The 254,213-nt window shown below is 26.4% G+C and overlaps 13 protein-coding genes across 13 annotated transcripts; 9 read left to right on the top strand and 4 right to left on the bottom strand.

The window, feature by feature from the left end:
* Positions 1-3,000: 3,000 nt before the first annotated feature.
* On the bottom strand, positions 3,001-9,802 carry LOC145842496 (aquaporin-8-like). The gene is made up of 6 exons (XM_082949950.1): positions 9,639-9,802; positions 9,323-9,430; positions 8,669-8,795; positions 7,780-7,973; positions 5,920-6,054; positions 3,001-3,332 (listed from the first exon to the last, which is right to left on the bottom strand). Exons 1-6 carry the CDS (start codon positions 9,752-9,754, stop codon positions 3,215-3,217), a joined length of 798 nt encoding a protein of 265 aa, XP_082806076.1. The 5' UTR covers positions 9,755-9,802; the 3' UTR covers positions 3,001-3,214.
* A 24,097-nt stretch (positions 9,803-33,899) lies between these two features.
* On the bottom strand, positions 33,900-35,011 carry LOC145842626 (leucine carboxyl methyltransferase 1-like). Its single transcript, XM_082950101.1, has one exon. The coding sequence runs from the start codon at positions 34,996-34,998 to the stop codon at positions 34,009-34,011; it is 990 nt and encodes a 329-aa protein (XP_082806227.1). The 5' UTR covers positions 34,999-35,011; the 3' UTR covers positions 33,900-34,008.
* A 15,036-nt stretch (positions 35,012-50,047) lies between these two features.
* On the top strand, positions 50,048-50,731 carry LOC145842897 (ubiquitin-conjugating enzyme E2 2-like). The gene has a single exon (XM_082950372.1). It carries the CDS (start codon positions 50,048-50,050, stop codon positions 50,729-50,731), a length of 684 nt encoding a protein of 227 aa, XP_082806498.1.
* A 5,218-nt stretch (positions 50,732-55,949) lies between these two features.
* LOC145842896 (ubiquitin carboxyl-terminal hydrolase 14-like) lies at positions 55,950-58,368 on the top strand. Its single transcript, XM_082950371.1, has 6 exons — positions 55,950-55,964; positions 56,192-56,287; positions 56,428-56,520; positions 56,779-56,983; positions 57,321-57,428; positions 57,945-58,368. Exons 1-6 carry the CDS (start codon positions 55,950-55,952, stop codon positions 58,157-58,159), a joined length of 732 nt encoding a protein of 243 aa, XP_082806497.1. The 3' UTR covers positions 58,160-58,368.
* Positions 58,369-71,469: 13,101 nt separating this feature from the next.
* Positions 71,470-72,153, top strand: LOC145842895 (ubiquitin-conjugating enzyme E2 2-like). Its single transcript, XM_082950370.1, has one exon. It carries the CDS (start codon positions 71,470-71,472, stop codon positions 72,151-72,153), a length of 684 nt encoding a protein of 227 aa, XP_082806496.1.
* A 695-nt stretch (positions 72,154-72,848) lies between these two features.
* LOC145842894 (polyubiquitin-A-like) lies at positions 72,849-194,990 on the bottom strand. Its single transcript, XM_082950369.1, has 19 exons — positions 194,835-194,990; positions 193,335-193,562; positions 192,852-193,079; positions 192,374-192,601; positions 191,897-192,124; positions 191,422-191,649; positions 189,983-190,210; positions 186,022-186,249; positions 184,607-184,731; positions 83,497-83,599; positions 81,997-82,224; positions 81,514-81,741; positions 81,036-81,263; positions 80,559-80,786; positions 80,084-80,311; positions 78,645-78,872; positions 75,207-75,434; positions 73,767-73,916; positions 72,849-72,889 (listed from the first exon to the last, which is right to left on the bottom strand). The coding sequence occupies exons 1-19, from the start codon at positions 194,935-194,937 to the stop codon at positions 72,849-72,851; spliced, it is 3,714 nt and encodes a 1,237-aa protein (XP_082806495.1). The 5' UTR covers positions 194,938-194,990.
* Positions 141,675-142,786, bottom strand: LOC145842227 (leucine carboxyl methyltransferase 1-like). The gene is made up of 2 exons (XM_082949645.1): positions 142,374-142,786; positions 141,675-142,220 (listed from the first exon to the last, which is right to left on the bottom strand). Exons 1-2 carry the CDS (start codon positions 142,771-142,773, stop codon positions 141,784-141,786), a joined length of 837 nt encoding a protein of 278 aa, XP_082805771.1. The 5' UTR covers positions 142,774-142,786; the 3' UTR covers positions 141,675-141,783.
* Positions 157,383-158,066, top strand: LOC145842216 (ubiquitin-conjugating enzyme E2 2-like). Its single transcript, XM_082949630.1, has one exon. It carries the CDS (start codon positions 157,383-157,385, stop codon positions 158,064-158,066), a length of 684 nt encoding a protein of 227 aa, XP_082805756.1.
* LOC145842215 (ubiquitin carboxyl-terminal hydrolase 14-like) lies at positions 163,538-165,532 on the top strand. The gene is made up of 5 exons (XM_082949629.1): positions 163,538-163,621; positions 163,762-163,854; positions 164,113-164,317; positions 164,655-164,762; positions 165,279-165,532. Exons 1-5 carry the CDS (start codon positions 163,538-163,540, stop codon positions 165,530-165,532), a joined length of 744 nt encoding a protein of 247 aa, XP_082805755.1.
* On the top strand, positions 182,284-182,967 carry LOC145843446 (ubiquitin-conjugating enzyme E2 2-like). The gene has a single exon (XM_082950931.1). It carries the CDS (start codon positions 182,284-182,286, stop codon positions 182,965-182,967), a length of 684 nt encoding a protein of 227 aa, XP_082807057.1.
* A 13,524-nt stretch (positions 194,991-208,514) lies between the features above and the next one.
* On the top strand, positions 208,515-208,757 carry LOC145842893 (bolA-like protein 3). The gene has a single exon (XM_082950368.1). The coding sequence runs from the start codon at positions 208,515-208,517 to the stop codon at positions 208,755-208,757; it is 243 nt and encodes an 80-aa protein (XP_082806494.1).
* Positions 208,758-214,744: 5,987 nt separating this feature from the next.
* Positions 214,745-219,712, top strand: LOC145842892 (zinc metalloproteinase-disintegrin-like atrase-A). The gene is made up of 10 exons (XM_082950366.1): positions 214,745-214,828; positions 215,288-215,473; positions 215,616-215,734; positions 215,825-215,992; positions 216,179-216,344; positions 216,654-216,824; positions 217,395-217,463; positions 218,228-218,339; positions 219,022-219,125; positions 219,695-219,712. Exons 1-10 carry the CDS (start codon positions 214,745-214,747, stop codon positions 219,710-219,712), a joined length of 1,197 nt encoding a protein of 398 aa, XP_082806492.1.
* Positions 219,713-249,282: 29,570 nt separating this feature from the next.
* Positions 249,283-249,966, top strand: LOC145842891 (ubiquitin-conjugating enzyme E2 2-like). Its single transcript, XM_082950365.1, has one exon. It carries the CDS (start codon positions 249,283-249,285, stop codon positions 249,964-249,966), a length of 684 nt encoding a protein of 227 aa, XP_082806491.1.
* The last annotated feature ends 4,247 nt before the right edge of the window (positions 249,967-254,213 follow it).

The following is a 254,213-nucleotide window of genomic DNA, read 5'->3' as shown; positions in this document are numbered from 1 at the left end:
TTATAAAATGGCAATATTATTTTATTTATGTTTATGTTTGCTTGTAATAAATTGACCCATTTACTCTCTAAAAAATCTAAGTTCGTATGGTTGGTTGTTGAGTCTGTAAAAATGATTGAATATGCTTTTTTAAAGGTTTTTCTCGATGTTGGATGTTTGTTGGCATATAGAAGTTTGAGTGAAACTCGATTATTTGTATCGCTGGTGGTTATGTTCTTCCAGTTATGTCTGTGAGAGCACTACCTTTGTTTTGAAAAAGACGTAATTGTTTGTCCCACATATTGCTCATCACATACATATTGGTTGATAGTGTTGCAATTGTTTATGGACGTTTCTATGCCACTAAAGCATTAGGGTTCAATTCTCTTTTTTTGTGAGTTTTGAATGCTTTAGAAAGCTTGTCGTCCAAACACTTACATTCTTAACTTCTCTTGCCTACTTCATTAGAGGTCCAAACCGATCTTTCAACTCTATTGTGGTTTTAATTACATCGTAAACTAAAGCTTTGCAAAAGCAAAACTTTAAACATCTATCTTTTAAAGCCTTTATTGCTTCTAGGTAATCACAGTCACGTTCGCATAATCTCCTTAGTCTTATTTACTCTCCGAATACAATTGATTTCTAAATCTCAAAAGTTTAAAACTCACAAAGAAAGAAAGAGAATTGAACTCGAATGTTTTAGTGGCATATAAACGTCCACAAACAATTGCAACACTATTAACCAACTATATATTTACAAATCAATTGTATTCGGAGAGTCAATAAGACTAAGGAGATTATGCGAACGTGATTATGATTACCTAGAAGATAAAATACTTTAAATAAAGGATTGAAATCCTATTTGTATATGTTAAATAAAACATATAATACATAAACTTATAAACAAAAAAATTACACTACTTACTTTAATGTACGTTAATATCTCTATAAACTTCATTTTCTTTATAAGTGAAGTTTATAATAAAAACTAAAACTAGTACAAGTTTTTCAATTAACTTTTATTTGTCTATTATTTTATTTAGTTTAATGAAGCACATTAAATTATTATAACTTTCGTTTTTAAACTAAAATAAATTATTTATTATACCTGTTGATATTTTTTCGCTTGATTTACGCTAAGTAGGTCATAAAACATCCTCTATTGAGTTTTTAATCTTTTACATTATATTACAAATTAATGATCAAATTGGAATTGTTTGAAATTTTGTTTATCTATTCGTTTTAAACCATTTAGTCAAAAGCCTTTAATATTAAGATCTGTTTTTAATATTTTTCTAGAAACGCTAAACAAGATTACTTAACTCTACGTTGTAAAACAACAATTTGTAAAAATTCATTAATTACATTGTTTATTGAACAACAAAAAAAGGCGCACAAATTTTTTTCTAAAGACCTAGTGCAAAAAGGAACCTTTCGAGTTAATTAGTCAATACTAAAACTTTTAATCGGACGTACAAAACCAACTATTCAAAAGCGACAAAATAACTTATAGCTAAAAGCTGAGTTTTACAACTCATAGTCTAAAAACTAAAAGAAAATATTGCTAATAAAATATTACTTATGGACTAGTTAATGATATTACTAAAAATTTAAATAAAAATAATTTGTACATTATTAGTATTTGACTAATAATATGTAAATAAAAACACTTAAACATTGAAAAGTTTATTTTTTGTAAAAATAACTAAGGGTTTGAAGTATTGTTTTTAAAGACTATATGCTTACATATTTTTTTACAATTGTTTTACATTCGATTAAACAATAAAAAAACTTAAAACTAGTCATATAGAATTTTAGTTTCTAATAATTATATTAGCTTGTTATGAAAATTTAAATTTATCGACTAAGTTTATACTTAGCTTATGTTTAAAAAACATTTAAATTTTAGTTTCTCAGAAAAAGAATTTAAAATTTTATTTTTCATTTAGTAAGCTAACTGCTCCGGTGATTTTTGAGCTACATCAAAGTGTGCTTTTTCAGGCAAGGGTTTGAAAACTTTCCTGCATTTGATTTTGAGAAGCTAATTAAAAATATTTTAAGTACTATTTTTTGCCGAAAATACTTAATATTGAAAATAAATATAAATATCAAGTTTACATTGCTTAATCTCATAAAATTACTAAGTATTGACACGGCTTCTTACTGTAATTTACAATTGGTAAAATTATACTTTAGTATTTTTTAGTTCTATATATTTGTGGCTTTCTACAGTGTTTTAATTATTATATCTAAATAGTTTTATGCTTTTGTCCTTATCATGTTGAAAATAGTTAAAAAAAAAAGAGTGATCTAATAAGCACTTGACTTTGACTACTTTGATAGCCATTTACTATTATAGACATGCAAAAGATTTTTCATTGAAAAAAGTGTAAATCCAAAAACAGTCGTTTATTATTGTAATTTTTAAATAGCTTATTCATATTTTCCAAAATAAAATGATACATATAGTTTATTAAAAAAAAATTTAGCTCTAAATCTTAAATAAAAATATTTTATAAAAATATTCTGCTATTTTATCTGTGTTATGTATACTAAAAAAGCAAGTTTGGGACAACTAATTAACTTAATTCCTACTAAATCATTGAACGTAGTTACTAAAAGACTTGTTAAAACAATGTTTGTTTTTCAAAGTAATATATAATAAGTACCTTCCGATTTTAAACGACATAACAATACTGTCAACATTGTTTGAAAAGTATTAGCACAATAGCGAAAAATATTTTATACTTAAAATTTTAAAACTATTGTATTTTAGTAATTTTAAAAGTTAATTTACTTTAAATTATCTTGTTTTTTAGCTAGCCAGTAACCAATTTTGGTATGATTAATTTTTCAAAACTTTAATACATAATTACTAGATTTGAAGATTAAAAAATTTTACATTGGCAATAAAATTTTTGCAAGTTGGCGAAACATTTAGTTATATGGCTTATACAAAACTTTAAGCTGCACTAAATTCGTTTTTTTTTTTTTGTAAAATCAGTGTATATATATTTTTAATTTTGCGCTATAATTTCAATCAAATAACAGAACGATTTTTTTTACTTAATTTAAAAAATATACATCTGTATGACATTAAGTAGAATTTCTATAACAAAATAAATCTAAAAAAAAAAAGAAAATTTTCAAGTTTTGTTTTCAATTTCTTTATATCAAGAAAAGTTTTACTCTGGTAATTAAGTTTTGAAAAAGCTTGTCACAACTTTGTCAAACTTCACAACTTGCTCTCACGGTTGACAGTTTCTTCGTCGCACGAAGATGCAACTTGTACTACTTGCTTTTTACTCACCCATCTTTTTATCCACAACTTGTCCTCGGGAGCAAAGAATATCCTTTATATTTTTTTGAAGTATTTGTTTTTATCTTTAACAACTTTTATGTATATAATAAGTATATAAGATTATAGAAATATTTATAGCTATTCAAAAGTATAAATTTAGGCGTTTGTTAACAAAAGATCCTAGCGAAACAAGTTCACTGGAATATAAAATAATAACAAGTTATACAGTATTCTTTATTTATTACACTAACACATGTTTCTGTGTGTTAATTGAGTAACACTTTTTAACAGAGCTCTGTAAAAAATAAGCACTGTAAGGAAAGAATAGAAGCTAAAGTACGTGTATACATGTATCATAAAGTATTTTTTTTCAGAGCTCCGTTGAAGTGTGTTAATCCATTAAAAAACAGAAACATGTGTTAGTGTAATAAATAAAGTTAACTGTAAATTTTTTATTAAACATATTTATAGCTATTTGGTTAGTACAGTTTTTGATTGTTATAAGTTCAGCTACAACTTTAACTATAAGCTTATCATTCAAAGGACTTAAAATTTCTATAAACTGTTTGTGTATTGCATTTTATCAAATTTGACTTTTAGAAACTTAACTTTGATGTTTTGTACAAACGCACACAACTTTAAAAAACTACATTGTTATGTTACAATCTAAATTGTGCGACATTTTGCTGTGCTCATAAGTTAGTTAAACAGCTTAGACTGTAAAAAAATAAGATAAAAAATCAAATGTAAACTATTTTTTAAAAACGAAATAAAAAAAATTAATTGTACCATAACCAAAAAACAGTTATAACTACAAATCTTAAAACTTTTCAAAAGAAAAAAACACAATTAAGTAAAACTATAAAAAGTGTTTGGTTTCAAGTATTTGAATTGCACAGTTTTTTTTTATTGCAACTTAAAAGTTACAATTTACTTAAATAAAAATTTGGTAACATTGACTAAGTATGCTGTTTCATCGTAATAAGTTCTAAGAATAACAGTTTTAATATCTTATCATACAATAGGCTTAGTAAACTGTTCGATATGTGTTCCTATTTAGTTTTTTTTAAGTCTTTATATTTAATCTAGTTTTAACCCTTCAGTTTTTTAAAACCATAACTTTTATATTTTTTTAAACAAAACCTGTCATCTGGTTTGGGTTTTTTGAAAATGATGACTGACGTATATAGAACGACTTTATACTAATCTCAAATAGGTTTATAGTAAATTTCTAAAATACTAATGATTAAAGATTGAAGTTAAGTAATAAGAACGTCTTAAAACTTACTTAAATTCAAAGTATTTATCCGTATTTGAATTATTTTAAAAACACTGTTGTCGATGAAATTTTTCATGTTAACTATTATCATATACTTTTGGACTTTTAACATTAAATGTTTTTTCGTAAAGTTGATAAAATTCTCAAACTTTTTTTTATTTAGTTATAATTAATATACTTTTTTCTTTCTTTTTTTAAATTGACTCATTGTTCTTACCAGAAATTAAGCTCGGAAAACATTTTTTACTATAGTACTACTTGAAAAAAAAAACATTTGCACAGTTTTTTGTAGGTGTATGTATAGTTATATTTAGTGTGACTTACCACCTTAATCAAAAAAATTGTTAAACAGAATTCAAACTTAAAATAAATAATTATATACTTATTTTACAAAAAAAAGTTTAATTAAATTCGATAAATAAAAGTTAATTATTTAGTTTTTTAAGTATTATTTATCCGAATCGTGTGTATAAACTTATTTTAAAACTTACTTTTTAACCTTTTAAGACTTTACGTGGACTGGTTTTGAAAAACTACCTTTAATAACAATAAAAAAATATTGATAATTTTGAAAAAACTTAAAAAAAAACTTCTTATACTTAGCTTTTAATATTATATCAAAATATTAGTTATTTAGTTACATATTTTTCTTAACTATAAGAAGTATAATACAAATTTGTTTACTTATGATTTACAATAATAAGTTTGTGTTTGTAAATGTATACAATACAAGTTTTGTAAAACTAGTTTTACGATTTTTTAATAACCATATTAGTAAAAGAGTATCGTAAAAAAGCTAAACTGAGTTTTTTTTTTTTTTAATTAAATATTTTATTGCTTTTCAACTTCTTTAAAATCAACGAAAGTACTTATAATTTCCATTAGTACTTGCATTACTTGTGATCGTATTAATTAGCAAATAAATAAACAAAACTAAATTAATTTGACTGCTGTTTGTTAAGTATGAGTAAAATTTCCCGAAACTTTTTTTAAATATACTTGAAATTTATCTTATTTTAATGTAAAATTTATATAAAAAGAATTCAGTACTAATAAAGGTTTTGATTTAATAACTTAAACTTTTTAATTTCTTTAAATCATGTTATAGATGAGTTTGATTTGAATGAAAATAAAACAATTCGTAACTTAAACAGTATTTAGTTTTTTTAGTTTTTACAGTATACTGCATAGATAACATTGTTTGCTTAAACAGTTTATAGTATAGCGTTATTTGTAAGCTACATGTAAAGGTTTACCAAACTTGTAGCTTAAGTAAAAAGTCAACCCCTTTTATACGTAAATCGACTGCTTTTAAACATAGCCTTACTACTTGATATAACACACAGTGTAAATAACTTACATGTATATAGAAGCAAATATAATTGCCCCTAGCATGTCTCCGACCCACCATACCCACTGAAGTCTCCAATCGTTGAGCACAAGTGCTGGTCCGAACGCACGCGAAACATTTAAGCAAGAACCACCAATCCATCGTCTGTAAATTCACAAGCAGTATTATAAGTTTTATTGTTATCTAACTTCTTAGATTTATTTATAAAACAGTTTATTATATTTTATCAATGACTTTCAACTTGAAAGTCGTTTTATACTCTTTTATTTAATATGAATGTAGTCTTCTCTAAGCAATGCAAAATAAAAAGTATAAGTTTGTAATACATTTTATTGTTAACTTTAGTATAAATTTTTAAAAACTTTTAAATTTATTTAAAAATAAGCACTTTATATATCTTTTTCCACAAGAACTTTTTAACAGTTCTCAAATCTACAAAAACATAACTGCTATAAATTTTGTAGTAACTATATCCTCTGTACATTAAAAGTTGTTTTCATTTATATTCTGATTTCTAGCAATAAAAAATTAAGCGTAAACTGTTAAGATACTTACCATTGGTGATGTTGAAAAAACAATAATTTTTGCGCCATTTTTTAAAATAGTTTGTTAATCTAGGACAAATATTATTTTATAGGACGGTTTACAAAGCATAGTTAGTATTAAAAAAAATAAAAAAGTTCACAACTTTTAGCTCGTTTAAATTAACATTTAAATATAAAAAATGTCACAATGATTTATAAAAGTTGTTTTGTTTTCACACAAGTACTTTATCAAATTAATTATACTTTTATGTCCATAAAGTATTAACGGTTCTAAAGATTCTTAAAGTATGAAGTATGAACGATAGATACTAAAAGTGCTGCTAGTGGTTATATAAACTTTGAAATTTAAACCAGTTCATACTGTTTTAAGGCGAATCAAAGTATTACGCGCGAAAATAGCTGTTTTGACTTTTTGATGGGCCTTGCTTGTATTAATCGTAAATACTTTGTTCCTCACTTACTACTTCTGATAAAATTAATTTTAAAAGTTCACTTTATAGATTAAAACAATAAAACATATTATAAAAAAAATAAAAAAACTTAATCTTATGAATTAAAAGTATTAAATCTTCAAATAAAATAAGTATTGTACAGAATTTAGCTATATAACAATAAATGTATATATGTATGAATAAAAGATATATAATAGATTTGTAAAATCGTAAATGTTTTATTTCATATTTTGTTTATAAGTATAATGTTTTTAAGTTCGAAACTGTGGGATTATGAAGTCTCAGAAAACGATTAAAAACATTTAAATGTATGTCATACTAGTTTTGTATGTCGTGTATATTTTAACAAAACTTTTTATGAAGGTATCAAATATTAAAACATTTGTCGGTAACATGCGGCCAACGATATATTTTTCAGCTAAAATATAGTTATTTTTGTGGTAAAGTTTTACAGTTGGCTCTTAATTTGATACTTATTGTTCACTCTTGTTTTGTTATTGCACATTTCATCAAGCTTTTGTTTAATTTAAAATAAATATTGATTAATTAAATTGTATTAGATATCTAACAGTTTTAAATTTAATATATAATTTTTTTTTTCTATACAGTGCAGCCCGCGAGTATTTCTTTAGGAAATAACTTTAAATAGATGGCAACCCCTGTTCCAAAACAGCTGCAAAAACTAAGTAGTTGATAATTTACGTTTAACTTTTTAACACCAAAATAAGTTTTTTTGAATATAAGTAACTCTATGTTACTTCTTGAAACACAAAAAAATATTTTTTGTTTTTATTAGTATTAAAGTTATTAAAGCTAAGTGTTATGTAATTAGAAACGGACTGAAAAAGACTATAAAAGTTTTAAAAACTCACCCGCCAATAATTCCCTGAAAAACAGTGAGGCCGATGGCAAGGGGTCCAGTTTGTTGGTCGTAATCTTCCTGTACCACCGTGGCTACAGCGAAAAATATCATCGCTCCCGTAATAACTATCTCGTGACCAATCACCGACAGTATATTTGCACCTTCAGCCACGCTTATCGGTCCTGGTACATCTTGCTTTATTGACTGAAAAAAAATAAGAGTTTATTTGATTTTTTTTTTTTTGCATTATAGCTGAATAAGTAGTAAACATATAAAGCATAGTTAAGTTTAGGTTAAAAAGTATTTTTATTATCATAAAACTCCTTAAAGTTATAATATTTATGAAAGTTTGCGCATTAGCAACAAAAAAAAATTATACACAGTATATTAAACTTTTTTCTATATTACGTTCTTCAGTTCATCAATTAAGTACTGATAACTTTTTCACAAAAAAAATTAAGAGTTTAAATTAGTTTATACTTATAGTAAACAATTTTACCTAAATGATTATAATTTAATTAATTCTTTTTAAGACAACTAATCATACCTATACTAGTTTTTTTTTGAAACAACTTTGAAAAATAATATAGATGTTGTCATTAATCAACTATATTTTAGCAGCTTAAAGAACTTATGTTTTAATCAAATTAGTCTTTCAGCTAAAAAATCTAGGTAAGTAGTTTAGAGTCTAGCTACAAACTTAAGAAAAATGTTATGAATTGAAATAATTAAAACGGTTTTTTCCTGCTAAACTTTACAAAGCTTAACTTTCAAGGTAGCATACATTATCTTTCTGAAATAAAGTACAACATTACAGAGATAAAATGTAAGAGTAAAAACAATAAAAATTGTTATAACAAAAACTTTTTGAAGAGCTACTTTCATTTATTTATACAAACTTGAGCTATCCAAGCACCAAGTGTCGAGCCTAAGCACTGCATGGCAACATAAGGTACAAACAATTTCCAATGTAACACGCCAGAAACAACAAATCCCATCGATATTGCAGGGTTAAAGTTTATTATACTGCAAGAATACATTTGTCTTATGAAAAGTATTTCTTTAATTATTTTTTATAGTTTTTAACTCTATATAAAACTTTATGGATTAGATTTAAATACTTCTTAAAAAAATTATATGTGTTTTTACAACCAAAAACTGCTTTTTTGTGTAACGTTTTGAAAAAAGATATAAGAATGTTTGTGTGATAACTATGAAAATTTATAAAACTGGTTGATTATGATGTTTTTTTGTACTAAAAGTTTAAAATATTTAGTTGAAAACATTACATCTAAAACCAAAAAATAATCTAAAGCTTTCAAATTTTAAATATGTATGCAATGTTACTAAATCTTTTAGTTTTGTTTTGATTTGAAGTTTAAACTTTTATTATTTAATTTAAAACTAACCACATTTGAGTGTTTATATGACTAAATGAAGTAAACAAAGCTATTGATTGTAATTTTATAACCAATTCCTATAGTTTTTGTTCTTTTCATTGTAATACTTCCTGAATATATAAAGTAACAAGTTTTATTAGGGCATAAGCTTACCATACTTTCCAAAAAAGGACGATAAACATGTACACTGCCAATCCAGCTTGTAGAGCTGGTACTAGAGCTGTGGTTAGATAGTTGATCTCCAAAGAGGTTTCATTTATACTGTAAGCAAATAATTACTTTTTTTAATCAAATTTGTTCGTTACTAAAAGACAATAACATTTTTTACCAGGATGTTTAGCTTAATTATTCAAGAGTTAATATTTTGCCTAAACCCGTCTACAAAGCAAAATTATGTAATATCTATTTATTATATCTAAAAGCAATAGTAACTAAATAATTTTCTCTAAAATTTCTTACTGAAACTTACCTCTGTGTGTAAACTGGAGGTGTTGTAAACATTGAACCCCAAAAAGTATGCAAAAACATAGCAAAAAACTCAGCGGCTAAAGGCTGGACTAGACCGAAGTAAGTAATTTCTACCATATTTAGCTAGTTGTTGTCCAAAAATTTTTAAAGTAAGTTTAGTTTTTAACATGTACTAATTTTTTAGATTATAAACTTTTATTGTTGTACTATTATATAAATTAATGAAATACAAACTTAGGATATTTTTTTGTCATAACTTGGATGGCATATGTAATTTTTCTACAATAACTTATTATTAACTAATTATTTTATAAGTGAATTTTAATAAATAGTGTTAATATACAAAAAAAAATAGGAGTAACACAGCCTAATATATTCGTTTATTATTTATAAAACTATCAGTAAATTTAGCTCGTATGAATACTTGAAAGATAAAGATAAGAAGAACCAATTCATAAATAATGTTTTTTATTTATATCAATTAGTATATTAAAAGAACTTTTACCATTTGACCTTTGATAATCTTAAAATAATTGTGAAAGTATAGCTATTATTAGTAGTCAATACAATACCCAAAAGAAAACTTAAAAACAAAATATACCTAAATGGTTTACACGAAAAACTTTTACTGCTGAAGTTGACTTAATATTTTAGAATTGTTTTTGATATTAAAAGTACACAAAATGAAAGATATTTTGAAACTTCGTTTACTTTAGTAAAAGTATTGTGCTACTAGGTAGGGTAGAAAAAAACTGTTTTTCTATAAATGGAAATTTAAGCTTAGTGTTTGTAAATACATAAAACTAACAAACATGTTTTAAAAAGTGAACACAAAACATAAGAAAGAAAGTAAACTTAAACACGCCTTGTTATCAAATAAAATAGTTAATTTGTAGTAGATTTATATGCAGAAGAAATATTTGCCATAGGTATTATTGAAATCATATATTTTTGTTAATATTCAGAACATTATAAATGCATATATTTTTAGTTTACATTACATCATTACTATTACAACAACTAAAGTCAAGTTTAAAACTTAAAATATGTAAGTCTTTAAAAAAAATATTAATTTCAAAATATTAACAAGTTTTATCGTTACATGATAGAAATACGTAGTGTTACGGTTAAAAATAAATACAGCTTATAAGCTTTTGTAAAAAACGCTTCTAAAACTTTACTAAAAGCATGTAATATATTACTTTATAAATAGATTAAAAACACAAAAAAAAAATCTTAAATACTATCAATGTGGTTTATTATAAAAATCAGTGTCATTTACGTTTTGGTAGTTACTTTTTTATAAAGAATTTAAAAACAAGCTTTGACTAAGCTGAAGTATTATTGTAACACACACTACTAAACTAGTTGCTAACTTACACTCAACGTAAAAGTTTGCTATGACGCGCACTTTAAAACAATAATCGTGTATGTAATGAATATTTATTGATTGTAAATCTATTTTAGTCGTATGTGTTTTATCAAAATAAAGCTTTATCTAAATTTATTGACCTAATATTATATCAAAAACATATAACTTTAGTTTCAAAAGTTTATATACGAGCATAAATTTAGTATTAATTGTTTTTTAAAGTAATAGAAAATCTATATAAGCTTTTAATACTTTCAAAAACCCTAAAAATTATTTGAATAAAAAGTTTAGTAAAAATAAGTAAATCTGAAAACACAAACAAAATAAAAATTAATAACTCTATATAAAATAATAAATATAAGGCTGTAGAATATAATAGATACTTTTATTCTATTTATTATAAAACATACATAAGATACTACATTACAAAAATAAAATCTAAAACAAAAAAAAAATTATCAAGTAAAATTAAAAAGTGTAAAGTTAAAATTGGATATAAAATTTGACAAAATTAGAGAAAAATTATATGAAGACCTTATATATAAATACAGTTATATACCATAAAAATATTTATACCTTTTATGCTAATAAAAATAGATAAAAAAGTAGAGAATAGTCTTACAGAAGATTCTTCGCACAGCTTTTTTACTTTATAAATTTTCAAGCTAAAAATTTAGCTTTTTAAATGAAAACCCTATCAATCAAATTTTATAATTATTAATTTTAACTTAATATTAAAATTATGTTAGATTTTAATAAATTATTATCTTCAGAAAATTAATCATATATAAAGTATTTAAAAATTTTAATTATAACTTTTTTCACTGTAATTGTTAACTACTATTTGATTTAAAACTTGAGCTGGTGTAAAAATCTGTTATAATACTTATGGCTGTTTTTAAATAATAATTGCTTAAGTACATAAACTACACACAAAATACTGGTAGTTAGTACAATCGAACAAATTATACAGTTGACTTTTTATATTTTATGAACTTATTTGAGACAAAAAATTGTATTGTCTATTAATAATAAAGTTTAGGTACATTAAATCAAATATATACAGTTACTAGTCAACAGTTCGAAACATTTTCTTAAACTAAACAGATTTTATAAAACTGTTGGTAATATTTTCAAAAACAAATATGGTGATTCAAATTTTTACAATGTAAATTTAATTGTGATTACATTATTAATAATTCATTAAAAACCAATTACAATAATCAATTATTTTCTTATTTTAAGTATTATATAAAAAAAGTAAACATGATAAATTACCTTTAAAAAAAGTGCTTAGTATCTAAAAGAAACTTAATTTAAAAGTGTGTTTGGACTGATTATTACACAAGTACTTTTAAAAAACTATTTCCGAGTGTTTTAATTTCTTTTAAAAACTAAAATTTTATCTACTAATAAATATAAAACTAAAAATATTTTAAACAAGTATTTACTTTTAAAATAAGTATTACAGTTAGCTTTTTTAATCTAAAACTGTTATTAAAATGAAACAGTCCAGGCTAAAATTTTAAATATATATAGCTGATTGGGTAATATTACTTAACCCTTTTTTTTTTTGGATTTTTGAACATAAACGATTAATTCCTTGCCAAAAATTGTCATGGTTAGTTAAGTTTACATGAGTATTTTTGGTTTTTGAACTCGGTTCTAAATGTTGATTGACGTACAAAATTAAATATTTCTAAATCATTTAACTGAATAATTGAATTTAAATATTACTTTTTTTATAAGCATCTTTTATAATTTTACTTTGATCAAAATTCAGCATTTAGGAATAAGTAAAAAGTTTTAAATTATTCTGTTTTAGTATAATATTTAGAAACAGTTTAATCTTGCTTTTCAAAATTATTCTACTGTAATTTTCTGAAATAGTTTCTGCACGTTTTATTTTAATTTTGTCCTCAACAGATAATTTTTTTTTTGTTATTTACCTAAGTATTTTTAAGCTGAAAAACGTTGCGTGGATTAATTTTTCGATCACTGTGTTATACTTTTCAGAAAAGTTTTTTTTTCTTTGGTTTTGTTTACATTTTGTATTTTATTACAAAATACTTTGTTAATAATTATTAATCGTTTTACTTATAACGTTTTCTACATCTTTGAAACACTATCTGAAGTAGCTTTATACATTTGATCATTTTTTATATTCTTTTAAAATAGTTTTATGTGTCCTTAGTGAGTTTGATAGTTTATATAAAGAACCATAAATAATTAGAGTTTTGATTTAAAACATGTGAATACTAAAACATTTTTGTTAACTCGTTTATTTAAGTTAAACTATTTGTTATACCATAGACAAGACTTATATACTGAATATAAAGCTTAATCATTCAAGGACACAGTAAATTTTTTGTTCGTGATTTTTCTACGGCAACAATAACTAAAAAAATCAAATTCAATGTGTAGGTTTTTCAAAACTATCATTTGATTTTTATATTTTTTATAAAACACAAATGCATCTGATTCGAGTGTTGACCATAGTATTGATTTACTTTTGTACACCTCTTCGATTTTTTTTAATAAAAGAATTTTTTAAGATAAATTTCAGTGTAAAAATACAATAGATTATTTATATCTAAGAATATTTAAACTACATTTTAAACTTTTTTTTTTCCTTTAAAAAAGTACGAACTAACGAGCGATGCACAAAACACTCAAATAATCAAGATATTACTTGTAGATTAGATAAAATCATTAAAAATTTTAAATATTCATTTATACTATACCTTTAAATGGTGCTCAAGGCTGACCAACTACTTTTCAAATTTCAATTTAAACGTTATTTAAATTACTATACCATCTACAGTTTTTTTTTTCCTAAAATTTGTTTTTTTACAAGATTTTTTTTAAATCGGTACTAATAATATTTTAATTTTGTCATTAAGTACTTTCAAAAATTATATTAACAAATTCTATTGCATATATATTACAAATTAAGTAAGATAATTGATTAATGCTTCAGAAAATTAATGCTTTTTAATACCCGACTGCTCCCTTCAAAGCATCAGTTAATTATTTTACTTAATATGTAATATACATGAACTTGAAGTTGTGGTATTTTTATGTATGGCGCTGTAATTTAATTATTGGTCAGGGCTTTGAAAGCTTAATAACAATTTTAGTTTTCTAAGCTCTGTTATTTGAAATTTAAGATCAATTTATTATTTTAAGTTTTATCTAACTTTACTTTGTTTATAATTTAGATTTAACCATTATAAACATTTTACAAATATATATTAATAAGTTTCTATAGCTTTTATTACCTTAACTATTGATCAATTTATTTAAACAGTAATTAATATTTGTTGTTTTACTTCTTTTCATTTACAATAGATTACTTATTATTTCAAAACAATTGCAAAAAAGTTCTTTTAAACTTAAGTGCCTTACTTCTAGTGATCAACCAGATCCAAGATCCGGATCCTAATTTTAAAAACAGATCCGGAACCGGATCCTATCGGATCCTAGCTGAGATTTAACCGGTTCCGGATCTAGTTAGTTTAGAAAACCTTTTTTTTTCGCGATCAGCTTCTTTCAGTTTTATTTACTTATATTATTGTGTTTAGAATATTTAATTATTTAAAATTAGTCAAGCGAAATAGACTAATTAGTTGATTCTGTTGTTTATTGTAAACATACAGGTACATACACCCATTAGAGTAAAAATATTGAATTGTTAATTTAAAGTTTCTTGCAGATTAGATTCTTCTACTGACTCTATAATTTAGTTCTATTTATAAACTTAAAATATTTTCATGTGTTAATGAAAAACATACATTTTTAAAATTTGATGTGTTTCATTTTGTTAAAAGTCTTTACAGATAACTTAATAAAATTTTCTCATTTAATTATATTAAATAATGTAAAAACTTTACAATTATAGCTCATTTAATATTTTAGTACTGCAATTTTAAGAGGCACCGATAGTTCAACAAAATTTTTTGTGCGATAATTTATTTAACATCGAGGCTGGTATGTTGTTCTTAAAGCCGTTTCAGCACCCTGTTTCATTCACACGCTTCAACTAATAATTAAATATTTACTGTCTTCAGAAAATAACATATGTGTGTTAATAACCAAAACCTGTCAAACTGTTGGCGACTTTATTCATTCTTCTACAATGTGCGACAAACTAAAAAAATTCAGGTCACTTTAGGTTCATCAGTGTCAATGCAAAAAGCCTTGTTACTTGTGCAAGATGTTGAAACGAGGTGGAACTCAACCTACCTTATGCTGAAAAGACTATAAAAATTGAATACAAGTTTTGAGAATTACGTGGCTAACAACAAATTTAAACCTGAAAATATTCTTACAGTTGATGAACGGAAACTTTTTAGCCTCCTTAATGAGCTGCTCGAACCCTTTTACATATTAACGAAGCAGTGTAGTAAAAACAACGCATTGCTGTCAAGTGTAATGGCGCATGCAGCAGTACTAAGAAAAATTCAAACCATAAAGCTTACAGTCCACCAGGTCAAAGTAGTTCTAAAACCTTAGCAAGCTTGGCAGAAAATATAAAATAGGCTTTTGAAAGAAGGTTTTACACTACTAATGATACCACACGAATAAACCTTCATTATAACGACTTGTTTTTACTGACAACAGCTGTTAGTCCACTGTATCGACTTGAATTTTTCCCTGCTAATCTCAAGCAAAAGGTTGTAAGGCTACTAAAATCAGAAGTAAAAAGTCATAGTTGGCGTTAAACTAGTCATAGTGGTCAAGTTCCTTAAGTACCGCGTAATAAATCTTAAGCTCAAAGTACTAAAAAAATTGTTCCATAAATTTTTGTCGTTCTATTCTACATTTAAATTGGAAACAAGTGCAAAAGTCACCAAGATTCAGTTGATCTAGAGATTGAGACATTTTTTTTGGCTGAAAAAAATTATCTGCTAAAGAAGTTAAAGAAGCTAAAGTCTTGTCTTGGTGAAATTCAAACAAGAAAAAATACACACATCTTGCCAGGGTTGCAAGAATTTATTTTTCGGCACCACCATATTCTGTTTGTTGTGAAAGGTTATTTTCAGAAGCTGGTAACTTGTGCGAACAAAAACAAAATCGACTGCTTCCAAAAAATGGCAAAAAGCTTTTATATCTTCATAACAACTTGAAAAAACAAGAATAGGTTTTTTTGTAGCTTAATGGCGATGTTATATACTAAACTACTTAATTTTATATTTATAAACATAAACAATCGCTAAAGAAGTTATTGTTTATCATATAGTTCGAACTTTTATAAGTAAAATTATAATGTAAAGCTAAACATAAATAAAATAATTTAAGTTCGTTACTTTTTAAGGCATTCTTACATTTATTTTAATTTTACGTCATACAAAGTACAAAATTCAAGTTTTGTCGTATAAGTAGCTTGAAGTTTAGCATTTAAACTGAGATTTCATATAAGTAGACTTTTTTTTATACAACGTTCTTTTTTCTAGTGTCAAAATACAATATTTAGACAATAACAAGTTGTATTTTTTTAACAAAAAATTTATATTAAACAGTTTTTACTAATTAATGGTATTAAAATAACTAAATTTTATAAGTTTGTTCCCTACTGAAACTATATAAAACACTTAGGACCCGGATCCGGCCGGATCTTGATTTAGAAAAAAGATGCGGAACCGGATCCGGTAGATCACTGCTTACTACTTTTCCCAAACACAAAAAATAAATTATCTAGTTTATATCTCAACTTCGTTGATGATGGCCGAAATAAATACTGGCTAAAACTGATCAAACGAGCGCAGACTACAATCTCACAGCAAGCTGACAATGTCTGAGACGTTGGGCAGTGAATGATTTAGCTGTGTCATTTTTTCAACTTTACCCACAAACGATCGCTTCAGTACTTCGTACTTAAGCCCGCTTGTTTAAGATCACAATAGCGGTTTCTCGCGACTATTCCTGCCTGATGAGTTCTAATAAGGACGAAACCGGTCGTAGGATTGTCTCGGATGCTGTTGCTGATGATCTTGCGGTAAAGTTCATTGTTTATTATCGATTGCATAAAACATCTCAACTTCGTTGATGATGGCCGAAATAAATACTGGCTAAAACTGATCAAACGAGCGCAGACTACAATCTCACAACAAGCTGACAATGTCTGAGACGTTGGGCTGTGAATGATTTAGCTGTGTCATTTTTTCAACTTTACCCACAAACGATCGCTTCAGTACTTCGTACTTAAAGCCCGCTTGTTTAAGATCACAATAGCGGTTTCTCGCGACTATTCCTGCCTGATGAGTCCTAATAAGGACGAAACCGGTCGTAGGATTGTCTCGGATGCTGTTGTTGATGATCTTGCGGTAAAGTTCATTGTTTATTATCGATTGCATAAAACATCTCAACTTCGTTGATGATGGCCGAAATAAATACTGGCTAAAACTGATCAAACGAGCGCAGACTACAATCTCACAACAAGCTGACAATGTCTGAGACGTTGGGCTGTGAATGATTTAGCTGTATCATTTTTTCAACTTTACCCACAAACGATCGCTTCAGTACTTCGTACTTAAGCCCGCTTGTTTAAGATCACAATAGCGGTTTCTCGCGACTATTCCTGCCTGATGAGTCCTAATAAGGACGAAACCGGTCGTAGGATTGTCTCGGATGCTGTTGTTGATGATCTTGCGGTAAAGTTCATTGTTTATTATTTACTAGTTTATAAAGTAAGTTAGTCGACTTGTTTTAAATGCTGATATATAAAAGCGTAATATCGTGACGTAAATATTGTATGTTTTTTTTCAATGATTACTAACGTTTAAATATTTTGAACTAGTAGTTTCTTTATTTCATTGTAAGTGGTTTTATATTATGATATACTATTTCATTTTGCATTTTACTTTTTTTTATCTAATTTAGACTTAATAGTTACAAATATTATATACTTTTATAACAGTCGGATTTAGCATTATGTATAGTATCTATTATTAATCAACAATCTACTATAATCTATAGTATTTAATTTTATTTTTAGTAAACACATATATACACCTACTTTAGCTTCTATTCTTTCCTAACAGCATTTATTTTAACAGAGCTCCGTTGAGGTGTGTTAACCCGTTAACACATAGAAACATATATCAATGTAATAAAGAAAGAATATTGTTTAATTTGTTATTATTATAGATTATATACCATTTGCAACTTAGTATAAAGAGATTACTCATTTTATTATATTTTTTGTTTCACAAACGTTTTCAAAGCTATACGAGTTTCATAGTCATTTGTGAAATGTGTATGAAAAAATTTGGTTAGTAAAAAAGGTTAAATAATAAATTTAAATTATAATGTATGAATAAATTCAAAAAAACACAAATTTTAGAGTTTAGCAGGTAAAACTTAAGTAAAGACATGTCAACCAATAAACCGTTAGTGATTTTGCTTTTCAATCCAATGCTATCTGCGTATTTAACTTAAGTTGTTCTTCCTCAACCATTATTAATTCCAGGCTGTATAGATCGCTTTGTTTACATCGTTTCAAAACTTCAAAGTTTTAAACTATGTGAGAGTTTTTACAGCGTGTGCAATAAACATTCCAAAAACGAATAGCACCCATATTTCAAAAACATAACATTGTTATTAAATCGGCCTACACCAGCAAAAAAGATTCTGTCTACTTCAGCAACAAAAGTAAATGCTCAGAAGTTTTTAACACAAATGTTATTTATAAAATACACCTGCTCTGCAGATCAGAGCATCTCGAATATTGAAGAAACATCACGACAAGTTTTCCGACTAATTGCAGACCGCTGCGTAACAGATGAAAACAGCGCAATACTTGACCATCTTTTTAAATGCACACGCTGTCAAAACTCTGACAGATTGAAATGATGTAAACAAAGCGAACTCTACAGCCTGGAACCAATATTGATTGAGGAAGAGCGACCTAAGTTAAATACGCAAATATCATTAGATGGAAAAGCAAAAATATAAACAATTTATAAATAAACATACCTTTACTGGGGTAGGACTTTTTATGTGTACTATTTTATGGGCACTATTTTATGTGTAGAATTGCTGCATTCAATTATACACATAATTTGATGTGATGTCATCAAAATTATGTGTAGTATTTAGAAGTTGCTGCAATTAAGTTGCTGCAATTAAGTGAAATAAATTTTTGTACTTTTCTTTTGTAAACAAACAAAAACTGTATAGGCCTCTAAAATGTTGAATTTAAATTTGTGTTTATGCTATGTAAACAATACTGACTAAAACAAAACATTGAAAATTTACATTAGTGTTTTAAGTGTTAAAAATTTGCTTATAGTTAAGTTTATGAATGCTTGTTTTTTTTTTAAATAGCCAAATCACTAGAAAAATTAGTGTGTAACTTTTAATTTTGTCATAAAAATTGAATAGTATTTTTTTTGTTTTTGTTTTTCATATTGGAAACTTATATTTCTAACTAAAAAAGTAATATATAATATATTACAAAATATTTTTTTTCAAGAAAATATAATTTTAGCATTTTATATATTTTGTATTGTTTGAAAAATTTTGTATTTTTTTACAAGATTTAAAACTTAAAAGAAATAAAAGTGTCAACAGCAAAATAGAAGACTATATAACAGAATTAATCTTAACTTTTTTTTGTAAAATATGGAAAATAAATATACAGGTAGTAAAACAGTTGTTAAGTTGGTCTTTTTAGGTTAAAGTATTTGTTATAATGCTCATTAAATGTTTTTTTTTAGTAATAGTAATATTATTTTCAGGGTTGCCACTTTACCTGGAAACATGGAAACACTTTACCTGGAAATTGTAAATTTAGAAAAAAAAAACCTGAAAAACCTTTAAATTAAGAAATTTAGAAAAAAACCTGGAAAAACATTAAATTTTAAACATAAAACCTGGAATTTTATACAGTTTGAACATGTTCAGTAGTAAAATTTAAATTTGACACAAATAATCTATTTCATAGAGAGAATTTTTTTTTCATCATCAGAATAATAAAAAAAAGATTTAAAGTAGCTCTACAGGATTTTTTTTACTTTTCTATATTATTTAACATAGTTATCTTACCTTAAATTTAACTTTTAAAAAAATAGATCCAAAAATATGTACTTTTAAAGATCTGGAAGAAATTTGAAGAAATTTGGAAAAAAAATAAACAAATGAGTGACAACCCTGTATTTTGGTATCAGTTATTACACAGTTTAATTATGTGGTTTTTAGTTCTTGCACAGTAAACTCAGTTGCTTTATACTTGAGTTTCTTAATTTAACCATGTTTTTGGGTTTCTGCCTTTGACTGGTTAAATATCAAAAATAATTTGATTTTTGTAAAACAGTAAAAATCAGTTTATACCTTAGTTCAAACCCTACAAAATATGATCATTTACTAAATTTGTTTTATTTATTTTTTGTAACAGGTTTCTTTTGTAAAAGCTATGACACAAGAAGTTTTTTCTTTAATTAGTAAATTGAAACATTTGCCAGAAGATGAGTTTAAAAAACTTTTCTTTAGCGAATTTTCCAGGTTAAGTTTGAGGCCACTTAGTGAGTTTAGAAAAACTGTACACTTTGATGAAACTCATGAAGTTGATAAAACAGCCTTAGAATTGCAACTTGGTTTGCCTACAGAGTTAATTCCAATTAAAAACTCTGGAGCAGGGGACTGCCTATTCAAGGCTATTTCATAGTCACTATATGGTACTGAAGACAATCACCACAACCTAAGGCTCCAAGTTTTTATTTGGATGTTGAAAAATAAAGAAACTGTTGTCCAAATCAAAGAGAAGTACAAGTATTTTGTATCAAATTCTGTGTTTTCCTTGACTCTACAAGTTGGAGTACCACAAACTTGGATGGGGGTGACCCATATTGCTTGCAGTGCAATGGCATTGAAGGTTCGCATAAGTACTTTTTATCCCTTTGTTAATGGATTAGAAAACACTACGGCTAAAGTGCTTAACACAATATATAATTGTGAAGCAGTTGGTAGCGAAGTGATCATTAATATTCAATGGTCAAGCATAATTTTTGACAAAACAAAACATTATTGGCAGCCTAATCATTTTGTGATTTTAGTTGATAAAACTAAAAATAATTATAAATTTAATATTAATAGCCAAGGAGTTATATTACTTGACAATGATGAAAATGATAGTGATGAATTTGTAAATGATAGTGATGGTAAAAAAAACATTTGTAAGGAAGCTAAAATAAAACCTTCTATAGAAACAGTTGATATTTAAAAACAAAATAAAATTAATAAAGCTCCACAATCTTTTCCAAGTTATGATTCTGATGAAAATGATTTTGTAAATAATGCTGATTATGAAGATTTTAAAAGTAACTATAGTAAAACAAAAAACAACTCAAAAACTGCTCATGGTCAAAAAAAAAAACAATAAGGGTAATAACATTGAGCAATCAGTTTCAGTTGAAGATACAAAAAACAATGAAAAAGGAAACAATTTGGATAATGTCTTTATTAAACCTTACAGAGAATTTAAACGAAACAAGGATATATATGAGTTATTAATTAACTGTGATCAAGTTTTTGATAAAATACCAAACGTTATAAAAAGCAATAAACAATTATTATTTTCCAAATAGCAAAAGACCTTTTAAATTTTATGATGATTGCGGTGAGTGAGATTATAAAACTAAAAACTATAAAACATTGTATTACTTAAAATCAAATTTTTCTCAAGTTTATAAAAAAGATGGTTTTTTTTTCAAAAAGTCTAAATCCTGCTCTGTAGAAACTCTAATAAAAATACCAGATGAAATAAAAGAACCTGAAATAGTTAAATTTTTATGGTATAAAACAAAACATAAACTTGATGAAAAATTTTTTAGAATAGTTACAGTTATAGTTTCAAATAAAATCAAAAGAGCTTTGTTTCAGTACATAGGTAAACAACCCATGAAATGTAAAAAAAATAAGAGTTGATCCAATGTCAATTAAAAAAGTTAAAGATGACATAAATGTAAAATGTAAAAAAATAAAGAATACTGTTGATGATCCTATTGTATCAACTAAAACTATCAAAAATACTAAATATAGAGTAAATAATAAGCACAAAGAGTTAAGAAAAAAATATTGCTAATAACTTGGAAAACTGTTTTGAAAAAGTTGGTGATGGTTTTGTTCAATATATAAAAAAATTTAATAACCCGGAGTTTAATAATGTACATGATAACTTGTCTTCGTTTAAACTTTTTACAGAGACCAATTTCTTGACATGATTACATGTTCAAAAGATCTTGGATCGGTTTTAAGTGTAGACAGGACTTTCAACTTAGGAGCACATTTTCTTACAGCTATTACTTTAAAAAACAACAAAGTTACTTTCAGAAATAATAACTCTAACCCTGTGTTTCTAGGTCCATGTTTTCTGCATAAAAAATCTAAGCAAGAGGACTACGATCATTTTTTCAATTTTATTAAATCTAAAATACACAGTTATTTCCCTGAGTTTGATTATTCCAAACTATCCTTTGTGACAGATGGGGAACAAGCTCTTATAAATTCAGTCTATAAAATATTCCCAGAAAGTTTGAAATTTAGATGCCATTTACATATAAGTAAAAACATTATATACAATTTAAGAAAATCAAATATTAATTTTTCAGAAAAAGCAAAAATAAAACGACAATTCAATTCTTTAATTCTTTCTGAAAATATCTTTAGCTTCGCAGAAACAAAAATGGATATATTAAACACTCCAATGGATAAAAAAACAGAAGATAACTTACAAAAACTGATAGAAGAAATTTTTATTTTTGTTAAGCAACCAATGTGGGAGAAAAATTTGTTGTCTCCTTTGACAACAAACCAATCTGAATCAATGAATCACGTCATTAAAAATTATGTGGGCTGGAATAAGACCAATATAGCTGAATTAATAAACAATCTGAAGTCAATAGTTAAATTTCACTATGACAATCTAAAACTTGCAATTTTTAACCAAGGAGATTATAAAATATATAACTCTTTTTCATACCATCAATTTCAAGCATTAAGTAAACAAGTAAGAAATAAACATTATAAAGATCTTATTATTAATTCGTTCAGATACATTGTATCTGACACTGGCAAAACAAAAATTCCAACAAACCTACAAGGTACTGCTAAAAAACCTGGTAGCAGAAAAAAAATTAAGGCAACACGCACTATTTCAAAACATAATTATTGCCTTAATTAGTTCATTGGTTTTATTAGATTGGTTTTTTTTTTAAAGTCAAGTCTGAGGTTTTTTTGTTATGTTTTAGTTTAAACATTCAAGTATAATTAGTTGAAATTAAATTATAAACAGACCAGTGAGCTACATTATATAAAAAAACTAATGGATAATCTATTATGTTAGTATTAATATTTTGTTGTATAAGATAATTTATGTATAAGGTTATAGTTTTCAGTAGATTGTTTGTTTTAAGTATTTTTTTTTATAAATTAACTCTGAGGTTTTTTTTTATATTACAAGTGATGATTTATGATATAAAAATTCCATATAAAGTTGTTATTATTTATTAGTTTTATTACTGCTTCTTATTTTTTTACTAAGCAAAATTTTTTTAAGTATTCTTTTTGTGTTTATTTTTCAATTTGATAAGTTTTAGTATGCCAAAAAAAGTTCTAAATAAGGTATTAGTCATAATCATCTAAATATTTTATTATTTATCAAGTATACGTTTTTACTATATATCAAATAAATAGTTACAGATAGGTTAATCATGTTAGTTTTTTGCTAATCTGCTAATGTTGTAATACAAGTGTGTTTCGTTATAAATTCTTTATTATTCTTTTTTATTACTTCTTTACACGTTACTTACTTTAAAATTAAAAGGGTAGATCTTTAGAAAGCATTAATTAACAGAAAAATTTTGTAAAAATAGATAAAAATTTTCATTATACTTGTTAGTGATCTATCTTTTATTCATTAAAATAAAAATTTATTAAAAAGCTTTGTTTTTTTTAGTTGTTTAAGTTTATTTTCTTAAGTGTTAGATAAGTAAAATTTAAATTTATTAGCCATAATCTTTCAATTAGTCTAACCACTAATTCTGTTAGTTTACAAAATATTATTTAAATAAATGTAAAAATAAATCAAACCATTGGTTTATGTGTATTCAAGTTATTTTGTTTTTGTTTGTTTATAAATTTAAAAGTACAAAAACTATCCATAATATTTATATAAGATCTAGACAGTTTTTTATTTTTCATTTAATTTCAGCAACTTAATTGCAGCAACATCTCAATACTACCCATAATTTGAATAAAATCACATCAAATTATGGGCATAATTGATTGAAGCAATTCTACACATAAAATAGTGCCCATAAAATAGTACACATGAGACCAAACTACTACTTCTATAAGTTTACTAAATATAAATTACATCTATACAACTATCAATCAAACTATTGGTTTATGTGTGTTCAATTTAAATTTTTTATATTGTTATTAAAATCTTAAATGAAAAAAATATCCAAAATATTTATAAAAGGCAAAGCCATTACTTCTGTTAGTATAAAAAAAATTAGTTACATACATATAATTATAAATCAAATAATTTGTTTAATTGTATTCAAGTTTTTTTTCTTTATTACATATTACATAAAAAAAACTCTTCATATTATTTTAGCAAGTATAGCCACTACGTCTGTCAGTTTACAAAACATAATTTAAATAAATGTAAAAATAAATCAAACTGTTGGTTTATGTGTGTTCAAGTTTAATTTATAAGTTTTGTTTATAAAATCTTAAATAAAAAAACAATTAAAATTACTTAAAATATGACTAGCCATTAATTCTGTTAATATAAAAATAATAAATTACATAAATATACATATAAATCAAACAATTTGTTTAAGTGTATTTAATTTTTTTTTTCTTTATGAAAATTACATAAAAAAACTATCCATATTCTTTTAATAAGTCTAGCCACTACTTCTTTCAGTTTACAAAATATATCTCAAATGATTGTAAAAATAAATCATATTATTGGTTTATGTTTATTCAAGTTATATTTTATCTGTTTGTTTATAAACTTAAAACTACAAAAACTATCCATAATATTTATATAAGGCCTGGACAGTAGTTTATTTTTCATTTAATTGCAGCAACTTAATTGCAGCAACATCTAAATACTACACATAATTTTGATGACATCACATAAAATTATGTGTATAATTGAATGCAGCAATTCTACACATAAAATAGTGCCCATAAAATAGTACACATAAAAAGTCCTACCGATTTTTTGAGCTGTTCACTGACCAAAAATTTTTCAAATTTTGTTTAACAATTGTCACTTGAAAATGGAACTTGTATAGTTTTGAAAAGCTTTGTGAAATAAATATAAAACAAAATGAGTATACTCTATATACTAAGTTGCAAATGGTACATAAATACGTTTAAAAACCTTCTTATAAAAGTACTGTATATTAATAGTTATTAATAAATACAATCTATGATGCAAAATTCGACTGTTATAAAACTTTATAACATTGGTAATGCTTAAATCTTAATTATTTATAAAAGTAAATAATAAATTAAAATAACAAATAAAGTTATAAACTACTTATATGCGAAACCATGTGATATATGGTTGTTAAGTATAATGCATAAAACTAAATGGTTGTTAAGTATACAAAATAATTGTTAATAATTATTTTACGATATTATTTTCAAAAAAAATTAACAATTTAAAATGACTCTGCATTGCATTTTAAGTCAGATAATTTATTTTTAAGTCCAGAAAGAATTACTTTACAAGTACTTAATTAAACAGAGCTTTCACAATTGTTTTGAATACATAACAAATAAAATCTATTAGTTATAAATAAAAATAATGTGCACCGGTTAAATAAAAACTTTTTACTACGGAACAACAAACACTTATTAAGGAACTATAAAAATAGTTGATAAACTTAAATTAAAGTACTACGAAATGCTGTATACTAATCATTTAATTTTATATAAAGATATTAAAAGGTATAGAAACATGAGATAATATAAATCTATGTAGTATAAGTAATGATTAAATCTAAATTATTAAAAAAGTTATAAGTAAAATACAAATTAAAATTAAACTATTTACATACAGATCAAAAAGACGCAAAAGCAATGATCGCGAGTTCTCAAACTCGAGTTCTCAAACTTTCCACATATAAGCTAATAACGTTTGAAATCATAGCTTCTAGTTAAAGAGCTTTTGTGAAAAAAATATTAATTAACTTCAAATTATTTTCAATATCAAGTTGAAATTTTATTTTTTAAAAGAGAAATTACAATTAAAAGTTATTTTTAAAATAATTAAAATAAAAGCTATAATTTTGTATAACTAAACAAGTTTTCTACTGGTTTACTTGTAATGATAAAAAAGTATTTCAAATCTTATACAAAAACTACAAAAAAAAAACAATAAAATATTATTTTAACGAACCTAATCAGCAAATTGTAAAATAAATAACGATAGTAACAAAAATTATAAACTAAACATACAAAGTATGTAAACAAATATTTTTAAAAGGGTTCTTTTGTAGGTGTTTTATTAGGAATACTTAAAGTTAATTTCCAGTAAAAAGTAAAAAAACAGAAAAAAATTCTAACTATTTATATCTATATTAAACCACATGTTAAAGGTCATATACGAGGTGTTCAGCTGTTGACAACCTTTTTTGATTCTAAAATTATTATCTTTATTTAAACTGAAGACGGTTTTATAATTTTTTTGATGCTTTATTTATTACCATTCTCAATTAATCAGGTGCAAATAAATTTTATTAAATATTAATGTATTTGTATTTATTGATTAAATTAGTACGAAACTCATATAGTTTCAATGAGCTCCAGTGTTTTATTGTTATATTTCGCTTACTAGTTAGTTACGACTTTATTGTTTATTACATTGAAAACTGAATCGTCAATTTTCAAGCGAAACTTTTTTGCTTGAAGCAGCTTTTGAAATTGAAAAAAATAATATATTCAACAAAAACCCTAAAACTTAATGCAACTTTTAAGTATTTTTGTAAGTACAAAAACTTAATTTAAGTAAATAAGCGACTAAAAAAAGACTTTTAAGATGCTCAGTTTTGTTTAAACAATATATGCCTTTTTGTTAACCAAGCCGTTTCGACCTCGAGTATATTTTTTTTTAGTAACTCACATAAATAAAAAATTCCTTTTATAAAACAAATTTGTTTATGTCCAGCAACGAAAAGAGGTATTTTTAAACTATTTCAATATTTTTACTTTAAAGATCGTGCTAAAATATCTTACAACTAGATTATTTATATGAAAAAACTAATATATTTTTGCAGAAACTAATACAGAGACATACATTGAAAAACTAGAATGTTGTAAAATACTTAATTATTAAAACATTTACCAAAGCAAACTTTTATAGAAAAACATATTTCCAAAAGTAAAAACTAATCGAGCAAACATGTACTTTGATTGACTTTTAGCTTATAACAAGACAAGCGCTTAGCACACCGACAGCATATTAGTTTGCCAAACTTTTACAACTACTTTTAGTAGTACGAGCTATTTTATACCCTTCATACCTTTATACTTATTTCAAAGGTTTTTTTTTTAAAGGAACAATATCCTAATTCTTATAATATTTTTTAACACTTTTTGCAATTTTATACGAGTTTAGACTGCTGATGACTGCAGTTTCTTCTGCCTTAGATTGCTATCCTTAGACAAGGAAGCTGGAGTTGCAGTCAAGCGAATTGACTTTATTATTTATATTGTTTTCTTTTAATTTTAAAAGAAAGTACTAAATTAATAAGTTATTTTTTATTGTCATAAGTTTTTATCTAATTCTACTTGTTTTAATACGCCTTTTCAACTAACATTTTTTATCGAAAACTTATGTTATAAATTAAAGACAGTAGTAAAGTTAAATTAACTTTAGTTATCATTTAAAGGTAGTGTTTAAGAAGTCCAAGTGTAGTATTATATACTTTGATAATATAAGTGTTTCACCATAAAGAAGATATAAAAAACAAGCGGCTTCTATTAACAAGTTATTCTAATTTAACCGGCCTTTGGACACCAGCTGCTGCAGGTTTTAACATGTAACTTAAGTGTTTAAAACAAACAAAAAGTTTCAAAAAATTTAGCCTTCTTATTTTGTAAACAAGCGCTTAGCATGCCTACAGCTTATATAAGTATTAAACTTCTACATCTACTATTCAACTATTTGAAGTAATATGAACTGTTTTATATCAGATTTATATCCTTCATACGTCTTTAAAATATTTTTTTTAAACAAGATACAAAATCCTAACGCTTATTATGCTATATGAAATTTTATACTTCGTTTCTAAACTAATATTTTAAACATGCTTTATAGTTTCTTTTTATAGCTTGTTGTATTAAACATAACATTTGAAGTTTCATTTACTATTAGTATAACTATGATTTATACTTTATGTAATTTTAATTAGTTTATTATTTTATATATAAAAACAAGACTTTTTTTGTTAATATTTTTTATTATTATTTGTAAAATTATAAAATAAAAACATTCTTCTTCGGACTCCTCGTAACTTCATTCACCTTCTAGCAGCCTCTCACACTGCTTACAATCTTGTATTCTTTCTAGCCACGAGGAATGACCTTCCGTTGATTAGTCCTCCTTCATTTCGTCCGCAGCGATATAAGTTATTTAAATAGTATAGTATAAAAATGTAATAGAAAACGAGCATTCTTCCAAAAACGTTCCACGCGCAAAATACATTCAAAATAGTAATTTCCATTCAGCAAGTCACTTTTGGGTGAGTAAATCATCCCCACGACCCTTCATCTCTCCGGGAATGCAAGCGCACGCCTCATGGATTGCTGCTGACCCAGTAAAAAGAAGAAAACCTGGGTCATCCATGGGTCGTCCTTGCTCAGCCATCTCCCCTCTAGGCAACTGCTTTGCTGCATGGCAGCTGCTTCGAGGTTCCGCTGTTCCTCCGTCGAGATCTCTGGGTCGTGGGCGTCCTTCGGGTCGGGTCGACGTTCCTGTTTTTTACCAGTGGTCTTCTGGGTAGAAATAAAAAAAATCTTCAGATTTTCCATTCTTCCCCGCAGCCATCATCCGCTTCTTCCATCTGTCCGGCGCGGGGATTCACCTTCAATCCATTTTTTTGTTTTTTCTCTGCTAAAGACGCAGGGATGCCGCTTGTCTGCCGCTGGCTTCCAACGGCGGCTCTTCTTCGTTCGAGAGAGTTGTTCCCTCAAAGGCGCGCTTCTTGTGTTCCACGAACAAATTGCACACAAAGGTTTCCTCGCGACCTCTGCCTCCTCTTGCCCGGCCCACGGCACCTGCAGGACCTAGAAAGAGCTTTTTTTCATTTTAGACCCCGCAAGTTTGCTTCTTCAGGTTGCCCCCTGTTGAGTGGGGGCCTTCTACGGAGTTTTATGCTGCGGGGTCACGGTCCTACTTCATCTGGTGCCTCTTCTGGCCGGGTCTTTTTCTCAGGCTGCGGCAAGGTCGCGTGGATCTTCTGAACACACGCTCTTTTGACTGAGCTTATGAAGAAAAGTCAAGGGTTTGCCCTAAAAAGAGCACAATTTTTGTAGTCCGGAGCAAAACGGCCCGGGCGTACGGCCGATAGCCCGAACCTTCGCTGCCCCGGACTTTCTAGTCGGCTTCTAGCGCCAGCTTCTACTGCTAGCAACACTTCTTCAACAACTTGAAGCTAGTTGTTGGTGGCTGGAAGGGAGATTTTTTCGTAATTTGAAGTCACGTTACGAACTCGAGCCGAATAAATTTTATTACATAACATTTTTTCGCGAGGTTTTTTACGCAAGTTGCGATAAAATTGCGCAACATTTGATTCTGTGTTTGTAAGCAAATATTACGCCAAAGTTTGTTTTACGGTTGTTTTGCGCATTTTTACGTTTTAGTCGTCTTTAATCTGAACGCAGAGCACTTATTTACAAAAACAAATTGTATCCAAGTATATATTAAACTTGATAAACTTTTCAAAGAAAAGTGCAGTTTTTAAAGTGATGACGTAACATTCGTTTATAAACTTTAATACTTAGCTTTTGTTTCTGTGTTGCAGTTACTGAGATTTGTTTATACAATAAGGTTTATAATTTTTGTAAGTTTTCAGTTCATTTTACTGTTTTGACTTTAAAATATGTGAATTTTCTTTTAAAAACGCAGTAAAAATTTGTTTTATTTTTTCAGAAAACGTAGGTCTTACTTTGCTTTAAAACAAAGTTTGTTCTGCCCAGCACTGAACAACATATAAACAAGTTATTTATTAAACAATTTATTGTTAACATTTAAAAAAAGTAGACTTAACACATTAGTTTTTTAAATAGAACTAATACTGAGGTTTATCCTAAATGGTTAGCATGAGGAGTTGGTCTTTTTGTTCAAAGTGATTGGTGTTACTTTAGCACGAGCAGTCACTTTTGCACGTTTTCATTCTAATTCTAATCCTGAACCAAACCATAACTCTATCCACGACTCAAACCCTGACCTTAGCCTTAAATCTAACTATGAGCCTAACCCTAGGCCTGACCCTAACCTCGTGCTAATTCTAGTGTTTATTAATGTAACTTTTTTGATTTGAAAACTAATCTTGAATGATATGAACGCTTAATAAACAACAAGTTTAAGTAACAAACGTTACAATAATATGATCAACAACTTATTTAAAAGCTACAAATAGCAAACAATTACCAGATTTTATCTTGGTATACAAAAGATAGTTCTTATTATAAAAGTGTGTTGGTTACTATCGAAATCACTTCACTAACCCTGTTTTAAATTTAAAGAAAGTGATTAAGAAGTTTTAACAAAACGCAAATGTTTCAATAATTCTCAAATTTAGATTCGCATATCACTTGAAATATTTCAACTAAAACAACAAAAAGAAAATACAACAATTATAACCTTGTTTCTTATTTGGTTTAAAAAGTTTTTAAGCTTAAAACTGTGCAGCTAATACATTTCTACATCAAAAGTAATCATAAACTTTGAAAGTAAACTGATATACTAATAGTTGCAAGTGAAATAATGTGTGCTGTTGGAATTAGATAAAAACATGTTAAGTTATTGGAAATCAAACTTAAAAAACTCAGTTTGTAATACTTACCACATTTTTATGTATTTACAAACTACAGATTTTTAAAAATAGTTTAGGATTGTTTGTTAATTCTCTAAACTAGACATGTATGCAATATTTACTTATAATAAGAATAGAGAAGAATCGAATAATTCTTTATGAATGCAATCTACAAATTAGTTTTGAAAGTTTAGCAATTAATTGTTAGAGTTGAACTCTTAAAAGCGTTTTAAACTTTTATTGTGCTATAAAGCTTGTAGATTTTTTTGAAATTAGAATCATTCGATTGTTGATCCATTGAAAAACAATCACACAACAACGTTGAATGTGTCCTGTACAAATTTTTTTTATATGCTAAGTATAAGGCTTGTTTTGTTGTATGATAAAAAAAACTTTGTAAAATTTTATTTTCGAAAATCTAAACTGATCGTTTCTCCAAGAAAACATGTATCTCTAAAATGAGTTCATTTTACAAGTTAAGTTCTATTTTAACAATAATAAACTAGGTGTAAAAACTGATAAGAAAGTACTATTTAAACAAAATAAACGGAACTAGCTGAATTTAATACAATTTTTTGTTCTTTGTTATTCAAATGTTTTATTAGTAACAGTAGTTTATTTTATACAGACATTTAAACCTAACATTTTATCAGATAATGAACTTTTAAATAGATACTAATTACTATATTGCTTGCTGTTATTTTATATTGAGTTTAATTCATTATTATATATTGAGCACCATTAAGTTTTCTTTGATGTTGCTTAAGAGCAGCGTATATAAGATCTTGAGAAGACGTTAAATTGTATCCAAGTGGTGTACAACTCGATAACCGAAAGGTTTTTTGTCCACCAGGATCTAGAACCAATTGTTTCATGCGCTTATTTTCTTGTAATTCAATAAATTTCGTATTAAGATTAAAGCTGCCTTTTAAAAGCATTTTCTGAAACTTATACTAGTTTTTCTTGCTAGAAAGTAAGTACTTGAAACTAATTAACAGTGGTATTTTTATATAAAATCATGTCATTTTTATTGATTTATTTAGTCGCATGTTTTAAAATAAAAGGTTTGACTATATTCTTTTTTTTCTTATTCCTACAGTATTAAAAACTAAGGTTTATTTTAAAAGAACTTCTAGACTAATTAGATTGTGAAACCTTTATGAATTTTTAATTTATGTTTTGTTGAGTTAATTTGGTTTCTTCAGGTTTTTCGTATAAAATAAATAAATACGTCATAACTCAAAAATTCTAAGCATTTTAAGCTATTTATAGAAACAGATGATAAGAATTTTTAATGACAATATTTACACCATTTTCAAGTACAAACCAGGAGTTGGTAAAAAGCAGCCCGCGAGAATGTTTTTATTTTAAATAGAATGCGGCCCGTAAGTATTTTATTTCGAAGTTTGGTCCGCGACCACTATATGTCTTTTAACTGCAGGTTTAGATCAAAAATTAATACGTAATTATTAAAAAACTTGGTTTTTCTTCTAAAATTGGTAGTAAGGTTTACAAAATTATAGGTGCTTATTAAACTTTTTAAATTATTAAAATATTAGTTATGTACAATGTGATAAACTTTAAACCGTTTTTTATTTCCAGTGTCCAAGACAATGAGAACCCCTTTGTTCAGACAGTATACTATAAACTTTTATTATGAAGAAAATTATTGTGAAAATTATAATTTAAACTCTACATTATGTACAATGTTTATTAATCTGTTTATTAAGGGTAAATTTTTAAATATTTGTTATTTTAAATTTCTATGTTATTTATTTGCAGTTTATTTTCAATCTAAAATCTTTCAATCAATCTCTTAAAAGTATTTTTCCAGCCAGAGATTTATTATAACGTTGCCCACCCCTGCCGGAAGGCCGTAAATGGGGTCAAAGCATTTTTCTACAAAAACTAACATTAACTTCAACATGAAAATTTTGAGTAAATTTTCAAGTAAAAAAATTAATTGAGTTTGGACACACTTAGTTTTAACCTGAATCAATGTACCAATTTGTAGATACAGCCAATTTTTTTATAAGTTTTCCATATTTATATAAGGATAAAAATTCACTTAATAAACCTTGGGAAGTATTCCTTTTATAGCATTAAATGTTTCGCATGCTCATATTTCAAAAAATCTTAATAAAAAGGGAACTAATTCCGAAATTTATAAGAATTGCCCAAACAAATTTTAGACTAATTTTTAAAGAAATAAATTAATGTACTTCAAAAACTTGGCTTGAAAAAATAAAGGAGAATACAGACGACAAATACAATTGTCTTTTTTTCGCTTTTTAATTGGCTACTTCTAAATAGAACCTATTAACGTCCCTTACATCTTAATAACTTTATTAAACTGTGAAGAGTTTTTGGTAGCTGAAACAAAAACATACAGAAAAAGACCAAGTGTATAAAACAAGGGTCCTATAGCCTTAATAATAAATTATTTAAGTAAAATTTTACTTAAATCAATGATTTATTTTTGTTAAAATTTAAAAAAAATAACAATTTTCAAAAATATTCATAAAACACTACAAATTTTTGATAGACAGAAAATGTTTGACTTACTAATTTTTGAATAATGATAGCACAAAAAATTATATTTATAAAAAAATATTAATAACCTTACGTAATAAATTTATAAAAAAAATTGATATATTTACTTAAAAAATTATCAAACATAGTTGCTAGTTTTTAATAATTTAAAGAAAATTAAACTCAAATAACTTAGCATAAAACAATTAAACATCAATTAATAAGTTTTTGTTTTATAATTAATAATTATTTTGTTTTCACAAAAAAAAAAGTAGCAACTAAATGTTAAGTAAGTTATTATAATTATTATAACAATTATTATTAAGTTTTTTTTTAATTTTTGTAGTAAAACGAACTAGAAAATAACTAAATTTAAATATTGTCAAGTTGTTCTTATGCAAAAACTAATTTTTGAAACAGTCAGTTAAATAACTGTTATTTTCATCATTATAAGCAACTATTAGACAATAATGATTTAAAAGTTGTTCTAAAAGTTCAGTTTCATCTAGAAATTCTAACTGTTCTATATTTGTTCTATTAGAGAGTTTCAAATAAATTTCCCACATGGTCCGTACATTTGTGAACTTCCATCCACTTTTACTGAACCGTTCTTTTTGAGTATCTTGACTAGAACAAGGCTGTATTCCATCCAACCAGCATTGTCTTTGTTTCAAATTATTAATCATTGTGTGACCAAATCTGTCATTCATATTTAGTGCATCATAGCTTACAAATACAGAGTTTTGAAACTTTTCGCTAGCATAAGACAAAACTTTGTTGGAAACTTCAACCTTCATGTACATCAACACACATTCTGTAAGAAAAAGGGTTGGCTTTTTAAAATCCAAGTCACAGTTTTGAAGCATATTGTCTAGCAAAATAATATATTTTAAATCACATCCAAACAAATTGTAATACTTTGAATAAATAGCAGGAGTTGACAAACTAGCTTTTTTTTCTAACAATAAACTGCCAAGCTTATCTGAGTTTTGAATGATATGAACCTTTTTTTTCACTAAAGTAGGGAAATCAACCTCAACATATTTATGACAATGATAATCAGACGACAATAGCCTCCAGTAAAGAGTATCAAGACCACAGCCTAAGCTTACTATTTGTGCATCACTGTTATTTGAGACAAAATTCTTAACAATATTCCAAACTGCTTCTGTTCTAGCATAGTAGCCTCTGTTTATTTCTGGAGTCTTTCTCTCAATTGGGCCTGGAACCATTGCATTAATATGATCATCTTTCCAGTAACCCTTGGCAACTGCTGTTTTTTTACTTCTTGAGGCATCACCTGCTGTTAGCATAATACTTTCATTGCTTGTAGTTAAAACTTCATTTTGCTTCAAGCAATCCTTTTTGTTAACATTACAGGGAGCATTTAGCATTTTCAGTTTTAGTTTTAAACTTCTAAAAATAAAAGTTATTATTTATATAGGTATAAGAGAAATGTACTTCATTGGAAAGTTTAAGTTCTACACTTACCCAGTTTTTACTTCAAAAATTTAGTTAAAATTTAAATTCTCTACCTAAAAAAGTTATTTAGACTTCAACAAGAACAACACTTATGTTTGTCAACAAAAAATTAAAAAACAAATATATAAAGTTTATAAAAAAAAAGTAAACATTACCATTACACTACAGTTTAGTTTGAAAATTCTTGACAACCGTTACAATAATAATAAATTATAAAAGCACTGAACTACACAGATATATTAGGTTAGATCATTAAGTATAAAAATTCATACAAGCCTACTTTCTTTTTTTAAGTATTCTTATTACGTCTGTTTTTAACTTTTGACTAATTTATATGTATGTCTAAATGCTATATTTTTTATAAAATACAGGGTGCCACAGGAACTACTTGAGATATAAATTTTACTTTCATTCATCTTTCAAAGGCGTGAAAATATATTAAAAGAAAGGGTGTTGCCTAAGAAAATCTCTGAAGTTATTAAAATATCTAAATTAATAAAAAAAAGAAAGGTCTTTTCTACAGTTACATAATAAAAAGCAACTTTACTTTGTTTTATTATTTGTGTCCAGATATGAAAAATTTTCATAAAAAATTGGAATGAACTTCAAAAAACAAAAGTTAATTTAATTTCATACAATTTCTTAAAAAAAAACAGCTTCAGTTTTCAAAAAATAAATCAAACTAACCTGAAGCATTCTAATTTTTTATTAGTTTAAACTAGCAAAAAAAAAATAAGTTTTTTTTTCTGATTCAAACTAGCTTGTGTGTAAGAATCCTCTAACAAACCATAACCATAGCATATATTATACAGTCAACTTTAAATTCTGTTAATCAGATACTACAAAATACTCAGAATCTGTAATTTAAGTTGTTTAAAAAAATATTCATTTTTAAGTAAAAATAGACAATATAATAAAAAAACAAACTATATAAACTAATTTACTGTTACAGAAGAAGTAAGCTTTTTGTTTCTTTACTTTCAGGTTTTGTACAAAAAATTTACAAAATTTGAACTGACATGCCACCATTTAGAGTTAGACTAACATTTTTTTCAACTCTAGTTTTTTAGAGCCAATAAGCATTATAAAACAAATGAGAAACAATTTAGCTTATTAGCTTAGTTTTAAAGCATGACCTATTAATGATAGGACATTTTAGTTTATTTTTAAGATATGGTCCTGAGAAAGCCTATAGACTTTGAGTTGTCAGAACTTGAACTGAATTGTAACTGCAAATACTTAGCATTCATATGTAAAATTTACAGAGTGCACAGTGGGACAAAAACAGGATTCAAACCACTATTCACTATAAAAAAATTTGCAGAATTAAATACCAAACTAAGTGTACAACATATTTAGATACAGTTTAACCTTTTAAATACAGTTTGTTGTATTTTGAATAGATTACAAATTTTCAAGTTTACTACTAAAAATGCATTTGGTTTTCGGAGTCCAGCACTCTTTTTTGAAATTTTAGGTAGATTTTACACTGTAAAAGGTAAAAACAGGTCAGATTTTAGCTTACATAACTACTTAAATACTTTAAGCAAAAAAGTAACAAATCAGTTTTGAAACAAAGAAACCAAGTTCAATCTAAATATGTTGTACACTTAGTTCCTGAGAAAGCCTATAGACTTTGAGTTGTCAGAACTTGAACTGAATTGTAACTGCAAATACTTAGCATTCATATGTAAAATTTACAGAGTGCACAGTGGGACGAAAACAGGATTCAAACCACTATTCACTATAAAAAAATTTGCAGAATTAAATACCAAACTAAGTGTACAACATATTTAGATTGAACTTGGTTTCTTTGTTTCAAAACTGATTTGTTACTTTTTTGCTTAAAGTATTTAAGTAGTTATGTAAGCTAAAATCTGACCTGTTTTTACCTTTTACAGTGTAAAATCTACCTAAAATTTCAAAAAAGAGTGCTGGACTCCGAAAACCAAATGCATTTTTAGTAGTAAACTTGAAAATTTGTAGTCTATTCAAAATACAACAAACTGTATTTAAAAGGTTAAGAAATTTTCTAGCATTTGAACAGAAACTCCTGAAATTTTGCCAACAATGCCTTAATTTTAGTAAAATTAAAGTTACAAAGACTAAATGTTTTTCTAGAAAAAATTAAAAAAATATGATCTTTAAAAAAAACGAATATACTTTTAATTATTTTTGATCTCAAACATTTTCAAGCAACTTTACTAAAAAATCCTGACATTTTAACAATAGTCCCATAGTTTTTATCAAAAATAAGGCTACAAAAACAAACTTTCAAAAAAAAGGAAAATCACAATTTTATAATCTACTTAAAAAAAATTATTTCATCCTTCATTGAATAATTTTTAAGTTTTAAAGTATTTGAACTGACAAATATTGACATTTTTATTGTTAAAAAATACTAATTTAGCCTGATTTGGCCTGTGTATGAACCCTGAACTTTTGAAAACATCCATCTTATAGTAGGGGTAGAAAGTACTTCAGTGATGTTTGCTGGACTTATTAGGAAGTATGATTCAGATTTGTTTTAGCTTCATTAAAAAGAATTTAAAAACAAAAAACTTGGAAAAAAAATACTGCCTAAAAAACTAATTTCAACCCACAAAAATCATTTCTTTTATTTTTGACTTAAATTGTAATAAAGTCACCTATTCATGTCCTAGACTTATAATTTATACCTCAATTGAAAGCTTATAATTATAGGCATACATTTAAAGACATATCAACTGCTTTTCATATAATATGACGATGTTATTACACAAAGCATGCAAATTTTGTCCATAAAATTTTTCTCATTTCTAATATAAAAAGCAATTTATTTTGCTGTTTTTACTTTTAGTTTCTTTAATTTTGTATGTAAAATGTGGAACCAGTTAGCCAGAAAGATATAACTGATATAATATCATTTCAATTGCATGTTGAAATATATATAAAATACATTTTAAATCACTTTCAGTTATTAGATACTATTAAACAATAGTTAATTATTTGTTAACATTTAAAATAATCTAAACTTAATTTGTTAGTTTGTTTAAATGTTTAAATTTTCTAATTTTAAGCTTTGTATCAAATCTTTTTAGTTTTAAACTCATAGCAATTTATTGTTGTATTTCCGTTATATAAATGCTATTTACAAGACTTAGAACCTAGCGAGGTATAAACTTATATCTATGTAATATATAAAAATTTACATCCTGCTTAATACTATATTATAGGTATTTAGTTGATATTAACTATTAATTTATTCAACTTATTTTTAAATAATTAAGAAATATTAACCTTAAGCATACTCATAGTAGAAAATTATTATAAGAAACCCGAGTTGAAAGTAGATGTGGTATACTTTTTTGTAAAGATATTAATGTATTGTTTCTTAGGACACCCTTTATTTTTAATTTATTTTGGAATTGCTCCACCAACACTTTATTAAAGTAATCATTTACACTATTAACAAGCTCGTTTTATTTAAGTTGTAGGTAGTGGATATCATTCACCAAATGCTTTTGTCCACTTACCTGTCAATATATTTAGCATTTGTTGTAGGCCAAAATTGAAAAAGAAGTAAGGCTGTGTTTCTGCATATTCAAAAACCGTTTTTACATCACATGAAATAATATCAGGCTTATTCCTGAACCTTAAATCCTAAAAATAATAATCAAAAAATAAAAATACTAATAGCTGATTTACTTTTTCATACAACAGTTAGAAGCAAACAATATTTTTAGCACAAAGTCGAGTAACCCCTGGGATGAGTACAACCCGCTAGGCAGAAATCTCTACCTAGTTTATGCTGATAGAACTTGTGCAAAATAAGTAAAATTAAGATGTTTGAAAAAGGTTAGCCAATTTTTTTTAGAAAAATCTTTAAGAAACTTACATTGAATTTTAAGTAAAACTTAACAAAAAAAAAACATTTGGTTATGCTTAACTTTAGGTGAGCATGCTTTGATTGGTAACTTATTTTTTTTTTTTTCAATTAAACTATTTTTCTTTCTTATTAATTGTATTTTATTTTTACTATCACTGTTACCCCTAACCCTTACCCGAGGTCGGTAGCTTTTTTTTTTTTTGTTTTAATTATCAACTTTTATTTATTATAAGTTACCAACCAAAGCTTCCTCACCTTAAGTTAAGCATAACCAAACATTTTTTACCTAGGCGAGTAACCTGAATTTGTGGCAACACTGATATCAAAAATAAATTATTGTATTTATTAGTCTATCTAAGCTTAAACTTTCAAATTCCAGGTTTTTCAGGTAAAGGAACACCTTGTTTATAACAAATATTTTGAAATATGCTTTTAATTTCAGTACAAAATATTTCTTAATTATATACGTGATTAATTCATAATAATGTTGACTTAAAAGAGTTTTATAAGTGAATCATTTATATAGTTGAAAAACAAGATATCCTACCCTAAAACTATTTTAACCAGGATTAGTAATTTAGATTAAGCTTCATTTTTCAAGAATATAGTCAGTTCAGGGGATTTTATATTTCAAAAAGTACGTATGTAATGTGAAACAAATATTATACAACTGCTATTGGGTCAGCTGCAATAAGGTTTTGGAAACTTTTATTTTTAACTTAACATTGTGCAAATGAGTTTAGAGCTAGAGATTTTTTTTTGTGTAATGTCTCTTTATGTTATTTCCACGCACAAAAAGTTAAAATAAACTTAACTCTAAGGTTGGAGCAACAGATGCACCCTACTACACAAGCACAACAATAAAATAAAGATGTAATCGTTAAATGTATACACCAAGGCAGATTTGCTAGAATTTTTGATTTCGCATGTTTATATACATATTACATACACGTTAAATATAAGCTGCTTTTAGCTTGCTATTACTGTTATCCATTTAATTAATAAATACTACTCGAGCATTACATTTCAAGTGAAGTAGATATTATTGTTTATTGATTGACAAAAAAACGCTCAAAGTAATTGGTCCTAACTCTTTAGGACCTAGTATATGGTATACAAAAAAATGTTTTGGTTCTCGAGTCATACACCACTTTAGTACAATTTACCGTATTGTCCACGACTAATAAACAAAACTTTTAATTAGTTTAATTCCTTCATTGTGAATACAACTAAAAAATGCATACCAAAGAAGTCAAGACTCTGTAAGCATTGCGCCTGCTTTCCGAGAGAAGAGAGGAGTCTTTTTTTGCGTGTAGCAAACCGTATAAAATCAAGCGCCGCGATAAGGGCGTAGTCATTTTTTTGTTTTGGTCATTCGGTGTAGTCTTTTATTTTGATCATCAGATTCGGAGGCATTGTAATTTGAGGCTTTCAGTATAGGCATTCAGTGTAGACGTTTGACTTGTGCGTTTTAGAGAAGACATTCAACGCAGGCATTTAGACGAAGGCGGCCATTTTGAAGTTATCATTGGATTGTGACAGTTTCGACCTAGTCATCCGATTCGGCTCTTTGACTTAGTTTCTTTTTCTTGATTCATTCATTTGGTTCGGAACGTTTTAAGGAAAATCAAGTAAAATTCCATCTAGTAAAGTATTGACAAACAAACCATTCGAGCTCTGACCTGCACGTGTAAACATGCGAGTGTTTCTTTTTCATTTCATACTTTTTTCATTTCATCATTTGATGTGACATCTAAGTCTTTTGATTTGTCACAAGTTGACTCTAAATCCATACTTTCATCATTTGATGTGACATCTAGATCTTCTGATTCGTCACAATTTGACACTAAACCTATACTTTCATCATTTGATGTGACATCTAAGTCTTCTGATTTGTCACAGTTTGACACTAAACCCATATTTTCATCATTTGATGTGACATCTAAGTCTTCTGATTTGTCACAATTTGACACTAAATCCATACTTTCATCATTTGATGTGACATCTAGATCTTCTGATTCGTCACAATTTGACACTAAACCCATACTTTTATCATTTGATGTGACATCTAAGTTTTCTGATTTGTCACAATTTGACACTAAACCCATATTTTCATCATTTGATGTGACATCTAAATCTTCTGATTTGTCACAATTTGACTCTAAATCCATACTTTCATCATTTGATGTGACATCTTGATCTTCTGACTCGTCTTAATTTGACACTAAATCCATACTTTCATCACTTGATGTGACATCTGAATCTTCTGATATTTCACAATTTGACACTAAATCCATACTTTCATGACTTGGTGTATAATTTTTAAAATAGCGTGTTATACAACTTTGATGAAAAGCATGGTTACAATAGAACCTTGTTAATCTTTGACCATTTATTTTTAATTTTTCAGTGCACATTGCACAGTCATCATTTATGATACTTGTTTGATCATTGTTTGTGTAATTAAATGAAAGCTCATCAATTCTTGATTGTGAAACTTTTCCACTCATTAAGTCCTGTGTACGCCTTTGAATTTTTTCTATTAATTCATTGTAAGAATAGCAAAGAGTTGTACCTTTTTCATTTTTTAGGAACTTTATTTCATTAAAGATATCAAAGTCTTCTTTGGTCAGAAAATTAAGTTTTTTGTTGTATATACTTTCAACAAACTCTTTACAATCTGATGTGAATTTTGTATTTATGTTATGCTTATATTTATGAAGGTTATATTTTTTGGAAATTAAGTAACTAAAATCTTTAAATTTTTCATAAGAAAATAATGACTCACTACTCTCATATGATTCAAACAAAAGAATAATCTTATCTTCATCAGACAAAAAATCAAAGCTGTTCACGCGTAGAACTTTTAAATGTTTCACTAGAAAATTGTACAATTCTGTTCGAATCTGGATAAAAAAACTTTTTTTGGCTGGGTTACTGTCTTCATAATTTTCATCTAATTCAAACATCAATCTCAAAAAATGGTGGGTTACATCGAAAACATTCTTTTCAATTTGATCAATGAAACTTTTGTCTTCACTTACTTTAGGGCACATTTTGAAGTTACCTAACAATAAAACAAACAAAGATGAAGTCTAAATACTAGTTATTTATAAATACAGATAACACTTTAAAATGCTACCTTAGTTTGTTTATTTATAGTGACTTCTTAAGGTACAATATAAACTACTCTATTTAAATAAAAACCTGTTTATTTTATACAAACTTAGATAAAAATTAAACAAAAAGTTTCTAGTTGAACACCAGCTACAAGTATAGAAATTGAATAGTTTTTGCAAACATTATCACTATGACTTAGTTACAAATATGGGCATTATCACTGTTTGTTTTTAGTTTTGTGTATTCTAATGTATTTTCACGATATGTTTAACTTTTTTTCTGTATCTATATGTTTTCATTTACTATTAAATTAATAAAAAAAAAGTTTTAACAAAGTTATTAAAAACAAAGAACTAGGTTTAACAATAAAAAGAATTTTAACAACTATTAAAAATGGTCAATAAATATAAAAGTTAAATACTTATACAACAGCTGTGTAGCTGTAATAAGATGCATTATAAAACAGTTTTAAGATATTATTCATAACTTAATAAGCATTATAAATCAAAATCAACTATTTCAAGTTTTACTAAAAAATCTTCATGTAATCTTTTATTTAGAGCATTAAAAATTGAATTCAATTCATTATAAATGCTTATCTATTGACGTTTGTGGATCAATACACGTTGTAATTATGTACTATAGCTTATGATTTATATAATTTAAGCTAACGATAGTTTAGCTCAGGTTTACTTTGTAAATACAACTATATTTTTTCGAATTTAAGCATGGCGTAAGTTTGGTGGTTGTAAATGCTACATATCTTACACTTAAATCTCAAAGCGTCTCAAGAAGACTAGGTAAAAACCTGTTTGGTGTTAAAAAATCCCCGGTAGTATAGTTTTAATTAACATCTTAATTTACTGCAGTCCTACTGCCGGGAATTTTTTGACACTAATCATAGTGCTTTAAATAATTCTGGCACTAGTTTTAACGAATGATGTAAAAGTTTTAAACTATTAGATTTAATACTTGTTATAACAACTTTACTTTCAAAAACCGTTTGAAGAAAATTCCACAACAAAATTTAAACAATTTTTTTTAGGTAGGTATGATATAAATACAACAGCTACGGTTTTAAATTTAACAGTAAACACTGTTTTGACAATTTTGAATTATATTTTTAGAATCTAAATTCAGATATTACTCATATAAAAACCTTTGATATGTGTGTTATTTTTAAATAGCAAAAAAGTCTTCTTCAGTAATAACAATTATTATGCTTTTAGTAAGATATTTTAACAAAATTTTAACAAAGAAACACAAAATAATTTTAGGGATACCATTTAGTTTTTCCGCGAGAATTTGAAAAAGTTTTAATAGTAAAGTTGCAATAAAAGCAGTTTTGTATAATTTCTAAAATTAAAGAGTACGTATACGTTATTTTTAATAAACTATTTTTCTTAAAAATCTATGCTCGGTTAATTGCGATTTTATCTTAAATATTTTAAACCAGGCTATAATAATCTATGGAAATTCTAAACTAAAAATTAATGCTAGAGCCAGACTGTAATACTTTGTTATGTTTTAGTATAGGGGTGGGCAACGTTTTTCAACCAGCGAGCCGGATTCGGAAAATTTTAGTCTTTTGCGGGCCGCAGCCTTTCGAATTAGTGATTTACCGAATACAGTATCCGGATCCAGTCGAATAATGACTTTTTAGATCCGAATTCGTGTGGAAACTAATTTTAAGTCGAGATACGAATCCGGTCGGATTCTAACGTAAATGAAAGTTTCGGATCCGGCCGGAATCTAATTTTATGGATACAGTTGATCACTTTTTTAAATCCTTCAAATTAAAAAAAACTTTCTCAAGTCTGTAAACTTAAGATGACTGATTGAGACATGTCAGATGTTTAAATAATATTTATAAATGGAATTTACATTGTAATAGACAAAGGTACTTATGTAAAATATCGTACTTAAAAAGCACTTTGCTTAGGGAAGTTTTACAAAAAACTAAGTTAGAACAACACAAAATATTAGGACAAAATGGTGTATTTATTAGTACACATTAATTTATAAAGTAACTTTTAGCTTTTCTTTGAAGTCAAATTCTTACAGTTTTGTTTTGTAAAAATGTAATACAAAGTTTTATAAAAAAATTTGTAATATTGAACTTTGCGGGCTTGTAAATTCGCTAACGGGCCGGTCATTTTCATTTGCGGGCCGGATACCATTAGATTTTAAAAAACGGTAGCGGGTCAATTATTTTCACTCTGCGGGCCGTACGTTGCCCGACCCTATTTTAGTATAAAGATATAGCAAGCTATTTCAGTTTCTACTTTACTTATTTATTACTGTGTGCTATGGTTTTCTTGATCTAATTACTTATTTACCATACCATTTAAAATTAAAAATTATTGCTCATGAATAAAAAATGACACACTAACAATATTTTGACGATTAAACATATTGTGTTTTTTATTTTAATTTAGAAATTTGCTATTTAACATGAACTAATTAAAAGTCTCGATATTTCTTTGTAAAAAAGGCACTGTACTAAGAAAATGGAAATTTTGGATTTTAAATTTAGCTGCAGGTATCAAAATTTTATACAAATGAAGTAGAAAGGTCTTAAATGTTTTCTAAGTAAAGTAAATCCTTTGTTTTATTTGTTTTTAGATTATCTAAAATTTATTTTAGCAAGTTTTTCTAACAAAATATTAGTAAATTTTACTAGAGTAACTAGACGTTCTAGCAACTTCACAAATTTAGAATTCAGTTGTGTTTATTTGTATACTTTTATGTTTGGTGCAGATAGTAGTTTTAATATTTAAAAAAATTCCTTCCCCCTTTTTTATAATTATTTTGTTACATTTTATTAGCAATAGTTAGAAGTATGACAACTGATGTAAACTAAGCTATAAAAGAAAAACATAATGCAATCATAACTGTATATTTTGCCTTGCTAATAATTAAGTACTCTATTGTATTTTTTTTAAAGAAATTGTTTGAATATTTATAAAAAACAGTTTAAAAGAGTACTATCATAACCTTTATTAAATGGTTTTCAAATTTATTCTTATTGAATTAACAAAATGATTTTGTTGGAATATTAACTTAACAGGGTTGCCACTTTACCTGGAAACCTGGAAAAAATTGGAATTTGACAACTTAGGCAAAAATATCTGGAATTTTGAACAAAAATCACTAAAAAACTTAGAAAAACCTGTAACTTTAAACAGTTTTCACATTTTCAGTAGTAAAATTTCGTTTTGACTCAAAAAACCTATCATAAAAAAAAAATGTCATCATCAAAATGTTTTTATTTTAAAACATATTTAAAGTAGCTTTACAGTATCTTTTCAATGTTTTTATAGTATTTAACACAATTTCTTACCTTAAAATTAACTTAAAACTAAAAATTGACCCATAAATGTGTATTTTTAAAAACCCGGAAAAAATTTTGACAAAAAAAGGGGCAACTCTGACTTAATAAAAGCTACTATTTTTTTGCAACTAATAAATTAGAATGGCTACTAACTGTAATTGTTAGTTGTCTCTTTTTACATACTTTTTTTTTCATTCAGAACAATTGAATTTTCAAACAGTTAAATAATCTCTAACAATAAAGCATTTTGTAGTTTTATTTTAATTTCAACATTAACAAGAATTTTAATTTAAGCAAAAAGTATAGTAAGTTAAGTAAAAAAACTGTTAATAAATAATAACAACGAAGGCTTTTACTGTCTTTATTATCTTTCTATTGGTGTAATTGTTATAAATTTGAAACCTGGAAAAACCTTAGTAACATGGAAAACCCTAAAACTTGATAAATTTTGAAAAACCTGAAATTTTGTACAAAAATCAGTGAAAAACTTGGAATTTTTACAATTTACATGAAAAGTTATCAAATTTTGATAAATACAAAAGTTATATAGCATAAAGTGGTTTTGTATTATTTACAGTTTTGTATGTCATTAAACACGTTAAAAGTAGCAATAGAGCACCTTTTTAATATTCTTATCCTACTAAAGACAGCTTTTTATTAAAAATTGTACTTTCAAAAACTTGGAAGAGGTTTAAAAAGCCTAAAAAAAGTTTATAGAAAGTTGTTAAGGCAAACCTGTCACATGTATACTTTATAATTTTATTAATTTCACCTTCAAATTAAACAAGAATTTGTATAACATAGGATTAAGCTATTTTTATTTTTTGTAATTTACGATAATGGTTACTTATAATTGTTTTACATTTTCTAACAAAACTCTTAAGTATGTGATTTTAAATATATACATTTAAAGTTTATAAACTCTAATACAAAAATATTATCAATGTCTAGTATTGTTGCTTTTAATAACATTCAAAATATACAATAAATGTTTACTTAAATTTTAAATAATTTGTATGTAGTAATGTAAGTTAACAGTCAAATAAGTGTCATCAAGATATTAATTATAAAATTTCATTTTTGTAAATTTTTCAGGGTTGCAAAAAAACCTAGAATGCTGGAAAAACCTAGAATTTGACAATTTAGGCTAAAATACCCGGAGTTTGAGAAAAGAATACTTTAAAAAAAGCCTTGAATTTTGAACAAAAATCACTATAAAACTGGATTTTTTTTAACAATACTAACACGTTAAGCAATAAAATTTCGTTTTGACAAAATAATCTATTATATAACAAAAAAAATTATGTTATCATTAAAAAATGTATTTTTTTTTTTTAAATATTTTTGAAGTAATTTTACAGTATCTTTTCAATGTTTTTATACTATTTTACACAGTTTCTTACCATAAAATTAACTTTAAACAAAAAATAGATCCAAAAATGTTTACATTTAAAAACCTGAATGAAATTTTGAAAACCTGTAAAAAAATTTCCTAAAAAAATTAGCATCCATGATTTTCTATATATATATATATTTTATTAAAATGTCTCATTTACTCAGTAGCATGAACTCATAAGTAAAAAATAAAATATCTGATAAAACATAAAATTAGAAGTTAATTAGTTGATATTGTTTATGGGTGCACAGCTGTTTAAGTTTGGTAAATTTAAACCCCCACATTAAACTAAAAAGTTAAAAGGACAACAAGTAAAAGGAATTTTAATTTTGGAAAAAAAATAAAAATACTTATGTAGGTTTTATTAATGGGAACGGGTCGATTTTGCTCGAGGGGACACTTTTGCATGGAGACACTTTTGCACGAGGGGACAATTTTGCACGGCGACTCTTTTGCATGTAGGGATACTTTTGCACAAAAGGTCACTTGTGCATGGCAATATTTTTGTACGGCAATACTTTTGCACAACGTCCTATTATTATGGCTACATCACTTTTGCATGCATGTCAATTAAATTTTAGCTAGAACCAAATCTGTAACAAAAAAAAAAAACTTAAAATTCATAAAAGACTCATTTCAAAGATAAAAATCAAAGATTTAAAAACGAGAGTATAAGTAAAAAATCAGTCTCTAAGTTTTTATTTAAATTCCACACTAGATTAAGTTTATATTTAAAAGTTGGCGAAATTCAGTTTATTGTTATTTAAGGTATTTAAAAATTCTTTAAATTAGAATTCACAAAAAATGTACTTATCTACTTTACCTTATTTAAGTAAAAAATATGATTGGAGTGATTTGTAGTACGTTTTAATACTGTTCTTTATACGTTCTTAATACTGTAGTTTATACTGTACTTTATACTGTACTTTATACGTTCTTAATACTGTAGGTAAAACTTAGAATAAAAACTAAAAGTTAAACAACAAATTGAAAATCATAATGTTCTAAAATAATTTGCGTTTAAAAACTATCTTTATATAACATAATTAAAATAAAACTTGTATTTAATTTATTTAAATTTTTGTTTAAAAGTAAACAATTAGAAGTGTGCAATAGTGCAGCTCCGTCCAAAATTGACCGGTTTTTTAAAACTTTTGCGGTGCATAAATATCTCCGTAATATAACGCCGTGCAATAGGTGATGCTCGTGTGAAAGAGTTGCTGTGCAAAATTTTCCACTCGTGCAAAAGTGACGCTCACCCCTTATTAATATCTACAAGACATATTTTATTTTCGTAAGCATTTAAAGATTAAAGGTTTTTTAAGGTATGGCTTAAATAAGAGCTAAGTTATATTTATTTTTAGGAATTATTAAACATCTCACAAAATAACTTAAATTTGCAAAAAAGAAATTAAATGGTTTGTGTAGATTAAGAAGACCTACATATTTATTTCTAAATATTTGCAATGTATGCTACTTTTTAAGACATAGTAAGTTAAATATTGTTTTAAAAATCTTAAATGCAGGAATTTGAATTATCATGTAAACATCCTTTATTACCTTAAATTTGAATATATAACAAAACAAACTATAAGTTTAAATGAATATTTAATAAAACAGTAATGTAAATTTCTTAAAAATGCAGATTTGTTTTTTTAGATATTTACTGTTAGTTGTAATTTCATTCTAAAAGTTTAAAACATTAACTAAAAAACCCAAGGTAACTATAAATTAGTATAAAATAGCTTTTAATAAACCTTAAATACCAATGTTATTAAGTTTTTATTATTGACTACTGAAATTTACAAATTCCCTATGAAAACTATTTTGATTTAGAATTATTATTACTGAAAAATATTAAAATGGTAAAATAAAATGATATATTTTAAGTTAAGTATAAATTCCAAATTTATAATCAAGTAATTTCATTATGTTGATGTCGTAGTCGATAATTTATATTGACACGGTCAGTTTTATTGAACTATAGAAATAAATCTTGAAAACTAAAAGAAAAACAAATATTAAGCTAAAATACAATTAAAAAAAACGTTTTAAGAAGTACAAAAATCTTTCTAATACAACTTATTTTTAAATATATGTATCAAAAATAGATAAAAGTCACCTTTACAAAAATTAACTTTTACAAGTAACCAGTAATGTTTCACTTAATATATTATTTAATCTAAGTAAAACTGCAATATCTAGTTCAAAAACCACGACAACCATTCTAAAATTTTTAAAAAACGGAGTAATTTTTCTTGTCCCACTTTTCACACTATAATTTATTTGTTCCTAAAAACTCATTTTTACAGAATTTGTTAACTTACAGCTAAATAGATTATGTTTATTTTTTGAGTTAAAATTTATTAGGTTGTTGCTATAGTCCATAGAAAAAGTGGGACATTTTGCGTTTTTTTATCTTACAATATACTTCCAAAAAACGTTTAAATTTTCGACTTTTGTTTTAAAATTTTAAGAAATAAGCTTTAATGGTTAGTGTATTTATATTTTAGGTTAACTTAATCATTTTCAAAATATAGGCTATTTATGGTCCGTTCAGTATTGGTCTTTAATTAGGGTCTCCTTGCTTTGTAAAAAGAAGTACTAAATTTTAGTTCACTTACTAATAACGATATATTTACTCAATCATAAAAAAAACTTACTTTAATATTTTGCTAATTATGATACGAGAACTAAGAAAAAATTATAGACCCTTTTGTGGTTTCTTGATTCTCGCACTATGTTTAAAAAAAAGATTGAAATGAGCTTTTAAAGACATAAACTAAAAAAAACTAAAACTTTTAAAGTAACAAAACCATTTTACTAATAGTTGTTTTATCTTTCAAAAAGTTGTTATTAAAACCAGAATCAAAAACATAAACAGTTTCTCAAAAAATTTAAACTTAAGTAAATAAATTATTACTACAGCATAAAAAAATTATTCAATTAACTGAAGATATCTAACAGAAACAAAAGCTTTAGTTTAAAGAAAGGTTTAGATTTCACTTTCTTAGTGTCTATAGTTTTTTAAAAAGTTAAAATGACATGAAGATCAGTTTTTACTAAACTATCAGTGTAATTTAAAGTCATGATGTTTTATAAAATGTAAAACAGTATTGATACTTTTAGGGCTTATTGGTTCAATGACAGTTAATACTTTATTTATTTAAAAGTGCAATCCTTACAGACTTTTAATAACAAGTTACGATTTTATTTTCTTACTGACATCTTTGGGAAAACAAGATGAAGGGCGAAAAAAAGAAAACTTCACGGTGGCCTTCGGCAGTGGCATCGTACATTTCGAGTACGTCGTATTCCACTGATAGTACCGGTGCAATTGTGTCCACCACCGTCACAAGAAAAATTGAACCGGTGCGTTTTGAAATAATTACCCGGCCAAAACTTTCGGGGCGAGGGAGAAACGAAAAAACATCTTTCTCGCGTGGAAGTTCACCGCCGCTTGAACTTTCACCCGACCGCTTGTCAACGAGAAGGCTGCGTAAGGAGCTCGAAGACATCACATCGGACCCCCCGGAGATGATCAGCGCCCGGCTGAAAGGCGACGACCTGCGCCAATGGACGGCCGAAATACAAGGACCTCCGGGGAGCCCGTACGAGGGCGGCACCTTCCGGCTGAACCTCAAGTTTCCGGCCGGCTATCCAGCGCAACCCCCGGTGGTGACTTTCGCCACCAGGGTGTACCACTGCAACGTCGACCGCCGAGGCCGCATCGGCGTGGACATCCTCCGGTACGAGGGCTGGTCTTGCGCGCTGACGCCGGCAAAAGTGCTGCTGTCGGTGCAGTCACTGCTGACCGACCCCAACCCCGACGACCCGCTGGAGGCCGAAGTGGCGAGGCAGTACGTCAACGACAGGGAGGCACACGACAGGACGTGCAGGCGGTGGACCGAGATGTACGCGAGCTGACTGTTACGTCACTTATTGTTTTTTTTTTGAGCTCACCAATAAAATCTTTTGACCTAAAACTTTTATTTTTTATGAAATAGATGCTTGAAAAGTGTAAAAAGTCACGTCATTAACGGAAACTTAGGTTTTAATTTATAAAATTTACAGAGTATTTTTTTTTTGTAGATTGTATAATAGTTTTATTTAAAAGTCAAATATAACTTCAGAAATTTTCAAAACATTCTATATCTTCTGCTTAGTTTTAAATTGGTTATATAAAAATTTTCTGAATTATTATTGCAATGCTGCATAATATCAGCCAGAAATGGCTGTATTGATGTGCAAAGTAATGCATTTAACAGGTAATAGTATTTACAAAAAAACTTATTATTGCTATTTTTAAATAACTCAGTGAATAGTTAAATTGTATACAACAAAACAAAGAACATTTTTTTACCCGGAAAACCTTTGCACTTAATATATAATTAATAGTCTGTAATATATTTGATTTATACATGTTACAGACTTAAGCTGAAGTTATATCTTTAGTACACAAAATATACTAGTTTAAACTTTTATGTTCTTATATTAAATGTAAATCACCAGTTTATTAGTTCAAAATATTAACGATGCTTACATTTAATTCCATTAAAGATAACAGTTTATTGAATGGCTAAAAAATATTTTGTCCAAGGACCTAGTGTACAAAAAACCTTTCAGTACACTACTTGGACACAGTTGAACTCCTTGTACTGGACTTTTGTCATTTATTTGAATTTTAGTAAAAAATTTCCAATAATTTTGTTATCAAACTAAACTAATTTTTAAATTATTTGAAAACAGCATTAGTATACGTAGGTTAACAAAATAGTTGATCAAACTACTTCGTCAACTTGTTAAGATCAACGAATTGGTTTGATCAAACCTTTTGTTAAACTTGAGCTTGTCTCACGGCATACAAAAGTCCAGGCCTCTGTTTAATGTTTTTGTTGATAGTATATGTAAGAAATTGAGTTATGCTGCTTAAATGAATAAAAATTTCTGTATGCTATTAATTTAACATATATTTTAACTTAAGCAATATGCAACTGTATAAAAATAAACATAATTGTGTATTTCTTTCAGAAAAATTTCATAAAAATGTTTTGTATTGCAATACATTGTTTTTATAGTAAAGATTCAAAAAGCTTTTCTGCTATTGATTGAGCATAATACTTGAAAGTAAACATTTGACTGCTAGTTTTGCTAAGAGTTCTTTATAATAATTTCATCTTTACACCAAGTAATGACTGTATTTTTAAATAATCTCAAACTTAAAAGTCTGTATAACAGGGTTTCCCAAAGTGGGCGATTTTAGTAAGTCGGGGGGCGATAATTAGTAAGGGGGCGAAAGGGTAGGCGATAGCTAGTAAGGGGGCGATTTTGAAATTTTTGGCTGTCATTAAACTTTTAAATTGCTATTTTACTAATTTTAGCTTGCTATTAAATATTTGACCCTGAGGTAAAACTTAAACAAAAAAAGTTTATTTTATTTATGTAAAATATAGAGACAAAATTCAAGTGCTTATGACTCCTACTTTAAAGTAAACTACAATTTTTCATTCATATATTTTCTTATTTAAAAATTACATAGATCATAGACGATCGGAGTCCCTCTCACCATTTTATAACCTGACATATATGGTATTTGGGATCATAAACCGTTCATAAAAATCTATGTTATATATTATTAAGTTTCTAGGTAAATTGGCAACGCTGTATAACTTCATTTCTTATTCTAACTTAGTGACTTTTCAAAAAACAATTGAAAATATCATGAGGTGATAGTTATATTACCTCATGATATTTCCAATTATATTTTGAAAAGTGACTGATTTGAACTAAAATTGAATTTTTCCAAAGAACGAAATAAAAGCTTTTGGACTCAACAAAAACTAAGGCAAAATTATTTAATCATTTGAGAGGAATATAGATTGTTGTTTATAGTTTTTCCTTTTAGCTATGTTGTTGAGAAAGCTTTCAGATCAGTTATCAACATCTTTAGCAAAAGATCTAATCTAGATATTTGTAGAGGCTTTTTATTACTGATTAATAATCAGATAAGAAAAACTTGCAAGCAGTCATGAACCTCATCCTTCACATTATATTAGACTTCAATAGCAGACATTATTTAATGAAATTTCTTTTGTTTTATTTAATCTTTTAAAATACTTTTTATTTAACCTGGTTTGTATTGTATTTAAGAAGTCTTTTTATAACAAATTTTTTTTAAGTTGTCTATTCTACAACAGGTTTGCATAATGCCTAATAAATATTAATTAGACTTCCTCTTGAGTTCGCACTTTTTACCCAAAAAAAAAGTGCAAAGATTTATATTTTCTAAAGTTTAACTTAAATAAAGTCTATTACTAACTAAGTATTAATAAAACAAAAAATACATAATTTTTAATATCTTATATAGATCTATTTTTTAATGAATGTTTGTTTTATGTTTTAGTTAATTTTATGTTTATGCATAACGTTATTGCATATAATATATTTAAATTTATAATTTTGTAAAAAAAAAGGTAATAACTTTTGAGTTTGCACTTTTTGATTTCGTTCAAAGTGCCAACTCAAGCGGAAGTCTACTGTATTTATTAAATCATTTATGTTTTAAATCTGATATTAGTTTTATTTTGATCTGGTTAATTTTGTAGTTTATGTTTGTCGTTTTGCATTACATTAGAAGTTTTTATAGCATAGTGATTAAAGTTTTTGTTTGAAAGAAATTTATTTGAAATATTTTTGTTATTACTTGTTTAATCTGTATAAATAAAAAAATCTTGATAACCATTAAAGTTTTTATTTTAAGTTTTTTTTGGTTTTAAAAGATTATAGATTTGAGGTCTCTATTTGAAACTACTTCAAATTTTTCATTTAAAACATTTTTAAAATCAATTTTATTTTCCAACTTGATTTATTATCGTTAAAAAACCCATACATTAAGGAATTTTAGATTATTAAAACAAATATTTTTGTTTTATCTTAATTTTTAATATTTTAGCAATTAGAATGTGTTGTTTATTTTAATAGTTCAACACTAGCTTTTAGTTTTTCACTATTTTCTTCTGGTAAATTATCATAGGCTAATGACTAGAGAAAAAATAAATTTAAAACAGTATTAAATAAGCCATTAAAAAGACTGCTGCAGTTACGAAACAAAATTTTAAGCTAATTAAAAGAATTTTTTAATCGATTGCTTTCTGTTCACAGAATTAACTGTAAAACTTTCGATTTTTTTTTTGAATTTATTTAAAAAAAAAGAAAATGTTTAAATTAAGGTTTAGTTTCCTAAAGGTTATTCCAAGTCAAATACTATTTAATAGTATTCTATTACAAAACATGTAGTTTAAAAAGTTTAAAATTAAGTTTTTAACTTTACAACTAACTTGCTTATAATATATCTTAGCATTGAAATTAATAACTTTACTTCATTAACTGAAACTGTTGATGAAACCACTTTTCATGTGAGATAATCAACCAGTCGGTCAAACTTCCTCAAACTAGATCAGAAATTATGTTTTGTTATTTATTTTATTATGTGTAATATAAACTGTTCATTTTTTTATAAATTCTTTATCTCTGGTATAGTAATTTTAGAATATGCCTATTTATAAAATAATTTTAGTACCTTGTGCGGCTTAAAAAAGTTAGTTAGTATTAACTTCTAAATGTCCGAAATTCGTTATATGAGAGATTATTATAATGTCAGGTTTAAATTAAGATTTCAGATGGGTAACGTACGGTTAAGATCCAGTCAAATATTGACATGCTAAGTAACTTGGAAACTAATTGTGCAAAAGAAACAAAATTTAGTTTTTTGATACTAAATATTTTGAAATACACTTTCAATTTGGTTTTCAGTTCACAATAGTATTTCCTAGATCACAATAATACTAAATCATTTTATTACAATTTTGCTCGAGTTTTTTAATTTTCTTATATGTTATTTTTTAAGTTATGCAGTCCGCAATTACATTTTTTAAACGAGTTGAAACTAGAAAAGATTTTTTAGTAAATATGAATCACTGACTACAAAAGTTGTCCACCACTACCCTAAAAGTTTCATTAGTTTCAAAACAGTTCATATCTAAATAAGACTAATTACAGATTACACAAGGTTTTTTAATAATTAAGTATTTTAATACATTTAACTGGGCTTATAAGAAAACAAATTTAACTTATTTTCTCAAGCCCTATAAACTACTTTGAACACAGCTCAAAAGTGCGTGCATAAGAAGTACCAGACTAAATTACATTTCGAACACAACTTTTTCGGCTCAAAAGTTTCTACTCAAGAGAAAAACTACTTTGTAAAATCGTGGTGGGCGATTATTTTTCGAATTTCTGAAAAGGGGGCGATTTAGAAAATGAGTTTGGGAAATCCTGCTGTATAAGATAGTAAAACTTGCTTAAAGAACAATGGTTTGCATCCGGAAAACTGCAAAACGCGTGCTAAATGGGTCCTCAAAGCAAAAAATCTGTCGCCTACTTAAAAATATACTTTTGAATAAAAATTTAAAAAAATTGATAAAAAGTAAGCTCTAGGTTAAACAACTAGTACTTACTAGTGTTTTATTATAAATCATTTTGTTACGATTTTGATCAAAATAGTATTTTTTCCAAATAAGTATAGTTTTTAAAACAATTACAGCCCGCGGAAGACTTTTTTAATTTTGAATCAGGGTTTTCAATAGTGCGATACTTCTTTTTCTGGGCTACTAAATTGAGGAGCAATACAGTACAGTAGCGAAAGAGTAATAGATTTTGAAATTTTAAGCACTATACGGTTGATGACTATAATGAAAAACATTTACAGAAGCCTGAGAGATAGATTGATAGCGAAGAGTTTATTTTAATTTATGACCTGGTGGAAGTAAGGTAAAAAGATCTGTTGATCACGTGAAAGTTTAAGTCCTTTTTAAGCTTAACTTACTATTTTAATTCAAGTGACGGCGATTCTGATTCCAGTATTTTGTAAAAGCCATGTTCTAAATGGCCTTGATAGCTAAAAGTTTAAAATTTTTTATTTTGCAGCGTACGTTTCTCCTTACACACCGTCGCTGAAGTATAATACTAATAAATTTCACACTTTTTACTATATAAAGATTGGGTATTTTTTACAACTTAGCACATATTACAAATCAGTAAGTTTTTCTTTAATTACACTAAATTTATTAGTAACTTAAAAGCAAAGATGCTAAACTACAAAGTAATTAATATTTGTTTGTTGAAGGATGAAAAAGCGCTCAAAAAGTTTGGTCTAAGGACCTGGTGTACGAATAAAACCTTTCGGTTATTGAATCGTACACAACATGCTTTTACAATTTCTTACGAGATGAAAAATAAACTTTTTCTAACTTGTTCTGCTAAAAATTTCAAGGCACAATCCTGAAAACAATAGTTTTAATAGTATTTGTAATATAATGTTTGTTTCAGGTTAAATATCTCATGACCGGAGTCAAGTCAAAACTCAAAGAAGAGTTAGAAAAAAATTCTCCCACGCTTGGAAGAAATGCTAAATACGAAAAAACTGTTAGTTTTTTAAAATTAAAAAAGCAATATTTTGGTTGTGATCTTTTTAGTTTTTTTAGCTTATGGTTTTTTTATTATTGAAAGCTTTATACTTTTTGATTTTTTTTATGTTTAACAGCTTGTAACTGTAAATATTTCAGAGCAAAATAAATCGACTCCCAGGGTATCTCTGCGTTCAAATGGTGAGATTCTTCTATAAAGAAAAAGGATCAGTCAACGCAAAAATACTTAAGGTTAGTCTTGCTTGTTTTTAAAGCTATAGCTTGGAAATTACAGATGTTTTTAATTCAATTTGTAATAGTTAATCATCTAGATGTAAAATTTTATTTTAAACAAGTTATAATTATAACTTATCTTTTTATAATGATATTAAACATCCCATGTTAAACAAAACTTCCTGTGTTGTTGTTTCAGTTGTTGCTTTTAAAAAGTACTTTGTAAAGAAATTGCTGTAATGGTAAACAACAATAACATAATAAAAATTTTGTCAGGATGTGAAATTTCCTATGAGCTTTGACGCGTACGAGCTGTGCACCACCGAACTGCAGAACAAGTTGAAGCCGCAGCGGGAAAAGTTCGAGGCGGTGGAAGAAGCGAAGGCCGAAGCGGCCCTCTCCGGAAACAAGAAGCCAAGTGTGAAGGACGCGAGCGTGAAGAAGGAGGTTCTGGATTACGAAAATTACTCTTTTGACAACGGTGAGAGTTGATTGTTGACTTTGAATCGTGCTTGTTCAGTGTTATAAAGTTTTTTAATGTAGATAGAGTAGCATGACTGTCATAAAGAAAATATATTATAAATTGCAAAGCACTATTATAACACATACGTCTCATAAGAAATATAAACACACATGTGTCATCATTAATAGTACATTAGTATGTTTTTATGTTTCATTAGCTTACTAGAGTACTAAGTTTTTGTCATGCTAGCAGGTTGTTATACACAAATTAAACAACCTGGTTATTTTATATAGTTATTTAATTTTATGTAATTATATTTTGTAAAGCTAGTAGCTTATTTTACATAATTATTCAGATGTCGGATCAAGCAACAGCGGCTATTACGAACTTCAAGCTATCATAACCCACCAGGGAAGATCATCGTCTAGCGGACATTATGTTGGCTGGCTCCGTGTTCAAGAAGGTAGAATAATAGCGAGTTTTAGTTGCTTCTTACCGCAATTAAAAATAATACAATAATTATGCATAAACAGATTTTTACAGGCAAAAGTTATACAATTGAGTGTTACATATTAATCATTATTTTTTTTTATTACACAACACATGTTTCTGTGTGTTAACGGGTTTAAAACACTTCATAAATACTGTAAGGATGAATTGAAGCTAAAGTAGGTGTATATTTTCGATAAACAATATATACATATATATATATAACTACTTTAGTTTCTATTTTATAATATCTATTGGCTTATTTTGTTATCATTATATATTCCAGGGAACTTTTTCGCTCAGATCTATGTTAACAAACGCTTAAATTTATATTTTCAAATAGTTATAATAAAATTTTTACTCTAGCTATTTGTATTATTTTTTTAGACTATACAATAAACATGTACTAGTAATTGAAACCTTAAAAAAAATCCCTTACAAGAAAAACATTTAATAAATGATAGTTTGTGTTAAAACTCTCACACAACAGACGATTGGGTGAAATGCGATGACGACGATGTGACGGCGGTATCAAGCGAGGAAGTGTTGAAATTGTCGGGCGGTGGTGACTGGCACATCGCCTACATTCTGCTGTACGGGCCCAAGAGGATGAGCAAGAAAGATGCTAAGCTCATACAGGACAAAATGAATCAGGACGCAGCCAATCAGGTCGCCGGGGACGCCGTTTCCATGAATACCAACTAAAAAACAATTGAATGTTTGAATGCATCTAAATTTTTCTAAGTTCTCAAACAACTATATGATTTTAATTTTTATGTATCTTAAACACAGTCTAATAGGAATTGTTTTGTTAACTGTTTTTTTAGTTTCTTGTAATGAGAACTTAATGTTGATAAACAGGTTGTTTCTGACCAAAGTAAAATTTAAGTATTTTATAGATGCTGTTTTTTAGAAGCTACTATTTATTAGAAATAATTATACTATTGTTTTTATCAATAAAAAATGCAAATGTTTTTCATAGCTGTTTTATTTATACAAGTATTTAAAATATAGTTTTGTAATTAAGTTCACTACCTAATTTAAGAAAATCATAAACATAAAAAAAAAGTTAAAGTAGTAATTAAAAATCTAAATATGTTATTAAAACATCTTTCGTTTATTCTTTATTCATTACTATGTACATTAATGTTCTCCATAATTATTTTCTATCTTTAAAACTTGTTATTGTTTATTTTCCTTTTTATGGATCATGCAAAATAGTTTGAGCCCTATTATCAAAAACCCTAGTATCATGTTATTATTATTATAATGTATTAGATTATATACTAAAGTTTGTATCATAATTCATTTGATGGGTTTTGTGGAAACTATCCATAAAAGTTTTTCTAACCTTAAAAAATACTATTAAAAAAACGGAAAAAATTGGTCACTGTGTATAACATTAAAATAAAAAAAAAAATTTAGCTTTTTTTTACAAAATATTTTTGGAAAACTTTGTATTAACATCTGATTAAAATTCTTTTTGATAAATATTTTACAAGTAAAAAACCCAAGTTTATACAAGTAAAATAATTGAATTATACTGTATATACTATAAAACTTAACATCTGTATAGGTTCAATTAGGAAAGTAGGTTGATATACAAAATCATCATTTAACTAAGAAACCGCTGCGAACTTATTTAAGTGAATAGGTTTTTTGATACTGTTTTTTAACTGGTGAATTATGTATTTTTTTGAAATTAGCAACTTTACAATTTGTTGCAAATTTTATTATAATTCTACTTTTATGAATATCTCTGTATTTTTAAAGATAACAAAATTTTCACTAAAAAAGTTGGTAGAAAGTGTGTCAACCAGTGTAAAATTTACAAATAAAACTGCCTTATGTTACTATTAATGTATTATCATGATTTTTTTACATATTTAAAAAAACCAAGGTAACAAGTGTTAGGCAAAAGTTTTTTAAATGTAAATTATAGTTCGTTTAAAACTAATATTTTGAATTAAAAGGTGGGGAATTTTAACACGAAAAAAAGTTTTTAGAATGCTTAGTTTGTAGTTACCTATTGCTATTGGGTTAATCTATACAATTTTTATATATGAAAAGTTTTTCTAAAATCAGTCCAGGACAAGTTAGATTGTTATGTGATTCTTAAAACAGTTTTATAATTTTTGCAAGCCAGAAGTTAATAGTTATTACTTTCTTCAGTAAACTAAAAGTACTTTAGAAACCCCAAAAAGGTTATACTAAAAGCACTGCTTCACTTCTAACATAATAAAAACTTCAAAGAAAAGATATTAAAATTTGTTCCAGGAACGACAAAAAATATATTATAAAGAATTAAAAGCATAATTGATCTCACTGAAAATGTAGCAACACCATGAAAAGACTATTGACAAATAAAATTTTAACATTTTTAACGGTTAACAAACTAAGTCAAAATTGAAAGTATTGTGAAACTTTACAAAACTAATTCTACCAATCTCCTTTATTTTTTTTAAGACCTATTAACGATCAAAGGATAAATTTGATTTTCAAATGTTATTTTGAAAAACTAACTTTGAAAATACGTTACTTAACGACTAATAAGAGGTCAACTGAAGATATATTAGTCTCTAACATTTAATAGTCTTCAATTTATTTTTATAATAAAATGCAAATGCTTTCTAAACTTTTCATACAAACGTTTTATAAAAAAGATAAAATAATGAACAGGTTAAGAATGCAAAAATTAAAAGTGATATAATTATATCTAGTTAGCATTGTCGAAATATATTTTGTAAAATATAAATATAGATCTCATTTAACATAGGAATCAAAGAATATTTTCATAATTTTTGTTCAATACTTAGCAAGTTACTGCTTAAGGTGTAAAAGTTTTCTTATCTTTAGAGTTTATCATATACAACGTTTATAAACTAATTTATGTTAATAATTAGAAGCACAAAGAAAATTTATTCCTTATTTGGTTTTAATTTTCTTTAATGCATTAGAATCTGAAGAAAACAAATAAAATAATTTAAAAAAATTATAAGTTATGATGCCTTTATAAGTAAAACTTTTTTTTTAATTTTTAACGATTTTAGCAGTTAATTACAACATGTTAAGAATTATAACACAAATAAAGATACTTTCTTTTATGCTTTACTATAGTTTTTACTGTGTAAGCTTAAATGTTTCTTTAATCACAACAATTAAAAATTCTAAGCTACAAACCTAACTAAAAACGATTATATGAGTAAAACTCAGCATAAAAAAAAACAAATACAAAAATAAATAATGTCTATTAACATAAAAGACAGTCTAATACACAAACAAACGATTTACAGTAAACTCTTTATGTAAAAAATGTAAAATATGTTTGTTATTTAAAATAAACAACTTCATACAAAGGTTTGGCATGTATTAAATAAAAAAATGTATAATAATATGCTTATTGATTATAAAAAACTATATGTTTTATTAATGGTTAAAGAACGGTTTCAACATAGTCTTTATTATTACTTTATTTAGTCTTACTTCTTCACATTATAATATTTCAAGCGTGATTAACACATTTTTAAGGTATATTAAGTAAAATATTAGATCTTTTGTTTATTATCATGGACTTTATAAGAAATATACGAAAGTTCGAGGGTTTTCGAGCTGTAATTTTCAAGTTTAACGAGTTATTTTTAGATAACTGGTAACTAAATAAAGGAGAATTTATCCGTTGGAGTCACATATTTGCCTTGACGTTTCCATACAAGATCATTTTATAAACTTTTTAATTTAATTTATTTTGAAATTTGGCATCCTAACGGTATTTAGAAAATCTTGAAGTGTCGTTAGTTCTATAGTCATGTAACCAACTAAATTAAACCTGCACCTTTGATGACACTAAATAATTTGAAATGTTGATTAAACGTTGAAACTTGAATGAGTTCTGACCAAGTTTTGTTCTTGGTCCTTAATTAAAATGTTTAGTTTGATAAAACTTATAATAGTTTTGGTCACTAAACAAGACTAGGATTTTGTTTAAAATAGCAGCATAAACACTTTTTGTCTTTGATTTTTAAATATATACTAGATAATAGCAGAAAAACTGATAGTTTAAAACTCAAGAAAATTGAGTTTTTGAACCTGTGGTATATTGATAACTTTGTTTTCACAATGCTTGTACACAAAGTTTGCTTGTACATAAATTAAAACAAACAACTGATACAATTCTAACTATTGTGTAAAAATTCTTATATTTACGTTTTTAAAATGTTTACAACTTTTGATTCAATGAGTTTTTTTTAAACTTGTAATTTTAAGTAAAACATGAAAAATTAACGACTTTAATTTGCTGAAAATAGAGTTGAAAGCTTATTTCATAATTTTTGTTGCAAACTGTTTTAAAGAAGCTTTACGATCTATTTTATAGATTGAATAGTTAGTAAAATGCAGAGATCTTCTACACTTCAAACTATTTTGACAGTTTAGCTATTAGAAATATGAAAAGTTGAAAAGCTTCGATTAACAGATAGCAGACAAATACTTTTTACTAAGAAAAGTGCAGTTCTAAAGGTTTTTTTTATTATTTACTAGAAAATAAAACTATTATTAATTTTTTGAAACTTTTTTTCAAATTATAATGTGTTTTTTTTCAAGCACTTAATTTTTAGCTTCGATGATTAGCAATTGAGATATTTTTAATAGTTTAAAATAAGATATTTTCAATTCCATATTTATCTAATCAAAAAAAACTACCAAACGGTTTTTCATATTGACAAAGTCTAGATTTTGTTAGTTTATTTTATATGGGTAAAAACGATACAAGTTATTACTTAAACCTATAGTACTAAAGTTGAAAAATGAGTAGTTTTCTGCAGGCCAATGGAATACCACGCGTTGCTACTGGACTCTACTACGACTTCTAGTTTTTTAGTTTAAGTCTAATTTTGATCTAGTTAAACTCGTTCAAACTTTTTTTGCCTATGTTTAAATACAAGTATGTATGAAATATGCAGAAGTTCGCTTTAGCAATTTATTACTTATCAACACAAATCAAGTAAAATTTATCTAAATTAACATTTCAGTATAGATGAGAAAGATGGAAGTTATTTATAACGACTAAACTGTACGTGTAAAAAATATTGTTTCAATTTAAATAAATTAATTTATTTTAAATTTTATTGTTTTATATTAAAATCAATCTGAAAAAGAAAACAATCAAATGTTTTAAACCTTCACACAAACTAAATAGTAAGGACGTTAAAGTAAAAGCTTTTTTAAACAATAACTTAATGAAAACACTTTACTTATGTTTTTTGTATGATAATTATTAAGAGTCAACGAGTACAAAATAAATCAAGACCCTTTACAAAATAAACTACTCCAGTAAATTAGTAATCTAAAAACAAAAGTTGTTGCAGTACGGACATTGAAATCTGCAGTAGTTTCTATCGACCGGCTCGTACTCAAGTTCAAACGGATTAGAATCGTTTTCATCGCAATTTGACACTAAAGCCATACTTTCATCATTTGATGTGACATCTAAGTCTTTTGATTTGTCACAAGTTGACTCTAAATCCAAATTTTCATCATTTGATGTGACATCTAGATCTTCTGATTCGTCACAATTTGACACTAAACCCATATTTTCATCATTTGATGTGACATCTAGATTTTCTGATTCGTCACAATTTGACACTAAACCCATACTTTTCTCATTTGATGTGACATCTAAGTCTTCTGATTTGTCACAATTTGACACTAAATCCATACTTTCATCATTTGATGTGACATCTAGATCTTCTGACTCGTCACAATTTGACACTAAACCCATACTTTTATCATTTGATGTGACATCTAAGTCTTCTGACTCGTCACAATTTGACACTGAATCCATACTTTCATCATTTGATGTGACATCTAGATCTTCTGATTCGTCACAATTTGACACTAAATCCATACTTTCATCACTTGATGTGACATCTAGATCTTCTGATTCGTCACAATTTGACACTAAATCCAAACTTTCATCACTTGATGTGTCATCTGAATCTTCTGATATTTCACAATTTGACACTAAATCCATACTTTCATGACTTGGTGTATAATTTTTAAAATAGCGTGTTATACAACTTTGATGAAAAGCATGGTTACAATAGAACCTTGTTAATCTTTGACCATTAACTTTTAATTTTTCAGTGCACATTGCACAGTCATCATTTATGATAACTGTTTGACCATTGTTTGTGTAATTAAATGAAAGCTCATCAATTCTTGATTGTGAAACTTTTCCACTCATTAAGTCCAGTGTACGCCTTTGAATTTTTTCTATTAATTCATTGTAAGAATAGCAAAGAGTTGTACCTTTTTCATTTTTTAGGAACTTTATTTCATTAAAGATATCAAAGTCTTCTTTGGTCAGAAAATTAAGTTTTTTGTTGTATATACTTTCAACAAACTCTTTACCATCTGATGTGAGTTTTGTATTCATTTTATGCTTATATTTATGAAGGTTATATTTTTTGGAAATTAAGTAACTAAAATCTTTAAATTTTTCATAAGAAAATAATGACTCACTACTCTCATATGATTCAAACAAAAGAATAATCTTATCTTCATCAGACAAAAAATCAAAGCTGTTCACGCGTAGAACTTGTAAATGTTTCACTAGAAAATTGTACAATTCTGTTCGAATCTGGATAAAAAAACTTTTTTTGGCTGGGTTACTGTCTTCATAATTTTCATCTAATTCAAACATCAATCTCAAAAAATGGTGGGTTACCTCGAAAACATTCTTTTTAATTTGAACAATGAAACTTTTGTCTTCACTTACTTTAGTGCACATTTTGGAATTACCTAAAAATAAAACAAACAAAGATGAAGTCTAAATACTAGTTATTTATAAATACAGATAACACTTTAAAATGCTACCTTAGTTTGTTTATTTATAGTGACTTCTTAAGGTACAATATAAACTACTCTGTTTAAATAAAAACCTGTTTATTTTATACAAACTTAGATAAAAATTAAACAAAAAGTTTCTAGTTGAACACCAGCTACAAGTATAGAAATTGAATAGTATTGGCAAACATTATCACTAGGACTTAGTTACAAATATGGGCATTATCACTGTTTGTTTTTAGTTTTGTGTATTCTAATGTATTTTCACGATATGTTTAACTTTTTTTCTGTATCTATATGTTTTCATTTACTATTAAATTAATAAAAAAAAAAGTTTTAACAAAGTTATTAAAAACAAAGAACTAGGTTTAACAATAAAAAGAATATTAACAACTATTAAAAATGGTCAATAAATATAAAAGTTAAATACTTATACAACAGCTGTGTAGCTGTAATGAGATGCATTATAAAACAGTTTTAAGATATTATTCATAACTTAATAAGCATTATAAATCAAAATCAACTATTTCAAGTTTTACTAAAAAATCTTCGTGTAATCTTTTATTTAGAGCATTAAAAATTGAATTCAATTCATTATAAATGCTTATCTATTGACGTTTGTGGATCAATACACGTTGTAATTATGTACTATAGCTTATGATTTATATAATTTAAGCTAACGATAGTTTAGCTCAGGTTTACTTTGTAAATACAACTATATTTTTTCGAATTTAAGCATGGCGTAAGTTTGGTGGTTGTAAATGCTACATATCTTACACTTAAATCTCAAAGCGTCTCAAGAAGACTAGGTAAAAACCTGTTTGGTGTTAAAAAATCCCCGGTAGTATAGTTTTAATTAACATCTTAATTTACTGCAGTCCTACTGCCGGGAATTTTTTGACACTAATCATAGTGCTTTAAATAATTCTGGCACTAGTTTTAACGAATGATGTAAAAGTTTTAAACTATTAGATTTAATACTTGTTATAACAACTTTACTTTCAAAAACCGTTTGAAGAAAATTCCACAACAAAATTTAAACAATTTTTTTTAGGTAGGTATGATATAAATACAACAGCTACGGTTTTAAAATTAACAGTAAACACTGTTTTGACAATTTTGAATTATATTTTTAGAATCTAAATTCAGATATTACTCATATAAAAACCTTTAATATTTGTGTTATTTTTAAGTAGTAAAAAAGTCTTCTTCAGTAATAACAATTATTATGCTTTTAATAAGATATTTTAACAAAATTTTGATAAAGAAACACAAAATAATTTTAGGGATACCATTTAGTTTTTCCGCGAGAATTTGAAAAAGTTTTAATAGTAAAGTTGCAATAAAAGCAGTTTTGTATAATTTCTAAAATTAAAGAGTACGTATACGTTATTTTTAATAAACTTTTTTTCTTAAAAATCTATGCTCGGTTAATTGCGATTTTATCTTAAATACTTTAAACCAGGCTATAATAATCTATGGAAATTCTAAACTAAAAATTAATGCTAGAGCCAGACTGTAATACTTTGTTATGTTTTAGTATAGGGGTGGGCAACGTTTTTCAACCAGCGAGCCGGATTCGGAAAATTTTAGCCTTTTGCGGGCCGGAGCCTTTCGAATTAGTGATTTACCGAATACAGTATCCGGATCTAGTCGAATAATGACTTTTTAGATCCGAATTCGTGTGGAAACTAATTTCAAGTCGAGATACGAATCCGGTCGGATTCTAACGTAAATGAAAGTTTCGGATCCGGCCGGAATCTAATTTTATGGATACAGTTGATCACTTTTTTAAATCCTTCAAATTAAAAAAATTTTCTCAAGTCTGTAAACTTAAGATGACTGATTGAGACATGTCAGATGTTTAAATAATATTTATAAATGGAATTTACATCGTAATAAACAAAGGTACTTATGTAAAATATCGTACTTAAAAAGCACTTTGCTTAGGGTAGTTTTACAAAAAACTAAGTTAGAACAACACAAAATATTAGGACAAAATGGTGTATTTAAGAGTACACATTAATTTATAAAGTAACTTTTAGCTTTTCTTTGAAGTCAAATTCTTACAGTTTTGTTTTGTAAAAATGTAATACAAAGTTTTATAAAAAAATTTGTAATATTGAACTTTGCGGGCTTGTAAATTTGCTAACGGGCCGGTCATTTTCATTTGCGGGCCGGATACCATTAGATTTAAAAAAACGGTAGCGGGTCAATTATTTTCACTCTGCGGGCCGTACGTTGCCCGACCCTATTTTAGTATAAAGATATAGCAAGCTATTTCAGTTTCTACTTTACTTATTTATTACTGTGTGCTATGGTTTTCTTGATCTAATTACTTATTTACCATACCATTTAAAATAAAAAATTATTGCTCATGAATAAAAAATGACACACTAACAATATTTTGACGATTAAACATATTGTGTTTTTTATTTTAATTTAGAAATTTGCTATTTAACATGAACTAATTGAAAGTCTCGATATTTCTTTGTAAAAAAGGCACTGTACTAAGAAAATGGAAATTTTGGATTTTAAATTTAGCTGCAGGTATCAAAATTTTATACAAATGAAGTAGAAAGGTCTTAAATGTTTTCTAAGTAAAGTAAATCCTTTGTTTTATTTGTTTTTAGATTATCTAAAATTTATTTTAGCAAGTTTTTCTAACAAAATATTAGTAAATTTTACTAGAGTAACTAGACGTTCTAGCAACTTCACAAATTTAGAATTCAGTTGTGTTTATTTGTATACTTTTATGTTTGGTGCAGATAGTAGTTTTAATAATTAAAAAAATTCCTTCCCCCTTTTTTTATAATTATTTTGTTACATTTTATTAGCAATAGTTAGAAGTATGACAACTGATGTAAACTAAGCTATAAAAGAAAAACATAATGCAATCATAACTGTATATTTTGCCTTGCTAATAATTAAGTACTCTATTGTATTTTTTTTAAAGAAATTGTTTGAATATTTATAAAAAACAGTTTAAAAGAGTACTATCATAACCTTTATTAAATGGTTTTCAAATTTATTCTTATTGAATTAACAAAATGATTTGGTTCGAATATTAACTTAACAGGGTTGCCACTTTACCTGGAAACCTGGAAAAAATTGGAATTTGACAATTTAGGCAAAAATATCTTGAATTTTGAACAAAAATCACTAAAAAACTTAGAAAAACCTGTAACTTTAAACAGTTTTCACATTTTCAGTAGTAAAATTTCGTTTTGACTTAAAAAACCTATCATAAAAAATAAAAAAAAATGTCATCATCAAAATGTTTTTATTTTAAAACATATTTAAAGTAGCTTTACAGTATCTTTTCAATGTTTTTATAGTATTTAACACAATTTCTTACCTTAAAATTAACTTAAAACTAAAAATTGACCCATAAATGTGTATTTTTAAAAACCCGGAAAAAATTTTGACAAAAAAAGGGGCAACTCTGACTTAATAAAAGCTACTATTTTTTTTCAACAAATAAATTAGAATGGCTACTAACCGTAATTGTTAGTTGTCTCTTTTTACATACTTTTTTTTTTCATTCAGAACAATTGAATTTTCAAACAGTTGAATAATCTCTAACAATTAAGCATTTTGTAGTTTTATTTTAATTTCAACATTAACAAGAATTTTAATTTAAGCAAAAAGTATAGTAAGTTAAGTAAAAAAACTGTTAATAAATAATAACAACGAAGGCTTTTACTGTCTTTATTATTTATTATTTATTAAAAAGCCTTGAATTTTGAACAAAAATCACTATAAAACTGGATTTTTTTAACAATACTAACACGTTAAGCAATAAAATTTCGTTTTGACAAAATAATCTATTATATAACAAAAAAATTATGTTATCATTAAAAAATGTTTTTTATTAAAAAATATTTTTGAAGTAATTTTACAGTATCTTTTCAATGTTTTTATACTATTTTACACAGTTTCTTACCATAAACTTAACTTTAAACAAAAAATAGATCCAAAAATGTTTACGTTTAAAAACCTGAATGAAATTTTGAAAACCTGTAGAAAAATTTCCTAAAAAAATTAGCATCCATGATTTTCTATATATATATATATTTTATTAAAATGTCTCATTTACTCAGTAGCATGAACTCATAAGTAAAAAATAATATATCTGATAAAACATAAAATTAGAAGTTAATTAGTTGATATTGTTTATGGGTGCACAGCTGTTTAAGTTTGGTAAATTTAAACCCCCACATTAAACTAAAAAGTTAAAAGGACAACAAGTAAAAGGAATTTTATTTTTGGAAAAAAAATAAAAATACTTATGTAGGTTTTATTAATGGGAACGGGTCGATTTTGCTCGAGGGGACACTTTTGCATGGAGACACTTTTGCACGAGGGGACAATTTTGCACGGCGACTCTTTTGCATGTAGGGATACTTTTGCACAAAAGGTCACTTGTGCATGGCAATATTTTTGTACGGCAATACTTTTGCACAACGTCCTATTATTATGGCTACATCACTTTTGCATGCATGTCAATTAAATTTTAGCTAGAACCAAATCTGTAACAAAAAAAAACTTAAAACTCATAAAAGACTCATTTCAAAGATAAAAATCAAAGATTTGAAAACGAGAGTATAAGTAAAAAATCAGTCTCTAAGTTTTTATTTAAATTCCACACTAGATTAAGTTTATATTTAAAAGTTGGCGAAATTCAGTTTATTGTTATTTAAGGTATTTAAAAATTCTTTAAATTAGAATTCACAAAAAATGTACTTATCTACTTTACCTTATTTAAGTAAAAAATATGATTGGAGTGATTTGTAGTACGTTTTAATACTGTTCTTTATACGTTCTTAATACTGTAGTTTATACTGTACTTTATACTGTACTTTATACGTTCTTAATACTGTAGGTAAAACTTAGAATAAAAACTAAAAGTTAAACAACAAATTGAAAATCATAATGTTCTAAAATAATTTGCGTTTAAAAACTATCTTTATATAACATAATTAAAATGAAACTTGTATTTAATTTATTTAAATTTTTGTTTAAAAGTAAAAAATTAGAAGTGTGCAATAGTGCAGCTCCGTCCAAAATTGACCGGTTTTTTAAAACTTTTGCGGTGCATATATATCTCCGTAATATAACGCCGTGCAATAGGTGATGCTCGTGTGAAAGAGTTGCTGTGCAAAATTTTCCACTCGTGCAAAAGTGACGCTCACCCCTTATTAATATCTACAAGACATATTTTATTTTCGTAAGCATTTAAAGATTTTTTAAGGTATGGCTTAAATAAGAGCTAAGTTATATTTATTTTTAGGAATTATTAAACATCTCACAAAATAATTTAAATTTGCAAAAAAGAAATTAAATGGTTTGTGTAGATTAAGAAGACCTACATATTTATTTCTAAATATTTGCAATGTATGCTACTTTTTAAGACATAGTAAGTTAAATATTGTTTTAAAAATCTTAAATGCAGGAATTTGAATTATCATGTAAACATCCTTTATTACCTTGAATTTGGTTATATAAGAAAACAAACTATAAGTTTAAATGAATATTTAATAAAACAGTAATGTAAATTTCTTAAAAATGCAGATTTTTTTTATAGATATTTACTGTTAGTTGTAATTTCATTCTAAAAGTTTAAAACATTAACTAAAAAACCCAAGGTAACTATAAATTAGTATAAAATAGCTTTTAATAAACCTTGAATACCAATGTTATTAAGTTTAGATTATTGACTACTGAAATTTACAAATTCCCTATGAAAACTATTTTGATTTAGAATTAGCATTACTGAAAAATATTAAAATGGTAAAATAAAATGATATATTTTAAGTTAAGTATAAATTCCAAATTTATAATCAAGTAATTTCATTATGTTGATGTCGTAGTCGATAATTTATATTGACACGGTCAGTTTTTATTGAACTATAGAAATAAATCTTGAAAATTAAAAGAAAAACAAATATTAAGCGAAAATACAATTAAAAAAAACGTTTTAAGAAGTACAAAAATCTTTCTAATACAACTAATTTTTAAATATATGTATCAAAAATAGATAAAAGTCACCTTTACAAAAATTAACTTTTACAAGTAACCAGTAATGTTTCACTTAATATATTATTTAATCTAAGTAAAACTGCAATATCTAGTTCAAAAACCACGACAACCATTCTAAAATTTTTAAAAAACGGAGTAATTTTTCTTGTCCCACTTTCCACACTATAATTTATTTGTTCCTAAAAACTCATTTTTACAGAATTTGTTAACTTACAGCTAAATAGATTATGTTTATTTTTTGAGTTAAAGTTTATTAGGTTGTTGCTATAGTCCATAGAAAAAGTGGGACATTTTGCGTTTTTTTTATCTTACAATATACTTCCAAAAAACGTTTAAATTTTCGACTTTTGTTTTAATTTTTTTAAGAAATAAGCTTTAATGGTTAGTGTATTTATATTTTAGGTTAACTTAATCATTTTCAAATATAGGCTATTTTTGGTCCGTTCAGTATTGGTCTTTAATTAGGGTCTCCTTGCTTTGTAAAAAGAAGTACTAAATTTTAGTTCACTTACTAATAACGATATATTTACTCAATCATAAAAAAAACATACTTTAATATTTTGCTAATTATGATACGAGAACTAAGAAAAAATTATAGACCTTTTTGTGGTTTCTTGATTCTCGCACTATGTTTAAAAAAAAGATTGAAATGAGCTTTTAAAGACATAAACTGAAAAAACTAAAACTTTTAAAGTAACAAAACCATTTTACTAATAGTTGTTTTATCTTTCAAAAAGTTGTTATTAAAACCAGAATCAAAAACATAAACAGTTTCTCAAAAAATTTAAACTTAAGTAAATAAATTATTACTACAGCATAAAAAAATTATTCAATTAACTGAAGATATCTAACAGAAACAAAAGCTTTAGTTTAAAGAAAGGTTTAGATTTCACTTTCTTAGTGTCTATAGTTTTTTAAAAAGTTAAAATGACATGAAGATCAGTTTTTACTAAACTATCAGTGTAATTTAAAGTCATGATGTTTTATAAAATGTAAAACAGTATTGATACTTTTAGGGCTTATTGGTTCAATGACAGTTAATACTTTATTTATTTAAAAGTGCAATCCTTACAGACTTTTAATAACAAGTTACGATTTTATTTTCTTACTGACAACTTTGGGAAAACAAGATGAAGGGCGAAAAAAAGAAAACTTCACGGTGGCCTTCGGCAGTGGCATCGTACATTTCGAGGACGTCGTATTCCACTGATAGTACCGGTGCAATTGTGTCCACCACCGTCACAAGAAAAATTGAACCGGTGCGTTTTGAAATAATTACCCGGCCAAAACTTTCGGGGCGAGGGAGAAACGAAAAAACATCTTTCTCGCGTGGAAGTTCACCGCCGCTTGAACTTTCACCCGACCGCTTGTCAACGAGAAGGCTGCGTAAGGAGCTCGAAGACATCACATCGGACCCCCCGGAGATGATCAGCGCCCGGCTGAAAGGCGACGACCTGCGCGAATGGACGGCCGAAATACAAGGACCTCCGGGGAGCCCGTACGAGGGCGGCACCTTCCGGCTGAACCTCAAGTTTCCGGCCGGCTATCCAGCGCAACCCCCGGTGGTGACTTTCGCCACCAGGGTGTACCACTGCAACGTCGACCGCCGAGGCCGCATCGGCGTGGACATCCTCCGGTACGAGGGCTGGTCTTGCGCGCTGACGCCGGCAAAAGTGCTGCTGTCGGTGCAGTCACTGCTGACCGACCCCAACCCCGACGACCCGCTGGTGGCCGAAGTGGCGAGGCAGTACGTCAACGACAGGGAGGCACACGACAGGACGTGCAGGCGGTGGACCGAGACGTACGCGAGCTGACTGTGACGTCACTTATTGTTTTTTTTTTGAGCGCACCAATGAAATCTTTTGACCTAAAACTTTTATTTTTTATGAAATAGATGCTTGAAAAGTGTAAAAAGTCACGTCATTAACGGAAACTTAGGTTTTAATTTATAAAATTTACAGAGTATTTTTTTTTGTAGATTGTATAATAGTTTTATTTAAAAGTCAAATATAACTTCAGAAATTTTCAAAACATTCTATATCTTCTGCTTAGTTTTAAATTGGTTATATAATAATTTTCTGAATTATTATTGCAATGCTGCATAATATCAGCCAGAAATGGCTGTATTGATGTGCAAAGTAATGCATTTAACAGGTAATAGTATTTACAAAAAAAACTTATTATTACTATTTTTAAATAACTCAGTGAATAGTTAAATTGTATACAACAAAACAAAGAACATTTTTTTACCCGGAAAACCTTTGCACTTAATATATAATTAATAGTTTGTAATATATTTGATTTATACATGTTACAGACTTAAGCTGAAGTTTTATCTTTAGTACACAAAATATACTAGTTTAAACTTTTATGTTCTTATATTAAATGTAATTCACCAGTTTATTAGTTCAAAATATTAACGATGCTTACATTTAATTCCATTAAAGATAACAGTTTATTGAATGGCTAAAAAATATTTTGTCCAAGGACCTAGTGTACAAAAAACTTTTCAGTACACTACTTGGACACAGTTGAACTCCTTGTACTGGACTTTTGTCATTTATTTGAATTTTAGTAAAAAATTTCCAATAATTTTGTTATCAAACTAAACTAATTTTTAAATTATTTAAAAACAGCATTAGTATACGTAGGTTAACAAAATAGTTGATCAAACCACTTCGTCAACTTGTTAAGATCAACGAATTGGTTTGATCAAACCTTTTGTTAAACTTGAGCTTGTCTCACGGCATACAAAAGTCCAGGCCTCTGTTCAATGTTTTTGTTGATAGTATATGTAAGAAATTGAGTTGTGCTGCTTAAATGAATAAAAATTTCTGTATGCTATTAATTTAACATATATTTTAACTTAAGCAATATGCAACTGTATAAAAATAAACATAATTGTGTATTTCTTTCAGAAAAATTTCATAAAAATGTTTTGTATTGCAATACATTGTTTTTATAGTAAAGATTCAAAAAGCTTTTCTGCTATTGATTGAGCATAATACTTGAAAGTAAACATTTGACTGCTAGTTTTGCTAAGAGTTCTTTATAATAATTTCATCTTTACACCAAGTAATGACTGTATTTTTAAATAATCTCAAACTTAAAAGTCTGTATAACAGGGTTTCCCAAAGTGGGCGATTTTAGTAAGTCGGGGGGCGATAATTAGTAAGGGGGCGAAAGGGTGGGCGATAGCTAGTAAGGGGGCGATTTTGAAATTTTTGGCTGTCATTAAACTTTAAATTGCTATTTTACTAATTTTAGCTTGCTATTAAATATTTGACCCTGAGGTAAAACTTAAACAAAAAAAAGTTTATTTTATTTATGTAAAATATTTTAAAATGGTATGCTACTTATTTAAGGCTAATAATTCCGATTTTAGATAAGTTTATACTACAATTTACAGATAAAATACAATACAAACCTTCTTTGTCTTGCAAATATTGCATTCCACCACAAAGTCTCAACACCAAATGAAGAGTGGACTCTTTCTGGATGTTGTAGTCAGACAAGGTCCTTCCATCTTCCAACTGTTTTCCAGCAAAGATCAAGCGTTGCTGGTCTGGTGGGATACCTGTATTTATGTTTAGCTATTTAGTTTACAATCAATTGGAAAGTTGTGTCTTAAAAACTTTACTACTCTTAATTATTTATCTTAAACTCTATAAAATTGTTGCAGAACTCAAGGTTATCAAACTCTTTTTATATAACTTTTTATATTTATTTTTAGTACAGTTAAAACTTATAATGTTGTACAAAAATTAACCTAGATGAAAAGAACACTTATGTGTTTTTATCAAAACAACAAATTCTATTTATAACTGTTAACATTATAAGTAGCTTTCAGAAGCTATAAAATTCAGACTCTTAACATATTAATTTACTTGAGTACTAATATTTATACTATTTTCTTCCATATACGAGGCTTTGTACATAAACTAATTTGGATACATAACTAATTAAATACTGGAGATCTATTTTTTTTATAATAAAACAAGTCTGATATACCTATTTTATATTACATAAATTAAATTAGAATTTAATATTAAAATGGACTTGAAGATACAAAACATATAACTTCTTTATATTAACAATATTTTTGTAGTAAATATTTTATTTTAGTAAAAACACTTACTTCTTTTTATAAAACAAAAGAAAATTTACTTGATATATAATCAGTTTTGTAAAAAAAATTGATACAACCATAGAGAAAAAAAATCTAACGGCTAATTTTCTTACAAGATAACATATTTACTAAAAACCTATATTCTTCACTTTTTGAAGGTATTTATTTTAAATTCTTAGTTATTGTTTTTTAATATACAAACAAGTTGTAGGAAGCCAACTATGGAAAAAAATATTAAAAAAAAATTAGACCAAAAATGAAAGCTTTTTTTTTGTTTTATTTAATACAGAAATCAGAAAAAAACCTGTTTACTTATACTTTTTTAAGACCTATTTAATATTAGATTGAAAATTTCTAAACAACTATAATAGTAAAAAATACATAAATTGAAAAGATATATTTTTAAATAAATAATCTATACTTAATTTTCAGTTTGCACCTCTCATTAAGAACATATTATACTTTCTTTGATTTATTATTTGTCAAAAACTACATTAAATTTTTTTAAACTGAAAAAAACAAATGGTAGCTTATTATTCTATTTAAAAATTTAGACTAAGTTTTAAAAATGATATACCCCTTACTTCCTTAAAACTTAAAGGTCTTGAGTTAGAGCAACTCAATTATGAAAAACTAATGAACTTAATATTTTCAGATGTCTCAGTATGCTAAGAATTTAACTACCATCAGCTGTAAACATCAAGTTTCAACTGTTTTCAATTTAAAAGCTTAACAAACCTTTCTTGTCTTGGATCTTAGCCTTGACATTTTCAATGGTATCTGAAGCTTCAACTTCCAAAGTGATGGTTTTGGCAGTCAATGGTTTCTCAAATATTTGCATTCCACCACGAAGTCTCAACACCAAATGAAGCGTGGACTCTTTTTGGATGTTGTAGTCGGACAAGGTGCTGCCATTTTCCAATTGCTTACCAGCGAATATTAAACGTTGTTGGTCTGGTGGAATTCCTGTGATTGGTTTTTATTTAGTTCGGTAGCCAATTTTAAACTTAGACTTAACAGGGTTAATAAGGAATTATAACTTTTGTTTAAACAACTATTTGTGTTATTCATTTTGAATAGTTAGTGTATTTTTAGAAAAACTTTATCTCTTTTTATTATCTTGATTTTAGGTGACCTAAATAGTTTTTTCCACTATGATACTTCTAAATAACTTTCTACAGACTAGTATTTTTAAATATTAACACTTTCGACTAAATATTATCATCAAGACATTATATATTTAAATTTTTTTAAATATACTAGTGCCACAGGCAAAATCTGATAATTACTGCAAATTTTTGTAGTTATATCAAACTTAGTAGCTAGCGTATTTGATTTATGACAAATGAAAAAAAAATATTCTGAATATTCTATATTATTATGCTTCTGATCTCTTCCCAGTGTTTATCAATCAAATTTTAAGCCATAGTTAGGGGTAGAACACTTCTGATTAGTTTTATTTCTACGCATTTATTTAAGCCAGAAGTTTTTAATTCCTGCTTTTTAAGGACATATGAGGGTTAACACTTATTTATTATTTGATCTTGTTTAATATTTTTTTGCTAAGCTACAAGATGCTTTTTACAAATTTTAAAATTTTTAATTAATTTTTGAGACATAGACGGTCAAAGTTGGAGGCAACAATAGGTTCCTTATGGGAGGCGCAAACTTAAACAGCAAAAATAGACTATTTCACTAAAAATTTATCTTCTTCTACATTTATTAAGATAATTACCTCAAAATTTCAGGAAGTGTTCCTTAATATGTTTAGAAAATTCTGTCGTAACGAGTTTTGAAAAAATTTTAATTTTATATAAAAAAAAACAAAAAAAACATTTTTTTTTCGTTTTTTGTTAAATTTTTTTAGTTTTTTAATTTTTACAAATTCTTCCTGACAGATTTTTTTAAATATTTAAAGGAATATTTCCTGACAATTTGAGGTAGTTATCTCAAAAAACATAGGAGATAGATTTTTAGTGATTTATATTTATTTGCTGTTTTATATACATATATATATATATTTATAACAAGGTTATGATTTAAACTTGAACACCTTCTACTGAGCTCATTTGAGAGCTTTTAAATAATTTATTAGAAAATTAAGATTTTAAAAATACTGGTACATATGTTTCATAACACTAGACGCCTTAATCACCAGCCAGTTAAATTTAACATAAAAAGCACTTTGCTTAAGATAGATGCATAATTTATACAAAAAAAACAAAAAACGGTATGACGTAATATTGTGCATTACAAAAATTAAGTACAAAAATTGATCTACCATCTACAATTATATATATAAAAAGATTTATTTCAAGATGTAAAACTTGAAAGACTCGAGTTTCATGCTTACGCACTCATCAGCTTCAAAATAAGTTCAAAATAAAGCACAAAACACACAAATGAAAGTTAAAAATTTAGCATAAGTAGATTATGACGTAATTTTGAAACTATCAAAAATCATGCAAAACAGCTTGTCGATTGGTAAATCAATTTTTGCACAAGCCGTTTTGCATGATTTTTGATAGTTTCAAAATTATGTCATTATCTACTTATGCTAGATTTTTAACTTTCATTTATGTGTTTTGTGCTTTATTTTGAACTAGTTTTGAAGCTGATGAGTGCATAAGCACGAAACTCGAGTCTTTAAGTGTTACATCTTGAAAAAACCTTTTTATTAATAAAGCCCTTAAGGTGGGCTCAGTGTGAAAGATTTGATTTATCAAGTTATATAACTTAATTCTATAACTATAATAATAAATTATTTAAAAGCCCTTCAAGTGGGTTCAGTAGAAGGTGTTCAAGTTTGAATAATAACCTTATTATATATATATATATATATATATATATATATATATATATATATATATATATAAAATAAGGTTAATGTTTAAACGTAAACACTTTCAACTGAGCCCACTTGAAGGGCTTTTAAATAATTTATTCAAATGGCGATTTTAAAAATTCTGGAACATATGTTTCACAAAGCTTTAATTTTTCATAAAGCTTTGATCATCAGCCAGTTAAATTCAAAAAAAATCCGTTAAAAAAGGAAGGTTGTTTAAATAAGCGAAACGAATTTGTATCGTCTTGTCGACATATAAAAAAGCTTCTTTTAAAACACAACAAATTTTGAAGCATTTTATAGTCAATTAACTGTTGTTTTCGTTAATTTTAGTTGTTTAATTAGTTAGAAGGTAGATCGATTTTTGTACTAAATATTTGTAATGTACAATATTACGTCATACTGTTTTTTGTTTTTTTGCATAACTTTTGTATCTTTGTTTAGTACAGTGCTTTGTATTTTGAATTTAACTGGCTGATGATCAAAGCTTTATGAAAAATTAAAGCTTTGTGAAACATATGTTCCAGAATTTTTAAAATCGCCATTTGAATAAATTATATATATATATATATATATATAAAATAAGGTTAATGTTTAAACGTAAACACTTTCAACTGAGCCCACTTGAAGGGCTTTTAAATAATTTATTCAAATGGCGATTTTAAAAATTCTGGAACATATGTTTCACAAAGCTTTAATTTTTCATAAAGCTTTGATCATCAGCCAATTAAATTCAAAATACAAAGCACTGTACTAAACAAAGATACAAAAGTTATGCAAAAAAACAAAAAACAGTATGACGTAATATTGTACATTACAAATATTCAGTACAAAACAATATAGTAATATATATATATTATATGTACAAGGACAGAAATTATTGACGTTTATGATTAAAAAATACATCTTTAATAGAACTTTAAATCTTCAGGATAGTTTGTCTCGCATTTAGTCTTACACTACCATAAAGAAGTTTTGCTATTTTATGGCTATATTGATTTTCTTTAGAGCTAAAATCAAATTTTGCTAAGCATATTAGGCATTAAAAATTTTAAATATCAGGGAACAGTTTTGTTTTACATTTTACTTTTACTTAATAAAGAACAATAAAACGTCTCCTTTATAATGCTTTACTACAACTTAATCATTTGTACTCTAATTTTGTTTGAGATTGCAGCAAGAATCAAAAGGTTTTAGCGTTCAAAATTTTTAATTTAGCATTTCAATAGAAATATATAAATTTTAACTTTTTAAATATCATTATTAATGGCATGCATTAATTATTGCGCTTAAATTAAATTATTATTTCTTATTCATAGATATCTACAAACCTTCTTTGTCTTGAATCTTAGCTTTGACATTTTCGATGGTATCAGAAGCTTCAACTTCCAATGTGATAGTTTTGCCAGTCAATGTTTTCACAAATATTTGCATTCCGCCACGAAGTCTCAAAACCAAATGAAGAGTGCACTCTTTTTGGATGTTGTAGTCAGACAAGGTCCTTCCATCTTCCAACTGTTTTCCAGCAAAGATCAAACGTTGCTGGTCTGGTGGGATACCTATGAAAAAGTTATAATTTTACATTATCTGAGCCATCAGACAATTTTAACCGCTTGAAAAATTTAAAGTTATTTTTGAGATATGAGCGATCAAAGTCGGTGAACTGAATAGGTTCTCAATGGAAGGAACTAAACTAAAGGCGCGAAAAAAGACCATTTTACTAAAAATCTATCTACTCCTCGATATTTCAAGCAATTTTCAAATTTTCACAGAAAGTCTATTATTAAATTAAAAATTGATGAATGCAGGAATTTTGTTAATTTAGAATTTTTTTTTTTCTAAAAAAAAAATACCTTTTATTTATTTTTTATCTAAAATTTTTATTTTTTAATGTTTTTAAAACCGCAACGTTCTAAGTCTTTTAGCTGTTGTCTCTAGCTCATAAAAGAAAGAAAAAGATGGAATTTAAATGTTTTTTTTTAATATACGAGAAAATTGACCCCAAAAAATTTAAGGTTCATACGTTTGTATCGGAAACTTTTTATAAAAATTAAAATAGCTCAAAATTAATCAAGTTTATTTTATTTTATTCTATAAAAACTGGCTTGTAGTTTGTACTTGAAGTCTTCATTAAGATCCAAGGTTATTTTAAGTATAACAAAATGTTGGACTCCCCCAATGCCCTTAAAATATATAGTGTTTACTCAGTTCATCAGATATTGTTAACCATATATCTTATAACTTATATACATCAAGGGGTTATTTTTAATATTTTTATAAAATAGAGTCAGTTTTCTTAACAAAGCTGTTTTACACTTAAAAGTGCTTCTTTATTTTAAAACAAAAGTTGCTTAAGGTTCTAAAATATTTCTTAAAGTTTTCTGAATTTGCTTTTCGGTTTTCGAAAATAAAAGTTTTTGGGTGTACTTTATAATAAAAAGAAGCTTAAGGTTAAAAACTGATTCAGTTAGTACAAAAAGATAAACAAGATATTGATAACTTATTTTAAAAGTGTTTTTCAATTGGAAATTTTAGAAAGAAATATATCTATTTGACAGATTTATTGTGTCAAATCATAACTAAATAACTTCATTTAATAACTATTTAAAATTTCAGGTTTTCTACAACTTTTATTCAAAATTCTAGGTTTTTCTGAATATTTTTAGCCAAAATTATACTAGTTATTTCCATGTTTATCTAGGATTTCAGCTTTTTTTGACTACCCTGTGAGGAGCTTTAACTTAATTATTTCAAAAAATATTTTACAAACCTTCTTTGTCTTGGATCTTAGCTTTGACATTTTCAATGGTATCAGAAGCTTCAACTTCTAAAGTGATGGTTTTGCCAGTCAATGTTTTCACAAATATTTGCATTCCACCACGAAGTCTCAAAACCAAATGAAGAGTGGACTCTTTCTGGATGTTGTAATCAGACAAGGTCCTGCCATCTTCCAATTGTTTTCCAGCAAAGATCAAACGTTGCTGGTCTGGTGGAATACCTATTAAATAAAATAGTAATTATATATCTCGTATGTTTCAGCTATGTACATTTTTACAAAATGTTCAATGTCTAAGTTATCTCTTGGATATTGTTAAACATTCATCTTATAGATTTCTAGTTGAACGAGTTAAGTTTCGAATAGAAATTAGAGTCAGTTTCCTTGACAATTAATGAACACATAAAACTGTTTCTTAATTCTTAAAAGCTTTCAACTTAATTACTATTGAAAGTAAACTGTTACAAACCTTCTTTGTCTTGGATCTTAGCCTTGACATTTTCGATGGTGTCTGAAGCTTCAACTTCTAAAGTGGTGGTTTTGCCAGTCAAGGTTTTCACAAATATTTGCATTCCACCACGAAGTCTCAACACCAAATGAAGAGTGGACTCTTTCTGGATGTTGTAGTCAGACAAAGTCCTTCCATCTTCCAATTGCTTACCAGCAAAGATCAAACGTTGCTGGTCTGGTGGGATACCTGTTAAATAAAGAGTATCTTATTCTTTAAACATTTTTTTTTTTAAATAAAAATTTAGACCATTGAGTATTTTACTATTACTCAGACATTAAGACATATTTTTATGAGGTTTGTAATAGAAGGAGATTTGTTATTAACTTCTAAATTAGTGTATGCTTTTAACAAAGCTTATTTTACACCTTCACATTTCCTTGTTTAGAAAAGGTTTAAAATTAATTGCTTCTAATTTCCAATTTAACTTTTACAAACCTTCTTTGTCTTGGATCTTAGCCTTGACATTTTCAATGGTGTCTGAAGCTTCAACTTCCAAAGTGATGGTTTTGCCAGTCAAGGTTTTCACAAATACTTGCATTCCACCACGAAGTCTCAACACCAAATGAAGAGTGGACTCTTTCTGGATGTTGTAGTCAGACAAAGTCCTTCCATCTTCCAATTGCTTACCAGCAAAGATCAAACGTTGCTGGTCTGGTGGGATACCTGTTAAGAAAAAAGGGTATCTTATTCTTTAAACATTTTTTTTTTAAATAAAAATTTAGACCATTGAGTATTTTACTATTACTCAGACATTAAGACATATTTTTATGAGGTTTGTAATAGAAGGAGATTTGTTATTAACTTCTAAATTAGTGTATGCTTTTAACAAAGCTTATTTTACACCTTCACATTTCCTTGTTTAGAAAAGGTTTAAAATTAATTGCTTCTAATTTCCAATTTAACTTTTACAAACCTTCTTTGTCTTGGATCTTAGCCTTGACATTTTCAATGGTGTCTGAAGCTTCAACTTCCAAAGTGATGGTTTTGCCAGTCAAGGTTTTCACAAATATTTGCATTCCACCACGAAGTCTCAACACCAAATGAAGAGTGGACTCTTTCTGGATGTTGTAGTCAGACAAAGTCCTTCCATCTTCCAATTGCTTACCAGCAAAGATCAAACGTTGCTGGTCTGGTGGAGTACCTATAAAATGTTATAATTATACATCTTGAATTGAATAAGTTCTATATATATATTAAATATTCGATTTTTAAGAAATTTTTTATATAGAGTAAAACATATATCTTGAATCTTATCTAGTTGAACAAGTTATGCCTTAAATTTAACAAGTTAGAGTCAGCTTACTTAAAAAAGCTAATTGAACACATAAAATTGATTCTTAACTTTTCAGATCATTAAAACTTTTTGTTTTCACTTTAAATTTCAACTTTTACAAACCTTCTTTGTCTTGGATCTTAGCTTTGACATTTTCAATAGTATCAGAAGCTTCAACTTCCAAAGTGATGGTTTTGCCAGTCAATGTTTTCACAAATATTTGCATTCCACCAAGAAGTCTCAAAACCAAGTGAAGAGTAGACTCTTTTTGGATATTGTAGTCAGACAAGGTCCTTCCATCTTCCAATTGTTTTCCAGCAAAGATCAAACGTTGCTGGTCTGGTGGGATACCTGTATTTATGTTCAGCTATTTAGTTTAGAATTAATTAGCAAGTTGTGTCATGAAAACTTTACTACTTAATAAAATTGTTGCAGAACTCAAGATTATCAAACATTTTTTTTAACAACGTTTTATATATATTATTAGTACACTTAAAACTTATGTTTTACAAAAATTAACGTAGATGAAAAGAACACTTTTGTGTTTTTATCAAAACAACAAATCTATTTTTAATTATTAACATTATATGTAGCTTTCAGAAGCTATAAAATTCAGACTCTTAACATATTAATTCACTTGAGTACTAAAATTTATACTATTTTCTTGCATATAGGAGGTTTTTTACATCAACTAATATGAACACATAAATAATTAAATACTGAAGTTCTATTTTTTTTTAAATAAAATAAGTCTGATATATTTACTTTATATTACGTTAATTCAATTAGAATTTAATATTTAAATGGATTTAAAGATGCAAAACATACAACTTCTTTATACTAACAATATTTTTGTAGTAATATTTAATTTTGTTAAAAACATTTAATTTTTTTTTAAACATTAGACAATTTACTTTTGAGATATAATCAGTTTTGTAAAAAAAAATTTGATACAACCATATAGAAAAAAAATCTCACGGCTAATTTTCTTATAACTTAAAATATTTACCAAAAATCTATATTCTTCACTTTTTGAAGGTATTTATTTCAAATTCTTAGGATTCTTGTTTTTAAATATAGAAACAAGTTGTAGGAAACCAACTATGGAAAAAATTTTTTTTTTTTTTAAATTAGACCAAAATCAAAAAATTTTTTTTGTTTCATTTAATACAGAAATGAGAGAAAAAATCTATTTACTTATAGTTGTTTAAAACTTATTTAATATTAGACTGAGAATTTCTAAACAATTATAATAGTAAATAATACATTAACTGAAAGAGATATATTTTTAAATATATAATCTATACTTAATTTTTAGTTTGCACCTCTCATTAAGAACATATTATACTTTCTTTGATTTATTATTTGGTGAAACTACATTAAATTTTTCTAAACTGAAATAACAACTGGTAGCTTATAGCTCTATTTAAAAATTTAGAACAACTTTTAAAAATGATATACCCCTTACTTCCTTAATACTTTAAGGTCTTGAGTTAGAGCAATTCAATTATGAAAAACTAATGGACTTAATTGTTTTTAGATTTTTCAGTATGCTAAGAATTTAACTACCATCAGCTGTAAATATTAAGTTTCAACTGCTTTCAATTTAAAAGTTTAACAAACCTTCTTTGTCTTGGATTTTAGCCTTGACATACTCAATGGTGTCTGAAGCCTCAACTTCTAAAGTGATGGTTTTACCAGTCAGTGTTTTAACAAAAATTTGCATGTTCAATAACAATTTACAAACAACAGATATTTAAATTCGACAACTTTATAAATTATACTAAAAAAATTTAATTTATTTTTAAGAAAATAATTTTAAAACAATAATTTATGGTTAAACACTACACTATGATTACAGAAACAAAACTACAATGTTTGTAATTTCATATAAGGTTTATAACTCTAGTGTAGTTTTTTACTTTTTAACTTTTTTTAGATTAATAAAACTATTTTAATACTATTATCAAGAAGATTTAAGTTCAAAATATTTAGAAACAGTGATTTTTAATTATAATCACACTGTATAAATTTATTTACATATTTGATACTTTTAATGGCTTAAATAGATTTTTTGTTTTTATAAGGTTACTCCTTGCTAACTTTTTGCTTTAATTCCTTTTATAAGGAATTTATTGAAGTTTTTTATCTTAAAAATATAAATGTTTTAAAATAAACTTTTTAGCAGTTAATTAAAATAATCTATTATCTAATGTTTTTATTTAAACTGAAATAAATGTTCAAAGGTAACTTTTCCTATATATTAGTTATAACAAATCAGATTCACCGTTTTTTTTATGATTATAATTAAGTTTAGATTTTGATTTTTAAGTTATTTACTATCTTAAGTTCTCCAGAAACTGATTTTGTATATATATAAACTATCAAGTATTCAACAACAATAATTTTTTTATCAAAATAAATTCCATTTAAATAAAATTGATACGCCCAATTGATTTGGGTTTTCTAAACAGACAATAACTAGTAAGTAAACAATTCTTAAATTTTAAAATTCATAAAAAAAATAGTTTTTAGCATGTGATTACTTTTGTGTAGCTTTCTATTAGATGCTTTATTTTGTATTTGGAGGTAAGATTTAAAATTAAGGTTTACCATAGTGAGCTAAATCTTCTTAAGGAAATCAAATACTTTTTAGGACTTGTTAATTTTTCAGTTTAAAAAAATGTTCTGAGTGACTTTTAACTGTCCTTAATCATCCTGATTTTTTAATCCTTATTTTTTTTTCTTTAAAAAGTTAATTTCTTGAATTAAAAGGGAATAAGATAATATTTATTGAAATTAATTAAAATAAAACTCTTTCAAAATTAGGAAGAAATATATATTGAAATTTTGAAAGAATCTTTCAACTATCATGAATTATTGTAAAATAAATTATGTTTACCATAAAAAATACAACTATCCTGAGTCAGCCTAAAACTTAAAATCAATTCAAAATATCTTATGTTCTCCTGGAGTGTGTGGCAACACTTTTATTTGGACTAGTTTTGTTTTTGTACTCTTAATCTAAACATTTAAATATTTAAAAAAAATCCATTTTGTAAAAAGTAATATACATGTAATCAAAATTTTTTTAATACTAGGTATAAACAGTATAATCAGGTATTTTTATTTTAGGGAAACATATGACGTGGGGACCCTGAAAGTGATATTTAAATTAAACATACAAATAAAGAGACTGCTTAGACAAAAAGAAAAGTTAAATTGTGGTTTAAAAGTAACATTAAGTTAGCCTAAATTTTTAAAGAAAACTGCAAAAATAGAAATAATAGATAAAATCACAAATAAAAAGAAATTATCTAATTAAAATGCATAAAAATAACAAAATAATGGCATAAGGGCTTGTTATAAAGGTTAAATTATTCTGAGATTATAAAAAATAAGCTATATGACAAGAGTTTTGCAATATATTAGTCAAACAAACTCAACTTGAAAAAAACTGATTATTCTGAGTAGACTGAAAAGAAGTAACCCATAATATTAGGAAAAAAGGTTACTATAACAAGAATTGACAGTCATTGTTTGACAAAGTTTTCAAATTTTAACAGGAATTACTTTTCTTATATACCAAGGCTATAAAAGTAATTTGTTTTTGTTCTTAATTATGTCTACAAAACTGTTACTTTTAGTGTCATTTCAACTTTTACCATAAAACTATTAGAGGTGCTGCTTTTTAGAAGCAGTTTTAAAAGTTTAACATATTTTTCTTTACTTTTTGTTTATAAGTATTTTAGTGCTGCTACTAAAAATCATTTATACTTATTAAGTATTAAAACTCTTATTAGAAATGCTGCCAATTTAAAACAGTTTGTAAAAAATGTTATTCATAATTTTATTATTAGATTTAGAAGTATTAAAACTGTGTGAAAGTTGAAATGACATTAATAGTAGCAGTTTAGCAGAAATCATTTTAAAGGAACAAAAACAAATTTATTTTTTTTGGCCTGGTTTAGAAGAAAAATAGTACAAAACTAAAGAAATCTTGTACTATAACAGGGTTGCCTCTGGTTTTCTAAATTGCTTCCAAAATTTGAATGTAAATCCAGGTAAATATTAAAGGATTAATTTTATCTTAGTAAGAACATTCCAACATTCAGTCATGCGTATTAAATTGTCATGTCTATAATTAAATGACAAAGTGTTTCTACTTGAGTATTTTAAATTTAATACTAACTGAGGTAGATAATTTTTAACACAAGTACAGTTTAACACATTATACGTCTGAAAATTTATATAAAATTTATTCTTTTAAATTGTTAAAACTCAAAAATATTAAAAAAAATTTAAATACCATAAAGGTTCGATCACACCGCTATAGTTATCAGACCACAAGCTTTCGGTAAACTAGGCCCTAATTTTCGCTTGTTTTCACAGACAACACTTTTGACCTGAGGTCGGACGGGACGACCAACAAAGTTTAACTGGGTCTCAGTTTACCGATTTTTATGGTCTGATGTTCAACACTTTATGTAAAACTTAACTTTAGATTTCTTAGTCTAAAGGTACACATAAGTCCAGCAACCCTCCAGATTTAGGTTCTGTTGGACTTTCGCCATTGTTTTCTTTACTTGTACTTAAAAGACGTTTAAAATAATCTTAAAGAAAACTTTCAAATTGGACTATTGAACTTTAGTTAATAAATTAAGTTATTTACTAATCGTTTTATTGTTATATTTTAACAACTTTTTTGTTCAGATTTCTTTTAACATACAGTATTAGCACTATATAATCCGGTATATTATCTTTATCAAAAAATTTTAGTTATTATTTTTAATAAATCTAAGTTATCAGATTGCAGTTTATTTGTGCTACAAATACTAAAAAGTTTTAATAAGTTTTTTAAACTTCAAAATATAAAGTTAAGCTTTTTTTTTCTATTATTCAATGGAAAACTCAAAATTCAATTTTTACATAACTTGATAATCAACACTAACAAAGTTTTTTTTTTAAATCTTTTGTTTATACCAATATCAAAAATCGATTTCAACAAACACAATTACAATTTTATTTATAAAACTAAACTTAGTTACTAGTTTATAGATTTTTCTATGCTAAAAATTTAAAAAAGTAACAACAGTTTAGTTGAATTTCAAACTTACAAAATTTTAGATACAGTAATTTTAGATACATTAAAAATTCATTAAAATTGAATTTATTTTTGAAGCTAAATTTAGTTTTTAGTTGCTGGTCTATACACTTTTGTAAGTTAAGAACTGAAAAAACAACAATTGTTTTGTGATATCTACAAATTATTAAAGTTTAAATACAGTACTGACTACTGACCTCAGTAAGCTTCGCTACACACTTTAAGAGGTACGCATATGCACTAGATATTGTAAATAAATAAAAACAGAAGTTTTTTTCAAACTGTATATTTCCGGATGAAGTCAACTAACACTGCTCATTAAAAACCCATACAAATTATTTTTTTTTATGTACAACAACTTTATAATAACAAGTTGCTTATATTTATTAAATTACATTCAATTATAAAAATTTTGATGATTCTAAGAAACGTTATCATTTTAGTCATTTTATTTATTTTCGTATTTTCAAATAAACCACAACAGATTTTATTTTATTAAGAATAAGTAGATTAGCTTTTATTCGCTGCGTAAAAAGGATTTTTTTTCTTAAAACTGGAAGGGAATTTTTTTTATCTGGTTCAAAGGAACCTAGGTACCTAATTGAAATCCCTCTGTATATCAGAAACAAAACTGAACTTTAGTTATTTAACTAGATGTTCTTTTTTTTATTGTGTTCTTTTATTGAGAGAGCTTAAACGTTTCAAACATTTTAAAAGTCTAATGTTGTTATATTGAATCCTGCTAATCAATATGTTTGCAAAAAAAATGTTCTAACCTGTTTAAATATAATTAAATTTGTGGCTGTTAATGCCTATTTAGCTATGGGAAAACTTTTAAATTTTACTAAAAATTTTGAACTTTTTTCTTCTATCATAGTCAATAGCAATTTTTAAACTTAACATAACTCACCTAACTAAAAGTTTACATCAAAATAAGCAAGCTTTATAAAACTGTTCAAAAACAACTCACAATAATTTGCAGTAGGAAAAGAACCTATGAGTAAATACTAAATTTAAAAACTTGGTGTTTATAAGACGCATAAGCAGAAGCTAGATATGCTGATACTTAACACTTTGTGCTGACTGTATATTCTACTGTCTGATAATTATCTTTAATAGTGAAAATAAATAACTTTTTTAAAGGTTAATATTTGTATTAATTTTAACTAAGGTGAAATATTTTTGACTTCTTTTAATCTTAAGAAAATCTTACATAGTATATTTTGTACCTATACATTTTCAATTTATTTTTTTCATTGCCTAATTTTTCTTGCTTATTTTTGTAATTTCTTTTCTACTTTTTTAATTTTTTAAGCAAATAGCTTGTTGAAAAAAAGAGCTTTACTTTTAATTAGATTTAGTATTTACTTAAACCAGGGATTAGCAATGTATAGCATACTATTTTTGGTAGGTATTTATTTTTGTTATTTAAATATATTAGATATATATTTAATAGCAAAGACGAAAATTAAGCTACAACAATTTTTGATTTTTACGCAAAAAGTTTTAGTAGATTTATATTTAATTATATATTTGTTACTTGTAATAGTTTTAAAAACCTATTAATTTTATTATCCCTTTAAGAAATTATTTAGTGATAGTCAGTCAGTTGTCATTATTGATATTATTGTAAAAAAAAGCATTTTATTTACGCGTTTTCATAAGTTTTTAGTACCATGTACGTACATCTTTTGCAATTACTAGCAAATGCAAAGTTTCATCAAAATAATACTTTACCTCATTAAAAAACAAAATAAAATTTGAACAACTAAATTTATAAAAAAATAACTAACAATGCTTTGTTATATTTAAATCATTTATAACTTTCAAATCTTATAAATGCGAACCATTTCAAAAATATAACTTTAGTATTAATTTTTCTCAAACAACTTGAGTTTATTTAAAAAAAAAAAACTTAAACTTTGTCTGTTTTGTACAATTTCGTTCGTTAAATTCTTTTACATTTGTCCAGTACAAGACGTTAAAAGGTATTTGTGGTGTACGACTCAATAACCGAAAGTTTTTTTCGTGCACCAGGTCCTAGAACCAAATACTTTAAGCGTTTTTTTTTATGTCGTTCAAAAAACTTTCGAACTATTTACCGTTAAAGCAAGTTTATAAGTTAAAGTGAAACAAGGTGTAGAGCTAAAAACTATCACTTAAGTCGAAATACTGTCTTAGTTGTTGCTCAAAATTAAATACTTTTATTGATAATTTTATACTAATATTTAAGAAATTAACTGAATTTTAATATAGTAGTTAAAAAAAATGATAAGATGTTTTAATCATTTAAAAGAATTATAATTACCTTTGGTTCTTTATGAATGAACACGGCTTAGTTTAAAAATATTAATAACTAAAAAAAAATTGTTTTAAAAGAGAAGCTGATGATGCTGTAAAGCATAAGCTTAAAAACGTGAGAATTTTATGAAATTTGAACAAACAAAAACTATTCATTTCGGGCTGGTTTATAAATTTAAAACAAATATGATTACTTCAAATACTTTAAAAGTTTAATTACTAATTTTTAAACTATTTTGTTCATTGATTATCAAAAATAGCTTACTATGAGCCACCACTGCACAGCAAATAACATAAAGTTCTAAACTTAAAAAATATTTTTACTTAAAGTTACAAAAAAAGATAATATTTCCTACATTTAGAAGCTCCTACCACTGCCAGTGTGTAGCATCGAATGAAGTGATATGGCAATTCTTTTACAAATTTACGGAGTAAATTAGAAAAAAAGAAAAATACGAAAAATGTTGGCGTTTCATAAATAAATGCTACATGTATATAAATAAGTAGTTTTTAAAAAAGAAGGCAATTATATGCAGCTAACTTTGGAAACCATTAGTTTTCAAGTGAAAATTAGTGCTTAAGCAATGTAACGAAGGCGATTCTCGACTTCGTTGTTTTATACTTTTCCGCCAGTTGGCGCTATAGTAAGCCGAAATTGTGTACTTATTTCAAGATAACAATAAAAAATTGCTCATTGGCCTTTAGCTCGCGCACTACGCGCAGCTCTGTTCTGGTTTTCTTTATTTATGTTTTTTTTTTGTTTAATTGTATTGTATTATGTTCAGTTAGCCATAAGACCGTGCGGAAGGCACACAAAGTTTAAGACTTTTAGACACCAATTGAATTTGAGAACTTTTTTATGATTTTCGTTTTATAAGATCTTTATACTTATTTGTAATATTGTATTGTTTTGTGTTCAGTTTAGCCATCGTTGTGCATGAAACACGACATATATTAAGACTCTGTATTATTAGTAGTATTATTAGTAAGACCTATTTTTGTATTTAAGTTTGTAACATTCAGATACTTTAAGAACATTATTAAGAACATTTTAATTTGTAGAATTTGGTGTTTAGTTGTTGTCTTTATATTCGCAGTTTTATTCTACTGATATATTAGCTGCTTTATCACTTCTACTATCTAATTGTCATATTATCATCACTTTTTTAATAAACTCACTTCATTAAAGAAATTATTTATAATAAGTTTAAACATAATTCTTAATTACTTAGTTAAACCTAATGAGTAAGGTAAATTCAGTAAACGCCTTAAGAGCTAAACGCTCAAAGCGTTTAGCACAAAAAAGGGGGCTTCCTCCCAATTAAAGGTACTTCCTACCACAGGCCTAGGACTACAGCAATTTTTACTCATTTTAAGGAACCCTGATCTAAATCATTTGTACAGTGTTCCTTTATTAGTCCAAATAAGTAAAACACATAATAGTACCAAATTTAAAGTTTACCTTTTAATTCTTGTATAAACACTAATAGCTGCTATAGTAACGGGAAAAGACTTGTTATTCCTTATAAAATGCTTCAACTATTTCTTAAAGAACTATATATGTAATTGTTAGAACTTACGTTTTTTCAAAGGAACTTTTGTTATGAATTTGTTGTAATTATTTTTACAAACTTTTCTAATTAATTGCAACAATTAGTGTTCTAGACATTGATCTAAAGAGAAAATATAAGTCTTATAGTTTAAAAAAGTCTGTTATAAAACATTTATATTATAAAACATATAAAACATGTTTATTTTATTATTGATTGAAAACAAACAAGGTTATTTACTAAACACAAATATATTTCAACAAATTTTCATCAGTGTGTTAAACTTGCTACAAAATAAAGAAAATTTTAAACTTATATAGTCTTATAATTGCATCAGAAATTAGTTGATCAAGCAAAACACAAAACAAAATGTAATTGAAATTCTAAATAAACTTAATTTAACATAATATAAAAGCACTAATTAATTAAACAAGGATAATGAACAATCAAATTCTCTCTGCTTACATAACATGATTTGTTTAAATGAATGTAAATAGCTTCAGTTTTGACCAGGTCAAAAGTATTAATACAACTTCTTAATATTCTAAATTTCGTTTCATTATAATTTTTTCCACAAATGGATGTTTAACTAAATGTTCTCATGTTAATGTTAAATATATTTATTGCATTTGAAGATTCTATACTAATTGTCTTTGGCTGATGGCTAATATGATCTTTTACACACTTTGTAATGTGTTCTTTAATTCTGGTTTCAAAGTGCTTAGAGGTTTGACCAACATAACTGTTTGAACAACAGCATTAAAACGAGTAAACCACACAACTTTTATGTTTGTTAGATATGAGGTTTTTACCTTTGGGTCTCAAAATAGAACTTGCTGTAAAAATAACTCTGGATTTAGCAGCTTAGAAAGATATACTTTTTCCGTTAACTTCTTTATGTTTCTTTCAATCTGAGTCAACTTTTTTTGTTTTCTTTTTAATCTGTTTCAATGTTTTTTTCAATCTGAGTCGATTTTTCTTTATTTGTAACAACTGATGAAAGTTTGTTGAAATATACTTGTGTTTAGTAAAAGATCTTGTTTGTTTTCTATCAAGTAAAAAAGCAGACTAATGTCTAATATATCTTTTTGTATTAGAGATTTTCAGTTAAAATGAAACTTTTATATAATCTATGCTAACTTGTTTGTAAAATAACTTAATTATAACTTTAGAACTCTAAAAGAAACAGTGGTGGTTTAAAAATATATAATGCAAACACTACTAAAAAACATGACTTTTTTGTTTTACAACAAAAAACTTGACTAAACTGAGTTTTAAAGTTCACTGTAATAGTATTCGGATTTAAATTTTTAAGAACAAACAGATCATTATTTTTAAAGTTTATTACTTCTTTAACTTTTGGTTTATAAACCAAGATTTTAAGTATGAAAATGTAGACAATATATTTAAAATTATACTTAGTTCAAACAAAAAACTGATATAATTTGTTAAGCACTAACCTTTTACTTTCATAAATTATGTATGTGTCCTTGAAAATACTAACAAATAATTAATAATTATTGTTACGGTCTTTCGATTATAAAAGTTCAACCAAAAAAACAAATTCTTCATAAAAATGTTCAGGCCATCGAGCAACACAGTTTGTTTGCTATATATTAAATATAGAACTACAAATTTTTTATTTACAGTGTAGTTACAAAAGTTTGGATTGATAATTTTGTTTATCGACCTAAATGAAATAAACTGAGCAATCAATAGTTGTAAGAATTTTTTTGAGTATAATTAAATATATAAAATCAAGTCAGCATCTTACAATTTTATCAGTTTATTGAATTATAAAACAAAGTGCTTTACGTTTATAAGAAAATATATTTTCTTAATTAATTCTAAATTTGATAAAGGTACCGTATATGATGTAACAAGGCATTAAGTCAGGGGTCGACAAACTGCAGCCCGCGAAGGTCAAATATGCGGCCAGTGAGCACCTTATTTTTTTGAATGGAATGCGGCTCTCGAAAGAAAGTTTTGCGCCCGCGAGCATGTAAATGTGGCCCGCTGGGCAAAAATATATTTTAAGTTAAATTTGTTTGATTAACTTAGTTTTAAGTTCCTGTATAAAATTTTTAAACAACTAAAAGACTTTACTAATTTAGTTTAAAAATGTGAAAAAGACAGGTTAGCATTCCACCAGGTTTTGTTTCTCAATTTCATAATAACTTTCTTCATACAACAGCAAATTATTTTCTGAAAAAAAGAGTGTTAAAGTGCCATGAAATATTAAGATAGTTATATAATACCTATTTGGGAAAAACTAAATGCAAGTTTTTTCCATTTTGTACAAAAGTAATGCACAGTAATTAACTAAAAATGTCATTTCTTTACATTTTAGTTTTTTTTCACACGTTTTTTAAACCTAAGTTTCTATCACAGATGTTCTATTACTAAATGTTATATTCTAGTGTGCACGAAAAAACATTTAAACTACCATAATAATAATAATAATAATAATAATAATAATAATAATAATAATAATAATAATAATAATAATAATAACAATAATAATAATAATAATAATAATAATAATAATAATAATAATAATAATAATAATAATAATAATAATAATAATAATAATAATAATAATAATAATAATAATAATAATAATAATAATAATAATAATAATAATAATAATAATAATAGTAATTGTAATGATAATGATAATAATGAGAAGAAGAAAAAGCAGAAGAAATTATTTTTATTTTATTTTGACACTTTTGACTTTTTGGAAGTTTTCTTTGCATTTTGAATTAATTCATATGCACACCAATGAACGAAGACGCTCATATTTCAAACAACTTTTTATTTCATACTTAAGGAGATAAAATTTAGTTTATGCATAACTTTCGAACATTATTGTTTCTACATGTAATATCTAAGTATGTACAGACACACTTAAAACAATATATATGACATAAATTAGAAAAAACTTTTGTTAGGTATACTTTTTAATTTTTCAAACAATGTTTTTTGGCAAAATAGGTAAATTTTTATGCGTTGCATACTAATAAAAACAGTTGCTGTTTTGTGAAACTACCTATAAAATACAAACTAGATTGAAAAATAGTAATTTATTAAGCTTGTACATTTTTTATCAAAATAGTTCAAATTCGACCAAATAAACAAATAAAAATTCCCACACTTAGACTAAGACTATTTGAAGACTTCAAATCTCCGGCCAATTTAGTCATTTTTTAGTTTTTAGCTTGAATTGCTTTTTGTATGCTTAACTATCAGGCTAGTTTTGGTCACTCGGACTGAGTTTTTTGCTTTAAAGAGTGGTAAATTAAATTTATGATGAATGTTTTGTTCAATGCACAGTGTTGGTTTAAATTAAAATATATTTTAATTTCTAAGTCTTGCAGCTGATGTAATTTGAATTATTATTTGTATTAAATGTATACATATAAGAGTGAACAATTAAATTTGCCAAAAAATCCTGGAAAAGCTTTGAATTTGACATTTTATACTTAAAAAATCTGTAAAAGCCTTGAATTTGAAAATTATTGAAAGGCCTGGAATTTTAGTTGATTTCACATGTAAAGTAATGAAATTTCAAATTGACACCAAAAATCTACCATATAAATATTCTTGATTAAAAAACACATTTAAAGTAGCTTAACAGTATCTTTTGATTTTTTTTTTATTATTTGAGATAGATTTTTTTTACGTTTAACTTAATTATATACTAAAAATAGAAGAAAAAAGTTGTTCTTTAATAAACTTTACGTTGGTGCATTGTACTTTTGCTTTTATAATATATTTACCTATTGTTGTGCTTTGTATTGGAACTAAACCTAGAAATTCTTCTAAAATGTCAAAATTAGTAATACCACCTGTAATAAAATTCTAGAATGAGCAATATCTGTCGTATCAGTTTTCACATCTTAACAGATTAATTTAAGTCCTAATTTGGTTAAGTCGGCTTTATAATCTTCAGATATTTCTTAAACACGACTTCTTGTTGATGCTGAAGAAACAAACAAAAATGTTTTACTAACCCAAACACTAATTATTTAAATAAGTTTTCAACTCTAAACGGTATCTTTTTTTAGTAATTACTTTTGCTACTTTATAACTTACCTTAACAGTATTTTCTGATCACTCTGTAGTTACTGAAAAAAAATCATGTGCGTTGTTGAAGCTGATTTAAGCAGTTTTTTTTGTTTCTCTCAATAACTCCAAACTAACGTATAATAGATCTTATAGATCTTCTTATAATTCACATTTGCTCTTTTTAAAGGCAATATTTTTATTGCAGATAAAGAATTGCTACAATGCTCAATAAAAAAAACGTTTTTCTAATTCAATTTAAGCTTAATAAATTTCTATACATTTTTTAGAATGTTTAAAAACTTAATTGTCCATTCAAGCTGATTTATAGTATTTTTTTTAGTTATATAATTAATTCACTGTTTATGAACTTCGGTATGAACTTTATTTTAAACAGGGTTGCCAAACAAACAGGCTAGTTATTTTTTTTTTAATTCAGACTAGGTTAAAGCTGTTTAAGAACTTTTTATAAAACTCAGGTGTATCTGACGTTTTTATTTCAAAAACTTTGAATAAATCTTTGAATTATCAGGACAGTTTTTATGACTGTAATGAAGTTTACCAATTGTATTTTTTTTCTTTTTACATATTGTGCTTTTTTATGATAATGATATTTTAGTTATGTATTTATACTTGATTAACAGAAAGTTTTGAGCTGTTTTAACTTTAAATATACTTAAACTATAACTCAAACATTTTTACTTTTAAAGTGGCAACCGTGTAAAAGACTAATTAATTAGTAATAAGGTATTTTATTAAAGTATTCCAAGATTACAAAATTTTATTTAGCTTATCTCCAGTATAAATAGGTATTAATTTATTTAATTAGCTAATTACTGAATTTTCTAAAGAATGCAAACTATTTAAGACGCAAAAACTATTTTCAAAAATTAACTTTTTTTTAATATGAAAAGGTGGTTCATAATATAAAAAATCAAAAGTAACCCATAAATGTTATTTTTCAAGCTCGGTTTTTATAGCGAGTTAGGTTGTAAGTAACATAATAAAAATCTTTATTAAATTTAATTTACTAAGTGTTTAAGGAAGTACACATTTTATTAAGAATTAAGTATATTAAACAATTTAAATTATATTCCAATATATATTTATATATTAAATAGGCATTCTATGTGTAGCTAAAAGTCATTTAAAGTAATAAAGTGAATAAAAGTAAAACTATCTCTGGTGTGACCAAAACTAAAGCCAACAGATTACTCAAATATCACTAAAACTAAAATTGTGGCCCGCGAATATTTTGAAAACTTGAAATTTGGCCCGCGAGCACCAACTGTCTGCCGACCCCTGCATTAAGTAATAGATACATTAAGACAACTATTTTTGTACGAATTACTTTATAAGATTGACGACGTTTCGCTGCCCAAAAAATATTAATAGCGCTAGTTTCCAAAGTCGTAGTTTCCAAAGTATATCGAACTAAAGTACTCTTTTTCAAATAAACTTAAATTTTATTTACACCTCTGTTAAATACTAATTAAGCTTGTAATAATATAGAGAACAACTATATTAAAACGGTGAATCGAAATAAAAGTTTAAAACTAATCAAAGCAAACATAATATATATAAAAAGAATGCGGTAAATGCACCTGGTGTTGAGAAATGTTTTCTGCTAAACTAGCTACACATAAAAAAATGCATTTAGTTGTTTGTGAAATTTTCAGTTTAAAATATAATGACTAACAGTTAATCTTATTTAGTGTTTTTCTATTGATTTTAACTGCTAAGGGTTATAAAAGGTAAGATTGCAAAAATCCTACAATTAAGTTTTGCTAAGAATTTAGTTAGATACTGTAAACAGCTGTACAGCTTTTTATTGAGAGTCTTTTATGGTTTTGAGAAAACATTATTCCAGACACATCATTTATAAAACTACTATACGGTTAAAAAATATTTTCCTTATTTTTATCGTAGGTAGTGTTTTTTATGTAACAAATAAATTTTTAAAACTTGGTTTAACAAACTCATAATTTGCAGTTTAAACGTTGTTGAATTTTCCTTTGCAAATTAAACTAGCATCTCTTAACTATTATTCCAAATACGAAAATATTGTGACGCATATTTCAATTTATTTTTGTTCGTTTTTTTTTTTAATCGTTTGATTCGTTTGTGCGTATTTTTATTCAATTTTCTAAAATGAGCCGATCAGACGGGGAAGCGCGCATAACTCGCGTGCTGCAGCAAGCGTTCCCGCAGTCGAGCAGCATCAGGGTCGATGACATCAGCGGCGGGTGCGGGTCGATGTACGACATCTTCGTCGAGTCGGTCGAGTTCGAGGGGCTGAAGAGGCTGCAGCAGCACCAGAAAGTAACCGAAGCTCTGAAGGCAGAGGTGAAGCAAATGCACGGGCTCAAGATAAAAACTAACGTTCTAAACTAGAAGTAGTAAAAATAAATTGACACCACAAGTTATTTTTAGTTTGTAGTAGTTTTAAAAACACATGTAGTGAGTTTTTTTCAAAATAACTAAATTATTGTTTACATAAAGTAAGTAAATGAAGTTTTTAGGATTTGCTGTGGTTTTTAAAGTTGCTCGTAGCTTATATATAATCCTCTACAACTACAGTATCATCTGATAACACTTTGTGTTGGTCAGGATGTGTGTTAAGCTCAGGGTTATTTTTAAGAGTTTTCCTACTGTTACCTGACGTCTTTTCGGTCGATTGGAAACGCGTAGTGTGCTTTGTATGGCTAAAGGTCGAAAGCGTCTTAGGTTATTATGTAGTCCTCCAGGGCCTGAGGTAGGAACTACCTTTAATTGGGGGAAGTCCCCTTTTTTGTGCTAAACGCTTAGCGCGTTTAGCTCTTAAGGTTTTTACTAAATTTAGATTACTCATTAGGTTTAACTTAGTAATTAATAAGTATGTAATAAACTTAATATATATAATTTCTTTAATGAAGTGAGCTTATTGAAAACGTGATGTTAATGTGAAAATTAGGAAGTAGAAATGATGAAGCAGCCAATCTATCAGTAGAATAAAACTGCGAATATAAACACAACAAGTAAACACCAAGTTCTTCAAGTCAAAATGTCTTAATAAAGTTCTTAAAGTGCCTGAATGTCACAAATCTTTAATACAAAATAGGTCTTACTAATAATACTACTAATAGTACAGAGTCTTAATATATGTCGTGCTTCATGTACAACGATGGTTAAACTAAGCACAATATAATATAATAATGCAAACAAACATCAAGATCTTATAAAATGAAAATAATAAAAAAGTTCTTATTATCAATTAGTGTGCCTCTCGCACGGTCTTATGGCTTAACTGAGCACATTACAATACATTTATACAAATAAGCATAAAGTTCTTATAAAATGACAATCATAACATAAAGTTCTTAAATTCAATCAGTGTCTTAAGTTCTTAAAATTAGTGTGCTTTTTGCACGATCTTATGGCTAACTGAGCCAAAAACAAAAATATAAAACAACATAATCGAGCTGCGCGTAGTGCGCGAGCTACCGGCTAATGAGCATTTTCTTATCGTTATCTTGAAATAAGTACACAATTTCGGCTGACTATAGCGCCAACTGGCGGAAAATTATAAAACAACGAAATCAAAAATCGAATTCGTTACAATTAACTAGTAGTACTCACAGCTTAATAAAAATTAAATATCTTATCAGTGAATAAAGTAGACAGTAGTTATCTAAATTTAACTAGTGGTCTTAAGATATAGTTTAATATAACGTTTAGTATAACTTTTTATTTGAGCTATATAGTACTAACTTAACAAAGTCTATAATAAAGAAAAAAAGATACATATGTAGATCTCATTAATATCTACTAGCTACTTTTTGCTTTTTGCAAAATCTGAAATATTTTTCAAGATGTTTTAAATTTACTAAAAATAACTATGTTTTTTACTTTATTTAAGCTGTAACTCAAAAAATATTTATTGTTTTGCAAAAGGAAAAAAAAATGACTTGTAGATATTAATATGACCGACATATGTATCTTTTTATATTTAATATATATATAATACTTTTTTGTTTGTGGCTATTAATTTTTTTAAGAACTTGAATTGTCCGAATTTGAATTGTCCGATAAGAGACTTTATAAACTTAAGTATGGTCAATGTACAAAAAACTTAGTTAAAATCTTTATTCTGAAAAGTTAACTATTAATAGTGTCAAAACTACAACATAAATGTTTACGTTTAGAAAAATAGTTTCTAACATATTTAATTATCGTACTAATCTCTTGAAGTTTGAGGACATAACAACTGAGGGTACATGATCTCCAGGTTTCAAGCATGGCTAAGCGTTTGCTGAGTACTTGCTTTGCGTAATAAGATCCGCTTCCCAACCATAACTTCCAACTGTTATTTTGTAGCGTTGGTACACAAACGTACTGCTTCTTTTATCCGTGGGCATACAAGTTGCACATTTTGGCGGCAACGAAAAAGAAGACACTGCTGCGTGTTTCTATTTTTATTTGCATGCTATACTTGATAATGTGATGAAGCGGTTACATGTACTTGACAATGTGATGGCACCTTATAAAGCTTAGTGCCGTTTGTTTGCTTCATTGAGCTTTATTCTTCCTGGCATTTGCCAGGCATCTTCAATTCGTAAAATCTTATTTCATTATCAAATGATGAACGGAAATAGGCTCATAAGCAAAAGTATTTTAAAGAACGTTTAGTGTAATGGTTCACTACAGTTCTGAAAGTATTATCGTGAACCATCATATATATTATCATACATATTGTTTTGAAAAAAAGGTAACTATTTTCTTAAGCTTTATTGCAAAGAGAAAATCGTGGCGAGCATCTTTCTAGGCTGTCTGGTTTGCAAGTACAAAACACTAACTAAAAAAAGTTTGTTCATTTCGAGCATCAAGTCTAACAACTCATCGAGAAACAATCTTGGTAAAATAAATAGTAGAAACTGTTATTGTTTTATATTTATATACATAAACAATATGACTTGCTAAATTTTTGTTTATTTGGTAAAGTTGAATAATCTTCTTTAAATAATTTTGCGATTGTTAAGAATTTTCTTTTTTAGATTTATAATAGTTGTTCTAAAAGTTAATTGTGAAAGGAAAAATTTTGGAATCATTAATACCTTTTGTTGAAGAAATTGTTCTCAATATTACTTCGAAAGATTATGCTCAACTACTTAGAACGATTAAAAAACTTTTTGTATTTCGGCGTGTAGCGTTTATTAAGTGCACTATGTTGAAATCTTTTTTTTTTCTTTCAGCTTAAACAATTTTTTTACTACCAAAGTTTTTGTTTCGATTTTAAAAAAATTCATCCTACTTTGTATGTAAAGTGGTACGAATCAAATCGACCGTCGATAATTACTTGAAGTTACTAAAAGTATCTTTCTCCGTTTTTTATGTTATTCTTAAGTACTTTTGTAATTGTTTATAAACGTTAGCTAGTTACTTGAGCGTTTAGTCAGTAAATACTCGGTTATATCTACTTTTATAGTAATTTATTATAGTTATTTTGTTATAAAAATAAATTGAATGTATGTTCTTTATTCTAAGTTTTGTTGTTATTCTTCATTAGTATAATGTTCTTTTTTAGAAGTTTTACTTATGTTACATAAGTTACCATTAGGTCTAAGGTATTAGCTGTTAATCGTAAGATTATACTTCTATGACATCTTTAAATCAACTTAGTAAAAATATATTTTGATAATAGAAAAGTTAATGATGTTTAACTTTGTTGATTATTTTAGGATAACTCATCGGCGAATATGTTAAAAAGTTTAATTTGCAATGTCGTAAAGAAATTAATTCTGCTTGAGAAAGTTTTTTATAAAGGTTTGCCATGAAAGATTTTAGATGAAAAGTTCATTAAGATTTAAGAAAGTCTCCCTCAGAGAAAAAGTTTAAATCAACTATTAGATTTGTCAAAATTTTAACTGAATTTAAACTTTGGTAGCGTCGTGTAATTTAATATAAAAGCATTTAGTAACACCTTTTGGGCTAAGTTTTTTTTTTCAAGCGCTTTTGCTATTATTATTATTTTAGTTTTTGTTGTATTTAAATCTAAGCTTTTAAAGAAGTTTCCTAATATTCATAAATCAGTTTAAATGGATACTACTATGCAGTGTACTAGCGATAACTTTGAGAAAAGTGTATTTTGCAGTAACTTAATGTTTGTTTCAATTTTGGATAATTTTATTAACTTTGCCTATATATACTTTTAAAATAATATTATTTAATTTAGCGTCAGGCACTTATTTCGATTAAAGTAACAAAAAAACTTTTATTTAATGTAAGAAAATTTCGTTTGAAAATTATAGTAGTTGTACAAAGGCATTACCTTACTTTTAAATTTTACAGAACTAATGTAAAAAACTGAAAAATTAAAACTATATTGTTACAACTTTGAAATACATTTTTAGAAATTATATGAGCATAAAATTAAAACGAGAATGGAGGTAGCTCTCAATTGTAATGTTTATTACATTTTTTTGAATAAGTTATATAGTTAAGAATAGCAAACAATTATTTAAATATTTATTATTAAAAGTTTCTAAGCATTTATATCATAGTCATAACGTTAACACATATATTAACAATTAGTTAATTATTTTGAAATTAAATTAGTAGTGGATTGATTTTTTAACTAGTTTAACGCTAATTATTATACACCATAAAAAATTAAAAGTAACACAAATATAACAGTGTAGTATTAAACATGTTAACCATAATTTGTTTGAAATTAATCACTAATTAAATAAATTATAAAACCACTTTTCAAAACAACTTAAAATTTTTATAACAGTTATTGTTACATTTTTGTAGTGGCACTAAACAGCATGATAAAAATATAAAAGACATAAAACAAATAGTAAATATCTAAAAAGTTTAATTTAGCTCAGTTTAATTTTCTACTAGACTTAATTTAGTATATAGCAATTTATTAAATTTTTCAATTTTAAGTGAAATAAAGGTGATTTTTAATTTTTATTTTAGGAGGGTAGGTAATGAATAAAATGAAACTGATTCTTCTACTTTTAATTGGAGTTCACCAAACTTGCTTAGCCTTCTCTGAGCCCGGTAAGCTTTTTTTTAATTTTATTTTTATGATTGAAAGTTAAATTATAGCAAATTTATAAACTTAAATTACATTTGCTTGCTAAAGACAAACTCACTTTTAAGTTAACTTATTTCAATAAATCTGAAAATAACTTATTATGTTTAAAAAATTGCAATGTATCAAAAACAACGTAAATCTGATGACAATTTGCATTTTATCAAAGTTCACGTACTCGTTTCGAATAAACTGGTGAGAAAATAAAACTTTTTTAAAAATACTAAAGCTTTAGCTTTAAAGTTAGCTTTAAAGAGTATTATTAATAAAAATATAATTATTAAACTGTTGGTCAAAAGCTGTTTTTATTTTGTTTTTTGTCTTTTCTTTTTTTAGTTTTTTTAACAAATAATAAAAACTTATTTTTGAAATTTTATTTAAATAGTATTAAATAATTGTTTTTTATTTTTCATTACACTTAAAGTAAACAGACTTAAAAATTTTAAGTATTCAAAATAAAAAAATTTTTTTTTAGTTACTATAAGTTTACGTAATGAATTTTTTAGTTTAAAAAAAAAACCAACATAAGTATATTCTCACAACCGTATCATAAGCACTAATAAACTTACAAACCTTATTGATAATTAGTTATTTTCATTAATTAATTATGCTAAAACTGTGTTTAAAGCTTTAAGATTAATTAGTTTAAAATTATTTCAGCAAATTTTTGAAACATTGCTTGGTTTTTATGTAAAAGTTATGAGTACATCATACTTTCAATTCATTTAAACTTTATATCAAAGACATTTAAAAGTTGGTAGTGTTCAACTAATTTTGTAAACAATAACTTTCCATATTTAAAAATCTCATTATAACTTAAACAATTTTTTTTAATATCCATATTTTCATTTGTTAAAAGAGTATTTTATCCCAAAAACAAACAACTTTTTCTTTTAATTGTATTAATAAAATAAAGAACAAGTTGTAAATTTTAGGTATAAAATAAACTTTTACAAATATTTCTTACAAAATACTATTTCTAATTTTTCGTGTAAAAATGAAACTGTTTTACATGACAAAAAAGTTTGGTCGCCTTTAATCAAACTAAATAGTCTAAAAGGATTAAGTAAAATTAAAACCTTAAGATAAATTTAAGTTTCAGGTACATACATAAAAAATTTAGAACTATAATACTGAACAGTTAAATTACTACAAAACAAAAACAACAAGTAAGGATGCAAACTTGATGCTCTTACGTTTAGTATTTTTGGCTAAAATGAGTTGGTTCTTATGATACCTTTCCTATCAAAATTTTGCTAAAACTAAAAAAAAATTCAAGACTAATAGTGGAAAGGATCAGATGTATAAAAGCAAAGTTGAAGAGGTGATTACAAAAGTAGACAAGCTGTTCAACAAACTGAACACAAGAGTACTGAAAACTGATGTAGAACTTCTGAAAAACGAAATGTTTCAATCAACTGGAAACACAGATCAGTTAAAACTTGTCAATAAGCTTGTTTTAAAATTAATTTACTTATTTTATCAACTTAGTAAAGATTTTTCAACCGAGTTAAGTTTAAAACTAATCAAACATAAAGTTTTAACTTTATTGTTCTGTAATGTAAAACAAAATTTATTATGTAAATTTTTATTAAAATTTATGTCTATCTATGCATTTTATTTTAGGTATTAAAAAGTATATGCTTCTAATAAAATACACTACTTTTTTACATCGTAAAAAATAGATCATTATTAAAAAAAACGTACATGTTAAAAAACAAAACCAAACTTCTTTCTTTGATATGATACACAACAAAATTAACTTTTTGTTTCAACTTTTTATCAAAAAGAGTAAAGCGCAAAAGTCCCTGATTATTGATTATAGAACATGTAATTTTTTAAGGACCTTAAGAGCTTCGAAGTGTATTCGAAGAAGAGAAGCGAGCAAGAAAGAAGTGGCTCTCCTTGGAAAGTTTCAAACGTCAAGTACTTGCTGATTGGTGAAAACTTGAAGTCAGGCGAAGATCACGTGACATCCACGGCCGGCTTCAAAAACATCTGCTCCGAAAACTCCGTCGGAATTCTGAACGTTCGTTTCAGAAACTATTTTTCTAAAGTTTTTATTTTGTTATATTTTTGTAACTCTCAGCCATTAATCTATAAGGTGATATACTTTAATTGATTTATTCATTTTAAGTCTTTTTTCGATACAAAACTTACATGCTAACCAGACGTTCGATGACGTAGTGATAAATTGGGCTCACGAGCTCGGTCACAATTTGGGTTTGAAACATGACGTTGAAAACTGCTGTAAAAGCGACAACTGCGTCATGTCTGAAAAAGAGCAAGGGTTATTTTGAATTTAAAGAAATAAAATATTAAATCAAAAAATGTTGTCATACCAGCGATAAATGTTTTTTAACAATCTTGTGCTTTGCAGAAAAGGCAGACAAGCTGATTGGTCAGAATGCAGCAGGTACATGTTCAGTGAAGCGGAAAAATCTTGTTTGACCAAACCTATAGAGTGGTTTGGAGCGCCCACGTGTGGGAATAACATAATCGAAAAAGGCGAGGAATGCGATTGCGGCCCTCTGGAGCTTTGTACCAGGTTAAAATAATATAATTTATTTAATGTTGTCGGTAAAATTATGACTATTTTTATACTAGTTTTAGACAGATAGATTAAAATTTATAGAAATTATGTAACGAGCATTCGTACAAACAGTAAAGAATATAAAGAACTTAACGCAAATTTTTAACAAAGAGCTTAAAACTGATGCTACCTTCATTTCAGCAATTGTTGCAATGCGAATGACTGTAAGTTGATTAGGGGCGCGGAATGTAACGACGAAGACCCTTGTTGCCAAGCAGACTGCAAGTACACAAGTTCCTATCACGTTTGCAGGAAGGAAGCTTCTACATGCGACCTACCAGAATACTGCACTGGAAATTCAAGCATGGTGAGAAGTATAATTTTGTATATTTGACTAGGGAGAAAAAATGTTCAATTTATAAAGTGTAAGTATGGTGGAAACTTTTTTATAACTGTGTTTTTTCAGTCGATCAAAAAAATTTTCAAGATAAAAAAATTATCAACAATTTTGTAAAATACTTAAATTATCAAAACTAATTGAGGTTCATAATACAGAGAAAAGTTAGTTTTCAATGAACTTAAATTTTAAGTATTTTGTTAACATACTCCATTGGGCTTGTTTCCTTCGGATCTTTACTATAAAAAAATATGCTTTTAAAATTGTACAAAATTTAAGTGTCCGACCGATAACAAGAAGCTAATTGGAACTTTATGTGAAAAAGAAAACGTTTCTGAGGGAGTTTGTGATACTCAAGGAAGCTGCATAACAAGAGATGTCATAGGAAAGTTAAAAGGATGTTACGGTGCAGCTGATGGGAGTAAATGCGGAACTAAAAACGATAGCAGGGTTTGAACTATTATTTAAGCCTTTAAATTTACACTATTCTGATTTGATATTTCTGTTAAGCTAAGTTTTGAGTAACTAACGCGCATTTAAATCTTAAAGCTTAAAGTTTTAATTCTACACCAGTATATTAGATGTTTAAAACTAATAGATTAATATTTATATTTTAAATTATCAAAAACTATTAGGTTAGTAAAGTTTACTTAGAAGATAGTAGAAATTAAATTTTTAGAAATTTAAACTGTACTATTTTTAAAAATTTAATTACCTTTTAGAGTGGTTTAAAAACGGTGCACTACATATAAATTAATAAGAGTTTTGAGCACACTGTAAAACTCATGCTTATTCAACAAGTTTTGTGTGCACAGATACTTTTATATTTAAGTTTTTATTAAGAGTGCTAATCTTTATTTTTTTTCAATTTCAAGGTTTACAAAAAGCGAAAAAATTTGAATTGAAAAAAATAATTTTAGTTATGTTTTATCATATAATATTTGAATTCTATATATTTTAAGTAACCTCTATTATCGAAATTTTTTTATTTAGTTTTTAAAACTGATTAATACTTACAGATATGCATCGAAAACACCTGTGTACGTAATCCAAGTGTTAATTGCATTGAGAAGTGTAACAATAACGGGGTAAGTTGTTAGAATTTTTACTAATAAGAAACTCGTTGATACTAAGAAATAGTTTATGTCTATAAGTTGTAATTAATAATTATATTATAAGTATATCTTAAGACTGAAAAGTTAGCAGTTTAAGAAGCATTTAATATGGTATATGTTGTTTATAAACCGATTTTATACTAAACAAACATGTGTTCTTAATTCTCACACAATAATACATAATTTAGTTTAAAACAAATTATTAAGATATGCGATGGATCCGGCAACTGTATTTGCAACAAGGGATAGAAGTTACAAAATTGTTTGGAATCCAACTACAAAACTGGTGAACAAAATTTTTATTAAATTTTTAATTTGTACTAAAAGTGCTTTTAAAGCTGTTGTTTTATAATCGTTATTTTCTTTAAAGTTTACTTTAAATTCAATATATTAAGCGATTCTTCAATATTCTAATAAAAAATTTTTGAAAGTGTAAATATGCCTGTACTAACAACTTAAAATTTCTTCATGTTTTTTCACAGGTAACATGCACTATATAATGATGTCTATAATTATAGCGTTGGTTTTGGTTGGCGTAATAATATTTTACAAAATGCATAAAGCTGGAAAATTCAAAAACTTCTCAAGGTAACAATATCATTTTTGAGTTATAACTGTGAAAAAAATTGAATAATGTTTTTTTTTTTTAAACTTTAAGTAAGTAAAATAACTTGACTGTTACAATCTACAGGGATTTTAATTCGAAGTTTGAAAATTTTTCGAACCAAAACAATCAGGCGATGAATTACCAAAACAATCAGGCGATGAATAATCAAAACATTACACCTCGACAAGCTGTAACTCAAAATATAAAGCCAAACGGCTTCAGCTATAAGATCCCAGTTTCAGGTAAAATACACGGTCAAAATAAGACTTAATGTTTTATGCTCTAGGTATAAAGATATTAAGTTTGTTGATTTAGTTTTTACCGTTTACAAGTTGGGTGGAGCATTTGAGTAGATGTTTTGTAAAAAAATTAAAATATTTTTATAATATTATAAAACTGTTTAAACTGTTGCTTTTCAAATAAACTTTTTGTTTACACTCGATTAGTTTTTAGTTTAGTATTTTGATGTTACAAAATTAGTTTTAGTGGGTATCGAATCAAGGGTTTTTTTACTTGTAAATTTTCCGCAACCATCAAAAATTTACCACGCGTCGCCGCTGGTTATACCATAAATACAAAACACTTTTCATATTTCTATTGTTAGTTTATCAAATAGCAACAAACATCACTAACTTATTAACTTCTTCATGAAGTTCATTTTTTCATAATTGACGTGTTATATCTTTTTGTTGCTTGTAATTGAAATATTTTAATGTTATTATTTCTTTTGTAGAAAAAAAAAGTTTAAAAAATATTTTTTAGTTACAACTAACAAAGTCATTAAAACTTTCAGTAAGCATTATAATTAAAAACTAGTTATTACTTCATCATTTTTAGAACGTAAAAAAAATATTGTAAAAAAACTTTAACTTTGTTTATCTAAAGCTTTATATGAGTTTATGATCCTAATAAGTTTAATCACAGGTCAAGCAGAACAGGGTGTTTATCGAAAACCCGTAAAAGAGTTCAGACCACGTGAACAGCGTATGGCCAGGGAAAACAATGACATGAAGCCTCAAAACCATTTTGTTGCAAGAAACGAGGATAACAATAGGAGAAATGAAAAACTTAACTTTAAATATTAGTTTATACGTTTTTACTATGTTTAAAAGTTCTTAAAGAAACGGTTGCAAATTTAAAAGTTTAACAAATATTAACTATTGCATTATTGCTTTAACAAACTTAAGATAAAGCTTTTTTATTTGAGTTCAATTTTGATGTTTCTACAGTTTCAATTTTTTAATTAAATGTTGTATTTTTTAAATAGTGTGCGTTTATACTATGGTGCTTTATAACATAAACACTCTGAGTAATTTAAAAGTATTTTTTTAGTTAGTTTAAAAAAAGTTAAACAAAAACTAATTTTTAATAGTATTATAAAAAAAACTTCTACTTACATATTGTATAAAAAATTTTACCAATTAGTAAAAGTTTTATGTAAAAACCGAGCAATTTGTTGAAAATTTTTAAAACTGTTCGAATAATAAAAACAGTTTGTATATTTAGCCTTAAAACTTTTTAATAACTTAAATCATAAATTTTTTACATCACTTTTTTATGCATACTAAAAAACTTATAATAACAATACGTTGAACAGGTGAAAGTTTTGAGATAAACTGATATTTTTTTGCAAAATCCATAACACTTTAATTAGAAATACTGTTTAGGAATGTTACTGATAAGAATTAGATAAGCATTCAAACGCTAAAAAAAAATTTTGAGTTTAGAATATTAAACATTATATCGTGAACTTATTTTATTTACAATAAAAGTTTAAACATTCAATTACAACTAATAGAGTTTTGTGACATAATGAGTATTTTTTAAAAATTTGTTTTAGAAAATGTTCAAATTTTTTACTAAAGAGAAAAGTTTAGATCTGTTAGTACAAAAAAACGAAAAAAAATATACAAAATCACATATAGTAAAAAAAGATTATTACTTTGACTTAATAGAAAAACAGTTATTTCCAAAAAGACAGTGTTTTTTTAGGTAGGGGGCTGTATTTTATTAACCTAATTGCTTATTTATCAACTAAGTTTTTCCCAAGCTTTTACAATTGAAATCTGCATACGAAGAAATAACGTTATCTTAAATGATGCCAAGTTTCTAAGCTGCTTTGAGTTTTAAAACCAAATATTTTACAAAAAATATCAAACTGATAACATAGCTCACTCAGTTTAAATTAACAGCATTTTTTTGCTTAAATGTTAAAATACATAATGTTATTGTTATATATTTTAAGGTGCCATGTATATTTTCAAAAGATGTTGTTTATCCTAACTTGACATTTTTAAAACTTACTTACGTAAGTTTTGTTTAAACGATTTAAACTTTTTATAGGAGTATAAATTACATTATCTTATCTTTCGGTTATGATTTAGCTAAAAAGTTAAAACTATGTGAACTAAACTTTGTTTTTAAAAACTAACAGTTATGAAATCAAGATCTTTGAGGTTGTAATTATATATGTTAAGTGGCAACTGAATTTATTTTTAATATAATGTATTAAACAAAAACACATATGTAGCTTTTATTAAAAAAGAGTTTTTGAATAAGTCAAGAGAAATTTCAAATTAATTACTGTTATAATTATCATTAAAACAAATTTAAAAGTATGCTATAGTAAAACTTAGCGGAATAAAAAGATAATTAAATATTCAAGTACTCAAAAGCTGGAGGATTTAATTCATCAAGTTGATTTCCTTCATTTCGTATATTTTCATTATTCTGTTATTAATTATAAGTATAAGTTAGACCAAACTTTAAATTAATAAAACTTTACATTAGACAGCAAAACAAAAAGAAGCTTTTGTTTTTTTTAGTTTAAAGCTTGTTAAAATTTTAATTTAGTTGCTTATAAATAATAAAAAGTTAATAACATTCAAGTCAAAGTTTATAAAGTAAACTTGATTACAATTAAATTTATAAACTTTAGCAATAATTTTTTTTTAATTCATGAATAATAAAATTCAAAAATATAATACAGTATTACTATAATTTTCCCAACAATAAGGTAAAAATTCTATTTATCAATAACTAATCGTAAATACTACCGGCAATACAGAAAAAAATTGATTTTAAACATCAAAATCTACAGCAATAACTTATTTTAGTCAGTCAATATACTTACGTTGTTTTTATATTTGGCAATACAAGAGAAGAAAATGAAGCACAGACACACTGCTGTTGAAATGTAAACAATTGTCCACGTTGGGTCAAAATTTGTACCATTCTCTTCATTGCTGCTGCCCTAACTAATATCTAAAGCATCATCATATGAGGTATTAGAACTTCTACATAAAACTGTGTACTGAATGTTGCCAAGATCTGAACACATTTTTGAATAATGCACACTTTCAGTATCGACATATAAAAACTCATGTACTTTCTTATTGTGACAAAAGCTATCGCTTATGTTTAAAGTGTGGATTTTTATTGTTAAAAAGTTTGTTGAACAATGAGTTAGTATAACCTTTAGAAGTTCCAAAGAATCTTCATCTAAATCTGGTTTTGAGCAGTTCTTTCAGTTATCGAAGTAAAAACTAAATTGTTTATTCAATTCTTTTACGCAGTTTTGAAGTTCTGTACGCAGTTTATTTAAAGTTTTAATAATCTTTTAATAATTTTTTATTAATAAATGTAAAAAAGCTGATTAATGCCTTTTTTAAATTCAGTTATATAAACATAAGTTAATATTAAATAAGGAACTTAAACAATAGTCATTAAAGCTTAAATGTAGTCAAATATTTAAAAAATACTATTTCTAAATAAGTTAAGTACAATACTAGTAAATTGGATATCTACAAATGTAGCGACATCGAATTTTTTTTAACGAGAATTTAAAACCAAAAAAAAAAAAAACTTACGATTGGTTTTGCAGAATAAAACTGTGAGATAAATAATAATGAACAGAATCTTCTTCATATTTGACTTTACATATTACAATCATCTGTAACAAATTAAGAATTACTTCTCCTACTATCACTTTATTATGGCTTATAAAAATAAAACTGTCAAGTTAAAATAACTACTCGCATTAGTTCTTTATCATTTTGTCATTTTTTTTCAACTTTGAATTAAACATATTCTATTAGATAGTTAAATTCATTTTTTTATTCAAAAAATAAACAAATAAAATGATACAGTAAAAAAAAACACTTCAATACATTAAAAAATTATCTCCTTTTTAAAACTTATCTAATTTATCTAAATTTAACTACAAGCAAACTTTTGTTGATAAGCTATCAAATGATTTTATAAAATGAGAGAACTGATATCATTAAAACAAAACTATTCATTATCAAATAACAGAAAAATTAAAACAGAAAAACTTTTTAAAGTATTATATTTTCACAAAAAAAGTTATTAAAAGCTATCAGATATCGATATTTTTGATAATAGTTCAATTAAATACTGACTAGGAAGTTTTTTTTTTAATTTTGAAATTTTGCTTTTCCTTTAATCAACATTTTTCTATTTTATGTTGCTTTATAGGAAAAAAAAACTTCTAAGATAAATTATACGACGAAGTACTAATTTTTATTAATCGAAGTTAAGAGAACTTAAGTATTTCAATTTTTGGAAAATTATGTCTATTTTTGTCTAACATGGTTCAATAACTGCTTGTAAGTTGAGCTAAATTGAGTAGTTGCGATATTTCTAAAATATTTTTTCTATGGTTTCTAACTTTCATAGTGAAGTAAACTTTAACATGGTATTATCTTTCTTACATGTTATTTAGTTTACAGTTTTTTCTTTCAAAAACTTCAGTTTTTATTGAACCTAACTTATTATTAAAAAAAAAATAATGACCTAAATTTATTATTTCGCTTGTTATATTTTAGCAGCTTTTTAGCTATAAATTTAGTTTTTAATGTGTTAAATTTACCCAAATGACCTTTTCTACTTATCAGATTAAAAACTATTTAAAAAAATTAAGACAACATAATAAATAGTACCAAAACCTTTATAGAGAGCAGCTTTAGTAATCCACTTTCAAACTTAAGCTTTGTAAGTTATAGTTCAGATTATTATAAAATTAACAAAAAAACACAAATTAGTCAACAGCAGTGTTAATCAATGATTAAACTTTACTAAGATTTAAAATAAAACAAAATAAAGTCTATAAAGCTGCCTATAATCTTTAAAATACAACAATCATTGTGATAAGCTTATAGAGCAGTATATATACAACAAATTTTAGTCAGAGTTTATATGTGTACGACAATGTTTATTTCTTTAACTGTTAATAGCCAGACAGAATATTGGTACTTTGCTAGCCTATTTGTTTATAATAACTTGAATAAAAGCATTCGTATAAAAGTATAACTACGTAAAGCAGCGATATTTTTTAACTTAATGACTTAAAACAACTTGTAATTTTTTAAAACATATTTTAGAAGCATGTTTGAAGTAAAATTTATCGAAAGACTTTAATGCTTTATTGTTTATAAATTTACATAACAACATATATATATATATATATATATATATATATATATATATATAAAATAAGGTTAATGTTTAAACGTAAACACTTTCAACTGAGCCCACTTGAAGGGCTTTTAAATAATTTATTCAAATGGCGATTTTAAAAAATTCTGGAACATATGTTTCACAAAGCTTTAATTTTTCATAAAGCTTTGATCATCAGCCAGTTAAATTCAAAATACAAAGCACTGTACTAAACAAAGATACAAAAGTTATGCAAAAAAACAAAAAACAGTATGACGTAATATTGTACATTACAAATATTCAGTACAAAAATCGATCTACCTTCTAACTAATTAAACAACTAAAATTAACGAAAACAACAGTTAATTGACTATAAAATGCTTCAAAATTTGTTGTGTTTTAAAAGAAGCTTTTTTATATGTCGACAAGACGATATAAATTCGCTTCGCTTATTTAAACAACCTTCCTTTTTTAACGCATACATAACGGCTGTTGATTCTTTTAAGCACAGCCTACAAACAGGGTTGTTACCATCTGCTATTGGCTGTGCTCTTTTTATCACCTCCCAAGTTAATTTAAAATCAATGTTTTTGCGCTTAAGGCCGCAAACATATTATATCAAAGCTTTATGAAAAATTAAAGCTTTGTGAAACATATGTTCCAGAATTTTTTAAAATCGCCATTTGAATAAATTATATATATATATATATATAACTTATTGAAATGTACGATTTTAAAAATACTGGAACATATGTTTTATAAAGACAAAAAAGATTGTCTTTAATCTTCAGCCAGTTCAAATTTAAAATTAAAAGCACTTTGGTAAACAAAGATGCAAAAGTTTACAAAAAAACAAAAACAATATGGACGTGAGAATTGAACATTGTACATTACAAATATTCAGTACAAAAATCGATCTCATTATTTTTACCAGAAATTAAGCTCGGAAAAAACTTTTTACTAAAGTATTGCTAGGAAATAAAAATATTTATACAGTTTTTTGTAGGTGTATATATAGTTATATTTAGTGTGACTTACCACCTTAATCAAAAATTTGTTAAACTGAATTCAAGCTTAAAACAAATAATCATATACATATTTTGCAAAAAATAATTTAATTAAATTTGATAAATAAAAGTTGATGATTTAGTTTTTTAAGTATTATTTATCCGAATCGTGTATATAAACTTGTTTTAAAACTTACTTTTTAAACTTTTAAGATTTTACGTGGACTGGTTTTGAAAAACTACCTTTAATAACAATAAGAAAACATTGATAATTTTGAAAAAACTTAAAAAAAAAACTTCTTATACTTTGCTTTTAATATTATATCAACATATTAGTTATTTAGTTACTTATTTTTCTTAATTATAAAAAGTATAATACAAATTTGTTTACTCATGATTTACAATAATAAGTTTGTATTTGTAACTGTATACGATACAAATTTTGTAAAACTAGTTTTACGATTTTTTAATAACCACATTAGTAAAAGAGTATCGTAAAAAAGCTAAACTATGTTAGATTTTTTTTTAATTAAATTAAATATTTTATTGCTTTTCAAATTTTTTAAAATCAACGAAAATACTTATAATTTCCATTAGTACTTGCATTACTTGTGATCGTAACAATTAGCAAATAAATAAACAAAATTAAACTAATTTGACTGCTGTTTGTTAAGTTTAAGTAAAATTTCCCGAAACTTTTTTAAAGTATACTTGAAACTTATCTTATTTTAATGTAAAAATTATATAAAATGAATTCAGTACTTATAAAGGTTTTGATTTAATAACTTAAACTTTCTAATTTTTTTAAATCATGTTATAGATGAGTTTGATTTAAATGAAAATAAAACAATTCGTAACTTAAACAGTATTTAGTTTTTTAGTTTTTACAGTATACTGCATAGATAACATTGTTTGCTTTAATAGTTTATAGTATAGCGTTATTTGTAAGCTACATGTAATGGTTTACCAAACTTATAGCTTAAGTAAAAAGTCAACCCCTTTTTATACGTAAATCGACTGCTTTTAAACATATCCTTACTACTTGATGCAACACTCAGTGTAAATAACTTACATGTATATAGAAGCAAATATAATTGCCCCTAGCATGTCTCCGACCCACCATACCCATTGAAGTCTCCAATCGTTGAGCACAAGTGCTGGTCCGAACGCACGCGAAACATTTAAACAAGAACCACCAATCCATCGTCTGTAAATTCACAAGCAACAACATAAGTTTTACTGATATCAAACTTCGTAGATTTATTTATAAAACAGTTTATTATAACTTATCAATGGCTTTCAACTAGAAAGTTGTTTTATACTCTTTTATTTAATATGAATGTTGTCTTCTCTAAGCACTGGAATATAAAAAGTATAAGTTTGTAATACTTTTTATATTTAACTTTAGTGTGAAGTTTTTTAAACTTTTAAATTAATTTAAAAATAAGCACTTTATATATCTTTATCCACAATAACTTTTTAGCAGTTCTCAATTATATAAAAACATAACTGCTAAAAATTTTATAGTAACTAGATCCTCGGTACATTAAAAGTTGCTTTAATTTATATTCTGACTTCTAGCAATACAAAATTATGCGTAAACTATTAAGATACTTAGCATTGGTGATGTTAAAAAAACAAATAATTTGCGCCATTTTTTTAATAGTTTGTTAATCTAGGACAAATATTACTTTATAGGCCGGTTTACAAAGCATAGTTAGTATTAAAAAATAAAAAAGTTCATAACTTTTAGCTCGTTTGAAATAACATTTAAATATAAAATATGTCACAATGATTTAAAACAATACTTTATCAAATTAAGGATGTTTATATTTCCATTAAGTATTAAAGGTTCTAAAGATTCTTAAAGTATGAACAATAGAAACTAAAAGTGTTGCTAGTGGTTATATAAACTTAGAAATTTAAACCAGTTCATATTGTTTGAAGGTGAATCAAAGTATTACGCGCGAAAATAGCTGTTTTGACTTTTTTATGGGCCTTGCTTGTACTAATCATAAAAATTTTGTTCTTCACTTACTACTTCTGATAAAATTTATTTTAAAATTTCTCTAAGTATGTTAAAACAATAAATAACATTAAAAGCTTTAATTAATAACGACAGTTGCTTTTTTATATAAAATGAAAAATTAATTAATTTTATGAATTAAAAGTTTTAAATTTTTAAAGAAAATAAGTACAGTACAGAATGTAGATATACAAAAATAGTTGTAAATATGTATGAATAATAATGTATAATAAGTTTGTAAAATTGTAAATATTTTATTTAATATTCTGTTTATAAGTATAATGTTTTTATGTTCGAAACTGTGGGATTATGAAGTCTCAGAAAACGATTTAAAACTTTTAAGTGTATGTCATATTAGTTTTTTATGTCGTGTGTATTTTAACAAACCTTTTTTATGAAAGTATTAAACATTAAAACATTTGTCGGTAACATGCGGCCAACGATGTATTTTTCAGCTAAAATATAGTTATTTTTCTGGTAAAATTTTACAGATAGGCTCTTAGTATGATATTTTTTGTTCACTTTTGTTTTGTTATTGCACATTTCATCAAGTTTTTGTTTAATTTAAAATAAATATTGATTAATTAAGTTGTATTAGATATCTGACAGTTTTATATTTAATACATAACTTTTTTTTTCTATACAGTGTAATTATTTTAGGAAATAAGTATAAATAGATGGCGACCCTTGTTCCAAAACAGCTGCAAAAACTAAATAGTTGATAATTTACGTTTAACTTTTTAACACTAGAAGTTTTTCTTTTGAATATTAGTAACTCTATGTTACTTCTTGGAATACAAAAAATACTTTTTGTTTTTTTTAATCTTAAAATTATTAAAGCTAAATGTTATGTAATTAGAAACGTACTGAAAAAACCTAAAAAAGTTTTAAAAACTCACCCGCCAATAATTCCCTGAAAAACAGTGAGGCCGATGGCAAGAGGTCCAGTTTGTTGGTCGTAATCTTCCTGTACCACCGTAGCTACAGCGAAAAATATCATCGCCCCCGTAATAACTATTTCGTGACCAATCACCGACAGTATATTTGCACCTTCAGCCACGCTTATCGGTCCTGGTACATCTTGCTTTATTGACTGAAAAAAAAATTAAGATTTTTTTTGATATTTTTTACTTTATAGCTGAACAACTATTAAAGCAGAATTAAATTTAGGCTAAAAAATATTTTTATTGTCATAAAAGTCCTTAAAATTATAATATTTTTTTAAGTTTATACATTAGTAGTAAATAAAAAAAAGCTATTATATACAGTATATTAAACTTTTTTTTTTACATAGCGTTTATCGTTAAAGAAGGGAAGTAAGTAAGAGTTTAATTAAGTTTATACTTTTAGTAAACTGTTTTACCTAAATGATTATAACATAATTAATTCTAATACGACAACTTATCATACCTGCACAAGTTTTGTGTTTGAAACAAATTAAGAAAATAATATAGATGTTGTCATTAATCAACTATATTTTAGCAGCTTAAAGAACTATGTTTTAATCAAGTTAGCCTTGAAGCTAAAAAAAAGCTAGGTAAGTAGTTTAGAGTCTAGCTACAAATTTAAGAAAAATGTTATGAATTAAAATTATTAAAACGGTATTTCTCTGCTAAACTTTACAAAGCTTAACTGTCAAGGTAGCATACATTATCTTTTTGAAATAAAGTACAACATTACAGAGATAAAATGTAAGAGTAAAAACAATAAAAATTGTTATAACAAAAACTTTTTGAAGAGCTACTTTCATTTATTTATACGAACTTGAGCTATCCAAGCACCAAGTGTCGAGCCTAAGCACTGCATGGCAACATAAGGTACAAACAGTTTCCAATGTAACACACCAGAAACAACAAATCCCATCGATATTGCAGGGTTAAAGTTTATTATACTGCAAGAATACATTTGTCTTATGAAAAGTATTTTTTTAATTATTTTTAATAGTTTATAACTCTTTATAGAACTTTATTGGTTAGATTTTTAAACTTCATAAAAAATTGTATGTGTTTTACAACTAAAAACTGCTTTTTTATGTAACATTTAAAAAAAAGATATAAGAATGTTTGTGTGATAACTATAAAATTACAAGACTAGTTGATTATAATATTTTTTGTACTAAAAGTTTGAAATATTTAGTAAAATACATTACAGCTAAAACCAAAAAATAATCTAAAGTTTTCAAATTTTATATACGTATGCAATGTTACTAAATCTTTTAGTTTTGTTTTGATTTGAAGTTTAAACTTTTATTATTTAATTTAAAACTACATACCACATTTGAGTGTTTATATGACTAAATGAAATACACAAAAGTATTGATTATAATTTTTATAACCAATTCCTATAGTCTTTTTTTTATTATAATACTTCCTGACTATATAAAGTAACATGTTTTTTTAGGCCATAAGCTTACCATACTTTCCAAAAAAGGACGATAAACATGTACACTGCCAATCCAGCTTGTAGAGCTGGTACTAGAGCTGTGGTTAGATAGTTGATCTCCAAAGAGGTTTCATTTATACTATAAGCAAATAATTACTTTTTTTAATCAAATTAGTTCGTAATAAAAGACAATTGCATTTTTTACCAGGATGTTTAGCTTAAGCATTTATGAGTTAATATTTTGCCTAAACCCGTCTACAAAGCAAACTATGTAATATCTATTTATAATATCTAAATGAAATAGAAACTAAATAATTTTCTCTAAAAATTTTTACTGAAACTTACCTCTGTGTGTAAACTGGAGGTGTTGTAAACATTGAACCCCAAAAAGTATGCAAAAACATAGCAAAAAACTCAGCGGCTAAAGGCTGGATTAGACCGAAGTAAGTAATTTCTACCATATTTAGCTAGTTGTTGTCCAAAATTTTAAATTAAAAATGTTTGTCCTTTGTTGTAAGTTTAGTTTTTAACTTTGAAAACAGTAACATGTACTAATTTTTTAGATTATAAACGTTTATTGTTGTAGTATTATATAAATTAATGAAATACAAACTTGGGATATTTTTTTTTGTCATAACTTGGATGGCGTATGTAATTTTTCTACAATAACATATTATTAACTAATTATTTAATTTTTTTTTTTATAATAAATAGTGTTAATATAAAAAAAAACAGGAGTAAGACAGCCTAATATGTTCGTTTATTATTTTTTAAAACTATCAGTAAATTTAGCTCGTATGAATCCTTGATAGATAAAGATAAGAAGAACCAATTCATAAATAATATTTTTTATTTATATCAATTAGTATATCAAATGAAGTTTTACCATTTAACCTTTGATAATCTTAAAACAATTGTGAAAGTATAGCTATTATTAGTAGTCAATACAATATCCAAAATAAATCGTAAAAACAAAATATACCTAAATGGTCTTAAACGAAAAACTTTTACTGCTGAAGTTGACTTAAAATTTTAGAGTTGTTTTTAATATTAAAAGTACACAAAATGAAAGATATCTTAAAACTTTGTTTACTTTAGTAAAGTATTGTGCTACTAGGTAAGGTAGAAAAAAACTGGTTTTCTATAATTGTAAATTTAAGCTTAGTGTTTGTAAATACATAAAACTAAGAAACTTGTTTTAATAATGTGAGCACAAAACATACAAAAGAAAGTAAACTAAAACACGCCTTGTTATCAAATAATATAGTTAATTTTTAGTAGATTTTTATGCAGAAGAAATATTTGCCATAGGTATTATTGAATTCATATATATTTGTTAAAATTCAGAACATTATAAATGCATATATTTTTACATTTACATAATACATCATTACTATTACAACAACTAAAGTCAAGTTTAAAACTTAAAATATGTAAGTCTTTAAAGAAAATATTAATTTCAAAATATTAACAAGTTTTAACGTTACATGATAGAAATACGTAGTGTTACAGTTAAAAATAAATACAGCTTATAAGCTTTTGTAAAAAAACGCTTCTAAAACTTTATTAAAAGCATGTACTTTATAATTAGATAAAAAACACAAAGAAAATTAATCTTAAATACTATCAATGTGGTTTATTATAAAAATCGGTGTCATTTACGTTTTGGTAGTCACTTTTTCATATATAATTTAAAAACAAGCTTTGACTAAGCTGAAGTATTATTGTAACACACACTACTAAACTAGTTGCTAACTTATACTCAACGTAAAAGTTTGATATGACGCGTAGTTTAAAACAGTAATCGTGTATGTAATGAATATTTATTGATTGTAAATCTATTTTAGTCGTATGTGTTTTATCAAAATAAAGCTTTACTTTAATTTATTGACCTAATATTATATCAAAAACAAATAACTTTAGTTTCAAAAGTTTATATACGAGCATAAATTTAGTATTTATTGTTTTTTAAAGTAATAGAAAATCTATATAAGCTTTTAATACTTTCAAAAACCCTAAAAATTATTTGAATAAATAGTTTAGTAAAAATAAGTAAATCTGAAAGCACAAACAAAATAAAAATTAATAACTCTATATAAAATAATAAGTATAAGGCTGTAGAATATAATAGATACTTTTGTTCTATTTATTATAAAACTACATAAGATAAAGATACTACATTACAAAAATAAAATCTAAAACAAATAAAAAATTTTCAAGTAAAATTAAAAAGTGTAAAGTTAAAACTGGATAAAAAATTTGACAAAATTAGAGAAAAATTATATGAAGACCTTATATAGAAATACAGTTATATACCATAAAAATATTTATACCTTTTATGCTAATAATCATAGATAAAAAAGTAGAGAATAGTCTTACAGAAGATTCTTCGCACAGCTTTTTTACTTTATATCTTTTTAAGCTAAAAATTTAGCTTTTTTAATGAAAACCTTACCAATCAAATTTTATAATTATTAATTTTAACTTAATATTAAAATTATGTTAGATTTTAATAAATTATTATCTTCAGAAAATAAATCATATGTAAAGTATTTAAAAACTTTAATTATAACTATTTTCACTGTTATTGTTAACTACTATTTGATTTAAAACATGAGCTGGTGTAAAAATCTATATTATACTTATGGCTGTTTTTGAATAATAATTGCTTAAGTACATAAACTACATACAAAATACTGGTAGTTAGTACAATCGAACAAATTATACAGTTGACTTTTTATATTTTATGAACTTATTTGAGACAAAAAATTGTATTGTCTATTAATAATAAAGTTTAGGTGCATTAAATCAAATATATACAGTTACTAGTCAACAGTTCGAAATATTTTCTTAAACTAAACAGATTTTATAAAACTGTTGGTAATATTTTCAAAAACAAATATGGTGATTCAAATTTTTACAATGTAAATTTAATTGTAATACATTATTAATAATTCATTTAAAACCAATTACAATAAAAGAACTATTTTTTTATTTTAAGTATTATATAAAAAAAGTAAACATGATAAATTACCTTTAAAAAAAGTGCTTAGTATCAAAAAGGAACTTAACTTAAAGGTGTGTTTTGACTGATTATTACACAAGTACTTTTAAAAAACTATTTCCGAGTGTTTTAATTTCTTTTATAAACTAAAATTTTATCTACTAGTAAATATAAAACTAAAAATATTTCAAACAAGTATTTATTTTTTAAATAAGTATTACAGTTAGCTTTTTTAATCTAAATCTGTTATTAAAATAAAACAGTCCAGGCTAAAATTTTAAATATATATAGCTGATTGGGTAATATTACTTCACCCTTTTTTTTGACTTTTGAGCATAAACGATTGCCAAAAATTGTCATGGTTAGTTAAGTTTAAATGAGTATTTTTGGTTTTGAACTCGGTTCTAAATGTTGATTGACGTACAAAATTAATTATTTCTAGATTACCTAACTGAATAATAAAATTTAAATATTACTTTTTTATAAGCACATTTTATAATTTTACTTTGATAAAAATTCAATAGGAATGTAGTAATAAGTAAAAAGTTTTAAATTATTCTGTTTTAGTATATTATTTAGAACCAGTTTACTCTTGCTTTTCAAAATTGTTCTACTGTAGTTTTCTGAAGTAATTTCTGCACGTTTTATTTTAATTTTGTGCTTAACAGATACTTTTTTTTTGTTATAAGCCCAAGTATTTTTAAGCTGAAAAACGTTGCGGGGTTAACGCATCGTACGGTGGCCGTAGTTTTTCGATCACTGTGTTATACTTTTCCAAAAAGTTTTTTTTTCTCTTTGGTTTTGTTTACTTTTTTTATTTTGTTAGAAAATACTTTGTTTATAATTACTAATTGTTTTACTTATAAAGTTTTCATCTTTGAAACACTATCTGAAGCAGCATTATACATTTGATCATTTTTTATATTCATTTGAAATAGTTTTATGTGTCCTTAGTGAGTTTGATATTTTATATAATTACCATAGATAATTAGAGTTTTGATTCCTATTAACTCGTTTATTTAAGTTAAACTATTTGTTATACCATAGACAAGACTTATACACTGAATATAAAGCTTAAATCATTCAAGGACACAGTAAATTTTTTGTTCGTGATTTTTCTACGGCATCAATAATTAAAAAAATTAAATGATAGTTTTGAAAATCTACAATTCAATGTGTAAATTTTTCAAAACTATTATTTTATTTTTCTAATTATTGATGCCGTAGAAAAATCACGAACAAAAAATCACTGTGTCCTTGAATGATTTTATAATATATATTTTTTTATAAAATACAAACGCATCTTATTCAAGTGTTGACCATAGTTTTGATTTACTTTTATATACCTCTTCAATTTTTTTTTAATGAAAGATTTTTTTAGGATAAAATCCAGTGTAAAAATATAATGGATTGTTCATATCCAAGAATATTTAAAGTGCATTTTAAACAGTTTTTTTCCTTTGAAAAAGTACGAACTAACAAGCGATGCACAAAACACTCAAATAAACAAGATATTACTTGTAGATTAGAAAACTTAATAAAAAGTTTTAAATATTCATATATGTTATACCTTTAAATAGTGCTCAAGGCTGACCAGCTACTTTTTAAATTTCAATTTAAACGTTATTTAAATTACTATACCAACTACAGTTCTAATTTTTTTTTTACAGATTTAATTTTAAATCGGTACTAACTATATTTTAATTTTATCATTAAGTATTTTCAAAAACTATATTAACAACTTCAACTACATATATATTACATATTAAGTAAGATAATTAAGCTTTAGCAAATTAATGCTTTTTAATACCCGACTGCTCTTTTCTAAAGCATTAATTAATTATCTTACAAAATATGTAATATTTATGCACTTGAAGTTGTGGTGTTTTTATGTATGGCGGTTTAATTTAATTATTGGTCAGGGCTTTGAAAGCTTAATAACAATTTTAGTTTTTTAAGCTCTGTTATTTTAAATTTAAGTTCAACTTGTTATTTTAAGTTGTGTCTAACTTTACTTTCGTTATAATTTAGATTTAACTATTATAAACATTTTACAAATATATATTAATAAGTTTCTATTATTTTAATTACCTTAACTATTGATAAATTTATTAAAACAGTAATTAATATTTGTTGTTTTACTTCTTTTCATTTACAATAGATTACTTATTATTTCAAAACAATGGCAAAAAAGTTCTCTAAACTTAAGTGCCTTACTACTAGTGGTCAACCGAATCCAAGATCCGGATCCTAATTTTAAAAACAGATCCGGAACCGGTCGGATCCTAGCTGAGATTTAACCGGTTCCGGGTCTAGTTAGTTTAAAAACTTTTTTTTTTCCGCGATCAACTTCTTTCAGTTTTATTTACTTATATTATTGTGTTTAGAATATTTAATTATTTAAAATTAGTCAAGCGAAGTAGACTAATTAGTTGATTCTGTTGTTTATTGTAAACATACAGGTACATACACCCATTAGAGTAAAAATAGTGAATTGTTAATTTAAAGTTTCTTGAAGATTAGGTTCTTCAACTGACTCTATAATTTAGTTCTATTTATAAACTTGAAATATTTTCATTTGTTAATGAAAAACATACATTTTTAAAATTTGATGTGTCTCATTTTGTTAAAAGTCTTTACAGATAACTTAATAAAATGTTCTCATTTAATTATATTAAATAATGTAAAAAAATTTACAATTATAGCTCATTTAATATTTTAGTACTGAAATTTTAAGAGGCACCGATAGTTCAACAAAATTTTTTGTGCGATAATTTATTTAATATCGAGGCTTGTATATTGATGTTAAAATCCTCTTCAGCTCAGTTAAAATCCTCTCGTTAAAATCTCCTGTTTCACTCACACGCTTCAACTTATAATTTAAGATTAAATGTTTTCAGAAAGTATCATAAGTGTGTAAATCGCCAAGGCCCGTCAAACTATTGGCCACTTTAACCATTCTTCTACAGCGTGCGAGAAACTAAAAAAATCCAAGTCTTTTTAGGTTCATCAGTGTCAATGCAAAAATCCTTGTAACTTGTGCAAGGTGTTGAAACAAGGTGGAACTCAACCTACCTTATGCATAAAAGACTAGAAAAATTGAAAACAATTGTCGAGAACTACGTGGCTAACAACAAATTTAAACCTTAAAACATTCTTACAGTTGATGAACGGAAACTTTTTAGCCTCCTTAATGAGCTGCTCGAACCCTTTTACATATTAACGAAGCATTGTAGTAAAAACAACGCATTGCTGTCAAATGTAATGCCGCATGCAGCAGTACTAAAAAAAATTCAAACCATAAAGCTTATAGTCCACCAGGTCAAAGTAGTTCTAAAACCTTAGCAAGCTTGGCAGAAAATATAAAATAGGCTTTTGAAAGAAGGTTTTATACCACTAATAATACCACACGAATAAACCTTCATTATAACGACTTGTTTTTACTGACAACAGCTGTTGGTCCACTGTATCGACTTGACTTTTTCCCTGCTAATCTCAAGCAAAAGGTTGTAAGGCTACTAAAATCAGAAGTAAAAAGTCATAGTTGGCGTTAAACTAGTCATAGTGGTCAAGTTCCTCAAGTACCGCGTAATAAACCTTAAGCTCAAAGTACTAAAAAAATTGTTCCATAAATTTTTGTCGTTCTATTCTACATTTAAATTGGAAACAAGTGCAAAAGTCACCAAGATTCAGTTGATCTAGAGATTGAGACATATTTTTTTTTGGCTAAAAAAAATCATCTGCTAAAGAATTTAAAGAAGCTAAAGTCTTGTCTTGGTGAAACTCAAACAAGAAAAAATACACACATCTTGCCCGGGTTGCAAGAATTTATTTTCGGCACCACCATATTTTGTTTGTTGTGAAAGGTTATTTTCAGAAGCTGGTAACTTGTGCGAACAAAAACAAAATCGATTGCTTCCAAAAAATGACAAAATGCTTTTATATCTTCATAAAAACTTGAAAAAACAAGAATAGGTTTTTTAGTAGCTTAATGGCGATGTTATATACTAAACTACTTAATTTTATATTTGTAAACATAAACAATCGCTAAAGAAGTTTTTGTTTATCATATAGTTCGAACTTTTATAAGTAAAATTATAATGTAAAGCTAAACATCAGTAAAAAAAATTAAGTTCGTTACTTTTTAAGGCATTCTTACATTTATTTTAATTTTACGTCATACAAGGTACAAAATTCAAGTTTTGTCGTATAAGTAGCTTGAAGTTTAGCATTTAAACTGAGATTTCATATAAGTAGACTTTTTTTTATACAACGTTCTTTTTTCTAGTGTCAAAATACAATATTTAGACAACAACAAGTTGTATTTTTTTAACAAAAAACTTGTATTAAACAGTTTTTACTAACTAATGGTATTAAAATAACTAAATTTTATAAGTTTGTTCCCTACTGAAACTATATAAAACACTAAGGACCCGGATCCGGCCGGATCTTGATTTAGAAAAAAGATGCGGAACCGGAAGATCACTGCTTACTACTTTTTCCAAACACAAAAAATAAATTATCTAGTTTATAAAGTAAGTGAATCAACTTGTTTTAAATGTTAATATATAAAAGCGTAATATCGTGACGTAAATATTGTATGTTTTTTTAATGATTAATAACGTTTAAATATTTTGAACTAGTAGTTTCTTTATTTTATTGTAAGTGGTTTTATATTATGATATACTATTTTATTTTGCATTTTACTTTTCTTTATCTAATATAGACTTAACAGTTACAAATATTATATACTTTTATAACAGTCGGATTTAGCATTATGTATAGTATCTATTATTAATCAACAATCTACAATAGTCTATAGCAGTGGTTCCCAACCTTTTTGATACCCCGCACCCCTAAAATCTCTTAATTTGATCTCGCACCCCTAAAACTATATGCTTAATTATTTATTAATAATTTTAGTATAAAATCATTGATTTCATTACTTAATGATTTTAATTTTTATGATAGTGTAATATATTAATAAAAATAAAACACTTGGAAATTTAAAAACATAACAAACTATATTCGCACAAGTTTTATCTATTTTTTATAAGGTAGAAAACATCAGAACTCACTCTTCCCTTTGCAACGATAAACGTTTTATGAAGGTCAAGCAAGTGAGTTTGGAGCTCATTACTTGTAATTCTACCTGCCCATTTTTAAACAAACTAAAAAACATTAGTTGATTTTTAATTAAACGGAAAAAAATTAAATTAATCTTATATATTTAATAAAAAAAACTAAATGATACTTCGTTGTACTCACAAGGTATTTAACAAATTATTTAAATTATTTAAATACATAAATAATAATGATAAATAAATAATAAAAATAAAAAATAGATTATTTTTACACAAAATTTAACAAATTATTAAAATACTATTCATACAATATTATTTTGAAAAGATTAAGAACTTAATTTTAAGTATACTCTGAAGTTAATGACTTTTTTGTTCCTGTTTATTGTACAAAACTTTCTGAAAACGTGGCATTTTGTTGCTGATGGCAATTCGCATGTCTGCCTGTGCATTCAAGCGGTTTATTGATTTAGTTTTTATAGACAAAAGAGTACTAAATCCAGACTCACACAAGTAAGTCGTCGCGAATGGAATGAGAGTACTTAGTGCTTTTTCACCAAGTTTTGGAAACATATTCATTGTACAAAACCAATATTGTTCAAGAGTTTTGCTTTCAAACTGCATTTTGATAAAACGGTTCATGCATAATTCAATTAGTTCATTTTTTAACGATTCGTCATCGGACATGTGGTTCAAATTAAAAGAATATGGATTTATTGTCCATTCTTCAGAAATTTCCAGTTCTCCTATTTTAAAATATCCGTCAAAAGACTTGGATAGTATTTCCAAATGGTTCATAATTTCTTCAAGCACACTTGAAACGAAACACTCATCTTCATCAGTCACTTCTTCGAGTAATGGATAGTTTGATAAATTGCCTCTGTTAACTCGTCGACACCAGAGATTTAACTTTTTTTAAAAGCATTTATTATTTAACGACATTTTAAAATATTTACATTTCTTCCTTGCATGGAAACACTCATGTCATTCAAGCGGCTGAAAATGTCACTTAAGTAAGCTAGTATTTGAATAAATTCTTTTGACTCCTTTTCTTTGAAATGGTCATAGTCACGTTCCTTAAGAAAAGCTTTTTTTACTTCTTTCCTCAATTCAAAAAAGCGCGTTAAAGCTCTTCCTTTGATAGCCAGCGGACTTCCGTATGGAAAAGTAAAACTGAATGCTCACTACCATAATCTTGACACAAGGACTTAAAAAGACGGTGATTAAGAGCACGACCTCTAATCCAATTGATTGTCCTCACACAAATATCATGGACATTTTTAGATTTCGAGGGCAATGTTTTTAATGCCAAGGCATGTCGATGAATAAAACAGTGAGAACCCTGCAAGTGCGGAATATCCTGTTTTAACAAAGCAAAAAAAAAAAACAGATTTATTTCCCAACATAGCAGGGGCACCATCAGTACATACAGAACCAATAACTTGCATGTCTAAGTCATGTTTCGCAAAAAAGTTCTTGACACATTGAAAGATGTCTTTTGCTCTTGTAGTTCTCTTCAGATCTTCACAAAATAAGATATCTTCTTTTATCGAACCATCATGCACATATCTCACTAGTACAATCAATTGACTGCAATTTTCAACATCGGTTGATTCGTCCAACTGGAGAGAGATTTTTAAAGAACTAGCTTTGATTTCAGCAATGGCTTGATCCAAAACATCCGAACTTAAATCTTTAATTCGACTTTGAATAATATTATTAGATAGCGGCACTAACTCAAGCTTTTTTAAAGCTTCTTTTCCCAGAACATCTTCTGTCATTTGTAACACACATGGCTTTATCAACTCTTCAGCAATTGTATGAGGGTTTTTGGATTTAGCTACGTTATACGCCACATGGTAAGAAGCTAATAAAAGAGGTTTGCCAGCAGATAACAAACCGAACTTTGGAAGTATTCCTCGTGATTTATAGCGGATCCTTTTAGATTTCAATGACTCAAAATCATGACCTGAAATATCTGCTCCACTATGTCGTTCGTTAAAATGTTCTTGCAACTTAGATGGCTTCAAATTTGAGTTCGAAAAAACAATGTTACATAACATGCATTGCGGTTTTTGCAGGCCTTCAACTGTTTCAGTGCAAGTAAAACCAAACTGAACACAACTTTCATTCCACTTCCTTATCTTTGACATGATTGAGTACTAATTAAATAAACTGTATTGTGAAAAAAATAAAAAAGTCAATTACTAAGACATTTTTTTTTCATAAAATTTATACTAAAACAATGCTTCAGCCTATGACTTCGTCATTTAGTCTTTTAAGATTTTGAAATATTAGAAGTGAGGAAAAAGCGCTAGAAAAGTAATAAATGTTAGGCTTAAACTTAAAACTAAACTTTTTATACATTTTGTTATGTTTATGTACTTCTTAAAATATAAAAATCAGCTGTTCTAAGTTAAGCTTATGTAATGTAATGTTTTATTTTCAAAACTATTAGCAGCTAGGAGGTTTCAAAATAATCAAAGTTTGAGTTAAGATTTTTAAAAGTTAAAAGATATTTATTATTTATGTTTATTTGTAATGTTTAGTCTCAAATTGTCAAAAGATATGTATAAAAGCAAATACAAAAAAAGTTTGTATGCTTACAAGATTGATAGAAAAAAGTAGATTGAAAAAGGTAAACGGTTTAAGTTTAAAAGAGGTATGAATAGAAATAAAGTTGATGCATTGAATACTTTTGCTGATCTATAAAAATTGGTTTCACTTAAGCTAAAAACAAGTTTTCTTAAATGGTATAACATACAGTAGTTGCAGTGAACTTTACAATTTATTGATGTTAAGTCTTTAAGCACCACTTTCTGCACAGCTAAGCTTAAAAGATTACATTATAAATGTAATAGAATTAAAAGAACCTGTTCTTAACAGCTAATAAAAAACCTGCTGAAGATAATAATTTTCATCTAAGTATTTCAATTAAATAGATGCTAGCTCATTAACTGTTTTAAACAATTAATGGCCAGTTAAGAATATAAAATATTTATAGAATAGATGATTAAAATTCACAGGTGTAAAACTCTAAAAAAGCTTTACTGAATTGTTAATTCTAAACTAACAGCTATTAAATGAAATTTGTTAAAATAATTTACTTCTAGAAATTCACTCTTGCTCTATGACGTATTAATAAAACTAATTTATTCAGAAAATTAACCCCCATTTTTTTATAACAAAATGTTCTTTTTAACTTTATAAACTTTACCGGAGAGTGAAAATCTCCTTATTTGTCATACAAAAAATAAAAGCCATCTCGCACCCCCTGGAATGCTGCCTCGCACCCCTGGTTGGGAACCCCTGGTCTATAGTGTTTAATTTATTTTTAGTAAACACATATATACACCTACTTTAGCTTCTATTCTTTCCTAACAGCATTTATTTTTACAGAGCTTCGTTGAAGTGTGTTAACCCGTTAACACATAGAAACATATATCAGTGTAATAAAGAAAGAATATTGTTTAATTTGTTATTATTATAGATTATATACCATTTGCAACTTAGTATAAAGAGATTACTCATTTTATCATTTTTTTTGTTTCACAAACGTTTTCAAAGCTATATGAGTTTCATTGTCAATTGGTAAACATCAAATGAGTATGAAAAAATTTGGTTAGTAAAACAGTTTAAATAATAAATTTAAATTATAATGTATGAATAAATTCAAATAAATACAAATTTTAGAGTTTAGCAAGTAAAACTTAAGTAAAGACATGTCAACCAATAAACCGTTAATAATTTTGCTTTTCAATCCAATGCTATCTGCGTATTTGACTTGGGTCGTTCTTCCTTAACCAATATTAATTCCAGGCTGCAGAGCTCGCTTTGTTTACATCGTTTCAAAACTTCAAAGTTTTAAACTATGTCGGAGTTTTTACAGCAGCTGCAATTAACATTCCAAAAACGAATAGCACCCATATTTCAAAAACACTACATTGTTTTTAAATCGGCGTACACCAGCAAAAAAGTTTATGTCTACTTCAGCAAAAAAAGTAAATTCTCGGAAGTTTTTGACACAAATATTATTTATAAAATACACCTGCTCTGCAGATCAAAGCATCTCGAATACTGAAGAAACTTCACGACAAGTTTTCCGACTAATTGCAGACCGCTGCGTAACAGACAAAAACAGCGCAATATTTGACCATCTTTTTAAATGCACACGCTGTCAAAACTCTGACAGATTGAAATGATGTAAACAAAGCGAACTCTACAGCCTGGAACCAATACTGATTAAGGAAGAGCGACCTAAGTTAAATACGCAAATAGCATTAGATGGAAAAGCAAAAATATTAACAACTTATAAATAAACATACCTTTACTTTAGTTTTACTTGCTAAACCTCTAAATTTTGTATTTATTTTAATTTATTCATACGTAATAATTTAAAGTTATTTTTTGAGCTGTTCATTAACCAAAATTTTTTTCAAATTTCATTTAAGATTTGTCAATTACATTTAACATTAGTTATAAACTACTTAAATGCGAGACCATGATATACTAATGCATAAAACTAATGCATGGTTTTTAAGTATGCAAAAAATTGTTAACAATTACTTTACGATATTATATTCAAAAAACATTAACAATTTAAAATGCCTCTGCATTGAATTTTAAGTCAGATAGTTTATTTTCTAGTCCAGAAAGAATCACTTTACAAGTACTTAATTAAACAGAGCTTTCACAGTTGTTTTGAATACATAACAAATTAAATTTATCTGTTGTAAATAAAAAGAATGTGCACTGATTAAATAAAAACTTTTTACTACGGAACAACAAACAATTATTAAGGAACTATAAAACTAGTTGATAAGTTTAAATTAAAGTACTACGAAATGCTGTATACCAGGGGCGTCGCGTGGGGTGTTGCACTGCCGCAACTGCACCACCTTGAAATTTTGTAAGAAAAAAAAAAGTATCTATAACGTTTTCGTTATTTTTTTTGAACGAAATCTCTTTTAAAACTTCAGTTTTGAAAACGACCATTTTGCCCACTTCACTGCCGCAAACTCTTAGCTGACTGCCGCAAATGAACTCAAAAAAGCAAAATTTCTTCAAGAATTACCGCAAAATCAATATCTTGCGGTAAGTAAGCTAAGTTGAAAATTCCCTAAAACAGGACTGCTTAAGTTTCATCTACAAGCTATTGTAAACATAAAATAAAAACAAAGCTAAGCTACTGCAAAGGATTAAACTTGAGTTTATGTACCCACATGATTTTTTAAATTTAACAGATCACTTCTATTAAAAGATTTGTCATAAATTGCATATTTTGAAAAAAAGATAAAAACCCTAAATCACCAAAGTCTTAAAAATTTGATTTTTTATTTTATCTGCATACATAAACTTAACTATAACTGATTATTGTTATCATAAAGTTAATAAAACAAATAATAAAATTTAAGTTCTGAAAAAAAGAATTAAGAAGTTTATTATAAACTTCTAGTTCACTCTTACAGAAAAATATTTTAGGTTTATATGAAATAAAAAATAGTATTATTTAAACAATCACATATTTAAATAAAGTAAATAGCCTTAACTTAGAAACTTTGATTACTTAGAGTAGTTTAAAATTTTAGGAAAATTTAGTCTACCTCTACTTTATATGACTTTTGGTTTAATTTTTTCATAAACAAAGCAAAAAATTTAGATAAAATTGTTGAAACATGGTTGCCTTGCCTCATAATCAGGATAACTTAGAAATGTTAAAAACTCAAGATGACCCAAGATAAATTAAAACAGACTAAATTAGAAAAATATTCAGGCTGACTAAAGCAGTTTTAATTTTTACTCTGAAAATAACAAGCTTATTTAAAATTAAAAAATAAGTGTTTTACTCCTATGGCCACATGAAAACTAACTAACTAAATTTTTACTTCTATAATGGTTACATATTTATAAGTTATCTTTAAAATTCATGAAAAGTTCAACAGCCTCACAACTAAACTTAAAAAAGTTGAGCTCCTGACAAAAATACTGTCATCAAAATGAAAAACAAATTAAAATTATGTAAAGAAAAGATACCCTTAAAAAACTATTGAATTTTAAAACTCCAACAAAAAACATTAAAATTAGAAAAAGTTTATAAAAATTTTAATGTTTGTAAAAAAAATGTGCAAATTAGTGAGGGGTAAGGGGGGAGGGTGTATAGGCACTTTTTTACATGTTGTTCTTATTTTAACTTTTTCAGAAAGCTAATAGTTACTCTTTAATAAACTTGAAATTTCCAATTAAACTTTTAGTTACAACCAGTCAAAGCCAGAGAGTACAAGGATTTATTATACAAGGAGCAAACCAAAACAGCAAAAAATACAATTTTACTGAAAACCTATATTCTCCATCATTTAAAAAAAAAAATTTAATTAAACTTTTTCATCCTAGTTTTTATAAAATTTTATACTTTTGTTGAAGAGAAGTTTTAAATTTTTAAGTATCAATATATATTTTTATATATACAAAAAAAAAACTTTTGTTATAACTTTTTTTTTTGGTGTTTTAAATATCTAATTTAGCAATTTTTTTTCGTTTTATAAAAGAAACATCTAAAGATTTTGAGGCCAACTTATAAAAAAAAGATATGATTTTAGTGATTTGATTTATTTGTTGTTTGAGTTTATATTATAAAAATAAGGATTCATTTGTACCTCTGACTGTGAATTACCATATCTCAAAAATTTTAATGAATTTTTAATATTGATAAAAGATGACTTGTAGTTAAATTAAAACTGTATAAAGTAATTTCAGTAAAATAATTCTAAATTAGATGTTAAGGGCATAAAGGGGAGGAGGGGGGGGGGGGTTAAAACATTTTTTTAACACTGTTTTAGTTTGTGCCTCCCATTATGAACCTTTTGTTGCCTTTGACTTTGACCGGCTATATCTTAAAACATGTACTGAATTTTTAAATCTGTAAAAAGCATCTTGTAGCTTAGTAAAAACTACATAAAATAAGATCAAATTGTGAAAAAAGTGTTTTATCCCCCCTATGCCCTTAAAAGCAAAGCTTATCTTCAGGTGTAGCAAAAGTTCAGTTGTTTTCAAACTTGACAGTAAAAATATATTTTTATTAAAATAATTAATTTTTTTTAAATTCTGCACCACCTAAAAAACATACCACGCGACGCCACTGCTGTATACTAATCATTTAATTTTATTTAAATATATTAAAAGGTATAGAAACATGAGATGATATAAATCTATGTAGTATTAGTAATGATTAAATCTAAGTTATTAAAAAAGTTATAAGTAAAACACAAATTAAAATAACAAACTAAAATATAAACTATTTACGTGCAAATCAAAATGACGCCAAAGCAATGATCGCGGGTTGGAACTGAGCGGTTCCCAAACTTTCCACATATAAGCTAATAACGTTTGAAATCGTAGCGTCTAGTTAAAGAGCTTTTGTGAAAAATATCAAATAACTTCAAATTATTTTCATTATCAATTTGAAGTTTTATTTTTAAAAAGAAAAGTTACAATTAAAAGTTATTTTTTAAAAAATTAAAATAAAAACTATAATTAAGTAGACTAAACAAGTTTTCTGCTGGTTTACTTGTAATGATAGAATAATATTTTAAATCTTATACAAAAACTACTAAACAAAAATAATAAAAGATTGTTTAAACGAACCTAATCAGCAAATTGTAAAATAAATAACGATAGTAACAAAAATAAAAAACTAAACATACAAAGTATGTAAACAAATATTTTTAAAATGGTTCTTTTGTAGGTGTTTTGATAGGAATACTTAAAGTTAATTTCCATTAAAAAAAACAAAACAGAAATAAGTTCTAACTATTGAAACCTATATTAAACCACATGTTAAAGGTCATATACGAGGTGTTCAGCTATCGACAACCTTTTTTGATTCTAAAATAATTATCTTTATTTAAACTGAAAAATATTCTATAATTTTTTTGATGCTTTATTTATTACCTTTCTCAATTAATTAGGTGCAAATAAATTTCATTAAGATTAATGTATTTGTACTTATTGATTAAATTAGTACGAAACTCATTTAGTATTAATGAGCTCCAGTGCTTTATTATTATATTTTGCTTACTAGTTAGTTACGACTTTATTGCTTGTTATATTGAAAACTGAATCGTCAATTTTCAAGCGAAACTTGTTTTCTTGAAGCAGCTTTTGAAATTGAAAAAAATAATATATTCAACAAAAAAACTAAAACTTAATGCAACTTTTAAGTATTTTTGTTAGTACAAAAACTTAATTTAAGTAAATAAGAGACTAAAAATAGGCTTTTAAAATGCTCAGTTTTGTTTTAACAATATGCTTTTTTGTTAACCAAGCCGTTTCGACCTCGTGTTTATTTTTCTTTACTAATTCAGATAAATAAAAAAATCCTTTTTAAAACAAGTTTGTTTATGTCCAGCAACGAAAAGAGGTATTTTTAAACTATTTCAATATTTTTACTTTAAAGATCGTGCTAAAATATCTTACCACTAGATTATTTATATGAAAAAACTAATATCCTTTTTTCAGAAACTAATACAGAGACATACATTGAAAACTAGAATGTTGTAAAATACTCAATTATTAAAACATTAACCAAAGCAAACTTTTACAGAAAAATATATTTTTAAAAGCAAAAACTAATCGAGCAAAACATGTACTTTGATTGACTTTTAGTTTATAACAAGACAAGCGCTTAGCACACCAACAGCATATTAGTTTGCTAAACTTCTACAACTACTTTTAGTAGTACGAACTGTTTTATACCCTTCATACCTTTATAATTATTTCAAAGGCTTTTTTTCAAAGAAGGAACAAAATCCTAATGCTTATAGTATTTTCAACACTTTTTGCACTTTTATACGAGTTTAGACTGCTGATGACTGCAGTTTCTTCTGCCTTAGATTGCTATCCTTAGACAAGGAAGTTGGAGTTGCAGTCAAGCGAATTGACTTTATTATTGTTTTCTTTTAACTTTAAAGTAAAGTACCAAATTAATAAGTTATTTTTTATTGTCATAAATTTTTATCTAATTCTATATGTTTTTTTTATCTAATTCTATATGTTTTAATACGCCTTTTCAACTAACATTTTTTATCGAAAATTGCTGTATCAAACTTATGTTATAAATTAAAGACAGTAGTAAAGTTAAATTAACTTTAGTTATCATTTAAAGGTAGTGTTTAAGTTGTCCAAGTGTAGTATTATATACTTTGATAATATAAGTGTTTCACCATAAAGAAGATATAAAAAACAAGTGGCTTCTGATAACAAGTTATTCTAATTTAACTGGCCTTTGGACACCAGCTGCTGCAGGTTTTAACATGTAACTTAAAGTTTAAAACAAACAAAAAGTTTCAAAAAATTTAGCTTTCTTATTTTGTAAACAAGCGCTTAGCATGCCTACAGCATGTTAGCTTATATAAGTATTAAACTTCTACATCTACTATTCAACTATTTCAAGTAATATGAACTGTTTTTTATCAGATTTATATCTTTCATACGTCTTTAAAATATTTTTTTTTAAACCAGATTCAAAATCCTAACGCTTATTATGCTTTATGAAATTTTATACTTCGTTTCTAAATTAATATTTTAAACATGCTTTATAGTTTCTTTTTATAGCTTGTTGTATTAAACATAACATTTGAAGTTTCATTTACTATTCGTATAACTATGATTTAAACTTTAAGTAATTTTAATTAGTTTATTATTTTATATATAAAAACAAGACTTTTTTTGTTAATATTTTTTATTATTATTTGTAAAATTATAAAATAAAAACATTCTTCTTCGGACTCCTCGTAACTTCGTTCACCTTCTAGCAGCCTCTCACACTGCTTACAATCTTTTCTTCTTTCCAGCCACGAGGAATGACCTTCCGTTGATTTGTCCTCCTTCATTTCGTCCTCAGCGAGATATAAATTATTTAAATAGTATAGTATAAAAATGTAATAGAAAACGAGCATTCTTCCAAAAACGTTCCACGCGCAAAAGACCTTCAAAATAGTAATTTCCATTCAGCAAGTCACTTTCGGGTGAGTAAATCATCCCCACGACCCTTCATCTCTCCGGGAATGCAAGCGCACGCCTCATGGATTGCTGCTGACCCAGTAAAAAGAAGAAAACCTGGGTCATCCATGGGTCGTCCTTGCTCAGCCATCTCCCCTCTCGGCAACTGCTTTGCTGCATGGCAGCTGCTTCGAGGTTCCGCTGTTCCTCCGTCGAGATCTCTGGGTTGTGGGCATCTTTCGGGTCGGGTCGACGTTCCAGTTTTTTACCAGTGGTCTTCTGGGTAGAAAAAAAAAACCTTCAGATTTTCCATTCTTCCCCGCAGCCATCATCCGCTTCTTCCATCTGTCCGGCGCGGGGATTCACCTTCAACCCATTTTTTTGTTTTTTCTCTGCTAAAGACGCAGGGATGCCGCTTGTCTGCCGCTGGCTTCCAACGGCGGCTCTTCTTCGTTCGAGGGAGTTGTTCCCTCAAAGGCGCGCTTCTTTTGTTCCACGAACAAATTGCACACAAAGGTTTTCTCGCGACCTCTGCCTCCTCTTGCCCGGCCCCCGGCACCTACAAAGAGCTCTTTTTCATTTTAGACCCCGCAAGTTTGCTTCTTCTGGTGGCCCCCTGTTGAGTGGGGGCCTTCTACGGAGTTTTATGCTGCGGGGTCACGGTCCTACTTCATCTGGTGCCTCTTCTGGCCGGGTTTTCTTCTCAGGCTGCGGCAAGGTCGCGTGGATCTTCTGAACACACGCTCTTTTGACTGAGCGCATGCAGAAAAGTCAAGGGTTTGCCCTAAAAAGAGCACATTTTTTGTAGTCCGGAGCAAAACGGCCCGGGCGTACGGCCGATAGCCCGAGCCTTCGCTGCCCCGGACTTTCTAGTCGGCTTCTAGCGCCAGCTTCTACTGCTAGCAACACTTCTTCAACAACTTGAAGCTAGTTGTTGGTGGCTGGAAGGGAGATTTTTTCGTAATTTGAAGTCACGTTACGAACTCGAGCCGAATAAATTTTATTACATAACATTTTTTCGCGAGGTTTTTTACGCAAGTTGCGATAAAATTGCGCAACATTTGATTCTGTGTTTGTAAGCGAATATTACGCCAAAGTTTGTTTTACGGTTGTTTTGCGCATTTTTACGTTTTAGTCGTCTTTAGTCTGAACGCAGAGCACTTATTTACAAAACAAATTGTATCCAAGTATATATTAAACTTGATAAACTTTTCAAAGAAAAGTGCAGTTTTTAAAGTGATGACGTAACATTCGTTTATAAACTTTAATACTTAGCTTTTGTTTCTGTGTTGCAGTTACTGAGATATGTGTATACAATAAGGTTTATAATTTTTGTAATTTTTCAGTTCATTTTACTGTTTTGACTTTAAAATATGTGAATTTTCTTTTAAAAACGCAGTAAAAATTAGTTTTATTTTTTCAGAAAACGCATGTCTTACTTTGCTTTAAAACTAAGTTTGTTCTGCCCAGCACTGAACAACATATAAACAAGTTATTTATTAAACAATTTATTTTTAACATTTAAAAAAAGTAGACTTAACACATTAGTTTTTTAAATAGAACTAATACTGAGGATTATCCTAAATGATTAGCATTAGGAGTTGGTCTTTTTGGTCATAGGGATTAGTGTTACTTTAGCGCGAGCAGTCACTTTTGCACGGCGTGACTTTGCACGTTTTCATTCTAATCCTGAACCAAACCATAACTCTATTCACGACTCAAACCCTGACCTTAGCCTTAAATCTAACTATGAGCCTAACCCTAGGCCTGACCCTAACCTCGTGCTAATTCTAGTATTTATTAATGTAACTTTTTTGATTTGAAAACTAAATTGAATGATATGAATGCTTAATAAACAACAAGTTTAAGTAACAAACGTTACAATAATATGATCAACAACTTGTTTAAGAGCTACAAATAGCAAACAATTACCAGATTTTATCTTGGTATACAAAAGATAGTTCTGTAACGCCTCTGGCTATAAATTAAATTCAGCAAAAGAGTTTTCTCTAATTAGGGGTTTTTTATTAATTTGTTAACTTTCTAAATTGCCGCCTTAGATTGGAGTTATTAGATTTGTGGCAGCTCAAGCTGAACTTTTCTATGTGCTAAATTGTGAGTATTGTTATTAATCTCTTATTTTTTAGTTCTGTCTCTTAAATTGAAATTTCTAATAAAGTTAAATTGAAGTTAATTTTACTGTGGTTTGCATAAATTTGAATAAATAAACTCTGCTGTTGATAAAATTAAATTGAAGTTAATTGTACTTTTGGTTTGCATAAATTTGAATAAATAAACTCTGCTGTTGATAAAATTAAATTGAAGTTAATTGTACTTTTGGTTTGCATAAATTTGAATAAATAAACTCTGCTGTTGATAAAATTAAATTGAAGTTAATTGTACTTTTGGTTTTGCATAAATTTAAATAAATAAACTTTGGTGTTAATAGTTAATTATATTGAAATTATCTGTAATTTGATTTTACATAAATTTGAATAAATAAACTTTGGTGTTAATAGTTAATTATATTGAAATTATCTGTAATTTGGTTTTACATAAAATTGAATAAATAAGCTTTGTTGTTGATAATTAATTAAGTAGCAAGCTGCGTTTGGTGCTCTTAATAATCTCTGAAATTTACAAATCAAATTTAATTAATTTTAAAATAAACTAGTGGGCCACACCTAACTCTTGGTATAGCACAATGAGTAATAGATCCAAGCCCCCCAAAAAGGATAGTATGTTCTCTAAAGAGAACATACATCATACTTTAGACAAGGTCAACAACCCCGAAACTCGCTGTAGCCAGCGTAACATAGACAGAGGGATTAACAAAAGGGGTGTTGACCCACACTCTTCGCGCCGTAGCCAACCTGGTCCATCAGACCAACCACAAGCAACGTGCGAAAGATAGTTCTTATTATAAAAGTGTGTTGGTTACTATCGAAATCACTTCACTAACCCTGTTTTAAATTTAAAGAAAGTGATTAAGAAGTTTTAACAAAACGCAAATGTTTCAATAATTCTTAAATTTAGACTCGCATATCACTTGAAATATTTCAACTAAAACAACAAAAAGAAAATACAACAATTATAACCTTGTTTCTTATTTGGTTTAAAAAGTCTTTAAGCTTAAAACTGTGCAGCTAATACATTTCTACATCAAAAGTAATCATAAACTTTGAAAGTAAACTGATATACTAATAGTTGCAAGTAAAATAATGTGTGCTGTTGAAATTAGATAAAACATGTAAAGTTATTGGAAATCAAACTTAAAAAACTCAGTTTGTAATACTTACCACATTTTTATGTATTTACAAACTACAGATTTTTTTAAATAGTTTAGGATTGTTTGTTAACTCTCTAAACTAGACATGTATGCAATATTTACTTATAATAAGAATAGAGAAGAATCGAATAATTCTTTATGAATGCAATCTACAAATTAGTTTTAAAAGTTTAGCAATTAATTGTTAGAGTTGAACTCTTAAAAGCGTTTTAAACTTTTATTGTGCTATAAAGCTTGAAGATTTTTTTGAAATTAGAAACATTCGATTGTTGATCCATTGAAAAACAATCACACAACAACGTTGAAAGTGTCCTGTACAATTTTTTTATATGCTGAGTATAAGGCTTGTTTTGTTGTAAAATAAAAAAACTTTGTAAAATTTTATTTTCGAAAATCTAAACTGATCGTTTCTCCAAGAAAACATGTATCTCTAAAATGAGTTCATTTTACAGGTTAAGTTTTATTTTAACAATAATAAACTAGGTTTAAAAACTGATAAGAAAGTACTATTTAAACAAAATAAACGGAACTAGCTGAATTTAATATAGTTTTTGTTCTTCAAATGTTTTATTAGTAACAGTAGTTTATTTTATACAGATATTTAAACCTAACATTTTATCAGATAATGAACTTTTACATAGATACTAATTACTATATTGTTTGCTGTTATTTTATATTGAGTTTAATTCATTATTATATATTAAGCACCATTAAGTTTTCTTTGATGTTGCTTAAGTGCAGCGTATATAAGATCTAGAAAAGATGTTAAATTGTATACAAGTGGTGTACAACTCGATAACCGAAAGGTTTTTTGTCCACCAGGTTCTAAAACCAATTGTTTCATGCGCTTATTTTCTTGTAATTCAATAAATTTCGTATTAAGATTGAAGCTGCCTTTTAAAAGCATTTTCTGAAACTTATACTAGTTTTTCTTGCTAGAAAGTAAGTACTTGAAACTAATTAACAGTGGTATTTTTATGTAAAATCATGTCTTTTTTATTGATTTATTTAGTCGCATGTTTTAAAATAAAAGGTTTGACTATATTCTTTTTTTTCCTTATTCCTACAGTATTAAAAACTAAGGTTTATTTTAAAAGAACTTCTAGACTAATTAGATTGTGAAACCTTTATTAATTTTTAATTTATGTTTTGTTGAGTTAATTTGGTTTCTTCAGGTTTTTTGTATAAAATAAATACGTCATAACTCAAAACTTAAAAATTTCTAAGCATTTTAAGCAATTTATAGAAACAGATGATAAGAATTTTTAATGACAATATTTACACCATTTTCAAGTACAAACCAGGAATTGGTAAAAAGCAGCCCGCGAGAATGTTTTTATTTTAAATAGAATGCGGCCCGTAAGTATTTCATTTCGAGGTTTGGTCCGCGACCACTATATGTCTTTTAACTGCAGGTTTAGATCAAAAATTAAAACGTAATTATTATAAAACTTGTCCTTTCTTTTAAAATTGGTATTAAGGTTTACAAAATTATAGGTGCTTATTAAAACTTTTTTAATTATTAAAATATTAGTTATGTACAATGTGATAAACTTTAAACCGTTTTTTATTTCCAGTGTCCAAGACAATGAGAACCCCTTTGTTCAGACAGTATACTATAAACTTTTATTATGAAGAAAATTATTGTGAAAATTATAATTTAAACTCTACATTATGTACAATGTTTATTAATCTGTTTATTAAGGGTAAATTTTTAAATATTTGTTATTTTAAATTTCTATGTTATTTATTTGCAGTTTATTTTCAATCTAAAATCTTTCAATCAATCTCTTAAAAGTATTTTTCCAGCCAGAGATTTATTATAACGTTGCCCACCCCTGCCGGAAGGCCGTAAATGGGGTCAAAGCATTTTTCTACAAAAACTAACATTAACTTCAACATGAAAATTTTGAGTAAATTTTCAAGTAAAAAAATTAATTGAGTTTGGACACACTTAGTTTTAACCTGAATCAATGTACCAATTTGTAGATACAGCCAATTTTTTTATAAGTTTTCCATATTTATATAAGGATAAAAATTCACTTAATAAACCTTGGGAAGTATTCCTTTTATAGCATTAAATGTTTCGCATGCTCATATTTCAAAAAATCTTAATAAAAAGGGAACTAATTCCGAAATTTATAAGAATTGCCCAAACAAATTTTAGACTAATTTTTAAAGAAATAAATTAATGTACTTCAAAAACTTGGCTTGAAAAAATAAAGGAGAATACAGACGACAAATACAATTGTCTTTTTTTTCGCTTTTTAATTGGCTACTTCTAAATAGAACCTATTAACGTCCCTTACATCTTAATAACTTTATTAAACTGTGAAGAGTTTTTGGTAGCTGAAACAAAAACATACAGAAAAAGACCAAGTGTATAAAACAAGGGTCCTATAGCCTTAATAATAAATTATTTAAGTAAAATTTTACTTAAATCAATGATTTATTTTTGTTAAAATTTAAAAAAAATAACAATTTTCAAAAATATTCATAAAACACTACAAATTTTTGATAGACAGAAAATGTTTGACTTACTAATTTTTGAATAATGATAGCACAAAAAATTATATTTATAAAAAAATATTAATAACCTTACGTAATAAATTTATAAAAAAAATTGATATATTTACTTAAAAAATTATCAAACATAGTTGCTAGTTTTTAATAATTTAAAGAAAATTAAACTCAAATAACTTAGCATAAAACAATTAAACATCAATTAATAAGTTTTTGTTTTATAATTAATAATTATTTTGTTTTCACAAAAAAAAAAGTAGCAACTAAATGTTAAGTAAGTTATTATAATTATTATAACAATTATTATTAAGTTTTTTTTTAATTTTTGTAGTAAAACGAACTAGAAAATAACTAAATTTAAATATTGTCAAGTTGTTCTTATGCAAAAACTAATTTTTGAAACAGTCAGTTAAATAACTGTTATTTTCATCATTATAAGCAACTATTAGACAATAATGATTTAAAAGTTGTTCTAAAAGTTCAGTTTCATCTAGAAATTCTAACTGTTCTATATTTGTTCTATTAGAGAGTTTCAAATAAATTTCCCACATGGTCCGTACATTTGTGAACTTCCATCCACTTTTACTGAACCGTTCTTTTTGAGTATCTTGACTAGAACAAGGCTGTATTCCATCCAACCAGCATTGTCTTTGTTTCAAATTATTAATCATTGTGTGACCAAATCTGTCATTCATATTTAGTGCATCATAGCTTACAAATACAGAGTTTTGAAACTTTTCGCTAGCATAAGACAAAACTTTGTTGGAAACTTCAACCTTCATGTACATCAACACACATTCTGTAAGAAAAAGGGTTGGCTTTTTAAAATCCAAGTCACAGTTTTGAAGCATATTGTCTAGCAAAATAATATATTTTAAATCACATCCAAACAAATTGTAATACTTTGAATAAATAGCAGGAGTTGACAAACTAGCTTTTTTTTCTAACAATAAACTGCCAAGCTTATCTGAGTTTTGAATGATATGAACCTTTTTTTTCACTAAAGTAGGGAAATCAACCTCAACATATTTATGACAATGATAATCAGACGACAATAGCCTCCAGTAAAGAGTATCAAGACCACAGCCTAAGCTTACTATTTGTGCATCACTGTTATTTGAGACAAAATTCTTAACAATATTCCAAACTGCTTCTGTTCTAGCATAGTAGCCTCTGTTTATTTCTGGAGTCTTTCTCTCAATTGGGCCTGGAACCATTGCATTAATATGATCATCTTTCCAGTAACCCTTGGCAACTGCTGTTTTTTTACTTCTTGAGGCATCACCTGCTGTTAGCATAATACTTTCATTGCTTGTAGTTAAAACTTCATTTTGCTTCAAGCAATCCTTTTTGTTAACATTACAGGGAGCATTTAGCATTTTCAGTTTTAGTTTTAAACTTCTAAAAATAAAAGTTATTATTTATATAGGTATAAGAGAAATGTACTTCATTGGAAAGTTTAAGTTCTACACTTACCCAGTTTTTACTTCAAAAATTTAGTTAAAATTTAAATTCTCTACCTAAAAAAGTTATTTAGACTTCAACAAGAACAACACTTATGTTTGTCAACAAAAAATTAAAAAACAAATATATAAAGTTTATAAAAAAAAAGTAAACATTACCATTACACTACAGTTTAGTTTGAAAATTCTTGACAACCGTTACAATAATAATAAATTATAAAAGCACTGAACTACACAGATATATTAGGTTAGATCATTAAGTATAAAAATTCATACAAGCCTACTTTCTTTTTTTAAGTATTCTTATTACGTCTGTTTTTAACTTTTGACTAATTTATATGTATGTCTAAATGCTATATTTTTTATAAAATACAGGGTGCCACAGGAACTACTTGAGATATAAATTTTACTTTCATTCATCTTTCAAAGGCGTGAAAATATATTAAAAGAAAGGGTGTTGCCTAAGAAAATCTCTGAAGTTATTAAAATATCTAAATTAATAAAAAAAAGAAAGGTCTTTTCTACAGTTACATAATAAAAAGCAACTTTACTTTGTTTTATTATTTGTGTCCAGATATGAAAAATTTTCATAAAAAATTGGAATGAACTTCAAAAAACAAAAGTTAATTTAATTTCATACAATTTCTTAAAAAAAAACAGCTTCAGTTTTCAAAAAATAAATCAAACTAACCTGAAGCATTCTAATTTTTTATTAGTTTAAACTAGCAAAAAAAAAATAAGTTTTTTTTTCTGATTCAAACTAGCTTGTGTGTAAGAATCCTCTAACAAACCATAACCATAGCATATATTATACAGTCAACTTTAAATTCTGTTAATCAGATACTACAAAATACTCAGAATCTGTAATTTAAGTTGTTTAAAAAAATATTCATTTTTAAGTAAAAATAGACAATATAATAAAAAAACAAACTATATAAACTAATTTACTGTTACAGAAGAAGTAAGCTTTTTGTTTCTTTACTTTCAGGTTTTGTACAAAAAATTTACAAAATTTGAACTGACATGCCACCATTTAGAGTTAGACTAACATTTTTTTCAACTCTAGTTTTTTAGAGCCAATAAGCATTATAAAACAAATGAGAAACAATTTAGCTTATTAGCTTAGTTTTAAAGCATGACCTATTAATGATAGGACATTTTAGTTTATTTTTAAGATATGGTCCTGAGAAAGCCTATAGACTTTGAGTTGTCAGAACTTGAACTGAATTGTAACTGCAAATACTTAGCATTCATATGTAAAATTTACAGAGTGCACAGTGGGACGAAAACAGGATTCAAACCACTATTCACTATAAAAAAATTTGCAGAATTAAATACCAAACTAAGTGTACAACATATTTAGATTGAACTTGGTTTCTTTGTTTCAAAACTGATTTGTTACTTTTTTGCTTAAAGTATTTAAGTAGTTATGTAAGCTAAAATCTGACCTGTTTTTACCTTTTACAGTGTAAAATCTACCTAAAATTTCAAAAAAGAGTGCTGGACTCCGAAAACCAAATGCATTTTTAGTAGTAAACTTGAAAATTTGTAGTCTATTCAAAATACAACAAACTGTATTTAAAAGGTTAAGAAATTTTCTAGCATTTGAACAGAAACTCCTGAAATTTTGCCAACAATGCCTTAATTTTAGTAAAATTAAAGTTACAAAGACTAAATGTTTTTCTAGAAAAAATTAAAAAAATATGATCTTTAAAAAAAACGAATATACTTTTAATTATTTTTGATCTCAAACATTTTCAAGCAACTTTACTAAAAAATCCTGACATTTTAACAATAGTCCCATAGTTTTTATCAAAAATAAGGCTACAAAAACAAACTTTCAAAAAAAAGGAAAATCACAATTTTATAATCTACTTAAAAAAAATTATTTCATCCTTCATTGAATAATTTTTAAGTTTTAAAGTATTTGAACTGACAAATATTGACATTTTTATTGTTAAAAAATACTAATTTAGCCTGATTTGGCCTGTGTATGAACCCTGAACTTTTGAAAACATCCATCTTATAGTAGGGGTAGAAAGTACTTCAGTGATGTTTGCTGGACTTATTAGGAAGTATGATTCAGATTTGTTTTAGCTTCATTAAAAAGAATTTAAAAACAAAAAACTTGGAAAAAAAAATACTGCCTAAAAAACTAATTTCAACCCACAAAAATCATTTCTTTTATTTTTGACTTAAATTGTAATAAAGTCACCTATTCATGTCCTAGACTTATAATTTATACCTCAATTGAAAGCTTATAATTATAGGCATACATTTAAAGACATATCAACTGCTTTTCATATAATATGACGATGTTATTACACAAAGCATGCAAATTTTGTCCATAAAATTTTTCTCATTTCTAATATAAAAAGCAATTTATTTTGCTGTTTTTACTTTTAGTTTCTTTAATTTTGTATGTAAAATGTGGAACCAGTTAGCCAGAAAGATATAACTGATATAATATCATTTCAATTGCATGTTGAAATATATATAAAATACATTTTAAATCACTTTCAGTTATTAGATACTATTAAACAATAGTTAATTATTTGTTAACATTTAAACTAATCTAAACTTAGTTTGTTAGTTTGTTTAAATGTTTAAATTTTCTAATTTTAAGCTTTGTATCAAATCTTTTTAGTTTTAAACTCATAGCAATTTATTGTTGTATTTCCGTTATATAAATGCTATTTACAAGACTTAGAACCTAGCAAGGTATAAACTTATATCTATGTAATATATAAAAACTTACATCCTGCTTAATACTATATTATAGGTATTTAGTTGATATTAACTATTAATTTATTCAACTTATTTTTAAATAATTAAGAAATATTAACCTTAAGCATACTCATAGTAGAAAATTATTATAAGAAACCCGAGTTGAAAGTAGATGTGGTATACTTTTTTGTAAAGATATTAATGTATTGTTTCTTAGGACACCCTTTATTTTTAATTTATTTTGGAATTGCTCCACCAACACTTTATTAAAGTAATCATTTACACTATTAACAAGCTCGTTTTATTTAAGTTGTAGGTAGTGGATATCATTCACCAAATGCTTTTGTCCACTTACCTGTCAATATATTTAGCATTTGTTGTAGGCCAAAATTGAAAAAGAAGTAAGGCTGTGTTTCTGCATATTCAAAAACCGTTTTTACATCACATGAAATAATATCAGGCTTATTCCTGAACCTTAAATCCTAAAAATAATAATCAAAAAATAAAAATACTAATAGCTGATTTACTTTTTCATACAACAGTTAGAAGCAAACAATATTTTTAGCACAAAGTCGAGTAACCCCTGGGATGAGTACAACCCGCTAGGCAGAAATCTCTACCTAGTTTATGCTGATAGAACTTGTGCAAAATAAGTAAAATTAAGATGTTTGAAAAAGGTTAGCCAATTTTTTTTAGAAAAATCTTTAAGAAACTTACATTGAATTTTAAGTAAAACTTAACAAAAAAAAAACATTTGGTTATGCTTAACTTTAGGTGAGCATGCTTTGATTGGTAACTTATTTTTTTTTTTTTCAATTAAACTATTTTTCTTTCTTATTAATTGTATTTTATTTTTACTATCACTGTTACCCCTAACCCTTACCCGAGGTCGGTAGCTTTTTTTTTTTTTGTTTTAATTATCAACTTTTATTTATTATAAGTTACCAACCAAAGCTTCCTCACCTTAAGTTAAGCATAACCAAACATTTTTTACCTAGGCGAGTAACCTGAATTTGTGGCAACACTGATATCAAAAATAAATTATTGTATTTATTAGTCTATCTAAGCTTAAACTTTCAAATTCCAGGTTTTTCAGGTAAAGGAACACCTTGTTTATAACAAATATTTTGAAATATGCTTTTAATTTCAGTACAAAATATTTCTTAATTATATACGTGATTAATTCATAATAATGTTGACTTAAAAGAGTTTTATAAGTGAATCATTTATATAGTTGAAAAACAAGATATCCTACCCTAAAACTATTTTAACCAGGATTAGTAATTTAGATTAAGCTTCATTTTTCAAGAATATAGTCAGTTCAGGGGATTTTATATTTCAAAAAGTACGTATGTAATGTGAAACAAATATTATACAACTGCTATTGGGTCAGCTGCAATAAGGTTTTGGAAACTTTTATTTTTAACTTAACATTGTGCAAATGAGTTTAGAGCTAGAGATTTTTTTTTGTGTAATGTCTCTTTATGTTATTTCCACGCACAAAAAGTTAAAATAAACTTAACTCTAAGGTTGGAGCAACAGATGCACCCTACTACACAAGCACAACAATAAAATAAAGATGTAATCGTTAAATGTATACACCAAGGCAGATTTGCTAGAATTTTTGATTTCGCATGTTTATATACATATTACATACACGTTAAATATAAGCTGCTTTTAGCTTGCTATTACTGTTATCCATTTAATTAATAAATACTACTCGAGCATTACATTTCAAGTGAAGTAGATATTATTGTTTATTGATTGACAAAAAAACGCTCAAAGTAATTGGTCCTAACTCTTTAGGACCTAGTATATGGTATACAAAAAAATGTTTTGGTTCTCGAGTCATACACCACTTTAGTACAATTTACCGTATTGTCCACGACTAATAAACAAAACTTTTAATTAGTTTAATTCCTTCATTGTGAATACAACTAAAAAATGCATACCAAAGAAGTCAAGACTCTGTAAGCATTGCGCCTGCTTTCCGAGAGAAGAGAGGAGTCTTTTTTTGCGTGTAGCAAACCGTATAAAATCAAGCGCCGCGATAAGGGCGTAGTCATTTTTTTGTTTTGGTCATTCGGTGTAGTCTTTTATTTTGATCATCAGATTCGGAGGCATTGTAATTTGAGGCTTTCAGTATAGGCATTCAGTGTAGACGTTTGACTTGTGCGTTTTAGAGAAGACATTCAACGCAGGCATTTAGACGAAGGCGGCCATTTTGAAGTTATCATTGGATTGTGACAGTTTCGACCTAGTCATCCGATTCGGCTCTTTGACTTAGTTTCTTTTTCTTGATTCATTCATTTGGTTCGGAACGTTTTAAGGAAAATCAAGTAAAATTCCATCTAGTAAAGTATTGACAAACAAACCATTCGAGCTCTGACCTGCACGTGTAAACATGCGAGTGTTTCTTTTTCATTTCATACTTTTTTCATTTCATCATTTGATGTGACATCTAAGTCTTTTGATTTGTCACAAGTTGACTCTAAATCCATACTTTCATCATTTGATGTGACATCTAGATCTTCTGATTCGTCACAATTTGACACTAAACCTATACTTTCATCATTTGATGTGACATCTAAGTCTTCTGATTTGTCACAGTTTGACACTAAACCCATATTTTCATCATTTGATGTGACATCTAAGTCTTCTGATTTGTCACAATTTGACACTAAATCCATACTTTCATCATTTGATGTGACATCTAGATCTTCTGATTCGTCACAATTTGACACTAAACCCATACTTTTATCATTTGATGTGACATCTAAGTCTTCTGATTTGTCACAATTTGACACTAAATCCATATTTTCATCATTTGATGTGACATCTAAATCTTCTGATTTGTCACAATTTGACTCTAAATCCATACTTTCATCATTTGATGTGACATCTTGATCTTCTGACTCGTCTTAATTTGACACTAAATCCATACTTTCATCACTTGATGTGACATCTGAATCTTCTGATATTTCACAATTTGACACTAAATCCATACTTTCATGACTTGGTGTATAATTTTTAAAATAGCGTGTTATACAACTTTGATGAAAAGCATGGTTACAATAGAACCTTGTTAATCTTTGACCATTTATTTTTAATTTTTCAGTGCACATTGCACAGTCATCATTTATGATACTTGTTTGATCATTGTTTGTGTAATTAAATGAAAGCTCATCAATTCTTGATTGTGAAACTTTTCCACTCATTAAGTCCTGTGTACGCCTTTGAATTTTTTCTATTAATTCATTGTAAGAATAGCAAAGAGTTGTACCTTTTTCATTTTTTAGGAACTTTATTTCATTAAAGATATCAAAGTCTTCTTTGGTCAGAAAATTAAGTTTTTTGTTGTATATACTTTCAACAAACTCTTTACAATCTGATGTGAATTTTGTATTTATGTTATGCTTATATTTATGAAGGTTATATTTTTTGGAAATTAAGTAACTAAAATCTTTAAATTTTTCATAAGAAAATAATGACTCACTACTCTCATATGATTCAAACAAAAGAATAATCTTATCTTCATCAGACAAAAAATCAAAGCTGTTCACGCGTAGAACTTTTAAATGTTTCACTAGAAAATTGTACAATTCTGTTCGAATCTGGATAAAAAAACTTTTTTTGGCTGGGTTACTGTCTTCATAATTTTCATCTAATTCAAACATCAATCTCAAAAAATGGTGGGTTACATCGAAAACATTCTTTTCAATTTGATCAATGAAACTTTTGTCTTCACTTACTTTAGGGCACATTTTGAAGTTACCTAACAATAAAACAAACAAAGATGAAGTCTAAATACTAGTTATTTATAAATACAGATAACACTTTAAAATGCTACCTTAGTTTGTTTATTTATAGTGACTTCTTAAGGTACAATATAAACTACTCTATTTAAATAAAAACCTGTTTATTTTATACAAACTTAGATAAAAATTAAACAAAAAGTTTCTAGTTGAACACCGGCTACAAGTATAGAAATTGAATAGTTTTTGCAAACATTATCACTATGACTTAGTTACAAATATGGGCATTATCACTGTTTGTTTTTAGTTTTGTGTATTCTAATGTATTTTCACGATATGTTTAACTTTTTTTCTGTATCTATATGTTTTCATTTACTATTAAATTAATAAAAAAAAAGTTTTAACAAAGTTATTAAAAACAAAGAACTAGGTTTAACAATAAAAAGAATTTTAACAACTATTAAAAATGGTCAATAAATATAAAAGTTAAATACTTATACAACAGCTGTGTAGCTGTAATAAGATGCATTATAAAACAGTTTTAAGATATTATTCATAACTTAATAAGCATTATAAATCAAAATCAACTATTTCAAGTTTTACTAAAAAATCTTCATGTAATCTTTTATTTAGAGCATTAAAAATTGAATTCAATTCATTATAAATGCTTATCTATTGACGTTTGTGGATCAATACACGTTGTAATTATGTACTATAGCTTATGATTTATATAATTTAAGCTAACGATAGTTTAGCTCAGGTTTACTTTGTAAATACAACTATATTTTTTCGAATTTAAGCATGGCGTAAGTTTGGTGGTTGTAAATGCTACATATCTTACACTTAAATCTCAAAGCGTCTCAAGAAGACTAGGTAAAAACCTGTTTGGTGTTAAAAAATCCCCGGTAGTATAGTTTTAATTAACATCTTAATTTACTGCAGTCCTACTGCCGGGAATTTTTTGACACTAATCATAGTGCTTTAAATAATTCTGGCACTAGTTTTAACGAATGATGTAAAAGTTTTAAACTATTAGATTTAATACTTGTTATAACAACTTTACTTTCGAAAACCGTTTGAAGAAAATTCCACAACAAAATTTAAACAATTTTTTTTAGGTAGGTATGATATAAATACAACAGCTACGGTTTTAAATTTAACAGTAAACACTGTTTTGACAATTTTGAATTATATTTTTAGAATCTAAATTCAGATATTACTCATATAAAAACCTTTGATATGTGTGTTATTTTTAAATAGCAAAAAAGTCTTCTTCAGTAATAACAATTATTATGCTTTTAGTAAGATATTTTAACAAAATTTTAACAAAGAAACACAAAATAATTTTAGGGATACCATTTAGTTTTTCCGCGAGAATTTGAAAAAGTTTTAATAGTAAAGTTGCAATAAAAGCAGTTTTGTATAATTTCTAAAATTAAAGAGTACGTATACGTTATTTTTAATAAACTATTTTTCTTAAAAATCTATGCTCGGTTAATTGCGATTTTATCTTAAATATTTTAAACCAGGCTATAATAATCTATGGAAATTCTAAACTAAAAATTAATGCTAGAGCCAGACTGTAATACTTTGTTATGTTTTAGTATAGGGGTGGGCAACGTTTTTCAACCAGCGAGCCGGATTCGGAAAATTTTAGTCTTTTGCGGGCCGCAGCCTTTCGAATTAGTGATTTACCGAATACAGTATCCGGATCCAGTCGAATAATGACTTTTTAGATCCGAATTCGTGTGGAAACTAATTTTAAGTCGAGATACGAATCCGGTCGGATTCTAACGTAAATGAAAGTTTCGGATCCGGCCGGAATCTAATTTTATGGATACAGTTGATCACTTTTTTAAATCCTTCAAATTAAAAAAAACTTTCTCAAGTCTGTAAACTTAAGATGACTGATTGAGACATGTCAGATGTTTAAATAATATTTATAAATGGAATTTACATCGTAATAAACAAAGGTACTTATGTAAAATATCGTACTTAAAAAGCACTTTGCTTAGGGAAGTTTTACAAAAAACTAAGTTAGAACAACACAAAATATTAGGACAAAATGGTGTATTTATTAGTACACATTAATTTATAAAGTAACTTTTAGCTTTTCTTTGAAGTCAAATTCTTACAGTTTTGTTTTGTAAAAATGTAATACAAAGTTTTATAAAAAAATTTGTAATATTGAACTTTGCGGGCTTGTAAATTCGCTAACGGGCCGGTCATTTTCATTTGCGGGCCGGATACCATTAGATTTTAAAAAACGGTAGCGGGTCAATTATTTTCACTCTGCGGGCCGTACGTTGCCCGACCCTATTTTAGTATAAAGATATAGCAAGCTATTTCAGTTTCTACTTTACTTATTTATTACTGTGTGCTATGGTTTTCTTGATCTAATTACTTATTTACCATACCATTTAAAATTAAAAATTATTGCTCATGAATAAAAAATGACACACTAACAATATTTTGACGATTAAACATATTGTGTTTTTTATTTTAATTTAGAAATTTGCTATTTAACATGAACTAATTAAAAGTCTCGATATTTCTTTGTAAAAAAGGCACTGTACTAAGAAAATGGAAATTTTGGATTTTAAATTTAGCTGCAGGTATCAAAATTTTATACAAATGAAGTAGAAAGGTCTTAAATGTTTTCTAAGTAAAGTAAATCCTTTGTTTTATTTGTTTTTAGATTATCTAAAATTTATTTTAGCAAGTTTTTCTAACAAAATATTAGTAAATTTTACTAGAGTAACTAGACGTTCTAGCAACTTCACAAATTTAGAATTCAGTTGTGTTTATTTGTATACTTTTATGTTTGGTGCAGATAGTAGTTTTAATAATTAAAAAAATTCCTTCCCCCTTTTTTATAATTATTTTGTTACATTTTATTAGCAATAGTTAGAAGTATGACAACTGATGTAAACTAAGCTATAAAAGAAAAACATAATGCAATCATAACTGTATATTTTGCCTTGCTAATAATTAAGTACTCTATTGTATTTTTTTTAAAGAAATTGTTTGAATATTTATAAAAAACAGTTTAAAAGAGTACTATCATAACCTTTATTAAATGGTTTTCAAATTTATTCTTATTGAATTAACAAAATGATTTTGTTGGAATATTAACTTAACAGGGTTGCCACTTTACCTGGAAACCTGGAAAAAATTGGAATTTGACAACTTAGGTAAAAATATCTGGAATTTTGAACAAAAATCACTAAAAAACTTAGAAAAACCTGTAACTTTAAACAGTTTTCACATTTTCAGTAGTAAAATTTCGTTTTGACTCAAAAAACCTATCATAAAAAAAAAATGTCATCATCAAAATGTTTTTATTTTAAAACATATTTAAAGTAGCTTTACAGTATCTTTTCAATGTTTTTATAGTATTTAACACAATTTCTTACCTTAAAATTAACTTAAAACTAAAAATTGACCCATAAATGTGTATTTTTAAAAACCCGGAAAAAATTTTGACAAAAAAAGGGGCAACTCTGACTTAATAAAAGCTACTATTTTTTTGCAACTAATAAATTAGAATGGCTACTAACTGTAATTGTTAGTTGTCTCTTTTTACATACTTTTTTTTTCATTCAGAACAATTGAATTTTCAAACAGTTAAATAATCTCTAACAATAAAGCATTTTGTAGTTTTATTTTAATTTCAACATTAACAAGAATTTTAATTTAAGCAAAAAGTATAGTAAGTTAAGTAAAAAAACTGTTAATAAATAATAACAACGAAGGCTTTTACTGTCTTTATTATCTTTCTATTGGTGTAATTGTTATAAATTTGAAACCTGGAAAAACCTTAGTAACATGGAAAACCCTAAAACTTGATAAATTTTGAAAAACCTGAAATTTTGTACAAAAATCAGTGAAAAACTTGGAATTTTTACAATTTACATGAAAAGTTATCAAATTTTGATAAATACAAAAGTTATATAGCATAAAGTGGTTTTGTATTATTTACAGTTTTGTATGTCATTAAACACGTTAAAAGTAGCAATAGAGCACCTTTTTAATATTCTTATCCTACTAAAGACAGCTTTTTATTAAAAATTGTACTTTCAAAAACTTGGAAGAGGTTTAAAAAGCCTAAAAAAAGTTTATAGAAAGTTGTTAAGGCAAACCTGTCACATGTATACTTTATAATTTTATTAATTTCACCTTCAAATTAAACAAGAATTTGTATAACATAGGATTAAGCTATTTTTATTTTTTGTAATTTACGATAATGGTTACTTATAATTGTTTTACATTTTCTAACAAAACTCTTAAGTATGTGATTTTAAATATATACATTTAAAGTTTATAAACTCTAATACAAAAATATTATCAATGTCTAGTATTGTTGCTTTTAATAACATTCAAAATATACAATAAATGTTTACTTAAATTTTAAATAATTTGTATGTAGTAATGTAAGTTAACAGTCAAATAAGTGTCATCAAGATATTAATTATAAAATTTCATTTTTGTAAATTTTTCAGGGTTGCAAAAAAACCTAGAATGCTGGAAAAACCTAGAATTTGACAATTTAGGCTAAAATACCCGGAGTTTGAGAAAAGAATACTTTAAAAAAAGCCTTGAATTTTGAACAAAAATCACTATAAAACTGGATTTTTTTTTAACAATACTAACACGTTAAGCAATAAAATTTCGTTTTGACAAAATAATCTATTATATAACAAAAAAAATTATGTTATCATTAAAAAATGTTTTTTTTTTTAAATATTTTTGAAGTAATTTTACAGTATCTTTTCAATGTTTTTATACTATTTTACACAGTTTCTTACCATAAAATTAACTTTAAACAAAAAATAGATCCAAAAATGTTTACATTTAAAAACCTGAATGAAATTTTGAAAACCTGTAAAAAAATTTCCTAAAAAAATTAGCATCCATGATTTTCTATATATATATATATTTTATTAAAATGTCTCATTTACTCAGTAGCATGAACTCATAAGTAAAAAATAATATATCTGATAAAACATAAAATTAGAAGTTAATTAGTTGATATTGTTTATGGGTGCACAGCTGTTTAAGTTTGGTAAATTTAAACCCCCACATTTCACTAAAAAGTTAAAAGGACAACAAGTAAAAGGAATTTTAATTTTGGAAAAAAAATAAAAATACTTATGTAGGTTTTATTAATGGGAACGGGTCGATTTTGCTCGAGGGGACACTTTTGCATGGAGACACTTTTGCACGAGGGGACAATTTTGCACGGCGACTCTTTTGCATGTAGGGATACTTTTGCACAAAAGGTCACTTGTGCATGGCAATATTTTTGTACGGCAATACTTTTGCACAACGTCCTATTATTATGGCTACATCACTTTTGCATGCATGTCAATTAAATTTTAGCTAGAACCAAATCTGTAACAAAAAAAAAAACTTAAAATTCATAAAAGACTCATTTCAAAGATAAAAATCAAAGATTTAAAAACGAGAGTATAAGTAAAAAATCAGTCTCTAAGTTTTTATTTAAATTCCACACTAGATTAAGTTTATATTTAAAAGTTGGCGAAATTCAGTTTATTGTTATTTAAGGTATTTAAAAATTCTTTAAATTAGAATTCACAAAAAATGTACTTATCTACTTTACCTTATTTAAGTAAAAAATATGATTGGAGTGATTTGTAGTACGTTTTAATACTGTTCTTTATACGTTCTTAATACTGTAGTTTATACTGTACTTTATACTGTACTTTATACGTTCTTAATACTGTAGGTAAAACTTAGAATAAAAACTAAAAGTTAAACAACAAATTGAAAATCATAATGTTCTAAAATAATTTGCGTTTAAAAACTATCTTTATATAACATAATTAAAATAAAACTTGTATTTAATTTATTTAAATTTTTGTTTAAAAGTAAACAATTAGAAGTGTGCAATAGTGCAGCTCCGTCCAAAATTGACCGGTTTTTTAAAACTTTTGCGGTGCATAAATATCTCCGTAATATAACGCCGTGCAATAGGTGATGCTCGTGTGAAAGAGTTGCTGTGCAAAATTTTCCACTCGTGCAAAAGTGACGCTCACCCCTTATTAACATCTACAAGACATATTTTATTTTCGTAAGCATTTAAAGATTAAAGGTTTTTTAAGGTATGGCTTAAATAAGAGCTAAGTTATATTTATTTTTAGGAATTATTAAACATCTCACAAAATAACTTAAATTTGCAAAAAAGAAATTAAATGGTTTGTGTAGATTAAGAAGACCTACATATTTATTTCTAAATATTTGCAATGTATGCTACTTTTTAAGACATAGTAAGTTAAATATTGTTTTAAAAATCTTAAATGCAGGAATTTGAATTATCATGTAAACATCCTTTATTACCTTAAATTTGAATATATAACAAAACAAACTATAAGTTTAAATGAATATTTAATAAAACAGTAATGTAAATTTCTTAAAAATGCAGATTTGTTTTTTTAGATATTTACTGTTAGTTGTAATTTCATTCTAAAAGTTTAAAACATTAACTAAAAAACCCAAGGTAACTATAAATTAGTATAAAATAGCTTTTAATAAACCTTAAATACCAATGTTATTAAGTTTTTATTATTGACTACTGAAATTTACAAATTCCCTATGAAAACTATTTTGATTTAGAATTATTATTACTGAAAAATATTAAAATGGTAAAATAAAATGATATATTTTAAGTTAAGTATAAATTCCAAATTTATAATCAAGTAATTTCATTATGTTGATGTCGTAGTCGATAATTTATATTGACACGGTCAGTTTTATTGAACTATAGAAATAAATCTTGAAAACTAAAAGAAAAACAAATATTAAGCTAAAATACAATTAAAAAAAACGTTTTAAGAAGTACAAAAATCTTTCTAATACAACTTATTTTTAAATATATGTATCAAAAATAGATAAAAGTCACCTTTACAAAAATTAACTTTTACAAGTAACCAGTAATGTTTCACTTAATATATTATTTAATCTAAGTAAAACTGCAATATCTAGTTCAAAAACCACGACAACCATTCTAAAATTTTTAAAAAACGGAGTAATTTTTCTTGTCCCACTTTTCACACTATAATTTATTTGTTCCTAAAAACTCATTTTTACAGAATTTGTTAACTTACAGCTAAATAGATTATGTTTATTTTTTGAGTTAAAGTTTATTAGGTTGTTGCTATAGTCCATAGAAAAAGTGGGACATTTTGCGTTTTTTTATCTTACAATATACTTCCAAAAAACGTTTAAATTTTCGACTTTTGTTTTAAAATTTTAAGAAATAAGCTTTAATGGTTAGTGTATTTATATTTTAGGTTAACTTAATCATTTTCAAAATATAGGCTATTTTTGGTCCGTTCAGTATTGGTCTTTAATTAGGGTCTCCTTGCTTTGTAAAAAGAAGTACTAAATTTTAGTTCACTTACTAATAACGATATATTTACTCAATCATAAAAAAAACTTACTTTAATATTTTGCTAATTATGATACGAGAACTAAGAAAAAATTATAGACCCTTTTGTGGTTTCTTGATTCTCGCACTATGTTTAAAAAAAAGATTGAAATGAGCTTTTAAAGACATAAACTAAAAAAAACTAAAACTTTTAAAGTAACAAAACCATTTTACTAATAGTTGTTTTATCTTTCAAAAAGTTGTTATTAAAACCAGAATCAAAAACATAAACAGTTTCTCAAAAAATTTAAACTTAAGTAAATAAATTATTACTACAGCATAAAAAAATTATTCAATTAACTGAAGATATCTAACAGAAACAAAAGCTTTAGTTTAAAGAAAGGTTTAGATTTCACTTTCTTAGTGTCTATAGTTTTTTAAAAAGTTAAAATGACATGAAGATCAGTTTTTACTAAACTATCAGTGTAATTTAAAGTCATGATGTTTTATAAAATGTAAAACAGTATTGATACTTTTAGGGCTTATTGGTTCAATGACAGTTAATACTTTATTTATTTAAAAGTGCAATCCTTACAGACTTTTAATAACAAGTTACGATTTTATTTTCTTACTGACATCTTTGGGAAAACAAGATGAAGGGCGAAAAAAAGAAAACTTCACGGTGGCCTTCGGCAGTGGCATCGTACATTTCGAGTACGTCGTATTCCACTGATAGTACCGGTGCAATTGTGTCCACCACCGTCACAAGAAAAATTGAACCGGTGCGTTTTGAAATAATTACCCGGCCAAAACTTTCGGGGCGAGGGAGAAACGAAAAAACATCTTTCTCGCGTGGATGTTCACCGCCGCTTGAACTTTCACCCGACCGCTTGTCAACGAGAAGGCTGCGTAAGGAGCTCGAAGACATCACATCGGACCCCCCGGAGATGATCAGCGCCCGGCTGAAAGGCGACGACCTGCGCGAATGGACGGCCGAAATACAAGGACCTCCGGGGAGCCCGTACGAGGGCGGCACCTTCCGGCTGAACCTCAAGTTTCCGGCCGGCTATCCAGCGCAACCCCCGGTGGTGACTTTCGCCACCAGGGTGTACCACTGCAACGTCGACCGCCGAGGCCGCATCGGCGTGGACATCCTCCGTTACGAGGGCTGGTCTTGCGCGCTGACGCCGGCAAAAGTGCTGCTGTCGGTGCAGTCACTGCTGACCGACCCCAACCCCGACGACCCGCTGGAGGCCGAAGTGGCGAGGCAGTACGTCAACGACAGGGAGGCACACGACAGGACGTGCAGGCGGTGGACCGAGATGTACGCGAGCTGACTGTTACGTCACTTATTGTTTTTTTTTTGAGCTCACCAATAAAATCTTTTGACCTAAAACTTTTATTTTTTATGAAATAGATGCTTGAAAAGTGTAAAAAGTCACGTCATTAACGGAAACTTAGGTTTCAATTTATAAAATTTACAGAGTATTTTTTTTTGTAGATTGTATAATAGTTTTATTTAAAAGTCAAATATAACTTCAGAAATTTTCAAAACATTCTATATCTTCTGCTTAGTTTTAAATTGGTTATATAAAAATTTTCTGAATTATTATTGCAATGCTGCATAATATCAGCCAGAAATGGCTGTATTGATGTGCAAAGTAATGCATTTAACAGGTAATAGTATTTACAAAAAAACTTATTATTGCTATTTTTAAATAACTCAGTGAATAGTTAAATTGTATACAACAAAACAAAGAACATTTTTTTACCCGGAAAAACTTTGCACTTAATATATAATTAATAGTCTGTAATATATTTGATTTATACATGTTACAGACTTAAGCTGAAGTTATATCTTTAGTACACAAAATATACTAGTTTAAACTTTTATGTTCTTATATTAAATGTAAATCACCAGTTTATTAGTTCAAAATATTAACGATGCTTACATTTAATTCCATTAAAGATAACAGTTTATTGAATGGCTAAAAAATATTTTGTCCAAGGACCTAGTGTACAAAAAACTTTTCAGTACACTACTTGGACACAGTTGAACTCCTTGTACTGGACTTTTGTCATTTATTTGAATTTTAGTAAAAAATTTCCAATAATTTTGTTATCAAACTAAACTAATTTTTAAATTATTTGAAAACAGCATTAGTATACGTAGGTTAACAAAATAGTTGATCAAACTACTTCGTCAACTTGTTAAGATCAACGAATTGGTTTGATCAAACCTTTTGTTAAACTTGAGCTTGTCTCACGGCATACAAAAGTCCAGGCCTCTGTTTAATGTTTTTGTTGATAGTATATGTAAGAAATTGAGTTATGCTGCTTAAATGAATAAAAATTTCTGTATGCTATTAATTTAACATATATTTTAACTTAAGCAATATGCAACTGTATAAAAATAAACATAATTGTGTATTTCTTTCAGAAAAATTTCATAAAAATGTTTTGTATTGCAATACATTGTTTTTATAGTAAAGATTCAAAAAGCTTTTCTGCTATTGATTGAGCATAATACTTGAAAGTAAACATTTGACTGCTAGTTTTGCTAAGAGTTCTTTATAATAATTTCATCTTTACACCAAGTAATGACTGTATTTTTAAATAATCTCAAACTTAAAAGTCTGTATAACAGGGTTTCCCAAAGTGGGCGATTTTAGTAAGTCGGGGGGCGATAATTAGTAAGGGGGCGAAAGGGTAGGCGATAGCTAGTAAGGGGGCGATTTTGAAATTTTTTGCTGTCATTAAACTTTTAAATTGCTATTTTACTAATTTTAGCTTGCTATTAAATATTTGACCCTGAGGTAAAACTTAAACAAAAAAAGTTTATTTTATTTATGTAAATTATAGAGACAAAATTCAAGTGCTTATGACTCCTACTTTAAAGTAAACTACAATTTTTCATTCATATATTTTCTTATTTAAAAATTACATAGATCATAGACGATCGGAGTCCCTCTCACCATTTTATAACCTGACATATATGGTATTTGGGATCATAAACCGTTCATAAAAATCTATGTTATATATTATTAAGTTTCTAGGTAAATTGGCAACGCTGTATAACTTCATTTCTTATTCTAACTTAGTGACTTTTCAAAAAACAATTGAAAATATCATGAGGTGATAGTTATATTACCTCATGATATTTCCAATTATATTTTGAAAAGTGACTGATTTGAACTAAAATTGAATTTTTCCAAAGAACGAAATAAAAGCTTTTGGACTCAACAAAAACTAAGGCAAAATTATTTAATCATTTGAGAGGAATATAGATTGTTGTTTATAGTTTTTCCTTTTAGCTATGTTGTTGAGAAAGCTTTCAGATCAGTTATCAACATCTTTAGCAAAAGATCTAATCTAGATATTTGTAGAGGCTTTTTATTACTGATTAATAATCAGATAAGAAAAACTTGCAAGCAGTCATGAACCTCATCCTTCACATTATATTAGACTTCAATAGCAGACATTATTTAATGAAATTTCTTTTGTTTTATTTAATCTTTTAAAATACTTTTTATTTAACCTGGTTTGTATTGTATTTAAGAAGTCTTTTTATAACAAATTTTTTTTAAGTTGTCTATTCTACAACAGGTTTGCATAATGCCTAATAAATATTAATTAGACTTCCTCTTGAGTTCGCACTTTTTACCCAAAAAAAAAGTGCAAAGATTTATATTTTCTAAAGTTTAACTTAAATAAAGTCTATTACTAACTAAGTATTAATAAAACAAAAAATACATAATTTTTAATATCTTATATAGATCTATTTTTTAATGAATGTTTGTTTTATGTTTTAGTTAATTTTATGTTTATGCATAACGTTATTGCATATAATATATTTAAATTTATAATTTTGTAAAAAAAAAGGTAATAACTTTTGAGTTTGCACTTTTTGATTTCGTTCAAAGTGCCAACTCAAGCGGAAGTCTACTGTATTTATTAAATCATTTATGTTTTAAATCTGATATTAGTTTTATTTTGATCTGGTTAATTTTGTAGTTTATGTTTGTCGTTTTGCATTACATTAGAAGTTTTTATAGCATAGTGATTAAAGTTTTTGTTTGAAAGAAATTTATTTGAAATATTTTTGTTATTACTTGTTTAATCTGTATAAATAAAAAAATCTTGATAACCATTAAAGTTTTTATTTTAAGTTTTTTTTGGTTTTAAAAGATTATAGATTTGAGGTCTCTATTTGAAACTACTTCAAATTTTTCATTTAAAACATTTTTAAAATCAATTTTATTTTCTAACTTGATTTATTATCGTTAAAAAACCCATACATTAAGGAATTTTAAATTATTAAAACAAATATTTTTGTTTTATCTTAATTTTTAATATTTTAGCAATTAGAATGTGTTGTTTATTTTAATAGTTCAACACTAGCTTTTAGTTTTTCACTATTTTCTTCTGGTAAATTATCATAGGCTAATGACTAGAGAAAAAATAAATTTAAAACAGTATTAAATAAGCCATTAAAAAGACTGCTGCAGTTACGAAACAAAATTTTAAGCTAATTAAAAGAATTTTTTAATCGATTGCTTTCTGTTCACAGAATTAACTGTAAAACTTTCGATTTTTTTTTTGAATTTATTTAAAAAAAAAGAAAATGTTTAAATTAAGGTTTAGTTTCCTAAAGGTTATTCCAAGTCAAATACTATTTAATAGTATTCTATTACAAAACATGTAGTTTAAAAAGTTTAAAATTAAGTTTTTAACTTTACAACTAACTTGCTTATAATATATCTTAGCATTGAAATTAATAACTTTACTTCATTAACTGAAACTGTTGATGAAACCACTTTTCATGTGAGATAATCAACCAGTCGGTCAAACTTCCTCAAACTAGATCAGAAATTATGTTTTGTTATTTATTTTATTATGTGTAATATAAACTGTTCATTTTTTTATAAATTCTTTATCTCTGGTATAGTAATTTTAGAATATGCCTATTTATAAAATAATTTTAGTACCTTGTGCGGCTTAAAAAAGTTAGTTAGTATTAACTTCTAAATGTCCGAAATTCGTTATATGAGAGATTATTATAATGTCAGGTTTAAATTAAGATTTCAGATGGGTAACGTACGGTTAAGATCCAGTCAAATATTGACATGCTAAGTAACTTGGAAACTAATTGTGCAAAAGAAACAAAATTTAGTTTTTTGATACTAAATATTTTGAAATACACTTTCAATTTGGTTTTCAGTTCACAATAGTATTTCCTAGATCACAATAATACTAAATCATTTTATTACAATTTTGCTCGAGTTTTTTAATTTTCTTATATGTTATTTTTTAAGTTATGCAGTCCGCAATTACATTTTTTAAACGAGTTGAAACTAGAAAAGATTTTTTAGTAAATATGAATCACTGACTACAAAAGTTGTCCACCACTACCCTAAAAGTTTCATTAGTTTCAAAACAGTTCATATCTAAATAAGACTAATTACAGATTACACAAGGTTTTTTAATAATTAAGTATTTTAATACATTTAACTGGGCTTATAAGAAAACAAATTTAACTTATTTTCTCAAGCCCTGTAAACTACTTTGAACACAGCTCAAAAGTGCGTGCATAAGAAGTACCAGACTAAATTACATTTCGAACACAACTTTTTCGGCTCAAAAGTTTCTACTCAAGAGAAAAACTACTTTGTAAAATCGTGGTGGGCGATTATTTTTCGAATTTCTGAAAAGGGGGCGATTTAGAAAATGAGTTTGGGAAATCCTGCTGTATAAGATAGTAAAACTTGCTTAAAGAACAATGGTTTGCATCCGGAAAACTGCAAAACGCGTGCTAAATGGGTCCTCAAAGCAAAAAATCTGTCGCCTACTTAAAAATATACTTTTGAATAAAAATTTAAAAAAATTGATAAAAAGTAAGCTCTAGGTTAAACAACTAGTACTTACTAGTGTTTTATTATAAATCATTTTGTTACGATTTTGATCAAAATAGTATTTTTTCCAAATAAGTATAGTTTTTAAAACAATTACAGCCCGCGGAAGACTTTTTTAATTTTGAATCAGGGTTTTCAATAGTGCGATACTTCTTTTTCTGGGCTACTAAATTGAGGAGCAATACAGTACAGTAGCGAAAGAGTAATAGATTTTGAAATTTTAAGCACTATACGGTTGATGACTATAATGAAAAACATTTACAGAAGCCTGAGAGATAGATTGATAGCGAAGAGTTTATTTTAATTTATGACCTGGTGGAAGTAAGGTAAAAAGATCTGTTGATCACGTGAAAGTTTAAGTCCTTTTTAAGCTTAACTTACTATTTTAATTCAAGTGACGGCGATTCTGATTCCAGTATTTTGTAAAAGCCATGTTCTATATGGCCTTGATAGCTAAAAGTTTAAAATTTTTTATTTTGCAGCGTACGTTTCTCCTTACACACCGTCGCTGAAGTATAATACTAATAAATTTCACACTTTTTACTATATAAAGATTGGGTATTTTTTACAACTTAGCACATATTACAAATCAGTAAGTTTTTCTTTAATTACACTAAATTTATTAGTAACTTAAAAGCAAAGATGCTAAACTACAAAGTAATTAATATTTGTTTGTTGAAGGATGAAAAAGCGCTCAAAAAGTTTGGTCTAAGGACCTGGTGTACGAATAAAACCTTTCGGTTATTGAATCGTACACAACATGCTTTTACAATTTCTTACGAGATGAAAAATAAACTTTTTCTAACTTGTTCTGCTAAAAATTTCAAGGCACAATCCTGAAAACAATAGTTTTAATAGTATTTGTAATATAATGTTTGTTTCAGGTTAAATATCTCATGACCGGAGTCAAGTCAAAACTCAAAGAAGAGTTAGAAAAAAATTCTCCCACGCTTGGAAGAAATGCTAAATACGAAAAAACTGTTAGTTTTTTAAAATTAAAAAAGCAATATTTTGGTTGTGATCTTTTTAGTTTTTTTAGCTTATGGTTTTTTTATTATTGAAAGCTTTATACTTTTTGATTTTTTTTATGTTTAACAGCTTGTAACTGTAAATATTTCAGAGCAAAATAAATCGACTCCCAGGGTATCTCTGCGTTCAAATGGTGAGATTCTTCTATAAAGAAAAAGGATCAGTCAACGCAAAAATACTTAAGGTTAGTCTTGCTTGTTTTTAAAGCTATAGCTTGGAAATTACAGATGTTTTTAATTCAATTTGTAATAGTTAATCATCTAGATGTAAAATTTTATTTTAAACAAGTTATAATTATAACTTATCTTTTTATAATGATATTAAACATCCCATGTTAAACAAAACTTCCTGTGTTGTTGTTTCAGTTGTTGCTTTTAAAAAGTACTTTGTAAAGAAATTGCTGTAATGGTAAACAACAATAACATAATAAAAATTTTGTCAGGATGTGAAATTTCCTATGAGCTTTGACGCGTACGAGCTGTGCACCACCGAACTGCAGAACAAGTTGAAGCCGCAGCGGGAAAAGTTCGAGGCGGTGGAAGAAGCGAAGGCCGAAGCGGCCCTCTCCGGAAACAAGAAGCCAAGTGTGAAGGACGCGAGCGTGAAGAAGGAGGTTTTGGATTACGAAAATTACTCTTTTGACAACGGTGAGAGTTGATTGTTGACTTTGAATCGTGCTTGTTCAGTGTTATAAAGTTTTTTAATGTAGATAGAGTAGCATGACTGTCATAAAGAAAATATATTATAAATTGCAAAGCACTATTATAACACATACGTCTCATAAGAAATATAAACACACATGTGTCATCATTAATAGTACATTAGTATGTTTTTATGTTTCATTAGCTTACTAGAGTACTAAGTTTTTGTCATGCTAACAGGTTGTTATACACAAATTAAACAACCTGGTTATTTTATATAGTTATTTAATTTTATGTAATTATATTTTGTAAAGCTAGTAGCTTATTTTACATAATTATTCAGATGTCGGATCAAGCAACAGCGGCTATTACGAACTTCAAGCTATCATAACCCACCAGGGAAGATCATCGTCTAGCGGACATTATGTTGGCTGGCTCCGTGTTCAAGAAGGTAGAATAATAGCGAGTTTTAGTTGCTTCTTACCGCAATTAAAAATAATACAATAATTATGCATAAACAGATTTTTACAGGCAAAAGTTATACAATTGAGTGTTACATATTAATCATTATTTTTTTTTATTACACAACACATGTTTCTGTGTGTTAACGGGTTTAAAACACTTCATAAATACTGTAAGGATGAATTGAAGCTAAAGTAGGTGTATATTTTCGATAAACAATATATACATATATATATATAACTACTTTAGTTTCTATTTTATAATATCTATTGGCTTATTTTGTTATCATTATATATTCCAGGGAACTTTTTCGCTCAGATCTATGTTAACAAACGCTTAAATTTATATTTTCAAATAGTTATAATAAAATTTTTACTCTAGCTATTTGTATTATTTTTTTAGACTATACAATAAACATGTACTAGTAATTGAAACCTTAAAAAAAATCCCTTACAAGAAAAACATTTAATAAATGATAGTTTGTGTTAAAACTCTCACACAACAGACGATTGGGTGAAATGCGATGACGACGATGTGACGGCGGTATCAAGCGAGGAAGTGTTGAAGCTGTCGGGCGGTGTTGACTGGCACGTCGCCTACATTCTGCTGTACGGGCTCAAGAGGATGAGCAAGAAAGATGCTAAGCTCATACAGGACAAAATGAATCAGGACGCAGCCAATCAGGTCGCCGGGGACGCCGTTTCCATGAATACCAACTATAAAACAATTGAATGTTTGAATGCATCTAAATTTTTCTAAGTTCTCAAACAACTATATGATTTTAATTTTTATGTATCTTAAACACAGTCTAATAGGAATTGTTTTGTTAACTGTTTTTTTAGTTTCTTGTAATGAGAACTTAATGTTGATAAACAGGTTGTTTCTGACCAAAGTAAAATTTAAGTATTTTATAGATGCTGTTTTTTAGAAGCTACTATTTATTAGAAATAATTATACTATTGTTTTTATCAATAAAAAATGCAAATGTTTTTCATAGCTGTTTTATTTATACAAGTATTTAAAATATAGTTTTGTAAATAAGTTCACTACCTAATTTAAGAAAATCATAAACATAAAAAAAAAGTTAAAGTAGTAATTAAAAATCTAAATATGTTATTAAAACATCTTTCGTTTATTCTTTATTCATTACTATGTACATTAATGTTCTCCGTAATTATTTTCTGTCTTTAAAACTTGTTATTGTTTATTTTCCTTTTTATGGATCATGCAAAATAGTTTGAGCCCTATTATCAAAAACCCTAGTATCATGTTATTATTATTATAATGTATTAGATTATATACTAAAGTTTGTATCATAATTCATTTGATGGGTTTTGTGGAAACTATCCATAAAAGTTTTTCTAACCTTAAAAAATACTATTAAAAAAACGGAAAAAATTGGTCACTGTGTATAACATTAAAAAAAAAAAAAAAATTTAGCTTTTTTTTACAAAATATTTTTGGAAAACTTTGTATTAACATCTGATTAAAATTCTTTTTGATAAATATTTTACAAGTAAAAAACCCAAGTTTATACAAGTAAAATAATTGAATTATACTGTATATACTATAAAACTTAACTTCTGTATAGGTTCAATTAGGAAAGTAGGTTGATATACAAAATCATCATTTAACTAAGAAACCGCTGCGAACTTATTTAAGTGAATAGGTTTTTTGATACTGTTTTTTAACTGGTGAATTATGTATTTTTTTGAAAATAGCAACTTTACAATTTGTTGCAAATTTTATTATAATTCTACTTTTATGAATATCTCTGTATTTTTAAAGATAACAAAATTTTCACTAAAAAAGTTGGTAGAAAGTGTGTCAACCAGTGTAAAATTTACAAATAAAACTGCCTTATGTTACTATTAATGTATTATCATGATTTTTTTACATATTTAAAAAAACCAAGGTAACAAGTGTTAGGCAAAAGTTTTTTAAATGTAAATTATAGTTCGTTTAAAACTAATATTTTGAATTAAAAGGTGGGGAATTTTAACACGAAAAAAAGTTTTTAGAATGCTTAGTTTGTAGTTACCTATTGCTATTGGGTTAATCTATACAATTTTTATATATGAAAAGTTTTTCTAAAATCAGTCCAGGACAAGTTAGATTGTTATGTGATTCTTAAAACAGTTTTATAATTTTTGCAAGCCAGAAGTTAATAGTTATTACTTTCTTCAGTAAACTAAAAGTACTTTAGAAACCCCAAAAAGGTTATACTAAAAGCACTGCTTCACTTCTAACATAATAAAAACTTCAAAGAAAAGATATTAAAATTTGTTCCAGGAACGACAAAAAATATATTATAAAGAATTAAAAGCATAATTGATCTCACTGAAAATGTAGCAACACCATGAAAAGACTATTGACAAATAAAATTTTAACATTTTTAACGGTTAACAAACTAAGTCAAAATTGAAAGTATTGTGAAACTTTACAAAACTAATTCTACCAATCTCCTTTATTTTTTTTAAGACCTATTAACGATCAAAGGATAAATTTGATTTTCAAATGTTATTTTGAAAAACTAACTTTGAAAATACGTTACTTAACGACTAATAAGAGGTCAACTGAAGATATATTAGTCTCTAACATTTAATAGTCTTCAATTTATTTTTATAATAAAATGCAAATGCTTTCTAAACTTTTCATACAAACGTTTTATAAAAAAGATAAAATAATGAACAGGTTAAGAATGCAAAAATTAAAAGTGATATAATTATATCTAGTTAGCATTGTCGAAATATATTTTGTAAAATATAAATATAGATCTCATTTAACATAGGAATCAAAGAATATTTTCATAATTTTTGTTCAATACTTAGCAAGTTACTGCTTAAGGTGTAAAAGTTTTCTTATCTTTAGAGTTTATCATATACAACGTTTATAAACTAATTTATGTTAATAATTAGAAGCACAAAGAAAATTTATTCCTTATTTGGTTTTAATTTTCTTTAATGCATTAGAATCTGAAGAAAACAAATAAAATAAATTAAAAAAATTATAAGTTATGATGCCTTTATAAGTAAAACTTTTTTTTTAATTTTTAACGATTTTAGCAGTTAATTACAACATGTTAAGAATTATAACACAAATAAAGATACTTTCTTTTATGCTTTACTATAGTTTTTACTGTGTAAGCTTAAATGTTTCTTTAATCACAACAATTAAAAATTCTAAGCTACAAACCTAACTAAAAACGTTTATATGAGTAAAACTCAGCATAAAAAAAAACAAATACAAAAATAAATAATGTCTGTTAACATAAAAGACAGTCTAATACACAAACAAACGATTTACAGTAAACTCTTTATGTAAAAAATGTAAAATATGTTTGTTATTTAAAATAAACAACTTCATACAAAGGTTTGGCATGTATTAAATAAAAAAATGTATAATAATATGCTTATTGATTATAAAAAACTATATGTTTTATTAATGGTTAAAGAACGGTTTCAACATAGTCTTTATTATTACTTTATTTAGTCTTACTTCTTCACATTATAATATTTCAAGCGTGATTAACACATTTTTAAGGTATATTAAGTAAAATATTAGATCTTTTGTTTATTATCATGGACTTTATAAGAAATATACGAAAGTTCGAGGGTTTTCGAGCTCTAATTTTCAAGTTTAACGAGTTATTTTTAGATAACTGGTAACTAAATAAAGGAGAATTTATCCGTTGGAGTCACATATTTGCCTTGACGTTTCCATACAAGATCATTTTATAAACTTTTTAATTTAATTTATTTTGAAATTTGGCATCCTAACGGTATTTAGAAAATCTTGAAGTGTCGTTAGTTCTATAGTCATGTAACCAACTAAATTAAACCTGCACCTTTGATGACACTAAATAATTTGAAATGTTGATTAAACGTTGAAACTTGAATGAGTTCTGACCAAGTTTTGTTCTTGGTCCTTAATTAAAATGTTTAGTTTGATAAAACTTATAATAGTTTTGGTCACTAAACAAGACTAGGATTTTGTTTAAAATAGCAGCATAAACACTTTTTGTCTTTGATTTTTAAATATATACTAGATAATAGCAGAAAAACTGATAGTTTAAAACTCAAGAAAATTGAGTTTTTGAACCTGTGGTATATTGATAACTTTGTTTTCACAATGCTTGTACACAAAGTTTGCTTGTACATAAATTAAAACAAACAACTGATACAATTCTAACTATTGTGTAAAAATTCTTATATTTACGTTTTTAAAATGTTTACAACTTTTGATTCAATGAGTTTTTTTTAAACTTGTAATTTTAAGTAAAACATGAAAAATTAACGACTTTAATTTGCTGAAAATAGAGTTGAAAGCTTATTTCATAATTTTTGTTGCAAACTGTTTTAAAGAAGCTTTACGATCTATTTTATAGATTGAATAGTTAGTAAAATGCAGAGATCTTCTACACTTCAAACTATTTTGACAGTTTAGCTATTAGAAATATGAAAAGTTGAAAAGCTTCGATTAACAGATAGCAGACAAATACTTTTTACTAAGAAAAGTGCAGTTCTAAAGGTTTTTTTTATTATTTACTAGAAAATAAAACTATTATTAATTTTTTGAAACTTTTTTTCAAATTATAATGTGTTTTTTTTCAAGCACTTAATTTTTAGCTTCGATGATTAGCAATTGAGATATTTTTAATAGTTTAAAATAAGATATTTTCAATTCCATATTTATCTAATCAAAAAAAACTACCAAACGGTTTTTCATATTGACAAAGTCTAGATTTTGTTAGTTTATTTTATATGGGTAAAAACGATACAAGTTATTACTTAAACCTATAGTACTAAAGTTGAAAAATGAGTAGTTTTCTGCAGGCCAATGGAATACCACGCGTTGCTACTGGACTCTACTACGACTTCTAGTTTTTTAGTTTAAGTCTAATTTTGCTCTAGTTAAACTCGTTCAAACTTTTTTTGCCTATGTTTAAATACAAGTATGTATGAAATATGCAGAAGTTCGCTTTAGCAATTTATTACTTATCAACACAAATCAAGTAAAATTTATCTAAATTAACATTTCAGTAAAGATGAGAAAGATGGAAGTTATTTATAACGACTAAACTGTACGTGTAAAAAATATTGTTTCAATTTAAATAAATTAATTTATTTTAAATTTTATTGTTTTATATTAAAATCAATCTGAAAAAGAAAACAATCAAATGTTTTAAACCTTCACACAAACTAAATAGTAAGGACGTTAAAGTAAAAGCTTTTTTAAACAATAACTTAATGAAAACACTTTACTTATGTTTTTTGTATAATAATTATTAAGAGTCAACGAGTACAAAATAAATCAAGACCCTTTACAAAATAAACTACTCCAGTAAATTAGTAATCTAAAAACAAAAGTTGTTGCAGTACGGACATTGAAATCTGCAGTAGTTTCTATCGACCGGCTCGTACTCAAGTTCAAACGGATTAGAATCGTTTTCATCGCAATTTGACACTAAAGCCATACTTTCATCATTTGATGTGACATCTAAGTCTTTTGATTTGTCACAAGTTGACTCTAAATCCAAATTTTCATCATTTGATGTGACATCTAGATCTTCTGATTCGTCACAATTTGACACTAAACCCATATTTTCATCATTTGATGTGACATCTAGATTTTCTGATTCGTCACAATTTGACACTAAACCCATACTTTTCTCATTTGATGTGACATCTAACTCTTCTGATTTGTCACAATTTGACACTAAATCCATACTTTCATCATTTGATGTGACATCTAGATCTTCTGACTCGTCACAATTTGACACTAAACCCATACTTTTATCATTTGATGTGACATCTAAGTCTTCTGACTCGTCACAATTTGACACTGAATCCATACTTTCATCATTTGATGTGACATCTAGATCTTCTGATTCGTCACAATTTGACACTAAATCCATACTTTCATCACTTGATGTGACATCTAGATCTTCTGATTCGTCACAATTTGACACTAAATCCAAACTTTCATCACTTGATGTGTCATCTGAATCTTCTGATATTTCACAATTTGACACTAAATCCATACTTTCATGACTTGGTGTATAATTTTTAAAATAGCGTGTTATACAACTTTGATGAAAAGCATGGTTACAATAGAACCTTGTTAATCTTTGACCATTAACTTTTAATTTTTCAGTGCACATTGCACAGTCATCATTTATGATAACTGTTTGACCATTGTTTGTGTAATTAAATGAAAGCTCATCAATTCTTGATTGTGAAACTTTTCCACTCATTAAGTCCAGTGTACGCCTTTGAATTTTTTCTATTAATTCATTGTAAGAATAGCAAAGAGTTGTACCTTTTTCATTTTTTAGGAACTTTATTTCATTAAAGATATCAAAGTCTTCTTTGGTCAGAAAATTAAGTTTTTTGTTGTATATACTTTCAACAAACTCTTTACCATCTGATGTGAATTTTGTATTCATTTTATGCTTATATTTATGAAGGTTATATTTTTTGGAAATTAAGTAACTAAAATCTTTAAATTTTTCATAAGAAAATAATGACTCACTACTCTCATATGATTCAAACAAAAGAATAATCTTATCTTCATCAGACAAAAAATCAAAGCTGTTCACGCGTAGAACTTGTAAATGTTTCACTAGAAAATTGTACAATTCTGTTCGAATCTGGATAAAAAAACTTTTTTTGGCTGGGTTACTGTCTTCATAATTTTCATCTAATTCAAACATCAATCTCAAAAAATGGTGGGTTACCTCGAAAACATTCTTTTTAATTTGAACAATGAAACTTTTGTCTTCACTTACTTTAGTGCACATTTTGGAATTACCTAAAAATAAAACAAACAAAGATGAAGTCTAAATACTAGTTATTTATAAATACAGATAACACTTTAAAATGCTACCTTAGTTTGTTTATTTATAGTGACTTCTTAAGGTACAATATAAACTACTCTGTTTAAATAAAAACCTGTTTATTTTATACAAACTTAGATAAAAATTAAACAAAAAGTTTCTAGTTGAACACCAGCTACAAGTATAGAAATTGAATAGTATTGGCAAACATTATCACTAGGACTTAGTTACAAATATGGGCATTATCACTGTTTGTTTTTAGTTTTGTGTATTCTAATGTATTTTCACGATATGTTTAACTTTTTTTCTGTATCTATATGTTTTCATTTACTATTAAATTAATAAAAAAAAAAGTTTTAACAAAGTTATTAAAAACAAAGAACTAGGTTTAACAATAAAAAGAATATTAACAACTATTAAAAATGGTCAATAAATATAAAAGTTAAATACTTATACAACAGCTGTGTAGCTGTAATGAGATGCATTATAAAACAGTTTTAAGATATTATTCATAACTTAATAAGCATTATAAATCAAAATCAACTATTTCAAGTTTTACTAAAAAATCTTCATGTAATCTTTTATTTAGAGCATTAAAAATTGAATTCAATTCATTATAAATGCTTATCTATTGACGTTTGTGGATCAATACACGTTGTAATTATGTACTATAGCTTATGATTTATATAATTTAAGCTAACGATAGTTTAGCTCAGGTTTACTTTGTAAATACAACTATATTTTTTCGAATTTAAGCATGGCGTAAGTTTGGTGGTTGTAAATGCTACATATCTTACACTTAAATCTCAAAGCGTCTCAAGAAGACTAGGTAAAAACCTGTTTGGTGTTAAAAAATCCCCGGTAGTATAGTTTTAATTAACATCTTAATTTACTGCAGTCCTACTGCCGGGAATTTTTTGACACTAATCATAGTGCTTTAAATAATTCTGGCACTAGTTTTAACGAATGATGTAAAAGTTTTAAACTATTAGATTTAATACTTGTTATAACAACTTTACTTTCAAAAACCGTTTGAAGAAAATTCCACAACAAAATTTAAACAATTTTTTTTAGGTAGGTATGATATAAATACAACAGCTACGGTTTTAAAATTAACAGTAAACACTGTTTTGACAATTTTGAATTATATTTTTAGAATCTAAATTCAGATATTACTCATATAAAAACCTTTAATATTTGTGTTATTTTTAAGTAGTAAAAAAGTCTTCTTCAGTAATAACAATTATTATGCTTTTAATAAGATATTTTAACAAAATTTTAATAAAGAAACACAAAATAATTTTAGGGATACCATTTAGTTTTTCCGCGAGAATTTGAAAAAGTTTTAATAGTAAAGTTGCAATAAAAGCAGTTTTGTATAATTTCTAAAATTAAAGAGTACGTATACGTTATTTTTAATAAACTTTTTTTCTTAAAAATCTATGCTCGGTTAATTGCGATTTTATCTTAAATACTTTAAACCAGGCTATAATAATCTATGGAAATTCTAAACTAAAAATTAATGCTAGAGCCAGACTGTAATACTTTGTTATGTTTTAGTATAGGTGTAACGACTTTGCGTTTAAATAAAAAAGGGCGCTAGAGAGTTTTCTCAAATTAGGGACTTTTTATCTCTTTGTTTACTTATCGAACTGCTTTAGCATGGCGGGAGTCTAGTTTTACCTTTGGACTGATAGTATATTGTTTGAAAAGATTGTGGTCGCCTCGTACTTCTTGTACGAAGGCGACTGTTTTTTATATTAACTTGTAAATTGGAATAGCTTGTTTGTATATTTTGTTATCATGTATCGCAGTTTATATTCATTTCAATACAATTTGTGTTTCTAGACTCGATTTCTTATATACAATTAGTTAAGCATTCTAACAGTCTAACTATTTAATTAAACTAAGCTTAAAAGATAGTCTAAGTTTAGTTCGCAATTCATTAAGTCGACTTAGCTAAATAACTTAGCTCAGTCATATCTAAACATTTAAATAACATCACCGATAAATACTTATAACGCGCACGGAGTCAGATAATAACCAGCATTGCGCGTATAAGTAACATTATAAGTAAATCGGGATAGTTAAATGGTGACCCCTAGTTGTGTAACACGCACCTTATTTAAGTCCGTAACTTCTTTTTATTTTCTACTTTTCGTAGTGGTGACCCAAAATTAGTTTAAAACTTTATTAAGACTTTAAACAAAATCTAATAGTATCATGGATATACTTTATTTTAGGCTTAATAGATGCCAACTTTATAGGGACTGGGAGGAATTTAAACAAGACAAATATAAAACATTAATAACAGAGTTTTCCTCGTTTGATTCACCCAAACCAAATCCTTACAAGAATTACGCGAATTAGAAGCCGAAAGAGCCGCACTCGATCGAAGTGAAGCTGCTAGAGAATCAAAACGCAATCGCGCTGTCGCCATACCAAATTATGACGTCACCAGTACTTCGTCAAGTAATGCAACAAAAATATCTATTAAGAACCAAAGTTCTGAGCAACCACGGCCAGAATCACCAAGGCCAGAGTCAACGACCAAAGCCAAAGATCAGAGCCAGGCCAACCAGCACCAAAACGGGCAGTCCCAACGGTCAAGGCAACCGCAGCCAGAATCGACAGGCCAGAGTCAACAGTCAGAGCCACAGCAGCCAGTACCTCCACGACCGCCAGCAACGATCAGAGCCATCATAGCCAATTCCACGTCGGGCAATCCCAAAAAGCTGGAAAACCGCAGCCAAAGCCAGAACAGTTCAAGCCAACGGCCGATATAGAGGCTTACAAAGAGCCGTCTCCACCCGTGAGAACACAAGCATTACTTGCACCATCAGATAAGGATGCAGAAACAGAGCCAATCATAAAAGGAAGCACAGCAGCGACTACAAACTTTTCTTCCAGCGTTAATACGTCCAGCAAAGAAGCAAACGCACGAAAGTTGCCCCATTCTCTAAACAAAAGCACAGCAGCGACGGCACAAAACGGCAATACTAAAATAAATGTTAAAACTAATCGCGAATTCTTACGAAAAAAAAACATCTTACTCTAAACGCAAAACGAATTCGAATAAGAAAAAAACCTTTAGAAATTAGCTTAGAGCAGATTTTTAAAACAAACCACGATTTAATTCGGCTTATTTCTCACAAATGGCGTTTTAAAATCGAAAATTTCTTAAACACTATCGCACGCATTTTTAAAACTAATCGAAAATTATTTTGGTTCATTTTTCACCGATGGCGTTTTAAACATATCAAAATCGAAATACTTGTCAGAAACCGTTGCAAAACTTTGAGTTTTTGTTAAGACGCTATTTTTCACCGCTGAAAAATTAAACTAAGATGTTATTGAAACTTTACGGTTAATTAACTTTTACAGCAAAACGTTAAAACCACCAAAAGAGTAATGAACTTTTAAACGCAAAGTTAAGACCACCAAATAGTAATTTATTTTATTTAATTATGGCAGAAAACTAGTCTAAGAAGCTTTCTGAACAAAGCTTAGGACGAAATCGAGTCATAAGAAATTGAAGGAGTATTTTTAAAGTTTGTTCTTTAACTTAAAATTTTATTTTGAGCTCTTACTAATATAAAAAATTGCCTTAATTTGTTAAGCTTTATTTCAATTTGTTTTTTAACAACAACTTATGTTCAAACTTGAACTATAAATCTACAGTTGAACTATAGTAACCTTAGTGATTGATGTTAAGAAGGTTTATTGCCTTGTTTTTTATTGTTATACACTTCAGCTTACTTATAAAAACACAATTTTAATAAGGTCATTTGAGCTATTAAATATCTTATTCAACATTTAAACGCTAACAACAACTTTGTTTTTAACTTTCTTAGAATATTAAAGTTTTATAAATTAGTATAAAGTTCAAGGCTATATATTTTTACGAAAACAAGTTTAAGCTTTTGAAATGAATATAATTGTTTGTTTTGTCAACTAACTCATGTTGAATGTGAAATGTTTTTAATATACCAAAAGTTTATATAACGAATAATTTGTTTAAACTGAAGCTATAAATTTTTTTAAAAGTTTCTTATAAACATACTTAAAAGTACTTGAAAATACTTGAAATGGTATTTTCTTTATATTTTTGCTTAAACTTTTTTTGAACTTCGCACGAAAACGGCTCGAGAAATCGAAAGTCGTCAACAAGTCGGCGAAGGTGACAAAGAGATCTGATCCACCATCAGCAAAGCGACCGAGTGGAGTACAGATGAGGAGACCGAGAATGCACGAATAGCGTCTACGGGAAACAATGACTCGCGAGCACTACTAGCGAATAAAATTCTAAAAATTCTTTCAGTTTTTTTCATTTTTGTAAATTGTTAAAACTTTTTAATTCTGTGCGTCATTTACGAAATTTAAAGCATTTACAAATATAATTATTGGATTTTTATAGTGGATTTTAAAGTTTTTTAACTTAACCACTTTTAACATCTTAAGGTTAATGTTTTTAAAAACGGAAACCAAGTTGGAACATCAAATTGGTTTCCGTAGGACAAGAAATGTAACGACTTTGCGTTTAAATAAAAAAGGGCGCTAGAGAGTTTTCTCAAATTAGGGACTTTTTATCTCTTTGTTTACTTATCGAACTGCTTTAGCATGGCGGGAGTCTAGTTTTACCTTTGGACTGATAGTATATTGTTTGAAAAGATTGTGGTCGCCTCGTACTTCTTGTACGAAGGCGACTGTTTTTTATATTAACTTGTAAATTGGAATAGCTTGTTTGTATATTTTGTTATCATGTATCGCAGTTTATATTCATTTCAATACAATTTGTGTTTCTAGACTCGATTTCTTATATACAATTAGTTAAGCATTCTAACAATCTAACTATTTAATTAAACTAAGCTTAAAAGATAGTCTAAGTTTAGTTCGCAATTCATTAAGTCGACTTAGCTAAATAACTTAGCTCAGTCATATCTAAACATTTAAATAACATCACCGATAAATACTTATAACGCGCACGGAGTCAGATAATAACCAGCATTGCGCGTATAAGTAACATTATAAGTAAATCGGGATAGTTAAATAGGGGTGGGCAACGTTTTTCAACCAGCGAGCCGGATTCGGAAAATTTTAGCCTTTTGCGGGCCGGAGCCTTTCGAATTAGTGATTTACCGAATACAGTATCCGGATCTAGTCGAATAATGACTTTTTAGATCCGAATTCGTGTGGAAACTAATTTCAAGTCGAGATACGAATCCGGTCGGATTCTAACGTAAATGAAAGTTTCGGATCCGGCCGGAATCTAATTTTATGGATACAGTTGATCACTTTTTTAAATCCTTCAAATTAAAAAAATTTTCTCAAGTCTGTAAACTTAAGATGACTGATTGAGACATGTCAGATGTTTAAATAATATTTATAAATGGAATTTACATCGTAATAAACAAAGGTACTTATGTAAAATATCGTACTTAAAAAGCACTTTGCTTAGGGTAGTTTTACAAAAAACTAAGTTAGAACAACACAAAATATTAGGACAAAATGGTGTATTTAAGAGTACACATTAATTTATAAAGTAACTTTTAGCTTTTCTTTGAAGTCAAATTCTTACAGTTTTGTTTTGTAAAAATGTAATACAAAGTTTTATAAAAAAATTTGTAATATTGAACTTTGCGGGCTTGTAAATTTGCTAACGGGCCGGTCATTTTCATTTGCGGGCCGGATACCATTAGATTTTAAAAAACGGTAGCGGGTCAATTATTTTCACTCTGCGGGCCGTACGTTGCCCGACCCTATTTTAGTATAAAGATATAGCAAGCTATTTCAGTTTCTACTTTACTTATTTATTACTGTGTGCTATGGTTTTCTTGATCTAATTACTTATTTACCATACCATTTAAAATAAAAAATTATTGCTCATGAATAAAAAATGACACACTAACAATATTTTGACGATTAAACATATTGTGTTTTTTATTTTAATTTAGAAATTTGCTATTTAACATGAACTAATTGAAAGTCTCGATATTTCTTTGTAAAAAAGGCACTGTACTAAGAAAATGGAAATTTTGGATTTTAAATTTAGCTGCAGGTATCAAAATTTTATACAAATGAAGTAGAAAGGTCTTAAATGTTTTCTAAGTAAAGTAAATCCTTTGTTTTATTTGTTTTTAGATTATCTAAAATTTATTTTAGCAAGTTTTTCTAACAAAATATTAGTAAATTTTACTAGAGTAACTAGACGTTCTAGCAACTTCACAAATTTAGAATTCAGTTGTGTTTATTTGTATACTTTTATGTTTGGTGCAGATAGTAGTTTTAATAATTAAAAAAATTCCTTCCCCCTTTTTTTATAATTATTTTGTTACATTTTATTAGCAATAGTTAGAAGTATGACAACTGATGTAAACTAAGCTATAAAAGAAAAACATAATGCAATCATAACTGTATATTTTGCCTTGCTAATAATTAAGTACTCTATTGTATTTTTTTTAAAGAAATTGTTTGAATATTTATAAAAAACAGTTTAAAAGAGTACTATCATAACCTTTATTAAATGGTTTTCAAATTTATTCTTATTGAATTAACAAAATGATTTGGTTCGAATATTAACTTAACAGGGTTGCCACTTTACCTGGAAACCTGGAAAAAATTGGAATTTGACAATTTAGGCAAAAATATCTTGAATTTTGAACAAAAATCACTAAAAAACTTAGAAAAACCTGTAACTTTAAACAGTTTTCACATTTTCAGTAGTAAAATTTCGTTTTGACTTAAAAAACCTATCATAAAAAATAAAAAAAAATGTCATCATCAAAATGTTTTTATTTTAAAACATATTTAAAGTAGCTTTACAGTATCTTTTCAATGTTTTTATAGTATTTAACACAATTTCTTACCTTAAAATTAACTTAAAACTAAAAATTGACCCATAAATGTGTATTTTTAAAAACCCGGAAAAAATTTTGACAAAAAAAGGGGCAACTCTGACTTAATAAAAGCTACTATTTTTTTTCAACAAATAAATTAGAATGGCTACTAACCGTAATTGTTAGTTGTCTCTTTTTACATACTTTTTTTTTTTCATTCAGAACAATTGAATTTTCAAACAGTTGAATAATCTCTAACAATTAAGCATTTTGTAGTTTTATTTTAATTTCAACATTAACAAGAATTTTAATTTAAGCAAAAAGTATAGTAAGTTAAGTAAAAAAACTGTTAATAAATAATAACAACGAAGGCTTTTACTGTCTTTATTATTTATTATTTATTAAAAAGCCTTGAATTTTGAACAAAAATCACTATAAAACTGGATTTTTTTAACAATACTAACACGTTAAGCAATAAAATTTCGTTTTGACAAAATAATCTATTATATAACAAAAAAATTATGTTATCATTAAAAAATGTTTTTTATTAAAAAATATTTTTGAAGTAATTTTACAGTATCTTTTCAATGTTTTTATACTATTTTACACAGTTTCTTACCATAAACTTAACTTTAAACAAAAAATAGATCCAAAAATGTTTACGTTTAAAAACCTGAATGAAATTTTGAAAACCTGTAGAAAAATTTCCTAAAAAAATTAGCATCCATGATTTTCTATATATATATATATATTTTATTAAAATGTCTCATTTACTCAGTAGCATGAACTCATAAGTAAAAAATAATATATCTGATAAAACATAAAATTAGAAGTTAATTAGTTGATATTGTTTATGGGTGCACAGCTGTTTAAGTTTGGTAAATTTAAACCCCCACATTAAACTAAAAAGTTAAAAGGACAACAAGTAAAAGGAATTTTATTTTTGGAAAAAAAATAAAAATACTTATGTAGGTTTTATTAATGGGAACGGGTCGATTTTGCTCGAGGGGACACTTTTGCATGGAGACACTTTTGCACGAGGGGACAATTTTGCACGGCGACTCTTTTGCATGTAGGGATACTTTTGCACAAAAGGTCACTTGTGCATGGCAATATTTTTGTACGGCAATACTTTTGCACAACGTCCTATTATTATGGCTACATCACTTTTGCATGCATGTCAATTAAATTTTAGCTAGAACCAAATCTGTAACAAAAAAAAACTTAAAACTCATAAAAGACTCATTTCAAAGACAAAAATCAAAGATTTGAAAACGAGAGTATAAGTAAAAAATCAGTCTCTAAGTTTTTATTTAAATTCCACACTAGATTAAGTTTATATTTAAAAGTTGGCGAAATTCAGTTTATTGTTATTTAAGGTATTTAAAAATTTTTTAAATTAGAATTCACAAAAAATGTACTTATCTACTTTACCTTATTTAAGTAAAAAATATGATTGGAGTGATTTGTAGTACGTTTTAATACTGTTCTTTATACGTTCTTAATACTGTAGTTTATACTGTACTTTATACGTTCTTAATACTGTAGGTAAAACTTAGAATAAAAACTAAAAGTTAAACAACAAATTGAAAATCATAATGTTCTAAAATAATTTGCGTTTAAAAACTATCTTTATATAACATAATTAAAATAAAACTTGTATTTAATTTATTTAAATTTTTGTTTAAAAGTAAAAAATTAGAAGTGTGCAATAGTGCAGCTCCGTCCAAAATTGACCGGTTTTTTAAAACTTTTGCGGTGCATAAATATCTCCGTAATATAACGCCGTGCAATAGGTGATGCTCGTGTGAAAGAGTTGCTGTGCAAAATTTTCCACTCGTGCAAAAGTGACGCTCACCCCTTATTAATATCTACAAGACATATTTTATTTTCGTAAGCATTTAAAGATTTTTTAAGGTATGGCTTAAATAAGAGCTAAGTTATATTTATTTTTAGGAATTATTAAACATCTCACAAAATAATTTAAATTTGCAAAAAAGAAATTAAATGGTTTGTGTAGATTAAGAAGACCTACATATTTATTTCTAAATATTTGCAATGTATGCTACTTTTTAAGACATAGTAAGTTAAATATTGTTTTAAAAATCTTAAATGCAGGAATTTGAATTATCATGTAAACATCCTTTATTACCTTGAATTTGGTTATATAAGAAAACAAACTATAAGTTTAAATGAATATTTAATAAAACAGTAATGTAAATTTCTTAAAAATGCAGATTTGTTTTTTTAGATATTTACTGTTAGTTGTAATTTCATTCTAAAAGTTTAAAACATTAACTAAAAAACCCAAGGTAACTATAAATTAGTATAAAATAGCTTTTAATAAACCTTGAATACCAATGTTATTAAGTTTAGATTATTGACTACTGAAATTTACAAATTCCCTATGAAAACTATTTTGATTTAGAATTAGTATTACTGAAAAATATTAAAATGGTAAAATAAAATGATATATTTTAAGTTAAGTATAAATTCCAAATTTATAATCAAGTAATTTCATTATGTTGATGTCGTAGTCGATAATTTATATTGACACGGTCAGTTTTTATTGAACTATAGAAATAAATCTTGAAAATTAAAAGAAAAACAAATATTAAGCGAAAATACAATTAAAAAAAACGTTTTAAGAAGTACAAAAATCTTTCTAATACAACTAATTTTTAAATATATGTATCAAAAATAGATAAAAGTCACCTTTACAAAAATTAACTTTTACAAGTAACCAGTAATGTTTCACTTAATATATTATTTAATCTAAGTAAAACTGCAATATCTAGTTCAAAAACCACGACAACCATTCTAAAATTTTTAAAAAACGGAGTAATTTTTCTTGTCCCACTTTCCACACTATAATTTATTTGTTCCTAAAAACTCATTTTTACAGAATTTGTTAACTTACAGCTAAATAGATTATGTTTATTTTTTGAGTTAAAGTTTATTAGGTTGTTGCTATAGTCCATAGAAAAAGTGGGACATTTTGCGTTTTTTTTATCTTACAATATACTTCCAAAAAACGTTTAAATTTTCGACTTTTGTTTTAATTTTTTTAAGAAATAAGCTTTAATGGTTAGTGTATTTATATTTTAGGTTAACTTAATCATTTTCAAATATAGGCTATTTTTGGTCCGTTCAGTATTGGTTTTTAATTAGGGTCTCCTTGCTTTGTAAAAAGAAGTACTAAATTTTAGTTCACTTACTAATAACGATATATTTACTCAATCATAAAAAAAACATACTTTAATATTTTGCTAATTATGATACGAGAACTAAGAAAAAATTATAGACCTTTTTGTGGTTTCTTGATTCTCGCACTATGTTTAAAAAAAAGATTGAAATGAGCTTTTAAAGACATAAACTGAAAAAACTAAAACTTTTAAAGTAACAAAACCATTTTACTAATAGTTGTTTTATCTTTCAAAAAGTTGTTATTAAAACCAGAATCAAAAACATAAACAGTTTCTCAAAAAATTTAAACTTAAGTAAATAAATTATTACTACAGCATAAAAAAATTATTCAATTAACTGAAGATATCTAACAGAAACAAAAGCTTTAGTTTAAAGAAAGGTTTAGATTTCACTTTCTTAGTGTCTATAGTTTTTTAAAAAGTTAAAATGACATGAAGATCAGTTTTTACTAAACTATCAGTGTAATTTAAAGTCATGATGTTTTATAAAATGTAAAACAGTATTGATACTTTTAGGGCTTATTGGTTCAATGACAGTTAATACTTTATTTATTTAAAAGTGCAATCCTTACAGACTTTTAATAACAAGTTACGATTTTATTTTCTTACTGACAACTTTGGGAAAACAAGATGAAGGGCGAAAAAAAGAAAACTTCACGGTGGCCTTCGGCAGTGGCATCGTACATTTCGAGTACGTCGTATTCCACTGATAGTACCGGTGCAATTGTGTCCACCACCGTCACAAGAAAAATTGAACCGGTGCGTTTTGAAATAATTACCCGGCCAAAACTTTCGGGGCGAGGGAGAAACGAAAAAACATCTTTCTCGCGTGGAAGTTCACCGCCGCTTGAACTTTCACCCGACCGCTTGTCAACGAGAAGGCTGCGTAAGGAGCTCGAAGACATCACATCGGACCCCCCAGAGATGATCAGCGCCCGGCTGAAAGGCGACGACCTGCGCCAATGGACGGCCGAAATACAAGGACCTCCAGGGAGCCCGTACGAGGGCGGCACCTTCCGGCTGAACCTCAAGTTTCCGGCCGGCTATCCAGCGCAACCCCCGGTGGTGACTTTCGCCACCAGGGTGTACCACTGCAACGTCGACCGCCGAGGCCGCATCGGCGTGGACATCCTCCGGTACGAGGGCTGGTCTTGCGCGCTGACGCCGGCAAAAGTGCTGCTGTCGGTGCAGTCACTGCTGACCGACCCCAACCCCGACGACCCGCTGGTGGCCGAAGTGGCGAGGCAGTACGTCAACGACAGGGAGGCACACGACAGGACGTGCAGGCGGTGGACCGAGACGTACGCGAGCTGACTGTGACGTCACTTATTGTTTTTTTTTTGAGCGCACCAATGAAATCTTTTGACCTAAAACTTTTATTTTTTATGAAATAGATGCTTGAAAAGTGTAAAAAGTCACGTCATTAACGGAAACTTAGGTTTTAATTTATAAAATTTACAGAGTATTTTTTTTTGTAGATTGTATAATAGTTTTATTTAAAAGTCAAATATAACTTCAGAAATTTTCAAAACATTCTATATCTTCTGCTTAGTTTTAAATTGGTTATATAATAATTTTCTGAATTATTATTGCAATGCTGCATAATATCAGCCAGAAATGGCTGTATTGATGTGCAAAGTAATGCATTTAACAGGTAATAGTATTTACAAAAAAAACTTATTATTACTATTTTTAAATAACTCAGTGAATAGTTAAATTGTATACAACAAAACAAAGAACATTTTTTTACCCGGAAAACCTTTGCACTTAATATATAATTAATAGTTTGTAATATATTTGATTTATACATGTTACAGACTTAAGCTGAAGTTTTATCTTTAGTACACAAAATATACTAGTTTAAACTTTTATGTTCTTATATTAAATGTAAATCACCAGTTAATTAGTTCAAAATATTAACGATGCTTACATTTAATTCCATTTAAAATAACAGTTTATTGAATGGCTAAAAAATATTTTGTCCAAGGACCTAGTGTACAAAAAACCTTTCAGTACACTACTTGGACACAGTTGAACTCCTTGTACTGGACTTTTGTCATTTATTTGAATTTTAGTAAAAAATTTTCCAATAATTTTGTTATCAAACTAAACTAATTTTTAAATTATTTGAAAACAGCATTAGTATACGTAGGTTAACAAAATAGTTGATCAAACCACTTCGTCAACTTGTTAAGATCAACGAATTGGTATGATCAAACCTTTTGTTAAACTTGAGCTTGTCTCACGGCATACAAAAGTCCAGGCCTCTGTTCAATGTTTTTGTTGATAGTATATGTAAGAAATTGAGTTATGCTGCTTAAATGAATAAAAATTTCTGTATGCTATTAATTTAACATATATTTTAACTTAAGCAATATGCAACTGTATAAAAATAAACATAATTGTGTATTTCTTTCAGAAAAATTTCATAAAAATGTTTTGTATTGCAATACATTGTTTTTATAGTAAAGATTCAAAAAGCTTTTCTGCTATTGATTGAGCATAATACTTGAAAGTAAACATTTGACTGCTAGTTTTGCTAAGAGTTCTTTATAATAATTTCATCTTTACACCAAGTAATGACTGTATTTTTAAATAATCTCAAACTTAAAAGTCTGTATAACAGGGTTTCCCAAAGTGGGCGATTTTAGTAAGTCGGGGGGCGATAATTAGTAAGGGGGCGAAAGGGTGGGCGATAGCTAGTAAGGGGGCGATTTTGAAATTTTTGGCTGTCATTAAACTTTAAATTGCTATTTTACTAATTTTAGCTTGCTATTAAATATTTGACCCTGAGGTAAAACTTAAACAAAAAAAAGTTTATTTTATTTATGTAAAATATTTTAAAATGGTATGCTACTTATTTAAGGCTAATAATTCCGATTTTAGATAAGTTTATACTACAATTTACAGATAAAATACAATACAAACCTTCTTTGTCTTGCAAATATTGCATTCCACCACGAAGTCTCAACACCAAATGAAGAGTGGACTCTTTCTGGATGTTGTAGTCAGACAAGGTCCTTCCATCTTCCAACTGTTTTCCAGCAAAGATCAAGCGTTGCTGGTCTGGTGGGATACCTGTATTTATGTTTAGCTATTTAGTTTACAATCAATTGGAAAGTTGTGTCTTAAAAACTTTACTACTCTTAATTATTTATCTTAAACTCTATAAAATTGTTGCAGAACTCAAGGTTATCAAACTCTTTTTATATAACTTTTTATATTTATTTTTAGTACAGTTAAAACTTATAATGTTGTACAAAAATTAACCTAGATGAAAAGAACACTTATGTGTTTTTATCAAAACAACAAATTCTATTTATAACTGTTAACATTATAAGTAGCTTTCAGAAGCTATAAAATTCAGACTCTTAACATATTAATTTACTTGAGTACTAATATTTATACTATTTTCTTCCATATACGAGGCTTTGTACATAAACTAATTTGGATACATAACTAATTAAATACTGGAGATCTATTTTTTTTATAATAAAACAAGTCTGATATACCTATTTTATATTACATAAATTAAATTAGAATTTAATATTAAAATGGACTTGAAGATACAAAACATATAACTTCTTTATATTAACAATATTTTTGTAGTAAATATTTTATTTTAGTAAAAACACTTACTTCTTTTTATAAAACAAAAGAAAATTTACTTGAAATATAATCAGTTTTGTAAAAAAAATTGATACAACCATAGAGAAAAAAAATCTAACGGCTAATTTTCTTACAAGATAACATATTTACTAAAAACCTATATTCTTCACTTTTTGAAGGTATTTATTATAAATTCTTAGTTATTGTTTTTTAATATACAAACAAGTTGTAGGAAGCCAACTATGGAAAAAAATATTTAAAAAAAATTAGACCAAAAATGAAAGCTTTTTTTTTGTTTTATTTAATACAGAAATCAGAAAAAAACCTGTTTACTTATACTTTTTTAAGACCTATTTAATATTAGATTGAAAATTTCTAAACAACTATAATAGTAAAAAATACATAAATTGAAAAGATATATTTTTAAATAAATAATCTATACTTAATTTTCAGTTTGCACCTCTCATTAAGAACATATTATACTTTCTTTGATTTATTATTTGTCAAAAACTACATTAAATTTTTTTAAACTGAAAAAAACAAATGGTAGCTTATTATTCTATTTAAAAATTTAGACTAAGTTTTAAAAATGATATACCCCTTACTTCCTTAAAACTTAAAGGTCTTGAGTTAGAGCAACTCAATTATGAAAAACTAATGAACTTAATATTTTCAGATGTCTCAGTATGCTAAGAATTTAACTACCATCAGCTGTAAACATCAAGTTTCAACTGTTTTCAATTTAAAAGCTTAACAAACCTTTCTTGTCTTGGATCTTAGCCTTGACATTTTCAATGGTATCTGAAGCTTCAACTTCCAAAGTGATGGTTTTGGCAGTCAATGGTTTCTCAAATATTTGCATTCCACCACGAAGTCTCAACACCAAATGAAGCGTGGACTCTTTTTGGATGTTGTAGTCGGACAAGGTGCTGCCATTTTCCAATTGCTTACCAGCGAATATTAAACGTTGTTGGTCTGGTGGAATTCCTGTGATTGGTTTTTATTTAGTTCGGTAGCCAATTTTAAACTTAGACTTAACAGGGTTAATAAGGAATTATAACTTTTGTTTAAACAACTATTTGTGTTATTCATTTTGAATAGTTAGTGTATTTTTAGAAAAACTTTATCTCTTTTTATTATCTTGATTTTAGGTGACCTAAATAGTTTTTTCCACTATGATACTTCTAAATAACTTTCTACAGACTAGTATTTTTAAATATTAACACTTTCGACTAAATATTATCATCAAGACATTATATATTTAAATTTTTTTAAATATACTAGTGCCACAGGCAAAATCTGATAATTACTGCAAATTTTTGTAGTTATATCAAACTTAGTAGCTAGCGTATTTGATTTATGACAAATGAAAAAAAAATATTCTGAATATTCTATATTATTATGCTTCTGATCTCTTCCCAGTGTTTATCAATCAAATTTTAAGCCATAGTTAGGGGTAGAACACTTCTGATTAGTTTTATTTCTACGCATTTATTTAAGCCAGAAGTTTTTAATTCCTGCTTTTTAAGGACATATGAGGGTTAACACTTATTTATTATTTGATCTTGTTTAATATTTTTTTGCTAAGCTACAAGATGCTTTTTACAAATTTTAAAATTTTTAATTAATTTTTGAGACATAGACGGTCAAAGTTGGAGGCAACAATAGGTTCCTTATGGGAGGCGCAAACTTAAACAGCAAAAATAGACTATTTCACTAAAAATTTATCTTCTTCTACATTTATTAAGATAATTACCTCAAAATTTCAGGAAGTGTTCCTTAATATGTTTAGAAAATTCTGTCGTAACGAGTTTTGAAAAAATTTTAATTTTATATAAAAAAAAACAAAAAAAACTTTTTTTTTTCGTTTTTTGTTAAATTTTTTTAGTTTTTTAATTTTTACAAATTCTTCCTGACAGATTTTTTTAAATATTTAAAGGAATATTTCCTGACAATTTGAGGTAGTTATCTCAAAAAACATAGGAGATAGATTTTTAGTGATTTATATTTATTTGCTGTTTTATATACATATATATATATATTTATAACAAGGTTATGATTTAAACTTGAACACCTTCTACTGAGCTCATTTGAGAGCTTTTAAATAATTTATTAGAAAATTAAGATTTTAAAAATACTGGTACATATGTTTCATAACACTAGACGCCTTAATCACCAGCCAGTTAAATTTAACATAAAAAGCACTTTGCTTAAGATAGATGCATAATTTATACAAAAAAAACAAAAAACGGTATGACGTAATATTGTGCATTACAAAAATTAAGTACAAAAATTGATCTACCATCTACAATTATATATATAAAAAGATTTATTTCAAGATGTAAAACTTGAAAGACTCGAGTTTCATGCTTACGCACTCATCAGCTTCAAAATAAGTTCAAAATAAAGCACAAAACACACAAATGAAAGTTAAAAATTTAGCATAAGTAGATTATGACGTAATTTTGAAACTATCAAAAATCATGCAAAACAGCTTGTCGATTGGTAAATCAATTTTTGCACAAGCCGTTTTGCATGATTTTTGATAGTTTCAAAATTATGTCATTATCTACTTATGCTAGATTTTTAACTTTCATTTGTGTGTTTTGTGCTTTATTTTGAACTAGTTTTGAAGCTGATGAGTGCATAAGCACGAAACTCGAGTCTTTAAGTGTTACATCTTGAAAAAACCTTTTTATTAATAAAGCCCTTAAGGTGGGCTCAGTGTGAAAGATTTGATTTATCAAGTTATATAACTTAATTCTATAATTATAATAATAAATTATTTAAAAGCCCTTCAAGTGGGTTCAGTAGAAGGTGTTCAAGTTTGAATAATAACCTTATTATATATATATATATATATATATATATATAAAATAAGGTTAATGTTTAAACGTAAACACTTTCAACTGAGCCCACTTGAAGGGCTTTTAAATAATTTATTCAAATGGCGATTTTAAAAATTCTGGAACATATGTTTCACAAAGCTTTAATTTTTCATAAAGCTTTGATCATCAGCCAGTTAAATTCAAAAAAAATCCGTTAAAAAAGGAAGGTTGTTTAAATAAGCGAAACGAATTTGTATCGTCTTGTCGACATATAAAAAAGCTTCTTTTAAAACACAACAAATTTTGAAGCATTTTATAGTCAATTAACTGTTGTTTTCGTTAATTTTAGTTGTTTAATTAGTTAGAAGGTAGATCGATTTTTGTACTAAATATTTGTAATGTACAATATTACGTCATACTGTTTTTTGTTTGTTTGCATAACTTTTGTATCTTTGTTTAGTACAGTGCTTTGTATTTTGAATTTAACTGGCTGATGATCAAAGCTTTATGAAAAATTAAAGCTTTGTGAAACATATGTTCCAGAATTTTTAAAATCGCCATTTGAATAAATTATATATATATATATATATAAAATAAGGTTAATGTTTAAACGTAAACACTTTCAACTGAGCCCACTTGAAGGGCTTTTAAATAATTTATTCAAATGGCGATTTTAAAAATTCTGGAACATATGTTTCACAAAGCTTTAATTTTTCATAAAGCTTTGATCATCAGCCAGTTAAATTCAAAAAAAATCCGTTAAAAAAGGAAGGTTGTTTAAATAAGCGAAACGAATTTGTATCGTCTTGTCGACATATAAAAAAGCTTCTTTTAAAACACAACAAATTTTGAAGCATTTTATAGTCAATTAACTGTTGTTTTCGTTAATTTTAGTTGTTTAATTAGTTAGAAGGTAGATCGATTTTTGTACTAAATATTTGTAATGTACAATATTACGTCATACTGTTTTTTGTTTTTTTGCATAACTTTTGTATCTTTGTTTAGTACAGTGCTTTGTATTTTGAATTTAACTGGCTGATGATCAAAGCTTTATGAAAAATTAAAGCTTTGTGAAACATATGTTCCAGAATTTTTAAAATCGCCATTTGAATAAATTATATATATATATATATATATATAAAATAAGGTTAATGTTTAAACGTAAACACTTTCAACTGAGCCCACTTGAAGGGCTTTTAAATAATTTATTCAAATGGCGATTTTAAAAATTCTGGAACATATGTTTCACAAAGCTTTAATTTTTCATAAAGCTTTGATCATCAGCCAATTAAATTCAAAATACAAAGCACTGTACTAAACAAAGATACAAAAGTTATGCAAAAAAACAAAAAACAGTATGACGTAATATTGTACATTACAAATATTCAGTACAAAACAATATAGTAATATATATATATTATATGTACAAGGACAGAAATTATTGACGTTTATGATTAAAAAATACATCTTTAATAGAACTTTAAATCTTCAGGATAGTTTGTCTCGCATTTAGTCTTACACTACCATAAAGAAGTTTTGCTATTTTATGGCTATATTGATTTTCTTTAGAGCTAAAATCAAATTTTGCTAAGCATATTAGGCATTAAAAATTTTAAATATCAGGGAACAGTTTTGTTTTACATTTTACTTTTACTTAATAAAGAACAATAAAACGTCTCCTTTATAATGCTTTACTACAACTTAATCATTTGTACTCTAATTTTGTTTGAGATTGCAGCAAGAATCAAAAGGTTTTAGCGTTCAAAATTTTTAATTTAGCATTTCAATAGAAATATATAAATTTTAACTTTTTAAATATCATTATTAATGGCATGCATTAATTATTGCGCTTAAATTAAATTATTATTTCTTATTCATAGATATCTACAAACCTTCTTTGTCTTGAATCTTAGCTTTGACATTTTCGATGGTATCAGAAGCTTCAACTTCCAATGTGATAGTTTTGCCAGTCAATGTTTTCACAAATATTTGCATTCCGCCACGAAGTCTCAAAACCAAATGAAGAGTGCACTCTTTTTGGATGTTGTAGTCAGACAAGGTCCTTCCATCTTCCAACTGTTTTCCAGCAAAGATCAAACGTTGCTGGTCTGGTGGGATACCTATGAAAAAGTTATAATTTTACATTATCTGAGCCATCAGACAATTTTAACCGCTTGAAAAATTTAAAGTTATTTTTGAGATATGAGCGATCAAAGTCGGTGAACTGAATAGGTTCTCAATGGAAGGAACTAAACTAAAGGCGCGAAAAAAGACCATTTTACTAAAAATCTATCTACTCCTCGATATTTCAAGCAATTTTCAAATTTTCACAGAAAGTCTATTATTAAATTAAAAATTGATGAATGCAGGAATTTTGTTAATTTAGAATTTTTTTTTTTCTAAAAAAAAAATACCTTTTATTTATTTTTTATCTAAAATTTTTATTTTTTAATGTTTTTAAAACCGCAACGTTCTAAGTCTTTTAGCTGTTGTCTCTAGCTCATAAAAGAAAGAAAAAGATGGAATTTAAATGTTTTTTTTTAATATACGAGAAAATTGACCCCAAAAAATTTAAGGTTCATACGTTTGTATCGGAAACTTTTTATAAAAATTAAAATAGCTCAAAATTAATCAAGTTTATTTTATTTTATTCTATAAAAACTGGCTTGTAGTTTGTACTTGAAGTCTTCATTAAGATCCAAGGTTATTTTAAGTATAACAAAATGTTGGACTCCCCCAATGCCCTTAAAATATATAGTGTTTACTCAGTTCATCAGATATTGTTAACCATATATCTTATAACTTATATACATCAAGGGGTTATTTTTAATATTTTTATAAAATAGAGTCAGTTTTCTTAACAAAGCTGTTTTACACTTAAAAGTGCTTCTTTATTTTAAAACAAAAGTTGCTTAAGGTTCTAAAATATTTCTTAAAGTTTTCTGAATTTGCTTTTCGGTTTTCGAAAATAAAAGTTTTTGGGTGTACTTTATAATAAAAAGAAGCTTAAGGTTAAAATCTGATTCAGTTAGTACAAAAAGATAAACAAGATATTGATAACTTATTTTAAAAGTGTTTTTCAATTGGAAATTTTAGAAAGAAATATATCTATTTGACAGATTTATTGTGTCAAATCATAACTAAATAACTTCATTTAATAACTATTTAAAATTTCAGGTTTTCTACAACTTTTATTCAAAATTCTAGGTTTTTCTGAATATTTTTAGCCAAAATTATACTAGTTATTTCCATGTTTATCTAGGATTTCAGCTTTTTTTGACTACCCTGTGAGGAGCTTTAACTTAATTATTTCAAAAAATATTTTACAAACCTTCTTTGTCTTGGATCTTAGCTTTGACATTTTCAATGGTATCAGAAGCTTCAACTTCTAAAGTGATGGTTTTGCCAGTCAATGTTTTCACAAATATTTGCATTCCACCACGAAGTCTCAAAACCAAATGAAGAGTGGACTCTTTCTGGATGTTGTAATCAGACAAGGTCCTGCCATCTTCCAATTGTTTTCCAGCAAAGATCAAACGTTGCTGGTCTGGTGGAATACCTATTAAATAAAATAGTAATTATATATCTCGTATGTTTCAGCTATGTACATTTTTACAAAATGTTCAATGTCTAAGTTATCTCTTGGATATTGTTAAACATTCATCTTATAGATTTCTAGTTGAACGAGTTAAGTTTCGAATAGAAATTAGAGTCAGTTTCCTTGACAATTAATGAACACATAAAACTGTTTCTTAATTCTTAAAAGCTTTCAACTTAATTACTATTGAAAGTAAACTGTTACAAACCTTCTTTGTCTTGGATCTTAGCCTTGACATTTTCGATGGTGTCTGAAGCTTCAACTTCTAAAGTGGTGGTTTTGCCAGTCAAGGTTTTCACAAATATTTGCATTCCACCACGAAGTCTCAACACCAAATGAAGAGTGGACTCTTTCTGGATGTTGTAGTCAGACAAAGTCCTTCCATCTTCCAATTGCTTACCAGCAAAGATCAAACGTTGCTGGTCTGGTGGGATACCTGTTAAATAAAGAGTATCTTATTCTTTAAACATTTTTTTTTTTAAATAAAAATTTAGACCATTGAGTATTTTACTATTACTCAGACATTAAGACATATTTTTATGAGGTTTGTAATAGAAGGAGATTTGTTATTAACTTCTAAATTAGTGTATGCTTTTAACAAAGCTTATTTTACACCTTCACATTTCCTTGTTTAGAAAAGGTTTAAAATTAATTGCTTCTAATTTCCAATTTAACTTTTACAAACCTTCTTTGTCTTGGATCTTAGCCTTGACATTTTCAATGGTGTCTGAAGCTTCAACTTCCAAAGTGATGGTTTTGCCAGTCAAGGTTTTCACAAATACTTGCATTCCACCACGAAGTCTCAACACCAAATGAAGAGTGGACTCTTTCTGGATGTTGTAGTCAGACAAAGTCCTTCCATCTTCCAATTGCTTACCAGCAAAGATCAAACGTTGCTGGTCTGGTGGGATACCTGTTAAGAAAAAAGGGTATCTTATTCTTTAAACATTTTTTTTTTAAATAAAAATTTAGACCATTGAGTATTTTACTATTACTCAGACATTAAGACATATTTTTATGAGGTTTGTAATAGAAGGAGATTTGTTATTAACTTCTAAATTAGTGTATGCTTTTAACAAAGCTTATTTTACACCTTCACATTTCCTTGTTTAGAAAAGGTTTAAAATTAATTGCTTCTAATTTCCAATTTAACTTTTACAAACCTTCTTTGTCTTGGATCTTAGCCTTGACATTTTCAATGGTGTCTGAAGCTTCAACTTCCAAAGTGATGGTTTTGCCAGTCAAGGTTTTCACAAATATTTGCATTCCACCACGAAGTCTCAACACCAAATGAAGAGTGGACTCTTTCTGGATGTTGTAGTCAGACAAAGTCCTTCCATCTTCCAATTGCTTACCAGCAAAGATCAAACGTTGCTGGTCTGGTGGAGTACCTATAAAATGTTATAATTATACATCTTGAATTGAATAAGTTCTATATATATATTAAATATTCGATTTTTAAGAAATTTTTTATATAGAGTAAAACATATATCTTGAATCTTATCTAGTTGAACAAGTTATGCCTTAAATTTAACAAGTTAGAGTCAGCTTACTTAAAAAAGCTAATTGAACACATAAAATTGATTCTTAACTTTTCAGATCATTAAAACTTTTTGTTTTCACTTTAAATTTCAACTTTTACAAACCTTCTTTGTCTTGGATCTTAGCTTTGACATTTTCAATAGTATCAGAAGCTTCAACTTCCAAAGTGATGGTTTTGCCAGTCAATGTTTTCACAAATATTTGCATTCCACCAAGAAGTCTCAAAACCAAGTGAAGAGTAGACTCTTTTTGGATATTGTAGTCAGACAAGGTCCTTCCATCTTCCAATTGTTTTCCAGCAAAGATCAAACGTTGCTGGTCTGGTGGGATACCTGTATTTATGTTCAGCTATTTAGTTTAGAATTAATTAGCAAGTTGTGTCATGAAAACTTTACTACTTAATAAAATTGTTGCAGAACTCAAGATTATCAAACATTTTTTTTAACAACGTTTTATATATATTATTAGTACACTTAAAACTTATGTTTTACAAAAATTAACGTAGATGAAAAGAACACTTTTGTGTTTTTATCAAAACAACAAATCTATTTTTAATTATTAACATTATATGTAGCTTTCAGAAGCTATAAAATTCAGACTCTTAACATATTAATTCACTTGAGTACTAAAATTTATACTATTTTCTTGCATATAGGAGGTTTTTTACATCAACTAATATGAACACATAAATAATTAAATACTGAAGTTCTATTTTTTTTTAAATAAAATAAGTCTGATATATTTACTTTATATTACGTTAATTCAATTAGAATTTAATATTTAAATGGATTTAAAGATGCAAAACATACAACTTCTTTATACTAACAATATTTTTGTAGTAATATTTAATTTTGTTAAAAACATTTAATTTTTTTTTAAACATTAGACAATTTACTTTTGAGATATAATCAGTTTTGTAAAAAAAAATTTGATACAACCATATAGAAAAAAAATCTCACGGCTAATTTTCTTATAACTTAAAATATTTACCAAAAATCTATATTCTTCACTTTTTGAAGGTATTTATTTCAAATTCTTAGGATTCTTGTTTTTAAATATAGAAACAAGTTGTAGGAAACCAACTATGGAAAAAATTTTTTTTTTTTTTAAATTAGACCAAAATCAAAAAATTTTTTTTGTTTCATTTAATACAGAAATGAGAGAAAAAATCTATTTACTTATAGTTGTTTAAAACTTATTTAATATTAGACTGAGAATTTCTAAACAATTATAATAGTAAATAATACATTAACTGAAAGAGATATATTTTTAAATATATAATCTATACTTAATTTTTAGTTTGCACCTCTCATTAAGAACATATTATACTTTCTTTGATTTATTATTTGGTGAAACTACATTAAATTTTTCTAAACTGAAATAACAACTGGTAGCTTATAGCTCTATTTAAAAATTTAGAACAACTTTTAAAAATGATATACCCCTTACTTCCTTAATACTTTAAGGTCTTGAGTTAGAGCAATTCAATTATGAAAAACTAATGGACTTAATTGTTTTTAGATTTTTCAGTATGCTAAGAATTTAACTACCATCAGCTGTAAATATTAAGTTTCAACTGCTTTCAATTTAAAAGTTTAACAAACCTTCTTTGTCTTGGATTTTAGCCTTGACATACTCAATGGTGTCTGAAGCCTCAACTTCTAAAGTGATGGTTTTACCAGTCAGTGTTTTAACAAAAATTTGCATGTTCAATAACAATTTACAAACAACAGATATTTAAATTCGACAACTTTATAAATTATACTAAAAAAATTTAATTTATTTTTAAGAAAATAATTTTAAAACAATAATTTATGGTTAAACACTACACTATGATTACAGAAACAAAACTACAATGTTTGTAATTTCATATAAGGTTTATAACTCTAGTGTAGTTTTTTACTTTTTAACTTTTTTTAGATTAATAAAACTATTTTAATACTATTATCAAGAAGATTTAAGTTCAAAATATTTAGAAACAGTGATTTTTAATTATAATCACACTGTATAAATTTATTTACATATTTGATACTTTTAATGGCTTAAATAGATTTTTTGTTTTTATAAGGTTACTCCTTGCTAACTTTTTGCTTTAATTCCTTTTATAAGGAATTTATTGAAGTTTTTTATCTTAAAAATATAAATGTTTTAAAATAAACTTTTTAGCAGTTAATTAAAATAATCTATTATCTAATGTTTTTATTTAAATTGAAATAAATGTTCAAAGGTAACTTTTCCTATATATTAGTTATAACAAATCAGATTCACCGTTTTTTTTATGATTATAATTAAGTTTAGATTTTGATTTTTAAGTTATTTACTATCTTAAGTTCTCCAGAAACTGATTTTGTATATATATAAACTATCAAGTATTCAACAACAATAATTTTTTTATCAAAATAAATTCCATTTAAATAAAATTGATACGCCCAATTGATTTGGGTTTTCTAAACAGACAATAACTAGTAAGTAAACAATTCTTAAATTTTAAAATTCATAAAAAAAATAGTTTTTAGCATGTGATTACTTTTGTGTAGCTTTCTATTAGATGCTTTATTTTGTATTTGGAGGTAAGATTTAAAATTAAGGTTTACCATAGTGAGCTAAATCTTCTTAAGGAAATCAAATACTTTTTAGGACTTGTTAATTTTTCAGTTTAAAAAAATGTTCTGAGTGACTTTTAACTGTCCTTAATCATCCTGATTTTTTAATCCTTATTTTTTTTTCTTTAAAAAGTTAATTTCTTGAATTAAAAGGGAATAAGATAATATTTATTGAAATTAATTAAAATAAAACTCTTTCAAAATTAGGAAGAAATATATATTGAAATTTTGAAAGAATCTTTCAACTATCATGAATTATTGTAAAATAAATTATGTTTACCATAAAAAATACAACTATCCTGAGTCAGCCTAAAACTTAAAATCAATTCAAAATATCTTATGTTCTCCTGGAGTGTGTGGCAACACTTTTATTTGGACTAGTTTTGTTTTTGTACTCTTAATCTAAACATTTAAATATTTAAAAAAAATCCATTTTGTAAAAAGTAATATACATGTAATCAAAATTTTTTTAATACTAGGTATAAACAGTATAATCAGGTATTTTTATTTTAGGGAAACATATGACGTGGGGACCCTGAAAGTGATATTTAAATTAAACATACAAATAAAGAGACTGCTTAGACAAAAAGAAAAGTTAAATTGTGGTTTAAAAGTAACATTAAGTTAGCCTAAATTTTTAAAGAAAACTGCAAAAATAGAAATAATAGATAAAATCACAAATAAAAAGAAATTATCTAATTAAAATGCATAAAAATAACAAAATAATGGCATAAGGGCTTGTTATAAAGGTTAAATTATTCTGAGATTATAAAAAATAAGCTATATGACAAGAGTTTTGCAATATATTAGTCAAACAAACTCAACTTGAAAAAAACTGATTATTCTGAGTAGACTGAAAAGAAGTAACCCATAATATTAGGAAAAAAGGTTACTATAACAAGAATTGACAGTCATTGTTTGACAAAGTTTTCAAATTTTAACAGGAATTACTTTTCTTATATACCAAGGCTATAAAAGTAATTTGTTTTTGTTCTTAATTATGTCTACAAAACTGTTACTTTTAGTGTCATTTCAACTTTTACCATAAAACTATTAGAGGTGCTGCTTTTTAGAAGCAGTTTTAAAAGTTTAACATATTTTTCTTTACTTTTTGTTTATAAGTATTTTAGTGCTGCTACTAAAAATCATTTATACTTATTAAGTATTAAAACTCTTATTAGAAATGCTGTCAATTTAAAACAGTTTGTAAAAAATGTTATTCATAATTTTATTATTAGATTTAGAAGTATTAAAACTGTGTGAAAGTTGAAATGACATTAATAGTAGCAGTTTAGCAGAAATCATTTTAAAGGAACAAAAACAAATTTATTTTTTTTGGCCTGGTTTAGAAGAAAAATAGTACAAAACTAAAGAAATCTTGTACTATAACAGGGTTGCCTCTGGTTTTCTAAATTGCTTCCAAAATTTGAATGTAAATCCAGGTAAATATTAAAGGATTAATTTTATCTTAGTAAGAACATTCCAACATTCAGTCATGCGTATTAAATTGTCATGTCTATAATTAAATGACAAAGTGTTTCTACTTGAGTATTTTAAATTTAATACTAACTGAGGTAGATAATTTTTAACACAAGTACAGTTTAACACATTATACGTCTGAAAATTTATATAAAATTTATTCTTTTAAATTGTTAAAACTCAAAAATATTAAAAAAAATTTAAATACCATAAAGGTTCGATCACACCGCTATAGTTATCAGACCACAAGCTTTCGGTAAACTAGGCCCTAATTTTCGCTTGTTTTCACAGACAACACTTTTGACCTGAGGTCGGACGGGACGACCAACAAAGTTTAACTGGGTCTCAGTTTACCGATTTTTATGGTCTGATGTTCAACACTTTATGTAAAACTTAACTTTAGATTTCTTAGTCTAAAGGTACACATAAGTCCAGCAACCCTCCAGATTTAGGTTCTGTTGGACTTTCGCCATTGTTTTCTTTACTTGTACTTAAAAGACGTTTAAAATAATCTTAAAGAAAACTTTCAAATTGGACTATTGAACTTTAGTTAATAAATTAAGTTATTTACTAATCGTTTTATTGTTATATTTTAACAACTTTTTTGTTCAGATTTCTTTTAACATACAGTATTAGCACTATATAATCCGGTATATTATCTTTATCAAAAAATTTTAGTTATTATTTTTAATAAATCTAAGTTATCAGATTGTAGTTTATTTGTGCTACAAATACTAAAAAGTTTTAATAAGTTTTTTAAACTTCAAAATATAAAGTTAAGCTTTTTTTTTCTATTATTCAATGGAAAACTCAAAATTCAATTTTTACATAACTTGATAATCAACACTAACAAAGTTTTTTTTTTAAATCTTTTGTTTATACCAATATCAAAAATCGATTTCAACAAACACAATTACAATTTTATTTATAAAACTAAACTTAGTTACTAGTTTATAGATTTTTCTATGCTAAAAATTTAAAAAAGTAACAACAGTTTAGTTGAATTTCAAACTTACAAAATTTTAGATACAGTAATTTTAGATACATTAAAAATTCATTAAAATTGAATTTATTTTTGAAGCTAAATTTAGTTTTTAGTTGCTGGTCTATACACTTTTGTAAGTTAAGAACTGAAAAAACAACAATTGTTTTGTGATATCTACAAATTATTAAAGTTTAAATACAGTACTGACTACTGACCTCAGTAAGCTTCGCTACACACTTTAAGAGGTACGCATATGCACTAGATATTGTAAATAAATAAAAACAGAAGTTTTTTTCAAACTGTATATTTCCGGATGAAGTCAACTAACACTGCTCATTAAAAACCCATACAAATTATTTTTTTTTATGTACAACAACTTTATAATAACAAGTTGCTTATATTTATTAAATTACATTCAATTATAAAAATTTTGATGATTCTAAGAAACGTTATCATTTTAGTCATTTTATTTATTTTCGTATTTTCAAATAAACCACAACAGATTTTATTTTATTAAGAATAAGTAGATTAGCTTTTATTCGCTGCGTAAAAAGGATTTTTTTTCTTAAAACTGGAAGGGAATTTTTTTTATCTGGTTCAAAGGAACCTAGGTACCTAATTGAAATCCCTCTGTATATCAGAAACAAAACTGAACTTTAGTTATTTAACTAGATGTTCTTTTTTTTATTGTGTTCTTTTATTGAGAGAGCTTAAACGTTTCAAACATTTTAAAAGTCTAATGTTGTTATATTGAATCCTGCTAATCAATATGTTTGCAAAAAAAATGTTCTAACCTGTTTAAATATAATTAAATTTGTGGCTGTTAATGCCTATTTAGCTATGGGAAAACTTTTAAATTTTACTAAAAATTTTGAACTTTTTTCTTCTATCATAGTCAATAGCAATTTTTAAACTTAACATAACTCACCTAACTAAAAGTTTACATCAAAATAAGCAAGCTTTATAAAACTGTTCAAAAACAACTCACAATAATTTGCAGTAGGAAAAGAACCTATGAGTAAATACTAAATTTAAAAACTTGGTGTTTATAAGACGCATAAGCAGAAGCTAGATATGCTGATACTTAACACTTTGTGCTGACTGTATATTCTACTGTCTGATAATTATCTTTAATAGTGAAAATAAATAACTTTTTTAAAGGTTAATATTTGTATTAATTTTAACTAAGGTGAAATATTTTTGACTTCTTTTAATCTTAAGAAAATCTTACATAGTATATTTTGTACCTATACATTTTCAATTTATTTTTTTCATTGCCTAATTTTTCTTGCTTATTTTTGTAATTTCTTTTCTACTTTTTTAATTTTTTAAGCAAATAGCTTGTTGAAAAAAAGAGCTTTACTTTTAATTAGATTTAGTATTTACTTAAACCAGGGATTAGCAATGTATAGCATACTATTTTTGGTAGGTATTTATTTTTGTTATTTAAATATATTAGATATATATTTAATAGCAAAGACGAAAATTAAGCTACAACAATTTTTGATTTTTACGCAAAAAGTTTTAGTAGATTTATATTTAATTATATTATTTGTTACTTGTAATAGTTTTAAAAACCTATTAATTTTATTATCCCTTTAAGAAATTATTTAGTGATAGTCAGTCAGTTGTCATTATTGATATTATTGTAAAAAAAAGCATTTTATTTACGCGTTTTCATAAGTTTTTAGTACCATGTACGTACATCTTTTGCAATTACTAGCAAATGCAAAGTTTCATCAAAATAATACTTTACCTCATTAAAAAACAAAATAAAATTTGAACAACTAAATTTATAAAAAAATAACTAACAATGCTTTGTTATATTTAAATCATTTATAACTTTCAAATCTTATAAATGCGAACCATTTCAAAAATATAACTTTAGTATTAATTTTTCTCAAACAACTTGAGTTTATTTAAAAAAAAAAAACTTAAACTTTGTCTGTTTTGTACAATTTCGTTCGTTAAATTCTTTTACATTTGTCCAGTACAAGACGTTAAAAGGTATTTGTGGTGTACGACTCAATAACCGAAAGTTTTTTTCGTGCACCAGGTCCTAGAACCAAATACTTTAAGCGTTTTTTTTTATGTCGTTCAAAAAACTTTCGAACTATTTACCGTTAAAGCAAGTTTATAAGTTAAAGTGAAACAAGGTGTAGAGCTAAAAACTATCACTTAAGTCGAAATACTGTCTTAGTTGTTGCTCAAAATTAAATACTTTTATTGATAATTTTATACTAATATTTAAGAAATTAACTGAATTTTAATATAGTAGTTAAAAAAAATGATAAGATGTTTTAATCATTTAAAAGAATTATAATTACCTTTGGTTCTTTATGAATGAACACGGCTTAGTTTAAAAATATAAATAACTAAAAAAAAAATTGTTTTAAAAGAGAAGCTGATGATGCTGTAAAGCATAAGCTTAAAAACGTGAGAATTTTATGAAATTTGAACAAACAAAAACTATTCATTTCGGGCTGGTTTATAAATTTAAAACAAATATGATTACTTCAAATACTTTAAAAGTTTAATTACTAATTTTTAAACTATTTTGTTCATTGATTATCAAAAATAGCTTACTATGAGCCACCACTGCACAGCAAATAACATAAAGTTCTAAACTTAAAAAATATTTTTACTTAAAGTTACAAAAAAAGATAATATTTCCTACATTTAGAAGCTCCTACCACTGCCAGTGTGTAGCATCGAATGAAGTGATATGGCAATTCTTTTACAAATTTACGGAGTAAATTAGAAAAAAAGAAAAATACGAAAAATGTTGGCGTTTCATAAATAAATGCTACATGTATATAAATAAGTAGTTTTTAAAAAAGAAGGCAATTATATGCAGCTAACTTTGGAAACCATTAGTTTTCAAGTGAAAATTAGTGCTTAAGCAATGTAACGAAGGCGATTCTCGACTTCGTTGTTTTATACTTTTCCGCCAGTTGGCGCTATAGTAAGCCGAAATTGTGTACTTATTTCAAGATAACAATAAAAAATTGCTCATTGGCCTTTAGCTCGCGCACTACGCGCAGCTCTGTTCTGGTTTTCTTTATTTATGTTTTTTTTTTGTTTAATTGTATTGTATTATGTTCAGTTAGCCATAAGACCGTGCGGAAGGCACACAAAGTTTAAGACTTTTAGACACCAATTGAATTTGAGAACTTTTTTATGATTTTCGTTTTATAAGATCTTTATACTTATTTGTAATATTGTATTGTTTTGTGTTCAGTTTAGCCATCGTTGTGCATGAAACACGACATATATTAAGACTCTGTATTATTAGTAGTATTATTAGTAAGACCTATTTTTGTATTTAAGTTTGTAACATTCAGATACTTTAAGAACATTATTAAGAACATTTTAATTTGTAGAATTTGGTGTTTAGTTGTTGTCTTTATATTCGCAGTTTTATTCTACTGATATATTAGCTGCTTTATCACTTCTACTATCTAATTGTCATATTATCATCACTTTTTTAATAAACTCACTTCATTAAAGAAATTATTTATAATAAGTTTAAACATAATTCTTAATTACTTAGTTAAACCTAATGAGTAAGGTAAATTCAGTAAACGCCTTAAGAGCTAAACGCTCAAAGCGTTTAGCACAAAAAAGGGGGCTTCCTCCCAATTAAAGGTACTTCCTACCACAGGCCTAGGACTACAGCAATTTTTACTCATTTTAAGGAACCCTGATCTAAATCATTTGTACAGTGTTCCTTTATTAGTCCAAATAAGTAAAACACATAATAGTACCAAATTTAAAGTTTACCTTTTAATTCTTGTATAAACACTAATAGCTGCTATAGTAACGGGAAAAGACTTGTTATTCCTTATAAAATGCTTCAACTATTTCTTAAAGAACTATATATGTAATTGTTAGAACTTACGTTTTTTCAAAGGAACTTTTGTTATGAATTTGTTGTAATTATTTTTACAAACTTTTCTAATTAATTGCAACAATTAGTGTTCTAGACATTGATCTAAAGAGAAAATATAAGTCTTATAGTTTAAAAAAGTCTGTTATAAAACATTTATATTATAAAACATATAAAACATGTTTATTTTATTATTGATTGAAAACAAACAAGGTTATTTACTAAACACAAATATATTTCAACAAATTTTCATCAGTGTGTTAAACTTGCTACAAAATAAAGAAAATTTTAAACTTATATAGTCTTATAATTGCATCAGAAATTAGTTGATCAAGCAAAACACAAAACAAAATGTAATTGAAATTCTAAATAAACTTAATTTAACATAATATAAAAGCACTAATTAATTAAACAAGGATAATGAACAATCAAATTCTCTCTGCTTACATAACATGATTTGTTTAAATGAATGTAAATAGCTTCAGTTTTGACCAGGTCAAAAGTATTAATACAACTTCTTAATATTCTAAATTTCGTTTCATTATAATTTTTTCCACAAATGGATGTTTAACTAAATGTTCTCATGTTAATGTTAAATATATTTATTGCATTTGAAGATTCTATACTAATTGTCTTTGGCTGATGGCTAATATGATCTTTTACACACTTTGTAATGTGTTCTTTAATTCTGGTTTCAAAGTGCTTAGAGGTTTGACCAACATAACTGTTTGAACAACAGCATTAAAACGAGTAAACCACACAACTTTTATGTTTGTTAGATATGAGGTTTTTACCTTTGGGTCTCAAAATAGAACTTGCTGTAAAAATAACTCTGGATTTAGCAGCTTAGAAAGATATACTTTTTCCGTTAACTTCTTTATGTTTCTTTCAATCTGAGTCAACTTTTTTTGTTTTCTTTTTAATCTGTTTCAATGTTTTTTTCAATCTGAGTCGATTTTTCTTTATTTGTAACAACTGATGAAAGTTTGTTGAAATATACTTGTGTTTAGTAAAAGATCTTGTTTGTTTTCTATCAAGTAAAAAAGCAGACTAATGTCTAATATATCTTTTTGTATTAGAGATTTTCAGTTAAAATGAAACTTTTATATAATCTATGCTAACTTGTTTGTAAAATAACTTAATTATAACTTTAGAACTCTAAAAGAAACAGTGGTGGTTTAAAAATATATAATGCAAACACTACTAAAAAACATGACTTTTTTGTTTTACAACAAAAAACTTGACTAAACTGAGTTTTAAAGTTCACTGTAATAGTATTCGGATTTAAATTTTTAAGAACAAACAGATCATTATTTTTAAAGTTTATTACTTCTTTAACTTTTGGTTTATAAACCAAGATTTTAAGTATGAAAATGTAGACAATATATTTAAAATTATACTTAGTTCAAACAAAAAACTGATATAATTTGTTAAGCACTAACCTTTTACTTTCATAAATTATGTATGTGTCCTTGAAAATACTAACAAATAATTAATAATTATTGTTACGGTCTTTCGATTATAAAAGTTCAACCAAAAAAACAAATTCTTCATAAAAATGTTCAGGCCATCGAGCAACACAGTTTGTTTGCTATATATTAAATATAGAACTACAAATTTTTTATTTACAGTGTAGTTACAAAAGTTTGGATTGATAATTTTGTTTATCGACCTAAATGAAATAAACTGAGCAATCAATAGTTGTAAGAATTTTTTTGAGTATAATTAAATATATAAAATCAAGTCAGCATCTTACAATTTTATCAGTTTATTGAATTATAAAACAAAGTGCTTTACGTTTATAAGAAAATATATTTTCTTAATTAATTCTAAATTTGATAAAGGTACCGTATATGATGTAACAAGGCATTAAGTCAGGGGTCGACAAACTGCAGCCCGCGAAGGTCAAATATGCGGCCAGTGAGCACCTTATTTTTTTGAATGGAATGCGGCTCTCGAAAGAAAGTTTTGCGCCCGCGAGCATGTAAATGTGGCCCGCTGGGCAAAAATATATTTTAAGTTAAATTTGTTTGATTAACTTAGTTTTAAGTTCCTGTATAAAATTTTTAAACAACTAAAAGACTTTACTAATTTAGTTTAAAAATGTGAAAAAGACAGGTTAGCATTCCACCAGGTTTTGTTTCTCAATTTCATAATAACTTTCTTCATACAACAGCAAATTATTTTCTGAAAAAAAGAGTGTTAAAGTGCCATGAAATATTAAGATAGTTATATAATACCTATTTGGGAAAAACTAAATGCAAGTTTTTTCCATTTTGTACAAAAGTAATGCACAGTAATTAACTAAAAATGTCATTTCTTTACATTTTAGTTTTTTTTCACACGTTTTTTAAACCTAAGTTTCTATCACAGATGTTCTATTACTAAATGTTATATTCTAGTGTGCACGAAAAAACATTTAAACTACCATAATAATAATAATAATAATAATAATAATAATAATAATAATAATAATAATAATAATAATAATAATAATAATAATAATAATAATAATAATAATAATAATAATAATAATAATAATAATAATAATAATAATAATAATAATAATAATAATAATAACAATAATAATAATAATAATAATAATAATAATAATAATAATAATAATAATAATAATAATAATAATAATAATAATAATAATAATAATAATAATAATAATAATAATAATAATAATAATAATAATAATAATAATAATAATAATAATAATAATAATAATAATAATAATAATAATAATAATAATAATAATAGTAATTGTAATGATAATGATAATAATGAGAAGAAGAAAAAGCAGAAGAAATTATTTTTATTTTATTTTGACACTTTTGACTTTTTGGAAGTTTTCTTTGCATTTTGAATTAATTCATATGCACACCAATGAACGAAGACGCTCATATTTCAAACAACTTTTTATTTCATACTTAAGGAGATAAAATTTAGTTTATGCATAACTTTCGAACATTATTGTTTCTACATGTAATATCTAAGTATGTACAGACACACTTAAAACAATATATATGACATAAATTAGAAAAAACTTTTGTTAGGTATACTTTTTAATTTTTCAAACAATGTTTTTTGGCAAAATAGGTAAATTTTTATGCGTTTCATACTAATAAAAACAGTTGCTGTTTTGTGAAACTACCTATAAAATACAAACTAGATTGAAAAATAGTAATTTATTAAGCTTGTACATTTTTTATCAAAATAGTTCAAATTCGACCAAATAAACAAATAAAAATTCCCACACTTAGACTAAGACTATTTGAAGACTTCAAATCTCCGGCCAATTTAGTCATTTTTTAGTTTTTAGCTTGAATTGCTTTTTGTATGCTTAACTATCAGGCTAGTTTTGGTCACTCGGACTGAGTTTTTTGCTTTAAAGAGTGGTAAATTAAATTTATGATGAATGTTTTGTTCAATGCACAGTGTTGGTTTAAATTAAAATATATTTTAATTTCTAAGTCTTGCAGCTGATGTAATTTGAATTATTATTTGTATTAAATGTATACATATAAGAGTGAACAATTAAATTTGCCAAAAAATCCTGGAAAAGCTTTGAATTTGACATTTTATACTTAAAAAATCTGTAAAAGCCTTGAATTTGAAAATTATTGAAAGGCCTGGAATTTTAGTTGATTTCACATGTAAAGTAATGAAATTTCAAATTGACACCAAAAATCTACCATATAAATATTCTTGATTAAAAAACACATTTAAAGTAGCTTAACAGTATCTTTTGATTTTTTTTTTATTATTTGAGATAGATTTTTTTTACGTTTAACTTAATTATATACTAAAAATAGAAGAAAAAAGTTGTTCTTTAATAAACTTTACGTTGGTGCATTGTACTTTTGCTTTTATAATATATTTACCTATTGTTGTGCTTTGTATTGGAACTAAACCTAGAAATTCTTCTAAAATGTCAAAATTAGTAATACCACCTGTAATAAAATTCTAGAATGAGCAATATCTGTCGTATCAGTTTTCACATCTTAACAGATTAATTTAAGTCCTAATTTGGTTAAGTCGGCTTTATAATCTTCAGATATTTCTTAAACACGACTTCTTGTTGATGCTGAAGAAACAAACAAAAATGTTTTACTAACCCAAACACTAATTATTTAAATAAGTTTTCAACTCTAAACGGTATCTTTTTTTAGTAATTACTTTTGCTACTTTATAACTTACCTTAACAGTATTTTCTGATCACTCTGTAGTTACTGAAAAAAAAATCATGTGCGTTGTTGAAGCTGATTTAAGCAGTTTTTTTTGTTTCTCTCAATAACTCCAAACTAACGTATAATAGATCTTATAGATCTTCTTATAATTCACATTTGCTCTTTTTAAAGGCAATATTTTTATTGCAGATAAAGAATTGCTACAATGCTCAATAAAAAAAACGTTTTTCTAATTCAATTTAAGCTTAATAAATTTCTATACATTTTTTAGAATGTTTAAAAACTTAATTGTCCATTCAAGCTGATTTATAGTATTTTTTTTAGTTATATAATTAATTCACTGTTTATGAACTTCGGTATGAACTTTATTTTAAACAGGGTTGCCAAACAAACAGGCTAGTTATTTTTTTTTTAATTCAGACTAGGTTAAAGCTGTTTAAGAACTTTTTATAAAACTCAGGTGTATCTGACGTTTTTATTTCAAAAACTTTGAATAAATTTTTGAATTATCAGGACAGTTTTTATGACTGTAATGAAGTTTACCAATTGTATTTTTTTTCTTTTTACATATTGTGCTTTTTTATGATAATGATATTTTAGTTATGTATTTATACTTGATTAACAGAAAGTTTTGAGCTGTTTTAACTTTAAATATACTTAAACTATAACTCAAACATTTTTACTTTTAAAGTGGCAACCGTGTAAAAGACTAATTAATTAGTAATAAGGTATTTTATTAAAGTATTCCAAGATTACAAAATTTTATTTAGCTTATCTCCAGTATAAATAGGTATTAATTTATTTAATTAGCTAATTACTGAATTTTCTAAAGAATGCAAACTATTTAAGACGCAAAAACTATTTTCAAAAATTAACTTTTTTTTAATATGAAAAGGTGGTTCATAATATAAAAAATCAAAAGTAACCCATAAATGTTATTTTTCAAGCTCGGTTTTTATAGCGAGTTAGGTTGTAAGTAACATAATAAAAATCTTTATTAAATTTAATTTACTAAGTGTTTAAGAAAGTACACATTTTATTAAGAATTAAGTATATTAAACAATTTAAATTATATTCCAATATATATTTATATATTAAATAGGCATTCTATGTGTAGCTAAAAGTCATTTAAAGTAATAAAGTGAATAAAAGTAAAACTATCTCTGGTGTGACCAAAACTAAAGCCAACAGATTACTCAAATATCACTAAAACTAAAATTGTGGCCCGCGAATATTTTGAAAACTTGAAATTTGGCCCGCGAGCACCAACTGTCTGCCGACCCCTGCATTAAGTAATAGATACATTAAGACAACTATTTTTGTACGAATTACTTTATAAGATTGACGACGTTTCGCTGCCCAAAAAATATTAATAGCGCTAGTTTCCAAAGTCGTAGTTTCCAAAGTATATCGAACTAAAGTACTCTTTTTCAAATAAACTTAAATTTTATTTACACCTCTGTTAAATACTAATTAAGCTTGTAATAATATAGAGAACAACTATATTAAAACGGTGAATCGAAATAAAAGTTTAAAACTAATCAAAGCAAACATAATATATATAAAAAGAATGCGGTAAATGCACCTGGTGTTGAGAAATGTTTTCTGCTAAACTAGCTACACATAAAAAAATGCATTTAGTTGTTTGTGAAATTTTCAGTTTAAAATATAATGACTAACAGTTAATCTTATTTAGTGTTTTTCTATTGATTTTAACTGTTAAGGGTTATAAAAGGTAAGATTGCAAAAATCCTACAATTAAGTTTTGCTAAGAATTTAGTTAGATACTATAAACAGCTGTACAGCTTTTTATTGAGAGTCTTTTATGGTTTTGAGAAAACATTATTCCAGACACATCATTTATAAAACTACTATACGGTTAAAAAATATTTTCCTTATTTTTATCGTAGGTAGTGTTTTTTATGTAACAAATAAATTTTTAAAACTTGGTTTAACAAACTCATAATTTGCAGTTTAAACGTTGTTGAATTTTCCTTTGCAAATTAAACTAGCATCTCTTAACTATTATTCCAAATACGAAAATATTGTGACGCATATTTCAATTTATTTTTGTTCGTTTTTTTTTTTAATCGTTTGATTCGTTTGTGCGTATTTTTATTCAATTTTCTAAAATGAGCCGATCAGACGGGGAAGCGCGCATAACTCGCGTGCTGCAGCAAGCGTTCCCGCAGTCGAGCAGCATCAGGGTCGATGACATCAGCGGCGGGTGCGGGTCGATGTACGACATCTTCGTCGAGTCGGTCGAGTTCGAGGGGCTGAAGAGGCTGCAGCAGCACCAGAAAGTAACCGAAGCTCTGAAGGCAGAGGTGAAGCAAATGCACGGGCTCAAGATAAAAACTAACGTTCTAAACTAGAAGTAGTAAAAATAAATTGACACCACAAGTTATTTTTAGTTTGTAGTAGTTTTAAAAACACATGTAGTGAGTTTTTTTCAAAATAACTAAAATATTGTTTACATAAAGTAAGTAAATGAAGTTTTTAGGATTTGCTGTGGTTTTTAAAGTTGCTCGTAGCTTATATATAATCCTCTACAACTACAGTATCATCTGATAACACTTTGTGTTGGTCAGGATGTGTGTTAAGCTCAGGGTTATTTTTAAGAGTTTTCCTACTGTTACCTGACGTCTTTTCGGTCGATTGGAAACGCGTAGTGTGCTTTGTATGGCTAAAGGTCGAAAGCGTCTTAGGTTATTATGTAGTCCTCCAGGGCCTGAGGTAGGAACTACCTTTAATTGGGGGAAGTCCCCTTTTTTGTGCTAAACGCTTAGCGCGTTTAGCTCTTAAGGTTTTTACTAAATTTAGATTACTCATTAGGTTTAACTTAGTAATTAATAAGTATGTAATAAACTTAATATATATAATTTCTTTAATGAAGTGAGCTTATTGAAAACGTGATGTTAATGTGAAAATTAGGAAGTAGAAATGATGAAGCAGCCAATCTATCAGTAGAATAAAACTGCGAATATAAACACAACAAGTAAACACCAAGTTCTTCAAGTCAAAATGTCTTAATAAAGTTCTTAAAGTGCCTGAATGTCACAAATCTTTAATACAAAATAGGTCTTACTAATAATACTACTAATAGTACAGAGTCTTAATATATGTCGTGCTTCATGTACAACGATGGTTAAACTAAGCACAATATAATATAATAATGCAAACAAACATCAAGATCTTATAAAATGAAAATAATAAAAAAGTTCTTATTATCAATTAGTGTGCCTCTCGCACGGTCTTATGGCTTAACGGAGCACATTACAATACATTTATACAAATAAGCATAAAGTTCTTATAAAATGACAATCATAACATAAAGTTCTTAAATTCAATCAGTGTCTTAAGTTCTTAAAATTAGTGTGCTTTTTGCACGATCTTATGGCTAACTGAGCCAAAAACAAAAATATAAAACAACATAATCGAGCTGCGCGTAGTGCGCGAGCTACCGGCTAATGAGCATTTTCTTATCGTTATCTTGAAATAAGTACACAATTTCGGCTGACTATAGCGCCAACTGGCGGAAAATTATAAAACAACGAAATCAAAAATCGAATTCGTTACAATTAACTAGTAGTACTCACAGCTTAATAAAAATTAAATATCTTATCAGTGAATAAAGTAGACAGTAGTTATCTAAATTTAACTAGTGGTCTTAAGATATAGTTTAATATAACGTTTAGTATAACTTTTTATTTGAGCTATATAGTACTAACTTAACAAAGTCTATAATAAAGAAAAAAAGATACATATGTAGATCTCATTAATATCTACTAGCTACTTTTTGCTTTTTGCAAAATCTGAAATATTTTTCAAGATGTTTTAAATTTACTAAAAATAACTATGTTTTTTACTTTATTTAAGCTGTAACTCAAAAAATATTTATTGTTTTGCAAAAGGAAAAAAAAATGACTTGTAGATATTAATATGACCGACATATGTATCTTTTTATATTTAATATATATATAATACTTTTTTGTTTGTGGCTATTAATTTTTTTAAGAACTTGAATTGTCCGAATTTGAATTGTCTGATAAGAGACTTTATAAACTTAAGTATGGTCAATGTACAAAAAACTTAGTTAAAATCTTTATTCTGAAAAGTTAACTATTAATAGTGTCAAAACTACAACATAAATGTTTACGTTTAGAAAAATAGTTTCTAACATATTTAATTATCGTACTAATCTCTTGAAGTTTGAGGACATAACAACTGAGGGTACATGATGTCCAGGTTTCAAGCATGGCTAAGCGTTTGCTGAGTACTTGCTTTGCGTAATAAGATCCGCTTCCCAACCATAACTTCCAACTGTTATTTTGTAGCGTTGGTACACAAACGTACTGCTTCTTTTATCCGTGGGCATACAAGTTGCACATTTTGGCGGCAACGAAAAAGAAGACACTGCTGCGTGTTTCTATTTTTATTTGCATGCTATACTTGATAATGTGATGAAGCGGTTACATGTACTTGACAATGTGATGGCACCTTATAAAGCTTAGTGCCGTTTGTTTGCTTCATTGAGCTTTATTCTTCCTGGCATTTGCCAGGCATCTTCAATTCGTAAAATCTTATTTCATTATCAAATGATGAACGGAAATAGGCTCATAAGCAAAAGTATTTTAAAGAACGTTTAGTGTAATGGTTCACTACAGTTCTGAAAGTATTATCGTGAACCATCATATATATTATCATACATATTGTTTTGAAAAAAAGGTAACTATTTTCTTAAGCTTTATTGCAAAGAGAAAATCGTGGCGAGCATCTTTCTAGGCTGTCTGGTTTGCAAGTACAAAACACTAACTAAAAAAAGTTTGTTCATTTCGAGCATCAAGTCTAACAACTCATCGAGAAACAATCTTGGTAAAATAAATAGTACAAACTGTTATTGTTTTATATTTATATACATAAACAATATGACTTGCTAAATTTTTGTTTATTTGGTAAAGTTGAATAATCTTCTTTAAATAATTTTGCGATTGTTAAGAATTTTCTTTTTTAGATTTATAATAGTTGTTCTAAAAGTTAATTGTGAAAGGAAAAATTTTGGAATCATTAATACCTTTTGTTGAAGAAATTGTTCTCAATATTACTTCGAAAGATTATGCTTAACTACTTAGAACGATTAAAAAACTTTTTGTATTTCGGCGTGTAGCGTTTATTAAGTGCACTATGTTGAAATCTTTTTTTTTTCTTTCAGCTTAAACAATTTTTTTACTACCAAAGTTTTTGTTTCGATTTTAAAAAAATTCATCCTACTTTGTATGTAAAGTGGTACGAATCAAATCGACCGTCGATAATTACTTGAAGTTACTAAAAGTATCTTTCTCCGTTTTTTATGTTATTCTTAAGTACTTTTGTAATTGTTTATAAACGTTAGCTAGTTACTTGAGCGTTTAGTCAGTAAATACTCGGTTATATCTACTTTTATAGTAATTTATTATAGTTATTTTGTTATAAAAATAAATTGAATGTATGTTCTTTATTCTAAGTTTTGTTGTTATTCTTCATTAGTATAATGTTCTTTTTTAGAAGTTTTACTTATGTTACATAAGTTACCATTAGGTCTAAGGTATTAGCTGTTAATCGTAAGATTATACTTCTATGACATCTTTAAATCAACTTAGTAAAAATATATTTTGATAATAGAAAAGTTAATGATGTTTAACTTTTTTGATTATTTTAGGATAACTCATCGGCGAATATGTTAAAAAGTTTAATTTGCAATGTCGTAAAGAAATTAATTCTGCTTGAGAAAGTTTTTTATAAAGGTTTGCCATGAAAGATTTTAGATGAAAAGTTCATTAAGATTTAAGAAAGTCTCCCTCAGAGAAAAAGTTTAAATCAACTATTAGATTTGTCAAAATTTTAACTCAATTTAAACTTTGGTAGCGTCGTGTAATTTAATATAAAAGCATTTAGTAACACCTTTTGGGCTAAGTTTTTTTTTTCAAGCGCTTTTGCTATTATTATTATTTTAGTTTTTGTTGTATTTAAATCTAAGCTTTTAAAGAAGTTTCCTAATATTCATAAATCAGTTTAAATGGATACTACTATGCAGTGTACTAGCGATAACTTTGAGAAAAGTGTATTTTGCAGTAACTTAATGTTTGTTTCAATTTTGGATAATTTTATTAACTTCGCCTATATATACTTTTAAAATAATATTATTTAATTTAGCGTCAGGCACTTATTTCGATTAAAGTAACAAAAAAACTTTTATTTAATGTAAGAAAATTTCGTTTGAAAATTATAGTAGTTGTACAAAGGCATTACCTTACTTTTAAATTTTACAGAACTAATGTAAAAAACTGAAAAATTAAAACTATATTGTTACAACTTTGAAATACATTTTTAGAAATTATATGAGCATAAAATTAAAACGAGAATGGAGGTAGCTCTCAATTGTAATGTTTATTACATTTTTTTGAATAAGTTATATAGTTAAGAATAGCAAACAATTATTTAAATATTTATTATTAAAAGTTTCTAAGCATTTATATCATAGTCATAACGTTAACACATATATTAACAATTAGTTAATTATTTTGAAATTAAATTAGTAGTGGATTGATTTTTTAACTAGTTTAACGCTAATTATTATACACCATAAAAAATTAAAAGTAACACAAATATAACAGTGTAGTATTAAACATGTTAACCATAATTTGTTTGAAATTAGTCACTAATTAAATAAATTATAAAACCACTTTTCAAAACAACTTAAAATTTTTATAACAGTTATTGTTACATTTTTGTAGTGGCACTAAACAGCATGATAAAAATATAAAAGACATAAAACAAATAGTAAATATCTAAAAAGTTTAATTTAGCTCAGTTTAATTTTCTACTGGACTTAATTTAGTATATAGCAATTTATTAAATTTTTCAATTTTAAGTCAAATAAAGGTGATTTTTAATTTTTATTTTAGGAGGGTAGGTAATGAATAAAATGAAACTGATTCTTCTACTTTTAATTGGAGTTCACCAAACTTGCTTAGCCTTCTCTGAGCCCGGTAAGCTTTTTTTTAATTTTATTTTTATGATTGAAAGTTGAATTATAGCAAATTTATAAACTTAAATTACATTTGCTTGCTAAAGACAAACTAACTTTTAAGTTAACTTATTTCAATAAATCTGAAAATAACTTATTATGTTTAAAAAATTGCAATGTATCAAAAACAACGTAAATCTGATGACAATTTGCATTTTATCAAAGTTCACGTACTCGTTTCGAATAAACTGGTGAGAAAATAAAACTTTTTTAAAAATACTAAAGCTTTAGCTTTAAAGTTAGCTTTAAAGAGTATTATTAATAAAAATATAATTATTAAACTGTTGGTCAAAAGCTGTTTTTATTTTGTTTTTTGTCTTTTCTTTTTTTAGTTTTTTTAACAAATAATAAAAACTTATTTTTGAAATTTTATTTAAATAGTATTAAATAATTGTTTTTTATTTTTCATTACACTTAAAGTAAACAGACTTAAAAATTTTAAGTATTCAAAATAAAAAAATTTTTTTTTAGTTACTATAAGTTTACGTAATGAATTTTTTAGTTTAAAAAAAAAACCAACATAAGTATATTCTCACAACCGTATCATAAGCACTAATAAACTTACAAACCTTATTGATAATTAGTTATTTTCATTAATTAATTATGCTAAAACTGTGTTTAAAGCTTTAAGATTAATTAGTTTAAAATTATTTCAGCAAATTTTTGAAACATTGCTTGGTTTTTATGTAAAAGTTATGAGTACATCATACTTTCAATTCATTTAAACTTTATATCAAAGACATTTAAAAGTTGGTAGTGTTCAACTAATTTTGTAAACAATAACTTTCCATATTTAAAAATCTCATTATAACTTAAACAATTTTTTTTAATATCCATATTTTCATTTGTTAAAAGAGTATTTTATCCCAAAAACAAACAACTTTTTCTTTTAATTGTATTAATAAAATAAAGAACAAGTTGTAAATTTTAGGTATAAAATAAACTTTTACAAATATTTCTTACAAAATACTATTTCTAATTTTTCGTGTAAAAATGAAACTGTTTTACATGACAAAAAAGTTTGGTCGCCTTTAATCAAACTAAATAGTCTAAAAGGATTAAGTAAAATTAAAACCTTAAGATAAATTTAAGTTTCAGGTACATACATAAAAAATTTAGAACTATAATACTGAACAGTTAAATTACTACAAAACAAAAACAACAAGTAAGGATGCAAACTTGATGCTCTTACGTTTAGTATTTTTGGCTAAAATGAGTTGGTTCTTATGATACCTTTCCTATCAAAATTTTGCTAAAACTAAAAAAAAATTCAAGACTAATAGTGGAAAGGATCAGATGTATAAAAGCAAAGTTGAAGAGGTGATTACAAAAGTAGACAAGCTGTTCAACAAACTGAACACAAGAGTACTGAAAACTGATGTAGAACTTCTGAAAAACGAAATGTTTCAATCAACTGGAAACACAGATCAGTTAAAACTTGTCAATAAGCTTGTTTTAAAATTAATTTACTTATTTTATCAACTTAGTAAAGATTTTTCAACCGAGTTAAGTTTAAAACTAATCAAACATAAAGTTTTAACTTTATTGTTCTGTAATGTAAAACAAAATTTATTATGTAAATTTTTATTAAAATTTATGTCTATCTATGCATTTTATTTTAGGTATTAAAAAGTATATGCTTCTAATAAAATACACTACTTTTTTACATCGTAAAAAATAGATCATTATTAAAAAAAACGTACATGTTAAAAAACAAAACCAAACTTCTTTCTTTGATATGATACACAACAAAATTAACTTTTTGTTTCAACTTTTTATCAAAAAGAGTAAAGCGCAAAAGTCCCTGATTATTGATTATAGAACATGTAATTTTTTAAGGACCTTAAGAGCTTCGAAGTGTATTCGAAGAAGAGAAGCGAGCAAGAAAGAAGTGGCTCTCCTTGGAAAGTTTCAAACGTCAAGTACTTGCTGATTGGTGAAAACTTGAAGTCAGGCGAAGATCACGTGACATCCACGGCCGGCTTCAAAAACATCTGCTCCGAAAACTCCGTCGGAATTCTGAACGTTCGTTTCAGAAACTATTTTTCTAAAGTTTTTATTTTGTTATATTTTTGTAACTCTCAGCCATTAATCTATAAGGTGATATACTTTAATTGATTTATTCATTTTAAGTCTTTTTTCGATACAAAACTTACATGCTAACCAGACGTTCGATGACGTAGTGATAAATTGGGCTCACGAGCTCGGTCACAATTTGGGTTTGAAACATGACGTTGAAAACTGCTGTAAAAGCGACAACTGCGTCATGTCTGAAAAAGAGCAAGGGTTATTTTGAATTTAAAGAAATAAAATATTAAATCAAAAAATGTTGTCATACCAGCGATAAATGTTTTTTAACAATCTTGTGCTTTGCAGAAAAGGCAGACAAGCTGATTGGTCAGAATGCAGCAGGTACATGTTCAGTGAAGCGGAAAAATCTTGTTTGACCAAACCTATAGAGTGGTTTGGAGCGCCCACGTGTGGGAATAACATAATCGAAAAAGGCGAGGAATGCGATTGCGGCCCTCTGGAGCTTTGTACCAGGTTAAAATAATATAATTTATTTAATGTTGTCGGTAAAATTATGACTATTTTTATACTAGTTTTAGACAGATAGATTAAAATTTATAGAAATTATGTAACGAGCATTCGTACAAACAGTAAAGAATATAAAGAACTTAACGCAAATTTTTAACAAAGAGCTTAAAACTGATGCTACCTTCATTTCAGCAATTGTTGCAATGCGAATGACTGTAAGTTGATTAGGGGCGCGAAATGTAACGACGAAGACCCTTGTTGCCAAGCAGACTGCAAGTACACAAGTTCCTATCACGTTTGCAGGAAGGAAGCTTCTACATGCGACCTACCAGAATACTGCACTGGAAATTCAAGCATGGTGAGAAGTATAATTTTGTATATTTGACTAGGGAGAAAAAATGTTCAATTTATAAAGTGTAAGTATGGTGGAAACTTTTTTATAACTGTGTTTTTTCAGTCGATCAAAAAAATTTTCAAGATAAAAAAATTATCAACAATTTTGTAAAATACTTAAATTATCAAAACTAATTGAGGTTCATAATACAGAGAAAAGTTAGTTTTCAATGAACTTAAATTTTAAGTATTTTGTTAACATACTCCATTGGGCTTGTTTCCTTCGGATCTTTACTATAAAAAAATATGCTTTTAAAATTGTACAAAATTTAAGTGTCCGACCGATAACAAGAAGCTAATTGGAACTTTATGTGAAAAAGAAAAAGTTTCTGAGGGAGTTTGTGATACTCAAGGAAGCTGCATAACAAGAGATGTCATAGGAAAGTTAAAAGGATGTTACGGTGCAGCTGATGGGAGTAAATGCGGAACTAAAAACGATAGCAGGGTTTGAACTATTATTTAAGCCTTTAAATTTACACTATTCTGATTTGATATTTCTGTTAAGCTAAGTTTTGAGTAACTAACGCGCATTTAAATCTTAAAGCTTAAAGTTTTAATTCTACACCAGTATATTAGATGTTTAAAACTAATAGATTAATATTTATATTTTAAATTATCAAAAACTATTAGGTTAGTAAAGTTTACTTAGAAGATAGTAGAAATTAAATTTTTAGAAATTTAAACTGTACTATTTTTAAAAATTTAATTACCTTTTAGAGTGGTTTAAAAACGGTGCACTAGATATAAATTAATAAGAGTTTTGAGCACACTGTAAAACTCATGCTTATTCAACAAGTTTTGTGTGCACAGATACTTTTATATTTAAGTTTTTATTAAGAGTGCTAATCTTTATTTTTTTTTCAATTTCAAGGTTTACAAAAAGCGAAAAAATTTGAATTGAAAAAAATAATTTTAGTTATGTTTTATCATATAATATTTGAATTCTATATATTTTAAGTAACCTCTATTATCGAAATTTTTTTATTTAGTTTTTAAAACTGATTAATACTTACAGATATGCATCGAAAACACCTGTGTACGTAATCCAAGTGTTAATTGCATTGAGAAGTGTAACAATAACGGGGTAAGTTGTTAGAATTTTTACTAATAAGAAACTCGTTGATACTAAGAAATAGTTTATGTCTATAAGTTGTAATTAATAATTATATTATAAGTATATCTTAAGACTGAAAAGTTAGCAGTTTAAGAAGCATTTAATATGGTATATGTTGTTTATAAACCGATTTTATACTAAACAAACATGTGTTCTTAATTCTCACACAATAATACATAATTTAGTTTAAAACAAATTATTAAGATATGCGATGGATCCGGCAACTGTATTTGCAACAAGGGATAGAAGTTACAAAATTGTTTGGAATCCAACTACAAAACTGGTGAACAAAATTTTTATTAAATTTTTAATTTGTACTAAAAGTGCTTTTAAAGCTGTTGTTTTATAATCGTTATTTTCTTTAAAGTTTACTTTAAATTCAATATATTAAGCGATTCTTCAATATTCTAATAAAAAATTTTTGAAAGTGTAAATATGCCTGTACTAACAACTTAAAATTTCTTCATGTTTTTTCACAGGTAACATGCACTATATAATGATGTCTATAATTATAGCGTTGGTTTTGGTTGGCGTAATAATATTTTACAAAATGCATAAAGCTGGAAAATTCAAAAACTTCTCAAGGTAACAATATCATTTTTGAGTTATAACTGTGAAAAAAATTGAATAATGTTTTTTTTTTTTAAACTTTAAGTAAGTAAAATAACTTGACTGTTACAATCTACAGGGATTTTAATTCGAAGTTTGAAAATTTTTCGAACCAAAACAATCAGGCGATGAATTACCAAAACAATCAGGCGATGAATAATCAAAACATTACACCTCGACAAGCTGTAACTCAAAATATAAAGCCAAACGGCTTCAGCTATAAGATCCCAGTTTCAGGTAAAATACACGGTCAAAATAAGACTTAATGTTTTATGCTCTAGGTATAAAGATATTAAGTTTGTTGATTTAGTTTTTACCGTTTACAAGTTGGGTGGAGCATTTGAGTAGATGTTTTGTAAAAAAATTAAAATATTTTTATAATATTATAAAACTGTTTAAACTGTTGCTTTTCAAATAAACTTTTTGTTTACACTCGATTAGTTTTTAGTTTAGTATTTTGATGTTACAAAATTAGTTTTAGTGGGTATCGAATCAAGGGTTTTTTTACTTGTAAATTTTCCGCAACCATCAAAAATTTACCACGCGTCGCCGCTGGTTATACCATAAATACAAAACACTTTTCATATTTCTATTGTTAGTTTATCAAATAGCAACAAACATCACTAACTTATTAACTTCTTCATGAAGTTCATTTTTTCATAATTGACGTGTTATATCTTTTTGTTGCTTGTAATTGAAATATTTTAATGTTATTATTTCTTTTGTAGAAAAAAAAAGTTTAAAAAATATTTTTTAGTTACAACTAACAAAGTCATTAAAACTTTCAGTAAGCATTATAATTAAAAACTAGTTATTACTTCATCATTTTTAGAACGTAAAAAAAATATTGTAAAAAAACTTTAACTTTGTTTATCTAAAGCTTTATATGAGTTTATGATCCTAATAAGTTTAATCACAGGTCAAGCAGAACAGGGTGTTTATCGAAAACCCGTAAAAGAGTTCAGACCACGTGAACAGCGTATGGCCAGGGAAAACAATGACATGAAGCCTCAAAACCATTTTGTTGCAAGAAACGAGGATAACAATAGGAGAAATGAAAAACTTAACTTTAAATATTAGTTTATACGTTTTTACTATGTTTAAAAGTTCTTAAAGAAACGGTTGCAAATTTAAAAGTTTAACAAATATTAACTATTGCATTATTGCTTTAACAAACTTAAGATAAAGCTTTTTTATTTGAGTTCAATTTTGATGTTTCTACAGTTTCAATTTTTTAATTAAATGTTGTATTTTTTAAATAGTGTGCGTTTATACTATGGTGCTTTATAACATAAACACTCTGAGTAATTTAAAAGTATTTTTTTAGTTAGTTTAAAAAAAGTTAAACAAAAACTAATTTTTAATAGTATTATAAAAAAAACTTCTACTTACATATTGTATAAAAAATTTTACCAATTAGTAAAAGTTTTATGTAAAAACCGAGCAATTTGTTGAAAATTTTTAAAACTGTTCGAATAATAAAAACAGTTTGTATATTTAGCCTTAAAACTTTTTAATAACTTAAATCATAAATTTTTTACATCACTTTTTTATGCATACTAAAAAACTTATAATAACAATACGTTGAACAGGTGAAAGTTTTGAGATAAACTGATATTTTTTTGCAAAATCCATAACACTTTAATTAGAAATACTGTTTAGGAATGTTACTGATAAGAATTAGATAAGCATTCAAACGCTAAAAAAAAATTTTGAGTTTAGAATATTAAACATTATATCGTGAACTTATTTTATTTACAATAAAAGTTTAAACATTCAATTACAACTAATAGAGTTTTGTGACATAATGAGTATTTTTAAAAAATTTTTTTTAGAAAATGTTCAAATTTTTTACTAAAGAGAAAAGTTTAGATCTGTTAGTACAAAAAAACGAAAAAAAATATACAAAATCACATATAGTAAAAAAAGATTATTACTTTGACTTAATAGAAAAACAGTTATTTCCAAAAAGACAGTGTTTTTTTAGGTAGGGGGCTGTATTTTATTAACCTAATTGCTTATTTATCAACTAAGTTTTTCCCAAGCTTTTACAATTGAAATCTGCATACGAAGAAATAACGTTATCTTAAATGATGCCAAGTTTCTAAGCTGCTTTGAGTTTTAAAACCAAATATTTTACAAAAAATATCAAACTGATAACATAGCTCACTCAGTTTAAATTAACAGCATTTTTTTGCTTAAATGTTAAAATACATAATGTTATTGTTATATATTTTAAGGTGCCATGTATATTTTCAAAAGATGTTGTTTATCCTAACTTGACATTTTTAAAACTTACTTACGTAAGTTTTGTTTAAACGATTTAAACTTTTTATAGGAGTATAAATTACATTATCTTATCTTTCGGTTATGATTTAGCTAAAAAGTTAAAACTATGTGAACTAAACTTTGTTTTTAAAAACTAACAGTTATGAAATCAAGATCTTTGAGGTTGTAATTATATATGTTAGGTGGCAACTGAATTTATTTTTAATATAATGTATTAAACAAAAACACATATGTAGCTTTTATTAAAAAAGAGTTTTTGAATAAGTCAAGAGAAATTTCAAATTAATTACTGTTATAATTATCATTAAAACAAATTTAAAAGTATGTTATAGTAAAACTTAGCGGAATAAAAAGATAATTAAATATTCAAGTACTCAAAAGCTGGAGGATTTAATTCATCAAGTTGATTTCCTTCATTTCGTATATTTTCATTATTCTGTTATTAATTATAAGTATAAGTTAGACCAAACTTTAAATTAATAAAACTTTACATTAGACAGCAAAAAAAAAAGAAGCTTTTGTTTTTTTTAGTTTAAAGCTTGTTAAAATTTTAATTTAGTTGCTTATAAATAATAAAAAGTTAATAACATTCAAGTCAAAGTTTATAAAGTAAACTTGATTACAATTAAATTTATAAACTTTAGCAATAATTTTTTTTTAATTCATGAATAATAAAATTCAAAAATATAATACAGTATTACTATAATTTTCCCAACAATAAGGTAAAAATTCTATTTATCAATAACTAATCGTAAATACTACCGGCAATACAGAAAAAAATTGATTTTAAACATCAAAATCTACAGCAATAACTTATTTTAGTCAGTCAATATACTTACGTTGTTTTTATATTTGGCAATACAAGAGAAGAAAATGAAGCACAGACACACTGCTGTTGAAATGTAAACAATTGTCCACGTTGGGTCAAAATTTGTACCATTCTCTTCATTGCTGCTGCCCTAACTAATATCTAAAGCATCATCATATGAGGTATTAGAACTTCTACATAAAACTGTGTACTGAATGTTGCCAAGATCTGAACACATTTTTGAATAATGCACACTTTCAGTATCGACATATAAAAACTCATGTACTTTCTTATTGTGACAAAAGCTATCGCTTATGTTTAAAGTGTGGATTTTTATTGTTAAAAAGTTTGTTGAACAATGAGTTAGTATAACCTTTAGAAGTTCCAAAGAATCTTCATCTAAATCTGGTTTTGAGCAGTTCTTTCAGTTATCGAAGTAAAAACTAAATTGTTTATTCAATTCTTTTACGCAGTTTTGAAGTTCTGTACGCAGTTTATTTAAAGTTTTAATAATCTTTTAATAATTTTTTATTAATAAATGTAAAAAAGCTGATTAATGCCTTTTTTAAATTCAGTTATATAAACATAAGTTAATATTAAATAAGGAACTTAAACAATAGTCATTAAAGCTTAAATGTAGTCAAATATTTAAAAAATACTATTTCTAAATAAGTTAAGTACAATACTAGTAAATTGGATATCTACAAATGTAGCGACATCGAATTTTTTTTAACGAGAATTTAAAACCAAAAAAAAAAAAAACTTACGATTGGTTTTGCAGAATAAAACTGTGAGATAAATAATAATGAACAGAATCTTCTTCATATTTGACTTTACATATTACAATCATCTGTAACAAATTAAGAATTACTTCTCCTACTATCACTTTATTATGGCTTATAAAAATAAAACTGTCAAGTTAAAATAACTACTCGCATTAGTTCTTTATCATTTTGTCATTTTTTTTCAACTTTGAATTAAACATATTCTATTAGATAGTTAAATTCATTTTTTTATTCAAAAAATAAACAAATAAAATGATACAGTAAAAAAAAACACTTCAATACATTAAAAAATTATCTCCTTTTTAAAACTTATCTAATTTATCTAAATTTAACTACAAGCAAACTTTTGTTGATAAGCTATCAAATGATTTTATAAAATGAGAGAACTGATATCATTAAAACAAAACTATTCATTATCAAATAACAGAAAAATTAAAACAGAAAAACTTTTTAAAGTATTATATTTTCACAAAAAAAGTTATTAAAAGCTATCAGATATCGATATTTTTGATAATAGTTCAATTAAATACTGACTAGGAAGTTTTTTTTTTAATTTTGAAATTTTGCTTTTCCTTTAATCAACATTTTTCTATTTTATGTTGCTTTATAGGAAAAAAAAAACTTCTAAGATAAATTATACGACGAAGTACTAATTTTTATTAATCGAAGTTAAGAGAACTTAAGTATTTCAATTTTTGGAAAATTATGTCTATTTTTGTCTAACATGGTTCAATAACTGCTTGTAAGTTGAGCTAAACAAGTTTAAATAAAATTTTTAAATTGAGTAGTTGCGATATTTCTAAAATATTTTTTCTATGGTTTCTAACTTTCATAGTGAAGTAAACTTTAACATGGTATTATCTTTCTTACATGTTATTTAGTTTACAGTTTTTTCTTTCAAAAACTTCAGTTTTTATTGAACCTAACTTATTATTAAAAAAAAAATAATGACCTAAATTTATTATTTCGCTTGTTATATTTTAGCAGCTTTTTAGCTATAAATTTAGTTTTTAATGTGTTAAATTTACCCAAATGACCTTTTCTACTTATCAGATTAAAAACTATTTAAAAAAATTAAGACAACATAATAAATAGTACCAAAACCTTTATAGAGAGCAGCTTTAGTAATCCACTTTCAAACTTAAGCTTTGTAAGTTATAGTTCAGATTATTATAAAACTAACAAAAAAACACAAATTAGTCAACAGCAGTGTTAATCAATGATTAAACTTTACTAAGATTTAAAATAAAACAAAATAAAGTCTATAAAGCTGCCTATAATCTTTAAAATACAACAATCATTGTGATAAGCTTATAGAGCAGTATATATACAACAAATTTTAGTCAGAGTTTATATGTGTACGACAATGTTTATTTCTTTAACTGTTAATAGCCAGACAGAATATTGGTACTTTGCTAGCCTATTTGTTTATAATAACTTGAATAAAAGCATTCGTATAAAAGTATAACTACGTAAAGCAGCGATATTTTTTAACTTAATGACTTAAAACAACTTGTAATTTTTTAAAACATATTTTAGAAGCATGTTTGAAGTAAAATTTATCGAAAGACTTTAATGCTTTATTGTTGATAAATTTACATAACAACATATATATATATATATATACTGTTAATAAACTCTGTTAATAATTTTGTCTAAAATCAACTATCTATTATTACGTAATACCTAATTTTGTATAATTTTATTGCTGTACTTACAAGTTTGCTTTTCATTGAATAAAACTTGGCTGAGGACGCGTATTAAACGCAGAAACAGCTGTACCAAGCAAAAGTTTATTTTGTGTATGTTATTTCTATATATATATATATATATAAAATAAGGTTAATGTTTAAACGTAAACACTTTCAACTGAGCCCACTTGAAGGGCTTTTAAATAATTTATTCAAATGGCGATTTTAAAAAATTCTGGAACATATGTTTCACAAAGCTTTAATTTTTCATAAAGCTTTGATCATCAGCCAGTTAAATTCAAAATACAAAGCACTGTACTAAACAAAGATACAAAAGTTATGCAAAAAAACAAAAAACAGTATGACGTAATATTGTACATTACAAATATTCAGTACAAAAATCGATCTACCTTCTAACTAATTAAACAACTAAAATTAACGAAAACAACAGTTAATTGACTATAAAATGCTTCAAAATTTGTTGTGTTTTAAAAGAAGCTTTTTTATATGTCGACAAGACGATATAAATTCGCTTCGCTTATTTAAACAACCTTCCTTTTTTAACGCATACATAACGGCTGTTGATTCTTTTAAGCACAGCCTACAAACAGGGTTGTTACCATCTGCTATTGGCTGTGCTCTTTTTATCACCTCCCAAGTTAATTTAAAATCAATGTTTTTGCGCTTAAGGCCGCAAACATATTATATCAAAGCTTTATGAAAAATTAAAGCTTTGTGAAACATATGTTCCAGAATTTTTTAAAATCGCCATTTGAATAAATTATATATATATATATATATAACTTATTGAAATGTACGATTTTAAAAATACTGGAACATATGTTTTATAAAGACAAAAAAGATTGTCTTTAATCTTCAGCCAGTTCAAATTTAAAATTAAAAGCACTTTGGTAAACAAAGATGCAAAAGTTTACAAAAAAACAAAAACAATATGGACGTGAGAATTGAACATTGTACATTACAAATATTCAGTACAAAAATCGATCTACCGTCTATCTTTTTTATCTTTATAAAACATATATTTCAGTATTTTTTAGTCGTACATTTCAATAAATTATTTAAAAGCCCTTCAAGTGGGCTCAGTAGAAGGTGTTCAAGTTTGAATAATAACTTTATATATATTTATATAGGATGTAACTTTAAAAGGCGTTAAGTCCTGGAGATCCTGATAAGCTAAGCTTATCGGAATATATACCATAGATTTTTGTGTCAAAACTTTATTCCGACAATTTAAAATAAAAAGCACTTTACTAAGCATAGATGCAAAAGTTATGCAAAAAAACAAAAAAAAAAGTATGACGTAATATTGTGCATTACAAAAATTCAGCACAAAAATTTATCTTCCATCTAACTATTCAAACAACTAAAATTCACAAAGACAATAGTTAAATGACTATAAAATATAATAAATTATTATTAACTATTATTTGTAGAAGTTATTTTATTTTAATGAAAACATGTATACACCTACTTTATTCTATGCTTCTATTCTTTCATTACAGTAATTATTTTTACAGAACCCAGTTGAAGTGTGTTGATTCATTAACACACAGAAACATATGTTGGTAGAATAAAGGAAGATTACAGTACAATCTGTTTTTATTTATATTCCAGTGTAGTTATTTCACTAGGATCTTTTGTTAGCAAACGATTAAACCTATATGATTGAACAGTTATAAAAAACTTCAAAGTTTATTGTATTTTAAGAAGAGAAGTCCTTCAAGTGGGCTTCGTAGAAGGTGTTCAAGTTTGAATAATAACCTTATTTTATATTCATATATCTTTACATTTTTCAACAGTTGCGTGTTTTAATATGTCAGTAAAAACTATTTATTTTTTTAATTTTTAAATTAAAAGAATTAAGTAATACCTTTCAAAAGCATTAATGATATTTATATTTACATGTATTATATTTAAAACCGTTATATTTGTTTACGTAGTTTACAGTAGTTAAACTTAAAAACAAAACAAACTTTACACTTTAGTCAGTATAGTTATTTTTTAATACACTATTACTTTTAGTCCATACAAAGTTTCATTATTTAAAATACTTAGTAATATCATGAAGTTACAAAATGTTTATAATGTTTTTAACAAAATGTTACAAATGCACATTTTCTTTATTTTAAACAATTTTGTAGTTCGTATGCTATAACTTTTTTTAAATTCTTGTAAAACGTTAAGCTTAGATAGAACTTATCCTATATTAGCTTTATTATTGTTGTTATTATTATTACTCTTCATTATTGTTATTAACATTGCTATTTGTTATTGTTATTAACATTACTATTTATTATTGTTGTTGTTGTTGTTGTTGTTTTTGTTGTTATTAATATTATTATTATTATAGACTAGCATACTAAAGTAATCAGGGAATGTGCAATTTTTTAGCAATAAACTTATGTACTTAGTAAAATAATAACAAATTTAAATCGTACTCTTTCTTTATTACACTAACACATGTTTTGGTGTGTTAACAAGCTCACACAATTCAAGAGAGCTATGAAAGTTCATAAAATATCATAGCTCCGTTGAAGAAAACTTCGTAGACTGATTATTTTCAGTAACGTTCTATATTAATTAAAAAGTTAAGCTTAATCTATACAAATTCATACTCATTAAATTGAATTTTGGTGTAACTTATAAAAATATAAAGTTGGTTTTAAAAAAATCTTTTAGCTAAAAATTTTTAAGTGTTAGTAGCTGTACATTGTAAATTTATTTTTAAACAGAATCAAAAAGGACACACATAGTTTAAAAAAGAATAAAATTAAGTTAGTTTTATATTTTACGATTTAAAAGCTATAACAGTTAAGTTTTACAAAATATAATTCAACTAAATAAAACAGATATGTATTGCTAAATACAATAGTTATTGACTCTACTTATCCGAAATAAAGATAACATTCTATAACAAACTTTGATATACAACTTTTATAACATGCTCATTAAAAAAAAAACATTTTTAACATATTAAAATCTAATTCCTAAAAAAGAAGGAGTAAATAAAAAGAATAAAGAGCTATTTTCTAATATCAATTCTTATTTTTCTGTATTGGTGTTAGAAAATAATTGTTAATTCTAGAAAAAATCTAAAATAAAAAATTAAAGACTTTATTGTTCGTAAAGATTTTATAAAAGTACTCGGTTAAGTTGAAAAAATATAATTGTTTCTAAATCTTTCGCTGGATTTTTTTTATGCTTGTTACTACTAACAAAATTCAAAACAGTTTAACAGTTTATATAGATTTGCACAAAATGCCTTGTCACAACTCAGTTACGACACCAAGAGGCAAGTTCACTCTGTACAGGGAAGAGGTTACTAGGTGCGAGGCGAAGAAAAAGTGCAAAAGTCGCGGGAAATTTTTGGCGCCAATCACCAACCAACACGACTTCGACCGCATAAGGGCTTTGCAAGAAAACAACGAAGTTTCCGCCGAATGCGCTTACGGTTTCGGTCATTACTTTCACTACCACGTCGGTCTGGACGTGAAGAACGTGGGCGGGAAGCTGATAAAAGAGTTCACGGACGGAACGAAATGGGACGAATGTGAGATGAGCGTACAGGGAGTTTGACACAAAGTGCCCGATCGCGCTCTACCCAACGATTCGCAACTACCCTCTGCACATCAACAGCGAGCGTATGGACGGCGAGTGCGGGCCCGCATTACACCGGTACATTTGCTTGAAGCCGGCTGCTAAGGTGAAGAAAGTTAAGGTGGTCAAGGTGAAAAGTAAAAAAGTGTCAGAGCCGCTGCTTCAGCCGAGTCACGGTGATTTTGCTTTGCTCCCAGGAATCGGTGCTGTGGTGGTGTTGATGTGCGCTTTCGCTGTTGCTGGCTGGAAAAAAGTGCGAAGAGGAAGTTAAGGAAATGAAGAGGATTGTTGCCAGTCAGAAAAAATAGTAAAAAAAAATCAAATTCTGATAAATATATTTGCGTTTTTTTGATGTAAATAAATTTTATTTCTTTTCTTAAATTTGGTTTTATAAAACCTAAATGTTTTATATAACTAAACAATTTTGCTCTAAACAAAATCTATATTTATAATACTATATTTTGCTTTTTGATCAGAAGTCGGCAGGCATATAGTGGTAGCAGCTAGAAGTGTTCGCAGGCCGCAAGTGTAATTTTAGCATATACTCTTTATAACCGACTATGTTAAGGTTTATAATACAATTTTTATAAAGCACATCAGTAATAATACTAAATTTTAAACAGCACCAAAATTACATGCGTTTACTGAATCTTCAACTATTTTTATTTAGAAATAATTTTAAAAGTAGTTTGTAGCAGTATTTTAAATGATAAAAAAATAATTTTTAATTTTGTAAGCACGCCAAAATAAGTAAAAAATTAAAAAAAAAACACTTTTATAATAACAAATAAAAAAAAGTCAACATAAAAGTTTTTTTTTTTTTGGTAACACGAGAATGTTACATCGTAAACAGTTTTACTTACCCCTTTTATTTTTAGTTATTTTTTTGGTTAATTTTTTGATAAATAAAACGTCTGGTGATACGCCACTAAGAGAGCACTCACAAGCTTAAAATCTCAACAATAAAACCCACAAAGTTTGACAAAATAATAAAGCTCAAATCTCTAAGCAAGTGTTCACGAGCCCTAAAAAAAATTACAACAGCAATCAAACAATATGGTCACTGCCACTAGAGTGAACCGTCAATCTGTTGTTGACAAAGCATGTTAAACTGTTATTTATACTTTAAGAGAGTAGTATAAATCAAAAACATAAAACAATTAGTTGAATACTATTAAAAACTTTTTTTTATTTGCAGTAATAATTTATATTGTTTATTGAACGGTAACAAAAGCGCTCATAAAGTTTGGTCTAAGGGACTGGTGTACGCTTTAACTTTAAATTGGCTTTATATAACATGTTTTATTTAATATATAACTCCATGTTGCACTATGACTTTGTTATTTTTAAGTTGAATTCAATTAAATCTTAGTTATTTTTTATATGTTTTTGACGACCTTCTATTATCAAGGCTTAAAGTTTGCCAATATGTGTTTAAAATGCATATAACTTACGACTGCTAGATTTAAGTTATACATAAAATATGTCAAATAAGCCAAGAATTAGTTTTTGACACGCAAGTATTTTAAGCCTGAAAAAAACTTGTGTAAAACAAATGAAATTAATCTTTGTTATAGAAAAAAGACTTAAATATTATGAATGCTTTTATATGAACATTTCATTGCTAACTTATAGAATTTTTAAATGTGTTATTTAAAAAGAAAACCCAACAAATTTTGTTCTCAAAAAATTTGGCAAGCAAAAAGTATTTTCTTTTTAATCTACTTTCCCGATTGAAAACTTGCCCACCTTGTGTTGTTGTTTGTTTCAGCTCTTGTTTATAAATTTATAAGTTTTACAATGTATAGCACTACTCTCAGAGTAAACTTTCAAGTATAGTAATATTGCTAAAATAGTCTGATCTGCCTAGATAAGCAAATTCAAAATAAATATAAAAGTTAAAAAAACTAAAGCTAATGTATAGCTCTAATTCCAAAACTAAGGAATATCAACATCATATCATTGAATGAAATTCTGTGTCTACTTTTAGTTTAAAAATTTTAACCCTTATAGAAATAACTGTTGCTGTTTTAATATTGCCTCTACTAAGTAAGTTGTTTGTGGGCTGAAGGCTTTGAAAACTATTTTCTATTTAAACACATTTTTTTTTTTTTTTTTTTTTGCCTACATTGCCTACATATATACAATAAAAGTCTATAATTCAAATAAAACCTTAACATTTATTTTTGTCAAATATTGTAATTCTGTTTACTTTGTTATAGTTGTAATCATTTTTATGAATGTTAAGATAAATTTTCAGTAGTGTTTATTCTTTGGTAAAGGTTTTCAAAGGTTTTTTTTTGTAATTTTTTACTAGGAGGTTTTTTAAATTTCTTCAAGAATTTTAAAAAACGAAGTCTTTGTGCATTTTTAATTAAAAATTAAACTTTAGGTTAAAAACTGTCTTATAACAGTATTGAAAAGAAAATGTTAAGCTACTTTAAATGTGTATTTTATTTATTGAAAAAAAAAAAAATAATGATACAAAATGTTTTTAATCTTTATGATAGTTTTTTTTTGTATTTAATCAAAATTTTGTTACTTCAGATTAAAAAATAGTTCAATGTTTTAGGTTTTTTATTGATTTTTGTTCAAAATTCCAGTTTTTTTTTTCAAAATTACTTAAATTTCAGGTTTTTTTAGCTTAAATTGTGAAATTTAGTTGTAACTTGTGCAGTGCAGTAACTATAAAAGCACTTTCCTGGTAGTTTAAGTTTTAGGATTGTAAATTTTTGCCAAGGATTTTTATTTTTTAAAAAGGTAGAAAAAGGTGTTTTATTTTTTAGACTTGCATTTTAAAATCTTTAAAAAACATACACAAGTTTATAAAAAAACTTTAAATAGATTCAGATTAGTTTAAAACTCTAGAACTTATATATGTATTAGTTATATATGCAAAGTTATTTTTGAACTAGTTTTTATATCTGAGTATTTCTATGTGGTTTTCTAATAGTTTTTAAAGCTGTTATTGTGTATAAATTTTAAACAAAGGTTTCACTAACTCAGGCTACTACAAAATTCAAAGTGATTGATTAAATTTCAACTTTTAAAGATAGAGAGACTGAATTAATTAAAGTTTTTTTTTATTTGCAACTTTCAGTCAAATGTTAATGAAACTTTGATATACATTTAACAAGTATTTAATAATTTAAATATAAAAAGTTGTGTTTTTATAAATTTTATAGTAGAAAATTGTTATTATCAGTTTATACGGTAATCTTTCCCATTAACAACCCAGTTGAAGTGTGTTGATTAGTTAACACACAGAAACATATGTTGGTACAATATAGGAAGATTACTGTATAATTTGTTTTTATTTATATTCCAGTGAAGTTACTTCACTAGGATCTTTTGTTAACAAACGATTATTAAACCTAAATTTTTGTACAGTTATTATCAGTTTATATTTAATTTTATATTCTTAAGATTATTTTTATTAAGGGCATAAGATGTGTATCATTGTGGCATGTAGTAAAAATGAAAATAGACCAACTTTAAAAGCTTTTAACTTGCTTGTACTTCAATATTTTTTTATAATTTTTTTTTTATAGTGATCTACAAACATTAAAGATTTGGTGAAAACCTATTTTAATCATTGGAATCGTTTTAATATTTTTAGGGAATTGATTTTAAAACTCAACTGAAATATGTCTAAAACGCATCAAATAACCATGCTGTGAAATAAATAATTAATTTTGTCGGGTTTTTTGTATTTGTATTATATTTTTTTGTTAGTATTTATCATTTTTTAAGCTAAAACTGTCTCTATAAACTATAAAAAAAAAAAAAAAAAAAAAAAAAAACGACACCACTTGGATTTGAACCCGCGACCTTCTGATCATTAACGAAGAAAAACTAAGTCAAAAAAAAAAAGTTTTACAACCGCTAGATTTAATAGAACTTTATTTACTACCACCACAGACGAATTTCAAAAAACTTATAACGACCTAAACAGTTAGTTAAAACATCAATAAATTTAAAAATAAATCATTTTGCGTAAGTCTCACTAACTACTATCAAAAAATAAGAAGTTTTACAACCGCTAGATTTAATGGAACTTTATTTACTACCACCACAGACGAATTTCAAAAAACTTAAAACGACCTAAACAGTTAGCTAAAATATCAATTAATTTATAAATAAATCATTTTGCGTAAGTATCACTAACTACTATCAAAAAATAAGAAGTTTTACAACCGCTAGATTTAATGGAACTTTATTTACGGTTTGAACAAAACATAGATTTTGGTTCAAAATTCCAGGTTTTCCAGGATTGTTTCAACAAGATCTCAATTTTCCAAAATTTTCAGGTTTTTTAACCTAAAGTATCAAATGTGGGTCCTTCCAGGGTCTTTAGTGGTTTTGGTTCAAAATTCCAGGTTTTTCCAGGTTTGTTTCAACAACTTTTCAAGTTTCCAAAATTTTTAGGTTTTTTAGCTTAAAGTATCAAAATCCAGGTCATTCCAGGTTTTTTTAGTGGTTTTGGTTCAAAATTCCAGGTTTTTCCAGGTTTGTTTCAAAAACTTCTCAAGTTTCCAAAACTTTCAGGTTTTTTAGCCTAAAGTCTCAAAATCAAGGTTTATAAGTTTTTTGGCAACACTGAAACAATTAATTAAATAATTATGAAATTATTAAAAAACTAATTTATTAGTTTAATTAATTTAGAGTTTAACATAATATCTTATATAAAAGTATAATTTTTGAAATTTGAGAAATTTTAGATATAAACCTGGAAAAACCTGGAATTTTGAACTTCAATTTATGGTATGTCATAAAATAAAAATAGATTATAACTTATTTTACGACTTGCTTTATTTTTCATACGATTTAATACAATATTAATCAGTGTAAATATTATAATTAATGTATACAAATGTTTTTTTTTATTGTTTGTTTATAGTTTTCATTTTCTTAAAATTTCTCAGTTTAGCGAACTATTTTTAAAAAGGCTGTTTACATTATTTTTACCAATATTTAATGATGAAATAAAAACGGCCATAAAAGTAAAATGATCTATCGAATTAAATGAAATTGCTAAAAGAAACACCAGGGCAGAACGTAGCATTAATCTTTAACTTTATGACTTGAATTTAATAAACAAAGTTAAAATTTAACAATTTGTTTCAATGTTTCATTAAAATATTAGTAAAGTTTGTTTGTTTCTTTTCTCATTCAATTTAAATTTGCCTTTATGAAATTATTTGAAGTATATTGCTTTAAAAAAGATGGAGAATATCTATTTTAGTGAATTTTAAATTTCAGTCAGGTAATTTCAATTAGCCCTGTTTTATATCAGCAGAGCTAATCTGGTTACTCTACTGACTTTAAAAAGAAAACCTTTAAGGAAACAAAAAATATAGAATCAAAATTTTTTGAGTCAAAGGGTGGCACCAGCAGATCAAAATTTTTTAATAAAAATATGGTAGTGATGGGTTTTGAACCCACAAAGGTTTTAATGTATTGTTTGTAATCATGGCGCCTTAATCACTCGGCCATCGCGGCTTGTGATGGAAAATCATATAAAGGTTTTATATTTTTCATATTTTATAAATTTTTCTAAAATTTCTGCACTGCAATTACATTCTTAGATGTAAGTTAAAGAAATATATGCTAAAACAATTAACAAAATGTCTACTAATTTTCTGATATACAAAATAAACAAAATAAAAAACTAATTCTTAAAACAATCATAAAATACAAACTTATTTAGTTTTAAAACAATTTGTTTACAACAACTTTGAAGTCGTTTTAAATGTTGTTTTGTGGTTGTTTAAACCTAAAAATTCATTTTTTGTAATTTTTTTTTTAAACATGCTCAACTTACACTTTTTAACTAGTTTTCTAGTTTATGTGATAAAAAACCTGTGTGAAAAAGTTTTTTTGTATTTGTTTTCACCAAAAAGTTTGTACTTTGTAAGATTATCGTTGTTATAACTGCCTACCAAACCATTTTAAATTGTTTATTGTCATAGAAAATTAAATTACTTATACAAACTATTACTAAGTTTAACTGCTTTACGGATTATAAAGCTATCTGAATTGTAATATATGTTGTCAATAATTGTAGGTAAAGATTTTTATGAAAAGAAATTTTCTTTGTTAAGTACAGTAATTAAATTTTTTCATAATACTTTGTTTATAAAAACATTGAAGACACTTAAATTGTGTTTTTGTTTCTATTAAAAAGTTTATTTATTGTAAGTTTATATACCATACTTGCGCAAACTGCATTTTTATTATTTTTTGTAATTTTTGTGCTAAAAACCTCTACATAAGAGGTTTTATAAGCGTTTTTATGTTTTTTGTTACTAAAAAGTCTAATAATTAGTTTTTATATTAAAACTGTTAACTTTAAATGAAACTGTCTGTCTAATTAAGTACTAAAGTAATATTTTAGAATTTTGGATGCGATAACTTTATTTTCGTGTCTATTAAACGTTAAAAGTACATTTATTCTCATATTCTTTACTTAAATTGCCTATAAAGCCATACCTCGACCAATTACTAATGTTAAATATGTAGAAAAGGGTTCTACTAAGGACGTTTAAACAGTTTCTTGTGTTTATTTTAACTGAAAGACTAATTATTGAAAGCATTTAATTGAAACTTTTAAAATTATTACTTATAACTACTAAAAATGAGTTTTAGTTATAACGTTTTTAAAGATTTTTGTTTTTATTTTAAACATAAACTTTATTAATGTAATTTTTTATTTAAAATTGATCAAATTCCAACCTTTGAATCTATAAATTTGTTTTATTACGTTTTAACAGTTTCTTTTTTGTTTTAAGAGAAATAAGTATATTCGTTTACCAGTTTAAATAATTTTTATATCTCTAAGTCTAAATTCTTTTCAATATACAATTTATTATTATACTTCAAGTAAGTAGATGCTACTTTTTATTAGTTTATATGCAAATAAGAAACAATTAATAAATTAATATTTGTTAAAAATATCCCTTTGTGTAAAGTAACTAACTTAGAAAAATAATGGTACTTTAACTTATGCTTTTATTAAAATATTATAAAATCGTGTAATTTTATTTTACATTAAATGTACAAAAATTATAAAAGTTTTTGTTTGAAACTTTTAAATCACTATTATAAGTTTTATAAAACAGCATTCATTTTATCTTAATATTTTATATATTTATTTATTTATTTATTTTTAAATGTATTTCTTAAATAAAATAATGTTTATTTAAATATTTTTACCAAAAAAAACAGCATAACTAATTTGTACAAATAGTAAAAGTTAGATAAAGTATAGTGTAAGAATAAAGTAAAAAACACTTGAAAATATGCCCGTTTAAAACTGATATTTTAATTTAATTCATCCAACTCGCATTGGTTTCATCTCTGTTAACTATTTACGATAATGGACTTTCTTATTAGATATAAGTAAGCTTTTTTAAACGTTGAACAATTTCTTTAAAAAAGCTATCTTTAGTGCTCAGTAGAGCGACGGATCTGTTTGCTAAACGCCAAGCCATCCGATATTTTAGCTAACTGTTTAGGTCGTTTTAAGTTTATTGAAATTCATCTGTGGTGGTAGTAAATAAGGTTCCATTAAATCTAGCGGTTGTAAAACTTCTTATTTTTTGAAAGTAGTTAGTGATACTTACGCAAAATGATTTATTTATAAATTAATTGATATTTTAGCTAACTGTTTAGGTCGTTTTAAGTTTTTTGAAATTCGTCTGTGGTGGTAGTAAATAAAGTTCCATTAAATCTAGCGGTTGTAAAACTTCTTATTTTTTGATAGTAGTTAGTGATACTTACGCAAAATGATTTATTTATAAATTAATTGATGTTTTAGGTAACTGTTTAGGTCGTTTTAAGTTTTTTGAAATTCGTCTGTGGTGGTAGTAAATAAAGTTCCATTAAATCTAGCGGTTGTAAAACTTCTTATTTTTTGATAGTAGTTAGTGAGACTTACGCAAAATGATTTATTTTTAAATTTATTGATGTTTTAACTAACTGTTTAGGTCGTTATAAGTTTTTTGAAATTCGTCTGTGGTGGTAGTAAATAAAGTTCCATTAAATCTAGCGGTTGTAAAACTTCTTATTTTTTTGATAGTAGTTAGTGAGACTTACGCAAAATGATTTATTTTTAAATTTATTGATGTTTTAACTAACTGTTTAGGTCGTTATAAGTTTTTTGAAATTCGTCTGTGGTGGTAGTAAATAAAGTTCTATCAAATCTAGCGGTTGTAAAACTTTTTTTTTTGACTTAGTTTTTCTTCGTTAATGATCAGAAGGTCGCGGGTTCAAATCCAAGTGGTGTCGTTTTTTTTTTTTTTTTTTTTTTTTTATAGTTTATAGAGACAGTTTTAGCTTAAAAAATGATAAATACTAACAAAAAAATATAATACAAATACAAAAAACCCGACAAAATTAATTATTTATTTCACAGCATGGTTATTTGATGCGTTTTAGACATATTTCAGTTGAGTTTTTAAATCAATTCCCTAAAAATTTTAAAACGATTCCAATGATTAAAATAGGTTTTCACCAAATCTTTAATGTTTGTAGATCACTATAAAAAAAAAATTATAAAAAAATATTGAAGTACAAGCAAGTTAAAAGCTTTTAAAGTTGGTCTATTTTCATTTTTACTACATGCCACAATGATACACATGGGCATAAGGGGGGGGGGGGGGGGTAAACACCCTTTTTCGGTTTTTGATCTTATTTTATATAGTTTTTACTAAGCTACAAGATGCTTTTTACAGATTTAAAAAATTCAAAATATTTTTTGAGATATAGCCGGTCAAAGTTGGAGCCGACAATAGGTTCCTTATGGGAGGCGCAAACTAAAACGACAAAAATAGACTATTTCACTAAAAATCTATCTTTTCCTACGTTTTTTGAGATAACTACCTCAAACTTTCAGGAAGTGTTCCTTGATATATTTAGAAAATTCTGCTGGAAGGAATTTAAAAAAAAATAATATAAAAAAATTATATAAAAAATAAACAAAAAAAAACAGTTTTTGAAAACTATATAAAATAAGATCAAAAACCAAAAAAGGGTGTTTACCCCCCCTATGCCCTTAATATTTAAGTTGACCAATAAAATCAGGTTATTCTTAATTACCCAAGCTAATTTTATTCTTTAAACAGTGGCTAAATTGTTTGTATTTTGATAAACTGAGTATTATTGCTTAATTTAACCTGGGTAGAAGACTAATATTCACAAAGGGACTTTTTTGCAGGAAGGGTTAAATATGCACAAAGACACTTTTGCATGGCGTCTATTTTGCACAAAGACACTTTTTACAGATTGAAAAAATTTGTAATTTCTTTGTTACCTTAATAATTATAATTTTTTTAAAATTATTTTTTATTTTATAATTTTTTTAAATTAATTTTGACCCTTTGTGCAAAAGTGTCTTTGTGCATATTTGTCCCGTTCCTATATAGCCTATATAATATAACCTAGTATATATTATGTATGCTTTTATGTTTCTTTTTCTATTTTAAATAATAAAACAGTTTTTTTACTAGGTCTTATACAGATAATTTTGCTTTAACTATGGAATCCAATACAGATGAAACATTGGATGAAAGTATGTTTATTATTATTCAAGTTAAAAAAGTTGTCAAACTTTTCAAGTTTTTATTGCTCAGTTTTGTTTTTAAGTTATGAGCCTACAACTGTAGTCACTCGATCTTTTGTTCCCTGACCACTAATATTTGTAAACTGTGTTAGAAATTGAAAATAAAAGTTAAAAAATAAAACTTTTTTTCTTAATATTTCTTCTTTATAATGACCGTGAAAGTTATAATTCTCATACATTTTAAAAATAATATTCTTTCTCATTTTCTGCTTCTCTAACAACCATGAAAACACAGTTGCCTTGTTAAATAAGAATTAAGTTCTTGGCAACTTTTTATATTATCTCAAATGTCTCAAAAACCTATGTTTCAAAATAAAAACATTATTGAAAGGTTTGAATGATTATTTTTTAATAAAGTCTTTTTTTTAATAATTAATTTTAACCAAGCCCAAGATTGTATCTAACAAAAATTTATTATTAAATAAAAAGTTATTAAATTTTATGGTCTATTTTTGTTTTTGCTCTATGCTATAATGCATTAGGTAATAGATTTTTTTAAAACTCTTAATAAACCAAATTAAAATCATATTTTATTTATTTTTTGTTCTGTTACAATCTGTAAATGCTTAGTAGATGTTAAATAAATTTTTTGATAATAATGAAGAATACTTTCTACTAAAGTTATCTAACATAATTTAAAACATAAGGTTTATAGGGTATTTTCAAAATACACATTGCTAAAACTATCTAAAAAAAAAGACTTCCACATTACTTTAAAATGTTTTTATAATATTATTTTTTGTTGTAGTAAGTATAAGGACTTTTAAAACGTATACATATACATCTTCAAAAGGTGTAGAAATTATTACAATACTTGGAAGACTAGGATAACAACAAAAAAAGCAAAAATACAAAAAGATAAAATTACTTACTAAATAACTTAATACCAATTCTTTAAAACAAAAGCAAATTTTTTAAAGATATACAGAAATAAATATGTACTTAAATGTGAAAATATTTTTTAATGATTTTGTCTTTAAACATCAAATCAAACTTCTTTCAGACTTACATAATTTATGTTGTAGATGAAATATTTTAAATTTATCTAAATCTGTGCTTTCTGGTCACCAATTTAAAAAGAACCAAAAAATATTGTTTTGCTTTTTCCAATTGTAAGTCCATTTTTAGTGTTAAGAGTTCTATTGTTTTTTAAAAGTTGATTGATCTTTCAATGTATACTTTCTATTCTACTAGATACTTGTAACAGCTTTACAAGCTTGAAAAAATCTAATGATATGTCATAGAGAAGTTGTAAACATTAAGAAGGCTATTAAAAAAACATTTTTTTTTGTAAATTTTTCAATCTTGTTGTGGTAATTATTTAAAATTTTATTTTTTACATATAGTTTTATAGTTTCTGTACGAAAAAAAAAAAACACTTTTTCCAAAAAATATTGCTAAAAAGGCAAAAATAGGAAAAACTTAATAAATCATAAATATTTATAATTTATTTGACATTTAGAAACTTTTGGTATACTAAACTCTGTAAAACTTATTATGTCTAAACAGTTCAATTATACTTCAAGCTTTTAAAAAGAGCTAATATTATAATTGTCACACCTTAAGGGTACATAGGTCACTAAAGCTAGTTTAAAACTTAAGAAAACTCAGCTATGTTTGGATTTAACTTATATCAGGCTAGCTTTTATGACTTAAAATGTTTGTTTTAAACTATTGTTTCCCTTTTATGTATTAAAGCTTTCTTGTTGTTTTTATAACTTATTTAAATTTATGTTCTCGGTTAAGTTTTTATTTCAATTTTTGGTGCTTACTACTTTTTTTGTTTTCTTAAAAACTGAAACCAGGACTTAGTTTCACCAAGGTTGCCTACTTATCCTAAAAGCGTGGCAACCCTGTAATATTTTTTTTTATGAAAAAAAAATTCTATGTTAGTTTAAAATAGTATTTGTTAAGATTTACATTAACTATTACAATGTATAGACGATGAAATAGCAGGTATTATTTATTTTATTTTTTACAATATGAATAATAAGTGGTAGCTCTAGATTTCAAACAAGTTACTTGAAATACTTGTAATTAAAAATTAGTTAGTAAAAAACCGGAAGAATAAACCTATTTTCAGATTCAAAACAAGCAGAGTTCTTTATGTCAGGATTAAAGCAAATAACTGAGAATGAAAACGATATGAATGTACTTTTGCAAGGCAAAGTTGACAAGTTGGAAACTAAAAAAGAACTTCTAGTTAAAAATAATAGTCTTCTTTTGAGCAGAATTAAGGAGTTAGAAATGGAGCTCAAATTGAAAAATACGATGTAGGTAAAGTAAAAAATATGCTTTTCTACAAGTAACAAAAAGTAAATTGAAGCTTTTAGTAGTGAAATATTACACAGTATGATTTTTAAAATTAGTATTTACTATTGTTATTTTTGTATAACTTAAACTTTAAATAAGAGTTTATGTAGCTGCTTGTTCTAAAACATTGGTCATTAAATTAATCTATACACAAGTTTAGTTTTAGTATTTAATTTGAAAAAATTGTACAGGTAGAAAAGATTAAACATTTGTTCAAACATTGATTGTATAAATCAAGCGCAAGAGGTTATAAAAAAACCAATAGTAGTCGAATTGCCAATCCTTTGTCTAAAAAGAATGGTTTGTGTTTTTACCATTGAAATTTTTTACAATTTATTAACAAGTGTATTTTAGTAGATGCTGTCAACGAGCTTCAAAACACTCAGGTTGCAGCAAATTTGGTCGGTATCAAAATAGAACCAGGGGAATCACCTATTACAAATACTAATATAAATACTTTCAATCAAACGGAAGATTTATCCCATAGCTCTTGTAATCAGTCTGGTTAGTCAATAAATAAATTTGGTTAATGTTAGAAGTTTCTACTTAGCATTTTAAAGTATGGTGGAACCATCATGTGTCAGTTAAACTCCGTAAATTTACTCTGTAATATTTCAAGGTGTTGTGGAGGGCTCCTCGGGTTCTACTACTGTTCCTTCAAATAACCTAGATGAGTGCATCTCTCAAGCATACAACAACAGGCAGTCCTTGGAAAATGATATTGCGACTAGTGAGTACAAAACTGGTTCAGCAGTAGTCTGCTCTTCATAAATTTAATTGAACTCATCACTAACAGGTACGGATTCAAACTGTTCAACTGATACAAGTGATATCGAAATAATGGATGTAGTGTCTGAATGCATTGATTCGAATGAAATTATTTCTGTTAAAGCATCTATTAAATTAGATGACATACAAAAAGAAAATGAAGCTTCTTCTAGTAGTATGTTTATTCAGTAGTTAAGTAAATTTTTATTAAAATAAAATAAGATAATAATTTTTTTAAGTCAACCTACTACTACTAGAAATGTTTAAAAACTGAAAATTGTACTAGAACCAAGTAATAATTTAAATATTTTGTTATCTTAGTAGGAACTTCATCATTATGCTGTTCATAAAATTATTCACAATTTTTCTATTTTTTTGCTATAGGTTTTCGTTAAAACTTCTAACATTTATTTTTCTAAATTATGCCTAAGTCTAAATTAAAATAAAATTATATTTTTTAGTATCAATTGCAAGTGATTCCTCTCATATTAACGCTGATCTTACAGACGATGTACCATCAAATAACCTAGATAATCCAACTGATTTGAATGAGTCTGTTGTACAAACTTCGAGTAACTTCGAATCTCATCAAAGTGTTGTTACGACTAGTAAGTATAAAAGTTTTAGACAATGAATCTGTATTTATTTTTATAATTTTTTTTTATACATATAGTATTTTTTAATAAATAAAATAGGAGTCAATTAAATATTGTGTTCCAAATAAGTATTTGAAGTTCTTATATAAGTATTAAAAATTAAATACTTGAATTTATTTGTAAAAACATCAGTTTTGTTGTTTTTAGTTAAATTTGAAGATTAAAATATTGTTTTTGCATTATTACAAATGTCAATAGTTGAGTAATACTAATTTTATAGTTTTAGCACTTCTCAATTAATACACATATGTCAATTTGAAAATTTCAAAATACTCTTATTACCTCTATTAGATAACTCAAGTTAACTCAATAAAAAACTTAAAGTCATTCCTACAAACTTGAAAATAGATTTATTATACACAAAAACTTAAAACAGTTAAGGGAATATGGGAATAAGTTTTTTTTTCTTGAAGTTAGTTAAATCTAAACTAAGCGGCTAAACTAGACACTAAACTAAAAACTTTATCTACCCCTACGTTTTTAAACAATATACTTTACAGATAGTTATTTGAATAAATTTTTAAAAAGCTAATATTTGTAACAAAAAATTTAAATGTTTTTTTTATCGCAGAAATAAAGTAAATGTTTTTTTTGTTTATATAAAAAAAGATTTTTTGAAGTTTGAAAACACTTACCTACGAGTTTTTTGTAGAATTTTTGTAAATTATTTAAGATTAGACTAAAAGTTTAAAATCAATTGCTCAATATAAACTACTCTATTTAAATAAAATCCTGTTTATTTTATACAAACTTAGATAAAAATTAAACAAAAAGTTTCTAGTTGAACACCAGCTACAAGTATAAAAATTGAATAGTATTGGCAAACATTATCACTATGACTTAGTTACAAATATGGGCATTATCACTGTTTGTTTTTAGTTTTGTGTATTCTAATGTATTTTCACGATATGTTTAACTTTTTTTCTGTATCTATATGTTTTCATTTACTATTAAATTAATAAAAAAAAAGTTTTAACAAAGTTATTAAAAACAAAGAACTAGGTTTAACAATAAAAAGAATATTAACAACTATTAAAAATGGTCAATAAATATAAAAGTTAAATACTTATACAACAGCTGTGTAGCTGTAATGAGATGCATTATAAAACAGTTTTAAGATGTTATTCATAACTTAATAAGCATTATAAATCAAAATCAACTATTTCAAGTTTTACTAAAAAATCTTCATGTAATCTTTTATTTAGAGCATTAAAAATTGAATTCAATTCATTATAAATGCTTATCTATTGACGTTTGTGGATCAATACACGTTGTAATTATGTACTATAGCTTATGATTTATATAATTTAAGCTAACGATAGTTTAGCTCAGGTTTACTTTGTAAATACAACTATATTTTTTCGAATTTAAGCATGGCGTAAGTTTGGTGGTTGTAAATGCTACATATCTTACACTTAAATCTCAAAGCGTCTCAAGAAGACTAGGTAAAAACCTGTTTGGTGTTAAAAAATCCCCGGTAGTATAGTTTTAATTAACATCTTAATTTACTGCAGTCCTACTGCCGGGAATTTTTTGACACTAATCATAGTGCTTTAAATAATTCTGGCACTAGTTTTAACGAATGATGTAAAAGTTTTAAACTATTAGATTTAATACTTGTTATAACAACTTTACTTTCGAAAACCGTTTGAAGAAAATTCCACAACAAAATTTAAACAATTTTTTTTAGGTAGGTATGATATAAATACAACAGCTACGGTTTTAAATTTAACAGTAAAGACTGTTTTGACAATTTTGAATTATATTTTTAAAATCTAAATTCAGATATTACTCATATAAAAACCTTTGATATTTGTGTTATTTTTAAGTAGTAAAAAAGTCTTCTTCAGTAATAACAATTATTATGCTTTTAATAAGATATTTTAACAAAATTTTAATAAAGAAACACAAAATAATTTTAGGGATACCATTTAGTTTTTCCGCGAGAATTTGAAAAAGTTTTAATAGTAAAGTTGCAATAAAAGCAGTTTTGTATAATTTCTAAAATTAAAGAGTACGTATACGTTATTTTTAATAAACTTTTTTTCTTAAAAATCTATGCTCGGTTAATTGCGATTTTATCTTAAATATTTTAAACCAGGCTATAATAATCTATGGAAATTCTAAACTAAAAATTAATGCTAGAGCCAGACTGTAATACTTTGTTATGTTTTAGTATAGGGGTGGGCAACGTTTTTCAACCAGCGAGCCGGATTCGGAAAATTTTAGTCTTTTGCGGGCCGCAGCCTTTCGAATTAGTGATTTACCGAATACAGTATCCGGATCCAGTCGAATAATGACTTTTTAGATCCGAATTCGTGTGGAAACTAATTTTAAGTCGAGATACGAATCCGGTCGGATTCTAACGTAAATGAAAGTTTCGGATCCGGCCGGAATCTAATTTTATGGATACAGTTGATCACTTTTTTAAATCCTTCAAATTAAAAAAAACTTTCTCAAGTCTGTAAACTTAAGATGACTGATTGAGACATGTCAGATGTTTAATTAATATTTATAAATGGAATTTACATTGTAATAGACAAAGGTACTTATGTAAAATATCGTACTTAAAAAGCACTTTGCTTAGGGAAGTTTTACAAAAAACTAAGTTAGAACAACACAAAATATTAGGACAAAATGGTGTATTTATTAGTACACATTAATTTATAAAGTAACTTTTAACTTTTCTTTGAAGTCAAATTCTTACAGTTTTGTTTTGTAAAAATGTAATACAAAGTTTTATAAAAAAATTTGTAATATTGAACTTTGCGGGCTTGTAAATTCGCTAACGGGCCGGTCATTTTCATTTGCGGGCCGGATACCATTAGATTTTAAAAAACGGTAGCGGGTCAATTATTTTCACTCTGCGGGCCGTACGTTGCCCGACCCTATTTTAGTATAAAGATATAGCAAGCTATTTCAGTTTCTACTTTACTTATTTATTACTGTGTGCTATGGGTTTCTTGATCTAATTACTTATTTACCATACCATTTAAAATTAAAAATTATTGCTCATGAATAAAAAATGACATACTAACAATATTTTGACGATTAAACATATTGTGTTTTTTATTTTAATTTAGAAATTTGCTATTTAACATGAACTAATTAAAAGTCTCGATATTTCTTTGTAAAAAAGGCACTGTACTAAGAAAATGGAAATTTTGGATTTTAAATTTAGCTGCAGGTATCAAAATTTTATACAAATGAAGTAGAAAGGTCTTAAATGTTTTCTAAGTAAAGTAAATCCTTTGTTTTATTTGTTTTTAGATTATCTAAAATTTATTTTAGCAAGTTTTTCTAACAAAATATTAGTAAATTTTACTAGAGTAACTAGACGTTCTAGCAACTTCACAAATTTAGAATTCAGTTGTGTTTATTTGTATACTTTTATGTTTGGTGCAGATAGTAGTTTTAATAATTAAAAAAATTCCTTCCCCCTTTTTTTATAATTATTTTGTTACATTTTATTAGCAATAGTTAGAAGTATGACAACTGATGTAAACTAAGCTATAAAAGAAAAACATAATGCAATCATAACTGTATATTTTGCCTTGCTAATAATTAAGTACTCTATTGTATTTTTTTTAAAGAAATTGTTTGAATATTTATAAAAAACAGTTTAAAAGAGTACTATCATAACCTTTATTAAATGGTTTTCAAATTTATTCTTATTGAATTAACAAAATGATTTGGTTGGAATATTAACTTAACAGGGTTGCCACTTTACCTGGAAACCTGGAAAAAATTGGAATTTGACAATTTAGGCAAAAATATCTGGAATTTTGAACAAAAATCACTAAAAAACTTTGAAAAACCTGTAACTTTAAACAGTTTTCACATTTTCAGTAGTAAAATTTCGTTTTGACTCAAAAAGCCTATCATAAAAAAAAAAAAAAAAATGTCATCATCAAAATGTTTTTATTTTAAAACATATTTAAAGTAGCTTCACAGTATCTTTTCAATGTTTTTATAGTATTTAACACAATTTCTTACCTTAAAATTAACTTAAAACTAAAAATTGACCCATAAATGTGTATTTTTAAAAACCCGGAAAAAATTTTAACAAAAAAAGGGGCAACTCTGACTTAATAAAAGCTACTATTTTTTTGCAACTAATAAATTAGAATGGCTACTAACTGTAATTGTTAGTTGTCTCTTTTTACATACTTTTTTTTCATTCATAACAATTGAATTTTCAAACAGAATAATCTCTAACAATAAAGCATTTTGTAGTTTTATTTTAATTTCAACATTAACAAGAATTTTAATTTAAGCAAAAAGTATAGTAAGTTAAGTAAAAAAACTGTTAATAAATAATAACAACGAAGGCTTTTACTGTCTTTATTATCTTTCTATTGGTGTAATTGTTATAAATTTGAAACCTGGAAAAACCTTAGTAACATGGAAAACCCTAAAACTTGATAAATTTTGAAAAACCTGAAATTTTGTACAAAAATCAGTGAAAAACTTGGAATTTTTACAATTTACATGAAAAGTTATCAAATTTTGATAAATACAAAAGTTATATAGCATAAAGTGGTTTTGTATTATTTACAGTTTTGTATGTCATTAAACACGTTAAAAGTAGCAATAGAGCACCTTTTTAATATTCTTATCCTACTAAAGACAGCTTTTTATTAAAAATTGTACTTTCAAAAACTTGGAAGAGGTTTAAAAAGCCTAAAAAAAGTTTATAGAAAGTTGTTAAGGCAAACCTGTCACATGTATACTTTATAATTTTTTAAATTTCACCTTCAAATTAAACAAGAATTTGTATAACATAGGATTAAGCTATTTTTATTTTTTGTAATTTACGATAATGGTTACTTATAATTGTTTTACATTTTCTAACAAAACTCTTAAGTATGTGATTTTAAATATATACATTTAAAGTTTATAAACTCTAATACAAAAATATTATCAATGTCTAGTATTATTGCTTTTAATAACATTCAAAATATACAATAAATGTTTACTTAAATTTTAAATAATTTGTATGTAGTAATGTAAGTTAACAGTCAAATAAGTGTCATCAAGATATTAATTATAAAATTTCATTTTTGTAAATTTTTCAGGGTTGCAAAAAAACCTAGAATGCTGGAAAAACCTGGAATTTGACAATTTAGGCTAAAATACCCGGAGTTTGAGAAAAGAATACTTTAAAAAAAGCCTTGAATTTTGAACAAAAATCACTATAAAACTGGATTTTTTTTAACAATACTAACACGTTAAGCAATAAAATTTCGTTTTGACAAAATAATCTATTATATAACAAAAAAAATTATGTTATCATTAAAAAATGTTTTTTTTTTTTTAATATTTTTGAAGTAATTTTACAGTATCTTTTCAATGTTTTTATACTATTTTACACAGTTTCTTACCATAAAATTAACTTTAAACAAAAAATAGATCCAAAAATGTTTACATTTAAAAACCTGAATGAAATTTTGAAAACCTGTAGAAAAATTTCCTAAAAAAATTAGCATCCATGATTTTCTATATATATATATATTTTATTAAAATGTCTCATTTACTCAGTAGCATGAACTCATAAGTAAAAAATAATATATCTGATAAAACATAAAATTAGAAGTTAATTAGTTGATATTGTTTATGGGTGCACAGCTGTTTAAGTTTGGTAAATTTAAACCCCCACATTTCACTAAAAAGTTAAAAGGACAACAAGTAAAAGGAATTTTAATTTTGGAAAAAAAATAAAAATACTTATGTAGGTTTTATTAATGGGAACGGGTCGATTTTGCTCGAGGGGACACTTTTGCATGGAGACACTTTTGCACGAGGGGACAATTTTGCACGGCGACTCTTTTGCATGTAGGGATACTTTTGCACAAAAGGTCACTTGTGCATGGCAATATTTTTGTACGGCAATACTTTTGCACAACGTCCTATTATTATGGCTACATCACTTTTGCATGCATGTCAATTAAATTTTAGCTAGAACCAAATCTGTAACAAAAAAAAAACTTAAAATTCATAAAAGACTCATTTCAAAGATAAAAATCAAAGATTTAAAAACGAGAGTATAAGTAAAAAATCAGTCTCTAAGTTTTTATTTAAATTCCACACTAGATTAAGTTTATATTTAAAAGTTGGCGAAATTCAGTTTATTGTTATTTAAGGTATTTAAAAATTCTTTAAATTAGAATTCACAAAAAATGTACTTATCTACTTTACCTTATTTAAGTAAAAAATATGATTGGAGTGATTTGTAGTACGTTTTAGTACTGTTCTTTATACGTTCTTAATACTAGAGTTTATACTGTACTTTATACTGTACTTTATACGTTCTTAATACTGTAGGTAAAACTTAGAATAAAAACTAAAAGTTAAACAACAAATTGAAAATCATAATGTTCTAAAATAATTTGCGTTTAAAAACTATCTTTATATAACATAATTAAAATAAAACTTGTATTTAATTTATTTAAATTTTTGTTTAAAAGTAAACAATTAGAAGTGTGCAATAGTGCAGCTCCGTCCAAAATTGACCGGTTTTTTAAAACTTTTGCGGTGCATAAATATCTCCGTAATATAACGCCGTGCAATAGGTGATGCTCGTGTGAAAGAGTTGCTGTGCAAAATTTTCCACTCGTGCAAAAGTGACGCTCACCCCTTATTAATATCTACAAGACATATTTTATTTTCGTAAGCATTTAAAGATTAAAGGTTTTTTAAGGTATGGCTTAAATAAGAGCTAAGTTATATTTATTTTTAGGAATTATTAAACATCTCACAAAATAACTTAAATTTGCAAAAAAGAAATTAAATGGTTTGTGTAGATTAAGAAGACCTACATATTTATTTCTAAATATTTGCAATGTATGCTACTTTTTAAGACATAGTAAGTTAAATATTGTTTTAAAAATCTTAAATGCAGGAATTTGAATTATCATGTAAACATCCTTTATTACCTTAAATTTGAATATATAAAAAAACAAACTATAAGTTTAAATGAATATTTAATAAAACAGTAATGTAAAATTTCTTAAAAATGCAGATTTGTTTTTTTAGATATTTACTGTTAGTTGTAATTTCATTCTAAAAGTTTAAAACATTAACTAAAAAACCCAAGGTAACTATAAATTAGTATAAAATAGCTTTTAATAAACCTTGAATACCAATGTTATTAAGTTTTTATTATTGACTACTGAAATTTACAAATTCCCTATGAAAACTATTTTGATTTAGAATTATTATTACTGAAAAAAATTAAAATGGTAAAATAAAATGATATATTTTAAGTTAAGTATAAATTCCAAATTTATAATCAAGTAATTTCATTATGTTGATGTCGTAGTCGATAATTTATATTGACACGGTCAGTTTTTATTGAACTATAGAAATAAATCTTGAAAATTAAAAGAAAAACAAATATTAAGCTAAAATACAATTAAAAAAAACGTTTTAAGAAGTACAAAAATCTTTCTAATACAACTAATTTTTAAATATATGTATCAAAAATAGATAAAAGTCACCTTTACAAAAATTAATTTTTACATGTAATCAGTAATGTTTCACTTAATATATTATTTAATCTAAGTAAAACTGCAATATCTAGTTCAAAAACCACGACAACCATTCTAAAATTTTTAAAAAACGGAGTAATTTTTCTTGTCCCACTTTCCACACTATAATTTATTTGTTCCTAAAAACTCATTTTTACAGAATTTGTTAACTTACAGCTAAATAGATTATGTTTATTTTTTGAGTTAAAGTTTATTAGGTTTTTGCTATAGTCCATAGAAAAAGTGGGACATTTTGCGTTTTTTTATCTTACAATATACTTCCAAAAAACGTTTAAATTTTTGACTTTTGTTTTAAATTTTTTAAGAAATAAGCTTTAAAGGTTAGTGTATTTATATTTTAGGTTAACTTAATCATTTTCAAAATATAGGCTATTTTTGGTCCGTTCAGTATTGGTCTTTAATTAGGGTCTCCTTGCTTTGTAAAAAGAAGTACTAAATTTTAGTTCACTTACTAATAACGATATATTTACTCAATCATAAAAAAAACCATACTTATTATTATACATATTTTGCTAATTATGATACGAGAACTAAGAAAAAATTATAGACCCTTTTGTGGTTTCTTGATTCTCGCACTATGTTTAAAAAAAAGATTGAAATGAGCTTTTAAAGACATAAACTAAAAAAAACTAAAACTTTTAAAGTAACAAAACCATTTTACTAATAGTTGTTTTATCTTTCAAAAAGTTGTTATTAAAACCAGAATCAAAAACATAAACAGTTTCTCAAAAAATTTAAACTTCAGTAAATAAATTATTACTACAGCATAAAAAAATTATTCAATTAACTGAAGATATCTAACAGAAACAAAAGCTTTAGTTTAAAGAAAGGTTTAGATTTCACTTTCTTAGTGTCTATAGTTTTTTAAAAAGTTAAAATGACATGAAGATCAGTTTTTACTAAACTATCAGTGTAATTTAAAGTCATGATGTTTTATAAAATGTAAAACAGTATTGATACTTTTAGGGCTTATTGGTTCAATGACAGTTAATACTTTATTTATTTAAAAGTGCAATCCTTACAGACTTTTAATAACAAGTTACGATTTTATTTTCTTACTGACAACTTTGGGAAAACAAGATGAAGGGCGAAAAAAAGAAAACTTCACGGTGGCCTTCGGCAGTGGCATCGTACATTTCGAGTACGTCGTATTCCACTGATAGTACCGGTGCAATTGTGTCCACCACCGTCACAAGAAAAATTGAACCGGTGCGTTTTGAAATAATTACCCGGCCAAAACTTTCGGGGCGAGGGAGAAACGAAAAAACATCTTTCTCGCGTGGAAGTTCACCGCCGCTTGAACTTTCACCCGACCGCTTGTCAACGAGAAGGCTGCGTAAGGAGCTCGAAGACATCACATCGGACCCCCCGGAGATGATCAGCGCCCGGCTGAAAGGCGACGACCTGCGCGAATGGACGGCCGAAATACAAGGACCTCCGGGGAGCCCGTACGAGGGCGGCACCTTCCGGCTGAACCTCAAGTTTCCGGCCGGCTATCCAGCGCAACCCCCGGTGGTGACTTTCGCCACCAGGGTGTACCACTGCAACGTCGACCGCCGAGGCCGCATCGGCGTGGACATCCTCCGTTACGAGGGCTGGTCTTGCGCGCTGACGCCGGCAAAAGTGCTGCTGTCGGTGCAGTCACTGCTGACCGACCCCAACCCCGACGACCCGCTGGAGGCCGAAGTGGCGAGGCAGTACGTCAACGACAGGGAGGCACACGACAGGACGTGCAGGCGGTGGACCGAGATGTACGCGAGCTGACTGTTACGTCACTTATTGTTTTTTTTTTGAGCTCACCAATAAAATCTTTTGACCTAAAACTTTTATTTTTTATGAAATAGATGCTTGAAAAGTGTAAAAAGTCACGTCATTAACGGAAACTTAGGTTTTAATTTATAAAATTTACAGAGTATTTTTTTTTTGTAGATTGTATAATAGTTTTATTTAAAAGTCAAATATAACTTCAGAAATTTTCAAAACATTCTATATCTTCTGCTTAGTTTTAAATTGGTTATATAAAAATTTTCTGAATTATTATTGCAATGCTGCATAATATCAGCCAGAAATGGCTGTATTGATGTGCAAAGTAATGCATTTAACAGGTAATAGTATTTACAAAAAAACTTATTATTGCTATTTTTAAATAACTCAGTGAATAGTTAAATTGTATACAACAAAACAAAGAACATTTTTTTACCCGGAAAACCTTTGCACTTAATATATAATTAATAGTCTGTAATATATTTGATTTATACATGTTACAGACTTAAGCTGAAGTTATATCTTTAGTACACAAAATATACTAGTTTAAACTTTTATGTTCTTATATTAAATGTAAATCACCAGTTAATTAGTTCAAAATATTAACGATGCTTACATTTAATTCCATTTAAAATAACAGTTTATTGAATGGCTAAAAAATATTTTGTCCAAGGACCTAGTGTACAAAAAACCTTTCAGTACACTACTTGGACACAGTTGAACTCCTTGTACTGGACTTTTGTCATTTATTTGAATTTTAGTAAAAAATTTTCCAATAATTTTGTTATCAAACTAAACTAATTTTTAAATTATTTGAAAACAGCATTAGTATACGTAGGTTAACAAAATAGTTGATCAAACCACTTCGTCAACTTGTTAAGATCAACGAATTGGTATGATCAAACCTTTTGTTAAACTTGAGCTTGTCTCACGGCATACAAAAGTCCAGGCCTCTGTTCAATGTTTTTGTTGATAGTATATGTAAGAAATTGAGTTATGCTGCTTAAATGAATAAAAATTTCTGTATGCTATTAATTTAACATATATTTTAACTTAAGCAATATGCAACTGTATAAAAATAAACATAATTGTGTATTTCTTTCAGAAAAATTTCATAAAAATGTTTTGTATTGCAATACATTGTTTTTATAGTAAAGATTCAAAAAGCTTTTCTGCTATTGATTGAGCATAATACTTGAAAGTAAACATTTGACTGCTAGTTTTGCTAAGAGTTCTTTATAATAATTTCATCTTTACACCAAGTAATGACTGTATTTTTAAATAATCTCAAACTTAAAAGTCTGTATAACAGGGTTTCCCAAAGTGGGCGATTTTAGTAAGTCGGGGGGCGATAATTAGTAAGGGGGCGAAAGGGTAGGCGATAGCTAGTAAGGGGGCGATTTTGAAATTTTTGGCTGTCATTAAACTTTTAAATTGCTATTTTACTAATTTTAACTTGCTATTAAATATTTGACCCTGAGGTAAAACTTAAACAAAAAAAGTTTATTTTATTTATGTAAAATATAGAGACATAATTCAAGTGCTTATGACTCCTACTTTAAAGTAAACTACAATTTTTCATTCATATATTTTCTTATTTAAAAATTACATAGATCATAGACGATCGGAGTCCCTCTCACCATTTTATAACCTGACATATATGGTATTTGGGATCATAAACCGTTCATAAAAATCTATGTTATATATTATTAAGTTTCTAGGTAAATTGGCAACGCTGTATAACTTCATTTCTTATTCTAACTTAGTGACTTTTCAAAAAACAATTGAAAATATCATGAGGTGATAGTTATATTACCTCATGATATTTCCAATTATATTTTGAAAAGTGACTGATTTGAACTAAAATTGAATTTTTCCAAAGAACGAAATAAAAGCTTTTGGACTCAACAAAAACTAAGGCAAAATTATTTAATCATTTGAGAGGAATATAGATTGTTGTTTATAGTTTTTCCTTTTAGCTATGTTGTTGAGAAAGCTTTCAGATCAGATATCAACATCTTTAGCAAAAGATCTAATCTAGATATTTGTAGAGGCTTTTTATTACTGATTAATAATCAGATAAGAAAAACTTGCAAGCAGTCATGAACCTCATCCTTCACATTATATTAGACTTCAATAGCAGACATTATTTAATGAAATTTCTTTTGTTTTATTTAATCTTTTAAAATACTTTTTATTTAACCTGGTTTGTATTGTATTTAAGAAGTCTTTTTATAATAAATTTTTTTTTAAGTTATCTATTCTACAACAGGTTTGCATAATGCCTAATAAATATTAATTACGGTAGACTTTCTCTTGAGCTCGCACTTTTTACCCAAAAAAAGTGCAAAGATTTTTATTTTCTAAAGTTTAACTTAAATAAAGTCTATTACTAACTAAGTATTAATAAAACAAAATATACATAATATTTAATATCTTATATAGATCTATTTTTAATGAATGTTTGTTTTATGTTTTAGTTAATTTTATGTTTATGCATAACGTTATTGCATATAATATATTTAAATTTATAATTTTGTAAAAAAAAGGTAATAACTTTTGAGTTTGCACTTTTTGATTTCGTTCAAAGTGCCAACTCAAGCGGAAGTCTACTGTATTTATTAAATCATTTATGTTTTAAATCTGATATTAGTTTTATTTTGATCTGGTTAATTTTGTAGTTTATGTTTGTCGTTTTGCATTACATTAGAAGTTTTTATAGCATAGTGATTAAAGTGTTTGTTTGAAAGAAATTTATTTGAAATATTTTTGTTATTACTTGTTTAATCTGTATAAATAAAAAAATCTTGATAACCATTAAAGTTTTTATTTTAAGTTTTTTTGGTTTTAAAAGAGTATAAATTTGAGGTCTCTATTTGAAACTACTTCAAATTTTTCATTTAAAACATTTTTAAAATCAATTTTATTTTCCAACTTGATTTATTATCGTTAAAAAACCCATACATTAAGGAATTTTAAATTATTAAAGCAAATATTTTTTGTTTTATCTTAATTTTTAATATATTAGCAATTAGAATGTGTTGTTTATTTTAATAGTTCAACACTAGCTTTTAGTTTTTCACTATTTTCTTCTGGTAAATTATCATAGGCTAATGACTAGAGAAAAAATAAATTTAAAACAGTATTAAATAAGCCATTAAAAAGACTGCTGCAGTTACGAAACAAAATTTTAAGCTAATTAAAAGAATTTTTTAATCGATTGCTTTCTGTTCACAGAATTAACTGTAAAACTTTCGATTTTTTTTTTGAATTTATTTAAAAAAAAAGAAAATGTTAAAATTAAGGTTTAGTTTCCTAAAGGTTATTCCAAGTCAAATACTATTTAATAGTATTCTATTACAAAACATGTAGTTTAAAAAGTTTAAAATTAAGTTTTTAACTTTAGAAGTAACTTGCTTATAATATATCTTAGCATTGAAATTAATAACTTTACTTCATTAACTGAAGCTGTTGATGAAACCACTTTTCATGTGAGATAATCAACCAGTCGGTCAAACTTTCTCAAACTAGATCAGAAATTATGTTTTGTTATTTATTTTATTATGTGTAATATAAACTGTTCATTTTTTTATAAATTCTTTATCTCTGGTATAGTAATTTTAGAATATGCCTATTTATAAAATAATTTTAGTACCTTGTGCGGCTTAAACAAGTTAGTTAGTATTAACTTCTAAATGTCCGAAATTCGTTATATGAGAGATTATTATAATGTCAGGTTTAAATTAAGATGTCAGATGGGTAACGTACGGTTAAGATCCAGTCAAATACTGACATGCTAAGTAACTTGGAAACTAATTGTGCAAAAGAAACAAAATTTAGTTTTTTGATACTAAATATTTTGAAATACACTTTCAATTTGGTTTTCAGTTCACAATAGTATTTCCTAGATCACAATAATACTAAATCATTTTATTACAATTTTGCTCGAGTTTTTTAATTTTCTTATATGTTATTTTTTAAGTTATGCAGCCCGCAATTACATTTTTTAAACGAGTTGAAACTAGAAAAGATTTTTTAGTAAATATGAATCACTGACTACAAAAGTTGTCCACCACTACCCTAAAAGTTTCATTAGTTTCAAAACAGTTCATATCTAAACAAGACTAATTACAGATTACACAAGGTTTTTTAATAATTAAGTATTTTAATACATTTAACTGGGCTTATAAGAAAACAAATTTAACTTATTTTCTCAAGCCCTGTAAACTACTTTGAACACAGCTCAA

This window comes from Thalia democratica, chromosome 8, assembly GCF_965202585.1.
Source record: "Thalia democratica chromosome 8, ktThaDemo2.hap1.1, whole genome shotgun sequence".
Taxonomy (NCBI): Eukaryota; Metazoa; Chordata; class Thaliacea; order Salpida; family Salpidae; genus Thalia; species Thalia democratica.
This window is presented reverse-complemented; position numbering and strand designations above follow the sequence as displayed.

Coding starts and splice junctions, on each gene's coding strand:
- LOC145842496 (XM_082949950.1), bottom strand. CDS start 9,754: ATGGTAGAAATTACTTACTTCGGTCTAGTCCAGCCTTTAGCCGCTGAG. Junction 8,796..9,322: donor GTCCTTTTTTGGAAAGTATG/GTAAGCTTATGC, acceptor GTATTCTTGCAG/TATAATAAACTTTAACCCTG. Junction 3,333..5,919: donor ATATTTGCTTCTATATACAT/GTAAGTTATTTA, acceptor AAAAATATAAAG/GATATTCTTTGCTCCCGAGG.
- LOC145842216 (XM_082949630.1), top strand. CDS start 157,383: ATGAAGGGCGAAAAAAAGAAAACTTCACGGTGGCCTTCGGCAGTGGCA.
- LOC145842215 (XM_082949629.1), top strand. CDS start 163,538: ATGACCGGAGTCAAGTCAAAACTCAAAGAAGAGTTAGAAAAAAATTCT. Junction 163,855..164,112: donor TCAACGCAAAAATACTTAAG/GTTAGTCTTGCT, acceptor AAATTTTGTCAG/GATGTGAAATTTCCTATGAG. Junction 164,763..165,278: donor CTGGCTCCGTGTTCAAGAAG/GTAGAATAATAG, acceptor CTCACACAACAG/ACGATTGGGTGAAATGCGAT.
- LOC145842227 (XM_082949645.1), bottom strand. CDS start 142,773: ATGCTAAATGCTCCCTGTAATGTTAACAAAAAGGATTGCTTGAAGCAA. Junction 142,221..142,373: donor GAAAAAAAAGGTTCATATCA/TTCAAAACTCAG, acceptor GTGACTTGGATT/TTAAAAAGCCAACCCTTTTT.
- LOC145842893 (XM_082950368.1), top strand. CDS start 208,515: ATGAGCCGATCAGACGGGGAAGCGCGCATAACTCGCGTGCTGCAGCAA.
- LOC145842894 (XM_082950369.1), bottom strand. CDS start 194,937: ATGCAAATTTTTGTTAAAACACTGACTGGTAAAACCATCACTTTAGAA. Junction 81,264..81,513: donor TAAGATCCAAGACAAAGAAG/GTTTGTAAAAGT, acceptor TTTTCTTAACAG/GTATCCCACCAGACCAGCAA. Junction 78,873..80,083: donor TAAGATCCAAGACAAAGAAG/GTTTGTAAAATA, acceptor ACTTTTTCATAG/GTATCCCACCAGACCAGCAA.
- LOC145842626 (XM_082950101.1), bottom strand. CDS start 34,998: ATGCTAAATGCTCCCTGTAATGTTAACAAAAAGGATTGCTTGAAGCAA.
- LOC145843446 (XM_082950931.1), top strand. CDS start 182,284: ATGAAGGGCGAAAAAAAGAAAACTTCACGGTGGCCTTCGGCAGTGGCA.
- LOC145842891 (XM_082950365.1), top strand. CDS start 249,283: ATGAAGGGCGAAAAAAAGAAAACTTCACGGTGGCCTTCGGCAGTGGCA.
- LOC145842896 (XM_082950371.1), top strand. Junction 56,984..57,320: donor AAATTACTCTTTTGACAACG/GTGAGAGTTGAT, acceptor ATAATTATTCAG/ATGTCGGATCAAGCAACAGC. Junction 57,429..57,944: donor CTGGCTCCGTGTTCAAGAAG/GTAGAATAATAG, acceptor CTCACACAACAG/ACGATTGGGTGAAATGCGAT.
- LOC145842892 (XM_082950366.1), top strand. CDS start 214,745: ATGTATAAAAGCAAAGTTGAAGAGGTGATTACAAAAGTAGACAAGCTG. Junction 215,993..216,178: donor CCTCTGGAGCTTTGTACCAG/GTTAAAATAATA, acceptor CCTTCATTTCAG/CAATTGTTGCAATGCGAATG. Junction 218,340..219,021: donor CTATAAGATCCCAGTTTCAG/GTAAAATACACG, acceptor GTTTAATCACAG/GTCAAGCAGAACAGGGTGTT.
- LOC145842897 (XM_082950372.1), top strand. CDS start 50,048: ATGAAGGGCGAAAAAAAGAAAACTTCACGGTGGCCTTCGGCAGTGGCA.
- LOC145842895 (XM_082950370.1), top strand. CDS start 71,470: ATGAAGGGCGAAAAAAAGAAAACTTCACGGTGGCCTTCGGCAGTGGCA.